The sequence below is a fragment of the Sarcophilus harrisii genome, chromosome 6 (genome assembly GCF_902635505.1).
Source record: "Sarcophilus harrisii chromosome 6, mSarHar1.11, whole genome shotgun sequence".
Taxonomy (NCBI): Eukaryota; Metazoa; Chordata; class Mammalia; order Dasyuromorphia; family Dasyuridae; genus Sarcophilus; species Sarcophilus harrisii.
The window spans coordinates 242,120,039-242,384,118 of NC_045431.1; the positions used below are offsets into that span (position 1 = coordinate 242,120,039).

General features: G+C 58.6%; 23 protein-coding genes and 1 long non-coding RNA gene across 35 annotated transcripts in view; 15 read left to right on the forward strand and 9 right to left on the reverse strand.

Moving 5' to 3' along the window:
* The first annotated feature begins 5,028 nt into the window (after positions 1–5,028).
* On the forward strand, positions 5,029–40,211 carry SYVN1 (synoviolin 1). Of its 4 annotated transcripts, XM_031943802.1 has the most exons (17): positions 5,029–5,143; positions 9,934–10,014; positions 35,127–35,275; positions 35,358–35,450; positions 35,767–35,919; positions 36,046–36,094; positions 36,499–36,602; positions 36,683–36,809; positions 36,896–36,995; positions 37,251–37,316; positions 37,407–37,523; positions 37,606–37,769; positions 37,869–37,994; positions 38,193–38,294; positions 38,425–38,611; positions 38,696–38,853; positions 38,932–40,211. In XM_031943802.1, the coding sequence occupies exons 3-17, from the start codon at positions 35,144–35,146 to the stop codon at positions 39,036–39,038; spliced, it is 1,785 nt and encodes a 594-aa protein (XP_031799662.1). In that variant the 5' UTR covers positions 5,029–5,143; positions 9,934–10,014; positions 35,127–35,143; the 3' UTR covers positions 39,039–40,211. The 4 variants fall into 4 exon arrangements, with proteins under 4 accessions (XP_031799662.1, XP_031799659.1, XP_031799660.1 ...); XM_031943799.1 differs by lacking the exons at positions 5,029–5,143; positions 9,934–10,014 and adding an exon at positions 17,739–18,089; XM_031943800.1 differs by lacking the exons at positions 5,029–5,143; positions 9,934–10,014 and adding an exon at positions 17,739–18,089 and having other exon boundaries at positions 38,938–39,027.
* MRPL49 (mitochondrial ribosomal protein L49) lies at positions 40,092–43,661 on the reverse strand. Its single transcript, XM_031943803.1, has 4 exons — positions 43,523–43,661; positions 41,689–41,839; positions 40,881–41,005; positions 40,092–40,762 (listed from the first exon to the last, which is right to left on the reverse strand). Exons 1-4 carry the CDS (start codon positions 43,610–43,612, stop codon positions 40,616–40,618), a joined length of 513 nt encoding a protein of 170 aa, XP_031799663.1. The 5' UTR covers positions 43,613–43,661; the 3' UTR covers positions 40,092–40,615.
* Positions 43,662–43,791: 130 nt separating this feature from the next.
* FAU (FAU ubiquitin like and ribosomal protein S30 fusion) lies at positions 43,792–47,299 on the forward strand. Its single transcript, XM_031943350.1, has 5 exons — positions 43,792–43,914; positions 44,080–44,162; positions 44,269–44,413; positions 46,548–46,603; positions 47,125–47,299. The coding sequence occupies exons 2-5, from the start codon at positions 44,088–44,090 to the stop codon at positions 47,248–47,250; spliced, it is 402 nt and encodes a 133-aa protein (XP_031799210.1). The 5' UTR covers positions 43,792–43,914; positions 44,080–44,087; the 3' UTR covers positions 47,251–47,299.
* A 1,445-nt stretch (positions 47,300–48,744) lies between these two features.
* Positions 48,745–50,179, forward strand: ZNHIT2 (zinc finger HIT-type containing 2). The gene has a single exon (XM_031943349.1). The coding sequence runs from the start codon at positions 48,895–48,897 to the stop codon at positions 50,062–50,064; it is 1,170 nt and encodes a 389-aa protein (XP_031799209.1). The 5' UTR covers positions 48,745–48,894; the 3' UTR covers positions 50,065–50,179.
* Positions 50,180–50,350: 171 nt separating this feature from the next.
* Positions 50,351–55,277, reverse strand: TM7SF2 (transmembrane 7 superfamily member 2). Its single transcript, XM_031943348.1, has 10 exons — positions 55,220–55,277; positions 54,707–54,903; positions 54,534–54,588; positions 54,006–54,200; positions 53,797–53,900; positions 52,797–52,919; positions 51,657–51,825; positions 51,321–51,401; positions 51,111–51,233; positions 50,351–50,826 (listed from the first exon to the last, which is right to left on the reverse strand). The coding sequence occupies exons 1-10, from the start codon at positions 55,275–55,277 to the stop codon at positions 50,666–50,668; spliced, it is 1,266 nt and encodes a 421-aa protein (XP_031799208.1). The 3' UTR covers positions 50,351–50,665.
* A 1,824-nt stretch (positions 55,278–57,101) lies between these two features.
* Positions 57,102–61,996, reverse strand: VPS51 (VPS51 subunit of GARP complex). The gene is made up of 10 exons (XM_031943351.1): positions 61,357–61,996; positions 60,950–61,079; positions 60,530–60,676; positions 60,197–60,416; positions 59,349–60,066; positions 58,946–59,161; positions 58,291–58,509; positions 57,907–58,028; positions 57,736–57,823; positions 57,102–57,478 (listed from the first exon to the last, which is right to left on the reverse strand). Exons 1-10 carry the CDS (start codon positions 61,564–61,566, stop codon positions 57,218–57,220), a joined length of 2,331 nt encoding a protein of 776 aa, XP_031799211.1. The 5' UTR covers positions 61,567–61,996; the 3' UTR covers positions 57,102–57,217.
* A 1,556-nt stretch (positions 61,997–63,552) lies between these two features.
* Positions 63,553–64,586, forward strand: TMEM262 (transmembrane protein 262). 2 transcript variants are annotated; one of them, XM_012552821.3, is made up of 3 exons: positions 63,553–64,076; positions 64,149–64,248; positions 64,428–64,586. In XM_012552821.3, the coding sequence occupies exons 1-3, from the start codon at positions 63,903–63,905 to the stop codon at positions 64,502–64,504; spliced, it is 351 nt and encodes a 116-aa protein (XP_012408275.1). In that variant the 5' UTR covers positions 63,553–63,902; the 3' UTR covers positions 64,505–64,586. The 2 variants fall into 2 exon arrangements, with proteins under 2 accessions (XP_012408275.1, XP_031799212.1); XM_031943352.1 differs by having other exon boundaries at positions 63,553–64,248.
* On the reverse strand, positions 64,554–68,217 carry ZFPL1 (zinc finger protein like 1). Of its 2 annotated transcripts, none has more exons than XM_012552823.3 (8): positions 68,096–68,217; positions 67,757–67,871; positions 67,109–67,220; positions 66,116–66,309; positions 65,966–66,035; positions 65,738–65,881; positions 65,275–65,398; positions 64,554–65,081 (listed from the first exon to the last, which is right to left on the reverse strand). In XM_012552823.3, the coding sequence occupies exons 2-8, from the start codon at positions 67,856–67,858 to the stop codon at positions 64,895–64,897; spliced, it is 933 nt and encodes a 310-aa protein (XP_012408277.1). In that variant the 5' UTR covers positions 67,859–67,871; positions 68,096–68,217; the 3' UTR covers positions 64,554–64,894. The 2 variants fall into 2 exon arrangements, with proteins under 2 accessions (XP_012408277.1, XP_003774166.1); XM_003774118.3 differs by having other exon boundaries at positions 67,757–67,876; positions 68,096–68,215.
* On the forward strand, positions 68,177–75,622 carry CDCA5 (cell division cycle associated 5). Its single transcript, XM_031943641.1, has 9 exons — positions 68,177–68,231; positions 68,267–68,473; positions 68,601–68,683; positions 68,803–68,919; positions 69,012–69,668; positions 69,743–69,805; positions 70,333–70,398; positions 71,658–72,095; positions 73,887–75,622. Exons 1-9 carry the CDS (start codon positions 68,177–68,179, stop codon positions 73,965–73,967), a joined length of 1,767 nt encoding a protein of 588 aa, XP_031799501.1. The 3' UTR covers positions 73,968–75,622.
* Positions 75,623–75,668: 46 nt separating this feature from the next.
* On the forward strand, positions 75,669–78,638 carry LOC111721498. The gene is made up of 5 exons (XM_031943354.1): positions 75,669–76,479; positions 76,587–76,630; positions 76,998–77,099; positions 77,766–77,832; positions 77,940–78,638. Exons 1-5 carry the CDS (start codon positions 76,132–76,134, stop codon positions 78,168–78,170), a joined length of 792 nt encoding a protein of 263 aa, XP_031799214.1. The 5' UTR covers positions 75,669–76,131; the 3' UTR covers positions 78,171–78,638.
* A 10,264-nt stretch (positions 78,639–88,902) lies between these two features.
* Positions 88,903–94,267, forward strand: NAALADL1 (N-acetylated alpha-linked acidic dipeptidase like 1). Its single transcript, XM_031943642.1, has 15 exons — positions 88,903–89,096; positions 89,512–89,788; positions 89,870–90,120; positions 90,225–90,310; positions 90,528–90,647; positions 90,857–90,942; positions 91,018–91,115; positions 91,208–91,247; positions 91,376–91,467; positions 91,607–91,697; positions 91,986–92,067; positions 92,147–92,320; positions 92,432–92,519; positions 93,834–93,926; positions 94,080–94,267. The coding sequence occupies exons 1-15, from the start codon at positions 88,903–88,905 to the stop codon at positions 94,258–94,260; spliced, it is 1,953 nt and encodes a 650-aa protein (XP_031799502.1). The 3' UTR covers positions 94,261–94,267.
* SAC3D1 (SAC3 domain containing 1) lies at positions 94,241–96,848 on the reverse strand. The gene is made up of 2 exons (XM_031942862.1): positions 95,807–96,848; positions 94,241–95,224 (listed from the first exon to the last, which is right to left on the reverse strand). Exons 1-2 carry the CDS (start codon positions 96,366–96,368, stop codon positions 94,710–94,712), a joined length of 1,077 nt encoding a protein of 358 aa, XP_031798722.1. The 5' UTR covers positions 96,369–96,848; the 3' UTR covers positions 94,241–94,709.
* Positions 96,849–96,993: 145 nt separating this feature from the next.
* On the reverse strand, positions 96,994–102,053 carry SNX15 (sorting nexin 15). Of its 2 annotated transcripts, none has more exons than XM_012552817.3 (8): positions 101,850–102,053; positions 101,025–101,060; positions 100,432–100,552; positions 99,879–99,994; positions 99,589–99,745; positions 99,204–99,347; positions 98,306–98,572; positions 96,994–97,750 (listed from the first exon to the last, which is right to left on the reverse strand). In XM_012552817.3, exons 1-8 carry the CDS (start codon positions 101,946–101,948, stop codon positions 97,653–97,655), a joined length of 1,038 nt encoding a protein of 345 aa, XP_012408271.1. In that variant the 5' UTR covers positions 101,949–102,053; the 3' UTR covers positions 96,994–97,652. The 2 variants fall into 2 exon arrangements, with proteins under 2 accessions (XP_012408271.1, XP_012408272.1); XM_012552818.3 differs by having other exon boundaries at positions 96,995–97,750; positions 100,432–100,529; positions 101,850–101,913.
* A 1,156-nt stretch (positions 102,054–103,209) lies between these two features.
* ARL2 (ADP ribosylation factor like GTPase 2) lies at positions 103,210–105,717 on the reverse strand. The gene is made up of 5 exons (XM_003774119.4): positions 105,597–105,717; positions 104,749–104,859; positions 104,500–104,662; positions 103,817–103,897; positions 103,210–103,731 (listed from the first exon to the last, which is right to left on the reverse strand). The coding sequence occupies exons 1-5, from the start codon at positions 105,659–105,661 to the stop codon at positions 103,597–103,599; spliced, it is 555 nt and encodes a 184-aa protein (XP_003774167.1). The 5' UTR covers positions 105,662–105,717; the 3' UTR covers positions 103,210–103,596.
* Positions 105,718–109,218: 3,501 nt separating this feature from the next.
* Positions 109,219–111,444, reverse strand: LOC116419977. Of its 2 annotated transcripts, XR_004230300.1 has the most exons (4): positions 110,812–111,444; positions 110,455–110,537; positions 109,664–109,810; positions 109,219–109,517 (listed from the first exon to the last, which is right to left on the reverse strand). It is a non-coding gene; the product is annotated as an uncharacterized LOC116419977 (long non-coding RNA). The 2 variants fall into 2 exon arrangements; XR_004230299.1 differs by having other exon boundaries at positions 109,664–110,537.
* On the forward strand, positions 110,251–113,376 carry BATF2 (basic leucine zipper ATF-like transcription factor 2). The gene is made up of 3 exons (XM_023506537.2): positions 110,251–110,332; positions 111,429–111,530; positions 112,888–113,376. The coding sequence occupies exons 1-3, from the start codon at positions 110,279–110,281 to the stop codon at positions 113,353–113,355; spliced, it is 624 nt and encodes a 207-aa protein (XP_023362305.2). The 5' UTR covers positions 110,251–110,278; the 3' UTR covers positions 113,356–113,376.
* Positions 113,377–115,351: 1,975 nt separating this feature from the next.
* MAJIN (membrane anchored junction protein) lies at positions 115,352–134,514 on the forward strand. Of its 5 annotated transcripts, none has more exons than XM_031942865.1 (11): positions 115,355–115,905; positions 123,015–123,130; positions 124,884–124,929; positions 125,721–125,796; positions 126,276–126,389; positions 127,165–127,199; positions 127,457–127,623; positions 129,361–129,412; positions 132,273–132,345; positions 133,595–133,715; positions 134,220–134,514. In XM_031942865.1, the coding sequence occupies exons 2-11, from the start codon at positions 123,030–123,032 to the stop codon at positions 134,263–134,265; spliced, it is 831 nt and encodes a 276-aa protein (XP_031798725.1). In that variant the 5' UTR covers positions 115,355–115,905; positions 123,015–123,029; the 3' UTR covers positions 134,266–134,514. The 5 variants fall into 5 exon arrangements, with proteins under 5 accessions (XP_031798727.1, XP_031798725.1, XP_031798723.1 ...); XM_031942863.1 differs by having other exon boundaries at positions 115,356–115,578; XM_023506542.2 differs by lacking the exon at positions 115,355–115,905 and adding an exon at positions 118,170–118,534.
* Positions 134,515–134,610: 96 nt separating this feature from the next.
* Positions 134,611–137,288, forward strand: GPHA2 (glycoprotein hormone subunit alpha 2). The gene is made up of 4 exons (XM_031942868.1): positions 134,611–136,281; positions 136,497–136,614; positions 136,782–136,966; positions 137,082–137,288. Exons 2-4 carry the CDS (start codon positions 136,518–136,520, stop codon positions 137,181–137,183), a joined length of 384 nt encoding a protein of 127 aa, XP_031798728.1. The 5' UTR covers positions 134,611–136,281; positions 136,497–136,517; the 3' UTR covers positions 137,184–137,288.
* A 159-nt stretch (positions 137,289–137,447) lies between these two features.
* PPP2R5B (protein phosphatase 2 regulatory subunit B'beta) lies at positions 137,448–146,269 on the reverse strand. The gene is made up of 14 exons (XM_031942861.1): positions 144,987–146,269; positions 144,281–144,794; positions 143,483–143,679; positions 143,169–143,270; positions 142,746–142,838; positions 142,427–142,557; positions 142,238–142,297; positions 141,647–141,755; positions 141,249–141,302; positions 141,117–141,167; positions 140,911–141,030; positions 140,229–140,356; positions 138,292–138,393; positions 137,448–138,151 (listed from the first exon to the last, which is right to left on the reverse strand). The coding sequence occupies exons 2-14, from the start codon at positions 144,477–144,479 to the stop codon at positions 138,013–138,015; spliced, it is 1,485 nt and encodes a 494-aa protein (XP_031798721.1). The 5' UTR covers positions 144,480–144,794; positions 144,987–146,269; the 3' UTR covers positions 137,448–138,012.
* A 445-nt stretch (positions 146,270–146,714) lies between these two features.
* LOC100914597 (solute carrier family 22 member 20) lies at positions 146,715–152,590 on the forward strand. Its single transcript, XM_031941980.1, has 10 exons — positions 146,715–147,316; positions 148,632–148,735; positions 148,938–149,092; positions 149,360–149,528; positions 149,606–149,729; positions 150,190–150,305; positions 151,117–151,334; positions 151,757–151,865; positions 152,128–152,331; positions 152,440–152,590. Exons 1-10 carry the CDS (start codon positions 146,975–146,977, stop codon positions 152,510–152,512), a joined length of 1,614 nt encoding a protein of 537 aa, XP_031797840.1. The 5' UTR covers positions 146,715–146,974; the 3' UTR covers positions 152,513–152,590.
* Positions 152,591–154,707: 2,117 nt separating this feature from the next.
* Positions 154,708–175,284, forward strand: ATG2A (autophagy related 2A). The gene is made up of 42 exons (XM_031943643.1): positions 154,708–154,737; positions 154,830–155,153; positions 156,933–157,095; positions 157,167–157,319; positions 157,425–157,527; positions 157,779–157,917; positions 158,028–158,126; positions 158,439–158,535; positions 158,627–158,751; positions 158,900–158,912; positions 159,327–159,570; positions 159,670–159,820; positions 159,921–160,013; positions 160,140–160,295; positions 161,296–161,539; positions 161,641–161,737; positions 161,849–162,011; positions 164,139–164,281; positions 164,360–164,505; positions 164,619–164,779; positions 165,161–165,311; positions 165,387–165,586; positions 165,686–165,766; positions 165,841–165,947; positions 166,035–166,127; positions 166,870–166,940; positions 167,254–167,330; positions 167,811–167,981; positions 168,261–168,387; positions 168,483–168,715; positions 168,805–169,013; positions 169,874–170,009; positions 170,395–170,592; positions 171,125–171,226; positions 171,400–171,484; positions 172,534–172,681; positions 172,796–172,868; positions 173,212–173,294; positions 173,532–173,653; positions 173,861–174,015; positions 174,348–174,500; positions 174,620–175,284. The coding sequence occupies exons 1-42, from the start codon at positions 154,708–154,710 to the stop codon at positions 174,854–174,856; spliced, it is 5,856 nt and encodes a 1,951-aa protein (XP_031799503.1). The 3' UTR covers positions 174,857–175,284.
* A 27,665-nt stretch (positions 175,285–202,949) lies between these two features.
* Positions 202,950–222,144, forward strand: EHD1 (EH domain containing 1). The gene is made up of 6 exons (XM_031943838.1): positions 202,950–203,096; positions 204,626–205,052; positions 208,960–209,057; positions 218,162–218,574; positions 219,851–220,015; positions 220,189–222,144. The coding sequence occupies exons 1-6, from the start codon at positions 203,078–203,080 to the stop codon at positions 220,711–220,713; spliced, it is 1,647 nt and encodes a 548-aa protein (XP_031799698.1). The 5' UTR covers positions 202,950–203,077; the 3' UTR covers positions 220,714–222,144.
* Positions 222,145–241,196: 19,052 nt separating this feature from the next.
* CDC42BPG (CDC42 binding protein kinase gamma) lies at positions 241,197–257,587 on the forward strand. Its single transcript, XM_031943644.1, has 31 exons — positions 241,197–241,363; positions 242,086–242,263; positions 242,344–242,544; positions 242,941–243,189; positions 244,345–244,415; positions 244,651–244,763; positions 245,433–245,512; positions 245,642–245,821; positions 246,349–246,441; positions 246,871–247,004; positions 247,093–247,271; positions 247,405–247,480; positions 247,554–247,668; positions 247,849–247,894; positions 248,845–248,879; positions 249,111–249,218; positions 249,643–249,696; positions 249,960–250,065; positions 250,212–250,345; positions 250,435–250,574; positions 251,467–251,548; positions 251,671–251,887; positions 252,127–252,189; positions 252,302–252,880; positions 253,078–253,175; positions 253,378–253,462; positions 253,905–254,025; positions 254,294–254,402; positions 255,083–255,209; positions 255,334–255,419; positions 256,120–257,587. Exons 1-31 carry the CDS (start codon positions 241,197–241,199, stop codon positions 256,174–256,176), a joined length of 4,083 nt encoding a protein of 1,360 aa, XP_031799504.1. The 3' UTR covers positions 256,177–257,587.
* A 2,710-nt stretch (positions 257,588–260,297) lies between these two features.
* Positions 260,298–264,080, forward strand: part of MEN1 (menin 1) — a 5,205-nt gene continuing 1,422 nt past the window's right edge. Inside the window, 4 exon segments of the mRNA XM_031943645.1 lie at positions 260,298–260,377; positions 261,884–262,334; positions 262,923–263,131; positions 263,248–263,640. Of these exon segments, the coding sequence (XP_031799505.1) occupies positions 261,890–262,334; positions 262,923–263,131; positions 263,248–263,640 (1,047 nt within the window). The 5' untranslated portion in view covers positions 260,298–260,377; positions 261,884–261,889.

The following is a 264,080-nucleotide window of genomic DNA, read 5'->3' on the forward strand; positions in this document are numbered from 1 at the left end:
ACTCAAATGCTGTATAAATGCTAGCCATTATTATGAGAGAAGAAGGGAAACTTTGAGAGTATTGAGTCCAAATAAGGAAATCGAGCTTCAAAATGATTGATCATCCCTCTCCATAGTTAGAGAGGGGCACAATGGATAAAGCACCTGTCCTAGAGTCAGGAGGACCTGAATTCAAATGTGGCCTCACACACCTGCTAGTTGTGTGACCTTGAGCAACTCACTTAACCCTAATTATCTCAAATTTTGAGACAGAGACAGAGAGAGACAGACAGAGAGAGCCAGAGCCAGAGCGAGCCCACAGAGCAAGCACCCAAGTATCCATTAAGCTCTAAGGACATAAGTACAAATGCTGCTTGACTTCAGGAGGCTTACACTCTAATAAGGGAAGACAACTCTAAAAAAGAACTTGAAAGCCGAGATGGCTGAGTGTTAGAATCCTCACAAAGTGTTAACTCAATGGAATTGATAGAAACAATGCTTATGTTTACACCTCTGAGAGTTCACACATTAGTTCACAAGTTTGGGAGATTCACAAGTTTACACCTCCCACAATCCCACTCTCTCAGAGGAGGACTCAACCTTTGGGTTCACACTTTTAAGAGATCATATATAAGGAGCTCCTGGAGTCAGTTGAATAGAGTAGAACCAGGATTCAGAGACAGCTGGAGGCTGAAGCTGGCAGACAAGCTGCAAGAGCTCTTGGAACCAAGGAGGGAAGATAGGACTCTAAGAAAATTAACGGGGCTATTTTGAAGGAGATAATAAAGGATTTAAACTTTTAACACCTGGCTGCATTTGAGGTAATTGTTACTTGGAACTGAAACTGCCTTCAGAAGCTCTCCAAGAAACCTGCACTCAGAGAACCCTCATATTTTAGAGAAAAGAAGAACACTACAGCTGAGGACTGGAAAAGCAAAGAGGGCAGTTTACCCCTGAGAAGAGAAGACCCCCTATGTTTATTTAGGATATATTAGAGGACAAAATCAGGAATAATGACTGGAAATTTTGAAGAAGGAAATGAAAGAAGCTTGAGGTCAGGGAAAAAAAAAAAACCCCACACGATTTAACAATTAGGGATTAATTAACCTCCAAATTGGAATGACCTACGTTGGGGGGGGGGGGTAGATTCTCTCAGACATGAGGTCTGCAAGCAAATGCTCTCTTGTCTGGCCTGGGGGCTTCCTTAGCCTCTCTAGCTTCCTTCAAAGCCCAGCTCAGGAGCCAATTCTCACCTGCTGACTAGACATTTCTACCTTTATTCTACCCATATATGCTTTAACTCTCCTAAATGGAACATGAGCTGGGAGTGGGCTAAGGAGACAAGATTGTCTAATTTCTCTTGGCCTGTCCAGCCTCATGTAAACCTCCCAAAAGCAATGATGAGAGAAGACTTTTATTGTGAAATCTATAGCTGCCATTTTCTCTGCCCATGGATCTCAGTAAACATCTTCAGTCCCATTGCTTCCTCACTGATGGGGTGAATAAGATCCCAGCAAAAGACCTCAGGTCCTTGGAAGCTAGAAGGACCATAGGGAGGAACATTAACAGAAGACTTTCATTGAATTTAAGTGGGTCTTTGTTGCAGTGGGCCCTAGTTGAGTTCCCACAGCTCTCTGGGAATGTCCCTTGAGACCAGCAGAGAGGGCCATTGATTATCTTGTCCTCAAGTGGGCCTTGGCTGCAGTGGGCCCATGCTGAATTCCTTGAATTGACTAAATTATCATGACCCCAGAGTTATTGTAGCCAATCAGAAAGCCAAGCTATAGATGTCAACCCCCTGAGGTTTTTTTCTTCTATAAAAAAACATAGTTACTCTACTTTGCTTACTCCTTTTTGAAACTTAACCCCTTTAAGCATCACTAAATTCTGCTCGCGTCCTCCCCTGTTAATCAGTAAACCCATTTGGAACTCAGCCTGCTGCCAACAGCATAATAAAATCTTTTCTTCTCGATTTGGAGATGGCCCAAATCTATAAATTCTTGAGATACCTCGAGAAACTGATCAAAAACACCAATATCTTTTTGGGATTCAACCCATACCCCATTGTTTGGTGGCTACTCTTAGAACCCCATTTTGGGAGTGGAATGCTTCTGCACCCCACTACATCCTATCACTACTATTAGCCAAGATAGCCAAAGGGCTAACCATCCTTCAGAGCTGGCCACATAGTTCCCATTTTTGTGGTTGTTGAGTCATTTCAATTATGTGCAGTTCTTCCTGATTCAATTTGGGGTTTTCTTGGCAAAGATAATAGAATGGTTTGCCATTCTTTTTTCCAACTCATCTTATAGATGAGGAACTGAAGCAAACAGGGTTAAGTGACTTGCCCAGATTCACACAGTAAGTATCTGAGGCCAGATTTAAATTTAGGAATATCAGTTTTACTGGTTCAAGTTTGGCATTCTATTCATTGAGGCACCTAATTAACTGCCCTTTTTTTGCAAGGTTTTATAAAATACTCTTGTCCTAACAGCTCTGTGAAGGAGGCAACAGGAAGGTTATTCTTCCAATCTTGTTTATTTTGTAAAATATTTTCTCTCGCTTTATTTTTTCTGTTACATATTAAAATGTTTTTAATATTTATTAAATTATAATTTTTAAATATTTCTTATTTTAATTTTTTATTAATTTTAATATTTATTAAAATTTTGAATTCCTAATTCTCTCCTTCCCTCTATTCCCCTTCCACCTCCTTGAGAAGGCAAGTAATTTGAGATAGATTATACATGTTAAGTCTTGCAAAGCATATTTCCATATTAGTCATGTTACAAAAGAAAACACAGCCCCCCCCCAAAAAAAAAAAAAGGCTTAAGAAGAATGCTTCTATCTGCATTCATACTCCATCAGTTCTTTCTCTGGAAGTGGATAGCATTTTTCATCATAAATCTCTCAGAATTCTCTTAGATCATTGTATTGAGTGAGAATAACTAAATCATTCTTGCTGATCATCATACAAATATTGCTGTTACTGTGTGAAATGTTCTCCTGATTTTGCACATTTCACATTGCATCATTTCTTAGAGCAAAATAACATTCCAACACAATGTGGAGGGAAGGGGAGCGGGTCCTGATAAGCTCCCTAAGTCAGGGTGATAGGTGCAGCTTCTAGGAGAATCTAACCATGCGTTTGTCAATGATCCCAAAGTCCTTTGGCCTTTGGAATACTATAGTCGAGTCCTACAAAGATTGCTGACTGTCAGATAACAATGCATTGGTCGGTGATAAAGGGTTTCGGGACATATGTTGAGGGGTATACCAGACTACTTCTCAACCCCACCTCTAAACCATAAAATTCAATACTGGGGGGCACACCAGATCCCTCCTCTATCTCTTGCGCCATAAAATTAGCATATGACATGAGAACGGGATCTCGGTCTTTTCCTATAAATGTCTTCTTGCTTCTGGTTCTTTGCTAAATCCTTTTGGAACTTAGCCCGCTTTAATTGGCGTTACAATTATAATAAACTTTGCCCCTTGACTTGAAGATGGGGTCAACCTGCACATTTTTCTGAAACAGCTGGCCACATCGGTCTGCAACCCTAACCTTTTGGGGTCTCCTTTTCAACAGGGGCACTGCCACACCTATGGGGGGGGGAGGCCCATCTGAGGGGGCAGCTACTGTTCCGATTTGGGCAAACCTTTTCCTTTGTATCCTGAGCTCTCAGGCTTCTAATTGCTTGAGAGATAACTCCTCTGAAAGGCTTTAGGGCCAGGGGCCCTCTTCCCAGAAGCTTTTGAATGATCCGATGTTGGGGGTGGGAGGAACTTCCCCCTTGGCAGCTGGCGGCATCCTCCTCACATCTCCCCCACATCCCTTAAAGCCCCTTTCCATAGTATTACAACGGCCTCCTTTATGGCTACCCCGAGACCGAGGAGGCGCAAACAAAGAGCTCGGAGCTAGGGATCCGGGGTATAACCAGAGTCCGTGCGGTAGCCCCGGTCTCCAGCAAGGGCCGACATGAAGATTCGGGAACCCAAGGAAACCCTCCAAGGGTGAGGGCGAAGCCGAAAGTAACAACTAAGGCCTTTCCCTCCGAGGTTACTTTGTTTCCCTGCAGACTCGTGAGATAGAAAGTAACCTCCCCGCCCACAGACTCCCTTAGGTCCTCAGTTCCTCTGCTCCGCCAGGGGAAAGGCCGAGACTAGGACGGAGAAACGCCCGGAGCAGCGGGGCACAGAGGGGAGCAGTGGTGGGATACCGGCACCCACACGTCCTGCCCCCGGCCCAAAGCGTCTTCCCGTAGAGGCCCGTACGGAGAGGACTCTAGGATGCTAACCGCCCCGCCCCCTGACGCAGCAGGCCCTAATTAAAAGCCTCTTAGTCAATTCGCGTTTCGTAATTCCGCGCCTGTCACTTTCCACATCTCCCGCCACTCCCGGGGAGACTCAGCTAGCTCGGCCTAAACTGAAGCCACGCCCTCCTCCCCGCCCTTCGGAGCCTGATTGGCTGTGGGGGTCCCGGCGGCTTAGAATCACCGACTTAATTGGTCGGCGTAGCTTCCATCTGATGACTCAGAAGAAACCACGAGGGTCTGTCTTTCGCACGGAATAGAGCAGTGGTGTTTCTGATCTAGAAAAACTTTATTCTTAACGCCAGGGACCAAGATGTCCTTCGGACTTAGCACGATCTTCACAGTGGCCCCCGGACGCATTTCTCCTGGATTTCGTTTCCTCGGCCCTCCAAAACCAATTTCTTTGACCTCTCACCCCCACCAATGGTACAGCCCAAATTGCAGGCCGAGGGCGGGGCCGTAGCCTCCGGGCTGAAGAGAGCGTTAGGACAATACTATGCTTGACCCGAGGAACGGGGGGAGACTACTGCGTTTTCTTCCTCAACAAACTTCTGATTTCCCAAGTTCTTCGTGCAAACACGCTCCCGCTAATGCTCTAATGAATTATCAGGTGCCCCGCGCTGAAGTGACCCGCTTGGAGATGAACAGGATCCGGGAGTGGGGCGCTTGGTACATCCCGAGCCTCCTGCTCTCCTCTCCGCCCCGTCCGGAAGTGGGGGGGGTCTACAATCCGCACTTCCGTCTGGGATGGGGCGGGGAGCCCGGTTACTAGGCTGCAGCGTCTGCTAGCTTTCCTGGCGGCCTGAGCCGAAGGTTGCCCGGGCCGGTACCTTCCGCGGGCCGTCACCGGGGTAAGTTGCTGTGGTCCGTCCCTGGGCGGCTACCCTGAAAGAGAGGGATGCCAGGCCACCGGGGGGCGGGGAGGGGCTGGCTTCGTGAGTCCCCTCCTCCTCTCTCCTTCCCTCTCTCTGCCTCTTCTTCCTCTACCCCTTTCTTCCTTTTCTCTCTCTTCATTCTCCTCCCACCTTTCTCCCCTTCTTCCTTTCGTCCTCTCCTTCTCCCTCCTTCCTCATCATCCTTCTTTTCCTCCTCTTCCTCATTCTTCCTCCTTTTTTCCTTTTCCTCCTCCACCTCTCTCCCTTTTCTCTTTCCTCCCCTTCCTTTCTCTCCTCTACCCCCATCTTTGTCTCTTCCTTTCATCCTTCAACTTCCTCTATTTTATTAAAACCATTACTTTGGTTTTGAAAATGTACATTTTTTTTTCTTTTTCTTCCTTCTTTTTTTTTTTTTTTTTTACTAAACAGTTTTCAGGTCCATTGCCATCATAACTGGTGTCTTTCCTTCCCCTTCCACTCTCCTTCCTTTCCTCCCTCATCCTTCCCTTTCTTCTCTCCGAGCCTCCCTCCCTTTCTTCTCCCCCTCCCAATTACCACCAAAGATGAATCACTAGGTATTCAGACTGGGAGACTAGGCTGGAGAGTTTGCACGGCTTGGCTGCCTCCGCACCCCCAAGATGGGAGAGGCGGGGACAGGTTCCCTGGACAGGGGTTCAGCTCCAGGGTACATCCCAGAGTCGGTGCCCAAGCCCCCATGGATCTTCTCTGTGCTTAGAAGGAGAAAAGGAGGAGGTGAGAGGAGACTTGTCCAAGGGTGCCTCCGAAAGACTTGGCTGAATGGGATTGGGCATCCGGGGTAGGGGTCGGCAGAGACCAAGTTAGATCGCAAGGCTAGGGGGATGCTTGGGCTGCCTTGGGGCAGAGGGGCGGGGCTTCCTCCAAGACCAGGCTTTTCCTGGCCCGCTCCCCGTAGTCCCTCTTCCAAATGTAAGCAGCCAGGGTTGTGCTGACTGAGGGATCCCCAAAGCTTGAGCACTTGAATCCAGGCTCCACTTGGACCATCTGATTGTGGTGTGAACTTGCAGGTTATTTCCAACCTGTACCTGATTTTCTGGCTGGAAAATGTAGAAGGTAAACAGGGAACATGGGCACATGGGCATCTTTAAAGCTGATTGTTTCTCTGTTTTTTTTGTTTGTTTTTGTTTTTTTGTATTCCCTAGTTCCTGGCACATCATAGGCTCTTAATAGATGCTTGTTGATTGTTGGGATTCAAAAAAAGCATTCATAGGAAGACCTAGAAATAAAGTGATTTTTTTTTTTTTTTTTATTGAATATTAGAAAATCTTCCCTTCTGGACTTGGGGTTAGAAGTGAAACAGAAATCTCATTAGTTTTTTTTTTTCTTCTACTAGAGGTTATTTTATGGGTTCCATTGAGTTCTTCCCCTCCCCCCACCCCCAGTATCCACCCACACTTTCTTCAGAAGGTCCTTCCTAAACTGCTGTTCATTCGCTCCCAAACTCTGGCTCTGAAGGGAGCACTTTTGAAAGAGGATCCTCTTGGGAGAAATTCCAAGCTGCTTTCTCCCCTCCCTCAGGTCACCTGAGCAAGTCCCTGAGAGCACTAACCCCCACAAAAAAGAGTGAGAAGAAGATACTGTGGACAAGGAGGCCAGAAAGGGGTCATGGTTCTGGTCCACTCTAACCTTTTAACCCACCTTAAGAACTTGGGGCAAATCTTTGCTCCCCCTGGTCTTCAGTTCCTTCCTCTCTACCCCATTGCTCTCCAAAAGGTGCAATGTTCCTGCCTTTGCAGATCATTCAGTTTTCCTCTGGTAAAGGAGAACACTACACACAGAGAGCCAGGCCCAGACACACACACACTCACTCACACTCACACTCTCTCTCTCTCTCTCTCTCTCACACACACACACACACTCTTTCTAGAAAGGGGAAGACTACACAGGCAGAATGGTGGCTCTTCGATTTGCTGAGTGTTGTTTCTTCTTAGGAATGGAGGCTTCTCTGAGGAGGGATTGCTTCTCAATTGTCTTAATAAATGTTGCTTAATTGATTCAATGCAGACAAAAATCAAAAACCCTTGACCTTGAGAACACTACATTCTTAGAGGTGTGAGGGGAGAGACAGGAAGAACATGACATGAATATGTTCGAAGGGATTTCCCGAGGAGGATCCCGGTGCTGAGGGAATAAGAACAGCTTCTATCTGAGGTGACAGTTGAGCTAAACAAGAGGCGGAGGTGAAGATGGATGGAGTGGGGGCGGAAGGGATCGGTTAAGACGAGACACAACTGGTGCTAAGGCGTGGAGAGAAGGTCCACTGCAGTTGGAATAATATCCTATATAAATGGCAGCATGGAGGCTGTTTGGAGGTCTCCTTATTTCTCTTTAGGATTTGCCATGGGGGTCTTCTGAGCTCTTAGTATACCTTGATTGACAGCACTTAAACATCTCCTATGTTAATGTGGGTTTGAAGACTTGGACTTGTACAGGGAACAGGTTGGGGTCACAGAAGATGCTTATAGAGATCCAGCTGGGTCTCCTTGTCCCTGTGGAGAGCATTGTCTGAGGATCTCGCTATGTGTCGAGCTCCCACCATACTCCCATGTGTCCATTGGTGCAGATCAATATACACACATTCCTGTTTCTCATTCCACATGATTCTTCTTCCCATGCTTTTCTCTAGGCCTTCCATCATCCCTGCCATTCATCTATTATCCTTTAGGGTTTTTTGTTTTGTTTTGTTTTTTCCATATTTTAATTATTCATATATTTTTAATATAACTGTCACTCCCCATTGACACACACCACAGGAACAATTGAACCTTTGTAACAAATAAGTACAGGCAAGGAAAACATCAACCCGGTGGTCATGTCTGAAAAGTCAGGCTTTTCTCCACACCTGTAATGGGCCACCTCTCACCCATGGGGCGGGAGGACACGGCTACTTCAACCCTCAGCGGCCATGGTTGCTCAATGCTTTGATTAAAATTGTGGAGTCTTATCAGTATTGGTTTCCTTTATTTAGGTTATTGTGGTCAATATATAAATGTTCTCCCTGTTCTGCCCACTTTGGTTCTCTGAATTCTTCCAGTTTATTCTTTACCATACAACCATGTCATTCCATTCTATGCCATGATTCATTCAATCATTTCTCTAAATAGTGGACTTTTTACTTCTTTTTTTTTTTTCTTTCTTTTTTTTTATTATAGCTTTTTTATTTACAAGATATATGCCTGGGTAATTTTTCAGCACTGACAATTGCCAAACCTTTTGTTCCAATTTTTCCCCTCCTTCCCCCCACCCCCTCCCCCAGATAGCAGGTTGACCGATACATGTTAAATATGTTAAAGTATAAGTTAAATACAATATAAGTATACATTGGACTTTTTACTTCTGCAGAAGTGCTGCTTTAGCTATTATTGTGCAAGAGGGACCTTTCCCTTTGTCTCTGGACTCCTTGGACTATATGTCCAGAAGTAATAGTATACAGCTGGGCTTAGAGTCAAGAAGTCTTGAGTTCAGGGGCAGCTAGGTGGTGCAGTGGATAGAGCATCAGCCCTGAAGTCAGGAAGACCAGAGTTCAAATCTGCTCTCAGACACTTAACACCTCCTATCTGTGTGACCCTGGGCAAGTCACTTAACCCCAATTACCTCAGCAAAAAAAAAAAAAAGTCTTGCGTTCAGATTCTGCTACACCCACTTATGAGATTTTTGACCTTGGGCAAATTATTATCTCGCCTCAATGTCCCTATCTCTAAAGTGAGGGAACTGAACTTGATGGCCTCTAAGGTCCCTTCTACCTCAAGATCTTTGATTCTAATAATCCTATAGTTATCTTGTCAAAGAACACACACCCCTTGGTGACTTAGAGTGTAACCCTAACTTGGATTACCTAAGAACTGGGTCAGTCAGTGCTCTACCAACAATGTACCAGCTTGCCTTTCTCCCCATCTCCCCTCCAACATCGTCTATTCCATCTTTTGTCATATTGATGGGCCACTGTCCCAGACAACTTCCTGATTTCCTATCGGCCATCTCCATGGTGATGGCTTCTATGCCGACACTGAGACGGCAGACTTGGTACCTTCCCTCCACTGGTGTTCTCTCTTTGCCTTGTAAGTCACTCGCACCTTGGCAACCCATGTGAGACAATGTAATCACAAAATCGGGGACATCTTCGATAGTGAGAAATGGCTGGTCTAAATGTCCCTGCCTCGTCAGCAGCTAGATATTCCCTACTGGATCTAGAAGCCAAAGCAGAGCCGGGGCCTTAAACCTCTGGACCCAGTTCTTTGCCTTCTAAGGAGAAACTAGCCCGTCTGTGTGGCGCGGTCCCTAGTAGACGTTACTCCCATCATGAATCTATAGATCTTCTAGGCAACCTCTGACTCCATAAAGGGCCCTGACAAGCCCCTGTCCTTAGGAATAGGAAAAGCCCGACAGAGGCAGTACAAGAAGTTATTTAGTGGAGGGAGAAGAAAACTGAAAGCAAAGGCCACAAAGAGGTAAATGACAGCTTCTGAAGGAGTTCGGCGTGAGTCCCAGCATGGAAGAGAACACAGGCCAGAAATCATTGGCATGGGTCACACGAAGGTCCCTTCCCGATGCGGAGGGGTGACTGAGCAAACATAACCCCAAGATCACAGCTTGGATGGGGACCTTTACCCTTCCAGGACTCTCACCCATCCTTGGGGGCGGAAATAGCTAAGAGGCCATCACCTCTCTGAGGTCAGCTGTCGGCGGATCTTTGCTACTTGGCTAACAGGCTGTCATCTCTTCTCCAGGGCCTGGACGAGGAGTCTTTCCCACCTTCATCCAGGGATTTGAGGTTGCCGTCAAGTCATCCGAGAGACCCTCTGGTGCAGGTAAATTCATGTTAACCATAATTATGCGAGATGGCTCACTTCTTTCGCATCAATGCAACCCTGTGGTCCCCCAGGCCCTCTCAGGAACTTACCTGAAGCATCCTATGGAAGGGGAAGCCTGCTGATAGAGGGGGACTTGAGCCATTCCCCCAAAACATGGAGCCCCCTACCCTGGGCTGGGGGGGTGGGGAGAAGTGGAGATTTTGAGACTTAGCATGGAGAGAAATAGGGTTGGAGAGGGTTTGCTGCTAATTTGTCTTTATGAGGGAAGCCTTCCTGAGATGAGGTACAAGAAGCAGCTGAACAGGACCAGAGAGCTCATCCTCACCCCTTCCCTGTGAAGGAGACAACGCTCTATCGTGGACGTGACTGCTGGGAGGTGGGACACACAGCTCTGGAAGTCAGGGCACACAAGGACAGGCTCTTATTTCCTCACATTTTTTGCCATTGGCATGAGGAGCCCTGGTGGGCAGAAGTAGCTCTTTCACACTTAGTCAGTAGGATCATGACCCATGTCTGCCCTGTCATGGCATCTTGAACTCTGTTTTCTTGTTGGCAATGGACGCCCACTCTGACCTTTGCTGTCCTTTTAAGGGCATAGGCCTGGAGGGTCAGTACAAGTAAGCAGAAGTTGCTAATAGACAGGAGTATGCCCCAAGAACAGCTAATGGAGGAAGACAGCAATTCCTCCATTGGGTTTCTAGGCTTGTTCCCACTGTTCAACCAAACCTGTAGAATCGGTTTAAATAAAGATCTTGGATGGCTCATCCCTCCAGGCTTTTTTGTCTGCCAGCCAGTGGCTGCGCTTGTCCCTCGGGACTCGGGGCCACCAAAAGTTAGGTGTGAATACCTGTCAAGTGTGGGACCACTGGCTTGGGCTGGCAGAAGTGGAAGGCCTCAGCCTTCTGGGACTCACAGGTGCTTATTGACCTTGTTAACAGTGCCACCCACAGCTGGTGCCCGCTGCCCACTGGGCAGAGGCACACACAGCTGCCAGGGTTCTCTGTGCTGGCAAGTAGCAGTGGCTTCTGGACACCCTCTGCTGTGTTCTACAAAACGCACATAGGCAGGAGCCGGGTATTTTCCCGGGGGTCTCTGCCACCATGGTCTAGGGGAGTCGGTCCCCCAGAAGTTTGGCCCCTTTGGCCTCTTTTCCCCACTTTCCTCAGCCATCGGTTGGATTAGAGCGTGAGGATGAGGCCAGGAAGGGCCGTGTTCCATGGGGGGACCTGGGAGAGCACAATGCCGAGCTCCTCAGCTCCAGGGGAAATGACTTCCCCTCGGAGGCCTGAGTTTTTGAGTGTTGCCTCAGGCAACTCCAGGGGTTTCCATTTGACCTTACCCACAGTGACTGACATAGGTCTAGGTACCAACTCCAAGGGGTCAGTGGCCCACCCCCCAAATTCTTGGGGACGCTGGGATGGCCCAGTGAACCTGGTATTGGCGTGATTGGCATAATGTCCAAAGCAGGGCCCTTGGCTGGGGTAGAAGGCCCCTCACTGCCCAGCTGCCAGGTACACCAGTACTCCCACTGTCCAGCCTTCACTCTGCTCATGGCCCCACGGCTTAGACCTCATGAAGGTCTTTATGGGGCCTGGTGTTCTCTGCTGGGGCCTCATGCCTCCTTCCACCGCCTAGATTGCACTGACACTGGCTGATCCCCCTCCTTCATCACTGGGTCTTCCCTCAACTGTATACGACTAGTCCTTCCTTTCCCCCCCCCCCCCCACACACACACAGCTGGGACTTCATCTAGAAAATGGAATCTTAATACCCCTGCCTGGAGCTGATCCTTGATTGGAAGGGCTGTAGGTGGGAGAGGAGGAGGGTGGTAAAATGTCATGGATCCAGTCCTCCGTGCCAGACCCAGGCCTCGGGAATCAGTTAGGAGCTAGCTTCAGAAGGAGCAGCGCTCATTGAGTCCAATTAGCTGCCTTAGCCACGTCCAGAGGACAAAGGACGATTCCCACCATTGTGTGGATGGGCTTTGCCCGGCCGAGGCGGCCACCGGTTGTGGAGGCTGGAGGAGTCCCTGTCGGTCCCGCAGGACCTCCCTTCAGTGGCCGTGGCTTGTGTCTCTTTGGGCCTTCCTTGTTTCCCGGTGGCAGATCCCCAGCTCCATGAGAGAGGCCAGGGGCTGCTGCTCCCATGGTATGTTCCCAGTTCCCCTCACTCTCCTATCATAGCTCCCTGTGCCAGGATTGCCAGCCGTGCCCCCATCAGCCCTGCTCCCAACTCCATGACCCATGAGTGAGCCTGCCTGTGAAGGCTGGGCCTCAGGCTACGTGGCCCACGTGACCGTCATGTTTCTTGGGCGGATCGCCCTCTTCTCTAGGACTGTCAGCATCGGTACCTTCATCCCACTGAGTGTGCTTCCATAGACCAACAGCCATGAGGGCTCCCGGGCAGGACAGCCACTGCCCTAGACAGGTCCCCAGTCCTGCTGATGAGAGCCGAGCCAGGCTCGGTGTGCCGGCTCCTGTGACCACTCAGGGATCTGGAGGATGGAACCCACATGACCCTGCCCCAGGCCTCTGTCCAATCCTCTTGCCTTCATTTTAGGGACAAAGTAGCCCAGTGCCTTTGCAGGGCACAGACCAAGAGAGATTCTGGTAACTTTAGAGGAAGAAGAACTAGCAGCTGGGGAGGGCTAGAAGTATCCTCCCACAGAAGGGAAAGAGAGCCGGGTCTTCCTAAGACAGTGAGGGCAAAGATCTGGAGGTGAGAGATAGAGCCTCTTGTGGGAGAAGTTAACAGGAGCTGGGATGTGCAACTCATGGAGGGCGAGGGGCAGGAAGATACCAGCCAGGCTGGACAAAACTGTCAGTGCCAGATGGGTGTTTGTGCTCACGTCAGACCTGAGCATAAGGAACTTTATTTGGGCTTCTGGTTAGAAAATGGTGAGAGTGCAGTGAGACAGGAGGCCAGAACCATCAGGTCCATGTGGCTACAGGCAGCAAGGGAGGCCAAAGTCAGGCCCTGAAGCCTCGAGTCACAAGAGCCGAGTTTGAATCCTGCCTTGGAGACTTAAAAGCTCTGAGCAAATCAATTCTATTTACTTCAGTTTCCTCAACTGCAAAACGGGGATAATAGTAGTACCTACCACCAGGGTGGTTGTAAGGATCTAATGTAATGATGCTTTTATTTTTATTCATTTCAAACTTGACTACAAAAAGAGAAAACGGAGGGAAGAAAAGAACATTGCCATATTCACAGTAGCACTTAAAAGATTCAATATAGCACCATTTTTGTTTCACAAAAACCTATTAATAAGTCTTCCACTGTTTTTAAGGGAGTCTACCTTTTCTGCACTTCTCTTTTGTTCTCTGCTCTGTCTTCCTTCCTAGGTCAAGTCTTTCTAGACCTAGACAATGGAAGGTCATTGTTTCTTATATCATAGTAGTATCCCATCACAATCATATCATGAGATTGGAATCTGGAAGGTTTTTTCCCAGTGTTCTGCTTTCCTTCTAATCTTGATGTTATTTTAATCCAAGAAATTATTTAAAATAATCAGAATTATTTTTTACTTCAACAGTTTCCTCTTCTCTCCTTATAAAACAGTTTAAGGTCTGGTATTGTCGTCTCTCGGTCCTTTACATTTCCCCCTTTAGTTTCTTTAAAATTCTTGATCTTTTGTTCTTCCAAGAGAATTTTGTTATTTCTCCAATTTATAGACGTGAGGTAAAATTAACATTATTTGTTATATTGACTTTACCTGACCATGACTAATGAATATCTTTCCTATTATTTAAACCTGACTTTGTTTATGTTCACAAAGCTCCTGTGTGTTTTGGTGAGATTTTTCCAGTAGAACATACCTGCTGACTGTTATCATTGTTATTGTAAGTCCAAGTGAGCGATGGCAAGCCTGGGAGTGCTATAGAAGGGCTGTGTATTCCTATTGTACAATCCATCTGTTGAGTTTGTTGACATGAGATAAAGGAAAGGCAGGCCTTGAAGCAAATCCAGGAGGGAAAGAGTGTGGGAGAAAAGCCCACACACTCCCATTCCTTTTATAGTATCAACTATGAGAAGTAGATTATGGAGATTACTGGGCCACTTAAAGTTCCCTTGGCCCTGGGAGCCCATCCCAGGGCTCCTGGGTCTGCTGCAGGTGATCTGGCCCCTAATTATGCAGGGGCACAGCTGGCCTTTGGGAGTGGGTCCAGATCTGGTCCCCAAGCAAAATCGTTCCTTTGACGAGGGGCTTGTCAGAGGAGGAAGCTGAGGCTCTGAGAGGAAGTGACTTAACCTGTGCTCCCCTATTCAGGAAGGCTCCAGGAGGGTGCTTGAGCCCAGGTCCTCTGACTCCAAACCTGTTCAGTTCCCAGAGCAGGGTCCCCGGCCTCAAGGAGCTGCTATCCTAATGGGGAATGAGAGAGGTACAATTAGCAGAGCCAGGACTAGGGTATGACAAATGGAACTTGGGCCAAGATGGAGGCAGTTTAGAGGATGTGATTGTCCTTCTGCCGGGTAGAAACCATTGAGCTTAGTGCCCAATTAGCAAGATAATGAAAAGAGGGAGCAACCAGATGGAGGGAGTAAAACAGGCCAGCTCAGCCCCAGTCCAGATTACTCAGGTCTGACATGGGCCCAGAGGAGGCCTGGAGAACCTGCCAGTACCTGCTGATAAGTGCATTGGGAAGATCCCTGGAAAGCCCTTCGGTCAATCCAAAGGAGTGGGAGCCCCTTTACAGACATGGTTTCCAGAAAGGTTTCTTGAGAAAAGGGGCTTTAAGGTTGGACATTAGTTGATGAGGAGGAACATGTTGTACAGAGGGACTAGTGAGCCATAAAGGCCTTCAGGTTGGCAGTGGCCAGTGTTGGGAGGAGGGCTGAGCTTACCCGAGCAGTCACATGGTGCAGGCCCTTGCAGAGGAGCTAGAACATGTCTGAGAGCACAGGAGGAGACCCCCAAAGGCTTTGTCAACAGCACCATGGCCCAGCTCTCTGCAGAGGGAAGATTACACTGGGCCTTGTTGGAAGGATGGATTTGAGGGGGACAGAGAGGACAGACTTTGTGAGGAAGGTACAAGCCTCACATGTACACCACGGGGAGAGGCTTGGGAGCAGGGCAGTGCTGCTTCTGGGAAAGGACTGGGGGGGTAAAGTGGCTGGCCAGATCGATTGTGGATGACCACGTGATGGGGCCGGAGCAGGAGACAATCCAGGGCGAGGCAGAGGATGGCCCCAGCCCATGTCCTGAGCCGTGCTAGTTGTGTCTAGCGGTGCTGGGCTGCATGCTGTGGGCCTGCTGTTAGCAGTGACCAGTGAAGAAACATGCTCCCATTGCAGCAGGAGGGGGTGTGTGTGTGTGTGTGTGTGTGTGTGTGTGTGTGTGTGATCACATTCTTCAGATAGACTGAATTGTCCAATGTCATTTTACTTAAAAATGGGAGAGGAGGAAGAAGGATCTTTGCTCAGTCACAGCTTTGTGTAAAAAGAACATCAATAAAACATTTTTCTAAAATGTAGACATGGATAAACTGAAAGTGTTGAGAAAAAGGCAACCAAGATGGGGAAGGGCCTTGAGATCATCAACATCATCATCATCATCATCATCATTGTGATCGTAGTTAGTGTATAAAGTACTTCAACATTTGTAAAACTCTTTACTGGTACCTGACTCAGTCCTTACAACCACCTTTTTTACGGATGAGAAAATGGCGGCAAGCAGAAGCTAAAGTCTTGCCTTGGGTCACCCTGCCAAGCTGCAAACTGACTTAATGAAGGTAATGATTTGTACGAACCTACTGGTTGCCAGGGATGTCACGGGCAAAGAAGGGACAGTGCAAAAACAAAAAAAACTCAGGTTTTAGACCGACGGGATATTTTTGATTGTTGGCAATCCAAAGATGGAATATTTTTTCATTGATCAAAAGATAACACATTGATGGAGGCCTTGAATCCTATCAATTTTAGCAATCTTCCTATAAATAAAATCAGGCCGAGAAAGGATGGCAGAGCTGATGGAAAGCTGTATGCTATACTCAGATGTATCATATTACATCATTCCATAGATGAGATTCCTGGTTTATCATTGGCTGGAAAGGTAGTATATAATCCCTCCATTCCTTTTTGAATAGAACATAAATAGGTTTATCTTCAAGGCCTTTTCATGTATCATCTACCCTTCTATCTATGGTCCATTCTGACCTGGTCCTCTTCCTCTGGCCAACCTCCTCAGTAGCCTCTGCTGCAAGCCTACCCCAGTGCCACTGCAAACACGCCTTCCTTTTCTCCCTTGATGCAGTGTGTCCTGAACTTCCTTCCTGCAGCATTATTGCCCGTCCTCAGCCGGACCGTGCACTCAGAGGAGAGAGGGAATGATATTGGGACAGTCAGTGTCCATGCAAAGACAAGCTCTATTTTGTGTCAGTCTCGTCCTTCACGTTAAGGGTTTTTCCTCTTTGGGTGCAACATAAATGAAATTGGGTCTCTAGGGTTCCCCAGGAGCCCCCATCATTCAGAATCTGATCAGCTGCTTGCTAGAACCATGGACTGAAGTGATATAGGCAGTCTAGATTTCCGGCCTTCATCCGAAGACCCCCGGTTGGCATTGCCACACCTGTGTGGGGAAGGTCCTGGCAGCTGCACCTGAGGAGGCAGCAGCTCTTCCCACTTGGGCAAACCTTTCCCTTGGTTCTGAGCATTCGGGCCTTTAACTCCTCCGTCTCACCTGGATCTTTTTCACACGCCCCTGGCATGTCCCAGAGATGCTTAGCAACTGGAATGTGCCAGCCCCTTGTTTCCTTGTTGGGGGGGTGCTGGGGAGATGGACAGAGGCAGAGACCGGGAAAGAGAAAGGCCCCTGGAAGACATGGCACAGCCGCCTGTAACCCAGGGAGGAAAGGCCCCTAACCCAAGGTCACCCAAGTTAGGGGCAACAGAGCAGAGCAAGACCAGCACCAGGCAACAAGCGTTAAGCATCCACTCTGCCAGGCGCTCGGCTGAGGCTGATGACAGAAAAACGCTAAGATCTAGACAGGATAAAGTGGAGTCAAAAAAGGAAGGTCTGCAGGCTAGGGCGGACTGGGAGGTGCTTCCTAGGCTTGCTTTTATCTGGGACTTGAAACCAGGGGAGGGGGGGCTGTAGTTGGAGCTGAGGAGGGAGGTGATTGCTTTCATATGAGACAACCGGAGAAAATGCCCAGGGTTGGGAGTGGAGTGTCTTCCTGGAACAGCCAGGAGGCCGGGATCGGATCACCCGAGTGCAAAGGAAGGCGCAAGAAGGGCCGGCCAGGGGCTCCCGACGCCAAGCAGCATTTTGTACTTGATCCTGGAGGCAACGCTGCCCCGGAGTTTGTTAAGCAGCGGAGGGACAGGGCCTTACGGGAAATTCACCTTAGCGGCCGGCGGGAGGATGGGTAGGAGAGCTGGGGAAGGCCCGTCCCGGCCTCTGGGCAAGTCACTCCTTGGGCCGCCAGGGCCTGCGGCAAGCGGGGGAGAGAAGGGGGCGTGTCAGAGCTGCCGCAAAGGCGAAATCGACCAGCCTTAGCCACTGCTAGGTTACGGAGGAGGGAGTCCCGGTGGCGGAGCCCTGCCCGCAGCCTTCTCCCCGGGCCCAGGCAGCCTCGGCCCGGCCCGAGTCCCGTCGCCGTAGCAACAGCTGCCGAGGCCCGCTTTCGCCATTGGCGAGGCTGTCTCTAGCTGCTGATTGGTCCGCACGGTTCTTGCGAGACCAATCCAACGGGAGCTCTCGGGACGCCTCGCCCCGCGGACCATGGGGGGCGAGGCTGACGGCGCAGAGTTTCCCAGCGAGAAGCGGCCGCTCGCTGCGGGGCTCGCCAGCCTCGGCCTCCCCTTCCTGGAGGCCCGTTCTGGGTGTGGGCGGGGCCCCCACGGCACGGGCGCGCTGCTCCGCCCCCGCTGCCGCGTGCCTGCGCACGTGTGGAGCCCGGTGGCCGAGGGGCCTGCGGGTGAAGGGGGGAGAGCCCCGGGTCCGGAAGTTGCGCGTCCCCCGCCCGCGCTTCCGGCGCCGAGGGAGTGCAGCCCAATGAGCTGGCGCAGGAGCCGCCGCTGGAGCCGCCGCCGACCAGGATCCGCGCGAGCCCGGGAGCCCCGGGCTGCGGGTGAGTGCGGGCGCTCGGCGGGAGGCCTCCCTCCTGCCCTCCTCCTCTCGGTCTCCATCCCCGCTTCCTTCCGCTTTTTCCTGCGTCCTCCTCCGTTGCATCTTCTCTTTTCCTCCTTTCTTCCCACTTCATTTTCCTCTCCCCACTTTTCCATTGTTTTCCTCTTCTTTCCTTTCTTCCTGCTTTTTTCTTTGCCTTTCTAGCCTTGTTTTCTCCTTTTTCCCTTCTCGTCCCTCTGTCCTTTTCTTTTTCCTTCCGTCCTTCCCTGTTTCTCTCTCCTTTAACTCTTACTCCTCTTTCCCCTTCCCTGCCCCCCCCCCCCCCCCCCTGGTCATCCCCGCCCCCCCCCAGCCTGCTGTGCACCCCCAGCTCCCAGTCTTGCCGGGCCCTCCCCAGCAGCAGCGTCACCAGCCAGAGGAGAGGTGTCAAACCCCAGAATCTTTCCGACTTCTCTAGAAGGGGCAGAACATGGGGACCCCCTGGTGATGTCGGAGGGAGCTGCCCGCCCCCCCGGGGAATGGTACCAGCTGCACTCTGGCTCTGGCTCCCCTTGTGCATAGCGGTGGCTGCTAGCCAAGAAGGGCTTCTCTAGAGCAGGAGCTTTGGGGGGACTCTGTCCGTGTAACCGGCCATATTTGGCTCGGAGAAGAAAACACTCGGGGGCTCTCCAGGGGAAAGGGGGCTTCACCTGGTTCTGCTCAGTCCCAGGCGGCAGAACCCGGCCGGAGGTATCCCAGAGCAGCGCGGCCGCCATGAATGGGCAGCTTCCCAGACCTTGGCATTTGGGATCTGGCTCTCCCTGCTCACCGTGTACGCCCTCTGTGTCCCCTCACCTGTGTGTGTACGCGCATCCCTCCCCCCCCCCCCCCCCCCCCCCCCCCAGCATGGGCAGCCAGCGCTGGGGCCTTTTGTCTTTGTTTTCCCGTTTTCTAGCACTTGACCCTGGAATCTCTAAAGCCTGAAGATTTGGGCTCAAATGGCACCCGAGGCACCCAATAACCAAGTGACCCTGATCCTCAGTTTCTTCATCTGTAAAGTGAGGGAGCTGGACAATTGGCAATAGAATTGTAAGGTCCTTAGGTGGGGACACAGATGGTTTTGCATCCCCAGCATTTAGCACAAAATAGGATGATAATCAAGAATGGCTACAAAAATATTCATAGAAAAACCTTCAAAAAGGAACTGGATGCTTGTACTGACAGTGACCGCCCCATAGAAGAGTGGAGCAAATGCAACTCCCTCCTTTATTGGAAGAGGTTTAGGAAACTGGAACTGAAACCTGGCATGCTCTGTTGTGCGGTGGCTGGTGCGCCGGCCTGAAACGTTTGTTGTGAGGGATGGTTTCCTGAGTTCAAGAGAGGGGAGGGACGTGTTCAGAAATGATGATGTAAAAACAAAAGATGTCAATAAAAATAATTTTACACACACTCCACCCCCCAGAATTAAGGGGTTGGGCTGGGTGATTTCTGAGGTCCCTTCCATCTCAATCTGTGGGGGCTTACAGTGGGTTTGAGGGAGGGTTGGTATCTCAGTGGGATGTGATGGACTGTTCGCTCTGCTCTCTTATACAGTTCTTGGTCTCTGCCTTGATTTGGATGGACCTTATTGAATGTTTCTGGTCTTGAGGTTGGCTCAGCTTGCTGGAAGAGTGGGCCGGGGAGAATTCTGAATTACTTAGGTTTGTGGCTAATCCTCAGCTCCTCATCACCCTCCCAAAATTCATTCACACTTTACTCAGGAGACCCCACCCCATGACAGGTGTACCTTTAGGATGCACCTGGTTCACTGCCCTCCCACAAGGCATTGCCTTAAGGGGAATTCTCACTTAGGAGAAACCCCCAGGTGCTTCCTCCTCTTTAGTTCAGGTCACCTCAGCTAGAGCTCTGGGAACACTGACCCTACAAGAAAGTGAGAAGAAGGTGCTTTGGACAGGAAGGCCAACATTTTCAGAATATTCAGTTTTCCTCTGGTGAAGGAGAACGCTACACGCAGAAAGAGCCAGACCCAGATTCATTTCAGTGACTAGCTTTAGACCTGAAGGCCAGATGAGGAAGCAGGACACCCGTACCCCCACTTTCTGGGAGAACTACAGAGGCAGAATGGTGGCTCTTGGATTTGCTGAACGGCTTTTATCACAAGGAAAGGGTCCGTGGACTTGGAGAAGGAAGCAATTCAATAGGCTTCCACCAAGGGCTTACCATTTACCTCACTCTGTGTCAGGGCCTTTTTTAGACTCCTTGGTGCCCTTTCAAGTGCAGTTGGAGCCTCACCTTATCCACAAAACCTTTCCTGATCTCCCAGCCACCAGCACCTCCCTTCCAACACTCCCCTCTGTTCCTTGTGTGTGTGTGTGTGTGTGTGTGTGTGTGTTCTACATATACTCAGATCAATGTTCCTCCTTTAGAATGGAGGCTTCTCTGAGGCAGGGACTAGTTTTCTATTATCTTAGAAAGTTAACAAATGCTGATTGATTAATTGATTGAATACAAAGACAAAATTGAACAATCTCTGAGGATTCCTCATTCCTTGAAGGTTGTTGGGGGGAGACAAAATGGACACCGGTATGTAAAACTAAAGTATAAATAATTTTTCAGGAGAGGGCCGTGGTAGTTGAGGCCATTTGGGAAGAGCTTGTGTTGCTGCCTGCAGCTAATACTTGAAGGAAGCTGGAGATTCTATAGGCAGAAGTAAATAGAGACAATTCCAGGCAGGCAAGCACAGACAGGACAAAGAACTGGAAATAGGAGATGGAGTACCTGTAAAAGAAACGGCCCGGAGGTCAGTTTGGAGACCCCTTTTCCCATTAGAACATTTATCATTATGAGTTTTCTGAGTTCTTTATGTTCCCAAATCTACATCACTCTTAAGAGTAGTTTGGCTGTTAAAAGAGATGTTTTGCTAGGGCAGGGAGAAGTTTGGAATCACTGAAATTTGTTAGAGATTCAACCCAGTCTCCTGAGCAACAATAGTAGGACCAGTGTTTAAGGGCTTTCTGTATTTAGAAGGCTCACTGTACACCCATAATTGCATGGGGTGCATGGTTGCAGGTCAGAGTCCATCTTTGCATTCTCAGATTACTGTGGTCACTGTGTGAATGTGCCCCTAACTTTGCTCAGCGTCAGTTGGAACAAGTTTTTATAAGCGTCTCAGAACTCCTCAAAGTCATCGTACCTCGGAGCCTTGGAAGATTTCCATTACACAAACACTGTTCTGCCATTCGCTCTCCAGTCATCGGTCCCCGCTTGCCTAACGGTAAATAGCTCTCACTATTTCACTTTGAGTCAGCAGGTATATGCCATTTCATAGTTTTAGAAAGCATCATTCCAGGTTGAGATCCAGAGCATTTGGACCAAGGCACCGTTCCACTGGCAGTGCCTTAGTTTCCCTGTCTTCCCCTATCCACTTAATAGTGACCATTTTGATCTCTGGATCATCTCTGTTTGCACCAGATCCCTCAGCCATCCGTGGAACAAGAACAATGGGACCAGTTGTCGTCCCCCTTCTCGAAACATTCATGTGACTGCTCCCTCTCCTTTGGTCATCCCCGCTTTCTGCTTCCTTGGATCATGTGGTGCACCATGATCCACAGCAGTGTGACCTCATGAACAGAATGGATAGGGAGGAGAACCGACTAAGAGAGGAATAACATGGATTTCATGTCAGGGAGCAGGTTGCCTTCACTTCTAGTCCTTGGTTATTTTCCAAAGGTTCCACAGGGTTGGGCAAAGAAAAGGGATGAAAGGAAGAGTCAATTAAACTTATGAAGTCCAATTTTTTAAAAATAACCTGCACAAAAGATGGGAGTCATGGTAGGTATTGGGGGAAAAGGCCTGGAACAATATGTACAAATAATTGTCTTAAGGTATTAAGAGGAGAGCCAGCAGAGGAGAACTAAGGGTAATTGAAGGATTATTTTCAGCTGCACTGGGGAACATAAGAGAATAGAAGAGATCAGATAATAGCTACTGAGGGTGGATGAGATGATTAAAATTGATCACAGAGGAAAAAGCAGAACTAGTGAAATGTTGTTTGTTTTCTTGGCCAACAGGAGGATATTCTGTATAATATGTGTTTTTCACTGGCTGGGTAAACTTCCCCTTTTGCATTCCTGATTTGACCTGGAAGACATTGATGAGAGATGATTTAAAGTCATGACAAATTATAACTGTAGACATCCAATTTCAGAAATGAAAGAAAACTTCCCAGATCTCTTAGAACCAGAGGACAGAGTAGACATAGAAAGAAATCATAGGCTGCTTCCTGTGAGGAAATTCTGCATGAAGTTTCTAGGGATTGAAATTGAAAATTTCTAAGGATATTGCAGCCAAAACCAGGTCAGAGATTCCAAATCAGAGAAGAAAATACCTCAAGCCGTCAAGAAAGGATCAGTTTAGATATCAAGGAGACAAGTAGAGCCACATAAGATTTGGTAACCATAGATTTTAAGGAGCAGAGAGCTTGGAAAATATTCCAGGAGGTGAAATCTAGACTTAAAACAACCAAGAATAATTTACCTAACAAAACAATATAATCTTAGTGAGGCCATGGGGAGGGAGGAGGAGCTGATCGTTAATGAAACAAATGATGAAATAAAGGATTTCTGAGCATTTCTGATTAGAAGACCTCACCAAGAAACTTCGAAATACAAGCAAAGTCCTCATGAGAAACAAATATGTAAATATAAGTGAGCCATCATAAGGAATTAAAGAGAGAAACACTTGCATTCTAGATGTGTATCTCCTCAACTCCGGACTTGAGAATCTAATTAGAAGGCCTAGAATGATTTTGCTGTGTCTTGGTCTTTAAGGAAAAAAAAATGAAAGGGAGAGGAATAGATAGTGTAGAGGAGGGTGGAATAGGAAGATGGGGAAATTATCTCCCATTGGGAATTTGTCTATAGAAATGAGTGAGTTGGGAGGAGTGGGGAATAGGCAACACTTGAACCTCACCCCAAATTGATTGGAGGAGAGAAAAATACACAGTTGGTTAGGAAGATATATTTCATTCAGTAGAAAAACAGGAAGGAATGAGGAGATAAGAGGGAAGGAGGTTAAGGGAAGAATTAGTTAAGTAAAAAAAAAACTAAGGTTAGATTTCAAAAAGGATGAGAAAAAAAACTTATTGGGTAAAAGAGAAAAGGGATGGTGATAGAAACAAATAAAATCTAGAGATTGCGAGGGCCAAACGTCTCTACGTATTTATGTAAAAAGTTGGAAAACAATTTTAGAAAATAATACAAAGTAGTAATGCAGTTAACAATCATAACTGAATATGCCAAATATAAATGGGATGAACCAAGCCACAAAATAGAAGGGGCAGCAAAGTGATTTAGAAAATCAAATCTAGTATTTGTTGTTTATAAGAACATCTAATCATAGAATTTATGGTGCCTCTGTGTACCAAGGACACTGATGAACGCTTTGCAACTTTCTTTTTCGATCCTCACGACATCACAGGGAGGTAGATGCTATTGTCCCCATTTTACTGCTGAAACTGAGGCAAGCCGGATTCGTGACTTTCCTAAGGTCGCACAGTGTAGTGAATGAGTGACCTTGAATTTGAGCTGCTTGCTAGCTCTAGGCCCACCAGACAAAATAACTGATCCAGGGGAGGAGGGCTGAGCTCGCCCAAGCAGTCACTGGTGCAGGCCCCTGCAGAGGAGCTAGAATTTGACTGAGAGCACAGGAGGAGATCCCCCAAGGCTTTGTAAGCAAACCTCTGCAGAGAGGAGATTACACCAGGCCTTGTTGGAAGGATGGATTTGAGGGGAACAGGAGAGGACAGACCTTACGAGGAAGCTACAAGTGGGGCTGCTGTTGGAGGTCTGACCAGGGAGGGGGAGATGCTGCCAGGATGAAATCCGCAGGGTGAAGTGACCCAGGAACAGGAAGAATCAAGGAACCTTGTGGGAAAAACAAGCCCAAGCCAGCTCAGGAATCAAGACCTGGCTCCAGACCAGCCCTGCCCCTGACTAGCCAGCACTTGGACGGATCTCCCGCTTTCTCTGGGCCCGAAGAGCTTCCTCTTTAAAATGAGGGTTCGACCTGATGGTTCCTAGCTGTGAAACATAGATGTTTCAGGTTTCAGGTGGCAGACCTGGTGCTTGGGAGGGTCTCAAAGACCAAAGTCAACTGAGATGCAGATTCATTAGTCAGGCCCAAGGACCTCAATGGAGAACGGGATGAGCCTGAGGCATTTGCAGGCCCACCCAGATGGAGACGTTCTGTAGGCAGCCAGCTCCTACCTTCCTTCCACCTCCCACTGAGGGGGATTCGCAGACCCAATTACTTCTCACCACATCCCTGGGTGGTGTGCCCCTCAGAGAGCTTGGACCCTGGGCAGCCTGGGCAGGGTAGGTAGTACTGGTGACCCCCAGGCCAGTTGTAGTTGCTCTCTGAACCATAGGCCTGGGCTACTGCCCCTGTTAGGAAGCTGGTTTCCCAAGTTGGGCGACCTTTGGCCCATGCAAATGCACACAACTTCTTTGGCCCGGTTTTCCTTTGTGTCTCTTGGCACTCTCCCCTGCCACATGCTACCCCCACCTCCCCAGCACTGGAGCAGATGAGAAGAGGATGGAAGCTGCTTGCAAAGGAGGTCATCCTGGAACTCACTGGGACTAGGAGCAGAGAAGCGGTTTGGCAGAAGTTGGTAGAGATGAGGGATGTTGAACAAACTTTAGACCCAGTTACTGAGCCAGAGTATAGCTAGTTTATAAAGAACAAGCGCGGGTGGAGGCAGATAAAGCTCCCGGGGAGTCACCCAGGAGGGTGACTGGAAAAGGGAGAGGAGATCTTCCGACAGCAAGGAGGAAGCGCTGGTGGAGCTGGAGACAGGCAGGAAACCGGAGCGGGCATCAGTGGGTGGAACAACTTGGTTGTGAAGGTTTTCATTTTTCAAGCTCCTTGGCCATCTGTGATTTTATTCAGGTATATATACACACCACAAGTAATTCTGAGAAAGGCTGCCAGAATTCCCATTACGGAAGCAGGGAGTGTTGCACTTCTGCCCCAGTCCGGGGCTTATCTGCATTCCTGTGTGGGCTGATGTGGCTACAAAGGAACCGTGAGCTGCCTCTCCACTAAGTTTTTAGGGACAATGAATTCCTAAAAGAAACAAGATTTGGGAGTGTCGGGTGATGGAGGCAGGGCTCTTAGGTAGGAGATGGAAGATTGTACCTTTGTGAGGGAGAGGATGGAAGAGAGAATAGAGAGCAAAGGGAAGGAAAGGGGCCCTTGTGCCATTAGAGCTTCAAAACTCCCTGGAGCCCCCTAAAGTGGAGAGAGCTGGGTGCTCTGAGGAGGAAGAAGCCGCTAGTCCATCCCTTGATGATGGAACTGAGCCATAGAAATGATCATTAGGAGAGCCCCCCGGAAGCAGCAGAGGGAGAAGAGTAGAGTGAGCGAGGATGTTCTCAAGCTCCTAATGCATGGTGGGAGCAAGGCTTTGGGAATAGAAGGCTCAGACCTGGGAAAATCTTGGTCTGAGAAGGCACTGCAGCAAAGGAGGGGAGCTAAAGCTGAAGGGGGGAACAGAAAAGGGAGAATTTAAGACAAAACGGGTAAATGGAACAACTGACCACAGCCCTCCCCTCACTGCTGACCACTTGGACATGTCCATCCCAGAACTCGTGATCTTCCTCCTTCAGCTCTATTGCTTAGAGTGACAAACCCCAGATTTACTACATAGGTGTCCCCAACTCCTCATTCCCCCCCCCCCATCTGAGTTGTAAAGGACTACCAGTTTCACCTCTGCAGCAACTTTTGAATCCGCCCTTCCCCTGATGCAGTCAGTTATCACCTCACACCTAGACTCTGCAACAGCCTACCTCCAGTCCCTCCAGTCAACCGTCAAAGGCATTTTCCTCAAGTATTGTCTACCCCTCTCTGAACTCCAAAGGCCCTGTTGCCTCCCAAATATACAGTCTGGAAGTTTGAGGAAGTCCTTTAGATAAGTCTCTCACTCACACACACACACACACACACACACACACACACACACCTTTCCAGGCTTCTTACACCTTATATTCCCTTTAATCCAGTGACATCAGTCTCCCGGCTATTAAATAAGACACTTTTGGCCCAATTGCAGTCATTCCTTTTTTCCCCCCTTTGGGCTAGAAGAGCCTTTCTTTCTTTCTTTTTTTTTAATTACAGCTTTTTATTTACAAGATATATGCCTGGGTAATTTTTCAGCATTGACCTTTGCAAAACCTTCTGTTCCAACTTTTCCCCTCCTTCCCCCACCCCCTCTCCCAGATGGCAGGTAGACTAATACATGTTAAATAAGTTAAATACAATATATGTGTACATATTCAGACAGTTATCTTGCTGCACAGGAAAAATCGGATTTAGAAAGAAGGTAAAATGTTGTGCTCCACACTCATTTCCCAGTGTTCTTTCGCCAGCGTAGCTGGTTCTCTTCATTATTGAACAATTGGAACTAATTTGGGTCATTTCATTGTTGAAGAGGATCACGTCCATCAGAACTGATCATCATATAGTATTGTTGTTGCCATGTATAATGATCTCCTGGTCCTGCTCATTTCACTCAGCATCAGTTCCTGTCAGTCTCTCCAGGCCTTTCTGAAATCCTCCTGCTGATCATTTCTTACAGAACAATAATATTCCATAATATTCATATGCCACAATTTATTCAGCCATTCTCCAACTGATGGGCGTCCCTTCAGTTTCCAGTTTCTAGCCACTACAAACAGGGCTGCCACAAACATTCTTGCACATACAGGTCCCTTTCTCTTCCTGAAGATCTCTTTGGGATCTAAGCCCAGTAGTAACACTGCTGGATCAAAGGATATACACAGTTTGATAACTTTTTGAGCATAGTTCCAAATTGCTCTCCAGAACGGCTGGATGTATTCACAATTCCACCAACAATGCATCGGTGTCCCAGTTTTCCAGCATTCCCTCTAGCATTCATCATTATCTTTCTCTGTCATCTTAGCCAATCTGACAGGTGTGTAGTGGTATCTCAGAGTTGTCTTAACTTGCATTTCTCTGATTAACAATGACTTGGAGCATCTTTTCACATGGCTAGAAATACTTTCCTTTTCTTCTTCTGAAAATTGTCTTCATATCCTTTGGCCATTTATCAATTGGAGAATGGCTTGATTTCTTGTAAATTAGAGTCAATTCTCTATATATTTTGGACATGAGGCCTTTATCAGAACCTTTGGCTGTCATTCTTTTAAGTCCTAGCTAAAGTTCCACCTTCTACAGGAAGCCTTTTCCTCCCTCTTAATTCTAGGTCCTTCCCTCTGTTAATTATTTCATTTATCCTGCATGTAAGAGTGTTTGTGCATATTTGCATTTTGTGTCATTTGTTCAAATGGAAACTTCTCAAGGTCCCAAACTCTCTTTTCCTTTATGGGAATCCCAGAACCTGGCACACAGGAGACACAATAAATATTTACTGGCTGACAACACAGAAGGTAAAGCTGCTCTTTTTTGTATTTCCACGTGTTTTTCTGCAACGGAGAGTCACACGTATATGGGAAATGACGAAACAATGGTGTCCTGCCAGGAGTTTGTATCTGGGATAGGTGAGAGAAGGGCATACCAGCTTGTAGTGACCCTGGCAGAATTTAAGCCCCTCCCCCCCATCCAGATAAACCCTGAGAGTCTGAGGGCTGAGCACATCAGTGACCGGTGAGAAAGCAAGGGCAGCCATTCCAGATGGGGTCATCCAAGAAGTACTGATGGCCTCAAAAGAAGTGATTCTTACCGAGTCATCACGTCTCCTTCAAGAACTGGGAGGTGTCCCCAGACTAACTTGGGCTCCTTTTTTTGACAGAAAGAACTGCTGTCAGTAAAGTTTATCCAGATGGGAGCACAGCCTTTGCCATAAAAGCACAGGATTCTTGTGGGAAAAAGGCCATGGATTAGGGGAAACCCCTCCAGCTGGGCTCAGAACTGCTCAGATGACTAGACTGAGAATGAGAGCTGTTGCTCTTTTCAATAAGTTATGTTTTGGTTTTCTCCCCAATTCTTCCTCCTAGAGAATTATCCCATTTAACAATTTTTTTTTTAAAAGAAGAGAAAAAATTTAGCAAAAAAACCCAAAACAAAACAAAACCCTGCTACTGTATGCAATATTCTGCCTTTGTGGAACCTCCCTTCCTTCTTTGGGACTTTTCCTAGGACTTCTTTTGGATCTGAGCTTGCTCTGAGAGTACTTGTTCTTGCTTCAAAGTCCACACCCCTGGACGTCTCCAGAGGAGCATGTCCTAGGACTGTTCCTGGCTCTGGGTTGTCTCACATTTTTATCAGTCATTTGGATATGGGACCAATGGCATATTCGGCTCATTTGCAGATGACAGAACTGGAAGGAGACGCTGACAGTGGAATCTGAAAAGGTACTGATAGGCTTGAGCGCCAGGGTCAGGCTAATAACGTGAAATTCAGTAGAAATGAACTATAAAGTCTTGCCCGTGGAACAAAAATATCTAGTTGCCAAATATATAATAAGGGAAGCCCGCAGGTGCAGACAGACAACAATTAAGAAAACCTTCCTGGGGTAGCTAGTTGGTGCAGTGGATACTGTACCAGCCTTGAAGTCAGGAGGACCCGAGTTCAAAATCTGGCCTCAGACACTTAATACTTCCTAGCTGTGTGATCCTGGGCAAGTCACTTCGCCCCAATTGCCTCAGGAAAAAAAAAAAAAAAAAAACATTCCTGGAAGTTTAATGAGTGAAGTAGTAGCCAAAAAAACTGAGGGCCTTCTTGGTCATTTGCAGAAGGGAATAGGGAAGGAGAGAATGCCATTGAATCCAACTCTCATCAGACTTTATCTGGATTGTTGAGTTCAGTCTGATCCAACATATGCTAGAGAATAAAGGTTTACCGTCAGGATGAAGAAGGACTGGGAGAGTCCGTCCTGCGAAGTGGGTACATTTTGCCTGGAAGGGATTCTCATCTGGGACATGAGGGCTATCTTCAAGGAGCTGAAAGTCTCCTTGAAAAGAAAAGTCAAGACTTCTTTAGTTTGGTCTTAGAGGGCAGGGCAGGAGCAACGGTGGGGAGGGCAGAGTAGCAGTTTCTGTCAGGACAAATTTGCCGACAACTATAAAGGCATGCCACAGTGGAGAGAGGTCTTCCTCACGGGGAGATATACCCTCTTCTCAGGGGTCCTCAAACATGGGCCGCACAACGATTTGTTAGGTTCATATAATGGGACTTCCTTTTGTGAATCGTTTAGTGCCTGACTACCGAGGCACTTTCCGGCCCTCAAATTACTCGGTCCTGTGAACACTCAGATACATGACATGAAGGTGTCTCCATGTAGAATGTAAGTTTCTTGAATTTTAGGAAGGTTTTGCTGTTGTCTTCTGGGATTTTAGTGCCTGGTACATAACTAGGCCTTTAATACGTGCATGTTTATTGACTGAATTGGAATCGCCAGATATAGGGGCAAGGAACTGGGAAGAGAGAAGAGTGAGAACCCAGGTAGGGTGATGGATCTTGTCTCCTCCAAAAGCTTTACCAATTGTAACCTTGGGGACTTTGGATGCTCTGCCTTCCTTTTGTATGATCTGGATTTCTCTTCCTTGGGCTTTCCAAATGTTTCTTGTTTTAAAATTTTAAAATATTTTCTCAATTACATATAAATGAAAAAATTTAACTTTTTTTTTAAAATTGAGTTCCGATTAAATTTGAGTTTAATTTTGAGTTGCATCAAAATGCAAGCTATTTGGCATAGATTATACATGTGTGGTCATGCAAAATATTCCCACATTAGCCATGAGGCAAAAAAAAAAATGCAGACAAAACCCCCCCAAAATAGCAAAGTTTTAAAAATTAAGCTTCAATCTGCATTTAGAAGATAGATAGCATTTTAAATCATAAGTTCTTTAAAATTATCTATTACTGATAATAGCTGTTATTTCCCGTCGATCAGCATATGTATGGTTATTGTATATAATGTTCTAGTTCTACTCACTTCACTTTGCATAAGTTCGTGTAAGTCTTCCTAGGTTTTTGTGACAGTGTGCTACTCATTTCTGATGCACAATACTCTCCCATCACCATCATATGCCCTCAGTTGTTCATTTTCCAGTTGATGGGCATCCCCTCAATTTCCAGTTCTTTGCTACCACAAAAAGAACTGCTGTATTTTTGTAGATGTAGCTTCTTTTGCTTTTTCTTTGATCTCTTTGGGATACAGATCTAGTAATAGTAATTTCCAGGTCAAAAGCTATGCCCAGTTTTATAACTCTTTGAATATAGTTCCAAATTGTATTCCATAATGGTTAGAGGGGCAGCTAGATGTAAAGTGAATAGAGCACTGGCCCTGGAGTCAAGAGGACCAGAATGGTTGGACCTACGATTCCACCAACAGTGAACTGATGTTCTAAATTTCCCACATTCACTCTGGCATTTGTTTTCTGTCATATTAGCAAATCTTACAGGCATCAGGTGGTACCCCAGAGTTGTTTTAACTTGCATTTCTCTAATGAATGATTTCAGAGCATTTTCTTCATATTTGGTTTTTTTTTTTTTTTTTTTTTTTTTTTTTTTTTTTTTTTTTTTTTTTGGCTGAGGCAATTGGGGTTAAGTGACTTGCCCAGGGTCATACAGCTAGGGCATATTAAGTGTCTGAGGCCAAATTTGAACTCAGGTCCTCCTGACTTCAGAGCTGGTACTCTATCCACTTTAATTTCTTTTAAATTCAGCTTTGATTTCTTCTAAAAATTGCTTGCTTATATCTTTTGACCATTTATTAAGGAATGCCTCATATTTTTATAGAATTGACTTGGTTCTCTATATAGTTGAGAAATGAGGCCTTTATCTGGGAAGCTTCCAGTAAACATTTTGTTCCCTGTTCCCTGCTTTCCTTCTAATCTTGGTTGCATTTTGTTTGTGCAAAAAAAAAAAAAAATGATGTTATCAAAATTATCTATTTTATTAGATACATAATGATTCTTTGGACATGAACCTCTCCAGGCAAAAAACTTGTCATTTTTGTATTGACTGTTAACAGTTATATATGCATTAGTTTTTTTTTTCTTTTTCTTTTCTCTTTTTTTTTTTTTATTAGATAACTTTTTATTGACAGAATCTGTGCCAAGGTAATTTTTTACAACATTATCCCTTGCACTCACTTCTGTTCCGATTTTTCCCCTCCCTCCCTCCTCCCTCTCCCCCAGATGGCAAGCAGTCCTCTACATGTTAAATAGATTACAGTAGATCTTGGATACAATGTATGTGTGCAGAACCAAACAGTTCTTTTGTTGCTCAGGGAGAATTGGATTTAGAAGGTATAAATAACCTGGGAAGAAGAACAAAAATGCAAACAGTTTACACTCATTTCCCCATGTTCTTTCTTTGGGTGTAGCTACTTCTGTCCATCCTTGATCAATTGAAACTAAGTTAGAGCTTGTCTTTGTTGAAGAAATCCACTTCCTTCAGAATACATCCTCATACAGTATCGTTGTTGAGGTATATAATGATTTCCTGGTTCTGCTCATTTTGCTCAGCATCAGTTCATGTAATTCTCTCCAGACCTCTCTGTCTTCATCCTGCTGGTCATTTCTTACAGAACAATAATATTCCATAACATTCATATACCACAATTTCCTCAGCCATTCTCCAACTGATGAGCATCCATTCAGTTTCCAGCTTCTGGCCACTACAAACAGGGCTGCCACAAACATTTTGGCACATACATACATACATCCCTTTCCCTTTTTTAGTATCTCTTTGGGGTATAAGCCCAGTAGAGACACTGCTGGATCAAAGGGTATGCAGAGTTTGATAACTTTTTGGGCATAGTTCCAAATAGCTCTCCAGAATGGTTGGATTCGTTCACAACTCCACCAACAATGCATCAGTGTCCCAGTTTTCCCGCATCCCCTCCAACATTCTGCATTATCTTTCCCTGTCATTCTGGCCAATCTGACAGGTGTATAGTGGTATCTCAGAGTTGCCTTAATTTGCATTTCTCTGATCAATAGTGATTTGGAACACTCTTTCATAGGAGTAATAATAGTTTCAATTTCATCATCTGAAAATTGTCTGTTCATATCCTTTGACCATCTATCAATTGGAGAATGGCTTGATTTCTTATAAATTAGAGTCAATTCTCTATATATTTTGGAAATGAGGCCTTTATCAGAACCTTTGACTGTAAAAATCTTTTCCCAGTTTATTGTTTCCCTTCTAATCTTGCCTGCATTAGTTTTGTTTGTACAACAACTTTTCAATTTGTTATAATCAAAATTGATCTCTAGTTCTTCTTTGGTCATAAATTCCTTCCTCTTCCACAGGTCTGAGAGGTAAACTATCCTATGCTCTTCCAATTTATTTATGATCTCATTCTCTATGCCTAGTCTTTTCTCTCTCTTTTTTAAAAAGTATAACTTTTTATTGACAGCACCCATGCCAGGGTAATTTTTTACATTATCCCTTGCACTCATTTCTGTTCTGATTTTTCCCTTCCCTCCCTCCACCCCCTCCCCTAGATGGCAAGCAGTCCTATATATGTTAAATATGTTATAGTATATCCTAGATACAATATATGTGTGCAGAACCGAACAGTTCTCTTGTTATAAGTGCACTAGTTTTGCAAAAGCCCCACTTTCAGGAATAGTCTTTTTCAGTGTTGTTGTATACAGGAAACAACTTCCAAGAAGGGCTCTTCTCTTGAGATGCAGGGCTTGTTTGTTTTGTTTTGTTTTTGGGGGGGAATCTGATAAATATATTTCTGTAGAGTTGGCTTCTTTTGTAACTAAATCTATTTTACTTTCTGATCAGTTGTTCTCCAGAAGTATAGGCTTACAGTAATAATGTCCAGCTTCGGAAACTGTGGTTCCTGAGGTCATCTGGGATCTTGTAATGGAATCTGAGGGTCGCAAAATGATTTGTTGTCCACAGATGTTTGGTTTGTACACCTGTTTTATAAACTCTTAACTCTGGAAGTGAAAAGGAAGCGTTGCCTGGGGGAGTGTCTGGAAAAGCTCCCTAAGTCAGGGCACTGCCACACCTGGGGGGGGGGGAGGGGCTCCACCTGAGGGGCAGCCGCAGTTCCCACTTGGGCAAACCTTTCTTTGTTCTCTGAACTATCCGGCTTCGAATTGCTTGGTGGTAACTCCTCCGAAGGGCAGGATCCGGGCTTCCCGGGCACGTGCCCCCTTGCCCGCCCCCCCCCCCCCCCCCCCCCCCCCCCCCCGCCCCCCCCCCCCCCCCCCCCCCCCCGTCACTGAGAGCTTTTAGCGCTCGGCATCGGTGCCAGCTCACACGGTACTAAGACGGGTCGCACCTGGAGGCAGCCTTCTCACATCTCCCTCCCCCCGGTGATGCCCCTTTCCGTAGAATCGCAACGGGCTCCGTCATAGCTACACCTGCACCGTAGGGGTGCAAACAAAGGCGCCTGGAGCTAAGGGAACCAAGGGCGTAACCAGAGTTCAGGGCCCGTGTCTCTAGCGAGGGCCTATCTGCGGGGGACTCCGGGCCGGAAGGACCCGGGGCGGGGGCGGAGCCGAAAGTAACCACTGAGGCCTTTCGGAGGTTACAAGGTTTCCCGCAGCGGCGCAGGGACGTGGGATATAGTCCCTCACTGGGACTCCCAGCGGCCGGACTCTCCTAAGTTAGGATAACGCGTAGTAGGTCCGCAGTTAAGAGGCTTTCGCGCTTCTTCATCTCCCCTCTCCGGGCAGAAGGGACTCGAGGCCAAGGCTGAGAAACAACCAGGAGCCGCAGGGCACGAAGGGCACGGATGCCCTCCTGGCCCAAGGTCACAAAGCGAGGCAGGGGAGGCGCACGCCCCCAGCTGGGCAGCCTGCGACCCCCATTCTTAACGGACCCGCCAATCCACGCGGCCCCGAAGGCTAAGGCGCTTCCCAATTCGGCGCCTCGGCCGCTCTCCCGCCCCTGCCGTTTCGGCCTCCGCGGCCACGCCCCCGCCCGAGTCCTCCGCGCGCTTTGACTGTCGGCTTGGCTTCCAGGGTCGTTCCTCTTAGCAACAGCCGTGCGCGGTCCGCTTTTCCGATTGGTCGGCAAACTTACGATTTTTTCATTGGTCCGCGTGCCTCTGAGCTGACCAATCAAAGGCGGCCACGGCGACCCATCTCACTCCACAGACCGAAAAGGGGGAGTTGGAGATACAGATATTTTCCCGGCGGAAAAGTACTACTCGTTTCCCAAAGGCACACGCTTCCCACAGCTTTTTTCTTGTTCTCTGAGGTATTTCGTGTCTCGTTTTCTCCTTGTTTCCTTCCTCCGGGGTCTCCCATCTTAACTTTCTTGGTCGTTCACCCCTTCGAATAGTTCAGCCCTGGCTGCGCTCCAAGAGAGGCGCCTCCCCCCTCCCTTCAGGCAGCGAAGGGTAAAGCCCTCCTCTTGGTCGTCCGGACATACCATGTGCGACCAGGAGGGGGGGTCCCCGACTCCTCCAAAGCCTGCGCCCACTCCCCGGGAGGGAGTCCTCTGCCTCCCGTCACCACTTTCCGCGGCATTCTAACTGCCCGTTCGTCTTGGATCGGAAAGGATTTCCAGAGGACTGCAGGAGGCTGGGGCGGTGCACTTGGTACGTCCCACCCCGCCGCCCTAGCGGCCGGAAGTGAGGTGTCTGCGGCTCGCACTTCCGGCCTGGAGGGGGTGGGGAGTGTTGTTAACTGGTGGAGCCGCCACCGCCCCCGTCACGGTCCCGTCAGCGCTTCCCCGCCGCTGCTCCCCTCATCTCCGCCGCCGTCGTCTCCAGACCAGCGGGCTCGGGGGCCCCGAGCTCCCGGTGAGTGAGCGCAGGCCGGGCGGGACTGGCGTCCGGGGCCGGGCTCCTCCCGCGGGCGGGGGCGGCGGGTTCGCCGAGGCGGGGCCGGGCCCGGGGTTCGCCACCCCCGGAGTCGGCGGCCCCGCTGAGCCCCCGCTGAGTCCCCGCTGAGCCCCCGCTGAGCCCCCGCTGAGCCCCCGCTGAGCCCCCGCTGAGTCCCCGCTGAGCCCCCGCTGAGTCCCCGCTGAGCCCCCGCTGAGCCCCCGCTGAGCCCCCGCTGAGCGGGGGGGTCGCTCACCCGCCGCCTTGGCCCCCCAGGTCTCCCGGCCGGGGCCATGTTCCGCACCGCCGTGATGATGGCCGCCAGCCTGGCGCTGACCGGGGCCGTGGTGGCCCACGCTTACTACCTCAAGCACCAGTTCTACCCCACGGTGGTGTACCTGACCAAGTCCAGCCCCAGCATGGCGGTGAGTGCGGATGTGGCCGGGGGCGGAGGGGGGGGTGCCCGCCCCCGCCCCCGTCCTGAGCGCCGCTCTCCCCGTCCCCCAGGTCCTGTACATCCAGGCCTTCGTGCTGGTCTTTCTGCTGGGCAAAGTCATGGGCAAGGTGTTCTTCGGGCAGCTGAGGGCTGCCGAGATGGAGGTGAGGGGGGAGCGGGGGCTGGCGGGGGGGGGGCTGGGGGCCCGGTGTGGGGGGCCGGGGGCCAGCTGTGCGGGGGCATCAGGCGTGGAGGACTGGGGGGGCCAGCTGTGCGGGGCTGGGGGGCCCGGGGGGGGGGCTGGGGGGCCAGCTGTGCGGGGGGCTGGGGGGCCCGGGGTGGGGGACCAGCTGTCTCTGAGTGTTGTGGGACGCTGAGGTCCCGGTGCCTGGGGCAGTCCTTGGGTTGGGGGCCAAGCGGGGAGGTGGCACGGGGGACCAGTCGTCCGGATCCCGGAGGGTCTCGTCCATCCCCACCCAGCACCTCCTGGAGCGCTCCTGGTACGCAGTGACCGAGACCTGTCTCGCCTTCACCGTCTTCCGGGATGACTTCAGCCCCCGGTTCGTGGCGCTCTTCACCCTTCTCCTCTTCCTCAAGTGTTTCCACTGGCTGGCCGAGGACCGCGTGGATTTTGTGAGTGAGGCAGAAAAGGGCAGCAGCAGAGCCAGGGGAGGGGGGAGGCGGGAAGGGAGAGGATGGGCATGGAGCCCCGAGAGAAGGAAATGGCTTCCCTCACGCCCCTTTGCTCTTCTTGTCCAGATGGAGCGGAGCCCCAACATCTCCTGGCTCTTTCACTGCCGAATTGTCTGTGAGTGGTCCCTGGCCCGAGGCATGGTGTGACCCTGTGCAGGCAGGGGAGGAGAGGGGTCTGCTGTGGCAGGGAGGGCTCCCGAGGCCATCCCCCCTTGTCCCCCATCCCCCAGCCTCCCGAGACAGGCAGCTGGACCCCAGAGCTAATTTGAGAAACTCATTTGCATTCTTTCTCCCTGCCCTGTTCCACTCCAGGGCACTTTAGCTACCTTACGTCCCAAAGAGACTTCCTCATGTGCCTGCTCACCCAGGAGACTGGGCTATTGCCGCTCCCCTCCAGGGTAGGCTGGGAGTTCCCAGAGGGCCCCTGGGGTTCCCACCTCCCCTAACGTTAACCCCAGGGCCAGAGCATCTCAGAGAAGGCAACTAGGCCCCCCTGACACTGCCCTCGATTCCCCACAGCCCTCATGCTCCTCCTGGGTGCCCTGGACTTCCTCTTTGTCAATCATGCCTATCACAGCATCCTGACGCGCGGGGCCTCCGTGCAGCTGGTCTTCGGCTTTGAGGTACCGTGGGGACTGCGGGCTAGGGGGGCAGAGCTGCCTGAGGACAGGCCCCCACACCCAGCATCCTCCTCCCCCCACAGTACGCCATCCTAATGACCATGGTCCTCACCATCTTCATCAAGTACGTGCTGCACTCCATCGATCTCCAGAACGAGAACCCCTGGGATAACAAGGCCGTCTACATGCTCTACACAGAGCTCTTCACAGGTGAGCTCCCCTTCTGTGGGGGCGGGAATACCTGGGAATGCCTGGGGCCTCCGGGCAGCACCTCCACAGCTCCTCCCTCCCTCCAGGCTTCATCAAGGTGCTGCTCTACATGGCCTTCATGACCATCATGATCAAGGTGCACACGTTCCCACTCTTTGCCATCCGGCCCATGTACCTGGCCATGAGGTAGGCATCTCCTGGCCCAGGCAGCCATGGGGGGGGGCTGGACTCAGGCCATTGTGAGCTTCCTCATTAGACAGGTCCTTGAGAAAGGCCTGGGGGAGGGGTGGCAGGGAGATCCCTTGGAAGGCTGGGGAGTCAGCTGGGGAGAAGCCGAGGGCTGGCCAGAAGGGTACGGGTGCAAGACATGGGGATTCCTCAGAGCTTGGTCCAGCTGAGAGGCCTGAGCCTGGGTCTCACTGGCCCATCTCGTCTTTGCAGGCAGTTTAAGAAAGCGGTGACAGACGCCATCATGTCTCGCCGGGCCATCCGCAACATGAACACGCTGTGAGTGCCCCCCCCCCCCCTGCGGGCCTCTCCCTCTCCCCCTCCTCAATGCCTCAAAGGCTCCGGCTCATCTGGGCGGTTCCTTCTCAGGTACCCGGATGCCACGGCCGAGGAGCTCCAAGCTATGGACAACGTCTGCATCATCTGCAGAGAAGAGATGGTCACGGGCGCCAAGAGGCTTCCCTGCAACCATATCTTCCATACCAGGTGAGGAGGGGGCTGAGCTGGCTTCCCGAGCCACGGGGAGACTGGACTGTGAGGGCTAAGGAGCCTCTCTCTGCTTTCCCAGCTGCCTGCGCTCCTGGTTCCAGCGGCAGCAGACCTGCCCCACCTGCCGGATGGACGTTCTGCGGGCCTCGCTTCCTGTCCAGTCCCCACCGGCGCAGGAGGCTCCTGAGCATGGCCCCCCACCTGCTCCCCACCAGGCCCCCATTCTCCCCCAGCCCCCCAACTGTAAGTAGCCCAAGCCTCCACAGACCCTCCCAGCTACTCCAGGGAGGCTCTCCATCTAGAGTTTCTGGGCCTCCATCCTATTCTTCATTCTCATTGCAGTTCCCCAAGGCCTCCTGCCTCCATTTCCTCCTGGGATGTTCCCCCTCTGGCCTCCCATGGGTCCCTTCCCCCCAATGCCACCCCCCAGCAATGCAGACGCCCCTCCTGCCACGCCTTCCACCTCAGGTGAGTCTGGCTGAGTGTCAGAACCCAGCTTTTACCATGGGTGTTAAAGGGACCTCTTTGGGGGAGAAGAGAGGGAAGGGAGCCGAGTTCCTTAATCCTGGGCCCAAAAGGGAAGGTGGCCTCCAGACCTCACCTCCAAATGGAGGGGATGGGCGAAGCTCTCCCTCTGTTGATCTGTGTTCTGTCTGTTCTTCCTAGGCAACGCTTCTCGGGCCTCCGGGTCTGTCCCTGAGCCTGCTCCGGCTCCCGGCTTTCCCTTCCCTCCTCCCTGGATGGGCATGCCCCTGCCTCCACCGTTTGGTAAGTCATTTCCCTCCTGAGCTACCCATAGAGGGGGTGACGCTGGGACTGCCCCAGAGATTAGGGGATGCTGGGGCTGGCTCGGGGCCCGGGTCTAGCAGCTTAGGCCCAGCCTCCTCTTGCTCTACAGGATTCCCTCCCATGCCAGTGCCCCCAGCAGGCTTTGCAGGCCTGACAGCTGAGGAGCTGCAGGCTCTGGAGGGCCACGAGCGGCAACACCTGGAAGCTCGCCTACAAAGCCTTCGAAATATCCACACCCTGTTGGACGCCGCCATGCTGCAGATCAACCAGTACCTCACTGTGCTGGCCTCCCTGGGGTAAGGCCCAAGGGATAGGGAGGGGAGGGTCAACTGGGGGCCAAGGCCCGCCCCCAGCTCACCTTTCTCTGCTTCCTTTCTCAGCCCTCCCCGACCTCCTGCTCCTGCCAGTCCCCCTGCAGCATCTACACCTGCTGCTGCAGCCTCCTCTTCCAGCAGCATCCCCAGTTCTGAGGCGACACCCCCCTCACCGGAAGCCTCTCCTCCTCCCCCCGACCCAGTACAGCTGCAGTCGGATCCATGTAAGGAATTTCCTGAGGGGGGTGGGGGGCACACAAGTAACTTGTCAGAACTTGACCTTTGCCTCTCTTCTCTCCCAGCTGCAGAGTCTATTGGGGCCGAGGACCTGGCGGAAGATGTGGAACCCGATGCAGTGGAGCTCCGCCGCCGCCGCCTGCAGAAACTGGGGTCCCCTGCTTCCCAATGACGCTGCCCAACCTCGTCCCACTCCCCAACCTTGTGTTTTGACTGTGGTGCCCTTGTGCTCGGGTGAGAAGTGGATCCCACCGCCAAGTGCCATCTCCCCTCTCACCAGGCTTTGGAAAAGAATGTGAGGTTCGGCATCCTCTCCCGACTGGCAGAAAGGCCTGACCCCAGCTCGTGCCACCTGGGAGCTCCCGAATCCAAGTCATGTGGCTTGGGCCGTTTGTGCTCCCGTTGGAGTGGTGGGCCGGAGGCCTGTGGGTCAGCCTCCTTCCTGATCTTGCCCACCCCCTGCAGCCTGTCCTAACTCCAGGCAGAACTGGGGCTCTGGAGGTCTCTGAGAAGCCAGTTTCCGGCCTATTTACTGTTCCCTTTGGGGGAAGCTGGGAGGAGGGCGGACGTTCTGAAGATGCGTTTCCTCAGAGCTGCGAAGTCCAGCTCCAGGCTGAGGGAGTGGCCCCTGCTCCCAACAGTATTAGCTCTCGCTCCCAGGGGCTCGAGGCGAGCTGGGCTTCTACGACCCCTACCTCCAGCAGTCCCTATGTAGTACCAGTAGCGCCCCATTGCCCTGTCGCACTCCCGTCCGTGCCCTACAGGTGACTCCGTACATAGCAGGAGTGCTTGGGACAGCCCGCTCCGGGTGGAGGGCCCCCAAGGGAGATCCCCGCTGAGCCGCTCCTTACGAGGAACACGATGGGATGTTGGCAGCATGTGGTGCTCTGGTGCCATGAGGCTGAGCCGTCCCCAGCCAGAAAGCTTGCTTTTCTTCTGCCCAGGCTGGGCCAGAACAAGGCCAGCCTCCGGACCAGACCTGTCCTGGCCGGGAAGCACCGGCAGTTTTCTGAAACTCATTGCTTTGGGGGGAATCTCTTTGTTGCTGTCTTTGGTTAAAACCCAACTCACGAGCTCACTTCCGCTAGCCGGGGAGGGGAGGGGAGGGAGCCTTGCTCGGGGTTTCTCCAAGTCGGCATTGCCAGGACTGGGCCCAGCCTCCCCCAGGCCTCCCCCTGCTCTCCTTTGTTACCCTGTGTTTTGTGTGTTACAAAAGTTGCTGGAGACAGTTTCAGATTATTTAATTTGTAAATATTGTACAAATTTTAATAGCCTCAATTGTATATACGGCCAAAATAAAAACTTGCATTAAAGTTGGTGCCAGGTTGTGACATGGTACCCCTTCTCCCTGGGCACTGGTGATGTTGTCTCTTCCTTTGTGCCCGGCTGGTCGTCTTAGGCTGCTGTTGATTCCTAGTCTAGAAGGGAACGGGGAAGGACCCCACCCACCCCCTTAGCTAGGGCCTCTGTCATTTTTTGGCACTGGCTACATGAGAAATATTTTTCCTTTCAGGGAAATTTCTCCGAAATACTTTGTAATTGGGGTTAAGTGACTTGCCCAGGGTCATACCTCTAAGGAAGTGTCTGAGGTCATATTTGACTTCTCAGCACTGGTGCTCTTATCCGCTGCGCCACCTAGCTTTCCCTAAAAGAATAATGTTGACAAACACCTGCCCAGAATCCCCTTGGAGACTACCAGCCAAGAATGGGGAGCAGTAGGGTTACTGTGGGCCTAACACAGAGGCTACTTCAGAAGCCCTTCTCCAGAAGCCAGGCCTTGAGCTGTTGGTCAAAATAACCCTTGATCCGCAGGGTCCCGGTCACCTCGTTGACCTGGGTCACAGGTGTCTTCCCCAGCAGAGGGGTCAGGAATTCTTCTACATCTTTCTGCAGGGCCTTGGGGGGGGGGGGGAAGGGGAGACAGAGAAACCAGTTGGACCCTGTGGTTGGCCCCTGCCAGCCACGGCTCCACATCCCATGTTTCCCAGCTTTGCCCCAAGACCCTCCGACTTACCCAAATGTCCCCCTCCACCTTTCGGATCAGAGTCATCTTTCGGTTGCCATGCGTGAGCTCTGTGTATACGGGGACGTTGTGCATCCGGGAGCGACGAATGAAGTAGGGGAGGTTCGGTGGGGGGTCTGAGGGGAGAAACACGACTGAGCCGAGGCTCCCCGGTCCCCATCCTCTTAGTGTCGGCCTGTGCCAAAGGCTGGGGCTGCTCTGGCTCCGAGAACAATCCCCAGAGTGGAGCAGAACGGCCCATGCCTTCACCCCTGGGCTCAGTCAAGCTTCTGCACTTGGCACCTTCCCCTTCTGGACTGGGACAAGGGCCTGCCCTCCCTCCCCCGTTAGTCTGAGTTGGGATGAAGTTCCTGGATCCAGAGCTGCTGCTCGGGGCATCGGAGCCGATCTCCAGTGAATTTCTGTGGGATCCCGATTTCCTTTGCAATCCTGGGTATTTTACTTTAAAAACATTTTTCTAAGTAGCTCAAAGGGGTTTGGACTCTCCAATGGCCTTGGCTTCTCTACCAAGGAGCGCTCCTGAGGCTCAGCGGCCGGGGGAGCCCTGGCCCGGAGGACTTCCGAGCACCAGGCACTGAGCACGCAAGCCTGCGGCCAACCCATTCTGAGAGCCCGCCAGAAATGGCCCGGGGTCTAAATCCTGGCTTGGGTGTCTTGGGTGGCCTCTGGACAGCACTGCAAGTGACCTCTCTTAGTCTTGGAAATCTAGGGGTCGTCCCGATGGTTCCCGAGGTCCCTCTCGCTGCCAAACCCCACGCTCTTCCCCTGAGTCCCACAGCCCAAGCCCCTGCTTGCTCACCTCGAGGGGGCTGCCAGCCACTCGGGGTGGGGTAGCTCTGGTGTCTGGGGGGCTCTGGGATGCCGGTGGGAGGGATGAGCCGCTCCACAAAGGCATATTCTTCTGAGGACTCCACCACTCCAGGGTAGGCAGATGGCTCCCGGCTCTGGCTCTGAGGCAGAGATGTCCCATCAGTCCTCCCTGAAGCCCCCACAGTCCCATGTTGCTGATCTCATCTTCTCTACCCATTTTCCCTTCCCCTCAGTTTTCTCATTTGTAAAAAGGGAGGAGGGTTAGACTAGCCAGCCCTCCAATAGGGCGGGATGGGAGGGGGCGGGGAGTGCATCTTTTAAGGCCTTCACTTCCCTCCAATGGCTGCCTGAGGCTGCCTCTGAGGGAGAATGAACTGTATCCTTCACCTGCCAAGCACTTAGGAAGTACCTGCTGTATACGGGCTAGAGGAGACCCCAAAACCAACCTGGGTCCCTAATGAGCAAAGAGTTCCCAAGAGGATCCTCTGGAACAGCTGGGCAGCACTGACAGTAGAAATGCAAGGAGCCCGGCAGAGAGGCATCCTGGGACTTTGCTCACAGCTGCCCAGGGCCAGTGGCTCCTGCTCCCTCCCCCAAACCCCACAGGCCCCAGAACAGCCTTGCGAGCTCGGGGGCCAGCAGAGCCTCGGGGGTACCGTGAAGCAGCAAGAGGCTTGTGGGATGCCGAGCCCGAGCATAAGTAACAAAGGGGCAGATCTGGAACCAGGAGCGGCTCCCCAAGGGAAAAGAAAACCGGCCTCCCCCATGAAGACGCTGCCAGGCTCAGTCTCCTTGGGGCATTTTTACGGGCAGATTTTTCTCTCTGGTCCAGACCCCTGTGGGACCTCCTGGCTGGTCTGCCAGCCTCAGGCACTGGCCTGGCGGAGGGGGGGGGGGGGGGGGCCAGTCACATTCATACCTCTCCCCTCCCTCTCATGTGATGTCCGCCCCAATCAAGTGCCAGCTGCTGGAGGGCAAAGAGCTGGGGGCTGGCACCCTCTGCCCGGAAGGCTGGTTGATTGACACCCCCCCCCCCCTTAGGGGCGGTTCATTTTGGTCTTCCCAGCCCAGAGCCGAGAACCCAGCAGGCACAAAATAAATGCTTACGGATTGGCTAAAGAAGCCAGGCTTCAGAGCAGCCGCTCACATCCTCCTCCCTGCCCCTGCCTCCAGGGTCCCAGCTTCCCTCAGACCCATCTCTCTAGAGCCTTCTCCAGCCCCGCCCCCCTTTAAAGCCCCTCTGAGAAAAAGACCTGACACCCCCATCCCCCACTTTAGCATTGTAGCATTTATCAAGTGATCCACACAGGTGCGCGCGCGCACACACAGAGAAATGCTGGCACAATGGTTAGAGCAGGCCCCGGGCTTCGAGACCTCCCTCTGACCCATCCCGGCCCTCCAGGCGGGGTTCCCGAGAAAAGGTCCGTCATGGTGAGGGTCGGAGGAAACAGGCCCGGTGGGGGTTAGTCACCCCCTTCCCCGCTTCCCCACATTCAGGCCCCGAACCCCTCCCCCCCCCCCCCCCCAGCCCAGGAAGGCAGCCTGGGCCCGGCAGGTAACGAGCACCTATTAGGCGCCTACTGCATGTCGGGCACACTGCGAAGAGGTTCGGACCCGGGTGCAGGGCGCTCACGCTGTGGGCCCCCGAGGTGATCTTGCCCTTCGTGGCACTCGGGTCCCCCCTGTAAGTTGGGGTGGGGGGGCTCGGGGCCTCAGTTTCCCCATTTACACCCGCAGGGGCCGGACAAGGGGCTGTAACGACGCTCAGAGATCAGACTCCCCCCCCCCCCTCCCGGCCCAGACAGAGGCGAGGCCGCCTTCACCTGCCAGCGGAGGCCGCAGGCCGGGCGTCCTGGCCGCCAGCAAGCGCGCAGCCCTGCGCGGAGAGCGGAAGCCGCCACCGTCGCCGCCATCCTGCAGCCGGTGGCTCTAGGGCAGGATTTCCGCCCGCCTAGTCCCGCCCCCCGCCCGTCCCGCGCAGTCGCGATGCGCGCGGAGCCCGGTCCCGCCCCCCCTTCCCTCGCGTCAGCGCCGGTTCGAACTGGCGACTTCCTCCCCTGGTGCTGCGCGCGCTCCGATTGGCTAAGGGGACGGGCGCGTCCTTCTGCGCCGTGACGCACTCGGCGCGGTAGGAAGAACGTGCGCGCCCTCGGCTTGTGCCTCTCTTTCTGGTCTCCATCTTCGCCGCGGCGGAAGCAGGACTAGCGTGCCCGAGGTAAGTGCGCGGCCCGAGGCCGGGCGGAGCGGGGAGGCCGCGGCACGAGGCGTCCCCGGGGCTTCAGACCCGGCCACAGGCCTCTGGCCTTCCCTGTTCAAGCCCCTGGGCCCTTTGGCGGCCGCTCCCGGCGCCGGCTCAGCCGCCCCTTGTGTGTCTCCGCAGTCGCCACCATGCAGTTGTTCGTCCGCGCGCAGGCTCTGCACACCCTCGAGGTGACCGGGCAGGAGACCGTCGCCCAGATTAAGGTGAGGACGAGCGGGGCGGAGGCGGGAGGGACGGGGGGCGGCGGGGGGGCCCTCGGAGACCCTCTGCCGCGGAGGCAGCCCCGAGCCGCGCGTCCTTGTCTTGCAGGCCCACGTGGCGTCCCTGGAGGGCATCGTTCCCGAGGATCAGGTCCTGCTGCTGGGCGGCTCCCCCCTGGAGGATGAAGCCGTCCTGGGACAGTGCGGGGTGGAGCCCCTGTCCACCCTGGAAGTGGCCGGCCGGATGCTGGGAGGTGAGTGACGCCGTGGGGCGGGGGCGGGGGCAGGGGCAGAGAAGGAAGAAGCCCGGCTCTCCGAAGCCCCTTCCTGCGTCCCCGGGGGTCCGGGCACTGCGTGTGTCGGTCCTGCCGCTCCCGAAAGTTGCTTCGGGCCATTTCTGTCCCGCGTAGACGGCTCTTATTTCTTTGGACCAGCCCTCACCATCGCGCTCATTGGCCCAAAGGGTTTGCCCAGGTCTGCACTCCAGGGGCCTAACCCGCACCGGATTGCTTTCCTGATTGGCTGGGCCAGTGACGGGTCTGTTCCTTGTCGTCTTTCAGTTTGCCTAGCTGATAGGGAACTGCTCTGCTTGGCATTTCTGATCCGCAGCGTCAGGCTACTCTTTTGTGTGAATTTCTAGGGATCTGCCCTCTCGTTTGTTGAGACCTTGTTGCATTGTGTGACAGCCCTTTGGGATTGCTTGTTTCTAAGTCAGGTGCTCGGTTCCCGCGGTGGTTTGGTGAATCCTTAACGAGGTCACTTCTAGGTTCTTAGCAAGTGGGTCCTTGCAGCTGAGTCAGAGTACTTTGTCTGCTTTGTTTTTGGTAGAGTCGTTATCAGCCTTGATCAAACCAGATAAACGATCCCTATGAACTCAGTTCAAGGATAGTTAGTTACACCTCAGGTCCTAAGTTCATGGATATTAGTGGCACAAGGGTGAAAGTATCAGTTCTTTTACAAGAAAAAGAAAGCTTGGGGACTGAGTGTGATGGCGTGGAGAGTTAAAAAGCAATTATCACATACAAATGAGGTAATAAAAGAAAATGATACAGAAGCTAGTAGCAGGAGGGCAGGTAGTACTGAAACTATTGCTAATGGGTTAACCAGGGAATAGTGTATTTATCTAGAAAGGCACAAAAGTCTTCTGTCACCACAGAAGAGGGTAACCAGGGAAGAGGGTAAGGGAGGAATTCTTGGAGGTGTGAGTAGATTAAGCAAGATGAAGGCGCAAGGTAGAGTCCAGCAGAGAAGGGAGGAACAGGAACAGGGCGAGTGGGATAAGTATGAAGGAGGAAAATTACAAGTAATTATAGTTTAGAATGAAATGGGATGGATTTGCACATAAAATATAGATAGAAAGCAGATTATAAGTTTGGATTCAATAATGTTGCTTTCCAGTAACAACAAAAAATGAGAGATACAAAGAAAATGAAAGCTAAGAGTAGAATTTATTGTGTAAAAAAAAGGGGGGGTAATAATCATGATATCAAAGTTAAAGCTAAAATGGATTTAATCAAAAGAGAAAAATGGGGAAACTATGAAGTTTTACAGTATAAAATATGTAAGAGTAGAGACCTGTCAAATGAGACAAAGGAACTAAATGAACATAAACATAAAAGCTTTTGTACAAATAAACCAGATCGAAGTAATTGAAGTAATTCACTGTTCCTGGTAAGTAAGGCTAATATATTTTTCTTTTTAATGACAGTTATACCTACCTAATCTTTTCATGTAATTAGCCATTAAATTGCCAAAAAGTTATCTGTTTATTTGGAAGAATAAAAGGTCAGAAATTTCAAAGTAAAATGGATAGTTTTGAGTATTTTAAATTAAAGTTTTCTTGTATACCTAAAATCTACACAGTTAAGAATAAAAGGAATTTGGAAAATTCATAGTCTCAGAATGTGATTGGATTGGAATATTGCCATGGTATAAGAAATGAGTTGGTTAATTTCAAAACATGAAAGGACAGGTATATAAAGATGCTGTCCATCTTCAGAGAAACAGATGACAAGTGATAGTACGGTCTATGTCTTATCAGCATTTATGAAAATTTATGGGGGGGGTGAGAATATCTGTTTAGATGTAGTCTGAGCTGAGGGGGAGGGACACAAAATAAGCACACAGCAGAAAAGAAAACTTACAGGGAAGCAGTGAAAAATTGGGTAACTGATAATTATGTGTGTTGAATTCTCTCAGGTCTCACTGTGTACATGGCCCTTTTTTTGCATTTGATTAAATTTTAAAACTTCTAAAAATAGGTGATTTTTTTCTTTTTTTGGAGCTTTGAACTAAAAGCTACTAAAAACTACTCATTGACACTTAAACTTAAAAGTAGTATTATGTGTAATTCTCACAGTTTGTATTTCGTCTCATTTCCCCTCTTAGGTAAAGTTCATGGCTCTCTGGCCCGAGCTGGAAAAGTGAGGGGTCAGACTCCTAAGGTGAGCTGGGATGGGAACATGCTTTTTGAACATGAGTCACCCTGCCTATTGATTTCAGGGGAATTGGGGGGAGGGAAAGTACTGTTAAGGAAACAACTTTTCTTTTCGTGTGAGTATTGGCTGATTTAATTTGCCCCACCCCAACCCAGAAATCCATCTTGTTTCCTTCACAGGTCCTGTTTTGTCTTAAAAGGGCTAGACTAGGCTTAGGCCAGGGACAAGATTTTAACTTTGTGGTGAAGGGATAAAGCCTTTATTGTTGACTTTGTACAAAGTCTAGTGAATACAAATCACAAAACACTTGCTCTTCAGTTCTCATGTTAAGGGCACAAAGTGAATATAAATGGGCAAATACATCTCTGAAATCTCATGAAAAATAACCCGAATCTTCTATTGTTCTTATCTCCCATGTTTTATATTTTCTGGTTCAGCCAGTGCCCCTGCGACAGTGGCAGGGTTAGGCTTAGTGCTCACAACTTAGAAGGATAACAAAGTATTTATCTAGATGATCTTGTTCCTAGGTGGCCAAGCAGGAGAAGAAGAAGAAGAAGACTGGGCGTGCTAAGAGGAGGATGCAGTACAACCGACGCTTTGTCAACGTAGTGCCCACTTTTGGCAAGAAGAAGGGTCCCAATGCCAACTCCTAACCCAGTGGTAGTTTCCGTCTGTCCCCAATAAAGCCGCTACGACTATACTGAGACTCTTAATTGTGTTTTCCTTGGAAATGGATATTTTCAGGCCTTGAAGAAAAGTGAACAGAGAGCAGAAAAAGAAGGGAACCCCAAGCAGCTGGGCTGGGGGGAGGGTGGCTCTGCCCTGGTCAGGAATTGGCTGAGAAAGTTGCCCTAAGCTTCCCTTGCTGATACTTGTATTTCTATACCCAACCTCTGCCCATTTTTGACTCACTAGTTGAAACTATGAACAAGACAGAAATCAATCCTATTTACAAAGGAATAGACATGTGCATATTAGAACTCGTGCCCCCCCCCTCCCCGCTTCCTGCAGGGCTCTCCCTCTCCCCCTCCCCAAGGCCTCAAAGACTTGGGCTCATTTTATATTTTCTTCAACGGTGGAAAAAGGTGTTGTCTCAAAGCAATAGGGAAATGGTAACTATCAGTGTGAAGTTGTGTTGGGAGTGAGTGCTTTCCTCGGACCTCGGCATATCCACCCCCTTGGTATTGGGAAAGGACTGATTTGAAAGGAAAGTTTCACAAATGATGCTGGGTCTATTTGATCTGGTTTGGGGGGAAGGAAGCAATCTTGAGTTCCAGTTGTGACTTGGGGGACCAGGCCAGGAATCTATTCAATAGAATTAGTTGTATTGCTGTGGCAGCAGAGATCAGATTCCACTGTGGCAGTCATGGCCAATCCCCCAGGCTTAGGAAAGATATCAGATCGAAATGATCCCAAGTATTGCCAGGTGCGCTTTGGGGGCAGAGTCACGGAGGCGACTCTGTTCGCTTCATTTCTCCACTGAAACCAAGTTCCCTCTGAAAGCCGAGCCCCAAGTGAAGGACAGGCCAGTCACTAGATGGTGTGAGATGGAATGAATGTCTGGTCTGGTCCTTGTTGGTTCTTATATACTCATAGGTGTGTGTACCAAGGACACGTACTGAACTAGAGAACTATTAGGCACCACGCTAAACCCTAACCTTATCAGTTCCTCCGAGTTAACACCTCGTTTCTAGTGCGCTTCTCCGGAGTTCTGACTCTACAACTCTGCTTTGCGATTTCCTTCCATTTAGAAGATGAGGAAACTGAGGCAGGGTTATGTGATGTGCAGCTAGGTCACAGCTTGACTCGCACCCCGGGCTCCTCCAGGGCACGCGCAGCTGCCCGCTTAATGAATGCACTAATCCTAAGAAGTGGGGGGCGGGGGGAGGGGAGGAAGGGCGAGCTCCATTAACGCTAGAGGCTCGCACGCCCCACGGGCCCCGCCTGAGAGTCCTCGGAGCTCGTACTATGGATCCCTGTCGGGCGTGTTTTTCACTACCCGAAGCAGGAAGCTGCCCTGAGCGGCCGTGGCCACGGAAAGTCTAGCCCTCCCTTCCAAGTCAGAATCCCGCCCACTCCGGAGGACTTCAAGTACGTGGGAAGGGATTCGGCCTAAGGCTGTGCGGGAAACACCCAGGGGCCCGCCCCCAGGTTTTGAGAGCCAATCAGAACGCGACCGGAAGCGCAGGGGCGGAAGCTTCCGCGATCACAGAGCTAAGCGCCGCACTAGCGGAAGTACCGCGAAGCGGAGCGGAAAACGGCGGGAGGCACTTCCGGGCCCGGCGAAGGCCGTAGCCATGGAGCCCACGGGGCCGTGCGGCCAGTGCCCCCCTGGCGAGGAGCGGCCGGCGCGCTACACCTGCCCCCGCTGCAACGTGCCCTACTGCTCGCTGCCCTGCTACCGGGCGCACGGGGCCTGCGCCGAGGCCTTCTACCGGGACCAGGTGCTGGGCGAGCTCCGAGGCCGCACCGCCTCGCCCAGCCGCCTGGCGGGCGCCCTGCGCCGGCTGCGGCAGCAGCGCGAGACCGAGGCGCCGGAGGAGGGCCAGGGCCAGGGCCAGGGCCTGGGGGGCCTGTGGGAGCGGCTGCAGCCCGCCGAGAAGGCGGCCTTCGAGCGGCTCCTGAGCCGAGGCGAGGCCGGGCGGCTACTGCCACCGTGGCGGCCGTGGTGGTGGCGCGCAGGTGCTCGGGTATCGCTGCTGGAAGAGCTGCACGTGCACGAGGAGGACGCCGAAAGGCCCGCGCCCGAGCCCATCCCCACCCCCACCCCCACCCCCCAGGGTGAGGTCGAACCTGTGGCCGCGCCACCGCCCCTGCCCGACGTCATCCCCGCCTTGGCGCGGCTCTGCGGCGGCCGCGCGCCCTCGCCGCTGCTTCGCTTCCAGCTCCCCAACGTGCTCTTCGCCTACGCGCACGCGCAGTGCCTCTACCACGGCGGCCTCGAGGACGACCCAGAGCTGTTGCTGGACGTGTGCTCCACCGTGCTGGGCGTGGCCGGCGCCCTCGGCGCCCGCCAGGCCTTCCGCTCCACGCGCGAGGCGCTCCATGCGGCTGCGCACGCGCTGAGGGCCGGCGCGCACCCACCAGGCCCCCTGGGAGCGCGCGGTGCTATGCGCGAGGTCGCGCGCCTCCTGCTGGGCGAGAGTGCGCAACCGGGCGTGCAGAAGAACTTCTCTCTAGCAGCGCTGGCGCAACTGGCGCGCGCTTTCGGGCGCGCGCGCAACCTGGTGCCCGCGGGCGAGCTCCGAGAGCGCCTCTTCAGAGCGCGCAAGAAGTGCCAGTACCTGCTGTCCTGGACCAACGAGCACGAGGAAGCGCTCACACCGCTGGCGCTGGATTGTGCGCAAGAGTACCGCGCGGAGGAGGAGGAGGCCGGCCACGTGGAGGCCCTGAGCGCCGAGCTGGAGCGCCTGTGGGGGGGCTCGCGCCCCCCGACCCCCAGGACCCTGATCCAAGAGCTGGCCTGAAGGCAGTTGGCCCTGTCTCGACCCCTGAATAAAGGCGTCTTGAGACGGACCCGGGCCTCGTGGGCTCTGTGTGTGTGTGCCCCCTTTCCCCAGAATAAAGGCACCTGGAAACGGACCCGGGCCTCGTGGGCTCTCTGTGTGGGCTTACGCCTTTACGTGGGTGTGCATGCGTGTGCTTCCGTGTGCTTGTGTGCCCGCCTCCCCCAATAAAGCACCTGGAGACCGACCTCCTGGTGTGCGCGTAGGCCCCGCCCTCACCCCCGGCCGCCGGCAATGACTACAAGACTTCAGGTCCCGCCCTGGAGCAGATCTCTATTCTGAGAGTTCACACGCCCCTCCCCCCAGCCTGCCTTCGGTCCCCTGGGAGGAACCTCAGCCTTCGGGCCTTTGGGAATCTGCCCCAGGGGGCGCGTCCTCTGCTCCTGGGCTTAGCGCCCCCGGGGAGGGAGGGGGCCAGCTGCCGATGGGCATTTCTTCCAGATGGCTGATACCCACCATTTTTCAAACTGGCCCCACAGTCTAGGAAGGGGAACTCAGAGGAGGGGCAGCAGGGGGCAGGGCTTCCCTCCCCCTCCCCTCTCCTTCATGTGGGCGGGCAGACTCAGTACACATAGGGTACGATGCGGTAGGGCACTCTGGCACAGTATTCCCTCCAGGCCAGGCCGTACTTCTGCAGACACTGGCGCTCATCCCGGTCCTCCCGGTGCACCAGCAAGATGGTGAAGTAGACAACATAGAAGTAGGGAAGCAGGTGTGTCACCCCTGCCAAAGGAGAACGGCGGGCTTCAGTTTGGACAAGGAGCAAATCTCTCGTGGGAGGTCATCGTTGAAAGCCCCTTGCCTTGGCAAACCCTGCCCAGGTCCCTGTCCCAGGGTGGATTGCTTCCATCCCCACTCCTTCGTTGGTTCAGCCCCCATCATCCTCCACTCCAGCCTTTCTCAATCCCCATCTAGAATCAAGAGCTTGAGGCCTCTGCCCTGCCAGTGTGCCAGTCTCGCCCTGACTCCCAACAGCCAGACCTTTCTTTTTATTACGGCCAACTCACCACAGGGCAAAGACCAGGCCAGAGCCATGATGAGGTCCCCAAGGTAGTTAGGATGACGGACCATACCCCACCACCCTGATACCAGCAGGCGCCGTCCAGTAGCCGTGGGGATGGTCTCAAGGCCTGGAATAGATGGAGGGCACCAAAAGTCAAAAAGGCAGAAGCCCAAATTCTGCCAGCATATTCCTCCTGCCCCTCAACCCAACTCACCAGCCACACTGGGGTCTGAAGGGTCCCTCCGGAAGGTATTTTTTTGTGTGTTGGCCCCACGAAAAATAAAATAGCCGATTGCTTTGGGAAAAAAAAGAACAGATCTGAGATGAGTAACTCCTGGCCCATCACTCTCCACTGTGCCATCCTGTTGCCTGTTTCATACTCTCTCCCTTCCCCATCCCCAACTACACTATGGAATGCCAGAGTGGGAAAGAGCCTTAGACATTTCCACCCCCTTTGTCATACAATGACAAGTTGATCATGGCCCATGGTTAGAATTAGGACCGAAACCCAGATCTCCCAATTCCTCCAGCCCCTTCCCCGTTAACTAACCAAAGAGCAGACAAATGGCCCCAGCCACAGGCAGTTCCAATGACTGGGGATGATTCAGGAGGTACTGGGCTTGAAGACTGTAGACGAAGGGGACCCAGGCCAGGTCCCCAAAAGCCAGCATGAAGCCAAAGCCATCATGGATGATGTCCATGGTGGTAAGAACTGCCTCCTGTTAGGAAAAGTTAACAGTCTGAGAGAACAAACTTCTTTCCCTCCCTCAAGCCCATCTACCCTGCACGTCCTGGTTTTTTTTTTTTTTTTTTTCCCACAGAAAAAATAAAAGCTTATTTACAATTTAAGCATGTCTGTAGTTTATAGTCTTATCCTTTACCCTTATCCAGGGATTTATAGATCATCTAGTCCAATTAAGATATTCAGATTTCGACCTAGTGCCAACACAGCACTTAGTCCTACAGGATAAATATATCTTGGATTGTTGTTTTTGTTCATCCTTCATTCTCTTTTTTTTTTTTTTTTTAATAGCTTTTTATTTACAAGATATATGCCTGGCTAATTTTTCAGCACTGACAGTAATAAAACCTTTTGTTCCAACTTTTCCCCTCCTTCGGATGAGGACAATACAGCCTCGCCCTGAAGGACATTCCCCAGGAAAGACTCCTTTCCCACACCTTATCTCAAGTATGCTCCTTTTGCATGCAAATCTTAAATAGCTTTCAATTGTTTTTTTGGTATAAAAGTAAGCCCTGAAAAAATGTCTCTTTGCAATTCTTTATCATTGCCCTCTAAGTGAACATCTTGGTGTCTCCTTAATAAAGGGCCTTTGCTTATCACAGCCTTTTGTGTAGCGAATTTCTCCCTGCGAACCTGCCTTAACTTGCGTTCTGGAGATTTAGGAGACCAACCCATATTCCTGCCCCGATCTATGGATCAATACACGTTAAATATGTTGAAATATAAGTTGAGTACAATATATGTGTACATGTCCATAATTATTTTGCTGGTGGATGTCCTGTTCTACCCATGCACCCTAACTCCTTCCCCCAAGAGTTGGTCCCCACCCACTCTCAGGGTTGTGAGATTCGCATGGGATGATATCTGTTAGTGATTACAGCCTTTCTGCCCTGGATTCCCTGCCCTCAGGGCCCCCGATGCAGCCAGACTTTTCTCCCTCGTCCTCACCTCATTCCAGAGAGCGTCCACCACATAGAGAAGTTGGAAGGCATTGACCAGCCCCATGGACAAGGAAGGCCAACCCCCCCGGCGTTCTGCCTCCCGCAAAAGCATAGCCAAGTTGATCAGAGCCTAGGCAGAGAAGATGAAGGCTAGCCTGTGCTCCCGTGCACCGGGAGAACCTGCTTGGAGCAACCTCGGCTCATTCCCAGGGCATTGGGAAAAAATCTGGCAGCCAAGACCGAGTCAGAAAGACCCGAGTTCAAATCCAGCCTCACACACTTACAAACATGGTCTGCCTCGGTTTCCTTAACTGTAGAATGGGGATAATTATACTCCCTACCTTCCAGGGTTGTTGTGAGGATCAAATGAGAGAATATTTGTATAGAGCTTAGCACAGTGCCTGGCACAGAAGAGGCCTTGGAAATCCTAGCTAGTATTATTATTTCTCATGATTATTATTTTGTAAGGAGTGAGGCCTCTGGTCCCAAGCTGAGCAACAGCTCAGCTTTCTCAGATTTCTTGTCTTCTTTTTACTGGACGGTTTCTTCCTTCCTCCCCTCCTCCCCCTCCACCTCTTCTCCCTCCAGTCATAAGTACAGAACAAATTGGGAAATCCAGAGTAAAGGGCACATGGCAGAGACTCTTCGGGCAATTTTTCTATGGCGGCTGTGGCTAATGCAAATGCGACACTCAGTCCTGTCCAACTGTGTGATCCAATCCCAGTGTTCTTGGCAGAGATCCCGAGCTGGTGGGCCACTTCCCACTCCAGCTCATTTTAATAGATGAGGAAATGGAAATGAGCAGGATGAAGTGACTTGCCCAGAGTCACACAGGCGGAGCACTTTGTCTGCTGCAGCGCCAGCTAGCCAGCCGCCCCAGTGAATATCCCTCAACCCTGTAAAATGCCCAAGTTTACTTCCGAATTTTAAAGGCTTTGGTCTCGGTGTCTGCCTGAGCCTTCCTCGCAGGGAATCTGCTCAGCCCCTGGCCCAGAGTCAGCCCTTACCCAACCAATCATCCCTGGACGAAGCTCACAAAAATACTTGAGGTCAAAGAATCCGAATCGCGGGTTCAGTTCTCGGCCGAGGAAGAAATCATAGATGACGTTACCTGGATCAGGAAGACGGTAGAGCCCAGAAGGTGAGGTGTTTACTGACACCTGTTGCAGAGCCCACAGAGGGTCTAGTCTGTGACCGGAAGTCACCAGGGGCTTACCTGAATTTCCCCCGGGGGCAAGAGCGGAAGGGGGCACTGTGAAAGATTTGAGGTAAAGAAGGAGGCTGAGGATGAACGCTATAGCAGTGGCTGCAGAAGCCAGGGGTAGGAGCAGCTCTGAGAGGCTCCCGAGGGGCAGCCCCCCTGCCAGCCCCAGCCCTACCAGCAGCGCGGTCAGTCCCAGGCACCGGAACCCTGCAAAAGAAAGCCTGGGCGCTCAGTCTCGGGATAGGGGCCTATCTCGTTCAGCAAGCCCCCCCTCCGGGCCCTGCGCTTGGAAGAGCCTCCCCAAAGCCACAGGGGCAGCCTCTACATACATCTCTATTGGGGGCCTAGGCAGTCTCAGACCCCTATGGGGGGCATCGCCCTGGCACCGGCCCGGGGATTCCCGAGGCTCCGTGGGCAGGAGGAGGCCGCCTTACCGAGGGCCCCTGGGAACCCACCCCCACCCCCTTCCCCAGCGTGGCCCCAGTCCCAGGCAAGGGCACGGGGTGTGTGGCGAAGCTTAGGTAGGAGGCAGACTGGCACCGTTAATCGGATACTGCAGGTGGCTCTTGTCCCTCAGCATCATGCCCTGAGACACCTGCAGAGGACAGAGCGGCTCTGAGGACCGGCCCCTTCCCCATCTGCCCGCCCCTCCCCCTCCGGGCCCGCCCCTCCCCCTCCGGACCCGCCCCTCCCCCTCCGGACCCGCCCCTCACCTTGCCCATGGGCAGCAGGTAGAGCGCGGCCTGCAGGCCCAGCCAGAGCAGCAGCAACAGCAGGGCCCCGGGGCTCCAGAAGGCCGCGGCCGGGGGCAGCTCGGGGGGCAGGCTGACCAGGCTGCAGGCGCCCGAGTGGCAGGTGAGGAGCAGGTGGAAGAGGGTGGCGGGGAGGAGGAGCAGCATGGCCGCGGTCCCTGCAGGAGGAAGCAGCAGCTCGGTGCGGGCCCCGGCTGCGGGGGGCACCGACCCCCCCTCCCCCCACCGACCCTCCCCCGCCCGCCCGCGCAGGATTCCCCCAGGGATCCCCAAGCCCCGCTCCCACTACGGTACCTGCCCCGGAGCTCCGCCCGCCCCTGTTAGCCGCGCCCTCCTTGCTCCCAAGGGGACACCCCGAACGCCGCCTGCCCCCTTCCCCGGGGATCCGCTCCGTCCCCAGCCCCCGGTGCCCCACCCCCACTGCGGCCCAAACACCTGCGGAACCCCCGCCCCGCCCCCCGGCCCGCTGCTCACCCAGGGGCCCCCCGAATTCGAGGTCGCCGGGGCCAGTGGGAGGCTGCGGGGGAGCCATGGCTCCGGGTCCGGGCGGAGAGACAGACAAAGGGCCCGAGGCTGCGGAGGCCCCGGGCGCGGCGGGGACTGGCCGAGGGCGCTTGACGGGCAGCCCCGCTGAGCTCTGGCCGGCAGGAGCGCGGTCCGGGGCACTGGGCTGCTCCGCACCTCCCTCGCTCCCCGCCCCAGCCTCTGCTCATCTGCCGGCCCACCCTCCTCCCACCTCCCCGCCTCCAATCCCCCGGGCCCCGGTCACGCGGCAGCCAATCCTCGCCCGCCGGGGGCAGGGCCGGGGCCGGGATTGGTGGGCACGGGCACCGCCCCGCACCTGCTCCCGCCGGTCCCGGCCACACCCACCTGCGAGAACCCTCGGGCTGGCCCCGCCCCGCCCCGCCCCCCTGCCCGCCGGCAGCCGGCCGAGGCCCCGCCCCCGGGCCGGGAAGGCAGCGGGGCCCTTGTCACCGGTCCTCACTCAGCTTTGCTCCCCCCCCCCCCCCCCCCCCCCCCCCCCCCCCCCCCCCCCCCCCCCCCCCCCCCCCCCCCCGGCCTTTCCCGGGTCCCCGATTTCCTCCCCTCGCACTAGCGCGTGTCGGGATTTGTTTTCTCCCTTAGCTTCTGCGTTGCTTGAGGGTTGGGCCCGTCTGTTTGGGTCCCCGATGCTGAGCGGAGCACCGGCACACAGTAGGCACTTAATGGTTCCTGATTAAAACGGGCTCGGGATGGACTTCCAGTTGCTGATGGCATTTTTCATGCTTTGCAAAGCGTTTCCCTCACCCGGTTCTAAGTAATGCTGACCATTGTGATTACTGAGCCCAAGCCCAGTAAGTGGGGCTTCCCTGGCACTAACAGCGGGTCCCTGGGACAGTCACATCCCCTGCCGCTGTTAACAGCTCTCAAGGGCAGGTAGCATTTGGTTCTTGCCCCGCCTTGCCCTCGGCGAGAGCCCGGCAGTCGCCCGCAGGCATTCTTCAGGAGCCCAGAGTCCACAGCCCACAGCGGGCCCCGAATGGACTCGCTGGGAAGTGCTCGGCTCCCTTTATTTGGCGGAAGACTGGGGCATGTCATTGGCACTGCTCAGCACACAGTAGGAGCTTAAGAAGCACTCCCTGACTAAGGCTGCCCCTTGTGGCCTCCAAACAAGCACCCTTATGGCCGAGGCTTCAGACCCCGCCCTACACTGGGGACAAGCCGGCCAGCGCCACCCCCACCCCCACCCCGGGTGTGCCAAGGATTGGCTCCCTCCCCTCAAGTCACCGCTGCCCCCCTCTCCCAACTACGGGACTCCTCCCTAACTAGACTCTTCTCCCTTTAGACTAAGCTCCTAGAGGGGAGGGACGACTTTATTGGGGTCTTATTTCCAGGCTTCTGGTCGGTAATTACAGGCACTGAGGGCAGCCCCCAGGCACAGGCACGGTACACACACTTACACATATAACTGCCACTCACACACACCCAAACGGGCATTAACGGACAGGAGACAGCCCGTCACCGATGTCTTTCCTAACTTGCTTTCTCACGGGCCGCACCACTGACTTGAGGGAGCAAAGGTCAGAAGGAAAGGAGGACGACAGTCAGGAGAGACGCGGGTCGGGAAGGCGGCCCCGCTCTACCCGGTCAGAGCAATGGGCAGAGAGAGGAAGAGCCATCCCGGCTGAATCGCTGAGCAATTGTCTCAAAGAGGAAGCCAGGCAGCCCGGAAAGCCCTGGCTGGAAGGATGGGGTCCTGCAGGGGCCGAGGAGACCCCAGGGCAGCCTCACGGAGCCACCAGGCTTATGCCCTGGAGGGGGGCACGTGCCCCCTGCTTCTCCCCTGCTGCCTCAAAGAAGGAAGTCCGGGACAGGCTGGAGAATAATACACTTTTTAATTGACCGGGGAAGGCAGGAAGGAGGGCACTCTCTCAGAGAGGGGCCTGGGGCTGCCTGGCCCAGGGAGAACACGGGGCTTGGCCGGGGGCCGCATCAGCCCCGCTCGCAGATCACCTCCACCACGCTGGGCTCCATGGGCACAGGGTCGAGGCAGCGCAGGGCGGCCGAGGCCACCACCTCGTCCAGCAGCAGGTGGACAAGCTCCTCGTCAGCCACAAAGCGCCACAGGTAAAGCTGGAGGAAGTGGCAGTCCACCTGAACCTGCTGGAGGCCGTAGCGGCCGAAGGTCCGCAGCCGCACACACTCGAGCAGCGTCTTCAGGCTGATCTTGATGATGCCTGTGAGAACAGACACCTGGGGGAGGGAGAGGGACAGCATGGACGAGGTCAGGGGGCACCTGCAGGGGCAGGGGGCGCATGGGGCCCAGGTGGACGCTGGGAGGAGGACAAAAGCAGCACCGGGGGGGGGGGGGGGAGAGGGGCTACTGAGTGGAAGCTCTCTGGCTGCTGCTAGGGGTCACTGGTGCTGGGAAGCTGCAGAAACAGGGCCCAGACAGGGATAGGGGCAGCAGAGGAAGGGGGGAGGGGGAGGGGGAGGAGGTCTTCTCCGACCTTGTTGAATTCCACAGGGCTGAAGACATCAATGCGCTCCGAGAAGAGCTTCTGAATGTTGCTCAGAAGATTGGTGTCCATGGGGGCGCTGGTGGGGAGGGCACATGAGTCAGCCCCAGGCCCAGCCCCCCAGCCCCTGACCAGCCCGGCCCCCACCTCGCCAGCCCTCACCTCGGGGTGTAGCTGGGGGCATAGCGGCCCTGCTGCCGGGAGCTGCTGTACACGGAGAACGTCCTCTTGCTGGAGTCGCTGCTCTGGGCTTTGCGGACGCCCTCCTCGTAGAGAAGCCCCACCTGTCAGGACAGGCAGGCTGGCGGGGGCCCAGGGGCCTTCCCCGAGGGGCTCCCCCACCCCCAGGCAGCCCCGGCTCCTCCTCAGATGAGGCAGGAGCAGCCACTGGAGCCCTGGGACTGACTCGCTCCCCCCCCCCCCCCCCCCCCCCCCCCCCCCCCCCCCCCCCCCCCCCGCCCCCAGCCACCTCGGGCCCCCCACCAAGAACATCAACGTCTCTCTTCTCAGGGGCCTGATTCCTCCCTGTCCCCTCCCCCCCAGCACCTGCACATCAATGGCGGTCGTGTCCTCCACCACGCGCTTCATGACGGCCCGCACGTTGCGGGGCTCCAGGGTAGTGAGCCAGTCCCGGGTCTCCACGCTCTTGCGGAGCATCTGGGACACCACCAGCCCCTGGACCTTCACATAATGGGTCAGCAGCCGGCGCGCAGTCTCTCTCGCCTCAGCGCACAGGGTGCTCACCGGAGTCACAGGGGAATGGTCCTGGGGGGACGCAGAGCAGAGAGAAGAGGCCCTTCAGAAGCCCCCGGGATGGGGGGGAATGGGGGGAAGAGCACCAATGGCATGACAGGAGTGTGAAGCTCAGAGCCAAGACCCAAGTTCAAGTTCGATTCTGATTCAGCTTCTGCCTCCCGTAATCCATGTGGCCAAAGGAGTTACACGTGTTGTCTGGCCGTGGTCTCCTGACCTACACGAGGGGGCTGGGCCAGGGCCCCTCCAGGCTCTCCCTCCTATGATGCCAACCACAGGCCCAGTCCATGACTGACCCAAGCTCTGAGCCCACCCATCCGCAGGCTCTGCCCCTGCCCCCTAAGCACCTCTTCCTCGGCCTCAGTTTCCTCAAGTGTCAGGGCGCCAATGGCCTGGACCCCCGTGGGCAGGTAGCCCATCACAGCTGGAGAGGCTCCTGGGAGCTCACCTGCCCAAGAAACTGCTCGTCAGTGAGGGTGAGGATGTAGGAGATGGTGGAGGTCTCGTAGTCCAGGCAGAGGCGGGAGAGCAGCAGGAGCAGGGCCGGTGGTGTGGCCCCGCCCTTCTCCCCGGGGCTGTCGCAGAAGCCGCTGGCCGTCTGGCACATAGAGCGGATGAAGCCCACGATGAGACCCTCCCGGACGCCCTGGCTGCAGAACTCGCCCTGGAGGGGGAGGGGAGAGAGGCTCAGGGGGTCCTGGGGGGGCAGCCCAGGCAGGAGGCCCAGGGACACTGTCTGAACCCTCCTTTCTCCACAAGCCGCCTCCCGCAGAGAGCCAGAGACCACAGACACCGGGCAGCCTCTCAGCCCAGCTCCCCTGGCCCGCCCCCCTCGGCCCCCGGCCCCTCACCCTGAAGTAGGCCTTATTGGAGAAGGACACGTCCTTGGCAGTGAAGAGGTGCACGGCAGCCAGCGAGGCCTTGATGTGGCCCAGGATGGCCCCAGACACCGAGGCCAGGAGCTCCCCCAGGCCCGGGCCCTCCTTGCCCGCCAGCCGGGGGGCAGCCAGAGCCTGGCGCACGTCCGTCAGGCAGCCCGAGAAGGCGGCACACAGGCCCTGCAGGTGTTGGCCCAGCCGCTCCCGCGCCGCCCGCTCCACGATCTCGGTGGCTCCCTCCGTCAGCCCTGCCGCGGGCAGCATGGTGCCTGGGGCCCGCAGGCGCCGATGGAAACGATCCAGGGCCCGGACCAGGAGCGAATTGTCCCCACTCCCCTGCTCTTGTGCCAGCCGCCTCTCCACCAGAGCGAAGTAGCGGCCGCCCAGCTCCCGGGCAAAGGCCACCAGCTTCTCCACGCCCGCCGGGCCCTGGGCCGAGAAGAGCTCCTGGTAGGACGCCACCACTTGGCAAAGGCCGCTCACGAAGCCGCTGCCGCCCCGGTCAGTGAACTCCAGCACGTCGGGGGCAGGCGGCGAGGGGCCCAGCTCGGCCTCCAGGCCGCCCAGCTTGCCTTCCAGGCGCCCCCGGGCGTGGGCCAGGAACTCGTCACACAGCTCCTCGGCCGGCTCGCCCAGGGCCAGCAGCAGCTCCACGCACTCGGCCAGCTCCGGGGCCCCTGCCCCGCCGTCCCTGTGGGGGAGACAGAAGCGAGCCCTGGCTGCGCAAGGCCCCACGCGGGCACGGCCTGGTCGGGGAAGGGGAGCGGGCGGCCGGGTGGGGGGAGCCGAGGGGTGACCGCGGCGGGCACGACGTCGGGTACCTGAACTTTTGGCGCAACTGCTGGGCCAGGCGGGCGGTGATGAGCTGGCAGTCGTCCTGGATGGCCCGGAAGGAGGGCAGGTGCTGGTACTGCTGCAGCACGGCCCGGGCCCGACCCTGGTAGCGCACAGCCTGCCCGTAGGCCCCCAGCTCCACGCACTTGGTGAGGCGCGAGGGCAGCTCGAAAAGGAACTGAAGCTTCCTCAGCAAAGCGTGGACACCTGCAGGGGGGTGGTGAGGGAGGCCGCCTCTCCCACCGGACCCCCACTGCCGGCCCCTCCCCTCAGGCCCAGCCCCCTCCCCTCAGCCCCCCGCTGCCCAGCCCAGGGCAAACCTGCCAGTTTGGTGATGCGCTCGTGGCGGTCCTGGAGCGTGGCGCTGATGCGGGCGCTGAAGTCGGTGATGACGGCCATGGTGGCGGCCAGGCGATCCATCTCGTCCTCCATCTTCCGGAAATCGTTCTTCATCTTGCGGATGGTGTCTGCGGGGGCCCGGCCATCCCTCAGTCTGCAGCGCCCCCTCCGGCCCGCCCGGGCACCCCCGGGCCAATGATTGTGGGCCCTGGACGCGGCCCCCCCCTCCCCCCGGGGGAGCAGGGCCCCGGGCTCAGGACCCCTCAGGGTGTGACCGGAGGCCGTCTGTGTCCTTCAGTACAAGGGGTCCCCGCGGCCAGAGCCCTGAGAGGTTAAGGACTGGGGGGAGGGGGGTCACCGCCCAGGCCTGGAAGCTGGGAGGGGGCGGGGCCAGGCCTCACCTGTGGCACAGATGAACTTATTGTAGTTCTCATAGACCAGGGTCTGCATGTCGCTGTCCAGCGCGCGGATCTGCCGCACCATGTCCGTCTCGCTGTCCATCAGCTGGGCCAGGGGGCACTCCTTCCGCAGCTGTGGGGGCAGAGGCGGCACGCGCCGTCAGCCTTCCTCCGGCCCGGGGAGCTGGGGGGCTCATGGGGGACACAAAGGCCCTGGAGGTGCAGGTCACGCTTGGGGGCCTTCGGGGGCTACGGAAGCGCTAGCGGGGCTGTCAGGGTGGGGGGTGGGGGTGGGGGGCACTGGAAGGTTGGCAGGGGGCGGGGCTGTCAGGGATGCTGTCAGGAGCGTGGGGATACGGGATGCAGGGGGCGCTCGGGGCGGGGCTGTCCCGGGCTGTGGGCGGCCCCACCTTGTCCAGGAACACCTCCGGGTCGAAGTGCGCGCCGTTGAGGTCCGTGGGGTCCCGCGGGTCGGGGGGCACCCCTGAGGCCGCGCTCTCGGCTTCGGGGAGTCCATAATACAGCTTCAGCATCCCGTGCGCCTTGCGTCGCCGCTCTGGGGCCTCGGGCTCCTCCGGGGACGCCCCCAGCCCCGGGCCCGGGCCCGCCGCGGCCTCCATTCCACCCCGGCCTGTCAAGTGGCTCCGCGGAGCGTAGCCGGTCACTTCCGGCTGTGGGGAGGTGGTGCGGCAGCAAACAGGTTCCCCCTGCGGGGAGCGGTCCGTCCGGAAAAGCCTCCTCCTCGGAAACGCGAGACCGTGAGAATGGTTCCGAGCCCCGCCCTCCCAAGGGCAGCAGTGGCGCAGGCGCAAAGCAAGGCGAGCCCCGGCTGTGGATCTTTGGAGCCCTGTGCGAGGCCGCCCAGAGTTCAAATCCAGCCCCACTCACTAGCGGCGTGAACCTGGCGCCAGTCGCTCCATCTGCTTGCCCCGGTTTGCCGGAGTGTAAAACGGGGATACCAGCGTGGGCGCCCCCTCCCCCAAGGCGTGCTCGGCCCGGGCCGAGGCGGGGCACAGCCCGATGGGATCCGGTTCTGCCACTCTGGGGCCAGGTTACCCGGAATGTCCTGACGTCAGGGAACACGGGGTCGTGGCGTGATCATCCCCCCACCCACGAGGCTGAGCAGGGCGAGGAGGAACCCGTGTCCCCGCCCTCCAGACAGCCCCCCCTCCCCCAGCCCTGACCCAGTAAGAGGAATTCAGTGGAACTTGTCCGCAGTTGGAAGCCCCTTGAGGGCAGGGAGCTCCCCCAGGGCCTGGCACAGAGTGGGTGCTTGCCCCCCAGCTGCCTTCAGGGAGCTCTCTCAGAATCACCCGTATGCACTCACACCCCCCACCTCTGGCAGGGAGAGAAGTGCATCCCGGACTATGGAGCCTGGTAGCCCCTGGCTCAGAGAGGGCAGATCAACCTGGATTTGTGCCAGGGTGGCCTTGAATGCCACACTGAAAAGGCATTTAGCCCTTCTCCAGCGTTTCAGCCCGGAGCAGGAAGTTAACCGGGTATGGCCGCCCCCCACTTTAGAGTGTTAGCCCAAGGATGAGGGCTGGGTATTTCAGGTATAAGGTGAGGATGGATCCTCAGATGTCCCAGCATGAACCGGCCACAGGGAGGCAGGGGCAGACACACCAATGGCTCCAGGTGGAGCAGGCAGGAAGGCCATCAGCCTCAGGGCCTCTTTCCCAATCCGAGCCGCTCCTCAAAGGCAGGGCCCGTCCACAGCTTCGATAAACTTATTTTGTTCCTGAGAAACCACCCTGGACCCCATGAAGTTGTTGTGTCCCAGGCCGGCCAAAGGCATAAAGTACTTCTCCCGCGATGACCTTTGCCACCAGCCTGGCTCCGTCTCACCTGGACCCTGGCCTCTCCCGCTCACTCCAGGAACAAGCTTTGTGGGCTCCTGGCGGGCGCTCCATCGGTGGAGACCCAAAGGACTATTAATAGTCCACAAAGGACCTGGGGGAATCATGAGGGAGGAGTTAATATGCTGTCTGTCAAGATGCTAAAATGACCTTTGACCTGGAAAAAGCTTGGGGAAAGGCATCCTCAGGTCAAAATAATTGTCTCCAAGGAGTCAAAGGAGCATCACGCAGGAGGCACCTGGGCTGGCAGCCATCCCTAGCACCACATGTGATTCTGGCTCCCTTGGACAGCTGGCCACTGGGTCTTTCCTAACTGGGTAATCCTGCCATTCAACTAAGAACCAAAAGTAGTTTTCACGGCCAGCGGCACCTGCTCCTTGGAAGAAGCGACCACAAGTGGAGAAGGGGGAAGAGTGCCTAAATGTGGCCAATGTGAGGGCTGCATATGGGAGAAGATGGGAAGTGAGGCAGAATGGACACACAAAGCTGGACGGCTCATGCAACGACCACTGTTTGTAGGGCCGTGCTGAGTGATGGGCCAGCTGGAGAAATGTCAGAGAAGGGGGCCCAGGGTCAGTGGGGTGTCTCTCTGCCCCTGCATGCCCCCCCCAATTGCCTTCACGGGCTCCTTCCCCAAAGACTGGCCCCACTTCATGGGTCTCCTCTTTCTTCGAAAGCCCCTCCTCATTCCCACTGCCCGCCCGTTGGGGAAGCTCTCCTCCCCCCTTCTCCAGCCCGTGACTGGTTCATGTGAACACAGTCCCCGTTCTCTGACTAGAATTCCTGGGAAGACAAGAACTGAGTCCTGCACCTCCAGCTCAGGGCCTACAGAACGGACCCTTAATATGTCTGTTGAGTCAAAGGGGGAAACCGAGACCCTCTTCTGGATTCTCCTAGGAACCGGACAGGATCGTTCCCCCTTAGGTGACTGACTTCCCAACAACAGGGCCAAGGCGGTGGGCAAGGGAGCTGCCCTCTCCCCACAACTGCCTCTTGGTTCTAGAGCCCTCCGGCCATTCTGGTGCCCACTGTGCCTCCTCCTCCCGCGTTCTAGAACTGCCTGCCCCCAGTGAGGTGTGCGGTCCGGTTCTGCTGCCATGCGCTGGCGTGACAGGATCTCGGTGCTCTTCTTCCCCCCGGGGGTGGTCCTGACGCTGGCGGCGTTGCTGCTCTTGATCCTGCACGTGAGCATCTTTGCCAATGACGTGCACCACTTCTGCATCACCCGCAACTTCAATTACATGAGCTTCCGCAGCACCATCATCCTCCTGGTGAGCGAGGGGGATGCAGGGGGCCGGGGCCAGGGCCGGTGGGACCCTTCCTACAGCTTGTGGGGGCGCCAGTTCTCACAGGTGATGAGCATCTGGTGGGCCTCCCTGGGGTCACTCTTCGCAGAGCTGATCAAAGACAGGATTCTGAAATGTTTTGCTCTGACCGTGCTGAGTAAGAACAGGGAACCTGAGAGTGGGGAGGCGGGAAGGGAGGCCGAGGGCAGGGGGAGGAGGGAGGGGGCGGCAACAGTGGACCCCACAACGAAGTCAGTCACCTAAGGGGGGGGGGGGGGGGGGGGGGGGGGGGGGGGGGGCGGAACTGGGGCCACTTCCAGCCCTCTCTTGCCCCAGTGCTCAACACGGCCATGTTCATCAACCGCCTGACCTTGGAGTTCCTCACCATCAACTACCGGGAGGAGAAGCACTGAGAGGCTGGTGAGGGGCCAGCGCCTGCGCCAGGGAAGGAAAGGCCTTGGCTCGATTTTAATAAAGTCTGTCATTTATTTTCAACACCACAGCTCTTCCTGAGGGAGAGGGAGTTTGGAGGGGAAAAGGTGGCTGGGAGCTGGTGCTCCGGGCCCACTCCCAAGGAAAAGCAGGTCAGGGGACAGGACTCAGCCCCAAGTGAGCCCCGGGACCTCAGTGGCAGAGGCCAAACAGCCCCTCATCCCCTCATGTTAGTGGGGCTTTAGTGTCTCAGGAGACAGGAGAGAGAAGGAGCGGGCTGGGGAGCCAGCAGGCCCTGCCCCACGGTGGCCACAACTCTCCTCCCCGCTCTGGGGGATTCCTAACAGAGGTGAGGAAGGGAGGAACGGGGCTCAGGCCGGGCCCACGCGGATGTGAGGGTTCATGAGAGGATCTAAGTTAGGGTCACTATCAGCCGCAGCCCGGCCCAGGCGGGACATCAGGACCAAGAGGGCCAGAAAACCCAGGGCTCCCAGCAGAAGCAGCAGCCCTGCCCTCTGCAGCATGGACAAGGGCCGTTTTCGGGACCCCGCTCGACTCCTAAAGGAGAAAAGCTGAGTCAGGGGCTGCCTTCCTCCATGTGGTCAAGGCACCCCCCCGACCTCCTCCTCCCCCTCAAAAGCACCAGGAAGTCTGCGCCCATTCTCCAAATGCTCATGTCCCTCTGGGTCAGCCCCTCCTGTGGTCCCATGGGTGTCCTCCCTGAGCCTGCAAACTGCCCACCCCGCGGTACCTGAGGAGTTGGGCCAGCCAGCCCAGGGCAGGCCTCCGGCGGTACTTGTCGTCATCACAGTCCCCGTGGGGGCCTGGGCCCCGAGCCCCCTCCCGTGTATCATATATTTTGCGAGGGGCAGAGGCTGTTGAGAGGGACCAGAGAAGAAAGCATAAGAGAGGGTGAGGGCACCCCTTTGGCCATTGCCCCCATCCTTCATCACAAGGAGGCACCAAGCCAGCGAGTAGGAGTCGGGATCTGACAACTACCCTTAGCCCTATTCAGGTCAAGGGGCAGGAGGCGGGGGTCTTTCCTCTCCTTCCGCTTCCCTCAGCTCCATCCCAACCACTGCCAAGGCAGGAGAGAGAGATGTTGGGGATGCACGTTCTTTCTCTCCAGCCCACGTCTTGTGATGAGCTGGTCGTTTCTAATGGAGGCCCTCCAGTCCCGCTGCCCTCGCCTGGATCCTGTCCCCAGGCCTTACCTGTCAGGGGCTCAGGGCCACCCATGTGGATTATGGAGTGCTGCTCCGGCCGGCCAGGGGAAGGAGGCGGCCTCGAGGACGTGCTGTAGAAGGTTGGCGTGACCGATGATGCGGTTTGTTCTTCCAGCCCTGAGGGGCTACTTGCTGAAGGCGGGAGAAAACCATGAGGAAGGGAATAAAGAACACTGGGGGTCTGGGAGTGGGAATGGAAAAGGCAGCGTCACTCACTATTGAAGGTGGACCAGTCGGAGAAGCTAGAAGTCTCCAGGGCCTCAGGGACTGGGGTCACTTCATCAATCTAGAGAAAGAAGACCAGACCCTTCAGAGCTGGCCAGCCAAGGCCCACGGCCCTCCCTCACCTTGCCCCAAGCCTCTCACCAGGGGAAGGCCCAGCCCAGCTCGGGCCCAGTTGACCGTTGCTAGCTTCTCCCGCAAAGCAGTTGCCACAGGGCCCGCGAGGTTGGCAGGGGGGAAAATGGGGCCACTGCAGCTGGGGCACTGGTAGCCAGCAGGGGCTGTGTTTCGAGGCAGCTGGGCAGCTCGTTCATTAAGGCATGACCAGTGGAACAGATCTTCCAAACAGAGGGGGAGGAAGGGAAACGACAAATGTCCAGCCAACCACCCTCCGAGTCCCTCCCACGGCTCCCCGAACACTACCCTTTCCAGCTTCCCTACGCCTGAATGAGATGAGAGCCGCCCGTTTCCAGGCCATGCCCACTGCCTCCCCGCCGATGGGAAATTTTGCACCCCCTAGCCCGGAACCCTCTACACTAGGCCCACAGAGAAAGCTTCCCTAACTACCTCGAATCCTCCTGAGGAATTACCTCAGAAAGCACATCACCCGACAAACATCTCAATACCTACAAAACTTTTGAACTCCTTCAAACCCCAATTAAACGTTTTTCTCTTAAACCTCTATGGCTACCGCCCCTCCTGGAGGTTTCACGTAGTCTACACTGAGAAGAGGCAACATGGCCCAATGGGCAGGGGCTTTGGAATCAGACTCCAGGTTCGAATTCAGCTCGGTCGCTCACAAGCTACACGGCAGGGAGCGAGTCACCGAATCTCAAGTGGGAAGAGGATGCTCGCGGCACCAACTCTACAGAGCTGGGAGATTCAATAGGAATTCGTGGAAAAAGCACCCTCGGAACTTGCAGCTGGAGCAGGGACTGATGGAGCCTGTGGCTGGGGGCGTTCCCTCTCCCAGTCCAGGCTGCCTTGGAGCCAGAAGGACTGAGGGACCCAGGCAGGGGGGCTTCCCCCCCCCCCTGCTGCCTTCATGAGACCCCCTGCCCAGCGGGAGCCGCTGGTTCTCCCTCCCCAGCAGGCCCTCCTGTCCCCCGGGCACGAGCTGGTCGGTGCCGGCCTCACCATAGCAAACAAGGCGAGTGGTCTCCCGAGTGGAGAGGAGGGTGTTGCACAGCCGGCAGTTGGGGTTGTAGTCGCTGTCCTGGAGCCACTGCAGGTAGGACTGTACGATGCACTGGGGGAGGGAGGGAGGAAGTCAGGGCGGGGCGGGGCAGCCCCCTCGGCAGGGTCCTCCAGGAGTCCCTTCCCCCCCATTCTCCCCAAGGCCCCGCCCCCACAGGAGCTTACCCCCAGCTCCCCCTGGGGTCCTGCCCCCTGTGGCCCCGCCCCCATTCTCCCCAAGGCCCCGCCCCCGCAGCCCTTACCCCCAGTTCCGCCTGGGGTCCTGCCCCCCCGTGGCCCCGCCCCCATTCTCCCCAAGGCCCCGCCCCCACGGGAGCTTACCCCCAGCTCCCCTAAGGTCCTGCCCCCGTGGCCCCGCCCCCATTCTCCCCAAGGCCCCGCCCCCACGGGAGCTTACCCCCAGCTCCCCTAAGGTCCTGCCCCCGTGGCTCCGCCCCCATTCTCCCCAAGGCCCCGCCCCCGCAGCCCTTACCCCCAGTTCCGCCTGGGGTCCTGCCCCCTGTGGCCCCGCCCCCATTCTCCCCAAGGCCCCGCCCCCACGGGAGCTTACCCCCAGCTCCCCCTGAGGTCCCCGCCCCCGGCGCTCACCTTGGCGTGGTTGGCCACCAGGCAGTGCTCGCATACGTTGACCCGGTGCTCGAAGCAGAACAGATTGGTCACCTTCCTCTTGGGGCACTTGCAGAGCCCCATGGTCTCCCGGGGGCTGCCCTGACCAGGGGGAAGGGAGGGTCACCTGGGAGCGGTGCCCCCGCCCCCTGAACAGGTACGAGCCCCGCCCCGACGAGGCCCCGCCCCCGGCGCCCCGCCCCCTCGAAGACCCCGCTCCTTCCCCCCCCCTCCGCGACACAGACAGACCCCAGGCCCGGGGCGTCCCCGAGCACACGAGCTCAGAGTCGGGCCGGGCCGGGAGGCCACGGCCGCGCTCACCGGGAGCCGTCGCTTCACCCCCTCCTGCGGCTCTTGTTACTCTTTTTGCTGCCACGTCTCTTCCGGGTGCGGCGCACGCTGATGACGCCACCACGGCCGCGCGCCTCCGCTTCCTCCACGTTCTCTCCTCCCCCAGGTGCCTGGGCTCTGCGCGTGCGCACTGATGGAGAGCGGTCCCACACCCGGAGACCCCGCCTCCTTCACCACAAACCCTTCCTCTGCGTCACTTCCGGATTGGCGGGTTTTTCGAACGTTCCGCGCTCTTCTCGGCCGGCAGCGGTTTCCCGTCGCGCGAGCGGGTTGAGATGTCGGCGAGACGGAGCCGGAGCCGCTCCGAGGCCGCGGGAGAGCGAGGGGGGGGTGGGGCGAGGCGCTCTGGTGAGCGGGAGGGCCCGGGGGGGGGGGGGGGGGGAGCGCGGTCCGAGGGGCTGGGGGCGGGGCTGCGGGGGCGGGTTCCCGCCTGCCCCTGGGCCTCCTGTTAATCACCCCCCCTTTCCCTCTTCAGACCCCGCGTCCCCGCCCCTTCAGGCTCCTGCCCTGAGGAGGTCCCAGCGGAAATCGGGATCGGAGCCGAACGCCCCTCCCCAGGTGAGCCCTTTTCCAGCCTATGCATCCAGGCCTGGGGACCCCGGCCCCCCATTATCCCCTTCCCCATCTCTATCTTGCCCCAAAGATGACCTCTGATCTTGCCTGCTTTCTTGTTCCAGCCTTCCACGCCTGCCCCCTGGAAAGCCTTCTCTCTGAGGAAGATAGGGCCCCGCCCACCCGCGGAGAAGCGGGCTCCGGAGACCCCCGCGAAGAGGAGTGAGCCCCGGACCCCTGAGGTGAGCCAGAGCCTGTACCCTCCAGCCCCTCCCCCATAATCCCCTTTGCCATTCTGCTGCTGGATACCGTTCCTCATCCTTGTCTGGACTAGGCCCCCAGCTCTGGAGTTCAGAAGTCCATCCCAGCCAAGAGGAGTGCTCCCCAGACTCCTGCGGAGAGGAGTGCTCCCCAGATCCCAGCCAAGAGGAGTGCTCCCCGGACCCCTGCGGAGAGAAGTGCTCCCCAGACCCCTGTGGAGAGGAGCGCTCCCCAGATCCCAGCCAAGAGGAGTGCTCCCCGGACCCCTGCGGAGAGGAGTGCTCCCCAGATCCCAGCCAAGAGGAGTGCTCCCCAGACTCCTGTGGGGAGAAATGCACCCCAGATCCCAGCCAAGAGGAGTGCTCCCCAGACTCCTGCGGAGAGGAATGCTCCCCAGACCCCTGCGGAGAGGAGTGCTCCCCAGACCCCTGTGGAGAGGAGCGCTCCCCAGATCCCAGCCAAGAGGAGTGCTCCCCGGACCCCTGCGGAGAGGAGTGCTCCCCAGATCCCAGCCAAGAGGAGTGCTTCCCAGACTCCTGCGGAAAAAAGTGCTCCCCAGACCCCTGTGGAAAGAATTGCACCCCGGACCCCCAGGCAGAGAAGTACACCCCAAACCCAGGCAGAAAAGAGCATTCCTGGGACTTCCATCGAGAAGGGTGCACCCAGCTCCCGGCCTAAGAGAAGTGGCCCCCAGATTCTCGCAGAGAGGAGTGTGCCCCAGACCCCCAAGGTGAGCCCTCTTCCCTGTGGCCCTGTCTTGTTCCCTCAGCCTCAGAACCAACCTCTATTAATCTTCTCCCTCAGGCTGCCTCCCCTGTAGCCAGAAGGGCCATCTCAGTGAAGAAGCTGGCGGCCAGGACCCAGGAGGTGAGCCCCTCCCCCCCCTTCCCAAGCCCTGGTGGTCTGTCCCACTGTTCTCCGTTTCTTTTCCCCTCACCCACGGCAATAGGCAGCTGAGCAGCACAATAAAGCCCTGAGTTCAAGTATAGCCCCATGTGTGCTTCGTGCAGTCCTAGGAAAGCCACTTGTTCTTTGTTCGCTTCGTGTTCCTCCACCTGTAAGATGGGGATGCCAGCGGCACCTTCTCTTACTGCTGTGATGATGTACATCCGCTTAATGTTTGAAGCGAATCCTGAAGCGGCCGTGTCTTTAAACTGAGGAGACTTTCCCAAGTTAAGTGGCAGGTGCTGGAGGACGCCCAGAGGCTTAGGCAGAGACACGCTCCTCCTCTCCGGGGCTTCCGTTTGGCCCGGGCTCTCCTTCATAGGCTTTTCCTGCAGCCCAAGGGTGGTCTCCATGAGGGAGATTGTGCCGCAGTCCCCATCTCTCCCCTCCCCTCCTCACACAGCCATGGCCAGCTCCCAGCCCCACCCCACCCCCTTGTCATTTCTCAGTCACAGAGTCCTGCTTCCCGGGGTGGCCGGTCTGCGACCAAGAGGAAGGGATCCCTGTCTGCAGAGGTGAGGCCTGGCTCCGGGGAAAGCTCCAGGTTTGCGTCTCAGAGAAGGTCCAGGGCAAGTGCTGCCCATTACACGACTTGTGCCCAAGCGCTTCCCGTTACATGACTTGTGACCGAGCCTCTCCGTTTCATCTGCCCCCTAACCTCCCTCACTTGCTCTCTCGCCCCCATCTCCCCAGAATTCTTTGGGGTGCCTCCATTCACAAATGCCCCCAGTCTGGGTAGAACAGCTTCCACGTGACATCACTGGCACGTGGTGTGAACCTTTGTTCTGTTTTTGTCACCACTTTGTGCCTTGTGCCCCCAGCCGGACAGGGCAGGAGCCGGGAACACGGCAAGTGCTTTCTGTCAAACGGGTGTCGTGTGTGGACAGAAAGGGGAGTTAGGGACGGGGCCATCTGAGAGACAAGCGGCAGCTTAAACAGGCTTGTTGGGCTCCCCCTGAGCTTCCGGCCAAATGGCAACAAGGGACCTCCCAGTGCTGGGCAGGTGGTTCATGCTTGAAGTTGGGCACTGAGAACAGGAGGTAGGGTGGCACCTATCTAGCTGGGCTAGGGTATGAATCCCCCTGAGAGAAACAATGGGAAATGGGGGGGGGGGCGCAGCAAAAGGCTTGAGTGCCATGGGTAAGTGTTTGTATGTTATTGAGTAAACCAGTAGAGTCAGGGAAACACCATGGACTTGGAGCTCAGCCAGGCTGACGTCTCTGCCCCCGTCCTCCCTCCCCTCGTGGAGTTGGAGGCTGAGGCCCCCCAGGTACTCAGCAGGGGATTGCAGGGGCCCCCAGGCCCTGCTCACAGAGCTCCAGCCGCATTCTCTCACTCTTTGGCATCCCAAGCCCTTCTTATCCTCCCGCTGACTGTCCTCCATAATCTAACCCTGGCGCCAGGCTCCGGCCTCAGCTTGGCTCACTTCTGCCTCTTGGTTTTCTCCTGTCTACATGGGGCCTCTCCGGACTCCCACAATGAGACTCTCCCTTTGGGAAGTTTCCATCCGTATGGACGGCCCAGTCTCATAGAGCCGGGGACTTTTAGACACTGGGCATTTGGTGGTGGTCCTGGAAACCCGGGGGGGGGGGGGGGGGGGGGGGGGGGGGGGGGGGGGGGGGAGGAAAGGAGCGTCAGGCCCGCCCACCCATAGGTGACAGGCCGGAGAACCAGGTGCTGGCTTTGCCCCTGGAATCAAGGGAGGGGGAGGAAGGGCCCGTGTCTGTAGAGCCCTCCCCCATGCCTTTCCCTTTCCTCTGCCTTCCTCCTACAGGTTACACTTTCAGAGAAGGAGAACTCGCCCCCTCTGCAGGAAAACGTCTCCCTTCATAAAGACAGCTCTTCTCTCACCGCAGGCCCAGCTCCAGAAGTGACCCCCACAGTGTTAGGCCCTCTGACCCCTAATGTCACCAGGCCACAACTAATGGATGCCAGAGACCTGGAGATGTCCAGGAAAGTTCGTCGTTCTTACAGCCGCCTCGATGAGCTAGGCTTGGGCTCTACCTCGACGCCCAACTACCAGCGCCGTTCCTTCTTTGGCTTTGAAAGGCTGCTCTCAGGAGAGGAGCTGGAGAATGTCTCCCCGGTGGTGAAGGAGCCGAAGCAACCAACAGTGGCCTCCAGCACAGAGGCCTGGGGGCCAGACTCCATCCTCCCCGGCATCCCCATGACCAAGGAGAAGCGCCGGAAGAGGAAGGTGCCCGAGATCCTGGTGAGCACTTCCCCCAGCTTGTCGGCTGACCCCCCAAGCCGGGAGGCAGGTGCTGCCTCTCCCCATCCCAGGCAGCTCCAGTTCCCATGAGTCTCCTTCCCCTGAGCTTCCCTGTGGAGCCAGGGCCAGTCTTGGTCTATATGACGGTGCTGGGAGGGGGCTCCGGTCCTGTCACTGTCCCACCCTCCTGGAGACAGAATCCACTTAGCAGGGATCCTTAAAATGAGGTCCAAAGCGGGGATCCCCGTCCCTGAGAGGGGATCTGACCAGGCAGAGGATGGTGGGAATCTCTCTTCCCTCCTGCTGAACGTCTGCCTGCCACTTAAACTCTCCTTAGCATCCTGACTGCCGCATCTCCCCTTTAACTGACCCTGAGCTCATAGCTCACCCACTCCCCATCTCTGCTTTTGGGGGGCTCGGCTCAGTGATCCCCAGTAGGGGGTTTTGCATTTCTTTGGACAAGATATATCTTCCGCAGCCCCTTTGAGCCTTTTTGGATCCGACTTAGGACATCCATCGTGTTAGCTATGGCTCGGGCCAGCCCGTCCCCCATCTGCTACTCCTGCCCTTGTCCAGATTGCCGATAAACACATGGGGGGGGTGGTGCCAGCGAGGGCTCTTGGGCCCTCGCCATCCGGGGATGATTCTGCTGTCACCCCTCCGCGTGGAATGCCTCGCCCTCCTCGGTATTCTGTACTCGGGCATTTACCTGGTCTCACGGCTCGAAGGCAAGGCTGGTGGGGCCCCTGCTTGAGGAAGCCAAGCTGGCCCCTTGTGGTCACACCCACAAACCTTCCCTTTAATCATGCGCCAGGAAGCAAAGTGAAGCCCTTCTGGATGTGACCAGGCCTGGCTGCGCCTCTTGTGGCCGTGGTCCTGCCTCTGCCAAAAGGAAGGCGTTTCACGCCAGCCTCGGCCGCCACGTTCTCCTGGGCCTCGGCCCCCTGGGGCAGTTGTGGGCCTCTCCCCACTTCCTCCCGTGTCTTGGGTTTGTCCTCCATAAACCGGCCGGGGTCTGGCTTCCCCATTTTGACGGTCGTTCTGTGTAGAGTCCAACCTTCCGTCCCTCTTGTCATCAGGCCACAGGCCCTTCAGCTCGTCTGATGCCGCCGCTCTCCAGTCCCTGCTCTGGGTCCTTGTCCCGCCTATCTTTGTGCAGCCTCAGCTCCTGGCTGGGCTGCTCCCCGCCTCTGCTCATGAATTCTCCTTTACTTTGGGGACTCTCTTGGGCGGGTTGTAGTCTTCTCCCCAGAGGGATGGCACAGCTCCTGGGTGTGGCATCAGGGTGCCCAGCTTCCAGCCTTAGCCTGTCCTTGTCTACAAGGGCCCAGGGTCCTTGTGAAAGGCTCCTGGCTCATCTCCAGTCCCAAGGAAAGCTTGGGGGAACCGTTCCTTCCCCCTTCTGCTGGTCAGTCAGACCATGGGAGCCCGGGACGCTCCTCTCTCACCCTTGGGCCTTTCCCTCTTCTCTGTCCCCCCAACACTCCCCATCCCCCCCACCCAGACCTTACCCCCCTGCCTCATGGTTTTCTTGTGCCAGGCTGTACTCACCTGCTACTAGATCTCTTGTCCCTTCCCAACATCCCCTCTGCTCCCACCCCATGACTTCTGGGCAGGGAGGGGCCCTGAGGGCCTCGTTCTTCCAGATCGGAGTCCTCTGAGAATTACTGATGCTTCCTTTCTTGTCATTCACTCCCTCTGAAGTGTCTGAGAGAGCTGCTCGGCTGGGGGGGGGGGGGTGTCTGTTGGCCATCTTCCCCCCTGCTCACCTACCCCCTCTCATCCCTGCAGAAGTCCGAGCTGGATGAGTGGGCTGCCGCCATGAACGCCCAGTTTGAGGCTGCCGAGAAGTTTGATCTCCTGGTGGAGTGAGGTGGACGAAGAAGATCTCTGGACTGTATCGCTCCTTCCGTGTACATAGTGTTCCTTTGTTCACCCTTTTCTATCACTCTAGACTGCCCTTGTCTGCCCTTCTCCTGCGGGACATTGGCACCTGCCCTCTGGGCCCCCGGGTCCCTGTGCCCTGTGGGCACTGGAAGGCTGCCGGGGTGGAGGCATCGCCGAGGACCGGTAGCGGCCGTGCAGACAGCGGTTGGGCCCATCCCGGTGTCTTTGGACTTCTCGAGGTGCCTCATTTCCTCTTTCCCAGGTTTTAGCCAGGAAGAATTAAGGTGGTGGTCGGAAAGTGTGGAGGTGGCAGGAGGCCGGGCTGTCTGGGAAGGGAGCTGGGGGGTGGAGCAGGGTCCCTGCTGCAGAGCTGCTTCCTCCAGCTCTGTCTTCTCACTCTGCCTCCCTGTCCTCGGCCTTCCCTTAGTCCCCACCAGTTTTCCTGTGGCGGGGAAGGCCCTGTTGTTCCTGGGAGGCAGGGGCGGGTCACCCAGCCAGGGCCTGTCTGGGCATTTATTTTAAGGGCTTCCTCCCCCAGGGTGCCCAGGCCGCTGAGGTCAGCAGCCACAAGGGGGATGGCGTTGTGCTCCCCTCCAGGACCGGCCCCTGCTGGTTCCTTCTGAAGAGACAGTTAGTGAACCAAAGGGACAGATGCACTGGGTCAGAGTGAATCACCCCTCACCCCTCTTAGATGATCTTTCTGGAGGAGGGTCTGCAGAGAGGAAGTCCCCGCTGTCCCAGCAGCACAAGGGGGGTGAGGTGATTGCTCCCGCTGACCACCAGGTGGCACTGCTTGCCCTTCCTGATGTGTGGGCTCAGCCTTGGCCGGGGGGTCAAACAGATGGACCCAAATGAAGAGTATTGATGATTTGCTTTATCCTGTGAAATGTTCCCCAGTTCTTTTTTAATCTGGCTTATACGTTGGTGAATCAGTGTGGTCTCTGACCAAAACCCAACTTCAGATCAAGAGGAGGATGCGCCAAGGCTGGGCTGCAGAGATGTCTGCCAGGGCCAGGGGAGCCCGGAGGCACCAGAGCTGGTCCCCAGGCCCAGCTCGTGCCGTCTCCTGCCTCCAATCATGTGAGGCTCAGCACAGACAGGTCTGCCCTGCAGACACGCCCCTGTTGGGCAGGAATAAGGCCAGCCCCGAAGTACGTCCTGGCCCACGGCAATGTGTCCCCGTGCACCATCAATCCAGAAGGGATGCAGTTGGGGAGGGGAGCTGGAGCCGGGTCACGTCACTGCTGGTACACACAGCGCCCTTGTGCAGAGATGGCTGCCCTGTGTGCCCAGGCCAGAGGCGAGAAGCAATCGTTAGAAACCTCAGTAAGGACTCGCCCTCTTCCCCAGTGGGGCCCAGCGTTGTATTCATTAGGAGAAGGTGGAGGTTTTGTTTTAAAAGCTGAATAAACCGCTTACTTCCATCTCTGCTTTATGTCTGGTTTCATGGAGGTCGGTCCTGGGCCTGTGGGCCCACCTAAGGTCAATGCAGTACGAGGGGCAATTGAGGAAATAACTCTTCCAATGATACTTGCCTCCAAGCAGCTTACACTGTTGGGGGGATGAGGGGGTCAGCATGAAACAGAGCTTCCAAGGAAAATGGAGGGTTAAGAGGTCAGGAGACTGTCCTGGACAGGAAGGACATGGGCCTGAAGGCAAGAGGCAGGATTGGTGGGCACGAGGAACAGCACCACGGCCGGCCTGGCCATCCCGAGGGCTCCACCAAGGCCGAGGACTAGTTCTGGAAGGCGTTATGTGACCGATGAGCCCTCTGTGATCCTGCGCATGGGAGATTATTGAGTGGGGGAGCGGCGCCGTCAGACCCAGTGCAAAGAACCATTCCAGACCATTAGGAGCCTGTCTGCCAGGGCCATCTGGGAGGTTCTGATCCAATCCAAAAGGCAGCCGGTGCAAGCGTCCCCTCCAAGGTCAGAGGCTAGAGGGGAGGTCAGCACTCAATAAATGTCAGTGAAGGTATTGACATAACCAAGCCTATTCCACACTTGGCAAGTGTTCAGGAGAATATCGATGAGCTCCAGCTCACGGCTGTTCTCCCAGACTCCGGGCAGGGGAGGGAACACGGAGAGGGGGAGGCCAGAAGGAGGTCAGAGCCCCAGAGGACGGCTTTGTTGTATACACGGCAGACACCATGAGCCAGAGGTTGGGGTCCTGGGCCAGGGGTGCTCCGGGAGTGGCTGAGGGCAAACTGAAGGTCCTAGAAAAGTTCTTCCAGCCTCCGGGGGCCTGGGCACAGGAATCCTCACAGAGCTCGCCGTCTTCCCTGGGCTCCTCGGGCAGCCCCCCCAAACTGGGCAGGGGACCGCTGATTGGCGGCCGGGGCCTGGGGGAAAGGCTCCGGTTTTCCGCTTTCCTTGATGAGGTAACGCAGAGGGTGCTGAGTCCTGCTCAGCTCCGGGCTCTGGGCTGGAAGGGAGCTCTGGACCAACTGGCATACTCTCCTCCCCAGGAAAGACAGAGGGCAAAGCCCCCGAGCCAGGTAAGAGGAGGGGAGGGGAGGGACCCTGGGAGAGGCTGCTCCTGCTATCCCTGCCCTGGGCCACCCCGGCCCTGTTTGTTTTTTAGCCGACTTCCCTGGAGGAGCAGCTGTCTGAGACGCGGACGCCCCCGGATCTGCCTGAGCCAGCAGGGTGAGTGGAGGTGTGGGAGTCGGGGGGCAGCTCATCACCCCTGCGGGCTCTCTCCCAGTCTCCCACTCCCGCCCCCCATGGTCTCGCTCCCTCCAGGAGCCTCATTCCACATTTACTCAGCGTCTCCCCGGGCACAGCCCGGTCCCGAATGGCCCCAGCCCTAGAGCTCGGCCGGCCAGATGGAGACACAATCCAGGATGATTGAGACGTGCTAAACGCAGCGGGGAGAGCAAATCCACGTGCGCCAGCATGTGGCGGTGGGAGAGCAAGGACGGGGGGCATCGGGGGCTCTGTGGAGCAGGGGACGTCTTATTTCATTAGAGCTGCGGGCCCACGGGCTTCCCTCAAGCCCGCCTCCTCTTCCCAGGGGCTCCCTGGGCATGGGGTCCACAGAAGAGGATGGGGATCCCAAGCTCTACCTGTGGCAGGTGTGGGAGGAGCTGATGACCCTGAAGGAGCAGTTCCTGAGGTGAGGCCGGATGGAGGAGTTGGGCCCCTTTCAGCTGTGGGGGGGCAGGGAGGAGGGGGGCAAGCCCAGGTTAAGGACCCTGCAGGCAGCGCTGTCAGTCGGGAAAAGCCGGGGCCGAAGCCGAAGCGCCGAGTCCAGACGGGGGCTCTGATGTGAGGGAGGGGGAGCGAGTCTCCTGGCCTTGGGTCTGGCTCGGAATCCTGCGGCCCGTATGAACTTCAGTCTGTCTGTGCAGGGATAAAATGGACTCGCCCGACCCAGCAGGGCCGGGAGAAAAGGTTTTGGGGTGACCCCGGCCGGGGGAGGCCGACCTCTGGGCGGGCACGGAGCGGCCCACAAACCCGTCAGCCGCCCGCCGGGGCTTCAGGGTTTCAGGGAAGCGAGGGGAGGGATGGAGCAAGGCCGGAGATCGGCCAGTGGCCACGGCCCCGGAGAAGACGGAGGGGCTGGAAGGGGGATGAGATGGCAGATATGGAGGGAGGTGCTGGGGCCCGGGGCCCTCCCCCGGGACGTTACGCTGTGGATCCTTCCTTGGCCACAGCCAGTATCCCAGAGGTTCGGACAGCGGGGGAGAGGGGGGGAGAAGCCCTTCAGAGAAGCCCCCCGCCGTCCGCAGGGAGGGAGGGAGGGAGGGACTCTGAAGGGCTTGTCCCCCCCCCACCCCAGGCTGCAGGAGGACTTGGCCAGCACCCACAAGGCCCACCAAGAGCTGGAGGAGAAACTCCAAAGCCTGGTGAGGCCCTGGGGAATCGGGAGGGGGCTGGGGCCGTCCTGGGGAGGGCGGAGGTGGCGGACAGCCAGCCCCGGCTCCCCCCCAAGCTCACGCTCATCCCCCTCCAGGTCTCCAGGTTGGCCTCCAGGCCCCCAGGACCTCCTGTGTTCTTTCTTCTGAACGAGGCTCCCAGCTGCTCCCCGGTCTCCCCCATGCCCTGGGTGAGCCCAGAGCTGTGGGAGGGGGAGGATGGGGGGGGTTCTGGGCGCCCCCGAGAGGGAGGGGCTGGTCCCCTGCGAGAAGGCTCCACGCCAGGGCTCTGTGTCTCACCCTCCTTAGTGTCCCCAATAAAACCTTAGCCGTCCCCACACCCGCCGTGAGCCTGTGTCTGGGCGGGAGGGGGAACAACCCCCTGGATTCTGGCCCCAGCCCCTCCCATCCTGCAGAAGTGATTCTAGGGCAGGGACACTCACTGAGAGATAAGGCTGAGATTGAAGAGATAGGAGCCTGGGAGAGGCTCCCCCCCCCCAGGAGATAAGGCTCCGTCCTATCCCAGAAGCCAAAGCTGTGAATCATGGAAAAAGAGGGCCCCGGCCCAGCCCTGAGACTCAGGGTTCCCCTCGGCAGGGGGAAGAGTGTAAGCTGGGAGGGCCTGGGGGAAAAGCACTTCCCACATGGTGCTACTGGGAGCACTGGGAGCTCTGGGGGCCTCGGTTTCCCCATCTATAGAACAGTTGCTCCTCCCTCTGAGGTCTTTTCCAGCTCCTGCTCTATGGCCCTTCACTGCTTTGGTTCAGGGCAGCCATTTCACTCTGGCCGGGCCTTGGGGTCAGGTCACGGGGCTGTCCAGAGGAGGACCCTCAGCTCGTAAGAACTGACCCTGAAGGAGCCGGCCTGGTGGGGGGTGGGGGAGGGGGAGGAGGGAGAGGGAGGAGGAAGGGGAGGAAGGTGCTGGGGGGAGGGGAGACAGGCCTTCACCTTCCATTGGTACTGGCTTCCTCCGGCTTCAGCAAGGCCCCTGGGGGGAAGGGGCAGCCATCCAGGTGGCAGAGGCCACACTCAGGCCCCCTCCCCGGCCTTTTGCACAACCAACCCCACTTTCCCCCTTGTCCTGGGGTTAGGGGGAGGGGGAAGGGCTAGGGGAGTGGAGGTCTGCCAGTCTACAACCCCTGAGATGGGAGCCATGCCCCGCAGTCACCTTAAGGCACCCCAAAGTTAGACGAGGGGAGAGTTTGAGGGGCCAGGGGCAGACAAGGTGGGAGACGCTGGTCCGAGGCAATGAGACTCATTGGCTGTATCCCCACCCACCCTTAGCAAGGTGGCAGACCACCTCTGAGGCTCCAAACCTCAGTTTCTCCCTTTGTGGAGAAAGTGGGGGACAAGCCAAGTTCACAGGGGACTGGAGTGTAGTTTTCCTCCGTCCTTCATCCATGAGGCTGGGATTTCAGGGTGGTGTTCGTCAAGAAGCACCAGTTGTTTTCAGGGCACTGCCTGGAGCCTTGAGACCAAAGATGGAATCCCTCCTCTGGAGAAACTCAGGGGGCGAGTACAAGTAAGTATCGGGCATCCAGAGGCTCGTCGAACCTCAATTTTTTACAGCAGGGTTACCCAAAAGGCTCCTCCAGGTTCAAGGTATCCTGTGAGTCTGGATCCACCAAAAACCAGTGCTCACGAGCCCCCGCTGATCATTCACACTGACATCGGTCAACCAGAGGACACAATTCTAAGCAAAGGATGGTAGATTTAGAGCTGGAAGGGGCCGAGGGGGTGACCTGGGCCAAGTCCTGTCTTCGACATTACGAAACCGAGCCCCATCAAGACCTTTTCACACTTTGATCTCCCTTGGGAGTTCACTAATAAAGAGGGAGTGATCAAGGGAAAGGAGCCACCCAGAGTGCTCAAGGACAGTCCCAGGAGGAAGACACTGGGGAAAGATCAAGAAGATCTCATGGAGAAGCTGGCATCTGAGCCTTGAAGGAGGAGAAGGATTTGTCCGGGGAAGGGAAACGCGTGGGGAGCTGGGAAAAGGGCAGATAAGTCAGCTTGGCTAGAACGGACGGAGATTGTTTGAGGAGGAGGAACGGGAAGTATCTGGAAAGTGGGCAGGCTCGGATTGGGAAGGCTTTAAAGAAAGCTGAAGTTTATTCCATCCTAGAGACAATAGGAAGCCCCCGAAGGTGACACAGTGGAGTCAGGAGGATCTGACTTCAAATAAATCCACTTTCAGAAAGTGTCTGCCTGTTTCCTCCTGTAAAACGGGTCTAGGGCAGTTAGGTGATGGAGTGGCTGGAACAGCAGACCTGGAGTCAGAAGACTCATCTCCCCAGCTTCCCATCCGGGTGACTGCACAAGTTACTTTATCCTGTTTTCCTCAGTTTCCTCATCTGTAAACAAGCTGGAGAAGGAGATGGCAAACCCCCTCAGTAGCTCTGCCACAAAAAACCCTAAGTAAGTTCCCGAAGGGTGGAACCCAGCCGAACAACAATAATAACAAAATGGGGATAATACCACCTATCTTGAAGGGTTGCTGGAGAATGACCTGGAGAAGGAAAAACAGGAGAAAGAAAAAACAAATAAGAAAAACAGATGAAAATCCAATGCTTTCATCCATGTTTTTGTAGAGTAGACTCTAGAAACATTTTGGGTCTTTTTAATAATTTAAAAACTGTTCAATACAATTAGTTCGGGGCAGCCAGGGGGCGCAGTGGGTAGAGCACCAGCCTTGAAGTCGGAAGACCTGAGTTCAAATATGATCTCAGACACTTAACACATCCTAGCTGTGTGACCCTGGGCAAGTCATTTAACCCCAATTGCCTCAGCAAAAAAATAAAAAATATATAAATATATATTTATAAAATAAATATATAATGCAAAATATATTTTATATAAATAAAATAAAAGTATAAATACAATTAAGATTTAGTATTCTACCTATTGGCAAATTTAATGACATCAGAAGTTGGCAAACGTTGGGTGAAAGGATTGTAAAGTTTCATTTAAATGGGAACAGAGGGAAGAAATAAACCCCTTCAGTATCTGCCACGAAAACCCCACGTAGCTTCACAAGAGATATTTAGTACACATGTGTAATAACAACAAAGTGGGGTAATGATGCTACCAGGGACCGGGAAGTGTTGTTGTGAGGAATAAATCAAGATAATTGGAAAGGGTTTAGCCCCATGCTTGCACTTACTCATTCCTACTCCCTCCCTTCTTCCTAGGAAAGTTGTTGAGCAGGGCAATGACTTAATTAGACAGGAATGTTTTGTTTTTTAATTAATTATTTTTATTAGCATTTTATTTTCCCCAATACATACAAAGACAATTTTCAACATTCACCTTTGCAAAATGACCCAAAAAAATTTTCCTTCTCTCCCTCCCCTAGATGCAAATAATCCAATATATAGTAAATGTGCAATTCTTCAATACCTATTTCCACAGTTATGCTGCACAAGAAAAATCAGTTGATCTGATTTTTCTTGCACAACATGATGGAGATGGAAATGTTTACTGGGGGAAGGAGAAAAAAAATCAGAATACAAAGTTTTGCAAAAGTAAATGTTGAAAACTATGAATGTTTTGAAAATAAAAAGCTGTGTGACCCTGGGCAAGTCACTTAACCCCAATTGTGGGGGGGGGGGATGTTTTGTTTTAAAAAGTCAGATCAAAAGCAAGGAAAACATGAGAAAGGAAAACAAACAAACAAACAACTGCCATAAAGAAATTTTATACTTCAATACACATTTTGCAGAGGGAGTGCAACTGAATAAAACCCTAAAAGACATTTTGGGTCTTTTTAATAAATTAAAAACACCGTTAAATACAATTAAGATTTACTATTCTGCTTACTGGCAAATTTAATGGCATCGGAAGTTAGCAAAAGCTGGTTGGAAGGGTTCTAAATATAGTTTAATTTAAATGGGAACAGAGGGAAGAAAATAGCCTTTTAGTTCAGAGGGCATGCTTACAAGTGTTTAGTAAACTATTGCCTTTGTAAAAAAATTAAAAATAAATAAAAAGGGAGGGGGTAGAAAAGAAAGAAAAAAGTGGGGAAAAACCATGAAATTGAGCATGCCTCCATAGTTCTGTCTCTGAATGCAGATGGCTCTTTCCATCACACATCTACTAGAACCTAGACGGGATCTTTAACAAGGTAATTTTGGCAGTTGTGCGCCAAGTCTCCAAAGAGAGTGTGGGGACTGCAGCAGGGTCCTCATGATGTGATAAACACGAGGGTGTCAAGATTAGGAGGGAAGGGCTGCTGGGAAGGAGAATTAAGCCAACCCGAGAGACCTGTTGAACTGCGCTTGGTGATGGAGAGGGATCAACCGAGATCGATTCCGGAGCTGAGACTCTGGCTGCTCCAAAGGACAAAGGGGTCTCTGTCCAGCAGGGCTCCCCATATGAGGAAGGCTGGTTCCTGTAGTCACAGTGATGAGGACAAAACCAAAAGCCTGTCCCAAACAAACTTCAGTGGATTTACATTCTCTAGAAGAAACTCCAGAGAAAGACTCTTTTCATACACAAACCTATATGGTCCCACATCCTCTGAAAGCAGGAAGAAAGATAAAGTACGCATCTCTTCGGATGCAAAACTTAAATGGCTTTGCCTATTCCTTTCTATTGTTCTGTTCCTGTATAAAACAAAACAAGTTTCTAGAAAATGTCTCTTCGCAAATCATTTGAGATTGCCCACCATCTATAGTGGGGGCGGGGGGGGGGGGTAGTTCAAATTTCCTGGGATAATTTGCATTGCTGGGGGTTCTGGGAGCTCTGAGGACTAGTCTGTAGTGGGACACCATGCAGATGAAATCCTGTTTGTTTTGATTTTTTTTTTTTTTTTTTTGACAAATTGTCCTCTTACGAGAGGGCTTTTCATTGTGGTCCCTTTCTAGAGACATCTAAGAAAGGTTATGCTATAGAATTGCGAAGTTTTTCGGGCTTTGTGGCAAGAATGGGTCAGTTTTTCTCTTCCATCCCTGGAGATTTTCCATTGGGCTGTCTCTTGAGAAACAGGAACAAATTTGGCTTAAAAGATTTACAATGGAAAAGGCTCATCCATTTTTGTAATACTGTCCGGCCTCACTCTAAGTTAGACAACCATGAGGCGTGGCCAGTTAATGGCTCTATCAATTTCACTACTATCAGAGAATTGGACTTTTTTGCAGGAAACAAGAGAAATGGACCGAAATTCCCTATATTCAGGTCTTTGTGGGTCTCTCCCAGGATCCTAGATTATGATTAATTTGCAGGATGTTGCTGGCTAAGTTTACTGTGGAGGAACTGGAGAAAGAAGCTGATCCTCTGAATGCCTCTATCCTTTCTACTCCTTTGGAGGTGCAGGGAGCATCTGCCCCCCCCTCACGGCCCTCGGCTGGTCGCTCCTAATTTGCCTCCAAAGCCGCCCCCTTATCAGACAGAGGTTCCTGGATCTCACGCTCTCCGACCTTTCCCTCCTTCCCCTCCCCCAGAGCCGGACTCGGGCTGGGGCTCCTCTGCTGCTCAGTCCTTCTCGAGAAGTGGCACTCCCTCCTCCTCCAGCTGGTCTGGTCCCAAGCCTCCACCCTCCTCCCCCTCCCCCGAGCCTGATGGCATCCCAGCTGTGGCCTGATCGCATCCCAGCTGTGGCTCGGGACTCTGGTTCGGGGACCTCTTCTAAACTTTGCCCCCTAAGGGAAGTGGCCAGCCCGGGGTGGGACGGACACTTAGAGTACAGGTGCCCTTTTCCATGTTGGATCTTTCCCAGATTAAGAAGAAACTGGGCAGATATTCTGAGGATCCCACTGTGGGGTTTAGAGCGGTTACTCTCCAGTTCGATCTGTCCTGGGGAGACGTTAACATCCTTCTCTCTACTTGTTGTACCACAGAGGAGAAAAAGAGCATCTGGGACCTGGCCCAGAAGTGTGGAGACGAGTTGGCCGTCACCTCCCCCGGTAGATATCAAGCAGGGGCTGCAGCAGTGCCTGTTGCAGACCCCAGGTGGGACTATCAGCAGGGGAGCGAGGATAGAGAAAAAAGGGATCATTTCCTAACCTGCCTCATTGAGGGTACATGAAAAAGGGGATTAAAAGCAGGAATTGATGATGTTTAGAGAAGTCACCCAAGCAGCTGATGAGAATCCCGCTTATTTCAGGGTTTCGTAGAACAAATAGAAACATACCAACTCTAGATCCCACTTCAGAGGGGACTGCTGTCCTCGGCATGCATTTTATCAGCCAGTCTTCCTCAGATATCAGACGGAAGCTGCAGAAATTGGAACTAGAGCCCCAGACTCCCATGAATCGATTAGTGGAAATCCCCTTTCCAAGGGTCCCCAAAGCTTGTGCTTTAGGTGCAATCAGCCTGGCCACTGGGCGAAAAACTGCCCTCAGAAGAGCCGGCCTCCAGGCCCTTACCCAGATACAAACGGGAAGGACACCGGAAGAGCGACTGCCCGGAGAAGGGGAGAACCACGGCCTCCAGCCTCGCCAGGCCAGGACTGACGGGGCCCTGGGCTTGGCTATGGCCTTCCTACCTCCATCATCAAAGCCGAGCCCAAGGTGACCTTGGACGGAGAGAGGGGCCAGTCCTTCTTTGACACTCGGCTCTTTTCTCTCCGTTCTGCTCGAGCATTCGGGTCCTACTCGTCCCTCTCCCCATAAGGGGATGGGAATTGAAGGGAATCTTAGAAATTATTTGGAAACCCTCCCCCTGCCTTGCCGCTGGGGGACCTATGGTTTCCACATTCATTCTTACTTATCCCCTCCTGTCCCAGCCCATTGATGGGTAGGGACTTGATGACAGAAATTCAGAGCCCACTGGTGAGGCCTCCTTGACAATCTCTCAGCACCCTCCATATTTCCACATCTCTGGGAAAATCTGGGGGAAATAGACTCTTCCATGTGAATTGGGCATCCCTGGGAGAGTCTCACAGGCCACCCAGCCCTTATCAGATTAAGGGATCCCGTGTATTTCCTCATAGGTGCTACTACCCAATTAAGTGGAAGATAGGATAGGCTACAGCCTTGATCGATGTTCCTTTAAATTCAGATTCCTGATTCCTCACACTTTGTAATACTCCGATTCTTTCTGTCAGAAAGCCCAACGGAGATTACCGGCTAGTGCAGGATCTTAGGGCGATTAATGAAGCGGTTGTCCCAATCGTCCCATAGTGGCCAACCCGTATACCATTCTCGCACAAATTCTAGGGAATACACAATGGTTTTCCACCCTGGACCTTAAAGATGCCTTTCACCCCTCACATGAGGACTCCGAGAATACTTTTGCTCGAATAGTTTGGTGTAGCCATCAACTTGACTGAAGTTGCTCCCAGGCTTTGGACAGCCTTGCATTTATTCACCAAGCCCTAGTTAGCTAAAGATCTGCAGGACCTTAATCTGTCCATAAGTATTCAGGCCAATATGTGATGATATATTACCTTGCAGCCCGACCAGAGAGGAGTCTCTGATAGCGGTAAGTCAAGGAAGACCCAAAACTTCTAGTCTCGGAGGGTACAGGGTCCTCAACAAAGGGCCCACGTCAGTCCCCGCCACTCAGTCAAATATTTGGTCACAATCTCACCTCCACTTCTCGGTCGCTAACTGAGGAGAGGAAAGAGGTTATTTTAAGCCTCCCAGATCTTGGCTCAAAAAAGCAACTGAGAACCTTTCTGGGCATGGCTGGTTTCTGCAGCATCTGGATTCCTAATTTTGGGGATTATCGCCAGACCAGACCCTTCTATGATTCTATTCAAGGTCCTGATAACCTTCCTCTTGAATGGGGACTGGAGCAGGTCAAAGGTTTTAAAACCCTGAAAGCCAAAACTGACCTCTGCTCCTGCTCTTGCCCTGCCTAACTCACAGAAACTTTTCGCTCTGTATGTAGATGAGAGGTGTGGACAGGCGTTGGGAGTCCTTACTCAGCTTCTAGGGCCCGACCCCAGACCCATGGCTAATTTTTCAAAGAAGCTGGACTCAGTTTCCCTAGGATGGCCTTCCTGTCTCAGAGCAGCGGCTGCCACAACCCTGTTAATTGAGGAAGCCTCCAAACTGACCCTGGGTCAGCCATTAGAGGTTTTAACCCCACACAGAGTCCAAAGCATTTTAGAAGCCAAAGGGCATCAGTGGCTCTCGAGTGGGAGGCTTACTAAGGACCAGGCTCTGCTGCTGGATACCCCGGACCTGTCCCTCCAAGTCTGTCGCACTTTAAATCCTGCCACTCTTCTCTCTGACGTCTCTCAATCGGAAGAGATTGCCCATAATTGCGAGGAAGCTACACATTCTGTCTACTGCAGCAGATCCGATTTAAAGGACACCTTCCTGGTCAGGCTAGGGAATTCTGCGGGGTGTGGGGGTGTCCAGGATTGCTGGGGGGTGCCATCACCAGCCCCAGGGGGCCCACAGATGCAGCGTTCTTTGCAAAGGTCTCATTTCCACGTGCCACCATCTCCTCCCTGGACGGCACCCCTTTCGCAGGCTAACCCCCAAGGGAACCACTCTGACCCCACTGTCCCCTGCACACCCACCAAGTCCTCCTCCGGGTGGGATTCCTGGATATGATCCCTATACTAACCCCTCTTCTGATTATTATCCTTCTGCTCATATTTGGTCCCTGCGTTTTCAGATTGCTGGAGAGATTCGTTTCTCTAGGCTTACAAGCTGCAAACTTCCAACTTCTCCTGCGACCCGGGGGACCCTGAGATAACTGATGTACGAACTCCGCATCCACTGGACACTGTGGCTGCCGCTTTCAGATCTCGCCTCTCTCCCCCAAGCACCATTCCCCCTTCTTCCTTAGGGTGAGCTCTTCCAATTACTTCCAGTAGGAAGCAGCTGGCAGAAGACCGAGACCACGACCCTTTCCAAAGAATTCCAGGCTTATTGTTTGAGGGGGGAGATGATGAGGACAAAACTGCACAGCCTGGCCCGGAACAACTTTAAGTGGATTTACATTCTCTGGAAGAAACTCCAGAGCAAGACTCTTTTTATACACAAACCTATGTGGTCCCACATCCTCTGGAAGCAGGAAGAAAGATAAAGTACGCACCTCTTCGGATGCAAAACTTAAAATGGCTTTGCCTATTCCCTTTTATTGTTTTGTTCTATAAAATAAGTCCCTAGAAAATGTCTCTTCGCAAATCCTTTGAGCTTGCCCCCCAAGAGAACATCTTAGTGTCTTTCTAATAAAAAGCCTTTTTTTTTTTTTTTTAATTTATTTATTTATTTTTTTTTAATTTAATAGCCTTTTATTTACAGGATATATACATGGGTAACTTTACAGCATTAACAATTGCCAAGCCTCTTGTTCCAATTTTTCACCTTTACCCCCACCCTCCCCTAAATGGCAGGATGACTAGTAGATGTTAAATATATTAAAATATAAATTAGATACACAATAAGTATACATGACTAAAACATTATTTTGCTGTACAAAAAGAATCAGACTCTGAATTATTGTACAATTAGCTAGGAAGGAAATCAAAATGCAGGTGTGCATAAAATATAGGGATTGGGAATTCAATGTAATGGTTTTTAGTCATCTCCTCAGAGTTCTTTTTCTGGGCATAGTTGAAGTTTGAATTATTACTGCTCCATTAGAAATGATTTGTTGATTCTGTTGCTGAGGATGGCCTGATCCAGCCTGAACTGGTCATCATCTAGTATTGTTGTTGAAGTATATAATGATCTCCTTGGTCCTGCTCATTTCACCAGCATCAGTCGTAAGTCTCTCCAGGCCTTCTGAAATCATCCTGTTGGTCATTTCATAGTAATAATTTTAAGTACTTTCATATACCACAATTTATTCAGCTATTCTCCAACTGATGGACATCCATTCAGTTTCCAGTTTCTAGCCACCAAGGTAAAAGCAATGGCCACAAACATCTTCGCAATACAGGTCCCTTCTTTATAACTTTGGGATATAAGCCCAGTAGTAACACTGCTGGATCAAAGGGTATGCACAGTTTGATACAACTTTGAGCATAGTTCCAAATACTTCTCCAAAATGGTTATTGATTCGTTCACAACCCACCAACAATGAATCAATGTCCCAGTTTTCCACATCCTCCAACAATTCTATCAGCTTTTTTTTCCCGTCATCTTTAGCCAATCTGACAGGTGTGTAGTGGTATCTTAGAGTTGTCTTAATCGTACTTCCGATTACTAATGACTTGAGCATCTTTTCATAAAGGACTAGAAATAGTTTCACCCCTCATCCGAGAATTGTCCGTCTGCTATCCCTGACCATTTCCTTTCAACTGGAGAATGCTATTTCACTTTTATAAATTAGAAAGCACTCTATATATTTTAAATGAGGCCTTTATCAGAACCTTTGACTGTAAAATATTTTCCTGGGTTTATTGCTTCCTTCTAATCTTGTCTGTACTAGTTTTGTTTTGTGCCAAAACTTTCTTTCAGTTTGGTATAATCGAAATTTTCAGCTCTGCATCAGTAATGATCTCTAGTTCTGCTTTTGGTCATAAAGACCTTCCCTCCACAGGTCTGAGAGGTAAACTATCCTATGTTCCTCTACCTATTAATAATTTCCATTCTTATGCCCAGGTCAAGAACCCATTTTGACCTTTATCTTGGTGTACGCAAGTGCTATATGATCATCATCAGTTTCTGCCATATTAGTTTCAATTTTCCCAGCAATTTTATCAAACAGTAAGTTCTTATCCCAAAAGCTGGGATCTGGGTTTGTTGTAAAGACTAAGCTGCTATATTTGTTGACTGTTTTATCCCTTGAACCTAATCTATTCCACTGATCAATTCATCTTCTTCTTAGCTAATACCAATGGTTTTTGGTAACTGCTGCTCTTATAATATAATTTTAGATCTGGTACAGCTGAAGCCACCATCATCTGATTTTAAAGTTCTTCTTATCATGTGTTAATGAACTCTGTCAGCTGACCCCCTCACCTGGTGTTTTGGGGAAGTAGGAGGCTGATCCATATTCCTGCCGGGATCCAGACCTCCTCAATAGCACCCCTATTTCTCTCCACCCTCAGGCAGGTGCAAAGTGCAGGTCTTCCAGGATAATAGTTAACCAGGGCCATGGACACCCCAGCTATAAGAAGTCTCCGGCTCGGAGCGGGGGAGACTTCCTTACACCATGCAGTGGTGGAAGGTGACCCTGCTGGGGGTGGGGCTCGCTGCCCTGTTCGGTCTGGGGATCATCGTGGGGCACTTTGCCATCCCCAAGAAGGACGAGCCCACCTCCAGCCCCTTGCAGGACCTGGATCAGGAACTGCTGGGGACCGTCATGAGTCAGCTGGACGCCAACAGGATCCAGGAGAACCTTCGGTGAGAAAGGGGAGCTCGTGGAGCATCCGCGGCCCGTCAAGGCCCCGGGTCCCCCCGGCTGCCTCCCACCCTGATTGAGAGCCCTCCTACCAGAATGTCCTAGATCCTACCTGGAACACCTCAGTGACCTCCCTGGGCCCCCCCCCACCCACTGACCAGCCTCCCACCCACAGTGGGAGCTGCCCCAAAGTCCTGGCCATGGCCACCACCCAGGGACGAGAAACTGACCTCCCAAGTAGAGCCCCCAGCCTGGCTGACTCACGACAGGGCAAGGAAGTGCTGTCCCTCCCCTTGGAAATGGGAGCACCCAACACGGTGCACGTAGGTGAGCAGGCTTGGACGGCCTAAGCCAGGCGGCCGAGGAACGGCTTTGAGCTCCCCAGAGGCTGGTCTTGGCCTGGGGTCCTGATGTAAATAGGTTCAAATTTGACCCGGCCCCTTTCCCCACAGTGAATCCCGGGGGAACCATTCTCTTCTCTGCCCGGCGGAGCGAGGAGAACCTTACTGGGGAGCAGGGAGACCCAGAGGTGGTACAGCCCTACGCCGCTTACAAACCAAGAATCTCAGGCCCCTGCTCCAGCTGTCCCCTGATGTCCAGTCCCATCTGGACTCCCAAAGAGTCCCAACAGCTGAGCCCTCCCACCAACCCCAGCCGCGTTCAAGGGGAGCTCCGGACCACATGGGCCCAGCCTGAAGTGAAACCGGCCTGCTGACCTTCATGCCTGCCTCCCAGCCCCGAATTTATTCATGCACCCTGTTACACCATGCCTGCTCAGCCAGACCGTGTTCCCACCCGCCTGCAGCAGTTCCTCCGCCTCCTGTGCACCTCCTCCAGGCACCATGTCTTGGCCGGGCTGGCCCTCCCTCAGTTTCCTGTAACACGGGGGGCTCCGGGTCTGACCTCCAGCCTTTGTCTCCTCAGTAACCTCCGCGGGCCTGTGGCGCCCGCCGCCTGGCAGGGCGCCCTGGGATGCCAGTACAGGCTGGGGCCGGGTTTCCTGGACAGCGGCCGTTTCCCCCCGGACAGGTGAAGACGCCCCTCGGCTCCCCCCTCCTAGAACCTCCCCCTTGGGCACTCCCCGGGCGCAGCCTCTGTCCCAGGCCTCTCCTTCACCCTCTCCCTCCCCCCAGTCAGGTGAACGTCACCGTCCACAACCGGGTAGAACTGAGGAATTCCTCCAACGTCCTGGGCGTCATCCGCGGGGCCGTGGAGCCTGGTGAGGAGCCCCTGCCCCCCCCCCGCTGCCCTTTGTGCCCCCCAACCCGCTCCCCCCTCAGCCCTTCGTGCCCCCCCACCTCTGACCCACTTCCCTCCTCCACCCTTTGTGCCCCCCATCTCTCTGCCCCCCCGTCTGCTCCCCCGACCCCCCCCCCTCCTCCGCCCCCCCCCCAGCTCTTTGTGCCCCCCTGACCCGCTCCCCTCCTCCGCCCCAGACCGCTACGTCCTGTACGGGAACCACCGGGACAGCTGGGTGCACGGGGCTGTTGACCCCAGCAGCGGCACGGCTGTGCTCTTGGAGATCTCCAGGGTGCTGGGGACCTTGGTGAAGAAGGGTAAGCCGCCCCCACCTCCCAAATGCCCCCCCCAGCCCCCAGACTGCCCCGGTGCCTCAGGGGGTTCAGCCTGACAGTCCGGGCTCCTCCCACCCCTCCCCCTCCTCCTGGAGGCTCCCAGGGCCTGGGCCAGGAGAGGGGGCTGGAGCAGGGGCCTCCGGCCCGAGTCTGTACCCCCAGAGCCCCGGCCTCCAACTCTGCTCCCACAGGAAAGTGGCGCCCCCGCCGGTCAGTCGTGTTTGCAAGCTGGGGGGCCGAGGAGTTCGGCCTCATTGGCTCCACTGAATTCACAGAAGTGAGTGACCCCACAAGCTGGGTGGGGGGGGGTTGCTGAGGAGCGACCCGCTGACCTCTGGCCCTTGATCCCCAGGAGTTCTTCACCAAGTTGCAGGAGCGGGCCGTGGCTTACATCAACGTGGACATTGCCGTGTTTATACATGTCGGGGCTACGGGCCGGGGTCTCCCGGGGTGGGGCAGGACCCGTGGGACCTGCCACCGAGGGAGACTGGGATTTAGTGCCCTTGCTCCTTTCTCGAAATAATGCTACTCATGGGCAATAGGGATCCCGCCCAGAGTGTCATCTTCTCTGCAGCAAAACAGGTGCCGGGAGGGGGGGGAAGCAGCGGAGCGGGGGGGCATCCTCCAGGGCTCTGGGGGGAGCCGAGGCAAGAAGCCTGGTCATCGGGGAGCGGCTCCCTGGCCTACTCCCCACCCCCACCCACCCCCAGGTCCCAGCACCAGAGAACAGCGCCCTGACCGTGTACGACCGCTGGCTCCGACATAGCAACCGAAGCAGCCCCGCTCATGGAGTCATTCCCAGGTGAGGAGGGGCCTGGGGTCTGGGGAGACCCCAAGTGTCGCCAGCACTCCAGGCGCCGGGCCTGTGTCGGGGCTGCCGCTTGTACCCTCCGGGGGGAGAGTCCCAGAGTAAGGAAGCCGGACCCTGCCTTTCTCCGCAGCCTGGGCTCTCTGGGCTCTGGGAGCGACTACGCCGCCTTCCTGCACTTCCTGGGAATCACCTCGATGGACATCGCCTACACCTACGACCGGGTGAGCGAGCGGGTCCCGGCACAGACACGGGGAGGGGCCCGGCCTCTGCCACTAGCCTCGGCTAAGCCGGGAGTGCCAGCCCGGGTCCTCAGACCCTCCCCACTCCGGGGAGAGCCTCTAGCTCCGGCCTCTGGGCCAGGAGTAGGGCCTGGGGGGTCCCAGCCATCCCTCCGGTCCAGACTCTGAGGCTCTGTGCAGAGCCCCCGAGCTTGGGGTCCCCTTCTCCCCAGCCCCCGACAGGGCCCTTCTCGCCCCAAGATCCTGTGACTGAGCAAACTCCGCCCCCAGAGCAAAACTTCGGCCCGGATCTACCCCACCTACCACACGGCCTTTGACACTTTCCAGTATGTGGAGAGGTTCCTGGACCCTGGTGAGTGGGAGCTCCGGGGGCGCGGGGCAGGGAGCACGGGGAGCAGGCCCGAGTCTGCCGGGCGCCTCTCTGTCCACAGGCTTCATCAGCCACCAGGCCGTGGCCCGCACGGCCGCCAACGCCCTGCTCCGGCTCAGTGACAGCCTCCTGCTGCCCCTCAACGTCAGCGACTACAGCGAGACCCTCCGCAGCTTCCTCCAGGCTGCCCAGGACACCCTGGGGCCCCTCCTCACTCAGCCCGGCATCAGTCTGGGTACTGCTCGGGGCCTTCTGTTCTAGCACCGGGCCCCTGGGCACTGCCCTCCCTGGCACTGCCCCCGGGCACCGCCTTCCTCAGGCTGAGCTGTTGTTCTACTCCCCCCAGGGCCTCTGGTTTCAGCGGTCGGGAGGTTTGAACAGGCAGCAGCTGCCCTGCACCAGCGCATCGAGACCCTCAAGAATAACCCGTCAGAGTGAGTTACGGTCCCAGCAAGGGCAGGGGGAGCTCAGGCCGAGATCCCGCAGGGGCAGAGAGGGATGGCCCGAGGCATGAGGCGCAGCCAGCGCCAGCACTCCCTGGGCTTCCCGGGGCCTCTGGATCCTGCCTGATCTCTTCTGCTCCATTAAAGCCCTCCCAGTCTGGAGCTGCCGACCTTGCTGGGCTCCGTCACTTCCTTCTGACCTTCTCATTCGGCCTGTGCCCACCTCTGCCCTCACCGCTTACTATGTCCCATTTTACACATGAGGAAACTGAGGCAAACAGGGTCAAGTGACGTGCCCAGGGTCACAGGCCTGAGGTGAAGAACAGAGCACAGCCAGACATATATGCAGAGTGTGACTGGGAGCCGAGCTCAAGGGGAGGCCTCTTGCAGAAGGTGGTCGCTGAGCCCAAGATGGAGGAAGGTCATTCTCAAAATGTAGTGAGGAGATGCCGAGTCTTGCAAGATGGCAGGAGTGGGGGAGGGGGGTGGGAAAGGGCTGGAGTCCATCGTTAATCCTGGAGGTGAAAGGCAGCCATGGCCCAGAGCTCCCTGGGGCGGGGAAGGGGTATCTGATGAAGTCAGTTCTGCATTTTAGGGAAGTTCCTTTAGTAGCTGAAGGGAGGCTGGCCTCGGGGGGGGGGGGGGGGGGGGGGGGCGGGGGGAGGCAGGCAGCCCTCCCCCCAGCCCCAGCAGCCGCTGCATTATCCAAACAGGAGGTGACTGGAGGGGGGCGCGGAACAGGGGAGACCGGCAAGGCCTTGGCCCAGTTACAGACCAGATAACGGCCCAGTCTGGAACACTGGCTGGCCAGCCACCTTGGAGGTCCCGCCAGATGGACTTGCACACTGCCCTTGTCATCACTGCCCCTGGGAGGCGCCCCCCAAAGTTCAGATAAGGGGCAGCCATCCCTGTTCCCCCCACTCGTGAGCCTTTCCTAGCCCAGCCCAAATTACTCTCCCAGCTGCCCAGAGGAACAGAAGCGCCCAGAGGGCGGGGACCAGCTACTTTCCCATATGACCTAGTGCGTGGTTGTGCCCATTCTAAGGGCCTAATAAAAGTTTGCTAACTTGAATGGGGGACAGCTAGGTGGATCATGCCAACAAGACGAGTAGAGATTTTGGCTGTGACCCCAAAAATAAGTCACTTTATCACGTTTGCCTCAATTTCCTCATCTGTAAAATGAACTGGAGAAAAAAAGGACAAACCACTTTCTGCCCAGAAAATGCCAACTGGGGCCACAGAAAGCCAAAAGGGACTGAACAACTTGAATAGAGGCTGCTCTGAACGTCCCTGCTTCTGTTCCAGCCCCCTGAAGGTCCGGATGGTGAACGACCAGCTCATGCTCTTGGAACGAGCTTTCCTGAACCCTCGAGCCTTCCCTGAAAAATACTATTACAGGTGATGGAGCCTTGCCCTCTTGGTCCTGTGCCCCCCCCCCCCCCACTAGAGATCTCAGAAGCACCAGGCTGCCCAAGCCCACTGGTTGAATCTGCAGGGGAAGCCCACCTTCTCCGGCCCCAGGCCCCATGCCCCTGTCCTCTCTCCCTGCAGCCACGTGCTCTGGGCCCCCCGAACATCCTCCGTGCCCACGTTCCCGGGCTTGGCCAATGCCTGTGAGGAGGCCTCCAAGACCCCACATGACCCCGAGGCTTGGGCCAAGGTGAGGAAGCAGCTCAGCATCGCTGTGATGGCTGTGGAGGGGGCCGCCGCCACCCTGGAGCCCGTGGCCTGACTTCGGACCCAGCCCCCCCCGGGATTCCCTCCCCCCACGTCTGTGGACAGCTCCTGTGTCTGTGCTCTTTCTCTTGGCACCTGAGTGTACAAGAGAGTCTGGGAAACAAGCCCTCTGTCCTCCTGGTCTTTACTCCCTAACGAGAGGGGGAGGGGGGACTCGGAAGGGGGGGCACTGCCTCTGCTGACACAGCCCCGGGTGAGGTCACAGCTGCTCCTGGGCCCTCTCCAACCCCCCCATACACCTGGCACTCAGACCGGGGAGTCCTGGCTTGGGTCTGGGAGAACCTGAGTACTTTGCCCGGTCCTCCAGACACCAGGGGGGCGCCCAGCCTCCCTGTCTCCCCACAAATCATCTGCAGAGTCGGCCGTTAAGAAAGGCGCCTTTACTGGCAGAGCGGGCAAAGGAGTCTCCGAGTCTTTGGCGTGAGGGGGTGCGGGCGGGGGGCTTCACGTGGGCGTCCTGGGGAGGACTCCCTCCGCCTCGTCCGGGCCCTCCCCCATCACCACCTGTTCCAGGGTGCAGCCCCCCAGCTTGCTCCCCACCAGCAGCGCGCAGGGCAGGGCCGGCAGGGGCTCGCTCTCGGTGTACTGGCCCCGCACGAACACGGCCCGCTCCTGCCCCTCCTCCCCCTCCACCGCCAGCCCGTGGGCCCGGCACAGGGCTCTCGCATCCTCCACGCTGTCCATGGCCAGCAGGCCGGCCAGGCGGCGCAGCGGGAAGGCCTGGCCTCGAGCGGTGCCCAGGGCTCGGGCCAGCGCGGCCAGGGCGCGGCGGCGGGCGGGCCCCACATGGCGCTGGGCGGCGCAGCTGGGCAGGTAGGGCAGGGCCCCGAGCAGCCGGAATAGGCGCACGGCGTTGGCTTCGCGGAAGGCGGCGTCCACGGCCAGGGCCCGGCGCAGGGCCGGGCAGGAGCGCAGGGCGGCGGGCAGCAGCAGGACCTGGTGCAGGGCCTCCACGGAGCCTGGCGGGAGGCAAGGGAGGAGGAAGGCTGGAGCGGGCAGGACCGCGGACAGCGCCGCGTCCCGCCCCCTCCGGCCAACCCCCCCCAGGCCCAAAGCCCCGCCCCTACCTCCAGTCCCGCCCCCTCCGGCCAACCCTCCCCAAGGCCCGAAGCCCCGCCCCCTCCGACAACCCCCCAAAGGCCCTAAGCCCCGCCCCCTCCGACCACCCCCCCCAAGGCCCGAAAGCCCCGCCCCTACCTCCAGTCCCGCCCCCTCCGGCCAACCCTCCCCAAGGCCCGAAGCCCCGCCCCCTCCGACAACCCCCCAAAGGCCCTAAGCCCCGCCCCCTCCGACCACCCCCCCCCCGGCCCGAAAGCCCCGCCCCTACCTCCAGTCCCGCCCCCTCCGGCCAACCCTCCCCAAGGCCCGAAGCCCCGCCCCCTCCTGCCACCACCCCCCAAGGCCCGAAAGCCCCGCCCCTACCTCCAGTCCCGCCCCCGCTCTCATCCAGGTTGTGCAGCAGGAAGAGGCTCTGGGTAACCCTATCCCTCCCCAAGGCCCGAAGCCCCGCCCCCTGCCTCCGGTCCCGCCCCCGCTCTCACCCAGGTTGTACAGCAGGAAGAGGCTCTGGAAGAGGCCCTGGCGCGGGAGGGCTTCGGGGCTGGCAGCGTCCGCGTAGCAGCGGCGGAGGGAGCCGAAGGCCTCTTGCATCTGCGCGTGCAGCAGCTGCGGGTCCAGTCCCGCGCCGGGGCTCCGGCCGGGCTCGCCTCCAGGCGGGCCGGCCACGCAGAGCTGACAGGCGAGCGCGGCCTCGAGCACGGCGGCGGCGTCCTTCGGGGGCGCGCCTGGCTGCAGCACCAAGTCGAGGCGCACGGCGCGCAGCCGATCCCACACGAAGGCGGCCACGTCGGGCGGGGGCACGTCGGCGCGGCCGGCCACCTCAGCCGCCAGGTAGCGCACGGTGGCCAGCAGCACGCGCGGCGGCCGCAGTTGGCTCGGGGGCGGGCGAGGCTTGCCCGCCGCCGGCCGCGCGTACTCCTTGACGGCGCGCGCTGGGGCCGCCTCCAGCCGATGGAGGCGCCGCTGCCGTTCGCGCGCCGCGCGCTCCGCCTCGGGACATAGGTCCGGGCACGTGCCCAGGGGGAGCGCGCCGCCGAGAGGCATGCCTAGTCTCGGAGCGCGCGCGCCGGGAAAGGGAGAGGAGGAGGCCCGGGCCCACCTCCGATGACTCCTCCTGGGCCGGTCCTAGCCCCGCCCCTTTCTCCCCACTTCAGCCCTCTTCGGACTTCCCGCTCTAGAGCGCGGGCTCCGCGTCCTTCCCACGTGACGTTGACGTCGGCCTTGTCCCGCCCCCCCTGCTTAGCCCTTCCCAGCCATGGTGCTCGGCGACCCCTTCGGGATCCCAACGTCTAACACTAACACTCCCCCTCCCCCCCAGGTTCCCGGGCTCCCGCCGGGACGATCCCCTTACGTCTTATTCACCTCGTCCGCTGCGACCCCCGTCAGTGGGCTCTCTGCCCAGGCTCTACCTCTCCAGGACTAGAGACCGCCTTTATATTGCCGCCCAATCACAGTCTCCCCAGTCTTGTTTAACCCCACCCCTCTTCCAATCACAAGCCATCACACCTTCCCAGCCCCGCCCCTATCCACCTCCCTCCCGGCTGGATAACAAGACTCAATAACCCGGCTTACTTGGCCCCACCCTCCTCCGGGCAGCTTCCGGCTTCCGCCCTCCAGGACTCTCCGGGTAATAGCAAATCACGCCAAAATGTAGTCCAGACAAAGTTCCGTAATGCGCCACATGACGCCCGTTGATGACGCACTAAACCGATAAAATGGCAATTGACCTCCAGCTCCCTTCCCATTATGCCCCGGGCCCAGACCCTCGTTTTCCCAGAATGCCTCACATCGCAGTCCAGGCTGCTGGAAGCGGCTTCCATTCGTTCTAATGCATCCAGCAAGCATTTATTAAGTGTTCGTGCTGTGGGGCACGGGGATCCGGAGTCAGGGGTCCCTGCCCTCCGGGGTTACCCTGTCCCAGAAGAACCACATGTACACAATCATCCAGTCGTTCACTTCTGGGTGAGACAACGAGGAGGGAAGGCATTCCTGTCATGGGGAAGGGCCCGGGCAAAGGCCTGGAGGGGGGAGATGGAAGGTATCGCCCAAGGAAAAGCGGGCAGGGCAGCAAGCCGGGCAGTGTGGCATCTGAAGGGCACTTGGGGAGTGTCGACTTGGCAGTTGTGTGGACCCCAGCTTGGGGGATGCTGGTCAGACCCCTAGACGGTCGTCCCCTGCCACGGCTGCAGGAGAGAAGGCGAAAACCCCTGTGAGACCCCCCAGCACCATCCTCAGGAGACCCCCGGGGAGACGGTGCAAGTCTGCTGCTTCCCTGTGACGGGCCGGGAAACTGAGGCCAGGCTCACTCCGGTGGGCAGGAAACGAAGCTCACGGCTGCAGGTGGAGGTGTAGGATCTCTTCTGCCCGCCGCAGATACTCCGCCACTTTCCTCTTCACCCCTTCTTGGCGGGCGCAGTTGGGGTCACCTGTTGGGAGGAGTCCAGAGCCTCAGGCTCCTGATCCAGCCAGCCTCGGGGGCCCCTCTGAGCCCATCTCCCCCCTCCAATATCTGGGCATGCCTACATTAGACACCAGAATCAGGCCCAGCCCCTCACTTTACAGAGAGAGAAACTGAGGCCCAGAGAAGGGGCTTGTCCACCGTCACTCAGGAAGACAGGAGCAGAGTCACGATTTGAACTTGTGTCTCCTGACTCCAAAGCCAGGTCCCTTCCTTCACACCATGTGCACCTGCTCTTGAGGGCTCCCTCATATCAGGGCCCACTTCACATGGAGCTGCCGGACGGGGCTGGGAGTAAGGAAGACCCCGGGCAACTTGCTTCTCTCTGCCTCAGCTTTCCCATCTACAAAAAGGGGATACTGACTGTATACAGTCGTTGCTCCATGAATGCTCATGATAAAGAGTCTAGGCTGCCCCGATTGTGCCGGCTCCCCCCCTCCCCAGGCCCAGGCCTGCTGCCCAGCCTCTTTTCTCCTCCCTGGTGTCCCAGCCACCCCTCGGGGCCAAAGGGCACCCAGCTCACCCGGCACCCCCTGGAGGAGCACGTCCACGCCGTCCCGGTAGCCTTGTAGGGCCGAGGCATAGGCCCCCGCCTGCTCGTCCTTCAGGGCCTGGGTGATGAGCTCTGTAGCTCGGTCCAGGTAGGCCGGGCGTGGGCCCTCCTCTTCGTCCTCCTCATCCTCGTCCTCCCCTCCGGGCTCCCAGGGCGTCTGGCCCCGGATCTGTGGCTCTGCCCCCAAGGCTGCCAGGTCAGCTACGTGGGTGGGGCTGGGGCCTGGGCCGGCACCTTCTGTGGCCAGAGAAAGGGACTCAGGCCACCTCCCCCACCTCCCTGCCCATCTCATCCCCCTGCAGGACTGCCCAAGGCCCCCAATGATTGCTCCAGTCAACAAAGGTAGAAGGGGAGCCTGAGCCCAGATGGCAACAGGAAGGCCCGAGTTCAAATCCTGTCTCAGGGATTCAACTTTTTCCATAAGTGGAGATGGAGAGCTTCTTCCTCCTGCCCTGGGTCACTGCCGGCCCTGAGCGCGGGCCCCTCCAGGCTCTCCTGGGACCCTTGTGGCCGCACAGGCTCCCGGGCCAGCGCTCTGTCCTTGAGATCTCCCTGCCCACTTCAGGCTCAGGTTAAAATCAGTTTCCACCCCTGGGTCCTAGCTGGGTTCAGGAGAGGGAAAATCATGGAGAACCACAAGTTCTCGCCCAGGAAGCTCAGGGCCGCCCCATCACCCTGCCTGGCCACGGTCGCCGCTGGCCGTTCTCCGGGCTGGGACGGCCTCCCGGTCCCTCCAGCTCTGCCAGCATCTGAACAGGAATTCCCCTCTGACACTCCCCATGGGGTCACCGGCTTTTACTAGGATTCCCTGCAGCCATGGGAGGCTCATTACCTCCCAGGGCCCCTGCCCCTCTCCCCAGCACGCTACCTTCTTTGGAGAACGGGTCAAAGAGAGCCAGCTCGGCCTCGGTGAGCGCTCCCCGGGCCGCGCGGCCCGGCTCGTCTTCGGGAACCCCACAGTCAAAGAGAAGATCGAGGGCTTCCTGAGCGGGGCTGGAGGGAGGCTGGTCCCCTGCGGAGAGAAGCCACGAGGGTCTGCCCCTTCCTGCCGAGGGGGGGCACCCCAGGAGCTCAGGGAGCCTGGCCAGGCCCCATGGTCGGGGAGCGGAAAGACCTCGGAGACCGTCGGTCCAGCCCACAAACACAGAGCCCGAGGTCCCCCTCGTCAGGCTGACGGGCCCAGGGTCACCCGCTGGCTGAAGCCGCGCCCTCGCCCCCGCGCTGTCCCTCAGGAGGTGGGGAAGGCCCGGTACCTGACTTCTCGGGCTCGTCCTCAAGCTCCTCCCGGCCCAGCCGCTCGGCTGGCAGGGGCTGGGGGAGCCGCGCCTCCTCCGAGGGCAGCGTGGGCACCAGGGGCGGTGGCAGGATGTGCAGCTCCTGGGGCTCGGAGGGCCGGGTCACGTCCCCACCCTAGGAGAGGAGAGAGTCGGGAGGCCCGTCGGCCCGGGAGCTGCAGCCGGGAGGGCCCGGGGTCGCACGTGGTGGGGCCGGAGGCCCGGGCGATGCCCCTGCCGGGGTCGGGGCACGCAGGGAGGACACGTACTCGGAAGAATTCCTTGAGCTGGGGGCTGTTGTTGAGGGCGGGGATGTTGACGGTGAAACGCAGCATGTCCTCCGCAGCCTTGCGCCGCTCCTCGATCACCGCAGCCTCGAAGCGGCCTGTGGCCAAGGACTGTGCGTCAGGCCTCCCCTCCCCCACTCAGGGCAAGGAACACCCCGAGTCGTCCAACGAGATGCGCCGAAAATCGGGGGCTCCAGGCCGGATGGATGCCCCCGAGGCCGGGGTCAGGCCCCACGCCCACCTCAAGCCAACCAGGCCACTAAGGGTGCTCCGTTCCCTCATCAAATCTGGATTTTCTCACTTAGAGAGTAGAATGTCATCCTCCCGCCCCCCATGATTCATGGGGCCTGATCTCTAGTAGTCATGGGGGAGGGGGCCGCCTGCCTGCTTGCTCCCCCCCCAAGACAGAGGTGGAGGGGAGAAGGGGGAGCTTCTGTGGGGCAGGAGCCAGAGAACCTCGGGCCTGGCTGCAGAGAACCCCCCCCAGGGCCCGGCGTCCAGGGGAGCCTTGGAAAGGCCAGCCTTGGCCACTCACCAAAGACCTGGGCGCGGGGGAAGGCCGGGAACTCCTCCAGCCTCCGGAAGAGGTTGCGGTGCGTGTAGGCCAGGTCCCCGTGCAGCCGCCGGAAGTCACTGTAGCGTTTCCACACCACCACCTGGGCCACGGGGGCAGCGACTGGGAACCGGGCCCACCCGGGGCGCCCGGACCTGACCGGAGGGGGGCCTCCCGCCCTCCAGGCCGGGCCCAGGCTGCCCTTCCCCCAGCCCAAACCCTTGGTTCTGCCCCCAGTGACCCACCTGAGGGGGGCGCCCTCCCCTCCCCCAGCCCAAACCCACAGTTCTGCCCCCAGTGACCCCCCTGAGGGGGGCGCCCTCCCCTCCCCCAGCCCAAATCCACAGTTCTGCCCCCAGTGACCCCCCTGAGGGGGGCGCCCTCCCCTCCCCCAGCCCAAACCCACAGTTCTGCCCCCAGTGACCCCCCTGAGGGGGGCGCCCTCCCCTCCCCCAGCCCAAACCCACAGTTCTGCCCCCAGTGACCCACCTGAGGGGGGCGCCCTCCCCTCCCCCAGCCCAAACCCACAGTTCTGCCCCCAGTGACCCCCCTGAGGGGGGCGCCCCCAGACTCACCTCTTTGACATCCTCCTGGTTTGTCTTGGAGATAAACTGGGGGCGGAAAACCAAGGCGGGTGAGGGCCCCTCCCCCTGCCCCCACCCCAGGGAGAGCCCGGCTCTCTGCCCCCGGCCCCGCCACCTCCCAGGCCAGGCTGAGGTCCCTCCGGTGACTGCGGAGAAGGGAACTTGGGGGACATGGGGGTCCAGTCTGTCCTGGCTTTGGGAAGACCCGAATTCAAACCCAGCCTTCCATCTGGCCAAGTGTGTAACCAGCTGCCTCAGTGTCCTCCACTGTAAAATGGGGGTTTTAACCCCTCCCTCCTTCGGGGGCAGAGCTGGGGGAGGCGGGTCCAGCCCTTCCCAGCCCTGCACCTGGGAGAGGATCTAGTCCCTGCCCCTGCTCACGCCTGTGAGATAGAGGGCAGAGGCAAAACTGGCCCTACTATGTGCCTGGGACACCAAGCGGGGCTCACAGCCTGGGGGAGGCGGCAAAGGGGAGAGAGCTTTCTCTGTCTGACCCCGGTTTTCTCAGACACCCTGAGAGGGAGTCGCCCATTTCACAGAGGAGGAAACTGAGGCTTTGGCAGGCCCTGGGGGCCGCTGCACAGTTCGCAAAAGGAGGCAACAGCTTCTAATTTCTTAATGACGTAAAAGAGGAGCAACCCTAAGTAAACAACTCAGGAGTCGGGGCCCCGCCCCCGCCCCTTCGCGTCCTCCCTGCCTCGTAAATTAATAAGGTCCCAAGTTCGGGCTCCACCCCCTCACGGTAGAGGACGGAACCGCCTGGATCCGCCCACTTAAAGGGCCCGCTCCCCTTAAAGGGGCCTCCCCCTCCCTCACCTGCGCGGTCACTTTGTACTCCGTGTAGCCCTTGGGGTGCGTCCTCGTGTCCGACACTGTGTACAGCCGCCGGAAGTCGTCCTTCGCCCTGAGGGACATCTCCGAGCAGCGGGAGCCCCGCGGACCGCGGCACCTCGGCCTGGCCGCGGGCCGCCTCCTCCACGCTGTCCCCTCCCCTCCCGTCCAGCCTCCACGGGCACGGCCTCATCTGCGCGTGCGCAAGCCTCTCCTCGGCTTCTCTCCCCCCTCCCGCTCCGGGAGGTGGCGCGCGCGGGGACGGTCCTAAAACTCTGTGCCTTGCAAGGGCGGAGGCTGAGCCATTGGGCGAGAAAGGGCGCCCCCTGGAGTCTAGGGAAGAACACCTTCGGGGAGAAATTGCGGACTCCGGGCAACGGGCATTTATTAAGCACCTGCTGGGTGCCAGGCCCTGAGCCAAGCCCTTCCTTTCCCATCTGGGGAAACTGAGGCCCGGGGCCAGGTTTCTCTCGGGCCTGGGCACCCAGTAGGTCCTCTGCGCAAGCCCGGCTTCCAGCCTGCCCGTGCTCGGCCCCGGGAAGTCGCAGGGGCAAAAACGTCCGTTGGCCAAGCGCTCGCTCTTGGTGCCGGAGCTTGGGGACCCAGGGACCACCTGGCAGAGCCAGCCCTGCCCCCACGCCCGCAGGGGACCCTTGGGGGCCTCCTTCCCTTCCTCGGAAGGCTGCCCTCCCGGCTGCTGCAGGGGATTGGCGCTTTGGGGCTGAACTGATCATTGGGACCCGCCTCGGACAATCTCCTCAGACTTGGGGGGGGGGGGTCTCCTGTGTGCTCCCGACGCGGCTCCATCTCCGCATCTTTCTGCAGTTTCTGCTCCTCCCAGGCCCGCTTCTCCCACCCCACCACTTGCCGGCTCTTCCTCCCCCTTCTGGGATGTTCCCCGTTCTAAGCTCCGTCCCGCCTGGACGTCTGTGTTCTAAAATCCCCTCCCCCATCCTCTTCAAGTTCTCTGCCGTCTCCAGTATTTCATGTTCTGTGGTCGAAGTGACAAACACTTTTCCAGGAACACGAGCGGCCGCTGCTTCAGGGCTGGAGAAGGTCCAGGTGCTGAGCCTCTCCCTGTTGGCCCCATGGGCCGGCTCCAGACCTCCGCTCCGGCCTCTGCCCCGGTCCTCAATACTCTTCCTCCCTTCCCAGGGTTCTCGAGCTGCCTTTCCTGCCCCTCCCCCCCCCCAGCTGCTGCCAGGGGAAGCTGGGTCCCAAAGGGGAAAACGTCACGGGCTCCCCCCGCCCGAGCTTTCTGGGGGCTCCCCACACTGCCACCCTTCTCTTTGGGCAAAATCGAGAGGCGGCTGCAGTGGAGCTTGGGGGAAGAACAGGCAGGAGCTGGGACACAGAGGACTTTTATTCTCACAGCTGAGCAGGGAAGAGGCCCTTGAGTGGCACCCCAAGGCTGCTCCACCAAGCGCTTCAGGAGGGACGGGGTTAGGGAACAGGGGCTGCTCCTCCCCAGGGAGGGAAGGCACTCCCCCAGAGCAGCAGCGTCTCTCCTGTTAAATAGCGCGAGCAGCATCTGGTTATGACACGGGGAAGGAAGCATTAGTTGGGGTCCCGCTGGCTTCTGCCCCCTCCGGTCATGGCTCCCTGGGGGGCCTGGGCCAGAGAGGATCAGGACAAAGGATGGTCTGGGGGAGCCACGGACTCGCGAGGGCGGGGCCGTCCTTAGGGAGGGTCTCGGGGTCAGTCCGGGAGCAGACAAGCGGGCGGGAAGGAGTCACTCTGAAGTGAAGATGCGACTGGAGATGTCGTCCAGGAGCCAGTCGACCCCCAGGAGCAGGTTTTCTCCTGTCACCGCGCTGCAGCCCTGGATGCACCAGTGGTGACTGCGGATGGTGTCTAATTCCAGGATCTGGGGGAGGGACAGTGACCCTCAGTGAGCGGACCCACAAGCCTTTGGGCCCGCGCCGCCCCCTCCCCCCGAGCCCTCAGCTTACCTCTCGAATGGCGTTAGAGGACAGAGCCCCAGGGAGATCCTGCTTGTTGGCAAAGATCAGGAGAGTGGCTCCCGCCAGGCGCTGAGAGGGAAAGAAAGGTGGCAGGAGGGCCAGGAAGGGACCCAGGAGCTTCATGGCCTCTATTCCTTAGAGCAGAGGGAGGGAGGTGGGCGGAGAGGGGCATGAAGGGAGCTGTGCCCTGGGCGTGTGCATGGAAGCCTGGGGTAGGACGACCAGGAGGCTCCATGAAAGCAGCTGCCTGGTCTTCGAGAAGAGCTGGTGGCTGGGCCCTGGCTCCTCGTGGCCGCCGTGTGTGTGTGTGTGTGTGTGTGTGTGTGTGTGTGCACAGGTGGCGGCTCGGCCCTGGCTCCTCACCAGCTGCCCCGTTCCCCCCCCCCGCCTCCACCTTCTGTAGCCTCCTGTCATGGGCTCCCCGATCCGCTCTCCTCCACGTCTGCCCATTTTCCCTCAACCTGGGAGTAGAAACTCCGTTTCGGGGCCTACCTGTGACCTATCACATCCCCAGTGGATGGAAGCTTTCTGAGGACTTACCCACACCTTTACCCACACTAGTCCTATGCTAGTGCCAGGGATCTTGGAGAAGCTTATTTTTCCCTGTGGCTCAGCGTCCCTTTCTGGCAGAGTGAGAAGTCAAGCTTCCCCTCCCCCCAGGCCCTGCCCACCTCCTCCACCAGGAGGCTCTCCAGCTCCCTCCGGCAGTCCTGCATGCGCTGCTGGTCAGCGCTGTCCACCACCCAGATGAGGCCGTCGGTGCTCTCAAAGTAGTTCCGCCAATAAGAGCGCAGGGACTTCTGGCCCCCCACGTCCCAGATATTTAGCTTGAACCTGGGAAAGAAGGGGGAGAGGCCGCTGGGTGGGTGAGGCCCAGGCCCACCGGCCCCCCAGCCCTGGGGGCGCGGGGCCTCCCTCACCCTCGGTGCTCCAGCGTCTTGATGTTGAAGCCCAGTGTGGGCGAGATGGTGTCGATGTCCTCCCCGTTGAACTTCTTCAGGATGGTGGTCTTGCCCGCGTTGTCCAGCCCGCTGGGGGTGGCCGCGGTTAAGGAGAGCACAAGCTATCCAACCTCAGGGGAGGGGCCTTGTAACCCTGGGGTGGTGGTGGGGGGATGCCTGAGGTCACCAACCTCCAATGAAATGATTCCGCAAACAGGTGGAGTACCTACAGAATACCTGAAGGATGAAAGGCCCTGCCCTCAGGGAGCTTCTGTTCTACTGGATGGTAACTGCATGAGAGAGGGAAGGCAACACACACACATGAAGCGCCTACTGTGTACCAGGAACACAAAGAAAGGCAAGCAGCAGCCCTTACCAACGAGGAGCTCATAGCCCAAGGGATGAGACCCCAGTCAGACAACTGGGGACACGCCATCGCTCTGACCCGTCCAGGTCCTTGCTCAACAGACTCCTGGACATTCCAGGCCTCCCGTCCCCCCCCACTCCCCGTAGCTGGTCCATTCCACTTTCCTCACACGCGCCCCCCGCCCCCTCCGCTTGGGTACATTGGTTTAAGCCAGTAGGTCGGAGCTCCCCCGTCTTGGTCCTACATGGTATGGACCAATCTTCATCCACAACACCCCTCCAAAGGCTATTGGTCGACCCCGGGTTTACGTAACCCACGCAGGACAGTTGTACGGCCCGGCCTGGCCCAGAGCGGCGCATCCTTCTTTACCCTCCCCCCCAAGCGCGGAACGCTTGGTAGCGCCCGCCCCCCCCTTCTCCCTCGCCCCTTGCCACCCGTGGCTCTGTGAGCCGGAGGATACAGCATGAGGAGCCGCAGCTCCCGCTCTTTCTGCTTCATCTTCTTCAGGATGGTCAGAAGCCCCATGGTCCTCGCCTCCCCTCCCCGCCGCGGCGCCTCCCTAGTCCGGGACCCCGCTCCCCCCTTTCATTGGCCAGCGCGACCTCCGGCCTCAACGCGATTGGCCCGGCTCTCGTTTGGGCCCGCCCCTTCTCGCCGGAGCCGGCGGCTGGAAAAGGCACCGCCCTGCTGGAGCAGGACAGTGGCGGAGCTACGGCAGGCGGCTGAGCCCAAACTATCCCGCCTCCGCCGCTTAACCCCTAATGTACCGGTCCCCGCGGAACCCGGCCTCGGGACTGGAGGGCGCCCCGCAGTGGTGTGACCCGCAGATTCCCATTGCACATACATTTCTCTAGTGACGGGGCTTGGAAAGGAGCCTGACAGGTAAGGGGATCTCGGGCTCCGACCAGCACTTTCCTAGTCTGAATCGGGCGTCACCGGGGTCCAGCTCTGAGAGGAGGGGGTGGGGGGGTGCCTAGTGTTGGAAGTCCGGCGGGCGTGTTTCCCTCCCGCCTCAAAAGCCGCGCTCTCTGTAGAAGGAAACCTAAAGACTCCATTTCCCATGAAGCTCAGGGGGATCCTTTGGACTACATTTCCCAGGAGGCCGAGTGGCGGTCACGGGGTGGCGGCTGCGGGCATGTCAACAAACTCATCGAGCGCCTGCTGTGTGCCGAGTACTGGGCTAAGCTCTGCGCGTAAATAAAGGGAAAAGACGGTTCCTACTCTTAAGGAGCTTACAACCCCCTACGGAAGATGACATGCAAACATGTGTACAACTGCATGCGAAAACAATTTTTAGCATTCTAAAGCAATTTTATGTTATAGGTGTGCAATCGTGCGGAACGTTTCTAGCCAAATATTAAAAAAAGAAAAAAGAAATCCAGACTAACCCCCCCCCCCAAAAAAAAAAATAGCGTATTTCAATCGGCGTCGACGTCCCGTCAGTTCTTCTGGATCTAAGGTAGCATGTTTCATCACGAATCCCTCGGACTTGGCTTAGCTCATGGTATTGCTGAGAAGAGCGAAGTCATTCACGGCCGAAGCTCACACACTATTGCTGTTACCACGTACAGCGTTTCCCGGATTCTGCTTCCTTCACTTTGCATTGGTTCCTGGGAATTCGGGTTTTTCTGAAAGCGCAACAGTATTCTCTTCCCATCATGCGCCACAGCTTTTTCCAGCCTTCCCTCAATCGATGGGCAGCTTCTCAGTTTCCAATTCTTTCCCACAACAAAAAGCTGCCATGACTATTTTTGAAGACCTCTGTCTGTGTCACTCACACATACCTAGTAGTGGAAATGCTTTGTAGCCCTTTGGCCATTGTTTCAAATTACTCGGCGGTGCTTTGGGATCCCTACTTTTCCATTAGTCGTTTTCCTTTTCCATCACGATAGCCAGTGTGACGTGGTGCCTTAGAATTGTTTCCCTTTACATTTCTCTACTCAGTGGTGACTTAAAGGGGCAAAATCTTGTGGCTAAAATTTGAGATCGATGTATTTGACAGCTGAGAGGAGGGAGTGAAGTAGGGCTAGTGCGATAATCTGGGTTTGGGGATGGTGGCAGAGGAGAAAAGGAGGCACATGTGAGGAATATCGGAGGGGACAGACCCAGGCCTTGACCCAGACCGGAGGTGTGACCTGAAGGAGGATCCAGCAAAGGGGATGGAAGAGTTAGAGGGAAGAGAACCAGGGGAGCACGCGTCCCAAACCCGAGTGTCAAGAAGGGGGGAGTAGCTGTGTCCAAGGCTGCCCAGGCCCCAGAGGATAAGGATTGAGGGAAGTCCATTAGGTTTTATGAGCTCCCTGCTCCCTTTGGAGAGAGCCACTCAACTCCACCTTTTACCCAAAGCCTTTCACAGCCCCTTTTAATCTGATTATCTTTGGTAATCATTTCTTCTTCATCCTGTCTGTAGCTTTATGTGTTTGTATACACACCCGTATATATCACAAATATTTGTTTCCATCTTGTCTTCCTGATACATTGTAAGCTCTGTCAGGGGATTGTCTTTTTTTTTTTATTTAATTTCTAAAATAATATTTTATCTTTCCAAATACATGCAAAGATAATTTCCATCATTCACTTACAAAACCTTGGGTCCCCATTTTTTCTCCTCTCCCTAACCTATGGGTTAAACACGTACAATTCTTCTAAACATAATTCCATCTTTATGTTGTGAAAGAAAAATCAGATCAAAAGAGAGAAAAAACAAGAAAGGAAATTTAAAAGGGGGCGGGGGCAGCTAGAAGGTGCAGTGGATGGAGTACCAGCCCTGAAGTCAAGAAGACCCGAGTTCAAATTTGGCCTCAGACACTTAGCACGTCCTAGCTGTGTGACCCTGGGCAAGTCACTTAACCTCAATTGCCTCAGCAAAAAAAAAAAAAAAAAGTGGGGATATCTGTCTTTGGGAGACAGACCCAGTATGCAATTTGGTGGCCCTTTGGCTATAGTTCCAGACTGCTTTCCAGAATGGTTAGATCACTGCACAACTCCGCCACCAATGCATCAGGGTCCCAGTTTCCCTAACATTTGTCCTCTTTTCCTGCCGTCTTTGCCCCTCTGAGAGGGGTCAGATGGTGCCCTTTTGTATTTCTGAAGCCATGTCCAAGTAGATCTGCCCACGGGAACTTCATTGGGGGAACAAAAGACCAACTTGACTAAGACAAGTTCAGGGTCTGGGGCTTCCCCCAAGGTGCCTGGGAGCTACAGTCGGTGGCCCCCCTGGGAGTCCCCGCGGCATTTCCTACCCAAGGGTTTCCGGGCAGCATTTACATCCTATCCAGGCTCCTCTGGCCCTCCTCCAGGACGCCAGGGATATAGGGATGATGCACTCAGCACAGTTACCCACAGGATCATGGGAAGGCTCGTTCTCCCAGGCCCCAGAGGACAGAGCCCTGCCTAAAGTCGGGCTATTGGAGGTCAGCTTTTAAAAGCTCCCCAACAAGGAGAGGCTGCCCAGGGGGCCTGGGCCCAGAGCTTGACACACTTCAGAAGTCCCATGCTCCTGTTAGAGGTGGTGGACTGCGGGTGTGGAAAAGGCCTTGCAGCCTCTGTGCCTGTTTTCCCTTGATATAGGGGAGCAGGGAGGGAGGTGGGGCTCCGGGCACAGCCTGGGATGTAGAGATAAAAGGCACCAAAACACACACAGGAAAACCATTGGTTTGTGGAATCGGGGACGTCCAAGTAGGGAGTTCGGGTCCCGCCTGACATTATGTTTGATGCAATTGACAGATCAGGAAATCAAGGCCCAGGAAGGTCACACCAGGAGAGGCAGCTTGTTCAGGTTGGCCTCTCAATGTCAGCTCCACAAGAGCAAGGCCAAGGAGGGCTGGGCAGGGGCAGGTCCCCAGGCTGTTATAATCCCATTTTACAGATGAGGTCACTTAGTATCTGAGGCTGCATCTGAACTGGGTCTTCTAAACCCCCACCCTCAGGGCTATTACAGGTGACCCTGAGCTCATAGCTCCCTGTGATCCCAGTGGAATCAACTGAGCCTCACGTCTGGCCACACCCCTGAGCCAGGGCTGCTTTCTGGCAGTTACATCATGCTCGGGGAGTCTCAGAGGGAGGCTGTTCCATCAGCCTCCGGGGAGGCCGGTGTCGTCTTCCCGGAGTCAGATTTCTTTTCGGTTCCTGGGGAGACCCAGAATTCAACTATGTTTATTTCTATGAAGGGGAGCCTCAACCTGCCCTCCCCCACAAGGAGCGTTCTCATCTGGGCTTTGGGGTGTCCGGGACTCTAGAGAACATCCTCTCCAATGCCCATATTTCTGTTGCCAGGAAAGCCACAGTCTTGGAGCCACAGAGTGTCAGCACTTGAACCTGGCTCTTGGAGCCCAGCCTTGTCCCATCTCCCAATATTGCTCTGTTCTGTCCCCTAAGAGCCCTGGGGAGAGCAAGCAGGGGAGGAAGGGAGTTAATGTTGGGATGATTATTCCAGCAGTAGAGTCAGAAACAGCCAGGGCTCACTAGGCCTCCCAACTCGGGGCCTCCCCTCGAATCCCTAACTTTCCAGAGGGGGATCAGGCTCACCCCGTAATGGTCACACAGCCAGGAAGCCTTGGGAAGTGGGCTTTAAAGCAGCTCCTGTCCTCCAGGTCCAGCTTTTCCCCCTGTTCCATCCAACTCACTTAGCCCAGGAAGGGACTGTGGTATCCAGCCCTTGTACAGGTGGGGACACTGAGGCAGGGACGTCAAGTTCACTTGGCTCGTGGTGGTGAGAGTTCACGGATTTGTCTGACCCCCGAGCTGCTTCTGGCCTTGCTGACTTAGCTGGCCCGGCCGGGAGCCCCAAGTCTCCCCTCTCTGGGGCCTCCGGGGGCATTCCCCCTCCTGGCCCTGCCCATCTCTCCCCTGGGCTCCCAGGTCCCCGCCCCCCAGCCGGCCCCCCCTGGCAGGCTGTTGCCCTCCCGGAAAGCTTGGTCACACTGGGAAAGTCCGGCCACGTGGGCCGGGATTCGGAGCAGCCCCGGGATTTCAGAGAAACCGAAACTGGGCTCGGGGGCGGAGTGGTCAGCAGAGATTTCCACGTTCGCTTCCTGAGCCGCCGGGGGCCTCAGAGGCTGCAACGGGGACCTGGGAGGCTGCTGCAGAGGGAACCCTGGGAAGCGCCCTGTCATTCCCCTGAATTCCCTTGGGAATCGGACCATGCACCTGTGCGGCGGGGCCGCCCCCTGCAAGGAAGGGAACCTGCTGGCCGCTGTGAGTAGCAGGGCAAGGGCGGGGGAATCTGGGAAAGGAGGGAATCGGCAAGATCAGGCTCGGGTCTCTATGCCTGGAGAGGTGGCTTCCGTTTGGGGGGGGGAACCTGACCCCAGACTCACCTGTACAGCTCTCTCCAGCTTAAGGGCAGAGACATGGTGGAGTCCGAGTCAGCCGGCCCTGCTCTGTGCCTCAGTTTCCCTTCCTGTACAATGAGGGGGCGCTCTCCTAAGACACTGACTGGAGAGCCGAATACCTACCTAGTCAGCTCCCATCCCGTTACTGAACTTCGCTCCTTTAAACCCCGTGTTCTTGGCCTGGTTCCTCCAGCGGAGGCGAGGCTTCCTCCTTTCCTCTCCCAGAGGGCCAGTGTTCCCTGGGCTCTCGCCTGTCCAGGTGATACCTGGACCCCAGCCCCCAGCCTGGCTTTGTCTCACTCCCCGTCTTTTCTCCTGTCCCGTGCTGAGTTTAAATCTCACCCCCAACATTTGCTGATGTCGAGACCCTGAGCAAGGCTCCTCCCAGACTCAGTTTCCTCACGTGTAAAACGGGGGTAATAGTTCGGGGTGAGGCTCAAACAAAGGAACGTGTGAGTTTCTGCAAAATTCAGTATTAGGAAAGTTTTCTCCCAATTAGAGTCCCCAGATAGGGCAGATGCAGAGGGGGGAGGGGAGGCAGTGTCCACCTGTGGCCCCCAGCCTGACAGCCAGAGGGGAACTTGGGACTCATTTACTCCAGGCTGGGAACTGAGGCCCGAGGTCAGTCTGGGCTTAAGTGTGTACAGAGCTCGGGGGGGAGGGGGGCTGTGCCAACCTCAGGCTCCAACAAGGTCTGAACACATGGGAGAGGAGGCCCCAGAAGGAAGGGGGGCCCCGCACATAGGGGGAAGCAGCTGGTGACCAGCAGCCCATCATCCAGCGTTGGTAACTGGGGCATGGCAGGCCCCCGGGGAGAGAGCCAACCTGCGCACGGTGTTCCAGTCAGGGTGGGCTTCCTGGAGGAAGCGGGCTCCTGAGGGGCATCCCGGGGCATGGGACGCGGCTCATCCCTGGCAGAAACCCAGCCCCGTGCTACAGCGAGGCCTTCTCACCCCCAGGATCCCAGGGAGGTGGACAGACAGAAGCGGCGAGAGAGGAACCGGGCGGCGGCTCAGCGTAGCCGGCACAAGCACACCGAGAAGGCCGATGGGCTGCACCAGGTCTGGCAATCCTTGCACCCAGGACTTTGTCCTGGGCCTTCTCACCCCCTCTTTCCTCCCCAGAATCCCAGCATCCTCAAGTTGGGGGGGACCTCAGGGGACACCAGGCCCAGCTCCTCCACCACACTCCTAGCCTTGGCTTGGATACCTCAGGCTATGGGGAACTCCCTACTTTACAAAGTCTCAGTGTCCGAAGCTCCAAGCACACAAGTCTGCATTGGTTCCCAGGAGGCCTCAGTCTGGGATCCAGAATCTGGGTCCTTTTCTGAGGCCGTTTCTCCCTGGATCCGTTGTGCAGCATGTGGGGCAGGTCCCACAAGGCTGAGGACCCAGTTAGGGGAGGCCCTGGGGCTCTTGAGAAGCCGCCCAGCCCATGCTCAACTTGGCCTTAGGCTTTCCCCCTTGTGTGGCACAGGTGCTCTGAGCTGCAGGTTAGGACGGGGTCTGAAGGTGGGTACCGGGCCAGTGGGGCCTGGAGATCAGGGCAAAGGAGGAACTGGTGGTATTTAGCTGGGAGCATCAGTCAACCAGCATTTATTAAGCACCTACTGTATGCCGGCTAAGCACTGTGCTAAGGGTCGGAGCTCCCAACCCAATGGGGACTCAGAAGGGACCAGCCTAGTGCCATCTGAGGAGGGATTCATTCCCCTGGCCACAGAGAACACAACCAGGAGCACGGGGAGGGAGTAAGGGGGGCCTCTCCGGGATCCCACCAAGCAAAGCAGGGACCGAGGGAGGGAGGGCACGAAGCCGGGAGGACGGGGAGCTGCGAGAGAGACAATGGCAGCATTTAGGGAGCACCCCAAGATCTGTAAGGACTGAACTAGAATCTCCCCATTTCGTTCATTTGTGGAGGCCTTTTGTTGACAGCCACTTGGTGTGGGGGGGGTAGAGGCCCCCCAGATCGTAACAGAAAAGCAATAAATATGGGCGCTTCAGCTCCGGGGAAGGGAGGTGGCCCCGTGCTCCCCCCTGCCCCATGATCCCTCCTGCCCCGTGTTCTCTCCTCCCCAGACAACCCCTCCTTTGGGGCTTTAGCATCTCCATTTTGGACCCGCTCCCTTCCCTTTTCCTGTTGTCCCCTAAAAGCCCACTGCGTTCACGGCCCAAGTTTTGCGCCTCCCCCGTGAACGGGTTGGAAGTTCTGGTTCTGGTTCTTTGGTTTCTGCTGCCGGAGCGGCTGAAGGGAGGGATCGTGGGCCGGAGCGGGTGACCGGCTTCCCCCTACTGACCAATTCCCTGGTTCACCCGGCCCATGGCCCTCAGCGCCCGCCCTTCTCCAGAACCGCCAGCACGCAGCAGCCTCGGGGCTTCCTCAGGCTGAGGGAGCCGCTCCCTTGTGTCTTTCCGGCTCCAGGAACACGAGTGGCTGGAGAAGGCGAACCAAGTCCTGCGGAAGGAGATCTGGTCCCTGCAGGCCGAGGTGAAAGGGTGGCTCCGGACGCTGGAGGAGCATCAGCGCATCTGCCTCCTGACCGCGGCTCCCGGCTTCCCCCAGACCCAGCCCGAGCGGGGGCCCCGGGAGGGCCAGCGCCCCCCCTGTACGGCACAGACCTTCCCCCCGCCTCCGCGGGCCCCTGCCTCCCCCTCTGCCGGGCCCCCTGCAGCCGCTGCAACGCAGGCCCCGCCTCCTCCTGGCTTCTTCCTGGCCAGCCCCCTCTCTTCCCCACTCCCGCCTCTGGCAGAGCCTTTCCCTAGAGCAGCCCTGACCCAAACCCGGGGGCCTCCCAGCCTCCCGGCCTCTTCCTCTGGCCTCGGCCCTCTTCCCCCCGCCCCCCCTGGAGGCCTGCTCCTCCGCTGCCCAGAGACCCCAGAGAGGGCATGAGAAGAGCGCGTGCAGGGCCCCCACCCCCACCGAGGGCTCTCCCGCTGCCCCCTGCCCAACTCCGTCCCTATGTGTCCCACTGAGGCTCCGACCCCCCGCCCTGGCCCTGGCCTCGGAGGCTGCATCCCGCCGGCCCCAGCTTCCTTCCCTCATCCCGACTCCTCCATCGCGGACCCGGAGAACAAGCTGCCGAGCCTGGGGAGGGCTCCCTCTCTGGGGGGCCCACCCCGGGACACGAGGCCCGCGATCCTGCCCGGCCGGCCCCTCCTTGCCCGACGGCAGAATTCCCGCGGGCGCTGGTGCCCCTGTTTCAGGGCCCCCCCCCAGAAGGCCGAGGACAGAATCCGCTGGCGGGCTCCACGTCCCACACTCGTGGCCGCCGGGCCAGCCCCCAGACCGGGGGTCAGCCAGAGAGTCCTCGCTTCTGGCCCGGCTGCGCCCCCTTTCTGCGCCTCGGTTTCTCCGGCCAGCGGCCGGCTGTGGTCCGGCCTTCGCAGCAACCCTGGCCGTGGTTCTCCGAGTCTTCTCACTGCCCCGATGCCGGACGGGGGGAAAGGAAGCCGGGCCGCGGGCCCTCCGCCCTCCTCCTGGTTCTGGGCCAGTCCAGGCGCTCACTGCGCGGCTGGTGCCTGGGACAGAAAGCGCCCCCGCCTTTGGGGGCTCCCCCGGAAACGGGGCCACCAGCTCCGGGCCCGCCGGGCCGAGGGCAGGCACTGAGCGGGAAAGCCCAGAGGGGCCCCGGGAGGTCGGGGCGGGAGAGGATGCCCAGGGCTGAGGGACGGAGGCTCCTGCTCCCGGAGGCCGGTGCCAGGAGCCGGGCAGGGCTGAGGGGTAAGAAGATGGGAGGCTCCACCGATTCTGGAGGCACAAGTCCGGGGGGCCCTGGGCAGGGGGGCGGGGACGTGGAGGAGGAGGAGGGGTCAGCTCTGCTCCCGGGGAGAGGCTCCCACAGAGCTGCCCCTCCCCCCCCACGCCAGCGCCCGGAGCCTCCGCCAGACTGGGCCAGACCTCCGATCCCCCCGCCCGGTCTGGGCCTCCCCACGCAGTACGGGCAGGTGTCGGCCCCTGCTGGGAGCCTGGGGCGTCACAGAAAATAAACGGAAGCTTCCTCGGTGGGTCCGGCCTCTTCTTCCGGCGGCGCGGCCTGGAACCGTCCCCGGGGGGCACTGCGGGGGGTGGGGGCTGCCTCCCGGGGGGCCCTGCTGTGGGAGCCCCGCCTTGGGGGCGGCCGGGCGAGGTCCCGGGGAGGGGGCGCCCCCAGGATGCTCGGGGCCGGGAGGAGGCCGGCCTCCCTCCAGCCTCCTATTGCCGCGGCCTCCGTTCCCTTCCCCTTCCCCCCTCCCCCCCCCCCCCCCCCCCCCGAGAAATAAAGCGGGTAAAGGTGTAGGCCGCCGTGATTCCCTCATTCCCTCACCTTATCCCGTATCTCTTATCTGTGAAGATGCCGTGGGTACCAGGGGGAGTCCTGGGCCGGGGGCCTCCCACGCACCCGCTGTGTGACCCTGGACAAGTCACTCACCTTATGTCTGAGAGGCTGGGGGGGGGAGGGGGGAGGGGGGAGGGAGGCGTTAATCCGGTCAGGGGCAGCTGGGGCAGCTCTGGCCGGACTCCAAGCCAAGAGTTGTGCTGTGGGGCCGCTTGGGGGAGGGAATGAGCTGGAAAAGCGGATTTCAGGAAGGCCAGTCTCAAGGCTCCATTTTCACAGAAAATCCTGTGATTGGCCGAAAGGGAGGCGCCCTCACTTTCCCGACGTTCTGATTGGCCGAGTCTCCCTCACTTTCCCGACGTTCTGATTGGCCGAGTCTCCCTCACTTCCGTAAGGGAGTCTCCCTCACTTTCCCGACGTTCTCATTGGCTGTAAAGGAGGCGCCCTCACTTTCCCGACGTTCCGATTGGCCCTAAGGGAGGCGCCCTCACTTTCCCGACGTTCTGATTGGCCGAGTCTCCCTCACTTCCGTAAGGGAGTCTCTCTCACTTTCCCGACGTTCTCATTGGCTGTAAAGGAGGCGCCCTCACTTTCCCGACGTTCCGATTGGCCCTAAGGGAGGCCCCTCACTTTCCTGGCGTTCTGATTGGCCGTAAGAGAGGGCCCTCACTTTGCAGACTGTAGCCGAGGCCGCGGGCTGTCGGGGCGGAGGCCCGGTGGCTTCCCAGTCATAACCGCAGGGACGGCTTCGGGCTTTCCGCGCCACCCTCGGCCCTGGGGCGTCCTCCTCACCAAAGGTGACTCCCTGCAGTGGCTTCCCCTCTGGGGCGCGCCCGGGGCTTCCAGGGGGCGGCTTCAGAGTCCGCACCGTCAGCTGCAGCTTGCGGAGGGCAGGGCCCGCCCCCGGGGAGACGGCGAGCGCTGCATGAAGTGCCCGCTGCGGGCCGCGGAGCTTAATCAGCGCTCGCCGTCTGGCCCGGAGCCCCCCCCTTCCCCTCCCCCCCAGGGCCTTACAAGTACCGCGGTTAAGTGGAGCCGGAGTCACGTTGCTTCTCCGCCTCAGTTTCCTCCCCGCGAGATGCGCACAATGGCCCGGGCCTTTGGCCGCTGTTCCGCCCCTGGCGGTAGGTAGCGCCGTAACTGAGGGGCTGGAGCCCCAGGCCGGGGGGCGGGGCCGCGCAGTCAGGAGCCACTCGGCCCCTCCCCCAGCCCCGGGGAGCCCCGGCAGAGCCCGTGAGCCCTCGGTCTGGGAAGCCTCCGGGGAGGCCCAGGAGAAGCAGGAAGTGAGGCTGCGGGTCAGGGGCCTCTCCAAGGGCCAAGCCCCGGGCTCCGCTGCCTTTCCTGGCCTCCCCGGGGTGGGGAGCTGGGCAAGCCTTGGGCCCGCGCTCCCTCCATGCCCCGGGGCTCCCGGCTGGTGCATGGGACAAGCTCCCCCACCCCCGCCCCGCAGGTGGGGCCAGGCCATCACTGGGGCTCCTCGGGAGCCAGGCCCCGGCGGGGGAGGGGGGCGGGCACACTCCAAGCCCTGTGAGGCCAGAAGGATCGGTGCGTGTTGTCAGCCCATTCTGCAGAGTAGAAAATCGAGGCCTACAAAACCAGCCCCTTTCAGGGGGATGCGATCTAGGTTGTGGGGTTTGGCCCCCAAAGTTGGGGGTCGGTCCCGGGAAGGATTCACGATGGGCATTCCCTCTGGCAGAAGGTGATTTATTTAGGGGAGAGTCGCGACAAAATGAAGGGAGCCCCCCATGAGGTGGGGGCATCCTGAAAGGGACCTGAAAGAGCTGGTTAGCTGTAAGGGGGAGAACTGGGGCGAGGGGGGAGGAAGGGGGGGGCACCCAGAGGAAGGCAGCTGCTGTAAATTGGCTCTTGGGGAAATTTAGCCTCAGGCTCTTGGGAGAACTTGGATTCTGACTTTATTACCTGGACGGGTGGGACCAGGGCCTAAGCTCATCCCCCAAAGGGATTAATGTAGATCAGTTTCTCCGCCAGCCACACCTAGCATGGAAAACCTCATCAAGGGCCGTGGCCCGAGGCCTGGGCCTGGAGCCTGGGAGACTTGAATCCGGCCTCAGACGCCAGGTAGCTGTGATACTTTAGGCATGACCTCACCCCTGCCTCAGTTTCCCCAATTGAAAACCAAAAAATGAGCTCTAAAACAAAGAGCCCACTGTTCCTAGGATGAAATTTAAATGTCCTAAGCTGCTCTTAATTCAGCCTTAATTCAGGATTCAGGCAGCTCTTGCATTGCAAGCGAGCTCAGGTGAGATGGAGGGTGAGTGGTTAGCTCTGGAATCTGCCCCACCCCCCAGGGCAGAGAGATTGCAGCCCCTCTCCAAGGTCAATGGTGGCCCCATTTGGGGTTTTCTTGGAAAAAATCCTGAAGCTGTTTGCCATTTCCTTCTGTGGTTCATTTTACAGATCGGGAAACTGAGGCAAACAGGGGCAGCTAGGATCATAGAGCTAGTGTTGGAGACTGGATTTTAATTCAGGCCTGGCACCGTATTTACCGAGTCACCGAGCTGCCCACACACCTACCGATAGCTTCCTCCTCTTCCTCCTCCCTTTTCTCCCTCCATTGCTCCCCATCTCCCTGTCTCTAGTTAGACATATCTGAGTACTTGGCCATCCACATATGTAGATTTGCAGTGGGTTTTTTAGAGATTCACACGTGTACAATTGATTGATTGATGGGCAGACCTCATCCCCAGGAGCCCCCGAACCTCAGTTACTCTCCCTGTTTGAAGCGTTCTGTGCCCTAGTTTTCCAGATACAAAAATCAGGACACCTGGTTTGACAAAAGCACTTCCTCTGTTCATCTTTCTGCCCATTAGGGCTTGCAAGATTTCATCAGAAACTTTCCTGAAGGTACATTCAGTTTGTATCATCTCCACTTTCCAGAAGAGGAGACCAAAGTTCTAAGTAGTTTGCCCATGATCACCCAGCCCATGCTGAGACAGGATCCTTCTGGATGTCCGAGTCTGGGTCTTCCTAGTGTTAAGTGCCTGTTCTGTGCCGGGCACTGGGCTACCGCCCCTGCCCTCAGAGCGTGGGAGTCTCCCCAGAGTTGCTGCAGCTGGACAGGAAGGCGAGAGGGACACAATAGCTTGGGGCTGGGTGGGAAAGGACTCTGGGAGCTAGATGAGGAGTCGGGATTTGATCCCAGAACCAATGAGGAGCTGAGCCTGCCCTCAGTGGAGAAGTGGACAGTCCACTTTTCTGTCCACGGTGTCATGATGATGATTCTTGGGCCATACATGCTATGTTCACTTCTTTTTCTGTTTTTTTCCCCCTCTCCCATGGATTTTTCCTTTTGCTCTGGTTTTTCTCTCCCAACATGATTCATAAAGCAATGTGTTTTAAAAATAAATAAATTGACCAAAAAAAAAAAAAAAAAATCTTTGGCCATGGAAACCCACAAAAGGAGGAAAGAATGAAGAAATAAAATGGCGTCTCCTCTAGCAAGACCCATAGAGTGTTGGGAGAAGAGGCGAAGGGTGTCAAGAAATACAGTTTTTAGGCTGGCAACATTAACTGAGCTGCTGATACTCTAGCCTGGTCTAGAGACCAGTGAATGGAGTTTCATCAGAGGTGATTTCTCACCATAAATAAATAAAATGAGAAGAAAAAAGGAAGTTAAAAGAGAGGTGGACGGTTTACGGGCTCTCCTCGGAGAAGCAGAGAAAGGCTCGAAAGCAACGAGAGACATCATTTCATGGGCTTTTGAACAAGAGGAAAGTCCATCTATTGCTGCTGGTCAGTGTCATCTTGTCTAGAACTTATACTTTTTTTTCTTTTTAAAATTTTCTTTTCAAACTTAATCTCTTTTCTTTAAAAACATTTAAATGAAATTTTTTCAGACCTTATGCTCTTAAAAGAGATTTAAAGACTCTCCCAGCATCCCACAGCCGGTCCCGTAAAGGACATTGGTCGTTGGCAGACCTTTGCCTGCCTCCGCGCATCAGTAATGGCCTCGAGGCCCCGGGTATAGGAAGGGGCAAACAGGAAGCCCAGAGGATCCATTTAGCCCAGATAAAGCTCAGAGCCAGGATGATGGATCAGGTGGCTACAGAGTTAAATCTGAGCTCGAGGACAAGAACAAATTTAATGATGCCATCTATCTTTCTTTTATGGAGCTAATGGCCATCTGTACAAAGGATGGGCCCTGGGACTCTGGGAATATGTTACAGGGTCCGGCCAAGGCCAGGAAAACAGCCTTTACTGTCTTTATGGGAGAAAGTCCTCAGTCAATCATAAAGTGATATTGGCCTTCCTCCACCAATTACAGCTATCCAAGACCCCAGAGTGAAGGCCTGGGAGCAGAGGTAGCACATAGCACCTTTTCTCCTCACCAAATACAGCCAGAGAATGCTGGAGAAGAGGAAAACTGAAAACTGGGTAGTTAGTCAAGAAGCATTTATTAAGCGCTTACTGTGTGCAGGCACACTAAGGCAACTTTTTGCTCCTCAAATCCCTTTTCCACAACAGTACAAACCGGGCCATGGACCACTAGAGTAATTGAATATACTGTTCATAACGTCCTTTTAGATTTAGTCTTTAAGCACTTAAATAACTTTCACCCAAACAACGCTCCAAATTAAAAAGAACATTCTGTAATTATAAAATATAAAATTGTATTCCAGTTGCACTTAGGAAAGCTCTAAAAATCGAATTATAAACCTCCTCATAAAATAATTAGAAATACTTTTATGTGGGACATTTTGTAAGAATTAAAAGAAGGAATCCAGCAAGTCCTTTCATGCTGACTATTATCTGTAAGATTTCATATTAAATTTCCTTTTTTTGCACATTTCGTTGGATATAAAAACATTTTAAATTAAATAAGTTACAATTCGGATGGCGTTTAATGTAATATAATAATCGTGTCTAAACAATTTAAATGTTAGGCTTTTCAAATTTGGGAAAGGGTTTGAAATATTTGACTCCCTCGTACCCAATAGTCTGAAATCTGGTTCTGCTTTGAGTTTCTTTTTGTGTTCTGTTTTTTTCCCCCATAATAATAATTTTTCATTTTCAGAATATATGAGAAGATAATTTTCAACATTAAACCTTGTGTTCCAAATGTTTTCCTCCCTCCCTTCCCTTCTTCCCCCTCTCCTAGATAGCAAATAATCCAATATTTGTTTTTTTCTTTCTTCTTTCTCCAGTATGTGTTAAATGAGTAATTCTTCCACACTGATCATGCTGCACAAGAAAGATCATCTTAAAAAGGGGGAAATGAGAAAATAAAGCAAACAAGACATCAAAACTCTAACTTACAAAAATATGATTTAAAAAATGGACGGAGAAGTTTACTTTCTTGCTAAAATAGGAAATTCATTTTTATCTTCAGCCGTATAATCACTTGCCCAACTCGATAGGATATTAAATACTTTTTCCACTGGCTAATGACAAGCAGCAGTAAATGTACTTAAAGTACAGTTCATCTATTGCTTTGTTTTTTTAAAAAATCAATTTAGTCGTCTCCTATTCTCCATGACCCCATCTGGGGTTTTTTTTGGCAGAGATATTGGAGTGGTTTGCTGTTTTACAGATGAGGAAACTGAGGCAAGTAGGGTTAAGCGTCAAACCGGTAGGAAGTGAACTCAGGGCGCCCTGATGTTGGGCCTAGTGCTCTGACCACTGCACCACCTAGCTGCCCGTTTTTGAATAATGTTTATACATAAAATAATTTTCATAAGGGAAGAGGCTCTTCAGACATGATTCCCTTCCACCAGGGAACAATGGTTGGGCTCTCCCATAAACTCTAGTGAATGATCGCCTCATTCCCTTTAAACGTGACGCTGGGATTGTGGGGGAGTGCCAGTGAGTCATGGGAAGGGATGTGCCCCTTACAGAAACTGAGTCATTGAATGCATGAAGTAAACGCTCCTTCCTAGGTCCCTGTCACAGGGATCTGGATACAAAAGGGAGCAAGTCCCCTGGCCTCCGGAAGCCTACACCCTAAGGGGGTTCTGGTGGCCGGGGGGGGGGGGGGGGGGCGCTGTTCCCCCATGAAGGACCAGCCTGGTGACCAGAGGGGGTCCCGCTGTCTCACTAAGGTTTCTATCACTAGCCAGAAAGGGTCCAGCAGGGCTGGGATTCCCCCGGGGGCCTCCTGGGCCCTGCACAGCTGGAACAGGGCCACAGGGGCCGGCCAGGAGGACCTCTTTCTTTTGCAGGAGAGGGAAACTGAGGAACAGAGATGGTCTCTCACCTGAATTTGCTGCAACAAGTGTCTTGTTAACCTTGAAGTGCTATGTCAATGGGAACAATTATTATTAACTATTGCATTATGATGTATCCATAATTTATATTTTGATTTCTTCTAAAATTTAATTGATGTTGATTTAATATTTATGTAATATTTGATTTAACATATTTATTTCATAAACAATATATTTAATTCAGTATTTATAATTAACCACAATGGTGATGATTGTAAAAATGACAACAACGATAAAGCCAGGGCGCATAAGGAACAGCCATACCCAGGTCAGGAATTAGGAAGTCCTGGGTTTATCTTGGCCATGTGACCTGCCTGGGCCTAGGCTTTCTCAGCCCTAAAATGGGTATAAATTGTGCCCCACCCCGGTTAAGGGGAGGATGAAATGTCATGTAAGGGACTGCTTGGCAAACCTACAAATGTGCATCTGAGGATGCCCAGCTTGAGCCTCAGTTTCCCCCTGTGTAAAGCTGGGGGCTGGGGGCCGGCTGCCCCTGGGCTCAGATAGAAGGGGGACTTCCTGGGGAGGGGCAGTACCAGGCCCCTGCTTGCCCCCTTCTGGCCTCTGGGTGTCTCTGTTTGGTGTCAGTGGCTCCAAGGCCTGAACTAGGCCCAGCCCCCACTCCTGCTCCTGAAGCTGAGCCCTTAGGTAGGTAGGACAGGGAGGGGGTGGGACCACTTGGGGTGACACCCCCCCCAAGCCCCAGCTCACCACCATCTTTGTGGGGGAGGGGAAGCAAAGGTAGACTAGGGCCGGGATGGAGGAGGGGAATTCTGGGCCTATTGTACAGGCAGGGGACTGAGGGCCTCCCCCAAAACCCTCCAGAGTGGAGTCCAGTTCCTTCCCCATTCCTGCCCATTTCACAGATGAAGGCGCTCCCAGGGTCCCAGGACCCAGTGGGCACCCCCAGACCCCTAGCAGCAGTCAGGGCCTGGCAGAGCAGCGGCTTCCAGCTCTGGATGCAAGATCCTTTTCCTTGCTTCTCCTCCTCCTCTTCCTCTCCCTCCCTACCTCTTGGTCACCATCATCACCAGGACCATTTCCCAAGCTCCGAGCTCGGCCACGTCTAGGTTCTCTGACCCTTCATGAAACAAAGGCGCCATGTTTTTCTCTGACAGAATAGAGCCTTTCTCATTAGGGCCCAAGCTCGGGTTCCACCCCTAGGGAGCCCCCTCCCCTTCCGGGCCCTCGCAGCCACCTGTGCCAGCTCTCCTGGCAGGGATGCCCGGGCACTCATGGGGCCTCCCTGCTTGGCTTGGGCTGCCCCTGGGCTCTGGGGTCCTGGAGGCCACGTGGAGTCTGTGCAGAGCCCTCATCTCCATCTCAGATGGAGCCATCAGCGTGTGCTCTGGGCTGACTGAGACTGGCAGCCAGCAATTACCAGCAATTAGGCCCTTTCAGGCCTCCCAGGCCAGAGCCTCCACCCCTGCATCCTCCCATCCCAGGGGCGTCAGCATCTCAGAAGATGCAGACGGGGCCATGCCGTGCCCTCAGACAGCCCTGCCCACTCGGGACCACGCCATACCGGGGCTGGGCCGAGTGCCTGGTGCCAGGGGCCCAGCGGGTGGCAGAGATCATTACCCTGGCATTTCTGCCCCCGCCAAGCGACCTCTTCAGAACTCCCCAGATAGAGATAGAGGTGCAGCCGGCCCGGGCCCCATTTATTGCTGCGGAAGCTGCTGCTTGCCCGGGTCCCCCAGAGTGTGGTGTCTGAAGTGGGTCTGACTGGGGGGGCTTCTCTGCCCACCCTTCCCCACAGGCCCCACTGTATGGGCAAGACTGGAGACCCAGAGAGGTCCAGCTGCCAGTTTCCTGCCCAGTGAGAATGCCCGGCTCCACCCTTGGGCCCACAACCAGCTGGGTGACCTGGCTGAGAAGGCCCCCAGGGCCTCAGCTTGCCTTTCTGGAGGATGGGTTTTCTCCTGGGCACCCCTGGTTCCCCTGCCACCAAGAGTCCCAGGCCCAGCTTTGCCCTTCTCTCATGCTGAATGTTCCTTTGGTTCCCTTAGCTGCACCCTGAAGCAATGAGTCTGAAAGCCTTCACGTACCCACTGCCTGAAACCAGGTTCCTCCACGCGGGCAGCAGCGTGTACAAGTTCAAGATCAGATACGGCAGCAGTGTCAGGTAACTGGGGGGAGAGGGCCCGGGCCCAGGCCGCCCACTCTGGTCCATCCCTCTCTGCCTCGGCCCGGCGAGGGCAGCCGTGTGGGGATCCCTGGGGAGATCTCTTTTTCTTTGTTTTTTTAAGCAACTGGGGTCTGGCAAGTCTCCGAGGTCAAATTTGAACTTCTGGGTTGGTGCTCTGTCCACTGAGCCATCTAGCCGCCCCTAGGGAGGTTTCTTGGGGACAAACTTGGAGTCACAGAATCCTGCGATTTGAGTTGTCAACCTCTCATCCCAAAAGCAGTCCCTGTTAGAAGAAGCGGCTTCGAATCTTGCCTTTGCAGCAATGGCTCGGATGGTTCTGAGCAGAGGAGCGGGGAGGGGGATGGGGCCCTGCTCTTGACCGATTCACCCAGCGACTGTTCTTACCAGGATGGAGCCTGAGTCACTGAGGCACTGAACATTTATTAAGTGCCTACTGTGTGCCAGGCATTGTGCCAGGGAAACGAAAAGAGGCAAAGAGCAAAAGAAAAAGAAGGCAAAGACCCTGCCTTCAAAAAGTCTCATAGATATAGTCAGGTATGTGAGTGTCATCTCTCTGAATGGGGGAGCCACGTTCCTGCTGTGTCTTCCCAACTCTGACACACAGTAGGTCACGAGTCTAATGCCAGAGGAAGGGTTCTGACCCAGGCTGTTCTGTGCCAGGAGCTTTGAGGAATTTACTTAGGCCAGCACAATGCCAAGCCTAAGGATCCAGAGGAGAAAAGAGGAAACCCTGAGAAGACATGGCCCCCCTCAGTTATTGAAGTGTCCATTACAAATGAGGCACAAGCGATGATCAATTATAAAATACTCCATTCTTCCCAGTGGGTCAGTGATCCAGAGTGATCCCAAGGGACTTGGTTCTTCCCAGGGGGTCAGTGATCCAAAGCAATCCCAGTACCCTTTGGACAGAAAATGCCATCTGCATCCAGAAAAAGAATTAAAGAGACTGGATGTAAATCAACATACTCTAAGTTCACTTTTTTTTTTAAATCTCTCTCATGGTTTTTTCCTTTTGCTCTGATTTTTCTCTCCCAATGTGATTCCAAAGCAATGTGTGTGAAAAACAAAACAAAAAAAAAAAAAAAAAAGAAGAAGAATAATAAGAAGAAGAATATTGGATTTAGGGATTTAGAATTAAAAAAAAAAAAAACAAAAAAAAACTAGGTAAACAAGCAAACGAGACACAGGTTCCTTGCACTTTACCAGAGAGAAGTCAAGGACCAAGCTGAGCAAAAACCCAGTGAATGCCGAACCCTTGCTCACTGTGTCGGTTCAGATGAAACTTCCAATGTTTCTCCGAACCCTGCAGAGCTGTTATGAATATTTTCACAAATACAGGATGTTCCAAGAACATGAGAGAAAATCTCAGTCTTAATTACTTAATACTCAGCTTTAAATATTCACTTGATTTATAACTTCAAAGGCTTTAAATTGTACTGACACTTTTGGAACACCTCACATGGGAACTCGTGTTTTTCCTCCCATGACTCCAGTTTCCCCCTCCCAGAACTGTTCCCGTGAACAGGGCCACCAATGGTGTAGGAGTGCCCCTTTCTCCCTGTGACCCATCCAATGTTGATGATTCCCTTTTGCCATCTTTTAGCTTGTTGCTCTATCATCTTTCTGATTTCTGCCGCACCTTCCCCAGCTACAACCAGGCTCTGCTTGGAGAGAATGTCTCTCTCTCTGGTGTCTTCCATCATGACTCACTTGTTTTTTTGCTTTCCAGAGGGGAAGAAATAGAGGATAAGAAGATTGTCAGCCAGGAGCTGGAGGTAGGGACCGCAAGGAGCAGATGTCTCTCAGGAAAGGGGCTCCTTTCTGCCAGAGGCCCCAAGGGGGGGTTGCTCCTGGGGCTCGGGGAGTCTTGACAGCTCCTGGTTGGCCAGGCCTGCCTGTGTAGCTTGCTCCATGCAGAAGGGCAGCGGATGTGCGCACATTTCCTGTTTTTCCTGGGTTTTTTTAATGCATTTAAAGCCTCTGACCTTTCTCGCTCCCGCTGGTTGAAATGTCAGCATCTTCGATGCTGATGCCGCAAGACCTTTTGTTTCTGCCCGATGTCGGGCGACTGGCAGGCAGGGCCTTCTGCTCCGGAAGGATGGAGCCTCCCGGGGTTCTGGCCCGCTGCCCTGGCTCTGCCCCTGCCTGGGACCTGACAGTCCAGGAAGCCCAACTGTAAATACCCAGGCCGGGCGGCCACATCTTGCCCTTAATTAGAAACACTTGCTGCTGCTGGGCCCCCAGTTCTCAGAGCCCCATGCCTTCTGTCACTTCCCCAGAGCGTCCAGCCTCCCCCAGGAGGGTCAGGGTCTCCCCATCAGCCTTGGCACCCAGTAGATACCTTGTGGATGTCACATATGGCACAGCCACCTGCCCTAAAAGGGTCCGAGGCCCCGGGGGCCTCCCTCCCCCAGTCTGTCCAGGACAGGCCTCTGTGCCTCCGTGCCATATCCCTCCCAACCTAAAGCAAGAGAAGAAACGGCCCAGAAGAAGGTGATGGGGGCACAGGCGGGCTGAGCCACATGACCATTACAATGTTAAAGCAAGCTTTTCCCCCCACTTTTAGGACTCCATTCGGGCCGTCTTGGGGAACCTGGACAATCTGCAGCCATTTACCACTGACCATTTCGTCATATTTCCTTGTATCTTTTCTTTCAGCAGTGTTGGGTAATAGGTCAGCTTGAGTCTACAGAGAACATGGTGGGGAAGGAAGCCAATGGCATCTTGGGGGTATCTTAGGGGGCAGAGTGTCCAGGACTGGGGGAGAAAGAAGTAGATGGGGAAGGTCAAGGGGAGGGAGGAGCAGAGCAGGGGGGCCCAAACTGGTCAGAACTGACCCAGAGCATCATGGGGTATTCTGGGCACCATAGTTTGCCAATGGGGCATTTGGGGATTCTCGCTGAGGGGGTCTGGCTTGGTCCCCTGAAATCCCTCCCAACCCCCCAGATTCTATGTGTGGAAGAGTGGGAATGGTCTTCCATCTGCCTTGTCTAGGCTTAAGGGGGACTGCCCAAGTCCAGTCCATGTGAGAGGGCAGGGAGTGGGGAGCCAGAATCCCACCCCCCTAAGAGCCTGTGGTCCTCTCTCAAACGTCCTGGCACTCCTTAGCCCCAGCTGGCAGATAAGAGCAAATGGGAACGCGTGTCCCACCTGAGATTCAAGCACGGGGCGGCCCTCCTTGAGCCCTACCCTTTTGTCTGCACCCTCTACGTGGAGATGAAGTGGGCACCGGCTGGTGAGTAGGGGGAGAGGGGAGGGCAGACCGAGGGGCAGCTCCTCTCCCCAGGCTCCCCTGCCCATCTCTCCGGTCCGCCTGTGGGGCAGTTAGCCTCTCTCTGGGCCTCAGTTTCCCCATTTGGAAAATGGGGAGAATAATACTTGTCCTTCTTGAATGGGGTAATGGAGGTGTAAGTTCTCTGTAACTCCCTAGGTCTGAAGCTTTGGCCTTGTTGCCAGTCATCTCCAGTTTGGCATGAAGGGGTTAATCAGGACTTTTTCAGGAATTCCGTTCAGTTGCATTTGGTGAGCATTTATTAACCTCCTACTGCATTCCAAGTAAGATCTTAGAAAGAGCTAGGGATTGAAAGAAGAAAAAAATGAAAGAATCAGCCCTTGTTCTCAAGAAGCTTACCTTGTCCTGGGGGCTCCCACCCCACAAACAGTGCACCCCTCCACTTACACAAAACACATACATGTATACACCAACACATATGTGTCCGCCTATACACACATGTACACGCACTCACACATGTATATATACATGTATATACAAACATGCCCCTCACATGGCGAATGCACACACACACTCGCCACAGGGCGTCCTGGAAGCTTTCTGGAGATGAGTAGGCTGCTGGAGGCAGAAATGGAGGCTGCCCGGGCGGGCCTGCAGGAAGGGAGGGAGAAAGGACTCCCCTCACTGTTTTGCTGCGGGCAGACCTGCTTAGAGGAGGGGGTCCCCAGATGCTAGGGACCATGTCCCCTGAAGCTCTGTGCTTCTTGTCCTCCCCCAGGGCCCTCCAGAGGAGACAGCAAGCTTCCAGACATGGTGAGTTTTCCTCCGAGTAAAATGAAAAAATGGCTTCCTGAGCCAAGGCTTTGAGTTTGGGGAGAGAGGCTGTGTGACCTTGGATGAGCCCTTGATGCTCTTTGGGCCTCAGGTTTTTGGATTAAATGACCCCTCTGGGGTCGCTTCTAAACTTAGGACCCCATTAACCTGTTTCTATCAATATGTCTCTCCTGGGAGAGGTTGGTATCAAGGGCTCCTTTCCAGCTCTTACAGATAAACGCCCCTCCCCCCCTTAGCACCCTTCTTCAGTGCCTCACCGCCCACCTGCCCTGGGGCCTCAACAATCCCAAGGGTCTGGTTCCCATCTGAAGGGGGATGATGAGGAAGCAGAAGTACGAGCCACGGCTGTAAAGAGGAGAAGACTAGAAGGTTGCTTGTTCTCCACAGAAAAGGAACAGGACAGGTCAGTGATGGGGAAAATCTGAAGGCAGGTCAACTCTGGAGCCAGCCTGGGAGATGGGACTAACCTGGGTGCCAGGGCTAGCCTGGGCACGAGGGCTAGCCTGGGAGATGAGGTTAGCCTGGGCATGAGGGCTAGCCTGAGAGATGGGACTAGCCTGCTCTGTTCCCAGCTATGTCACTGATGGTTGGGGTATCTTTAGCCAAGTCATTTCCCCTCTGTAGGCCTCACTGGTTCCCACACTTCCATACATGAAGTGTGGCCAGTGAAGGCCGTCCGTTTTGAGCACACACACGTCCGGGACTTTTCTATTCACAAAAATGAAGGTTCCGAGATTATCCCCATGCAATATTCATGCCGCGTTCAGGGGGCACCGATGCTGTGCCCACCTTGTGCTGAGCTCAGTACCTGGGAAGCTATAGCTCCATTTCCGAGGTCCCTCCATGAAACCTTCCCTGATTGAGATTTGGAGACCATTGAGATCACCTGGGACTGCCCATGTTTACCTTATATTCTCTCTCTCTCTCTCTTTTTTTCTTTTCCTTCCTCCCTTCCTTCCTCCCTCCCTCCCTTCCTCCCTCCCTCCCTCCCTCCCTCCCTCCCTCCCTCCTTTCCTCCTTTCCTCCCTCCCTCCCTTCCTTCCTTCCTTCTTTCCTTCCATGCTTAGGTGCTTGCCTCTGTCCTGTCTAACATTTTAATCAGTAGCTACAGGGACACTTAACCAGATAAATTTGGAGGTAGCTCATAGCAGCAAAAGGCCACTGACATTGGAAACCAGAGTCAGGATCTTGACCATCTGTGACCTTGGGCACCTAAATGGCACCAGAATGCCCACAGTGCCAGGCCTGGAGTCGAGAAGACTGAGTTCAAATGCAGCCTATGACAATTACTAGCTATGTGACCACGGGCAAGTCACTTAATCCCTGCCTCAGTTTTCCTCATTGTAAAATGAGGACATAACAGCCCCTAGCTCCCAGGGTGATGATGAGGGCCAAATGAGATAGTATTTGTAAAGCACTGGCACCTAACAGGCACTTAAGAAATACCCATTTCCTTCCTTCCTTCCTTCTCTGTCCCTGAGAGAGGCTTAGAGTTGCCCAAGCCCATGTATCCAGTGGATATTGGAGGCAGGTCCGGCTTTCTGTGCTCTGCCATGCCTAAAATACCAATAATTAGAGAGTTGAGGAAAGGCCTTAGGGAGCAGGAAGCAATTGAGCCCAAGGGACAGTGGTGAAGGAGGGTGCGCCTGGCATGCAGAACTGCCTGGACAAAGACTGGGAGGCAGGAGATGCCAATAGTTTGCACTCCTTTTGGACTAGAATTGGGAGTACATAAAAGGAGTAATGTGCAGTGGGACTGGAAGGCCCCCGATTTGGAAAGTCTTAAACACCAGGCTAATGAGATTCTATTTGATCCTAGGGCAGTAGGGAGCCAGTGAAGGTTTTTGAGGAGGGGAGCTCTCCACTACAGGAATATCACCTTGGCAGCTGGGTGGAGTCTGGGCTAGGAAGAGAAGGGAAATCAATCTCTAGTGTGTCTGCTTGTCTCCGGGACCTAGAAGGGCCCTGGGCATTGAGGTAGGACCTTTGCACTGATTATTGGCAGTGCCCAGGGAGCTTGGCTGCTCTGTCTGCTCCGTGTAAAAATAGCCTTCCTGCTGAAATATTCATGGAGCTCGGGGTGAGCGGGCAGGGGGGCTCTCCTGGGCCTCAGGGACCCCGCTGATCGCTTCTTTTTCAGGCCTGGGACGGAAACTTCCAGGAAGAAGGAGCCCCCGGCGCCTCCCAGCAGGGTGAGCTCCACAGCAGGGCCTCCCATGGGCCCCGGTCCTCTCCTCTGTTCCCGGGCCTGAGTGAGCACTGCTCTGCTCTGCATTATAGATGGTGCCGGGTAGGGGGGGGGAGGGGAGGAGGGGAACCCGGTCTGCTGCCCCCCGCACCAGGCGCCATCTCACCCTGTTCCCTTCTCCTTCCCAACCCTGAGACATTTCTGGAGACTCCTGAGGTAGACATCCCAGAGGGCCAGGGAGTCAGGGAGGGAAAGGTGGGGATGACCATGCTGGCTGGCCTAGGGTGGAAGGCGAAGGGGCTGGGGGCAGAGGATGTGGGTTCAGATTCTGACTTGGCCCCTCACCACCCGCGTCCCTTCAATTCAGCTAAACGCCACAAGCATTTATTAAAGACCTACTATATGCTAGGTCCCAGGAGTACAAAGACAAAAAGGAAATGCGGTCCCGACTTCAGTTTCCCTCTCTGTAAGGACTAGGGGTTCCCTGATCTCTGAGATTCCTTGCCTCAGGGAGGGGGCTTGCCCCCCTACAAGCCTGTGAGATCAGTCACCTGGTGACTGAGGAGGGTCACAGAAGTCCAACTTCTCCCCTGGGGCCCCCTCCGTGAGGGAACACCCGCTTGCTCTCTCCCCGAGAGCCTCTTCCAGCCCTTCCCAGAGTCCTCTTGGACAATCAGATGTCCCCAGTCAAGGCAGACAGGAGCAGGGATCAGTCCTGGGGGCCGGGTGTCCCTGCCCTCTGAGAGCGGGCAGTTTAGCTGGGAAGAAGCCCCCCACGCCCCCCACTCTCGGGTCTCTGAGTACCCCTGGGAAGTCGAGCAGTGCAGTCTTCCTGCCTGAGGAAGATAAAGCCGTCGGCCCCAGCCCTGGTAGGGAGGAGAAAGGCGAACTTCCCTGGAACAAAGGTGCCTTGTACCACGGCCTGGGAATGGCAGCCTAGGAGCGTTTGCCCCCCTTGGTGTGCCTCTCCCCTTCTCTCATGCCCCCTTCCAGCCCGGTGCCCAAGGCCTCTTACTCGTCCCATCCACCCCTTCAGCCCAGCCCATGGCGGGGGGGCCGGAGCCCATCCCCAGGGAGAATCAGCCCAAAGCAGGGTGCTCACAGGGACTCTCTGTGCTGGTCCCCTGGGCTGGAAAAATTGAATTGGCATCCAAGCTTCACTGCTTCTTCCTGGGGTGCGGCAAGACCCTGGCTGGGAAGGCCAGAGCTTTCTGCACGTCTCCATCACCAGCAGCTGGAAGGAACTGGCAGACAGCCCGGAGTTGTTGCTCCAGCTAACGCGGGTCAGGGCTTCCTCCCCGGGCCTCGGTCTGTCCTTCTGTCCACAGGAGGAGGCCGCTCACATCTTTCTGGCTGGGTCCCGAGGGCCTCACGTGGGCCGTGTCCGGGTCAGACTCTGGGGCCCTTGTTCAGAGCATCCCGGAGTTAGAAGGGCCCCTGCAGCAGCCATCCCGACCCAAACAGGAAAACACCCTCCAAAGCCGGCTTGGAGATCTTCACTGGGAAGTACGACAGAGATGTGGGGCTTTTAGGGGACCACAAGCTCAATGTGGGGGTGACAGCTACCCCCACCTGTCCCCAGAATGCCAGGAGCAGAATATAGTGTCCCCGGTGGGCAGAGGGAGACTCCCCTTGTAGGCTCTGCAGGTGGGATCACCCTTGGAGTAGGGGTCCAGCTCTGAGCACCTCGTTCTAGGAAGGACGCGGACAATCTGGAGAACCAGGGGGGGAGGCTGGCCAGGATAGGGGGATGATGTCCTAGGGGATTAGGGTAAAGGAACAGAAGCACAAGGAAGAGAAGATTTGGGGAGTCCAGGGTCTCCAGAAAGAAGCAAACTCTTGTTTCTTCATCCCCAGAGCTCACAGGGCCTGGAGCACAGTAGGAGTTTAATAAATGCTTGTTGATGGGCTCATTAACTGACATGATAAGGGTCTTTAAATATTTAGAGGGCTGTGTTCTAGAGAAGACCATTAGCTTTCTCCTGCTTGGCCTGGGAGGAGCAGTGGAGGCTATTTCCACCCCAGCAGAGGGGAGGATCTGGGTGCCCACGGTGAATGGGCAGAGCTCATTCCAGTGCCTGGAACGTAGTTGGCGCTTGTGGATCGATGGGGTGGGTGGTAGGGTGCCCCTGTTACACCCCCTCGCGTCTCCTCCCCCTAATTCTTCACTGAGCAGCACCCCGCCCCAGGCATTCCCCTTCCCGGGCAGGCTGGGGCCTGACGGCCTCACCCTCTCCCCAAACCTGGGTCCCGTTGGGCAATGACAGTCCCCTGACCCCTGGCCGACCTCATTCTCCTGCCGGCACCCCCAGAACTACCAGATGCTGAGTCTGTTTCTGGGCTAGATCCTGCAGCTGGAGATGAAACCCAAAGAAAATATACAGAGCAAGCTTCTTACGCTGGGGGAAGCTCTGTGGCTGTAAGGAGATGCCATTTCTCCAAACAGTCGTCCTCTCACCGGCCCCGGGTCTGGCACGGGACGAGCGCTGGGCCGGCGTTTGTGGAATTCGATCTCCCAAGCAGAGAGGAGGGGGCTGCCCTGGGCTCTCAGGACGGGGCTCACCCGGCCCCAGGCAGCTCAGCTCAGCTCGGCCTGGTAACCCTAGCCTTGTTTGTTCTCGGCACTTAAACCTCAAGGGATCAGGTTTGGGGTGGGTCGGTCATGAGTAGCTCAAATGGAAAGCGACCCAAAAGTTAACTTTTTCTATAGACAGCAAAATTAGGGCCAAATTAGTCATGGGAAGCCAGCCCCAGAGCTGGCCAGAGGTCAGCTCCCCGGTCCGTCAGAGCCCAACGGCTTCATTTTCCTCCACCCGCCTCCCAGGAGGAAGGTGAAAGCTGGCCCTCATTTCTCTTTTGACCAGAACTGGACCGGAGAATCTGCCTCAGAAAAGGGGGAGGCTGAGGACTCTGACATTTCTTTCCTCAAGGACCATGGTAAGCCCCAAGAAATCCCTTTCTCTCAATAACACCTGGGTCAAGGAGCAGAACACACGGTTCTCAAAAGAAGAAATGTAAGCCATCAACAACCGAATGAAAGATTGTTCAGGGTGAGTGGGATGTGTGCTCAGACTGTCCCCCAAATTAGTGAGAATTTGGTTCCTTTCAACAAAGGGTGATAGAGTCCTAAGTAGATCTGGAAAGAACTTCAGAGATTATCTCCTATGGGCAACTTTGGAAACTGAGGCCAACCCAACCTGAGCAATGGCATCCTGATACGAAGTGCCAGGGATGCCGTTTGACTCTGGCTGTAGCTTTGTGTTCTTAAATGGAAACAAGTTCATATTGGAGGGGCTATGGTGAGAGTCATCCTAAAAGACCAATGAGAGGATGACTACATGAATTAGGGCACAAATGTTATGGAGGATTATTGCCTCCCTCCCCCCCCAAGAGAGGAGGAATGGAGGTGTTCAGAGAATCATGGGAAAATGTGTTTGGACTGATATGTGGCAAAGAGAATAAAGGCAAGGTCTCTAGAACAGTCCCAGGAACGTCAATGAAAACAACACCCAGAACAACATCGCCCGGCTCAGATGAGTAGTAATGACTAATCTTGTCCCAGAAAAAAATGGAAACACTTCTCAGTTTGATAGAAGCAGGGGATTATGGGTATAGATTGCTATGTTTTGACAGACACGGTTATTGGGTTTTGCCCAAATTCTGCTGTGAGGGAGGATTGATTAGGAAGTGGTACGATGGGAGATGATTCTGATGGTTAAAAAATGCCCCCAAATCTAGTTATTAATGGTATATGGGGGGGGGGACCCTCATGAGTACCAGCCTATGACCCTAAGGGAGTCAAGCCCATCTTTCTACAATGAATTGACGCTGCTGCTTCCTGCAGGATGGACTATTCTATTTCCCTCTGTTAGAATGATTTCTTTTTTTTTTTTTGCTCCCATTGCGGGGGCGGGGGTCACTTTCACAGCCCCTCCGAGGACCTTCCATCACAGATTGAGACGCAGCTTGGAGTTGAGGTTTTGGGGAGATGCCCTTGTCCAGGAGTATGGCTTTGATCCAACAAAATGGCTCCGGGCGTGTCTTTGGGCAGCTTGGTGTTTTGAGCCTACAATCCTGGCTTGGAAAGGACACCTGGGTGCCCTGGGCCCCACGGGACCCCTGCTTTCTCGTGGCCCGGCACGGTATCCCCTGGAACTAACAGCCTCTCTTTGCACGTCTGCTCCAGGTGCCCCGGCAGGATCTGGGTCTAGTCTGAGACATCAACAGAAATCCCCACCAAAGCCAAGCAGCCCGCCTTCAGAAGGGCCCCCCAAGCAAAAACATGCCGGATTTCTGGGCTTTCTAAGGTGAGAAAGGGTTTCTCTCTTGTTTTTGACTTGAGACCAATCAAATAATCCCATCCTACTAAAACAAGAATCATAAGGAAAGGGTATCCCCGCCCCCCCCAACTCAAGAGCCTTCTATACTATGTAAAAAAGGTAATAGAAATGAGAAGTCTGGGGGCAGCTAGGTGGTGCAATGGATAGAGCACCGGCCCTGAAGTCAGGAGGAACTGAGTTCAAATTTGACCTGAGACACTTAACACTTCCTGGCTGTGTGACCCTTCCCAAGTCACTTAACCCCAATTACCTCAGCCAAAAAAAAAAAAAGAAGAAGAAAAGGAAAAAGCCGTACGATATTGGCAATTCCCCTTTTCCTCTTTAGGTCCTGTTTCCTCAGTTGTAGCATGGAGGGAACTGGCTTCCAAGGGCCTTTTCAGCTCTAAGTCTGTCATCCCTTGTGCAAGTGGCTCAGGGCTGCCCCTTCCTAGTCGCAAGTCCTAAGTCCTGGTATTTCTCTTTTCCCTCCAGCTCCCTCTTCCCCTTCAGGCTGTTCGGCAGGAGAGCCAGCCAGTGAGCTTGTTGGAGAAAAGGGCCGCCTATCCCCGAGCCAGCCCGGCTGCCTCAGCCCTGTCTCCTTTGGCTTGGCTGGCCGGAGGGCCCAGGACTCTCCAGGAGGGCCCAGGTCTCTCTGGGAGGGCCCAGGTCTCTCTGGGATGGCCCAGGGCTTGCCAGGGACGGCCGGGCTCTGGCTCCCCACTTGACCTTGGCAGCCCGTGTTTGTTCAGAGTCAGCGGCTGATGAATAAATGAAGCGCTGTTCCTTTCTGGTGGTCCTCGAGGAGCTTGTTACTGGCCCGAGCAGCGGTTTGGGACTCTCGCCTCCAGCACTTAGGGTCCTGGCGACAAATTATTTATGAAGAATTATCGATTGGGCTCGGTGGAGGGAGGAAGGGAGGGAGGGAGGGGGAGGGCTCCCTTCCTCGCATATGCAGCAGTATCAGGCCTCCCCCCCCCCGCCCAAGCCTGGCTCCTGTCCACTGGTGTAATTCAGGGCAGCCCCAAGTCCCGCTCTGCCCTGAGCCGTCCCTTTAATTTCTGCACTTTCCTCCGAGTGGGTGAGGAAGGCCGGGACGGGGGTATCCTTCCCCCGGCGCCCACAGCACCCGTCTGCGACAGAGAACCTTAGGCCGGGGCCCTCAGAACTGAAGCGACTCATCCCCGGTCACAGGCCGTCGGGCCCCAGAGGCACACTGAGGCCTGCTCTCTGAGACTCTGGCCCCTGCCTTCCTGCCTCCTGGGAGCCCAGGCCTTCCTTTGAGGAGCCTCCTGGCGGCAGCTCGGTTCAGGGGTGTCTCTTGCAGGACCATCCCCACAACCTGCCTCAGAACCTCCCTGACACTGCCTTCCCCCTGCCCAGCCCCTTCGATGCCTGCGTCCACTTAGGCAGAAGTCCTCGCTTCTGCAGGCCTCAGTTTCCCCCTCTGTAGGCAGAGGGCCTGAGTGTGAGTTCTGATTCCATCACAGGAACCCTCAGGGATGGGGTTTCCCCTCAGTTTCTCACCCTGTAAAATGGGGAGATGAACGCTTGCCCCTTGGGGCCCAGAAGGCCTATTTGACCTTGGGTTTCTGTTCTAGCTTGAATGACTTGGCTGTGCTGCTCGGTGGGTGGTGCTCAGAGGGCCCCTGGCCAAGAGAAAGTCCTGAGCGCCCTAGAGCCAAGGCTGAACTGCAGGCATTTTCTGGGCCAGGCCTGGTCCTCCCTCTGGTGCTTCCCCCCAAGCAAACTTCAGGGTCCTGCACTCGCCCTGCTCCCTTTGCTTGTGCTCCCCCCATCCGTGCTCCCTCCGCCCATGCTCCCCCTGTTCTGGTACCTCAGAAAGGGATGAGCAGGGACGTCTCTGGGATGGGGGAGAGACTGGCTCAGGGCTGGCAGGAACGGCCTCCTTGGATCGTGTACATCCCTGGTGAGGGCCCAGCCCTGGCGGAGGCTCCCGGGGGGGGGGTAAGGGGGTGAGAACACCCAATTCAGACACAGGAGCCCTCAAGGGGCACAGCCTCTTCCCTGTCCCTCTTTCCCCCTCTGTAGACAAGGGTCTGGCCTCGATGGCCTCTGAGGCCCTTTGGGCTCTAGATCTGGGGTCCCCCTGCCTTCCCCTCTGACTCAGAACTCTTAGCCCAGCTCGCTGCCTTCTCCCCCCCAGCTCCCCATGGGGGGGTTGGGGGGTGTCCTGCACTTGGTCAACGTTCCCTCCTTTCCTGGGCCCGCGGAACTCCCCCCAGTGCCCTGTACCTCTGCTTGCCACTTAGCATATCGAGGAGGGGGCTGGGAACCCCACTGCCCCACAGACCGGACCCAGGGCTCCCTCCCGGCTGGGGGGGCCCAGGGGAAGGGAGACAGGGGCCCCTCCCCCGTGGGAGTTCCCCCAAGGCTTTCAGGGGGAAAGGGGTGGGGGCGGTGAAAGCCGATCCGGCCAGAGGGTGTGGCCCCAAAGCCAGGGAGGGATAAAAGCTGGAGAGCGGAGCCCGGGCAGAGACCCACGGGAGGAAGGACCCAGGCCTTGCCCCCAGCCGGCATCGGTGACCCCAAAGTGGTGAGACCTGGGGGGACAGAGCTGGGCTGGGGACCGAGGGCGGGCAAGGGGGAGCTGGGGACCAGGGACAAGGGGGGCTAGGGACCGAGGGCACCCAGTGTGGATGAGGAGACTGGGGACTGGGGGCACTGAGTGCAGGCAAGGGGGGCTGGGGAATGGCCAGCCTGTGGCTCCAGTCAGAGATCCCCAACATACACACTCACCCCCCCGCCCAGGCTGCTTCAGACCCCCACAACATGGCTCTCCCCAAGACCTTGCTCCTGCCCCTGCTGCTCCTGGTGGCCGTGGGGGCCCGGGGCCAGGAGGCCAGGGTCCCGGGCTGCTACCTGCACCGTGAGTACCGGGAGGGTGACCTGTGCTGGGGGAGAAGCCCCTGGGGCAGGAGGCTCGGGAGGCTGGGCCGGGGGGAGGCCGCCTCGGGACCAGGGGGGCCTCGCGCTGGAAGAGAGGGGCCCGCCCCGGAGCAGGGGCGTCCTCCACAGTCCCCTCCGGCCTTCCAGCCATCAACGTGACCGTGCGGAGCGAGCGCCAGGGCCCCTGCCGGGGCTCCCACGTGGCTCAGGCCTGCGTGGGCTACTGCGAGTCCAGCGCCTTCCCCTCCCGCCACTCGGTGCGGGCAGCCAGCGGCTTCCAGCACAACATCACCTCCGTGTCCCGGTGCTGCACCATCAGCCGCCTGCAGAAGGTCGGGGCCGGGCTGGGGGGCGGGCCTGGGGGGGCGGGGGCAGCCGCAGAGAGGCCAGGAGGGGGCAGGGGCACCTGCAGAGGGGCCAGGAGGAACCTGGCTCTCCCCTGCCCAGGTGAAGGTGGAGCTGCAGTGCCCCGGGGGCCGACAGGAGCAACTGGAGATCTTCACGGCCCGGGCCTGCCAGTGCGACATGTGCCGCCTGTCCCGCTACTGAGGGGTCCGGGGGCGGAGGCCAGAGGGCTCTGGCCCAGGATGCCTGGGTCCGAGGAGGCCCCCCAGCTCTGGCACCTCCTGAAGCCCCGCCAGCTGTGACCCCCCCCCCCCCCCCCCCCCCCCCCCCCCCCCCCCCCCCCCCCCCCCCCCCCCCCCAGCTCTGCCACTGCATTCTCAGCCTGCTGCCCTCCTGCCATCGGTTGGCCTCGGCCTCAAGCTTTACGCCCTGACACAGGGGACCCCCCCAAAAAAAAAATAAACTGAGCAGCCTTGGAGTTTTCTCTTTATTCAGTCCACCCCCAAGAGTGGGAAGAGGGAGCAGATCATGATTCATGTAGGAACCCTCCTTCCCCAGGACCTTGGGAGCCCCTCTCCCCCGACCCCTCCCCTATCTACTCCCTGCCCAATAAATAAAAAGGGGAAGAAGTTCTGCAGGGGGGAGGGGGTGCCCCGAGACTGAGGCCGGGGGAGGGCAATAAATATGGCCTGGAGCCCGTGGGGTGGGCGGGGAGAGAGGGAAGGCCTCGCGCTGGCACGAGGTGCTCCCAGGGTCCTGGCAGGGGTTCCGGGGGCTCGGGGGAGGGGGGAGAACGGGGCTCCTGAAGCCGTCAGAGCCCGGCCCGGGGGGCGCCCACCCTGTGCCGATGGCTCCCGGGCCCCTCGGCCCGTCGAGTCCGTCTGGCGCCCCTCCCCTCCGGCCCCAGGTCCACGCTCAGGTGGGGGGGGTCGTGCCTAGCGGTAGCCCCCGGAGGGCGGGCTGGGGGTGGGGAGCAGTGGGGCTGGGGTGAATGGTTCAACTGCCTGTGTGTATGTGGGGGGCGGGGGGGCCTCTAGCTCTGCTCCCCTCCCGGGGCCGGCCTGGCCCCCGGCCGATGCAGCGGAGGCTCGTCCGCCCCCTGCAGCCTCCGCAGCCGCAGCTCCTCCAGGCCCTTCCACAGCTCCTGCCGCTCCCGGGCTTTCTGCTGCTCCCTGCAGTGGGCGAGGGGAGGCGAGGAGGAGTTAGCCCCATGCCCATGTCCCACCCCATGCCCACCGAGGCCCCTCCCCCCATGCCCACACCCCACCCCGTGCCCACCCCATGCCCGCTGCAGCGTTGCCCCCCCACTCACTGCTGTTTCTCCAGTTTGTAGGAAGCCGTGAGCTCATCGAACAGCTTCCCGTTCATCTCCATGAAGGTTTTAAGCACGTTGTAGATCAGAGACACGATGGTCCTGGGGGTGGGAGAAGGGCAGGAGATGAGACCTGGGAGGCGGGGGGGTGGGGGTGGGGGGGTGGCGCCGGGGCTATGGGAGCGGCTGTGGGCCTGGGTGGGAACCACGGAGCAGCTGCCCCCCCTCCCCAGCACCCAGGACCCCGGGCAAGTCCTTGCCCAAAGGTCGCCCTGCGTGAGGGAAGCATCCCAGGGACTAAAGGCCCCCTTCAGTGCGAGGGAAGCCCTCCCACACCTAAAGGCCTCCCTGGGTGACATAGAGCCCCTCCCGCGCCCACCACTAATTGCCCTTGTGCTCTCCCCGTTTTGCATCTCAGGCCACGCTGGCCAAAGCTGCTCCCTCCTGCCCGTGACTCGCCAGTCCTCCTGCCCCGAGTCCTCCCGCCCCAGTGCTCCCCCAAGCCTTCTCCGGGAGAAAATCCCGACTCCCGGCCCCTGGAGCCGAGCCCTCAGATGGGCTCTGACTTGGGCGGGAAACAGGAGGGCGGTGCCCCCTCCCATCCTCACCCCCACCCCCCCCCACCCCCGCCTCCCTCAGCAGCAAAGCTCCATTTCTCTAGGAATGGACCCAGATTTAGAACCAGAACCCAGAGCAGAGACGGCCACCACGGGCAAGGGCTTTGTGTGACCTCAGACCTCGTGTCTCATTTCACAGAGGAGGAAAATGAGCCCCCGAGAGGTTCAGGGACCTACACAAAGTCACCCGGGTGTTAAGTGTCGGAGCCAGTTCTAGCCCAGGGTTCAAGGAATTATTTTCATGAGGCATGGGAGACATTGCTAAATATCGGCCCATCTGAAAAAGACCCAGTGGTCTCAGTGGAGTGTAAATAAGTGGGAGGGGGCATCAGGGACAGCTGACAGGATCCTGGGTTGCACCAAGAGAGGAAAGCTTGGAGGATGAGGGGCCGTAGGACTGCTGGGCCCTGCCCTGGGGGTCCCCACTGAAGCCCTGGGCTCTAGGAAGGGCAATGAAGAGCTGCAGAGGGTCCAGTGGGAGGCAGCCAGGAGGGAGGGCCTCCCGTGGCTCACAAAGGCTGGCTAAAGAAACGGGCCACGGGCAGCCTCCTGGGGGGCCGGAGCATCTGAGGGAATCCCAGGCAAGGGACCGGCTCGGTGGGTTTAGGCCCGAGAGCTGGCCCGGGGCAGTGAGAAGGGGGAGAGGGAGCCCCCTTTGGCTGACGTCAGGGACGGCTTCCCGACGATCCGGCTGACCCCCATCCCTGGAGGTCTGTGAGCGGGGCCCGCGCTTCCCCCTCAGATGGGCCCGAGGCCGGGAAAGGCTTCAGAAAACAAAATGAAATCGGGGGCTGGGGCTTAGAACAGGGGCTGTCAGAGCCTTAGAACATGGAATGTCAGAGCTGGGAGGGCCTTAGGACACAGGCCATCCCTGCCCCCCTCTTCACTCAGCTGTCACATTGCGGTTCCTAAGGGGCAGCTCTGATCACGTCCCCCACACCACCGCCTTTCCCCTTCACCAACCCCCGGGCTCCCCGTGACCCCCAGACTCAAAGGTAAAATCCTGGCTCTGGCCTGCACCGCCCCTCAGGCCCGGCCTCCCCTGTAGTTCCTGAGCCCCGGGGCTCCAGCCCCTGCCGCTTCCACATTTCCATCGGGGCGCCCCCTGCACCGACCCCCTCCCCCCGAGGTCTCCCCTGATTCCCTGCAGGCTCCCTTGCCGAGGCTTCTCTCACTCCTCCCGGTAGCTGTTTGCGAGGGGGGCGGGGGGTTCCTGTTGCCTTTCTTGGTGCCGGGCACACGGCGGGCACTCAGCCAGGGCTGGCCCAGGATGTTGGGCCTGGGGGGGGGGGGGGCCCAGACTGTCCCACGGGCACTCACGGGTTCCAATGCTCCTTGGAGACGCGGTAGAGGGTCCCGTACACAGCAGGCAGCACGGTGTGGCAATTGTCCTCAATGAGGCTCAGGATGTATTCATTGTTCCAGAAATACAGAGCCCGCTCTGCAACCTGGGGAAGGGGCACCCGTGAGCGGGGGCTGGGCCGAAGCCCTCCCCGGGCCCCTCCCGGCTCTCCCTGGCCTCGGGGCCGCCACAGCTGGCCCTCCGCGGGGCCGTCCCAGGGGTCTAGATCGGGTCCGAACACGGGGAGACTGAGGCTCGCAGAGGGCAGCGCCACAGCCGGCCCCGACCGCACCCGGCCCAACTCTCTGGTTTAGAGACAGGCCCAGAGAGGGCCGGGGCTGCCGGTGACTCACAGGTGACGGGGTTAGAAACTTCTGGGGCCGACTCCCCCTTTATGGGAAACTGAGGCACAGAAATGTCACTGACGCTGTGCAATGTCACCCACATGATGAAGGGCAAGGGAGGGAGCTATTCCTGGACTAAGAACACGGAACTCTCATCCCCCTGGTCCAAGGGCCTCAGTTTCCCCATCTGTAAACAAAGAAGCTAGACCCAGTAACCCCTGGATCCTTCCTGTGACTCTCCCCATGTGAAAGTGGGGGCTCCGAGGTGCTGTCCGGGGCTGAACCTGAGGCACCGCCCTGTCCCCCCATCCCATACCTGGAAGTGGGGGCTGGAGACACAGCGAGCAATCTGTTTGAAGAGGGGTTCTTGAATCTTGACAAACTGGGAGGGCTCGATGACATCCAGAATCTCCTCCATCTCCCCCAGGAACATCACCTGCAGACGGGCGGCCATCAGCCCCCCCCTCGCTGAAGATGCCCCCCCCCTCTGCCTCCCCCGTCCCGCAGCAGCTTCCCTGGTACCTCCTTTTGGGTGCAGGTTTTGGGCCAGTATTTGAGCAATCCTCGGATCACCTGCGGGGCAGAGGGGGGTCAGAGAGGGACCAAAGGCCGCCCGCCCCCCCCCAGGGGGGATGTGACACCCTGGTCACTCACGTGCTCGGTCAGGGTCGCATCCTTTTCCAGGAACTGCACCACGCAGTACGCCAGCTGCGAGACGGACCGGTAAGGAGGAGGGAGGTAAATCGGCAGCCCCCCTGCCCCCATGGCCCAGATAAGGAAACTGAGACCCAGACTGGCCCCACGCCCTGGCCGGGAAATGGTATTAACCCCTCAGTCAGCCCCTTTCCGCTGCCCTCGGATGCCCCCCCAAACTTTCCAACCCGCCTCCTGTTAGCCTTGGGTACAGCCCTTGCCCTCTGAAGGCCACGGGGAGAGAAGGGCTTGGCTGCGGGGGCCTTGGGACCCCTTTCAGGCCCGGAGCCCTTGGTTCTATCCAGGGGGTGGGGCCTTGGGCCGGGACCTGGGGGGGAGGGGAGGGAGAGAGGGCTCACCTGGGCATGGAAGTTGGAGAGAGATTTGACTGAGTGCAGGGGGATCAGCACGCGGACCAAGAACTGTTTGTGCTCAGTCTTCAGGGGCAAAGCAAACCCATTGATGATACTGTGGAGGAGGGAGGACACAGGAGGGCAAAAGGATGAGGGGGGGAAGGGAAGGGAACAGGAGGGAGAGGGAGGGAGAGAGAGAGAGGAGGAAAGAGGAAGGAGGGAAGAGGAAAAAAGGAAAAGAGAAGAAGGGGAATGAGGGAGCAGAAGAGGGGAGAAGGGAGGAGAGGAAGAAAGGAAAGTGGAAAAAAGGGAAGAAGGGATGAAGAAGGGAAGGAACAAAAAAGGGGTGAAGAGGGAAGAAAGCAGGAGGAAAGGAGAGAGACAAAGAGGAGGAGACGGGAAGGAGGAAGGATAGAAAGAGAAAAACGAAGAAAGGAGGAGGGAATGGAGGAGGGATAGAGAGAAGGAAATGGGGCCAGAGGAATGGGAGGGAGGGGGAGGAGGAAGGAGGATCCCGGTGGTTCAGGCTCCTAGAGGCTGGACAGCTCCCTGGGAGAAGCTGCCTGCGTCTGACTGGGGGCTGTGGCTCCCACTTACCTCCCGAGGATCTCCAGCAGCTCGGCCACGCCATTGAAGTGCTCCAGCTCATAGATGAACCTGGGACGGGGGGAGAGAGGTAAGGGGGAAGGTAAGGGCCCACCCCGGCCAGTCCTGTGCCCTGACCCCCCTGCACCTCCCTCCCCCCCCATCCTGGGGCCGGGCCGGTGCAGGGGCTTCCTCACTCACCGCAGGAAGATGTGGTTGCATTGCTTTCGGATGTAAGCGCGAAGGCCCAAGAACTTGCCGTAGACGCGGTGCAGGATGGTTTTGAGGTACTCGCGCTCCCGGGGGTCCTCGCTGTCGAACAGCTCCAGGAGCTGTGGGGCCCAAGGTCAGGGCCAGGGCTGGCGGAGGGGAGGCCCCAGGCAGCCTCAAGGCCCGCTCCTTCCCTCCCTCCCTTGGCCGGGGGTCCCTCCGTCCGGACCCTCAGGGGCTGCCCCCCGCCCCCCCCCCCCCCCAGCCGGGGCCTCAGAGAGCCAGGCCCCTGGGCTCCAGCCTCACCCACCATCAACACGAACTTCTGATCCACATATCTCTTGGCCACTGAGGGCTGGAAGTCCGGACTCTCCAAGAAACGCAAGAAAAACTCGTAGACCAGCTGGCGAGGCGGGGAGAAAGGGGCCGTGAGCCCAGGGCCCCGGATACCCAGGCCCCAGTACCCAGGGACTGCCAGCTGGCCAGGGGGGGAGAAGGGGGCCATGAGCCCTGGGCCCCTGACCTGCTGCCAGGCTGCAGTACCCAGGCCCCAGTACCCAGGGACTACCAGCTGGCCAGGGGGGGAGAAGGGGGCCATGAGCCCAGGACCCTGGGCCTGCTGCCAGGCTGCAGTGTCTGGACCTCCAAGCCCACAGCCCCGGGTACCCAGGGACTACCAGCTGGCAAGGGGGGGAGAAGGGAGCCATGAGCCCCAGGCCCCGGGCCTGGGTACCTGCAGGTGTGGCCAGGAAGGTTCCAGGTTGGGTTCATCCTCCTCAGGGTCAAACTCGGGATTCTCACTGGGCGGCAGCGTCCGGAAGATATTCACTGAGATCTAAGAAGGAGGGTGGGGGGCGCTCAGGCCGGGCCCCCTCCCAAAGCTGGGTAGCTGGGGGCGGCAGGAACCCGGGACCCAGAATGTGGGACCCCGGGCCGGTCCTTGCACTTATATGGGGCGCCGGAGGCACCTGGGCCGGACTCGACGGCCTCCAACATCTGGCGGGAAACGTGGGTCCCGCGCCCCGAGCGCCGCCGCGGCCTGCTCACCATGCGGATGATATCGGGGTACACGGGCTCGATGAGGACGCCCCGGGTGCCTCCCACACACTCCACCAGCTCGTTGAGGGCCGCCCGCTTCACCTCCTTCCCCTTCAGGTCGGCCACGCAATCCAGGAAGTCGAAGAGGACCCCACACTGGGCCAGCTTCCGGCTCAGCAAGTCGTGGAGCTCCGAGGCCGGCACATCTGGGGGGGAAGCGCCGGGCTGAGCCCCGGGCCGGCCTCCAGCAGCGCGGCCAGGGGCGTCCTGGGCCCCGCTCCCTCCTGCCCAGGCCAGGCTCCCACTGCTCCCGGCCCTCCCAGGCCCTGCCCAGACACCCCCGTCCCTTCTCCTGCCTCTTGTTCCCCTTCTCTGGGAGGTAACAACGAGTTTTCAGAAGTGAAAAACTGGCCCGGGATCCCCGGGCTTCCCGGGGCAGCGGCTGCTTCCCTCTCTCCCTCGCCCACTGGGGCCGGCAGCACGTAAACAGTCTGGCGTCTCCGGGGAGGGCGAGCCCGAGAGCCGGGAGCGGAGCCCAGGGGACCCCGGCTGAGCACACACGTCTCGGGAGCTCCCGGAGGCTCGCCGTGCCCCCGGCACCGGCAGAACCGGCCGCAGCCGGCCCGGCCCCCCGGATGTCCCCGGACTGAGGGACGCCCCGCCGGGCGACCCCGGGGCAGGCGCGGCCCCATCTGTGACAGGCAGAGCCCAACGTGCGTCAGCAAAGAGCCGGGCCCGCCCCAGCTGGCAGCGCCCGGGGGCAGCCCCGAAGGGGGCGCAGTCCCTCCCAGCCCCGGGGCCACTCACCCTTGAGCAGCGGCAGGGGGGTGAGCTCCTGCTGGTTGCTCTGGTACCGGAACTGGGAAGAACTGTGGGAGCGCCGGGGCCGGGCCCGCCGCAGGGACCTCCGGGAGAAGCCGTCTACCTTGTCCGGCGGGGGGACTGGGGACAGCCCGGGGGAGGAAGGGCTGGTCGGGGTGCTCGCCGGGGGCAGCTTGGTGTCCATGGTGACTAAGGGCAGCAGCGTCAGGGGGCGCGGGGGGGAGGGGAAGGTGCCCCCCCACTACCAGGTGCCTCCTCTGCCAAAGTCCTGGCTAACAGGGAGCCCCGGGCCGACCCATCCTGGCCAGGGCACGGGCCTGCTAACGGGGCTCAGAGACAAGAACTACGCCCCCGCCTCCCCCCAGGGCCCTACCAAGTAACCAGTCCGTCCCTGGGGGGCAGCCGGAAGAGGGGGTCCTCAGGTGGCAGGCCCTTGGGGGAGGGGCAGGAGGAGCTGGTTACAGAGTTCTTACGGAGGGGAAGTCGAGGTAGAATGGTCCTAGAGCAGAAATGGAGGCGGCGGAGAGACAGGGAGGGAGGGGGGCCGGAGGGGGGAAGGGGGCCGGAGGGGGGAGGGGGCCGAAGGGGGGAGGGAGAGAAAGACCGGGGAGAGAAACGGTTAATCTTCACGCGAGGTCCGAGCGCGGCTGAAGAGGGACGGAGCCAAGCCGGGGCCGGGCCGCTCACTCACCTCCCAGGGGCCCACGGGTTGGGGGCCCCCCAGGCCGGGCGCGATCCTCGGCTGGAGCCCCCCCTCAGGGGTTGGGGTGCAGGGCGAGGGGCCGGCCCCGCTCCGGCCCGGGATGGAGAGCGGAGGCAGCCCCCCCGGGGGTCCGTCCCAGCTGGGGAAGCCCGGGGGTCCCCTGCGGGCGCTGGGGCATCCCCCACCGCACGCGCCCCCCCCTCCCGGGGCCGGGGCCGGGGCCAGGGCTCGGGGTGCGCGCGGGGAGCTCCGAGCGCCGGGGTCCCGGGGAGCCGCCGCAGGGAGGGGGAGGAAGGGGCGCCCGCCGGAGCCGCCGCTGGTCCCCCTTCCCCTGCGACCCCTGCGGCTGCGGGGGGCGCGCTCCCGGCTCTGGGGGGCGCTGGCGGGCGGCGGGGAGGGGGCCGGGAGCTCCGTGCGCTCCGCCTGCCTGCACCGGCCGCCCCAGCTGCTCAGAATGACATCAAGTCACCTCCCCCCGCCCGCCCTGCGCCTCCCCGCGGGGGAGGGGGCGGGGGCTGCGTCAGCGCGGCCCGGGCGGCCCGGGAAATGTAGTTCTGCCCGGCTTAAAGGCGCCGGCCGCCCGGCCGCGGAGCCGCTCCCCGGCCCGGCCCCTGGGTCCGGCTCGGCCGCGGACAGGCCGGGGCTCGGGGCGGGAGGAGGGCGGCTCCGGGGCGCGGGGCAAGTCCCCCCCACCGCCGCCGGCGAGGCTGGGACTCAGTTTGCCCCTTTGTAAGAGCCGGGAGCCTGCGCGCTCCGTCCGAACCTGGTTCCGTGACCCGGCCTCCGGGACCCGCGCGGCTCATTGGCCCCGCCCCCTCTCCGCCGACCCCCCCTTGTGCGCCCGAGGCCTGCGCTCTGGGAAGCCGCCTGCCTCCGGGAGTGCCGGGCGGGGAGCCCCCGAGAGCCCCCGGGCGGCCAGTCCGACCCCAGAGCGAAGGGGCCTTGCTCGGGCCGCGCCCCTCCCCCCGGGACTGTTTCCTCCTCCTGTGCTTCTCCGGGCCCCCCTATCCCACGGGATCCCGGGGCCCTTGGGTCCCGATGCGCCCCCCCCGGCCACGTTCTGGGTCTCCCACGGGGCGGGAGGGAGGCCTCCCCCGGGCGGCATCAGCCCCTTTCCGCGGGCGCGCGGCGCTCTGCCCGAGCCGCGTTTGGCGGCTGACTTAGGGGCGCTCGGGCCACGGGCCCCCACCGAGACCCCGCAGCCTCCCACGGCGCCGCCCGGGGCTGCCCACAATCGTGCCCGCGGCGGCAGCAGCCAGAGGGTTAAGCGGAGGCGGCCGGGCCGGGGGCCCCTGGGAGGTGTAGTTCTCGGAGGCTGCCGGGAAATGAAGTCAGCCCGACTCCTGCAGTCCCCCTCCCTTCTGCCCGGGCTTCGGTGACATCATAGTCTCCGGATTAAAGGGCCAGGGTGGAATCGAGGGGGGCGGGGGAGAGGGATGGCTAACCCCGCCCCGCCAGAGTCAGCCCCTCCCTGGATGAAAGGAACTGATGGGGACCTCAGCCTGGGGGCCCTCAGAGGGGGAGAAGGAGGGGCACTTACTGCAAAAATAAACAAAAACTAGTTGAAGTGATGGGGAGGGGAGGGTGAGGCTGCTAGCCCTGGGTCTCCTCCTGAAGTCCTTCCCAGCATCCCACCCCCAGCCCCTCCTCATCTAACTGCCCCCACCCTCCTTTTCTTTCCCCTCTCCCACCCCCCACCAAGCATCCTCCCGTTCCCAAGCCCTCCCCCCTCCCCCCAGACTTCTTCACCCCTTATATTCAGATTCCCCATCTTTGGCTTCTGACCCCTCACCCCATGCCCCACATCCAGTGCTTCCCCAAATACCGATACCTAGTGACCTTTGCCCTATGACCTTTCAGCATCCTAAGCTGGCTAATGGTAACCCAGAGTCTCTCTCGGTTGAATAAACTGGACCTTGCTCTCCCTGAGTTAGTGTGGTCAGTTCTAAGGAGGTCGGCTTGAGGGCTGGGACAGCATGGGCAGTAACGGGGCCCCGGGAGCGGAAGGGGGGACCGGGAGGAAGGCAAAGGGGCTGGGGAGCCTGCTGGAGCAGGTGGGGGGGTGGGGTCGCTTCCAGATGGTCCACCTGGCCATCCTGTTTGTGCCTTTTGCCTTCGTGGGCACCCAAGGTTTCCTCCAGAACTTCACGGCCTCCACCCCTGACCATCACTGCAGGAGCCCCAGCAAGCCGTGGGACGCCGGGGGGCAGCTGGGGACGTGCCTTCGCCCCCGAGGCAACGCGACCAATGAGACGGAGGCTTGTCTGGAAGGCTGGGTCTACAACCTCACCACGGTTCAGGCCACCATTGTCACTGAGGTACCCAGATCACCCTGAGCCTCCCAACCAGGGGAGGGGCTGCTATCATCCCCCCTTCCCCAATGAGAAAACTGGGGCTCAAAGGGGAAAGTGACTGGCCTAGGATCACACAGCCAGGCAGTATCTGAGGCAGGCTGTTACTCGGGTCTCCCTGTGGGGGGCTTTAAAGGTCACAGGAAGGTTCTCCTGGAGCTCCGGCCCTTGAAGGGGACACAGGGCTGGGGTGGCAGCCTTCCGGGAGGAGGGGGGGGGGGACAGACGGACAAGATTTCAGTGTGAAAAACGATGGGGAAAGATGAGAGCATCCCAGGCAAAGCGCCTACTATGTGCCACGGAGCTGGTCACGAGAGAGCGTGGGTGAGGACTATGAGAGAGAGCCCTAAAGTGGGGGCCGGGGAGCAGACGAGACCAACAAACCCATCATTTTACAGAAAACTGAGGCTCAGGGAGGTGAAATGATTGCCCAAGGTCACAAGGTAGAAATTGATGGAGCATTTATTACATTTCTACTGTATACCAGCCATTGAGCTGTACATACTGAGCCTGCAAAAAAGACAAAAATGGAACACTGTGGGTCACAGCCGGCCATGAACTCTGATGGAGAGTGAGTGTGTATGAGAGAGTGTGTGTGTCAGTGTCTGTGTGTGATTGTGTGTGTGTGTGAAGGTAAGGGGGGGGGGGTGGGCACCAGCAGCCGGGGGTTCTGTGCAAGCTGTTTCTTGTGCTGTATTTCCTGAAGAAAACAAGTTACTCTGATGGCAAAGGGAGAGGGCAGGGCAAAGGCTTGGGGGGCAAACGATGCAAAAGCCCAGAGCCGGGGTGTGTTTGCACGGAGTAAGTGCTTAATAAATGCACTGTCCTAAACACTTATTAAGCACCTGTGGTGCTGTGGGCACGGTTTGGCGGCAGTCACGACCCTCCTGAAGCTTCCAGTCTGGGGCCAAGGAAGGGGTGGGTGATGGGAGAGCATTTTCTGTGAAGTACCTTGGGGGGAGGGCAAACTGCCTGGTGAGAACTGAAGGGAGACTGGGGAGGTCGGCACCCAGGCTTGGATGGCACCTGGATGCGGAGGGGAAGGGGACGGCCGCCTGGTCCTCTTCTTCCTCCCTCCCCCTCTCTCCATGCCTGCTGCTTTGCCAGGCATGTAACTAGTGCCTTACTCTCCTCCCCAAACCCTTGCACAGCCATGACTCCGCAATGGCCCTGGGAGGTGCAGAGGGGGAAACTGAGGCAAGCTTCCGCGAGCTCAGCGCCCCCCGCTGCCACGTGGCCACAGGCCTGAGCTCCACCTGCTCTGCTCCCTCTCCCCCCACAGTGGGACCTGGTCTGCAGCCTGAAAAGCCTCCCCAGGGTGGCCCAGTCGGTTTACATGGCAGGGGTGTTCCTGGGGGCCGTCGTGTTCGGGGGGCTGGCGGACAGGTGAGCGTCGGGGCACTCTGGAGCCGGGGCGGGAGGGGTCCCCGAGGGGAGCCGGCGGCGAGGCGGTCGAGGCCCTTTCCAGCCTGGCCCCGAAGATAACTGGCCCGGGAGGGGCCCTTTCCGGGGTCGTCTCCCCGACTTGGGGGCTGGCTGGGGCCGGGCCGGCCCAGGCCGCTCTTGACCCCGGCCCCCGCCCCCCCAGGCTGGGCCGCCGGACCATATTCCTCTGGTGCCTCCTTCAGGTGGCTTCCCTGAGCACGGGGGCAGCCCTGGCTCCCTCCTTCTCCGTCTACTGCGTGTGCCGCTGCTTCTGCGGCTCCGGCATGTCCGGGCTGGTGCTCAACGGCCTGGGCCTGGGTGAGTGCAAGGGGAGGGCAGGGGACTCGCCTGGCCCGGGCCCGGGGAGGCTGGCACGGGCAGCGGGGTGGGCTCTCCCTGAAGGGCAGGTGCCCTCCCACCCTCCCTGGGGCCCGACTGCCCCCACTCTGCCCCGGGGTCCTCCCGGCTCTGCCGTCCCCTGCACCTGCCCCCCCAGCCGCCACCTCGGGCTTCCTGGCAGCCTGTGCCCACCACCGGCCCGAGAGCGCCCCGGGCCTGCGGGCATGAGACGGCCTCTCTCCCCAGTTCTGGAGTGGACGCCACCCTCGCGCCGTGCAGCCGTGTCCGGCCTCCTCTCCTTTGTGCTCAGTCTGGGGCAGCTCAATCTGGCCCTTCTGGCCTTTGGCCTCCGGCACTGGCGGCACCTGCAGCTGGCGGCCGGGGCCCCCTTCGCCCTCTGCTTCCTCTGTGGCTGGTGAGCACCGGGGGCCTCTCCGCGGGCGGGGGGTGGGGGAGGCCTTGGGGGCTGCCGCCCACCCTCCCGCTCCGCAGGTGGCTCCCAGAGTCCGTCCGGTGGCTGGCGGTGAGGGGCCGCCTCGCAGAGGCCCTGCGCTCCCTGAAGCTGGTGTCTTGGATCAACAGGGTCCCGGCCGCGGGGAGTCAACTCTCCCTGGAGGTGAGGGGCAGAGGGGGAAGGGCCGGGGCCAGCTCTTCCTGGAGGTGAGGGGGGGAAGGGCCGGGGGAGGGGCCAGCCTCCTGGAGGTAAAGGTCTGGGGGAGGGGTGGGGGGCCAGCCTCCCAGAGGTGGGGAGGGGCCAGGGCCAGCTCTCCCTGGAGGTGAGGGGGAGGGGCCAGGGGGCCAGCTCTCCCTGGAGGTAAAGGTCTGGGGGGGAGGGGTTGGGGGGGGCCAGCTCTCCCTGGAGGTGGGGAGGGCCAGGGCCAGCCTCCTGGAGGTGAGGGAGGGGAGGGGCCAGGGGGCCAGCTCTCCCTGGAGGTAAAGGTCTGGGGGGGAGGGGTTGGGGGGGCCAGCTCTCCCTGGAGGTGAGGGGTGGGGGGGAGGGGCTGGCTGTGGGGGGCTGCCCGCGGTCCTCTTTGGGCACCCCCACCCACCCCAGGAGGCTTTTCTCCTGCCCACAGATGCTGGGATCCCACTACTCTCAGGAAGAGGCTGCGGGAGCGCCAGGGGCCGCCACCCTGGACCTGTTCCGGACCCGGGAGATGCTGGCCCTGCTGGCTTGTATCATGGGCATTTGGTGAGCGAGGTGGGGGAGCGGGAACGGGGGTGGGGGGATCATCCCTCTGGGCCACAGCTTCATCTGCCGAGGACGAAGGGGGGGCTGGGTCTCCTGGCAGGTCCCCGGAACCCCAACAGCCAGGCCTCTGGAGCAAGGGGAAGGGGCGAGCCCCGCTTTGGGGTGGGTGGTGGAGGCCCGGAGCTGGGGGAGAAAAGCCTGTCCTGCGCGGGGCCCGGGGACCCAGCTTTTCTGGCCCCACGTTTGGGCGGCCGAGCCTTTGGGAGGGGGGTCTCTGGCTTCCGCTGATTGAGCGCCTACTGTGCGCTATTTTAGGGAACTTGCTTCTTAAAGGGGCCTCAGGGCTGATCTTTTTGTAAGATGCTGCTCTTTGTGGGTCACAGGCGGGGGAAGTGGAAAGAACCTTGGGGCTGCGAAGGGCAGAGCTGGGGGAGACCTTAGAGCATAAAACAGACGTGGCCGCGGAACAGAGACCGTAGCGCGCCGGCCGTGGAAGGGCTTTAGAACAGGGAACTCCCGGGGACAAGGGACCGTGGAACCTAAAACACGGAACATCTCAGGTGGGAGGGACCTTGGAACACAGGACACAGAACATCAGACACGGAGGGATCAAAGAACATCCAAGCTAGGAGGGGCCTTAGCATGTGGCGCATCAGACATGGAAGGGACTTTAGAACAGAGAATTCAGAGGCAGAAGGGACCTTGGAGCATAGAACACGGAACACCAGGGGAGGGGACCTGGCAGGGCGGGCGGGAGCCACGGGAGGGAGTGGGAAGGGGCCTTTGGGCTCACCCCCGCCTTCCGTCCCAGGTTCTCGGCCAGCCTGGCCTTCTTTTCTCTGGCCCTGGACATCCAGCGTTTCCCGGGCGAAGATCCGTACCTGGTTCAGGTCGTCCTGGGGGTCGTAGATCTCCCCTTTCGCCTCCTGGTGCCCAAGCTGGCCGACTACCTGGGACGCAGGCTCACCCTGGCCTCCTGCATGTTGCTCGGAGGGGGGCTCCTCCTGGGGGCCATCCCGGTGCCAGAGGGTGGGTCGGGCCAGACCGCCTGCAAGATGGGGGGCAATGAAGGGCCGACCTTGACCCTCAAGTCAGCCTTCCCCTCTGAGGGGAGCGGGAGCTGAGACACGGACTCGGGGCAGCTTCGGTGGGAAGAGCTTTGGGGAGGATTCCCGGGCCCCGGAGGAGGAAGGCGGTGGCCGCTAGTCCCATTTAGAACGGCCGGGAGCTTCCTCGGGCCCCCCGAGGCCCTCAGCCTCTCCCGGGAGGCCCCTCAGTGCTCCGACACGGAGCTTCCCCAGGCTCACACGGTCCAGGTTCTCGCCCTCCCGGCTCTGACCTTGCTTGGCCCGAGCCAGCTCGCCTCCCCTCCCTGCCCCCCCCCCGGCTCCCCCTCCCCCACCCCACCCCCTGCCCCAGCTGACGGCGGCCTCTTCCCCTTGTGCCCGCAGAGCTGGGTCGCCTCCACATGGGGCTGGCAGTGCTGTCCAAGGGGCTCATGTCAGCCTCCCTCAGCTGCATCGTCCTCGTGGCCTCCGAAGTCTTCCCGACCTCCCTCCGGTGAGTCCCCCCTGCCCCGGGCTCGAAGGGTCTGCCTCCCAGCGGCCCGGGGCCCTCCGAAGGCCAGAACGGGGAGCACTCGGCTGAGCAAACATTTCCCGAGCACTGACTGGATGAGCTCTGCGGGGGGCTGGCTTTGGGGCTCCGACCGCTGGGACCCCGACGAGGCCCTTTCTCCCCGGAGGGTCTTTGTGCTCTCAGTCCCGGGACTTCCAGGCCCGGGGGGGGGGGGGGGCTGACCCCGCCCTTCCCCACGCTGCAGGATGACCGGCATGGGCGTCACCAACATGGTGGGCCACCTGGGGGGGGTGACGGCCCCCCTGGTCCTGCTGGCCGGCCCCACGCTCCCCCTCCTGCCGCCCGTGCTCTTCGGGGCCACCGTCCTGGCCGCCAGCTGCCTGATCGTCTTCCTGCCCGAGACGAGGGGAGCGCCCCTGCCCGACACCTTGGAGCAAGCGCAGAGCCAGTAGGTGACCCCCGGCCCCTCCTTCTCTTGGGCCCTTCCCGGCCTCCGTGGGGCTGACTCTGGCCCGGGTATAGTCACCCAAAGAGGCAACTTCCCTCCCATCCCCAGGGTCCGGAGATGCTGGAGCAGATTGCTGAGGAAGCCACGGCGAGGGGCCCAGCCCCTCCAGACCAAGCTCTAGTTGCTGGGAAGAGATGGTCCCCGCGCGGCGCAAGGGAGGGCGGAGGCTCCGGGGCGGCAGGAGGGGAGACCCGAGTTCCGGTGCTGCCAGTCCCATCCCCCTCTCACTCAGACCGGCTCGTCCGGGCCCTTCCCCGCTCCCCGGCTGGGCTCCCAGCGGGAGTTTTCCCAGCTGGGACCAGCCTGAGTAAGAGCAGGGCCCCAGGCCTCCATCACCATTTCCTGCTTCCTCCACTCCCTCACTCTGTCCTAGTTCCAAGGGCCGTGACCCAGAACAGGTTTCCACACGCACGGCCCACGTTGGGCCCCGTGACCCTCTGGGCCCGGCCCGACTCCCACGGCCGCGGAGGCACCTGCAGGAGGCTCCATCCCTGGGGCCCTTCAGGCCTTCGCGGGGACACGCTCCCGACCCTGGGATCCCCATACACACTGCCAGGGGCAGGGAGGGGGATGGGAGGGAGGGAAGGCCCCCCGCGGCCTCCTCCCCAGAGGGGTCTCCAGGGTCCCGCTGTTGTCTCACCCAATAAACACCTAGTGAATGGAGCTCCTGCCTGGCCTGGTTGCGGACCCTGGCTGCCTGACTGGGTGTCCCACTCTGGGCCTCCCTTTCCCCGGCTGGGATCCGGGCCTCCCTTTCCCTGGGCCTCCGTTTTCCCATCTGGGATCCGGGCCTCCCTTTCCCTGGGCCTCCGTTTTCCCATCTGGGATCCGGGCCTCCCTTTCCCTGGGCCTCCGTTTTCCCATCTGGGATCTGGGCCTCTGTTGGAATCTTTACAAAGTGTTAAGACATTGGAGTTGATAGAGACAATAGTTACCTGGTTTGGCCGGGCTCAGTGTGATTGATTTGCTCTTACAAAAAGAGATATTTTGGGCCAGAACTTGAAACAAGGTACTGAGTGGATCTGATGGAAACGATGCTTGCGTTTACAACTTTAGAGAGATCATAAGTACCTAAGTACTCAATGGAGTTCACACCTTTGGGAGAGTTCAGGGTTTAGAAAGAAACACCGAGTTCACACCTCTGGGAGCCGGGGGCCCCCCTTTCCCCACCTGCCTGCATCAGGGGCTCCTCCCCCGCCCCTCCCCCCCCCGTTTCCCTGGGCCTCAGTTTCCCTGTCTGGGAGCCGGGCCCCCTCCCCCCCCTCCCCCCCCTCCCCCCCATTTCCCTGGGCCTCAGTTTCCCCATCTGGGAGCCTGGCCCCCTCCTCCCCTCCCCCCCTCTCTCCCCTCCCCCCGTTTCCCTGGGCCTCAGTTTCCCGGCTGGGGCCTGGCCCCCCCTCCCCTCCCCTCCCTCCCCTCCCCTCTCTCCCCCCCCATTTCCCTGGGCCTCAGTTTCCCCGGCTGGGAGCCGGGCCCCCTTTCCCCGCCTGGCTGCATCAGGGGCTCCCCCTGCGGGCCGGGGCAGGGAGGTCCTTCTCAGCACCACCAGGTGTGACACTGAGGGATCCCCGGAAAGCCAGTCATGTGTAAATGGCGGCTCCTTCTGGCCCAGCAGAGGCAAAGCTCCCTGGGCAGCCGCTTCCAGGCCTGGCTCCTGCCTGGGGATCATGGTCCCCACCCAGACCCCGCCCCGGCCCCGGCTCTGGGCTCCCCCGGGGCCTTTCTGACCCTGGCCCTGCCCCGGGCTGAGCGCGCCCGTCTCCTCCTCTCCTGGGGCCTCAGTTTCCTCCGTCCTCAAGGCTGGAGCTGACCCGAGGAGGCGGCGCCGGGGCTCGCTCCCCCTCCTCCCACCGGGAGGCTCCTGGGGACCCTGGGGGGGGGGGAGGGGGCGCTGCCGGGAGGGGCCCCTTCCCCAGGGCGGCCCCTTATCTCAGGGCTAGCCCTGCCCTGCCCTCCCCTCCCTCCGGCCTCCAGGCATTTTGCCCGGCGTTCAATGCTCCGCCTCCCCCACGGCCCCCTCCCCCCCCTGCCCTGGTCCTCGGCTCTAGGCTGGTCCCCAACCTCAGGGTCCTGGGGGGGGGAGGGGGAAGGGGGGGCGGGGCCGGGCTCAAGTCCCAGGTCTGCCTCTATTACTGAGTGCCCGTGACAAAGACCTTCCTCTCCTCGCCCCGAGCCTCGCTTTCCCCATCTGTAAAAAAGTGAGGGTAGGACCCGCGGTTGGGGCTAGGATGCCTTTTAGCTCCAGAGGGAAGAGTTGGTTGGACCCTGTCCCTTTAATTCATGAGACCGAAGCCGGGAGGTGGGGCGGAAGCGCGCATGCGCATCGCGCCTCGAGACTTATTTCTCGTACTCAGTCATCACGCGACCTTGTTTGCCCCAATTCGGAAAGTTCAAGACATCGAAGACCGAGGGCAACGCGCAGGCGCATCTCGTCATAGGACCAGTTCCGGAAACGGGGTTTTCCGGCGCCCCCCCCGACCAATCAGCGGCTGCCTCCGGGCCGACCAATGGCAGCGAGGCGGGGTGGCCGGCCGGGTTGGGGCGGGGAGCCGGGGCTAGGAGGGGCGGGGCGGCGAGCGCGGGGAGGTCCGGCCTATGCGCGGCTGTGGCCGTGGTCGAGCTGCATGAAGAAGCGGGCCTGCCGCTACCTGCTGCAGCACTACCTGGGCCACTTCCTGCAGGAGCGGCTGAGCCTGGAGCAGCTCAGCCTGGACCTGTACCAGGGCAGCGGCGGGCTGCGGGACATCCACCTGGACGTCTGGGTGAGCGGCCGGGGCCGGGGGGCGGGGGCGCCGCGGGGGGCCGGGCCCCGGCCGGGCTCCCATTGCACGGATGGGGCAAAACGAGGCCCACAGGGGCCCCCCAGCCGTCCGGGGGAGGGGCAGAAAAGGCCCCAGCAAACGGCGGGGAGGGGTCGGGACCGGAGGAAGGGGAACCCGGCGGGGAGGGGCCGGAATCGGGCCCCCTCCCCATTGAACGGAAGAAGGGTCTTTGGCCGGGGGCCAATGGGGCAGCCCCAGCCCGGAGGAGGAAGTCGCCCCCCGCCCCATTAGAGGGTGAAGGGGAAGGGTCTTGGGGCTGGAGAAGGCAGAGCCAACCTTTCCTCTCCGTTGGAACTGGGGGCTTGGGTCCGGGGAGGAGGAGGGGCAGGGAGCTGGGAAGGGGCCTTCAGAGCCCATCCCCCCCCTTGGGGGGCCTGGGCAACCCCTTTCCCCGGGGCTCGGAGGAGGGACCGCCCCCGGCCTGGCCCCGATGTCAACAACAGCTCCACAGCAGCTCCCTGGGCTCTTGTTGATCAACATGCTTGGGACTGTTTGGCAACAGTTGTCACTTCCGGCAGGGGCCGGTCCGGCTTCTGGGGGAAGAGCCCCCTGGGGGAGCGGGATCGGAGGCAGGGGCAGCAGGGGGACCAGGACCCCTCACGGTCCCCCTCAGCTGGGGGGGCAGGGACGGGCTTAGGCGCCGGACCGTGATTCATAGCTCAGCTGACCCCCGGGGGAACTACAAATTACAGGCTTGGGACACGAAGCTCTTCCCCGCCCCGACCGAGGCGGCCAAAGCCCGGGGCCCCGGCCCGAGGAAGCTTTGATTTCGGGGCTAACCCGGGTCCGAGGGGCTCCCTGGCGGGGCACGGGGCTGTAGCTTGGGCTGAGGGGGCAGGGGAGGTGGAAGGGGCACCCTGAAGGATCATGGGAGGCTGGCTTTTCCTCCGGAAAAAGAGGTCAGAGAAACGGGCTGAAGGAGGAGGACCCTCAGATTTATGGGGGCTCCCTGGGAGATGAGCGGCTGCTTCCGAGGGGAGCCTTCTGCATCTGACCTGTGACCTCAGCAGCTGGGCTGGTCTCGTGCCCGCCCCTCCCCTGTGATTGGGCGGTCGGGACCTTAGGTCAGTGGGGCACAGCTCCTCCCCTCCCCCAGAGCCCAAGAAAACAAGGCCTGGGGCCCCCCCGGGACCCTCACTCTGGGCCCCCCTGGACCTTCCTGGGTTTCAGGCGAAATTGCCTCCTTGGTGGGCTGGGGTTGACACCCAGGGCCCTTTGGGAGACCCCGCCCCGGACCCCCCACAGGGGGGGAGGGTCAGAAATTGGCCAGAGTTGTCTGGGGGGTCCTTCCCTCCCTGCGTCCCTGGGCCCCGAGGTGGTCAGAGCGAGGGGAGAGAGGGGAGGCTCCTGGTGGGAGGCAGCCCCGGGGCTTTAGGGCTGGCTCTGCCCTCCGCCCTCCCTTGTGCCTCAGTTTCCTCCTTTGTGAAGTGGGAGTGATAGCCCCCAGGGTGGGAGGTCCTGCTGAGGCCCTCTCAGGCCTTTGTCCCCGCAGGACGCCCCGGGGCCGTGACCCACTTGGGCTTGGCCGCTTCCTTCTCCAGCTCGATTTGCAGATGAGTAAACTGAGGCAAAGTGAAGTGCCTTCCCCCGGGGCCACAGCCAGGAGGTGTCCTCATCCCCCCTTCACAGAAGAGACTGGGGGTGGGGCCCCCAGAGGGAGGGGTCCCCGCCCAGGCCATGTCCCCCGGCCCTCACCGGCCCCGACACCCTTTTTCCTAGTCTGTGAACGAGCTGCTGGAGTCGGTGGAGTCGCCCCTGGAGCTGGTCGATGGCTTCGTGGGCTCCATCGAGGTGGCGGTGCCCTGGGCCGCCCTGCTCACCGACCACTGCACCATGCAGGTGTCCGGCCTGCAGCTCACTCTGCGGCCGCGGAGCGGGCAAGGTGAGGCCGGGGCGGCGGGCCGGGGGCCGGGGGGGCTGGGGGGTCTCGGTCCTGACGCCCGCTTCCCGCAGTGCCTGGGACGGCAGAATCCCAGAGCTGGACGTCCTGCATGACCACCAGCCTGCAGCTAGCTCAGGAGTGCCTTCGCGAGGGCCCCCCCGAGCCCTCTGAGCCCCCCCAGCCCCTGGAGGGCCTGGAGATGTTCGCCCAGACCATCGAGACAGGTGAGTGGCCCTGCCTGCCCCCCCTCCCCTCCTGCCCTGTCCCAGCTCCTGTGAGGGGGCCCTGGGGCCTGCCTGGGCCTGACCCCAGCCTCTCCCGCCCCCCAGTGCTTCGGAGGATCAAGGTGACCTTCCTGGACACCATTGTGCGGGTGGAACACGCGCCAGGCGGCGGCGACGGCGGCATGGCGGTGGAGATCCACATTCAGAGGTGGGCAGGGCCCGGGGAGGGACCGAGAACTGACCTGCCCCCAGCTCCTTTCCCAGCTCACTCCTTGTCCTTGGCTTCCCCCCTCCCTTTGCTGCCCGTCCCTGCCCCTGCTCTGCCCGGCTCGGGCGCCCTCCCTTTCCTTTCCCCTGGGAGCGGGAGCCCCGGGCCTGGGTCTCGTCTGCTTCTCCGTCGGAGCCCCCAGCGCAGGGCGCTCGTCCCCTCCTGACCCGGGGCCGCCCTCGTTCCCCCAGACTGGAATACTGTGATGAGGCCGTGCGGGACCCGAGCCAGGCCCCCCCCGTGGACGTGCACCAGCCCCCCGCCTTCCTGCACAAGCTGCTGCAGCTCTCGGGTGTCAAGCTTCACTATGAAGAGTGTCCCCCTTCTCAGGTGGGAGCGAGCTCTGGAGGGGGGGTGGGCCCCGGGTGGAGAGGGGAGGGAACAGAAGCGCAGAGGCCGGAGGAGGTCCCTGACCTCTGACCTCTGCCCTCTCCCTCTAGGAAGAGTCCCCCGGCCCCCCCTTGCAGATTGGCAGCTGCTCCGGGTATATGGAGCTGACCGTAAAACTGAAGCAGAACGAGGCCTTTCCTGGGCCCAGGGTAGGGAGCTGGGGCTGCCTGGGGGTGGGGAGCGGAGCAGGACAGCTGAGGGTGTCCTGGTGCCGGGGCAGAGCTGGGCCTCATGATGCTTCCCAGGAGCCCAGGGCGGGGTGGAGGGGCTGGAAGCTTTTGGGAGAGGAGGGGGCGCTGGGAAGTGGGTCGGGGCATTTCTTCCCTGAGACCACCGAGTTGGGACAGGTTCTGCCTCTGTGGGACAAAGCTTAGAGAGGGCCTCACTCCGGGGGGCCCCTCCCTCCTTCTCCGTGAGGCCCAGCGTTCGCCACTGACCAGGCTCTCGCCCGCCCTCGGCAGATGGAGGTGTCGGGGCAGCTAGGCTGCCTGCACCTGCTCCTGGCCCCCCAGCATCTCCTGCAGCTGCAGGATCTTCTCAGTGCCCTGAGCCTAGCAGGTGAGCCCCCAGCCTGAGCCGGTAATGGGGGGGAGGTGGCCGGGGAGTCCGGCGGGCAGGAGCCTAAGGCGTCTCCTCTGCGCTCCCCCAGACACGGAGGGGCTGTCGGAGAAGGCGAACAAGAACCGGCCCCTCAGGCCTGAGGACTTGCGACTTATCGAGCAGGACCTGAGCCAGCAGCTCCAGGGGGGGCCGACGCCTCCCGGACCCCTGGGGGCAAAGGGACGGGCGGGATTGACGGGGACCCGACCCCGAGCCCCCCCTCCCCGGGATTTTTCCTCCCTTCTTTGAAAGGGTGGGACCGTTTCCCCCCTTTTGGGACCTGGGTGCCCCCACACCCATCCGGCCCTCCACCCTCCTCCAGGCCCGCCTGCCTGGTGAGGGAGGGCACTGGGCCTGTCCCCTTCTCCCCTAACGGAAGGGGGCGGGGGGCCTTCGCTCAGTGGGCTGGGGGCAGTCCCCAAGCACCAGTTCTAGGGCAGGAGTTACCCGGGGGCATGGGGGGAGGTACAGAAGGGCCTCCTCGGCGTGACCGGCCGCTCCGTCTGGGCGGGTGGCTCTTGTCCTCCTGGGCTTTGAATGAGGGAGCGTTTGTGAGCGAGCTCTTATCGAATGCGTTAAAGGGGGAGCACTGGGGTGGGGGAAGGCACACCAGGGTTCCCCCAGAGCCCAAATACACAGCGGTGAGTGAGGGGGAGGGCGGAGCATCCCGGCCCTGCTGGGAAGTATGAGGGGGACCAGGTCTTCACGCCCCTGCTTCCCTCCTCCCCTCTCCCACCTTCTTCCTACAGGCAAGGCAGCGGCCCCCATCCCCCCAGAGAGCCTCCGCCCAGAGTCGCTGCTGAAAGTGACCCTGGGCGGAATGACGCTGACAGCCCTGCAGCAGCCCCCCGGGGCTCCCCCCGGCTGCCCCCCCGACCTCGCTGCCCGCTTCTTTGCCGAGTTTGACGCTGCCAAAGAGGGACCCTTTGGGTCCCGGGACTTTCACCACCTCCGGCCCCGCTTCCAGAAGGCCTGTCCCCGAAGCCACGTGAGGTACTGGAGGCTGTGGCGGTCCCGCCTGAGGTGGGGGTCCCGCCTGGGGTGGGTCATGGGCTGAGCCAAAGGCCAAGAGCTGAGCCTCAGATCTTGCAGGCTAACGGGCTCCGCGGTGCAGCTGAGCTGGGAACAGCGCGGAGGGGCCGGCAGCAGGGGCCGGGCTTTTAGCACTGACCTGCTCTTTGGGCAGCTGGAGGTGCTGGAGTGTCTGTGGCCCGAAGGGGCGACTGAGCCCGAATACACAGAGGTGAGTGAGGGGGAGGGCGAAGGATGCCAGCCCTGCTGGGAAGTATGAGGGGGGCTTCCAGGCTCTCACTCCCCCCCTCCCCCGCCTCCTGTCCCACCAGCTCCTGAGCTTCCCCAACGGCTCCGGCTTCGGGGCCTCGGCCCGCCCTTGTGCACACCTGCGGTACATCCAGACCCAGCGCCGGATCCCCAAGGTAAGGGTCCCCGGCCATAGGTTTCCTCATTAGTGGAATGAGGTTTTGGCTTCTGACTTGCTTCTGGGGCCGCCCCTGCACTGCTTCCCTCTAATCCCGTGTCCTTCCGCCTTTGCCCACCGACAGAGCCACCCCCGGCGGGCGGCCTCGTATCTCTGTACCTCTGACTTGTCCTTGGAACTGGCCGAATTCCAGTCTGACGTGGAGCTGGGGGCTCTGGACCGGCTCGGGGCGCTTTTCCATCTCGCCACCACCCCGATGGCCCAGGAGCAGGGCCTGCTGGTGAGCTGACCTGTGGGAGGAGGCTCTGGGAGGAGGGTCGGGGGAAAAAGGGAACAAGAGGGAGGAGGGTCGGGAAAAGGAAGCTCAAAGTCAGTCAGCAAACTGACCAGCTGCCCTTGCGGAAGACGCCTCTGGAAGCTGAGCAAGGAAATGGAGCAAGATGGGCTCTAAGGCAGAGGAGAGGTGGGAGGGCGCCCCAGGCCTGGGACCAGCGAAAAAGTGCTTTCCTGAGCAAAGAAAAGGGGATTTACCAAAGAGTGGAAGAGGTCTCAGTCTCCAGGGTTTTGTTGGCTTGCGTGCTGGGCCAGATTTCGGGAATATAGGGAGCATGCCGGGAAGGGGGCAGAGCCCGACTTTCTCGGCTTCTGAGGCCATTGGGGGTCCTAGCCAAAAAAGGCTTGGACTTTAGGGTTCCCTGGGAAAGGCAGGCAGGCTTTGGGGGCCTCCAGAGTCCAGCCTCCCGGTTTTTCGGGCAGGGTAACGGGCCAGAGTTGTTCAGGGATTGCCTGGGGTTCCCTGGGCAGGCCCAGCTCCTGCTCCTGCCAGCCATGGTCTCTGTTTGGCAACGGGTGGGAGCTGAGTAGCCAAACCTCTGGACCAAGGTTCAGTAGTGAGAACGTCTGCCTTTGGCACACGAGGGTCTGGGTTAAAATTCTGCTTTGGTTAACTTGGTCCCGCATGGCCCAGGCACTTTGCACATGCCGCTCCTGAAAAGGAGGGAGGAGTTTGAGCTTGAGCCTCTGAGGCCTCGGGATCCAGATCCTGTGCCCATCCCCCTCTCCATTGCCCATCCCCTGCTGCCCCCTCTCATTCTCTCGGCAGAGAACCCTGTGAAAGCAGAGGGTGGGGACAGGGCCTCAGTTTCCTCATTGATAAAATGGAAGGACAGTCCAGTTTCTGATCTCGGGTCCGTGTCAGGCAAGAAGCTCCCGCCCCGCTCCCCAACGCAGGGAGGAGGCGGGAGATGGCACGAGCCCTTTTGAGCCCCGTCTTTCTCCAGAGAGAGCCTCCTTGTACCGTGGAGCGCCAGACGGTCCTGCGGGTCACGGCCCCTCACGCCACCCTTCGGCTGCGATTCCCCATCCCCGACCTGCGTCCCCAGCACAACCCTTGGGCCGGCCGGGCCGTGCGGGAGGAACTTCTCCGCCTCGAGCTGACGGACCTGGAGTTTCAGTCCGAGCTGAGCCATGGCCCCAACCCCCAGGCCCCCACCCTCTTGGAGCTGACCTGCAGCGACCTGCATGGTAGGGGAGCCTTGCAACCCACCCCAGTTCCCTCCCAGAGCTTTGACCCAGACTCGGCACAGCTGTGACCAGCCCTCCTTCCTTCCCCTGCCCCAATGTAGGAACTTACGAGGACAGGGAGAAGCCTGCTGTCCCCTGCCTTCGAGTTTCCAAGACCCTGGATCCCCAGGGCCCCGGACGCAAGTACATCCTACCCAAGTAAGTGGGGGGGGGCGCCCCCAGCAGAGCAGACCCTGGGGGTGACGGGGAGGCATTGGGTCTGGGAAATCTGTGCTCCCATCCCCCAGTAACAGCCCTGCTCCCTGGCAGGGCAGTGGTGACCCTGAACCCCCAGTGCAGCAGCTCCCAGTGGGATGTGGTCCTGGAGAAGGGGGAAGAAGTGGAGCTGTCATCAGCCGAGAGCCCCTGTGAGCTGCGGCAGCCTGAGCCTTCGCCCTTTTCCTCCAAGAGGACCATGTATGAGACTGAGGAGGTGAGAACCCGCTCTCACCCCCACTCTTGCTTTTCCCAGAAAGTGAGGCATCTCCCCCCCCTTCACTTAACCCTGACAGTGGGAGGGTTACTGACTAGCCCAGGGTGGTCCCAGGGGCCTGTTTGATTGAATTGTCCTAGAACGAGATCAGAGAGATTGTCAGTGGTGCAGAGGAACAGCCAAACTGGGCAGTCCTGTCAAATTATGTCAGCCAGCATTTATTAAGTACCTACTATGTACTGGATCAGGTGCTGGGGATACAGAGAAGAAAACAGTCCCTTCCCTTATCTCAGGCCATAAGAGTTTGAGGGGATTTGGGAGGGGCTTCTCCTAGAAAGTGGAGCTTTAGATGAAAGGGAAATCTGGATTGAGGTAGGTGTTCCAGGTCTGGAAATGCCCTGGGCAGGGAAATGGCCCATAAGCCTCTATTTCTCTGAATGCTGGAAAAGTAGGAAAGGCGTTTTGTACTTAATACTGGAAGGGAGGGCTGGGGCTTAAGAAAATCCCTTTTGTGGCTGAATGGATAAGAGTGGCAGAGACTTGGAGCAGGCTGACCCCCAGCTGCAGCTGTAGCCTTCCCGGGTGAATGGGTGGGGGTTTGTCTGCCCCAGTTTTGGGCTGGGTCAGGGGCGAGAGTCCATGATTTAGCAGAGATGTTAGAGGTGAAATCTACAAAAGATGTTGCAGAGGTGAAATCCACAGGCTTTAGGGTCATCTTGGATTTGAGGGATGAGAGAGGAGTCCAGGGTGAACCCTAGGTTGGGAGTTCACTAGGATGACCTTGCTCTCCACAGTAATTGGGAAGGTTGAGGGGGAGGGGTTAGAGGGAAGGATAATGAGGTCACTTTCGGACAGACTGAGTTTAGGATGTCTCCTGATATCCAGAGTCATCAGAAAAACTCGGAGATTGAGCATCAGCAGAGAGGCTGAGACGGGACAGGGAGATAGGAAAGTAACTGGTGTAGACATGGCTTGAATCGATGGGAGCTGATGAGGTCTCCAGGTAAAGCAGCATGGAGAAGAGGAGTGAGTCCAGAACAATCCCTGAGGGACCCCTTTGGTCAGAGGCATGATCTGGAGTAGGAGACAGAGGAGTGGTCAAAAAGGAAGGAGGAGAGCCAGGAAAGGGGGCGGGGGGATGTCAAGAGAAGAGAATAGTCACAAGAGAGTGACTAACAACATCCAAGGCTGCTGAGAGAACAAGGGGAATGAGGATAGAGAAAAGGCTGTTGGATTTAAGAGTGAGAACTGCACTGGAGGGTTGGGAGGTGAGAGAGGGAATAAGCATCTCTGTGCCACCTACTGTGTGCCAGGCCCTGTGCTAAACAGTCCTGCAAGGTAGGTGAGGTTATTGCCTCCGTGAGGCAGACGGCCTCCGGTCAGGCAGGCAGCGAGATTTGAACTTGAGTCTCTCTGGGCTTTATGCGTCTTGGCGCCCTCTTGTTTGTAGTCCGGTTTGCCTGGGATGTAGGTGTATCAAAAGGTCGAGTCAGAAGCTTCACGCAGCTTGGCATGCAAGGCCTTGAGTGCCGGGGCCTAGAGCTGGGCACCTAAGTGGTGGGCAACCATAGAGGGGTTTCTGACCAGAATATCGACTCCCCGGTGGGTCGTGGAGAAGAGAGTTTGCACAGAGACGTGTGGAAGACGGGGATTGGAGGAGGGATGAATGGAGCAGGGGCTTGTTGGGGCCATTGTTGCAAAGGACCCGACTGAGGTCGGCTTCGGGGAGTGTGAGGAAGGGGGCTCGGGGAGGCCCCCATCCGTGGCCTCGGACAAGACTGGTGGGGACGGGCAGGTTCATGGAAAATTGGCCATCCAGCTTCTACTCGAAGACCTGTAGTGCCAGGGAGCTCACTCTTAGCCGTCCGTTCCACTTTGGTACAGTTGGGTTGTTAGGAAGCAGCTCCTGACATCAAGCCTCGGGTTGGAGCCTCTTGAGCTCAGCTGCTTTCAGGCAGATCATTTAATCCCTGTCCCATGGGTGCCTCGCCTTTAACCTTATCCTGCAAAGACTACGATGTGGACTGAGCTAGCGGAGCCCTGGTGAGCTCCTGGCAGAAGCTCCCTGTCCAGACGAGCTTACAGATCCCCACTGATCTTTGGGGAATCCTCCCCAATGGCCCCCAGATGGTGATTCCCGGAGATCCTGAGGAGATGGGAGAATTCCAGAGCCGAACGCTGGCCCTGTCCCGCTGCAGCCTGGAGCTGATCCTGCCCAGTGCCCACATTTTCCTGCCCAGCAAGGAGGTCTATGAGAGCATCTACAACAGGTAACAAGCCCCCCGGGACCCAGCGGAGGAGGGTGGGGAGCCCCTGCTCCTCTCATGCCGCCCCTTCCCTCCCCCCAGGATCAATAACGACCTGCTCATGTGGGAGCCTGGAGATCTGCTCCCCGACCTAGGCCCTGCTGCTTCCACGGCCACCCCTGCCTTCCCCGGGCCCTCCGCCTTCTGGCAGGAAGACTTCAAGATGTGCAAATCCGCCTTTAAACTGGGTACGCAGGCCGTTCAGGCCGAGGATGCTGGGAAGGAGGGCCTGGCCGGGGATAATGCTCGGGAACCTGGTGACCCCACCCCTTGTGACCCTTCCCCCTCTTTCTCTACCCAGACTCAGACTCTGAAGATGAAGACACGCACTTCTTCTCGGTGGATGAGTCGGGGGTCCCACAGCCTCCTGCACCAGAGCCGCGGAGTCCCCGTACCCAGAGCACTTTCTCCACGCTGGTGACGGTGCTGAAGGGGCGGATCACTGTTCTGTGTGAGACCAAGGTGAGTTGGGAGGGAGGGCGCATCTGTCCCAAAAGACGGGGATTTGGGATGACCACCCGTCAGGCAGACCCAGGGCTCCAGGAAGCCCTACTCCTACTCCCTGTTCTCAGTTCAGGGGATGAGACTTGAAAGGGAGGTTGGGGCAGGATGTTGTAGGGCCTTGAATGCCAAGCAAAGGAGTTGAAACTTGACTGAAGAAGCAGCGGAAACTTTCCAGCCGGAAAGGACGAGGGATCATCTCTGCCCATTTTACAGATAAATTTCAGACCTGAGAAAAGTTGCATGAGAGCGATAGGGTTGGGGCCCTAGAGCCCCTTTGGGGGGGGGGCCCAGGATGGAGGAGGGATGGGGGCTCACTCAGACTCCCCCCCCCCCCCCCAGGGCGAGAGTGGGAAGAAGCTGGACGACTGCCACGGAGAGCTGGTCCTCGATGTGACCCAGGGCACCATCTTCAGCGTCTCCCAGTATCTGGGCCAGCCGGGGCTGGGCTACCTCTGCCTGGAGGCCGAGAAGGCGGCCCTCTACCACCAAGGTATGGGGGACACCCTGGGGCTGGGGGAGGGGACGGGGAGCAGGGCCTCTCCCTAAGGCTCTGCCCTCCCCACAGCCGTAGTGGACGATTATTTGCTGCCTACCCGCCTCGAGGTGCCCAGCTTCACCCCGCCCGCCCACCTGGCCCCGACCATCTACCCCTCAGAAGAAGGGGTGACGGATCGGGGGTCTGCGGGCCGCAAGGGCCAGGGCCAGGGCCCTCGTATGCTCTCCACGGCTGTACGCATTCATCTGGATCCCCAGAAGAACGTCAAGGTACTGTGCCACCCTGACCTGCGGCTCTTGGCGGACGTGTGCCTGGGAGGCCGCCTCCAGTACCCGTCACGCTCTGACCATGTATTTCCCCTCCCCCAGGAGTTCCTGGTTACTCTGCGGCTACATGGAGCCACCCTTCGCCACCGCATGGCCCTGCCCAACCAAAGCTGGCACTGCCAGGTGAGTGGGGGGTAGGTGAGGGGGCTGCTCTAAGGCCCTGCTGCCCCCCCTCACCCCCTTTCTCTGCTCTGTAGCTCCTGGATTTCTTGGATGTTTTGGACGACCCCATCCTCGGCTTCCTGCCGCCCACGGTCATCACCGTCCTGCACACGCACCTGTTCTCCTGCGCCGTTGACTACAGGTACCCTGGGTTCGGGCCGCCGTTGCCCAAGGTCTGCGCTGCTGTGATGCTGCGATTGTAACTCATGTCTGCTCCCCCTCCCCCCAGGCCTCTCCACCTTCCTGTGCGCGTCCTCATCACCGCAGAGACGTTCACCCTCTCCAGCAACATCATCATGGATACCTCCACCTTCCTGCTCAGGTGGCTGGCCCTGCACCATGCTCCCCCTCCCCACCCCTCGCCCCCCGGGGCTGCTGGTGCCCATTGAGCCCAGGGTCTGGTCTTAGAGCGGCCCAGAGGAGCCGTCCCAGAGCTCCCAGGGGCTGAGCTCCACCAGAGCCGCGCCTTGTCTGGTGGAGAGGGGGCGCTGAGGCTGCTGCGTGTGGGGTCGGGTTTTCTCCCATTGCGAGTCCCCTATTTGATGTCCCTGGGACTTCCCCCAAGCGCAAGGAGAGTAGCTGCTGTGGCAGCGGCCGGGAAGTTTGGCTGGAGACGAGAGCTTCCCAGGCCGGGCCAGAACAGGGGCTTCTGGGAGATTAGCACCTCGGGCCAGGCCAGCGAGTATCCCTTCAGCACTGCCTGGTGCCAGGCCAGGAAGCTCGTTCTCCCAGAAGCCCCTGCTCCATCCCCTGCCCCCAAAGCTGTCCTGCTCTCTGCCTCCCTCTATCAAGGCGGCCAACCACAGGCCCTCTTTAAGGGAGAATCTAGGAGGTGGTGAGCCTGGGGTTGGGGGGGGGGTGTGAGCCAGCGGATAGAGAGAAGGAAGGAGGTACTGCGGGCAGGAGGCCCAGCCAGGGCAAAGACCTGGAGTCGGGAGAGGTCGGCAGAAAGGCCAGGGTCGGGCTGGGCAGGGCCAAAGACCCTAGAGGTGACGGGGCTGCAGAGGCCGAGTTGCACCCGTCCCCCCGTCCCCTTGTTCATTCCGCCCCATCTCCCCTGCCAGGTTTATCCTCGACGATTCCGCCATCTACCTGTCCGACAGGTGTGGGAGTGAGACCCTCGACCTGCGCAAAGGTGAGAGGCCCACGAAGTGGGGGAGGGAGCTTGAGGACAGCCCCCCCCCCCCCCCTTCCCCAATTCCCATCTCCAGCCCAGCCCCTTAGTGAGCCAGTAACGAACCTTTCCTCAGACCTTTGTATCACGGACCTGTATCAGGGGCTTGAGCCAAGCCGGGAGTACACCCTCCCTCCAGCAGGGATCACGCTCAGGCAGCGCTCTGCACACCATGGGTGTTTAATGTTTGTTGAATGGACCATGGAACCTCTCAGAGGTCGGAGGGGGCTGTCCTGCCCAGGCCAGCTGAGCCCCTCCCTCGGTTTCCCTGCAGATTATGTCTGTGTTCTGGACGTGGATCTGCTGGAGCTTGTGATCAAGACCTGGAAGGGCAGCACGGAGGGCAAACTGGTGAGCAGCAGCGTGTGGTGGGGTGCAGACGTCCCCTCCACCTGCCCCCCCAACCCCCTCTGGGAGATACGGGGGCCCTGAGCCGGGAGCAAGGTGAAGGAACCTCGGGGTGGGAGGTGGCCCTGGGGCAGCCCTCTGCACCTGCCCAGTTGGGGGCCCCATCCCTCACAAGGGTGAGAGGTCACAAGGGAGAGGAAAGGTCAGGGGCCAAGGTCGGGAAATAATGAGACCCAGCCTTTATGGGGCCGCCCCTCCCCCTGGAGGACCCCAGGCTTTGAGAAGGGGAGATGAGCTCCCAGCAGCCCCCAAGGCCCTTTCTGTCTGATGAGAACTCATCCCAGATGAGAAAATGGGCCCAGAGAAAGGGCCCCCCGGGGTCTTACAGCAAGCCCGCGGTGGCCGGGGACGCTCCTGCCTGCACCCCAAGCTTGGGTGACCGTGCCGGGCCAGGCCACCTCCTGAGTGCCCCCCTCCCCACAGAGCCAGCCCCTCTTCGAACTGCGCTGCTCCAACAACGTGGTACATCTGCACAGCTGTGCCGACTCCTGCGCGCTGCTGGCCAACTTGCTGCAGTACGTGGTGGGCTCCGGGGATCTGCACCCCCCAGCCCGGCCCCCCAGCCCCACTGAGATCGCCGGCCAGAAGGTTCAGGTGAGGAGGGAGGTGGGGGGGGAATGTGGTGGTGGTGCCTGCTCTGGTGATGAGGGCAGGGAGGGCCCAAGGGGGCCCCCCTGCCCAGGTTGGCTGGGATGTCCTTGCCGTAGGAGGTGGGGAGTGGGCCTTGGGGTCTATTGGCCTTGGGGATCACGTGGGCCAGCTTCCCTCTGCTTACAGCTCAGAATGCCTCTTGGGATCCGCCCCCGCCGGGCTTGCTCGTGGGGAGCTTTGCTACCCTCCTTGCTTCCCGTTCACCCCTTGGCTCCCCCCCAGCTCTCAGAGAGCCCGGCTTCCCTGCCCTCCTGCCCCCCGGCTGAGACTGCCCTCATCAATCAGCGGGACCTGACCGATGCCCTCATTGATACGGAGCGGAGCCTGCGGGATCCGGCCCTGCCTCCAGGTACGGGCTGGGGCAGGCGGCCGGCGGCACGGGGCGGACTGTGTCCCCCGGCGATGCTACTCAGCCGTCCGTCCCCCACTTTTCCGTCCCTGCAGGTGGTGGGTCCCTGCGGCAGGCCTCTCCTGTGTCCGTTTACCTGTTCCCGGGTGAGCGGGGTGGGGCCCAGGCCCCTCTGCCCCCCGATAGTGCCTCTGAAAGCGGCCTCGGAGTCAAAGAAGAGGAGGCGGAAGAGGAGGAGGAGGAGGAGGAAGAGGAGGAGGATGGAGATGGGGATGCCCTGGACAGCGATGAGTTCTGCATCCTGGATGCCCCTGGTCTTGGCATCCCTGTGGGTGACCGGGAGGGAGCAGGGGAGGAGAGCGGGGGGGCTCGGGCATCCTGACCTCTCAGCCTGCTTTCCCCCCCGCCTCTCTCCAGCCCCGAGACGGCGAGCCGGTAGTGACGAAGCTGCAGCCTGGCTCCATCACGGTCCGGGATGGTCACTTCTCTCGCCCCCTGGGCAGCACAGACCTGCTGCGAGCGCCTGCCCACTTCCCCATGCCCATCAACCGTCTGGTGCTGCGAGAGGTCTCGCTGATCTGGCACCTTTACGGGGGCCACGATTTTGGTCCTCACCACAGCCACAGGTAGGGGTTGGTGGCATGGTCGTAGGGCACATCCTCCAAGCCCTATGAGGCGGCCACAGGGTTGGGCTCGGGGAGGGTCAGTCATGGGGGGGTGTCTGGGCCCACCACGTAGCTACTAAGAACCTGGGACAGCTCCCAGGGCCCACAGCATCGGGAATGGGCAGAGGGAGCCTTTCCTGGAGCCCTGGAGTAACCCTGGCCACCCACTCAGCTTTCCAGCCTTCCCAGCCATGACCTTTGGGGCTGCTGGTCCCTCTGGCTGCCACCCGGAGTGTAGACTCCCTCCCCCTTGCCTCTGCCTGACCTCGGGGCAGCTTGTCTCTGCCTTGCTTCCTCCGGGTTTTTTTGCTGTCCCTTTCCCTCCCTCCTTTTCTGTCTCTACCTGTTTCCGTCTTTATCTGTCCACCTCCTCTCCTCTTCCTCCCTCTGTCCTGTCCTTGGCTCTTCCTCCCCTCAAGCCCCCTCCCCCACCTCCCGATTTTGCAGTCCTGCTCTGCTCCTGCCGCCTTCTGAGACCCTGAAGACTCCTGGGTCACCCTTCAGAGGATGAGCCCAGACAAGTCGCTCGGGCTCAGTGTTTGTGGCGGCAGGGTCACGGGGTCACAGGAGGTCACCTGAACAAGAGGCAAACATGTCTGTGGTTTTTCCCTGACCTGTCATGGTGACGATGACATTTGCCTCCTGGTCGGCGCCTCTTCAGCGCTTCCACTTGCAGTATTGGGGGGGGGGGGGGGGGGGCAGCTCATCACCTGGGATGGGTCTGCAATCCCCAGCTTCACCAAGGCAGCGCTAAGTCTTCTCTCTGACCCTGCACTTAACACTTAATAAATGCTGATTGCTGCACCCTTCCTTCCTGGCAGGACAAAAGCTGGCTTCTCGGGTCCCCGGGGCTCCCCATCACGGTGCTCTGGGCTCAATAGGCCCCAGAACTCCTGGCGCACCCAGGGCGGCAGCGGCCGGCAGCACCACATCCTCATGGAGATCCAGCTCAGCAAGGTGAGGGCGGAGGAGGCGCGGGGGGCCGGAGCCGAGAGGCTCTTTACAGAGAGGGAAACTGAGAGCCCAGCACCACAGATCTGGAGTTGGGAAAGACTTTAGGGCCAACTATGTAGTTCCCCTCATTTTTCAGAGGAGGATGGGGAGTCCCGGGGAGGCAGTTGTGGCCCAGGGTCAGCCAGATTCCCTGCAAAGCTGCCTGTGTGCTGCCTGGGGCAGGAGAATGGCAGCTCCTCAAGGTCAGGGGCTGTTTTTTTACCACTTTGTGCCACCTGGGAGCATACATAGCACAGTATTTGGCACAGCCGTAAATGCTTACAAATCATCAAGTGATTGTGTGTCTGTCTCTGACTCTGTGTGTGTGCGCCACTCCCTGTCCCCCAAGGTGAGCTTCCAGCACGAGACTTACCCAACGGAGAGAGCAGCAGCCCCTGGCGCCGAGTTGGGGGAGCAGCCCCTGGCCCGCCAGGTGTTCATCGTCCAGGAGCTGGAGATTCGGGACCGCCTGGCCTCCTCCCAGATCAACAAGTTCCTTTACCTGTACACAAGCGAGAAGATGCCCCGGCGGGCTCATTCTAACATGGTATGGGACGGGAGCCCCCACGGTCTGCATGAGGGGTGGGGAGGGTGGGCAGTGGGAGCCGCCCCTGTGTCAGAGCCACACAGACGCTCGGGCCACACGGGCTTCTCCCAATGTTGAAGAGTCCGAAGACCATTGCTTGGGGCTGGAAGGGGCATGGGGGCCATTGAGTCGGGAGTCGCACAGCTAAGTTCCCGTCTGACTCTTGGCTTTCTACTTGTGACTAATGCCAGGCAAGTATTCGTCTCTAAAAACGAGGGAGACGTGCACCGAGGGCTTCGTGTGCCGAGGGCTTCGGCGGGGAAATTGTCAACCTCCAGAGGGAGCCCTTTGATTGGACCACGAGTCCTTTCTGTTCAAGGGGCAAAGCGGTGGGCAAGGCCGCTGGCTTTCAGGAGCCCAAGTTGGGCTGGAAAGGGGAAGTGCCAGCTGGAGCTGTGGGCATCCCGGGCAGGAGTCCTCATGGGATTCCAGGGTCTAGAGGGATCTGGGGCAGTGACTTCTTTTCCTCTTTCCCTCCCCTCCCCCCTCCCAGCTCACTATAAAAGCCCTCCATGTGGCCCCCGAGGCCGGCCTGGGAGGTCCAGAATGTTGTCTCCGAGTTTCCCTCATGCCCCTGCGGCTCAATATTGACCAGGTGAGATTGGCTTTTTCCAAAGGGAGGGAGGGAGTGTAAGTGTGTGTAAATTGTGCAAGTTCATGATTGTGTATGTGTGTGTACGCGCACGTGTGTGTGTGTGTGCGCGCGCACGTGTGTGTTGGTCCTTAGCCATTCTCTAATCTCTGGGGTTGCCCCCTCATGCTTTGCAGGACGCCCTGTTCTTCCTGAAAGATTTCTTCACCAGTCTGGCTGCTGGCATTAACCCTGTCATTCCCATGGACACAGCAACTGAAGGTGAGAGGCTGGGCCAAAGGGCAGAGGGGGAATGAGGCTTCTCTGCCCCGAGCTTAGTTCTCTCGGCAACAGGAACAGGAGCCGCTCATTTTTCCAGCTTATCTAGTGGGCGGTCTCAGAAATGAGGCCTCCTCTTTGCAAGGGAGGATTTCATTCAGGAACCTGTGGGGTGCCGGGCACTGTCCTGGGCACTGGGTGCACAAAAGCAACAGTGAGTCCATGCCCTCCTTGGGCATCCTCCTCGACATCGGGGAGTTATGGGGCAGGGTTAGATGGCTTCATGTTGAAGTTGCACAGGCGTCCTACCCGTGAGGACAAGCACTGTGCTAGTTGCACATGCGTTCTACCCATCAGTTCAAGCACTAGTGGTACATATGTCCCACCCGTGAGGACGAGCACTGTGGTCGTTGTGTAGAAATGGTCTGGAGGGTCCCGAGGCTGGTGCAGTTAGGAAACCCCCAGAACAGTCCAAGTGGCGATAGTTTGCTGCCCAGTGCCCAGGAACTGCAGGCAGGGAAAAGTGGCACAACTAAGGCTGTTCCTGCTCATTCCCTTCTCTTACAGCCTGCAGCTCTTGGCATTTTTCTTCACATAGCCTTGTGATGGGATAGGCAGGGAACGTTAGAATTAGTTTCCTTTGACAGGAGAGGAAACAAAGGCTGAGACTTCTCAGAATGGGGAAGCTCCTTCTCCAGAGGCAGACGACCTATGCCTTTGTCTGAGAGGTTTGCCTGTGGCATAGTGGGGCTAAGTAACTTGAGTCTGGGCCGGCCTGTGCTGCCCCCCCAAGGCCTCTCCTGGTTGGTGCTCGCTTAGAGGGGGGCAGGAATGTGGCTTCCTGACCATTGTTTAAGCCATGATGCCCATATTTGAAGTCGGGGAAAGGAGAACCCGATTCCCAAAGAGCAAAGTGGGAGGTGGCAAGAAGTGAGGCCAGAGCTGCCTCCCGGGGACCCTCCCACTGCCCTTCACTCTTGCCCAGGCTTCTTGGCAGCCAGTGGGCCTCCCATTCACACCTGGGTCCGTCCTGTTCCTCTGCTCCTTTCCAGCTCGCCAGGATCCTACCGTCCGGACCAGTGTCCCTCAAGACAAGCTGCCAGAGGGGGCAGAGATGAGCAGCTCTCTGGAGACCACAGTCAGTGAGCAGAGCTCCACGTCCACGTCCGCAACCTCCGCTGAGCAGCCCATTTATTTCAGGTGGTGATCGGGCCTGGGATAGTTGGGAGGGGAAATGGGGGGAGGGAGGCCGGCCTGCGGGGTCCAGCCTCTCTGAGGGCTGACGCACATTCCGCCCTTATTGTACCTCCGTAGGGAGTTCCGATTTACCTCCGAGGTCCCAATTTGGTTGGATTATCACGGCAAGCACGTCACCATGGACCAAGTGGTGAGTGCTGGAACCTGGGCCCGCTGCCAGTGAACGTATAGGTGCATGTAGGGTGACCCAATGACATCAGCAGTCATGATTGATGAGCTGTGTGGCCTGGCCCCGGTTCTCCACAATGAGGGGTGGATGCTGCATGGTTCCCCTGTGAGCAAGCCCCATCTATCTGCCGAGTGATGAGTTGCATCGTCTCCACAGGCCAGGGGGGGGCCGGGGTGTGGCAGGTATAGAAGGCGGTGGTCCTGAGTCCTGGTGTCTGATGCCTAGGTGTCCCTCTGGGTCTGGGGATCTCCCGAGTCCCCCCAGTCCCAGGCTCTGCAACGACCTGCCCACCTCTCCCTCCCAGGGCACCTTCGCTGGGATCCTCATCGGCCTGGCCCAACTCAATTGTTCAGAGCTCAAGCTAAAACGTCTCTGCTGTCGGCATGGGTGAGCCTTCCCAGCAGCCCCCCCCCCCCCTTTGAGACCCCCAATCTCTGTGATGTTGTCTCCCCACCCCCACCCCCCTCAGGAAGCCCCTGCCTGAGGCTGAAAACTGGGCATCAGTCTCCCCTACCCTGACCAGACCAAACCATACTACGGCCTGAGGCTTCCATGTGAGGACGGCCCTTGTTACTCGGAAGGAAGCCACTCAACTTTGCCCTTTTCCCCGTGTTCTATGGACAGGCTCTTGGGGGTTGACAAGGTGCTGGGCTATGCCCTCAATGAATGGCTACAGGATATCCGGAAGAACCAGCTGCCAGGGCTTCTGGGAGGCGTGGGCCCCATGCACTCAGTGGTCCAGCTCTGTGAGTGCCGCTTATCCCTGGACGGGCCATGTTGGAGGGGCTTTTAAATGACCCTTTTTGTGGGAGAGCCAAAAAACCTTCATTGCAAGGCTGCCCCCTGAGGGGGTGAAAGGGGGCGGGCCAAACTCGGCCTCCTGGGAAGGACGCGTCGGGTAGAAAAAGCCGGGGGTGAGAGAGGGCATCCTGACCCTGCTCCTCTTGCTCTAGTTCATGGCCTTCGAGACTTGCTGTGGCTTCCCATTGAGCAGTACCGGAGGGACGGACGCCTCATGCGGGGGCTGCAGCGGGGGGCTGCCTCCTTTGGGTCTTCCACAGCTTCAGCTGCCCTGGAGCTCAGTAACCGGCTCGTGCAGGCAATCCAGGTGACCACATTGGGCGGAGGGACCTGGCCCAGGGAGCTCTGCCTCACGGAGCGGCTCGTTCTGGGCTGCCGCTGACGTCAGCGGGTGGGACTCGATGGCCCTGGGAGTTCCAGATTGGCCAAGGGGTGTTCGCCCCTGCGGGCTCCCTTGCCTTGGTGGCGCCCTCCAGGGCCAAGCGGAGCGGCTGTCAGAGCTGGTGTAAAGGAGGGCTGGGCTGTGTGGGGGTGGCAGGCGCCATGGGTGCCCGGCGGAGGGAGGGGCTGGACGGGGCAGGATGAGGGGGCAGGGGCGGCCCTCTCTGCTTGGCCTCTACCTTGCCTTTCTCCTCGCAGGCCACGGCCGAGACGGTTTATGACATCCTGTCCCCGGCCGCCCCGGTCTCCCGCTCGCTTCAGGACAAACGCTCGGCCCGGAAGCTCCGCAAGGGGCAGCAGCCGGCCGACCTTCGGGAAGGCGTGGCCAAGGCCTACGACACCGTGCGAGAGGTACCCCCGTCTAGCCCCCTCCCTCTCCTGGGCAGGCCTCCTCCTGGTGTCCCCCCCCACCCCCACCCCGTTTTGTGGTTCATTGTTGCTTTATCCCGTGCCCTCCTCTTGCCTCCCAGGGCATCCTGGACACGGCCCAGACCATCTGTGATGTCGCTTCCCGGGGTCACGAACAGAAGGGGCTGACGGGGGCCGTCGGGGGCGTGATCCGCCAGCTGCCCCCCACGGTGGTGAAGCCGCTCATCTTGGCCACCGAAGCCACGTCCAACTTGCTGGGAGGGATGCGCAACCAGATCCTGCCCGACGCCCACAAGGACCACGCGCTCAAGTGGCGGTCAGAGGAGCCCCAGGACTGAGGGGGACGATGGGGTCCGGCTGCGGGGACGATTGCGTCCTGCGCCCGCGGGCCTCGGCTCTCTGACCGGGGGACGTTCTCGGCCACGGGGCTACCAGGGTGGCGCAGGAAGACGCCCCGCCTCGAAACTGACTCCGAGTCCCCCGCCCACCCCGTCCCCGTCCTTGGGGCCTGGGCTGAGGAGTCCTTCTGCCCGAGGAGGAGGAAGGGGCTGGGGGACGTCCTGGGCCCGAGCCCCTGCTGCTGCTGCCTGGCCCCAGGACGCACAGACTCTCCCCCTGGGGTCCCTCCTCCAGCCAAGTTCCGTGTTACGATGGGGGGAGGGCCGGGCCTGGGACACATGTGGTTCCGTGTATCACTTTCCAAGCCCTCGGGAGTGGGGGCCGCGGCTTCTGCATGATGAGGAATAAATTGTGCCCATAGCCGCCATCCGCCTTGCTCTTTGTTCCCTCCGGCGACGCCCCCTGCTGGCCACACCTGACTTAGGCGGCCATGGCCCCGATCCAGGGAGCTGCCCTGCCCTTCTGCCCTCGGGCCGCCAGAGGGCGCCGGGGGACTTCCCCAGCCTAGTGTCCAGGGCTTGGAAGGGGGGGCACCAATCCCAAGGAGGCTGGGCTGGGGAGCACCGTGGGAGCACCCGGGGTCCCAGGGCCCTGGAGTCCCGGCTCTCCCAGGAACCAGCTGCGAGCTCGGGGGACCCCACTGGAGGGAGCTCACTCAGGGGCGGGGCAGGGTCCGAGGGCCCCAGAGACCTCCACAAGGAGCTTTGCAGAATCCCAGGTTGCAGATTGGCCCCGGGAAGGCCTTGTTCCCCGCGGGGGCCGTCCCCAGGTGGAGGAGGGGCTGGGCTGCCCGGGAGGGTGCGACCCTCAGCTCCCCACCTCCAGGGAAAGGTCACGGGTCAGGATTGGGACTGGAGGGGACCTTCAAGGCCGATCCCTCCTCCTCCCCCCCCTCCCCCCTTTCCATGAGGAAACTGAGCCCCCGGGGACTTGCCCAGGCTCACACACAGACCTGGAAGTGGCTTTAGCAGGAGCCTTGTTTAAGGCAAAAACAAGGGGCTCCTGGGTCGGCTGGATTTGAAGCCCGTTGCGGGTCCAGCCGTGCTCCCTCCCCCTGGACTAGGAAGGACATTTGCTACAAGTCTAGACGGGCCCACTCGGGCCCCAGCCGAGCAAATGGCCCCCGTTTGGGGGTAACAGGCTGGGGAGCTGGGGCTCCGGCCAGTGCGTCCCGGGGGTCCCCTGCCCCCATCTTGCGCCTTCTCTCCATCACCGCCCTCGACGCGTTCCACTCCCAGGGCGGGGCTGCCCTCTCCCCTCCTTGGGGATGTGGCAGGAAGGCTGAAGGTCTCCGGGTAGCGGGGTGAAGGCAAGGAAGAGGGTGGGGGCTCGGAGCAAGGACGTTGCCCTGAGCCTCGGGTGGGGTGGGGCAGAGAGGGCAAGGTGAAGCTCGGGGCGCCCCATCCAGCCTCCCGGACTTTGCCACTGCCACTTCCCCCAAGGTTCAGCCCAGGAGCCCCCCACTCCACCGGGCGGGGGTAGAAAGCAGCCCCCAGCCTTCTGCTCCCTCCCCCCAGTTTGCTGATGTGTCCAGCCCCTTCTCTCAGGGCCCCAGCTGGTAGCCCCGGAGCCTCCCCTAGTACTTGGCCAGGCTGGCCCAGCAATGGGGCTCTGGCTTGGCTGGGGCTGGGAGCCGCACTGGGCCGGGGGAAGGGGGGGAGTGCCCCACTTTAAGGCAGCTCACTCCCTGACGGGACGCCCGGGGGGGCTGCCGGCTTCTGGGCTGAAGTTCTGCTCCATCCGGGGCCTTCCCAGGGCCCAGTGCATTCTCCATAACAGCTGGAAGGGTTAGGTGCTTGGGCGAGACCGGAGCGGGAGGAAATCCGGCAGCAAAGCGGCTTCTGGGGGCTGCTGGGACAGGGAGGGAGGTGGTCGGGAGCACCCGCTCACACTGAGGGAACATTATGGGGACGATCCAGAGTCCTTGTCAAGCGGCCCTTTCTCCCCTTCGCCCTGTGAGGCCGCCTTGGGCCAAGGTGTCCTGGGCCACAAATACCCAGAAAGAAAATCGAGCCCCACACCAGGGAAGTGCAAACAGTTGGAGCTGAACACCCCAAGTTCAACCCGGTTCTTGTGGAGTGCTCCCCCCAGCCCTCCAAGGGAGGCTCTGCGCCCACTCCGGCCACCCTGGGCTATGACTAGTCCTTCCTATAAGGCGTAAGCGAGCAGGCTCCCTTCCCAGGACCGCTTCAGTGCTGCTGAGGGCCCCAAGGACCCCCAGAGCCCAGAAGGGACCACCCTGCCACCCTCCCCCATCTCCACGGAACAAAGCGGGACATCCCTGGCCAAGACATGAGGCTGCTGTGACAGCCCCGGGGCACGTGGGGGATCTTGCGGGAACTTCGGGACATCCCTGAGGGGTCCCATTCAGAGGGGAAGGGATCCCACTTGCCAGCACTTGGGGGCCAGGCCCAGGGATGCAGGCGGAAGTGAAGCCAGGCCCGTGGCGAGCTCATGGTCCCTGAGGGGAGACTGTGGCCACCTGGGGCTGAGAGCCAGGGGTGAAGTGGTGGGGGCCCGAGAAATCACGGCTCTGGGGAGGGCCGGCCTCTAGGTCACAGCGACGTGGCAAGCCCAGCACCTGGCACAGGGTGCCAACTCGGGCACTTGGCTGATGGCTCCACGTTGCCCCCTTGGAGGTGCACACTGCCCAGGAGCCTGGCCCTCGTGCCCCTAGAGCCAAGGGTAGAGGCTGAGGGGGCCGGGGGCTCGGATTTGGCAAAGGAGTCGCTGTCCTTGAGGGATTGCCCCCGTTTTCCAGGCCCCAAGGGAGGGAGGGGTGGGTAAAGGCCACCAGGACCAACCTTTGTCCCAGCCAAAGACTCCTTGACAGAACAGGATGCTGAGTAGAAGATAAGATTAGCTGCTTTCCCACAATGCTCCAGGTTTAGTCTTTGCAGGTGGGGAAACTAAGGCCCAGAGAGATTTACTTTGGGGGTCTCAGAAGATACAGACTCGAACTTGAGACTCCTGGCCTCCGAGCCAGTGAGTGTGCTGACCATTGTACCGCCCTGCCTCAGCCCTGAGAGGGATGGCTGCCCGCCCTGTGGCACCTTTCCCTTCCCCCCCCCAAACACTCCCTTGTTCCGGAAGGGTGCCAGCACCAGGGGGACCCCAGTCTGGGAGGCGAGCCTGGGCCAGGCCAGGATGCTTGGGTTCCTGGAGCCCCCACCCCACCCCACCCCCTCGGGCACAGTACAAGTTCGAAGGTCGCCCTTCGAACCACACTTGTGATCCCATATTGACAGGCAAGCTAATCATTAACCCCCCAGGGGCACTGGGCTTGGCCAGGGATTCAAAAGGCAGCCGGCCTCTCTTTGGGCTCACTTCCTCCTTGGGCTCCCTGCGAGCCCCACGAGGAGCACAGCCCGGGGCAGGCCGCGAGCGCAGACCCCACGGAGGGACCCGCAAGGTAAGCCGCTCCGCGCCCGCCTCGTCCCTTCCCTTCTGGGCCGGGGTCCTCCCCAGCTTCCTGCCCTTCCTGACGCTCGGCAGCCAGGCAGCCTGGGGGGCCGGGCCGGCTCCGGGGGCAGAGCTCTGCCGAGTCCCCCGGTGACCTTGGACAAAATGCTGCCCCTCCAAAGGCCTCCATTTGCCTCTCTGAGGGAGGGGGGTCCCTAAGGAGTCTCCTTCCAGCTCGGCCAGCTGCGGGTCTGGGTCCTTCTGCCTCAGTGACCACACCTGCCGGGAAGCCTGCCGGGAGTCTTCCACTGTGTGTGTGTGCGGGGGGGGGTCTGAGAAGGGGGTGCAAGCCGACACCGAAACAGCCCAGAATGGAACAGGGCTCGAGCAGCCGTTCCTGGGCCGGAGGCCGGAGGCTGTGACCAAGTTCTGAGATGGGCACCCCTCTGACCAGAATAAAGAGCCTGCTTGCAGCGAGGGGGGTTCACAGGGCCCCCAGCGATGTTCCCCAGAGAAAGTCCCCTTTTCCCCTCACCCCCTTCCCTGTTTTCCTACTGCTTTCTTAGTCCAAAACCTTTGTTTTTATAGAGAAAATGACTCGTCCAAGATCATACACCAAGGTAAGTGAGCTGGGCCCAGAAGTCCTGGGACAGGGGGAATCCACATCCACTGGGCGTTCCTGGCCTGGGAGCCCAGAATCCTGGGTCAGCTTTGCCATCGCTTCCGTTTTCTGGGCCACCTCCAACTCCCAAGGGGTGGAGGAGCTTTAATGAGCCTGCCCTTCCCCGGTTACTGAGATTGGGAGGCAGCCTTCTGCGCCCACACCCTGCCCAGAGCCCAGGGACGGTCAGGCGGCAAATGTTCCTGTGTGGCCCAAGGTCCGAGTTTGCTCTTAGGCTAGAGTAGCCACCCTCCCCTCCCCCCTGAGGATGAGCCCAGCATCGTCAGCCTAGCCAGGAGAAGCTGGTCCGGCTTTTCCGGTAAAGGAAACCAAAGGCCCGGCGAGGTGAGAGGACCGGCCCCAGCTCCCACACATACTAAGGGGTAGAGTCAGAATTTGAACCCGAATCCTTGGAGCTCCCTGGGCCTGCCCTGTATGTCCTGGAAAAAGAGGGAGAGGCCCCTCTGGGAGGGCTCCTGGCTGACTCGGCCCCCGGGGCTATGGGCCAGCTCCATGGGTGCAGCAAGCCCCCCTCGCCCTCTGGAGGCCCAAATGGGCTCTTGGTTGGGAAGGCCTCAACACAATTAAGGGATCGTTAGCGTCTGATGCCATCTGGGCAGGGCCCCAGCCGGCGGGTGCCTCTGGGAAGAAAAGGCGAGTCCCCTTTCCTCCATCACTGTCTGAGGTCTCGCGGGCCCATCACCTGGCTCAGCTTCCTCCTCTGAGAGGGGCCCATGCTGTGCTCCTTATCATGCCAGGAGGAACTTGGGGTTCAGCGGCTCCTTTTACAGAGGGGGAAACCGAGGCCGTGGAGGGGGGTGCCCGCGGTCACAGGGACCAGGGCCCGAGCTGGGATCCAGAATCTGGCACTCCGGAGCCAGCCCCCGGCCCGCTGGGCCAGGAGAACTCGTTCCCTGGCGACGGCCCCTCTGCTTGTTTACTGCCACCCCTCCCTTTGTGCCCCCGTCACCCCCAAATCTGTCAGGAGACGGCCTCTGTGACCCCAGGCCCGAGGAGGCGAGCAGAGCCTGCAATCCTTGTGGGGGGGAGAGTTTGGGGGGGGGGGTTCCGTTGGGAAGGCCCAGGGCGCTGGGGCCCAGGCAACGGTTGGGAACAGGAAACCGAAAGGACAAAGAAGGCCGAGGGAGGGAGGGGGCCCGGGCTGTAAATCCGAGCCGCTCCCCAGTTTATTGAGGCTGGCAGGGGCTGGGGCACGGACTTCGCCCAGGGTAAGGAGCGTTGGCAGGGCGAGGGCACGCCGAGTGGGCGCCAGGTGATAAGGAGCCAATAAAGAGACTATGACCCCGAGGCCTGCAGGAGGCCGGGCACGGGCGCCACGAGGGCCGAGGAAGACGGCAGGAGGGGAGCCGCCGTGGCGCCCACCCCCTGTAACAGCAACTCCATGTGGGACGGCTTCCTTCTTCCAGTGGGGGCGCTGTTACCTTGGGTGGGCAGCCCAGATCCCGCAGAAAGAAGAGGCTTCGGGCCCACCCCAGAGGCGGCCGCGGCGAAGGGCGGGCTGCGCCCCTCCCCCCTCAGAGTGCGCAGGGCTCTGACCTATGAATTGACAGCCAGTCCTCAGTCTCCCTTCTGGCTGCCAATTCCATAGGTCACAGGTATGTTCGCCTCAATACCCGCGTGGATGAGCTGCCGGGGCCCAGTGTGGGGGAGGGAGGAGGACGGCCCGGGAAGTCCCGCCAAGCCAGCCCCAGGACCCCCCATCCCGGCTACCAGGGCGGGCGCCCATCAGGTATTGGGGAAGTCAGGGAAGAGGAGCTCTGGCCCCAAGCTCAGGGGAGACTGACAGGCAGGGAGACGGGACCGGGGATGCCCCGGCCTCCTCAGGCCTCCAGGGCCAAATGGGAGCATCTCTGCTGGGCATGTGCACAGTGCTTGACACACTGTAAGTGTTTAATAAATGCTGCTTCTTCTCTTCTCCCTCCCTCCCTTTCTTCCTTTCTTCCTTCCTTCCTTCTTTCCTCCCTTCCCTCTTTCCCTCCTTCCTCCCCTTCTCTCTAACCCCTCCTCCCTCCAGCCTCTTCAAAATCCTCAGTTTCCCCCCAAGGCTCAGCTCCAATTTCTAGGCCTCCATTCCCCCTTCTTCCTTGCAGGGTTCTGTACCAGCTCGTACCCACGGCCCTTTCCAGGGGCGGGGTTAGGGAGGCTGGGGCCCTTACGCCGCCCCCTCCAGGGCTTGGCACAAACTAGATGCTTATTGAATTGAGGGGAATGGCAGGGCTAGTTGGGAGGCACCTGGGGGGAGGCTCGAGGTGCCACATAAGGTGGGCACACCATGGGCACACCACGGCTCCACAAGCTAACGCTGATGTGGTGCCTGTTCCGGGCCGGGCCCCGGGCTAAGGACTTTGCAGTTATGGTTTTATTCGATCCTCACAACCACCCTGGGAGGGAGGTTCCCCACTTTTACAGAGGGGGAAACTGAGGCAAACAAGTTCAGTGCCTCGCTAGTGAGTGTCGTGGCTAAACTCTGATTTCCTGACTCCAAGCCTGATGCTCTGTATGTTGTGGTGCCAACTAGCTGCCTCCAATAAGCAACATTTGCAGTGAGATTTTTCAATGTGCACGTATAGAGTTTTAACCACAGGAAATCCCGCTCCTTAGTGTACAGGTATTTATTTGGGGGAAAGGCCTGGGCCAGACACATGTCCCCAGTCCTCCCTCAGGACCCCCAGGGGTTAGACACGTCAGCTGTACACTTAGTGTGGCCAGTGCACCCGCCCCGGCACTGAGTGGGGATGGGGAGGTGGGGCTGTCAAATCCCCAGCCGGGCCGGGACACATCAAGGCGGACGTACAGGGAGTGACTTGTGCCCCTTCCTGGTGGAGATCCCTGGAAGGGTGTGGGCCACAGGAGGAGGGAGTCCATCCAGGAGGGCTTTCGGGAGGTCCAGTCCCAATGAGCTGAACTCCCTGACCACCGGTGACCCCTCACATGATCGAGAGCTGGAAGGGACCTTAGAGTCAGAGGATGGCCATGTGACTGATTTGACATCTGTTAAATGGGCGCATTGGATTGGGGGCCTCCAAAGTTCTTCCAGCTCTAGAGTGGTGGAGGGTGGGCTGGCCTGGGGGCCGCCTGTGCTCCCCTGGGCACTTCCCACACCAGCCATAGGCTGCCATGAGGGTGCAGGGGGTAAAGAACAGGATCCAGTTTGTTCCTTCCTGATCTTAGGTGAGCTTTTGGGGCTGGGACTGAGTCTGAGGCCTTGTAGAGGCCAGACCCTGGCCCACCCAAAGCCCTTCCTGCTGCCCCCGGGGTTCCCAGGAGCATCATCCCCCCCTCATTCCACGCGCCCCAAGTTTTACCTACAGAATTCACAATCTGTTCTTTACCAAGGCCCTGGGATCATCCTACCTCCCCCCTTCTAGCCTAATCTGATTGGTCCAGGAAACTATCTCCCTAAAGTAATCGGGGATCTCCCAGCTGCTCAATCATTCTCCTTGACCTCTCTGGTCTTGGAGACTCGGTCACCCCCTTCTCCTGAGTCTTCTAGGTTTTCAGAACACCTCTCCTTCTCTTTCTCTCCCCTCCCACCCTGGCTCTCCTTCCCTTCTGCCCACCCCTTCTCGGGCTCCTTTGCCCCTTCCTCCCCCAGATCAGCCTCTAACCATGGCGGTTCCTTGTCACTTTCACTTCTACATCATCTCTGGTCACTTTCACCTCTGCATCACCTCTGGTCATTTTCACTCTGCATCACCTCTGGTCACTTTTACTTTTGCATCACTTCTGGTCACTTTCATTTCTGCATCACCTCTGGTCAGTAACTATCACCTCTAGTCACTTTCACTTCTGCATCACCTCTGGTCATTTTCGCTCTGCATCACCTCTGGTCACTTTCACTTTTGCATCACTTCTGGTCACTTTCACCTCTGCATCACCTCTGGTCAGTCACTTTGACCTCTGCATCATTTCTGGTCACTTTCACCTCTGCATCACCTCTGGTCATTTTCACTCTGCATCACCTCTGGTCACTTTCACTTCTGCATCACCTCTGGTCAGTCACTTTCACCTTTTGTCTCTTTCACCTCAACCTCTCCCCACTCACCCCAGTGCAGACCTTACCCCCCTCACACCTAAATATCTGCACTCTCTGCTGAGCCCAAGTCTCTCCATTTCAATCCATCATCTATTCAACCACCAAAGGGATTTTCCTAAAGCCCAGGTCTGCTCCTTCAATAAACTTCAATGGCTCCCTAGGGCCCCAGGATCAAATACAAGATGCTGTTTGGCCTTCAACGCCCTTCACCTCCTGCCCCCTCCTACTTTTCCAGTCTTCTTCCTCTTCGCTCCTGACACATCCTCTCTGAGGGGGAGAACCCACTTCCTGGCTAGTCCATGAATAAGCCCCAGTGTCTCTGGGCATTTTTTCTGGTTGTTCCCAGGCCTGAAATGCTCTCCCTCCTCTGCTCCAATTCCTGATCTCCGTGGCTTCCTTTAAGTCGCAATTAAAATCTCATCTCTTCTCCAGGAGCCTTTTGGTCCCATCTGAACATTACGTCCTATCTATGCTGTATATTGCTTGTTTGTACGTACCCGTTTGCCTGCGGTCGCCTCCATTAGTCTGTAAGCTCTTTGAGGGCAGGGACTGGCTTTTGTCTCTTTTTCTCTCCCCAGTGCCTAGCACGGTGCCCGTCCTGTAATAGGTGCTTAATAAATGCTTATTGATTGATCAATTGAATAAATGCCTGTTGACTTCAACTGAATCATGTGTTCATGTTTTTTCCCACGAGCCTTTGCGTTCTTCTCTCCCTTCTAGGCCAGTGAAATAATTTAGCTATTTTTAAATCCTGAAGTACTATTGACATCTGGATGATGGGGCAGGCGAGGGGGTGAGAGGGGAGGGTATGGGGGGGGGGGTGTGATCTGAACTTTGTCCAGCAGTCGGCACAGTGTCGATCCGATAAATATCCGTGGTCTAGAGGAGGGAACTGAGGCAGAAGGCGGTCTCCTGGGACCCTGGAATTAGTGGGGATCGCTCCCGGAGGTCATTTGGCCCAATCTGGCCTCAGAGCGAGGTACAGAGCGAGACCCCTGGGTCCTGGACCCTGACCCCAGCACAAGGAGCCTTCCCAGCAGCCCGCCCCGGCTTCCTTGCTGTTACCCCTGACCTCGAGCTCCCCTAACCCACATAGAACGAGTCCTTCAGAGGACACGCACAAGTCCATGTGCACAGGGAGCCCAGGAGTGACTCGTTCAAGGCCGCGCAGCTGGTTAAGGTCTGGGCAGATCCAATCTTGGTTTTCCTGACTCCAGGTCGGCCTCTGGGCCCCTGACTGCAGTAAAACAGAGAGAGCCGGCGAGCGGGGGAGGGAGAGCCCACGATGCTGGCTCATTTCAACATCGGACCTCAGTTTCCTGATCTGGAAAACGGGGTTGGGTCAGTGTAAAACGGGGGCTCCTGATGTGTTGGTTTTGAATGTACCTAAAGGGATCTTTTTGGGACGAGGGTGGGGACAAATCCCCCTGACTTGGGACTCTGGGAATGGCCCCCCCCCCCCTCCCTTTCCCCTCCTGGGGGAGAGCGCCCGCGGCTCTTAGAAAGCAGCTTTTCTCCGCCCCCCCTCCCCGCCCCGGGGTGTCTCTTTTGGTTGATCTTGGCCAATCAGCGGACAAAGAGCCGGCCCCGCCCAGGGCGCCCGGGGCGTGCGGGACCCTGAGGTCATTATCTCTGCGGGAGACAGCGCCCCGTCACATAAATAAGCGGCTTCCGGCTTGGTACAACAGGGGTCCACCAGCCCCACCCCCAGTCTCTGCCCCAGCAGCCCCCGCAAGAGCGGAAGCTCAGGCTTTCTCTGGCTCTCTCTTTTCTTCTTCTTCCTCTTGTTCTTCCTCTTCTTCCTCCTCCTCTTCCTCTTCTTCCTCTTCTTCCCCTCCCCCTCCCCCTCCTCCTCCTCCTCAGTCCCTCTCCTCCCTGCTTCTTCCTGCTCCTTCCAGGCTCCCGGCAGCTCCCGGGCTCGGAGACAGCCTCCGGCCGTTAGACCCCCCTTCTTCCCTTCAGGGCTTCAGCCTCCTCCAGGAAGGCGCCGGGGATGCCGGGTGACGCGCCCCCGCAGTCGCTCTCGCAGCATCCTCGGTCCCGGGGCCGGAGCTTCCCGAGGGCGGGGCAGCCCCTCCCACTCCGCCTCTGCGGCCCCTGTGAAGACTGCACGCGGAGCGAGACCCTCAGCCCCTAGAAGGGCCTGAGACGGGCAGCGTTGACAGCATCGGGCCACGTGACCGGGGCGGGGACCGCCGACCGCCGAGCCCGCGCCGGGCCCCACGCACAGACGCCGGCCGCTAGGGGGAGCCTTGGTCCCGCGCCCCCACAAACTACTCCAAAAGCTTCTACGAGAGCTCGCTGGGGAAGCGCCGGACTGAGTGCAATTCCCGGCCTGGCCTGCAGAGGGGGCTCACGGCCCGAAAATCAGCCCCTGAGCTTGCCCCACCCCCCCCCCCCCCCCAGCCGGCTCCTTGGGTCTGCGTCTGGAGAGGAGCGGGAGCCGGTCCCGCAGGCCCCGCCCCCAGCATCAGGGCGCCTTGGGCCCTCTAACCCCCCACAACTTCCCACCGCGGGAGCTGGGAGGCCCAGCCCCGCTCTATTGAGACTTTTAGGAATAAGGGCAAGCGGGCGAGTCCTCCCTGGCCCTCCCTGCTCCTCATCTGTTAGGGGGGGGTTTGGAACTGGCCTCTGAGGTCCCTGGAGGTGTGGGGTCCGCTGGCCAAATAAAGGGGGTCTGGGAGAGACCCTTCCCTGACGACTTTTCTTTGGACATCACAGTCTTTCCCAGGTACCCTCCCCAGCCCCCCCAGCCCAGCCCAGCCCAGCACAGCACAGCACAGCCCAGCACAGCCTAGTCCTGCCCAGCCCAGCCTGTTGGCTTCTTCCTGAAAAATGTTTCCTGAAAACCAACGTTTGTAGCAACTGTAGCCCAGAGAGCCCCGAGAGCCCAGAGCGCCCAGAATGCCCAGAGAGACCATGGAGCCCAGAACACCCAGAGAGCCCAGAGCGCCCAGAAAGTCCAGAGTGCCCAGAGAGACCATGGAGCCCAGAGCCACCACAGAGCCCAGAGAACCCACAGAGCCCAGAGCACCCAGAGAACCCACAAAGCCCACAGAGCCCAGAGCACCTAGAGTGCCCAGAGAGCCCAGAGAACCCACAGAGCCCAGAGAGCCCAGAAAGTCCAGAGAGTCCAGAGAGCCCAGAGAGCCCAGAGAGTCCAGAGAGCACAAAATACCCAGAGAGCCCAGAGCACCTAGAGTGCCCAGAGAGCCCAGAGAGCCCAGAGAGTCCAGAGAGCCCAGAGAGTCCAGAGAGCAAAGAGAGTCCAGAGAGCCCAGAGAGTCCAGAGAGCAAAGAGAGTCCAGAGAGCCCAGAGAGCTCAGAGAGCCCAGAGAACCCACAGAGCCCAGAGAGCCCAGAGAGCCCAGAGAGTCCAGAGAGCCCAGAGAGCCCAGAGAGTCCAGAGAGCCCAGAGAGCCCAGAGAGTCCAGAGAGTCCAGAGAGCAAAGAGAGTCCAGAGAGCCCAGAGAGCCCAGAGAGTCCAGAGAGCAAAGAGAGTCCAGAGAGCCCAGAGAACCCACAGAGCCCAGAGAGCCCAGAGAGCCCAGAGAACCCACAGAGCCCAGAGAGCCCAGAGAGCCCAGAGAGCCCAGAGAGTCCAGAGAGCCCAGAGAGCCCAGAGAGCCCAGAGAGCAAAGAGAGTCCAGAGAGTCCAGAGAGCACAGAATACCCAGAGAGCCCAGAGCACCTAGAGTGCCCAGAGAGCCCAGAGAGCCCAGAGAGTCCAGAGAGCCCAGAGAGTCCAGAGAGTCCAGAGAGCAAAGAGAGTCCAGAGAGCCCAGAGAGCTCAGAGAGCCCAGAGAGCCCAGAATACCCAGAGAGCCCAGAGCACCTACAGTGCCCAGAGAGCCTAGAGTGCCCAGAGAGTCCACAGAGCCAAGAGAGCCCAGAGAACCCACAGATCCCAGAACGCCCAGAGAGCCCAGAGCACCTAGAGTGCCCAGAGAGTCCATAGAGCCCAGAGTGCCCAGAGAGCCCAGAGAACCCACAGAGCCCAGAGAGCCCAGAACACCCAGAGAGCCCAGGAAGCCCAGAGAACCCACAGAGCCCAGAACACCCAGAGAGCCTAGAGTGCCCAGAGTGCCCACAGAACCCAGAGAACCCACAGAGCCAAGAGCGTCCAGAGAGTCCACAGAACCCAGAGCGCCATGGAGCCCAGAGCTCCTAGAGATCCCAGAGTGCCCACAGAGCCCAGAGAGCCCAGAGAGTTCCAAGAGCCCACAGAGTCCAGAGAGCCCAGAGCGCCCAGAGAGCCCAGAGTGCCCATGGAGCCCAGAGCGCCCACAGAGCCCAGAGAACCCACAAAGCCCAGAGATTCCACAGAGCCCAAGGAGCCCAGAGAACCCACAGAGCCCAGAGAGCCCAGAGCACCCAAAGAACCCACAGAGCCTAGAGAGTCCAGAGAGCCCAGAGAACCCAAAGAACCCACAGAGCACACAGAGCCTACAGAGCCCAGAGCACCCAGAGCTCCCAGAGCATCCAGAGAGCCCAGAGCTCCCAGAAAGCCCAGAGAGCCCAGAGAGCCCAGAGAGTCCAGAGCTCCCAGAAAGCCCAGAGAGCCCAGAGAGCCCAGAGCTCCCAGAAAGCCCAGAGAGCCCAGAGAGCCCAGAGAGTCCAGAGAGTCCAGAGAGCACAGAGAGTCCAGAGAGCCCAGAGAGCCCAGAGCGCCCAGAGAGTCCAGAGAGCGAAGAGAGCCCAGAGAGTCCAGAAAGCCCAGAGAGTGCAGAAAGTCCAATGAGTCCAGAGAGCCCAGAGAGCCCAGAGAGTCCAGAGAGCGAAGAGAGCCCAGAGAGTCCAGAAAGCCCAGAGAGTGCAGAAAGTCCAATGAGTCCAGAGAGCCCAGAGAGCCCAGAGCTCCCAGAGAGCACAGAGAGCCCAGAGAGCCCAGAGAGTCCAGAGAGCCCAGAGAGTCCAGAGAGCCCAGAGTATTCAGAAAATCCAGAGAGTCCAGAGAGCCCATATAGCCCATATAGTCCATAAGAGTCCAGAGAGTCCAGAGTGTCCAGAGAGTCCAGAGAGCCCAGAACACCCACAGAGCTTACAGCGCCCAGAACACCAAGAGTGTCCACAGAGCCCAGAACACCCACAGAGCCCAAAGAGCCCAAAACTCCCAGAGCGCTCAGAGAGCCCACAGCACCCAGAACGCCAAGAGAGCCCAGAGAGCCCAGAGCGCCCAGAGAGCCCAGAGAGCCCAGAGAGCCCAGAGAGCCCAGAGAGTCCAGAGAGCCCAGAGAGTCCAGAGAGCCCAGAGAGCCCAGAACGCCAAGAGAGCCCACAGCGCCCAGAACGCCAAGAGAGCCCAGAGAGCCCAGAGCACCCAGAGAGCCCAGAACGCCAAGAGAGCCCAGAGAGTCCAGAACGCCAAGAGAGCCCACAGCGCCCAGAACACCAAGAGAGCCCAGAGAGCCCAGAGAATCCAGAGAGCCCAGAACGCCCACAGAGCCCAGAGCACCCAGAGAGCACGCTAGGCGCAGCCCCCACGAGTCCCCACCTCTCCAGAGAAAGAAAGAATGGAGATTTGCCCGTCTCCTGTCCCAGGCCAGGAGGGGTCGGGCATTGGTCATGTGCTGCTGTGATTGTAGCCTGTTTAACAGTATGAAGCCAAAGGAGCTGGCAAGCAGAAGAACGGCTTTTTCCTCCATTTCCACGTCCATCCGATATCTTACTTCCTTTGAATTTATTTCTTTTTGTGCAACTGTAATCAGCATATATTTGTTACAAAGGCTTTTTTTCCCTCCAAATAGGGGGTAGGGAGAAGAAAAGGGCCCTTTGTTGATTGAAAATATTATAGGGCGGTCCGGCTTTTCTGGCTTTACAATACTTCAAAGAGGACTTCCCATATTTCTGTGGAATCAAGTCTAAGAGATCCGGGGTGGGAAGTTTGTTGTTTCGGGTTTTTACTGTATCTCGATAGTCTGTTAAAGCAATGATACCATAATCTGTTCCACTGTTTTCCAATCCCTGATTGTGGAAATGAGTTCTGAAAGAGTTTCTCCCTCCCCCCATCAGGCAGTGTAACTAGGGTGGAGCCCCCGTGCCTTCGGCCCAGGGCCCCAGACTTCATGGGTGTCGAAGCCTCACAGAAGCCCGGGGACTTGCTAGGTGCCCAGGCCACAGGAGTAGTGGGTCACAGAGGATGCTACTGTGGCGGCCGGGGCTGCTGATCCTCCTTCACTTCCTCTGGGTCTTAGTTCCTGCTGCGTCTGCTCGTACTTCCACCGGCAGAGCCTCATCCTTCAGTGACATGAGGCTCAGGGTCTCTCCAGTCTGACCTCCGGGCTCAGCCCAGAGCCAGCTGCATCCTGTCTGCAGAGAAGCTGGGGCCAGTCCCAAGTTCCACCGGTTCCTCTTGGCTGCCCCTGAGGGGGTTTCTGGGAACAGTGCAAAGGGGAAGGCTTCTGGGGTCCTCCCAGCAGAGGCTGAGCTTGCATCTGTCCCGCCCGGGGCCTGTCCCACACCCTCTGAGTGACCTCAGCCTCACAGGGCCGCCGAGCCCCCCGCTTCGGCCTGCGGCCCCCCCCTTTTGGCAGAGCTGGCCCGCGCTGGCGGAATGGAAGGGCCGGAGCTGCGTACACATCCCGGCCATGGGAAAAAATGAGGCTGCTCTCAGCCCGAGATGCTCCGCAGGCTCCTGGCCCAGCTCCTCACCCATATTTGGAGAAAATCCCACAGGGCCAGGGCGCTTTGGTTTGGGCTAGAGGCATTTTTGGACATGCTGCTGGACCAAGCGCGCTGCAGGAGTGCGGAGGCCCCGCCAGGGTGGGGGGCAGGGCGGGCCACTCAGAGCTTCTTCCTAGCACTTCTTTGGGCTAAGCAAATCACTTTCCACTTCGAGTTTCATTTTCTCTCTGTAAAATGGGGGAGTTTATCAGGTGGTCTCAAAGGCCCCTCCAGCTCTGACAGTCCAGGTTCTTTTTTTTTTTTTCATTAGAGCTTTTTATTTTCAAAATCTATACATAGATGGTGCTTAACGTTCACCTTGGCAAAACCCCGGTTTCCAAATTTTCTCCCTCCCTTCCCCCTCCCTTAGACAGCAAGTCCTCCACTATATGTTAACCATGTGCAGCTCTTCCAGACACATTTATACAATTCTCTAGTACAAGAAAAATCAGACCAAAAAGGGAAAAATGAGAAAGAAAATAAAATGCGAGCAGATAGCAACAAAAGAGTGAAAATGCCCTGTTGGGCCCCACACTCAGCGCCCTCAGTCCTGTAGCTGCAGAGGGCTCTCCCCTCGCAAGACCCTTGGAACTGGCCTGGATCGTCTCATTGCTGAAGAGAGCCACGGCCATCAGAAGCGAACACTGCACAATCTTCTTGTTACCGTGTCTCATGTTCTTTTGGTTCTGCTCATGTTACGTAGCATCAGTTCCTGTCAGTCTCTCCAAGCCTCTGTGAACCAGTCCATTTTCTAAGACCCTTCTCAGTTCTGCCATTCCCTGTTCTAAGTCCCCTCCCAGCTCTGACATTTCTTTTTAAAGTCCTGCCTCTCTGAGGTTCTATGTCTGAAGTTAGAAGCACCAGCCTCGGATCTAACTTCTAAGGTTCCTCCCATCCCGTCTCTTCGGCCTGGAACCCAAACCCTCCGGTACCAGCCTTTGCTCTGGGTTAATGAGGCTCCCGTCGTTGGGTCTCATTAACGCCTCAAGCCCAAAGCACCAAGAGCCAGCCGCCAAGCTCTCTGACAGATGCTTGAGACCAGAAAGAGGAAGGCTTTTTTTGTAAACAACATAAAACCATCATCTTCCTTCCCTAGCTTGTCCAAAGGGCCTGAAGCTGGTTTGAAAGTGAAAATGGTTAGGAGGAAAGCCAGAGCGGGGTCAGCGGGTCAAAAGGCATTTTTCCCACAGTGCGGAAACCCCCAGACTGGGAACAAGGCCCTGTGTTTTCCATCTTGGGCGGGTTATAAGGTGCCGAAGCTGCCTGCAGGAACAAGGGCCTTTAAGGTTCAAAAGTACTTTGCCCTGGACCTTGCGCCCCACCCTGGGCCTCAGTTTCCTGTTTTGTAAACAGAGTCCAAGAGTCAGAGCCAGAGGGCGGGATAGTGGGCCAGCTTTGGGGTCTGGGAGCCTCTGCCACTTACTCTCCTGTGGAGGAGGACAAGGGGACCTCCCTCAGCCTCCGTTTTCTCTCTGTCAGATGGACGCGATGGCCTCTGGGGTCCCTTCCCTCCAAGTCCGGTATCTCTGCCTCCGAGTCTCCAACCTCCTGCAAGTCAACCGCTCACTGGCGTTATTCTCCCTGTGTGACAACGGAAGGCATTTTTCCACCAGCCCCGGACCCTCTCCCCAGGCCCGTCACTAGTGGGGGGAGTGATTTCTGTCCCCGGACCCTCTCCCCAGGCCCGTCACTAGTGGGGGGAGTGATTTCTGTCCCCGCCCCCCCCCCCCCAGCTGCACCAGGGGGAATGGGATTATTTCTTAAAGCTCTCTGAGATCTGAGGCCAGAGCCAAGGACTTTGACAAACACTTGCTGAAGGGTTTTTATAAATAACACAGAAACATTTTGTTTTGGAATCCGCTGGGGCCGGGCTTTCCCACCACGCACTCGGACCTTGGGGAGTCGGGACGCACGAGGCGGGGGCTCTGTGGTCCAGTCAATGGCGTTGCCTCTGGCAGAACCGGACTTGGCTCTGGAGCCAGACAAGAGAGCCATTCAGGGCTTCCCAGACTGCAGGCACCCTGCCCCTTTGCTCTGCAGAGGAGACGGCATCTCCGGGGCGTAGCCACAGAGAACCCCAGGAGCGTTCTAAGGCTCTCTCCCCCGTTTGGTGGGGAACTCGTGGATCTTCTTGGGGCCTCAGTTTCTCCTCAGCTGAGAAAAGAGAAAATGTAATCCTAGAACCTAGCAGCCCAGTGAGGACTGGCCCCAGAATAGTAAGGAAACTTTGTGTTAGAGCTGGGAGAGATCTTAGAACAGGGGATGTCAGAGTGGGGAGGGGGCTGAGAATGTGGGAGGTCAGAGCTGAGAGAGGCTTAGAACAGAGTGGGGTGGGGGGGTGTGTGTCACAGCTGGGAGAAGCTTAGAACAGGGGCTGTCACAGCTGGGAGGAGCTTAAAACAGGGGCTGTCACAGCTGGGAGGGGCTTAGAACAGGGGCTGTCACAGCTGGGAGGAGCCTCATCTTATTTTGTTCCTTTGTTCAATAGAGGAAGAACTTGAGGTTTTATGGGCTTTGGTGGTTTTTGAAGCTCTCCATGGCAAGCCCATTTTCGTGCCCTCTAGTTCCTGCCTTTTGGTCCTAGGCTCTTGAGTGTTGGAAGCCACTGTCTCTAGCCTGACCCAGATCCCTACTCTGCTCTCGGACATCTCCCTCCTTGTCCTCGGCAGGCATAAGAACCTTTCCCTTATTTTCTTCCTCCTCTCCCTCCTCCCCTTCTTCCCTAACCCTCCTCCTCCTCCCAGTAGGACTTCTCCATAATGCTTTAGAACCCAAGCTTTGACAATGCTTCAGGGTCTCCCCAAAGTGTCCAGGGTCTATTAGGAGAGGTACCTAGTGCAGAGCAGGGCTCCCCACAATGGAAACACAGTGACGGGGGCACAGGGACAAGCACTAGAAACAGATGTGAGGGACAATCACCAAGGCTGGGAGCGGCTCCTCCTCACGACCAGTGGCTCCTCATGTAGGCACCTGATAGAAGGGCGGGGGAAGGCAGCTGAGAACCCGGAACAGATCAGCGTTGGACTCTGCCATGCTGCGTCTGCCATCGCCCTTTGGAAGGAGGGTGGGGAGAAATCCATTGAATGGAGGGAAGGGTGCACAAAGGGTAAGGGACTCAAAGGAGAAGAGCAGGTCCTTTACACAGATCTCAGAAGTCCTCCTGCCTCTTGGCTGCTAATCATCCTAGCCACTGAGGACCATTCCTGGGGATGACTCTTTTGCCCTTTAGGGAAATGGTGGTTTCCCTCGTTCTTCCAGTTACCATTTTCTGTCATTCCCATCCTCAACTCTTCCCTCTCTCCAGCCCCCAGAATCCACCAGTTGGGAATTCTACCATCCCCACATCCCTTCCCCTCATGTGCATTCACAAGATCCAGACAAACGCTAACTGGGAAGTGCTGGTCCAACAAGCCTGATGTTCCCCAGGCACCCGCGTGACACCAGAACTCTTATAAACAAAAACAGAGACAGAGCAGTCCAGACATGAAGGAAAGAGAGGAAATGGTGAATTTGGCGAGTATTCCAGTTTGGCCAGGATGAGTAGCAATGGAGTCAGCAAGCCTGGTTGGAGCCTTCAAAGCCAAGTTGAATGCTTTGTATTTCATCCAAATGGACCCATTATTTCCTTTTCTTTTCTTTCTTTCTTTCTTTTTCTTTTTTTTTTTTTTTTGGTGGATCTTTGAAAGTTCTGTTTAATTTCTTTTTTATAAAGCTTTTTATTTTCAAAACACATGCATGGATTATTTGACATCACTGACCTTTGCTTGTGTTTCAGATTTTCTCCTCCTTCCCCTGCCCCCAGATGGCAAGTAATTCAATATATGTTAATCATGTTAAAATAGATGGTAAATCCAACATGTCTAAACATATTTATACAATCCTCTTGCTGCACAAGAGAGATTGGATCAAAAAAAGAAAGTAAATGAATAAAAAACAAAATGCAAGCGAACAACAACAAAAAGAGTGAGAATATTATGTTGTGATCCACACTCAGTTCTCACAGTCCCCTCTCTGGGTGTAGATGCTCTTTTTATCACAAGATCATTGGAATTGCGAGCCCATTATTTTCAGAGCATTTTGGGAAAATGCTTTGGAAAGAACTTCACAAAGGAAGGTAGATCATACATATGGAGGTCACCATCATCATCATCTGAATAAAGAAAGTAGTCACACATATTTAACATGTATAAGACTGCTTGCCATTGGGAGAGGGGGTGGAGTGAGGGAGGGGAAAAGTTGGAACAGAAGTGAGTGCAAGGGATAATGCTGTTAAAAAAAAAAAAAAAAATTACCCAGGCATGGTTCTGTCAATAAAAAGTTATAATTATGAAAAAACAAGCAAACAAACAAAAAACAATAAATTTAAGCCTATAGAAATGGAAAAAACAAAAAGAAAGTAGTCACAGAGGATAGAGTATGGTAGAGAGACACTATTCCATAGGTGGTTTTCTTTGGAGCCAGAATCCAAGCTCAGACAAGGTAGGACTATGGGAAGGGGGTGTCTTGGAAGCAGATGATCTGAAATAGATCTGGGGGTTTCAGTGGATGGCAGACTCTAACAGGAGTCCATCACGCGATACAACAGACATGGCATTGAGAGGGGCCTAGTCTCTACTGCAAGGGAGTCGAGTACTGCTCTATTGAACGTGGACAGCCCCAGGTGGAGATTTTGTTCTGTTCTTGGCGCCACATTTCAGGAGGGCCCCGATGAGTGTCCAGAGAAGAGCTATCAGAATGGGGAAGAGCCTGCAGGTCATGCCATGTGAAACTTAATGGAAGGAACTTGCTTTTGCCTGGAGAAAAAAAGATTTAGAGAAGATACAATCGCTGTATTCATATATTTGAAAGACTGTCACATAGAAGGATTCGCTAATATTTTATAAAGCCCTTTAAAACATTATATAAATGCGAGCCATTATTATTATTATTATCTGCAATAATACACGCCAACTGGGCCACTAACAATTGGGATTATTAGGAAGGAGCTCTTGGAGGTGGACCTTGAATGGCATGAGGGACAGGGAACACAAAGGCCCGTAAGCAAGAGATGGGGCGTCTTGCATCGGGATTGGCAAATAGGCCAATTCAGCTGGAATTCAGAATGCACAAGGCTGAGCGATATGTAATCAGTCTGGAAAACTGGACTGGAGCCAGCTTGTGGAGGGTTTGACCATGAAATGGGGGAGTTGACCAGTGCCTGGTACAGAGTAGTTATAAAATGACTGATCACGTTCATATCTTAGCCTAGAGATGTTGGGAAATCATTGGAGTTCCTTGAGTTGGGGAGTGGCCTGCTCAACCCTAGCTTAAAGAATCTTCATTTAACAGCTGGGGAGAGGGGATTGAAACCAAGAACTTTAAAGAAATGTCAGCTATTATTATTCCCAGCCCACCTCGGCAGCTCCTAAACTGGACCAAGTTCAGATTTAAGAAAGGGTCATTTTTTTCTATTTCTTTTGTTGTTTTATTCTTAGAAAATCTCCTAGAAGATTCATGGAATAGCTCATGGCTCAATTTCCCCAAATGTATGTAAAAGGGGTCCCCAGGTCCCCTAGGAGCTTTCAACATAGTTTCTCCTTTCTACAGAGTCCTACAGAGTTCCCTCCCATCTCGCCTCCTAACCCCCAACAATATGCCCGTTACTATCCTGTGGTCCCGGCTACCTGAGGAAGGCAAGCACAGCTCAGTGCCTCTCAACAAGCAATTGCACCTCCATGATCCCATGGACTCTTGGATGTCAAGATGGCGATCTCCTGCCTCCTCAGGACAAAATATTAGTCAATTGGCTTCAGTCGTCATGCCAACAACCTCTTCTTTCTCCAAGAAACATGATATTGAAAAAATTTTCTCTCTCTCTAAGGCTTGTGCTCAATGTCTCAAATGTAGGGGCATGCTCAGACTTGGAGTTAGCCACAAAGCAAGAGCAGAATGACCCATCTGGGCTGGATCTATTTCTGCCAGATGCTTCTCTAGGAGAGCTCTCAGAGCCCCGGCCATGCCGTCTCTCAAACTGGGAAAGCCCACTTTTTGCATCCCTCTTCTCGGACCACAGACGAGCACCAACGGCTCTCTCGTGTGCTTCTGCACAGGGTCCATCCTGCTCTGGTTGCTGCCATTTCTCCGAATCCAGGCCAAGATGAGTTTTTCTGAATCCAGGCTGCCGCCATTTCTTAGACCAGGAAAGGCCACATGCAAATCCATCTCCGGTCCTCCTGATCTGTTTGGCTCTGTAGGGAAACTGAGGCAGATGACCTTGCACAGCTCTCTCTCATTTAAATCCAATTCATTTGCATGTTATAGCACCTTCCTGAAGTCTGGTCCTCTTGGAAAAAGGACAAATAATAGCAATTCCTGAGTACTTATCTTCTGGTGAACCCCCCAATCAAATGGAAGGCTATCTAAGGTCAGGACTGTCCTCTGTAGCTTTGAGTTTCCAGGACCGCTTAACACAATGGTTTTTACCATTGTTCAGTTATTGAATCAAACAGTGATGAGACTGGCCTGGTTGGATTATAGGAATCCCATTGGAAAGTAATGAAAAAAGGTTGGGGTAGATTTTGGGAAGTTAATAAATAGGCCAGAAGAAAAAGTTTATGCCATTTCAGTCCATTTACAATTGTTCTCCAACCCCAAATTTAAATTTCTGAAGGCCAGAGTTTGTTTTTATTGTCTGTATTCCCACCTCTGAGCCTCTCTGAGTATCTGTCACTACAGGAAATATTTAATAAATGCTTGTTGAATAAACTGGAGTGAGGAAAGTCTTGAGAAATAGAAGTCCAATTACACTGTTGTTGTTCGATTGCTAGTGTCATGTCTGACTCTTCTTCATGCCCCAATTTGGGAGCTCCAGAGCCAGATAGAGATCAGGATGACTCGAGATAGAATTGCAAGCCTTCAGGACCCATGCTCTATCCACTGAACCATCTTGCTGCCCTATCATGGACTCTTAATGGCCACATCCTATGGCCCTTTTTTCAGTCCCAGATCCTCTTGACACTCTTGATTATCACCTCCTCTTGGGTATTCTCTCTCCTTTGACTTCAGACATTCTTCTAGTTCACATTTTTTTTTTAAATAGAATTTTTACATCTTTTGTGTATTTTTTTTGTCCATTATGTTTTTCCTCTTGTCAGGGAGTCATTCTTTATAACGAAGACTTTAAAAAAGAGAAATAAGAGAAGAAAAATTGAACACAACTGATCAAGACATCACCCAAAGCTTGATGTTGTTTGCTATGGTTCACACCCCGCCTGGGCTTTGATTTCTGCAAAGGAACAAGGGGAAGATCCTCCCTCTTTGGGGCCAAGTTTGGTCATGGTAATTCTGCAACTTTCAGTTTCAGTTATTTGGTTGTAATCCCTTGTTTAATCTTGGATTCCTGGTTCTGCTTGATGCTCTGAATCAGTTCATAGAAATCTTTCCAAGCTTATCTGATGTCCGGCATTTCTTATGGTACAATCTTAGTCTGTTTGGGCGGACATTTATTTACTCTGTTTCCAATCCTTTGCTTTCACAAAAAGCATTACTGTCAATATCGTGGTGCCCATGGAGCTTTATTTTTGGTCACTGACTCTCCCTGGCGTCCCTATGTCAAAAGTAATGGCCATTTTAGTGACGTCCCCCGTCCCAGCCGGCATAATTCTAAACTAAATTCCGGAACGTTGTTCCCTGGTTCTTCCCCTACCTCCTTACCCATTCCTCCTCTGTCTCCTTCTGTGTTTCCAAGCTCTGGAAAATCGGGAAGTTTCCAAAGCTCTGTTCTCTCTTTTTTCTTTCCTTTCTTTTTTTTTTTTTTTTTCTCAAGGGATTGATACTTAAAATTTATTTTTTTCAATGTTTTAATAACTTTTTACTGACAGATCTTTTTTCTTTTTTCCCACCATTTGAACCACAAGCTCTCCACAGATGATTCCCAAATCTCTGCTTCTGCTCCAGACTTGAGAGGCTGAAATTCCATGACTAGTTGGTTTTTAGGGAAGCAGATGAAAGATGATCGCAAGGTTTCAAAGATGAGGAGGAGCCTCGTGGTTTCCTTCTTAGAAATGGGAAGAGGGAGACAAAGACATGCTTAAGTTTTAGAATTGCTGATTAGAAACATGGCCTGGGAGGGCTGGGCCGATCTAGCCTGCGGGGGTCACCCTGGGGAGGTGACAGCTGGAGCTTCAGGAATGGGAAATTTTTTGTGGGGAAAAAGATATAAAAAGATTAGGAAATGGAAGTAGAATCAGGGAATGTGATGATTCAAAGGTGTTATGGAGGAATGGCAAACTCTTCAAAGAGGGAGGCAGTGGCGGAGGAATTGTAATCTAGACTTAAACCTCCCTTTCCTTATCCCTGGAGGCAGGGTGAGTACAATGAGTCTTTCCCTGAGAATATTGGTATATGGCCCCATTGGGAAGGAGCCAGCATTCCACTGGGATGAGAAGAGAGAAGGAAGAAGGGAAGGGAAGTCTGTGGATAAAGAAGAATTATCCCAAGAATTTCTTAAGGGCCCTTGAATGAGGTCAGGAGAAGGAAAGGGAGCGAGAGTTAGAGTCGTCCTTAGTTGGGTTGGAATGAAAGCAAATCGGGGCCTTCTTGACCTCTCTGCGACCTTTGATCCATGGTGTCCTCCTGGACATTGTGTCTTTAGAACTTCTTGAGATGTTTCTTTCCCGATTCTCCTTGTCGGTCTCCTTGGCTGTTCCCTAGCCGTGGGGGTTCCCCACAGCCTGTCCTGGGCCCCCTTTTCTCTGTTGTCACGGGCTCTCATGGGTTTTCAACCATTTCTGTGAAGATGACCCCCATATTTCTATGTCCAGTCCTAGCCTCTCTGCTGGGTCACGTGCCTCCAGTCACCTTTGGGACATCTCAAATTCAACATGTCCAAAGAATACTCATTAACTGCCCCCTGTACCTCCCCCCCATCCTTCCCCATTCTGAACTTCCCAATTATCGGACCTGCCATCTTCCCCAACACCCAACCGGGGCCATCTTCATCGCTCCCCCCCCCCCAGCCCCCACATCCAGTCTCTTGGCAAATCCTGTCATTTCTTCCCTCTTGTCACCGGTCACAGCCGAGCTCAGGCCCTGATCACTTCTCACCCAGGCTACAGCAAGGCCTTTTTAACTCTCTCTCTCCACTCTCTCCCATCCATCTGAGCTCAGCTGCTGAGCGGGAGCCCCTGCTCTATCCGGTGGCCCCAGAGAGGAGCCGGGCCAGGCAGGAGGAGGGGAGGCTGGAGAGGAAAGGGAGAAACTGCTGAGATCGATACCAACTGCTCTGATTGGGAAGATAGGGAGGGACTTTGAACCCTTCTGACACCTCCTTCCCTCTCTGCCTTCCTGGCTCTTCCTCTCACATGACCCATCATCTCCCCTCACCCCGCCTTTGCACTGGCCGAACCAGATGCCCGGAATGCCCTCCCTCCCTGGCTTTGCCTTTGAACCAAGCCCCAGGCTCTGCAGCTGCTAATAACATCTTCCCCTCTCAGAGGACCTTTCATTAATTCTTCCTATCCCTTGCAGATACCCAGTCATCTACATGCTGTCTCTCCCAGTGCCCGCGGCATGGGCTGCTTGGGCCATTTCTTTGTATGCTCAGGGTGCCAGGCCCACTCAGGAGGGGTTGCCCACTGAGATCATGGTCCAGGAGCCCAGGTACCATACAGCTGCTGCTGACGGGAGCTCTGGGAAAGGCAATGTGGGAAAATCCCAGCAGTCTGAGAGTCCAGGAGTGAATGGGGGGCCAGCCAGGAGCTGCCCGCACCTCCAGGTAGCTCTTCCACTGCTGGGTTTTCTCTGTCTTCCAGGCTGAGCAGGAATGGCAGGGCAGGGCACGCCAGCTGCCATTGCTATCTTGCCAAGCGACAGTCCCAGAACTGTCAGAGTTCAGAGATGCCCGGCTGAGATGTGCCAGCCTTCTCCCCCCGGGCTGCCAAGCCCCATCCCTGCCCTGAATGTTGCCAGCCTTTTCCCCCCGGGCTGCCGAGCTCCATCTCTGCCCTGGGTGGCCGGGGAGACAGCTGGCGAGAAGCCCCACAAACCTGTTCTCCCTAATCTACTATCTTTGTTGCCGCCAATAAGGGAGTGTGAGAAACAGCTGGAGATGTCTGACCTAAATTCCCTGGAAGAATGGGAGGCTGTAATTTGAGAAAGGGCTGGCCCGGAGGATTTGTGGCCTGATTCTTAACTCTTGTCGTATTTCTTGTATTCCCTCTCAAGTAAATGTCCTTTTTTGTGTTACTATTTGCACGTATTCGCTCTGGCCCTGTTGCCCAGAACCAGGCCTGCCAGAAAATCCTTACATGACTCTGGGGTCCCCTAACGGGGCTCCTTCTTTCCTGCCCCAGATCGAACACTCCCGGATCGGATTCTTCCATTTGTCAGGGCCCAGTGACCGGCACCCTAATTCAATTGAGCCACTTGGAATGGGGCACTTTTAGCTGGTGGATCGTGCCAGGCCTGGGCTCAGACACTCACAAGCCGGGGGACCCTGGGCAAATCACTTCTTGCCTCAGTTTCCCCATGTGTAAAATGAGCTGGAGAAGGAAATGGCAAACACTCCAGTGTCTTTGCCAAGAAAACCCCCAATGGGCTCACTAAGGGTGGGACACAATTGAAAACAATTTATTTCAAAGATACAAGAACAAACGTTCAGACGTTTCTCCCCTTGTCTTTGGGCCACGGTCTCCCCTACACCTTCTGGGTCTGGAGGAGAAAGCACAAAACTTAACTCTATTCCTCTATAGTTTTGCTCTCCCCAAGCTCGTGTCCAGTCATGGCGGGTGAGTCAAGCTAAGGTGGGGAGCCAAAGGCCACTCCTTGGGGGTTGGGCTGCTCTGGCTGCAAATCCCAGCCCAAGGCCCTACTCTGGGATTCCTGTGGCCTGTCCCATTCCCCTGTGGTCCGAGATCCCATACGCTGCCCCTGGGACGGTACCAAATGGTCAACAGGGCCCAGGTCTGAGGCTCATTTCATAGGGGCCGGGGGACTAGGGAAGTGACCCTTGTAACTCGGTCTGTCACCTAATCGCTAACATTTATGTGGCTCTGTACTAAGTGCTTTACAATGATCTCCTTTGATCCTCACAAGAACCCTAGAAGCTTGATGCTGTTATTATCCTCATTACAGATGGGGAAACTGAGGCAGGGTTAAGAGACTTGGCCAAGTTCACCCAGCTACCGTCTGAGGCCAGTCTTCTGGCTTCAAGCCCGGCACCGTTCTGGACATAAAGTGGGAGGCAGATTGCGAAGGGCCCCATCCCTCGGCTCTGGCCCTTCCCCAGCCTCCAATGCTTGCTCTCCTCCCTCTGCCTCCTGGAGTCCCTCTTTGTGCCCCAACCGAAATCCGGATTCCTATAGGGACCCTTTCCTGTCGCCTCTCAATCCTGGAGCTTTCCTCCTGTTTCCGATTTTCTGATTTATTCCATCTGTAGCTCATTTGTACAGACTTGGTGGCTGGTTATCTCCCTGTCAGCTGAAGCTTTCTGAGGGCTGGGACTGCCTTTTGCTTTTCTTTCCATCCTCAACCCTTAGCAAAGTATCTGGCGCATAGTAGGTCTTTACTTACTGCCTACCTCTGTCACCTTGACTTTGGTACCTCATTTAGTCATTTATTTAAAGAACGCCAAGGGAGTTACTGAGGTTTTCTGAGTAGGGGAGTAACCTGTCAGCTTTTTTTTTTGGTGGTGGTGGTGAACATTAGAAAGACTATTTTAGAAGGTGGGCATTAGGTGGGCATCATTTTGGGTCATGAGCATTGGGAAGATCTTTTGGGTGGTGGGTGTTAGGGAGCCGCTCTGGCTGGTGGGCACTGGGGAGCCGCCTCTGGCTGGTGGGCACTGGGGAGCCGCCTCTGGCTGGTGGGCACTGGGGAGCCGCCTCTGGCTGGTGGGCACTGGGGAGCCGCTCTGGCTGGTGGGCACTGGGGAGCCGCTCTGGCTGGTGGGCACTGGGGAGCCGCTCTGGCTGGTGGGCACTGGGGAGCCGCCTCTGGCTGGTGGGCACTGGGGAGCCGCCTCTGGCTGGTGGGCACTGGGGAGCCGCTCTGGCTGGTGGGCACTGGGAGCCGCCTGGCTGGTGGGCACTGGGGAGCCGCCTGGCTGGTGGGCACTGGGGAGCCGCCTGGCTGGTGGGCACTGGGAGCCGCCTGGCTGGTGGGCACTGGGAGCCGCCTCTGGCTGGTGGGCACTGGGAGCCGCTCTGGCTGGTGGGCACTGGGAGCCGCTCTGGCTGGTGGGCACTGGGGAGCCGCCTGGCTGGTGGGCACTGGGGAGCCGCTCTGGCTGGTGGGCACTGGGGAGCCGCCTCTGGCTGGTGGGCACTGGGGAGCCGCTCTGGCTGGTGGGCACTGGGGAGCCGCTCTGGCTGGTGGGCACTGGGGAGCCGCCTGGCTGGTGGGCACTGGGGAGCCGCCTGGCTGGTGGGCACTGGGGAGCCGCCTGGCTGGTGGGCACTGGGGAGCCGCCTGGCTGGTGGGCACTGGGAGCCGCCTGGCTGGTGGGCACTGGGGAGCCGCCTGGCTGGTGGGCATTGGGGAGCCGCTCTGGCTGGTGGGCACTGGGGAGCCGCCTCTGGCTGGTGGGCACTGGGGAGCCGCCTCGGGCTGGTGGGCACTGGGGAGCCGCCTGGCTGGTGGGCACTGGGGAGCCGCTCTGGCTGGTGGGCACTGGGGAGCCGCCTGGCTGGTGGGCACTGGGGAGCCGCCTGGCTGGTGGGCACTGGGGAGCCGCCTGGCTGGTGGGGGTGGGGAGCCGCTCTGGCTGGTGGGCACTGGGGAGCCGCCTCTGGCTGGTGGGCACTGGGGAGCCGCTCTGGCTGGTGGGCACTGGGGAGCCGCCTCTGGCTGGTGGGCACTGGGGAGCCGCTCTGGCTGGTGGGCACTGGGGAGCCGCTCTGGCTGGTGGGCATTGGGGAGCCGCTCTGGCTGGTGGGCACTGGGGAGCCGCCTCTGGCTGGTGGGCACTGGGGAGCCGCCTCTGGCTGGTGGGCACTGGGGAGCCGCTCTGGCTGGTGGGCACTGGGAAGATGATTTTGTAACACCAGCCTGGGACCCGAATCCCCGACCTCACCGCTTCTCTAATTCAACCACATTGCCCTGGGATGGTTCCCCAGCCCAGAATTAGGGCATTCCCTCCCGTTTTCTGCTCTTCCCAGGCAGGGAGCAGCCCTGGGGTGGCTCCGCGCTCTCCCCTCTGGGCCACCTTCCCCGCCTTCTGTTTGCCCAGAGGAAGCCATCACCTAGCATCCCCTCTGTTGACCTAACAATCCCCGACCCCAGGGCTCTGACATCATCCTCAGGGCTGCTGCCTGGGCCCAACCCCCGCTGCTGCCCACCCCAGAGGCAGCTGATGAGGGGCTATGCGATTCTGGGGATGGTGGTGGGACAACCAGGACAATGGAAGAACCAGGAACGGGTAAGGCGGGACTGAGCGGGGGCAGGGCAGAGGGCGGAAGTGGTCCCGCTTACCTCAACCTTGTGGATTGCCCAGGAAATTTGATTCTTTCCCCAGAGCTCTTCCCCTTCTACCAAACGCTGTCGAGCCGGGGAATTTCCAAATCTAGTTCCTCAAAACTCAACAGGCCCCTTTCACACAAGGCACCATCTCCATTCATCAGCAAAACTTATTAAGCACCTTCTGTGGGCCCAGTCAGTTGTTGGCCTGCGTGCTCCTGCCCTCTGGTTGCCTAGAGGATTCCAAAAAGTCGCCCCTCCCTCTACCTTTTTAATCCCTTCTCCCTTATCGTAGTTCAACTCAACACACATTAGGCACCTGCTGTATACATCGCCTCCACCCCCTTGATTTTAGGCCCTTTACTGGTCCCCACCTGCCTCGGGTGGGGCAAGGGTCCGACCTAAGATGGGGGGGGGAGGTTCGGAAGGAACCGCGGGCGTCCTGGACATTGTGCATTTGGGGAATGATGGAGCCCAAGGGCCCGAGCCCTTCCTCCCTCCTCGGCCCTCCTGGGAGCGCGCCCTTTGCTCCCGGGTCCTCGGAGGGGGCGGGGGCGCCCCACCCCCTTTTCCTAGACTGAGGAAGTACCCGCGGCTGGGACTGGTCCAGGAGCCCACAGCTAGTTGGTGTCCGGAGGAGGATCCGCGCTCGGCTCTTCCCGGGCCCCTCAGCCCCGGGCGCCCTTAGGGCCGGGCCCGGAGAAGTCCCTCTCTGGGCTGCCCTCCTGGGGGAGGGGCCCGCGGGGGGCGGGGCAGGCTCCGGGGCCTCAGCGTGGCGGGGGCAGCCTCAGTTTCCCCGGCTGGCGGGGCAGGGGCGGCTCTCAGACATCAGGGCCCGGGGGCACGTGATCCCCAGGAGCGGGGCACCGGAGCCGGGGGGCGGGGCCAGGAGGTGGCGAGGGACACAATTGGCCCCGCCCCCGCGCCGCTTTCCGGCCCCGGGGGTGGGGTGGGGGGGGAGGTCTGTTCCCTCTCCTGCGCACGCGCGCCCCGCAACTTGTCCCCCTGGCCGGGTGGTGGGGGGTGGAGGAAAAGCTCGATGCAGTTGCCTCGGTAGCCTCGGCGGCTACGGCCGAGAGCGTGCGGCATCGCGAGGCTTGGCCCGGGCCAATGGGACGCGGGGGAGGACGTGGCGCTGCGGCCCCGGGGCGCTGGCCCCGCCCATCTCGGCCGGGCGGGCGCGCGCCTGAGCGCGCGGGCGGCTCCGGCTCCGCCTCCGTTCCAGGCCGCCTATAAAAGGCGGGGCCGGGCGGGCGCGCTCTCATTCGGCGGGAGGGCCGGGCCGGGAGGGGAGGGGAGGTGGTGTGCGTGTGCGCCTGCGCCTGCGCGCCGTGGAGGGGGCGCGGTAGGGGCCGGGGCCGGAGCCGGGGCAGGGGCCGGGGCCGGAGCAGGGGCCGGGGCCGGGCCGGAGCAGGGGCCGGAGCAGGGGCCGGGGCCGGGGCCGGAGCAGGGGCCGCTGCCGCCCGCCTCACGGGCCGCTTCCCCGCGCAGCGTCGGCCGCCGGTCTGGTCACCATGTTCAGCTGGGTGAACAAGGATGCGCGGCGCAAGAAGGAGCCCGAGCTCTTCCAGACGGTGGCCGAGGGTCTGCGGCAGCTGTACGCGCAGAAGCTGCTGCCCCTGGAGGAGCACTACCGCTTCCACGACTTCCACTCGCCCGCGCTCGAGGACGCCGACTTCGACAACAAGCCCATGGTGCTGCTGGTGGGCCAGTACAGCACGGGCAAGACCACCTTCATCCGGCACCTCATCGAGCAGGACTTCCCCGGCATGCGCATCGGGCCCGAGCCCACCACCGACTCTTTCATAGCCGTGATGCACGGCACGGCCGAGGGCGTGGTGCCGGGCAACGCGCTTGTGGTGGACCCGCGCCGGCCCTTCCGCAAGCTCAACGCCTTCGGGAACGCCTTCCTTAACCGGTGAGTGGGGCCGGGGGTGGGGCCGGGGGAGGGGCGCGCCCGGCCGGGTCCTCCGCAGCCCCCCCCCTCCGCTTAGCCACCTTCCAGCCGCCTTCCCTTTGTGCCCCCTTCAGGGCAGAGCCGTGAGGGGCCCGGGACTGCCCCTCCCCGCACCCAGTGTGTCCCCGGCCGAGGTTCTCCCCAGCCCCCTCGGAACTACTTTGGATGGGCCCCCCTTTCCCTTCAGCTCTTAGGACATTCCTTCCCTTCTCCCCGGTCCGAGAACCTCGCCCCCACCCAGGCTTACTCACCAAGGCCCCCCTCCTGCCCCAGACGCCCCCTCCCCCCCTCGCGAGGCCCCCAGCGACCCGCCCCTGGGCAGCCCCGCCCCTGCCTTCGCCCTCCGCCCTGCCCCTGTTCTGCAAGTTCTCCTCTGCCCCCAGCTTCCTTCCCCAGGTCTCGGCCCCTAGAGGGGGAGACCCCACTCAGTGGTCCCCGTGGGCAGCGAACTCTCACTCGGGCGAACATGCCCAGCAGATCCCCCTTTGGGACGGGCTAGCTGAGGATCCTTCCTGATTGAGAGAGTCGTGACCCCAGTGAGTGTCCGGAGATGGGCGTTGAGATGGCAGCGCCCCGGGGAGCGCGCCCCTCTCCCCTCCTCCCTGCCCCCCTTCTCATGGTGTCCCCTCCTCCCCCAGTCAGGCTTGCTCAGGGTTAGAATGGGGACTCCTGCTTTTTTACATCCTCCTACTTTTCCCTCAAGCCTTTAGCCTCCCCTCCCCCTTCCATTTCCGAGCTATTTCCTGTCACTTTGCTCCCCTGTTTCTGGCAGTCGGGGACGTCCCCCCAATTCCCCGGAAGAGGGATCGCCCCAGTTTTACAGATGAGGAAACTGAGGCAGGCAGATGGGGCTACCCAGTGTCGGGGACCAGATGGACCGGGCTCTTTGAGGATCTAAGTGTCTGCAGGCTTTCTGCCCCATGGGCCTCCTCACAAACCCTTTTAAGAGCCCTCCCTTTCCCTCCAGGCTTTCCTGGGTGGGAGAAGCCCCAGGACTCTTCCTGCAGTTCTCAGGCCCAGGCCTCCCTGCCCCCTCCCCTCCTGCTTGGGCCCTCCCCTGTCCCTGAAGGTGTTGAGTTTCCTCCACTTGCCCCCATTTTTCCACTCGGGTCAATTCCTCCAGAGCTGGCCGGATGCCCTTAGTCCTCCTGGTGCCCTGCCGGCCCCGGCCCCCTCTCCCCCTAGAAGCGCCACCGGGTTCCAGTTGGCGGCTCTCCCCGTTCTCTTTTTGGGGGGCAGGAGGATGTGCCCCTTTGGGCCTGGCTCACCCCCGGACACCCTTTCTGACCTTTAAAATAGACCTGCCCACTCTGACTCAGGCTGGGGGAGAAGCCTCGGCCCGGCTGGCTTGGGGAGAGCTCCAGAAAGGATGGTTCTCACTCCCTTCCGGGGCACGGGCACAGGGCACAGCGCGTGGTTTTTCTCTGCCTTGGCCCGTCTTGTACCCTCCTGACTGGGAGAGGTGGCGCTGGGAGGCTCCTTGCTGGAAGCGCCCCCTCGCTCCCAGTCTCCCTGCCTTTGTTCTGAGGCCTCCATTGTCCTGGGAGTGCCTGAGGTTGTGCCTCCCTGCTCCTCCCCAGAGCAAGCCCCGAAGAGCCCCTCTGGGGGTGACTTGGGATTGGTTGGGCTCGCCCGAACCTCAGTTTCCGGATGACTCACTTTGAGGGCTCCCACAGACGGATCCATCCGCCTCTTGAGCAGACGGAGTGTGTGCAATTGAGGACTAAACTTTGTTTTCTCTTTTTCTTCTCTCCCTGCTCCGCCGCTGGCGGTTCTTCCCCCTTGCCAGCCCCGAGCCTTGTGCGGATTTCATTCATTCTTTCTCCCCTCGACCTCCTTTGATGGCACATTTTAAACGTGTCAGTAAGAAGCAGGCGGCGGCACCTCAGAGCCGGCTGCCTCGGCCGCCCGCTGACCTGACATCTCCATCGGGTGATTCCAGGAGCGGCCCAGGAGGGGAAGGCGCTGCCCCCCTTTCGCTCCGTCAGCCTCGTGCCCCGCTAGAGCGGCGGGCCGGCCGGAGCAGAGCCGAGCGCTTGTGCCGGGAAACCTTCCAGCTTCTCTCTGGGAGCATTCTGCAAACCCCGGCCGCTGGCCCCCTCCCGGTCGGGGGAGTTTACTCCAGACCGAGTCAGGGGAAAGCTGAGAAAGGAAGATGACTTTTGACCCCCAGTCCCTGCCCAGTGTGATCACATTCCTTTACCAGAAACCAGCCAGCTGCAAGGGGAGCGCGGCCGTCTTGGAGGTCACGGCAGCCTCGGGAGGGAGGCTCTGGGGGCCCGGTGGGCTGTGACCTCCTGTGCCAGTGCCCCCCACAGGGCCTTGGGGCCTCGTGGAGGAAGAGGGTTGTCAGAGTGCTCCCAGGGAGCCTTTTGTTGCAGTTCTGGGGCCAGCCTTGGGTCTAAAAGGCAGATGTAAAACCCGGTTGGGGCTGCCTGGGCCTCCTCCCTCCCCCCCTCTCATTCATTCCTCCGAGTGCTCTCTGGGGCTTGGGGGGGGAGGCCGGGCTCCCACCTTGGTCACAGCCTCAGTTCCTGCTCTGTAGGGGGGGTCTGGTCTCCCCTCCTCAGTGTGGAAGCGGGTAGGCCCGAGGACCAGCAAAGGGCCGGGGAGCCGAGGTCGGGAGCCGGGTGCCAGGAGGGCGGGAGCCAGCCGCGGTTTTCCCAGAACGTTTCCTTTAAGGCTGCTTGGGGTCACTTGGCCTGGTCAGGGCCTCACCGGATTCCTGGCAGTGGGGGTCCTGTGCCCGCCTTCTCCGGGGGCCTGTAATGGGGGAGGGGGGGCAGTACCAGCAGGGGCCCATCCCGGAGGAGCTCCTCAGCTCAAAGCCCTCCAGGGTGAGATGACTTCCAGCCTCCTTCCAGGAACGCGGATTGTGTAACCGGCCAAGGCCCTGGGGCGGGGCATTCATTTCTAAGGCTCCCAAATTAGCTTTGGAAGCAGTTCTCAGCTCCCCGAGGTCTGGGCTTCTCCCCCAGGGCTTCGCTCGGAGGTGCAAGGCCTTGTCTGTGGGGTGCGAGCCACGTGGCTGCTTAGAGTCGGGGTCACGGTGGGTGTTGTGGCCGGGGAGAATGCAGAGGGGATCCTCTAGCCCAGATAAGGAAATGGGGTCCCAGCAGGTCAAAGGTCTCTGCTGATGGGACCGGGGCATCACATGGCGGGCCTGGCACTTGGCCCAGGGTACCAGATTGCCAGGGCAGGGTGGTTTCACCTGCCTAGAGAGCAGCCCACATTCGGTGGGATCAGTTCAATCAGTTGACGTCATTGTTAGTGACTGACTTGGACAGAAGCTGTGTCTTCCTTTCTAGAAGCTCCTTCTCTACAGACCAGGGAAGCCGATGGCTGGCCCGGTCTCTGGGCCCATGGCTGAATCTCTTCTTTTCCCTTTAAGCCCGGCCACCTTTGCCTCTGTTGAAATCAGTCCCCTTTGCCTCAGCAGCCCTGGCAGGGCCAGGCCAGGCCCCGGGAGAGCGGAAGGTTTGGGGGAGAGTCCGTGGCACAGGGGAAAGTTCACTTGGCAAGTTCCGTGGGGCTCCAAGGTCCACAGCGGCCCCTCTGACTCGGGCGGCGACTTATCAGCTGTGTCCTTTTCTCTCCCAAGTCAGCAGCTCGAAGGCCGGGTCCCAGGGCTGGGCAGGGGTGAATGTGCTGGCTCAGGCCGCGTGCTTAGCAAAGAGCTGGCTCAGCGGCCGGCGGCCTCCCCGGCAGCTCTGGGCACGGCCGGCTTCACTTCCCCGAATCTCCAGCACAGCAGCTGGCCGGCTTCTGGGAACCCCCCTTCTTCCTTGTCGGGGTGTCTAAAGACAGAGGGTGGGGGCCCCGGGCAGGTGGTGGGACCTGGGTGACCCTCTGTCCGTGTCCCGTGCAGGTTCATGTGTGCCCAGCTGCCCAACCCCGTCCTGGAGAGCATCAGCATCATCGACACGCCGGGGATCCTCTCTGGAGAAAAACAGCGCATCAGCAGAGGTGAGGAACGAGCTGGGGGGCGGGGTCTGTGGCCCCTTCCACCACCCTCCCCGGAGGGCTCGCCCTCGGACCCAGTCTTTCTGGCTGACTGACCGTCCGAGCCCGCCTGTCACCCCGACCTCTGGGCCGCCCTGTGCCAAGTAGAAGCTCCAGCCAAGGCCGAGGCCCGGGCGGCCTCCAGGTGGGCAGCTGCCCCGATTCTGTGGCTGGGCCTTAGCAGGGAGAGGGGGGCTCGGCTAGTGACGAACCCCACACTCCCTGGCAGGGATGGGGTTTCACAGGAGGCCTTTGTCAAAGTAGGGGAGCCCCAAGGAGCCTCTTCTCTGGCCGCAGGCTGCGCTGGAACAGAGAATGTAGAATCGGGGTCTAGGGTGGGCCAGAATCCCTCTCCAGCCCTTTCTGGAGGCCACATCCTCCAAGCTGGAGACGGGCTGGCCTGGGGCAGGTTTAAGGAACAGGAGAGATGGAGGCAGCCGGAGCTTAGTGGCCACTGCCATCTCGGGAAGCTGCCAGCCGCTGCTGCCTCCAGGGCTCTCCCAGGCCGGGAAGGCAGAGTTCGGGCTTGTCCTGCCGGAGAGCAGGGGGACGAGTGGGCCCAGAAGCCAGGTCCTGGTTCTGAGTCGGGGGGCATGTCCCACGCCATCTGTACAGGGGCCGCTGGGCACTCAGGGTGTTCCTGGGGCCTCGCAAGCGGGCCAGAGGTGGGCATCCCGTTTCCTTGGGCTTGCTCCAGGCTGGGTACTTTGTCCTGGGAGAAGGAAGGTGCCTCTGGCCCTTTTCACCCTCCTGGGTGCCGCGAGAGCTGCCGAGGCAGACTCGAGCGTGTCTGGCTCCTGAGGTGAGGGGGCCCGAGCCCCTCTGTCCCTGCAGGCACCCGCACGTTACCCTAGAAACCGCTGTTCTCCCAGTGAGAGCGCCTGCATGGCCGCGAGCAGAGGGGCCCAAGTCCCACAGGGCTGGCTCAGTGTCCGCTGCTTGGCGGGAGACGCGGCACAAGTGGGCAGACAGGAGTCCAGCCCTCCCCCACCTGCGGCAGATGGCCCCGCACTCGTTCCATGAGGGTTTGCGGCGCTCCCCTCCCCCGCACCTCGCCTGGCACGTTGCCGCCTTCCTCGGGCGCAGCCCCCATGGCGGTCCCTGCAGGGTTTGTTTTCCTCGTCCTTGGGACTGGGTTTAAGCATGAAGCAAGTCCCTCCTCTGCAACTTTCTTTTTTTAATGTTTTCTTCATTTGCTGCTTTGTTATTGACCTAACCCGTTAAGAAGGGAGGGCAGGGTCAGCCAAACAGGCGAGCGCTGAGGGCCATCTGTATGTGCGGGACTCCCGGCTCTAAAGAAGGGAGGGAAGCGGGGGGCAGCACAGTCACGGCGCTCGGGGCTTTTCTCTCTCCATGTTAGTGGGGGTTGTGCATTTACTTGGGGCTCATCGATGGTAGGCCCGGAGCAGAGCTGGGACAGGGCCCACGGACTCGGCTGCTAGTTGTGAGGGAAGGACCTGCAGAGATTGGGCGCTTCCTGGATGGCTTTCCATTAGGAAAAAGAATGAATCTAATTATGGTGAAAAAGGAAAATTAGGGGCGGCGAGGTGGCACAGCAGGTAGAGCCCCAGTCAGGAGGACCCGAGTTCAAATCCAGCCTCAGACACTTAGCACTTCCTGGCTGTGTGACCCTGGGCAAGTCACTTAACCCCAACTGCCTCAGGGAAAAAAAGGAAAACTACCGCAAGCCATGAGTATGGACAGATGGCAGGGGAAGCTGTGGGCAGAGATGCTGAAAAAGTCCTGGGTGCCTGAGTGCGGGGAGGCCGTTCTCTGGCAGAAAGTGCGTCCAATGCTGGCTGCCCTAGAAACCCTCCCAGTAAGTGCAGGAATAAAGCGCGGCGGCCGCCTGTCCTCGCTGTTAACTCTCAGCGCTCCAGAACTGCCCGCAGCGGGACCAGGGTGGGGAGAGGGCGCAGGAGACAGAAGGGCCTTGCCCGCTGCCCGCACGCCAGGCTTGCCGACGGGGAAGCCCTCAGACGGGGCTGACTGGCTGCTGCTCGGGGACCTCCTGCACTCAGAACTTGGTCACACCCCACTCACCAAACAGGAAGAGAACACGATGAACTTCCCAGACCTGTGCCCGGGCCTCCCGCTCCTCCCTTCGCAGGTGCTTCCCTCCCGGAGATCCGTCCGACGAGCACGTGGCCCGGGCCTGGCTGTGGCTGGCGTTTCTACCTCGTTCCCTGGGAACAACATCTCCAGTCTGGCCCGGGGGCCCTGGCTGCATTGCGAGGTGGGGAGGGTGGACCCGGCTCCGCTAATCAGGTCGCTTTCCCCACCCCCATCTGCCAGCTGAGGGTGGCCAGTGATGTGGGCAGGAAGTGCTGCTGCACCAGATAAAGTAGAGACTGCCCCCGTCCCTAAGCAGCCAGGATGCCGTGCAAACAAAGCCTCGCGGAGCATCGCGGCTTGGGGAGCCCTGGCGCCTCATTGGGTGCCATGCCTACGATGGTGATCCCGTGCACCCCACTGCCCGCCCTCGCAGTCCGGGGGCTTCTCTGAGCCGAGCATCCCCTGGGTGAGGACCCGGCTTCTCCGGGGTGTAGGTCCCGTCACAGAAAAGGGGAGGGGAGGACAGTGGGCTTAGTGCTCGGGGCCTGACCCTCCCCTTCTCTTGTCTGGACGAAAGGAGCCTTGGGTCCTTCCAGGGCTGACAACAATGACCTTGGTGGGTTCAGTCCCACTTTGTTTGAATGTGTCCAAAGGATGGAGAGGGTGGCCAGGGCAGAGAAGCCGGCTTGGGCCTGTTGTGGGGGTGGCTCCAGTCAGGAAGGACCCCGAGGGACTGCTTGGGGGGGGGGGGGGGCAGCCCGGAGCCAGCTGGTTCTCAGGTCACCTGACTTGGACAAGATAACATTGGATCGCTGTGTCCTTGGGTGGGCGGGCTGGGGAAGCACCTCTTCGCCAGCGTGGGAGATCTCTGCTGTAGGGAGCCGGCCGTCCCCACCTTGAGATAGAGGTGCTGTTGCTGCTGCTTCCAGGTACCCGCTCACAGGGGCTTTGCCCAAAAGCATCCCTCCATCTTGCCCTTCGCAGCCCCGGACATCTGGGGGCCCTGGGAGCAGCCGCCATATCGGGGGCATTGGGGACAAGCACGGCCGCCTCAGTGACGGCCCTCCCCCTGGCTGGCGCCCCTCTCGCTTGGTTCTCCTCCTTCCCTGCCCGAGCTCCAGTCCTCTGCTAGAGCAGCTGCTCTTCTTCCTCTCCCTCCTCCTCGGTGGCCACTCTCCTGGATGCTCCACTGGCCCCGATGGCAGGTTGGGAGCAGCCTGGCAGTGGGGAACAGGCTGCTCAGGCTGCAACACTCAGGAGGCCGGACGCAGCTTCGGTCCTAGAGAAAGGCCTCATGGGGCCATTTGGACAAGGACTGGCCTCGCCTTTGGGAACGTCCCATGGACATGAGCTGGACACGTATGTTCTCGGAGGCACGTGTCAGGAGAAGTACCCGGGCCCGCTCGCCTTGAATGGCAGGAAACCTCCTATTGTTCCCTGTCCTGGACACACTGGGAATGGGTAAAGCAGCTCTTCCCCGTCCTGCTGGGGGGGGGGGGGGGGGGGGGGGGGGGGGGGGAGCCCTGGGCCAGGCATGGGCCAGGTGCTGCTTTTACCTGCTCTCAGCCCCGCCCCCCCAATCAGCTCTGCCATGGAAGGATCCAGTGTCCCCCGGGTCTGACCGTCTGTAACTCGCAGTTTTGTCCTGATGAGCGTCTGTTCGGGGAACAGTTTTCGATCTGACCAAGTAAACCACAACTTCCCGTTTGGCCGATGGATTCCCGTCCCGTGTGGGGGTGGCCGGCCCATGCTCCCTGTCCTGAGTGTCCCTGTCCTCCAGACTGGACGTGGGAGGCTGCGCTCTGCACTGGCCGGGTGCTCCTGCTGGGCACAGCTTGCCCCAGGGGTTTGGGGCTCCCCACCTGAATGGGGCGGGCGTGAAGGGCTGGAGCAGTTCTGAGGCGCTGTCCCGTGCCCCCCGGCTCCCCGCTCCTGGCCGATCTTCCCAGATCATTTCCCACAGTCCTCCTGGGGCCCCAAGTCCTGCCACATCCCGCTGCTGCTCTGAGACCCACCCGATGCCCAGGACCTCCCTCCCAACGGCCTCCTGTGGGCCCGTTCTCTTCCTGCTGTTCTTTACACGTGTTGGGGCAGCGGACAGAGCACCCGCCCTGAAGTCAGGGGGACCCGAGTAACAGACTCACACGTGTCTCACCTCTCAGACATGAATTGCCTTCGGCACTCGGACCCCCACGGACCGGGGCCTGGTATGCTGAAGCCACTTAGAACATGTTGGTGACCCGAGACAGGAAGGAGCTGCCTTTCCCTCTGCCAGCTTTCGCTGTGGGGTGGGCTGGCCAAATAATGGCGTCACGGTTCGGGGGTCACAGTAGGACCTATCCTTTCCTCTACCTGGTGTAGAAAGATGGCGTTCCATGTCCCGGTCCCGCCCCACTGCAGTGGGCTTGGGGATCTCCTAACTTGGTCTGGAATGTAGGCCGGCAGCTGCTTGAGCACGAGCCCCTCCAGCCTTTTGCTTTGAATAACTGCTCCTGGCACGTGGCTGTTGAGAGCAGCCCTTGGACAGCAGGGAGAAGGCGAGTCTGTGGAGTCGAGTGAGGGGCCCGCAGGTCTGCGGCACTGACCCCGAGAGTGAGCCAGCCCAGGGCCGTGTTCCCCAGAGAACTTTCCTGGGTCCCTCGCCCTTTGGGGCCACAAGAGGATGAGACCCTACCTTCAGCCCAGTAACTTCTAGAGAGAGTACAGTAGCTACAAGGGAAAGAGAGAGAAGTACAAGGGAGAGACAGAGGGCAAGCCAGCGGCCGCACAGGCTTCAGCCCCCTGCCTTGTAGGAGAGGGAGGTGGAGAGAGGTCCTTCAGGCCCAGAGGCAAAGAACGGTCAGATTTACAGCTAGAAAGGACTGGCCCCAGGCCCCAGAGAGAGGGGGCGGCAGGTCAGTCCGTTCTCGGCTTCCCTGGGAACGCCCTTCCCCTTGGACCCCCCCTTGCTGAGCCCCCATCCCCAGAGACATGGCGAAAGAGGTGGGTGTGGGCTCGCCACAGAGCCTTATTCTTTATAGACACTTGCTGTGTTAACTGTTTACATTGGAAGCCTTGTGATGAGGCGCCAACATTCTGCACCGGCTGCTTGGTTTGCGTCCAGCCTGCTCGGCCCTTGGCAGGACTGAGTCATGGGGAGGCAGGGGTCCTCTCTGGCCTTCACGTTAAACCCGGGCCCTGCATGCGCTACGTTGCAGTGCTGCCGGGGCGCGCCTTCGTGTAACCCCAGAACTGGGGTGACCACAGCCAGGCTGACTCCCTACACCTTTGCCCCCTTTCTTGCCTTTCCCTCTGGCCAATTTTTTTCCCTGAGGCAATTGGGGTTAAGTGATGTGCCCAGGGTCGCACAACTAGGAAGTGTTAAGTGTCTGAGAGCAGATTTAAACTCGGGTCCTCCTGACTTCAGGGCTGGAGCTCTATCCACTACACCTCCCAGCTGTTCCTCTGGCCATGATTCTGCTGCTCTGATGTCCATGAATAGAGCCCTGTGGGATGGAGTGTTGAGTTGTCCATTAATAATGACCCGTCGATGGCAGTGCCGGCTGACACAAAGCGCGGTGTGCCCAGTGGCGATACCTGCATAAAAAGCGCAGGATGGTGGTCCCAGTCCTGGTCCACGGGAGGGGCTTGTGGAAATACCCAGGGGGTCAATGATGGTGTTAGGACTGCAGCTGCTTTCTGAAGGAGGGGGTCTTACTGAGAACTTTGTGCCCCTGCAGCTCATCTGGGGGCGAGCTGGGCCAGAACTCTGAACTGCTGAGAAAACTTGTCAGCCAAGTGACCGGCCGGGTTTTCAAAGGGAGCCTCAGGAGCCAATTACGATGCCAAGCAGAACAAATAGGCCCCATCCCCAGAAAGTGCTTGAAATGTCACCGACTGTTTCTGTGGTAACTGGTGGTTAATCTTTCTCGTTGGCGAGGATCCGTGTGTCAGATGGAGTGAAAATTGGCCGCCTCCAGATGCCCGTGGGCCTGCTGAGGACTTAGGCGTTCCAAAGCCGGACCAGCTGGGCAGTGACTTACTGCCCGTTCTTGGTCTTGTTGGCTTCTTGCTAAGTGGCCATCACCTCCGAGGATTAGTGGGAGGGGAGCTACGCAGGAGGGTTAATGGTGTACTGTGCCCTGAGCTGAGGTTGGGAGTCTCTCCAAGCCGTCTCTCTGCTCATCCCTGAAAGAGAATGCCAAAGCGTGTTGCTGAGGGCATTGGTAGGCAGGGGGCGGGGGGGCAGTCCTTGAAGTTGACCAGGCATCATGAGGCTTCTTTTAAAATTTTTTTTCTTGTTATACATATATATTCATTTTTTAAATGCACATTGCTTTATGAAGCATGCTGGGAGAGAAAAATAAGAACAAAAGGGAAAAACCATGAGAGAGGAAAAGAACAGAAAAAAGAAGGGAACGTAGTGTATGTTGGTTTACATTCAGTCTCCATAATTCTTTTTGTGAGTGCAGACAGCTTTTTCTGTCCAGAGTCTATTGGGATTGCCTTGGATCCCTGAACCACTGAGAAGAACCGAGCCTTCATGGTTGATCATGGCCCATTCTTGCTGTTATTGGGTACGAGGTATTCCTGGTTCTGCTTGTTTCTCTGGGCATAAGTTTGTGTCAATCTCTCCAGGCCTTTCTAAAATCAGCTTGTTTGTCATTTCTTTTTTATTTTATAGCTTTTTTTTTTTTTTTACAAGTTATATGCCTGGGTCATTTTACAGCATTGACATTTGCCAAACCTTTTGTTCCAACTTTTCCCCTCCTTCCCCCCACCCCCTCCCCTAGATGGCAGGTTGACCAATACATGTTAAATATGTTAAAGTATAAGTTAAATACAATATAAGTACACATGTCCAAACAGTTATTTTGCTGTACCAAAAGAATTGGACTTTGAAATAGTGTACAATTAGCCTGTGAAGGAAATCAGAAATGCAGGCGGTTGTTTGTCATTTCTTATAGAACAATTATTCTATTACTTTCATATCCTGTGACTTATTCAGCCATTCCCCAACAGATGGGCAGTTTCTAATTCTTTGCCACCACAAAAAGGGCTGCCACAAACATTTTTGCACATGGGTCCCTTTCCCTCCTTTATGTTCTCTTTAGGATACAAACCCAGATGAGACACTGTTGGATCAAAGAGTCTGCACAGTTTGATAGCCCTTTGGGCATAGTTCCAAACTGTTCTCCAGAATGGTTGGATTATTTTACAACTCCACCAACAATGTACGAGTGCCCAAGTTTCCCCACATCCCTTCCAACCTTCATCATTATCTTTTCCTGTGAGCTTAGCCAATCTGAGAGGTGTGAGGGGATACCATGGAGGTGTTTTAATTTCATTTCTCTAATCTGTAGTGATTAAGAGGATTTTTTTATATAACTACAGAATGGCTTTAATTTCATCATCTGAAAATTGTTCATTTGCGCTTTTGTCAATTGGAGAATGACTTCAATTCTTATACATGTGGCACGGTTCTTTATATTTTAGAAGTGAGGCCTTTATCAGAAAGCCTGGCTATCAAATCCTTTTTCCCAGCTTTGTGCCTCCCTTATAATATAATTTTGTTTCTTTTGGTTTTGTTTGTGCAGAAACATTTTTATGTAATCAGAGTTGTCCACTTTGCCCTTTGTAATGTTCTAGTTCTTCGGTCATAAATTCCTCCCTTCTCCAAAGATCTGAGAGGTCAATCTTCCCTGTTCTCCTACTTAGTTTACGGTATCCTCCTTTATTCCAAATCATGTATCCATTTTGCCCTTATTTTGGTGTGGGTTTGAGATGGAGGTCGATGCCGAGTTTCCAGTTTTCCCAGCAGTTTTTGTGAGAGTGACTTCTCGTCCCAGAAGCCGGAGCGTAGTGCTTTTCTCTCAGGAGGGTGTGGAGAGTTGGGGGTGGTCAGCCTCCAAGCGTTCTCCACCCCCAGGAACAGCACTCACTTAGCATGCGCTTTGTCCGCCCGATGGTTGGCTCCATCTTGCTGTTTCTTCAAAGAACTTAGATTCTAATGTGGGGTCTAGTTTTTCCTGTCCCAGTGTAGGCTGCTGGGAAATCCTTGGGTGGACAACTGATCACCTGCACTTGGGTGGGATGGTGGTTCTTGGGCAGGACTCCAACCTTTAAGGGGTGGGCAGGATCCTGGCCGGGGGTCTCAGAGGCAGAGTCCCTTCCAGCTCAAATCTGACCCCAATCCTCCCATTTTGCAGAAAGGGAAACTGAGACCCAGCCGATAGGATCAGGAGTAGGATTCTTTGTATATAAGAATTTGTTGATGTTTCTTTTGTCCATTGCCATAATTTCTCAGTATTCCTTTCCCATCCCCTCACAGAGAACCATCCTATGTAATAGCACTTTTTAAAAAAATTTTTTCGCTGAGGCAACTGGGGTTAAGTGACTTGCCCAGGGTCAGCCAGGGAAGTGTTATTTGAACTCGGGTCCTGCTGACTTCAAGGCTGGTACTTTTTAAACACAGAAAAGGAAGGGTTGGGTGTGAGCAGAACTGATTCATTTATTGGAAAAGTCTGTAAATCTGTGGTTACATTGGGGGGGGGGGAGGCGCTTTTGGAAGCACTTTTGTTTTTTGCTTCTTTTGACCTTGCATTCGTCGTGTCGGCCTTTTTCTGTCTCTGCTTCATTCTAAACTGGCGGACGTCTCCTCCACATCCGTCTCATTGGTTGTTTCTTCTGGCACCGCGATGCGTTTAGCCATTCCCAGTTGAGGGCACCTACTTTGTCCCTAAATCTTTGCTGTCAGAAGAGCACTGGGCTGCTAGAAATATCTTGACATATATAATCGGTGGAATCCTGGGTCAAAGGGTGTGGACATTTTTGCCTCTTTTGCATAATTCCAAATTGTTTCCAAAACGGTCATCCGATCCGTCAGCTCCACCAACAATGTATCGGCGAGCCTGTGGTCCCCCGGTCCCTGGCATGCATTTGGTTGCTAGGTCTGCCCCGGGCCCACCCGGGTGGCGGCCCCGTAGCCGTCCGAGGGCCAGAACTCACCGCGCTTGTCTCGTTTCCTTGGCCAGGTTACGACTTTGCGGCCGTCCTCGAGTGGTTTGCCGAACGTGTGGACCGCATCATCCTGCTCTTTGACGCCCACAAGCTGGACATATCAGACGAGTTCTCGGAGGTGATCAAGGCCCTGAAGAACCATGAAGATAAGATCCGGGTGGTTCTGAACAAGGCGGACCAGATCGAGACGCAGCAGCTGATGCGGGTCTACGGGGCCCTCATGTGGTCACTGGGCAAGATCATCAACACCCCCGAGGTGGTGCGCGTGTACATCGGGTCCTTCTGGTCCCACCCCCTCCTCATCCCAGACAACCGGAAGCTCTTTGAGGCTGAGGAGCAGGACCTCTTCAAGGACATTCAGTCCCTGCCCCGGAACGCCGCCCTCAGGAAGCTCAACGACCTGATCAAGCGGGCCCGGCTGGCCAAGGTAGGGGGAGTGGGGTGTGCTCACTGGGGGAGGGGGAGAAAGGGGGTACCTAGGCCTGGGTCCTCTTGTCAGCAGCAGAAAAGCAAACGTTGGCTGCCAGCAGTGATGGCTCCAGTGCGAGTCCAGTGAATTGTGGGCACAGATCAATCGGGATTAGGCAGAATTTTCTGAAAGAGCCTGTCCTCAAATCAAGGAAGCTAGATCAGCCTCCTCTCTGACAAGAAGATAAGCGGGGAGGGCCAGAAGCCAGGGGTGGAGGCTCCAGAGGCCCCGATACCCCAAGGGACGGGCCTGGGTGGTCAGGACCCACCATCCTGCTTCTTGGGGCCTAGCAGGACCCAGCTTTTCTTTCATCTTCCCTTGGCTTTCCTGCCTTCTCGGGCTCCCAGGCATAGGGGGGGACTTTTCAGGCCCCTCTGGGCACATTGGGATTCGGGATTTTGGATACCGTGGCTCCTCGGCCAGGCCGGGGCCTGGGGGACAGTGGGCTCGGTGGCGGTCCCAGGCTCCTTCTCTGGAAGCCAGCCGCTTTCTGGGCGGGCTCCAGACACTCGTTCTGTACCGGTCAGTGGGATGGCCCAGGATCCCCCCCCTCCCCCTCCTGCAGCTCAGAGCTTTCTGCCCGGCGCTGCCTTCGGGCCTGGCCAGGGCCCTGACCCCAGGCCATCCTGACCCCTCGCAGCTGAAATCTGGGCTCCTGCCTCAGCCAAAGTCCCTGCCCTTTCGAGGACTCCTTGTCCCTTCTGTACACTGTGTGGGGAGAGTGTGGGCACTGGGCAGCAAAGCATGACCTGGAGTTTAGCCCCAGCCTCCTGAGCTTGGTGGGGTGGATTGCGCCCCCGTCCCCTCTCCTCCTCCATGTGACATCCGTCCTAGGGGCCTCCAGCGGACGGAGCGTGGCCGAGCTTGGCCTGGGCCCTGGTGCTTGGCAGGCTGATCCCGAGGGGGGGGGCGGGGGGGGCTGGAGGAAAGGAGGCACCTGAGTGAGGGACTTAGTGGCAGAAGGCTTAAGTGCAGGGATTGAGGTTTGGGTGAACCTTGACCCCCGCCAGCAGCCTCTGGGCTGGGGTCCTTGGTCCCCTCCAGAGCATGGACTCGGCACCTGATGGGGAGGACTGCTCTTCCCTGGGCCGGGGGCCCCACCCTCGGAGACTTTGACCCGCTGTCTCTTGTGGCTGGGGCCCGGCAGAAGTGGCAGCCTGGGCCTGGGCACTGGAGCCAGATGCCCCCCCCCCCCCCCCCCCAGCCAGGCCCACTGACTCTTCCTGTGCCGTAGGTCCACGCCTACATCATCAGCTCCCTTAAGAAGGAGATGCCCAACATGTTTGGCAAAGAGAGCAAGAAGAAGGAGCTGGTCAACAATCTGGGGGACATCTACCAGAAGATCGAGCGCGAGCACCAGATCTCCCCGGGGGATTTCCCAAACCTTCGCAAGATGCAGGTACGTCTGCCCCGGGGGGAGCGCGGGGAGGGCCCCCTCCCATGGGTCCTGCGCTTAGGGGTCAGAGGACCCTCGGGGGCAAGGCTGGAGCCTTGGGGTCCGGCAGAGCGCCTCAGTGACCCCGCCGGGCCAGGGTTCGGAGGCTGAGGGGCTCGTTCTCGCCCTTCCTTTAGGAGTTGCTGCAGACTCAGGACTTCAGTAAGTTCCAGGCCCTGAAGCCCAAGCTCTTGGACACAGTAGACGACATGCTGTCCAAAGACATCGCCCGCTTGATGGTGATGGTGCGCCAGGAGGAGTCGCTCATGCCCTCGCAGGCCGTGAAAGGGGGCGCCTTCGACGGCACCATGAACGGGCCCTTCGGCCACGGCTACGGAGAAGGGGCCGGGGAGGGCATCGACGACGTGGAGTGGGTGGTGGGCAAAGACAAGCCCACCTACGACGAGATCTTCTACACCCTGTCTCCCGTCAACGGCAAGATCACGGGCGCCAACGCCAAGAAGGAGATGGTCAAATCCAAGCTCCCCAACACGGTCCTGGGCAAGATCTGGAAGCTGGCCGACGTGGACAAGGACGGGCTGCTGGATGACGAGGAGTTCGCCTTGGCCAACCATTTGATCAAGGTCAAGTTGGAGGGGCACGAGCTTCCCGCAGACCTGCCCCCGCATCTGATCCCGCCCTCCAAACGGAGGCATGAGTGACCGCGGCCCCCGCCCTCCCCGGCAGGGGGGGCCGCCCCCCTCTCGCCCCTCGGCGTCCCCAGCAGCGGCAGAAGTTGGGGGGGAGGGGAAGGGCTCCCATTCTCAGCGCTCCCTTGCCGTGTCTGTTCCATAAAGACCTAACTAACAGATGGGTTTCCGCAGCTCTCGAAAAGGAAAACCACCGTTCCAACCGCTTCCCCCGAGCCTGGTGGGAGACAGGGCCAGCACTTGTCAATGTTGGAATTTTGTGCACAAGAACTATGGATATTTTTAATATATGAAGTTAGAGGCAGTATTCTTTCTTGCTCCCTCCCTCCCCATGTGTGCCCCCGTCCCACCCCGGGAAGAGACCCTGCCCCTTCCCTCCCCCGGCCATCCAAACCAGGGCACAGAGACCGAAGCCCAGGCCCCGTGGTGCAGCTCCCCGTTCTGGCTGCGGGGCCTCTGGCCGTGACCACTGGTCAGACGCCAGCGCGGGGGGGGGAGGGGCGTCACGGGCCGCTGGCCACCTTCCCTCTCCATTCTTGAATTCACGCGGTACTCGTGCCTTCGCCCACCCTCGCCCACAGCACTGGCTCCCCCCCTCGAGGCCCTGTGCATCCTCCTCCCCCCCCCCCCCCCCCCCCCCCCCCCCCCCCCCCCCCCCCCGACACCTTCCCTGGCACACCAGCTTAGATGCTCCAGGAGCTCCCCTGGGAAGGCCCAGCAGCCCCTGGGGCTTTCATCTGTGGAAGAAAACCAACTAGTTGTTTTTTACACTTGACTTTGGCTTCCTGGAAGTTTCTGGCCAGTCTGGAAGCAGCCGGGGTCTAGGCCCCCCTTCCACAAGCACCAGCCTGAGGACAACTGTGGAGGCCCCTGGTCTGGGAGCCATTGACGGCCCTGTTCAACCTCAGACCCTCTGGGTCAAGGTGGTGCCTTCCCTGGGCTTGCGGGGTCCCACATGTCTGTGAGAAGGCTCGGAGGTGTGGCCTGCAGTGGCCCGAGGATGCCCGGCCCCCTTTAAACCGGGCCTGGCTTCAGAGCATTGAGCCGGGTCCTGGGCCTGCTCTCCCCGCTTGTGGGCAGCCTCCGGAAGCCGGTGCCCCAGACGGGAAGGCTCCCCTCCTCCCGCACTTGGGGCCTTGGGAGCCGGGACCTGCCGAGTCCCCGTGGCCCCAAGCCCCCAGGACGCTGCTCGTGGAGGACAAAGCGGCCCCTGGCCGGGCTGGACCTCGGAGCCTCTTGTCCTCTGGGTCCGGGGCCTCCAGGATGTGGCGGTGGCGTTCCCTGCAGCCACTCCAGCCACCTCCTTCTAGGGCTTAAATGTGGGGGGAGACTGGGGGGGGGGGGACTCATCTCTTAGGGAAAGGGTCTTATTTATACTCACATGTGGAAAACCTGGAAAAAAAGGAAGATGTTTTTTTCTTGCATTAAAAAATGGAAACTGGCGCCTAAGCTGTTGGCTGGTGATTATTCACACATCTCTGGGGATGCTGCCGGTCTCGGGGCCGCCCACCCAGCTTTTTCCTGCTGAAGGGCCAGGGGCTGGGGACCAGCCTCTTGTTGGGACGTTGGAGATGGACCAGCTGAGAAAGGGGGAGGGGGTGGAATGAGTCTCTGGGCTCCCCCAAAGCCTCACCTGGAAGGGGATGAGTCCTTGTCTGAAGGGGCGGAGGCCTGGCTCCTCAAGGCCTTGCTGGGATCCCTGGAGCAAGGGGTGGGGCTGCAAGGGGAGACATTTATTGGGTCCTTCAGACAAGCTGGCTCCCAGCTGGGCCCCAGAGGCCCTTCACCCACGACTCAGATCTTTATCAGGAACTTGGCCCAAATACATGAGATTTTGTATCTTCTCCCACTTGTGGCATCCTGATGATAGCTCCCTAATTACCGGTGTTCAGGAGGGCCGAGGCTCCTGGCCCAGTCCTGAAGTGCTGCCTCGGGGCCCGGCTCCCCAGAACTTGGGGCCACGACCGGGGACTCGGGGCCAAAGCGGGAGCCCCGTATGGCAGATGGGGAATGCCGTGTCCAGTCAGAGGACAAGGATTTGAACCCAGATTATCGACCGGCCTCTGCCAAACTCGGCCCCTTGGTGGGAATAGTTGTGAATACAGGGAGAAGCACCTTGAGTGGAGAGTGGACTTTGCAGGCCCCGACCGCGGGAGGTGCCTTCGGCTCCATGTCCAGCTGAGCCCGGACGGGTTCGAGTCCCTGAGAGCAAGCTGACCTGTGGGGATAGCCAAGGGCCCTCGCGGTCCCCAGGTCACTGACGGGCAGCTCGGAGGAGAAATGGGGGCGGCTCCATCCCTGGCAGGTTGTTCTTTTGTTTGTTTTTGATACTTGTCGTTTTATGGGTTGTGTTGGGAGAGAAAAACCAGAGCAAAAGGAGAAAACCATGGGAGAGACCGAGCAGGGCTGGCCTGCGTCAGGCTCCTTGGTCCTTTGGGGCAGACGGCAGTTTCTGCCCGACCTCCAGGTTCTTCAGCAAGAGCCGGGGTCGGGGGCGAAGGGCTGGCCCAGGTCCGGCAGAGCTTTTGGTCCTGGGACCACCTGGCAGCTCTGGGTCTGAACGAGCCCTGACAGAGCAGGGCCCGCAGGCTCTCTCCCCAGCTTGCAGGAAATCCCTCGGAGGGAACGGCCCTTGTGGGCAAAGCCCCGGCTCGGCCCCCCCAAAGCCGAGCGCGCCTCGGCCGGCGCTTCTCGGCTCTGCGGGCAAAACCACGGTGCCAGTGGGCCTGCTTGTAAACGGCTTATTCCCAGTTCCCAGCAAAGCAGGTCCCTGTTCTCCCACCTGCGCACGGGCCGGCCTGGGGATGGCATTCAACAAGCGGGTGGGCTTCCGGCAGACGAGGGCGAGAAGGACCTTTCCGAGGCGACCCTGGCCCCTGGAAGGGAGCTGGGCAGGAGGGAGAGGAGGGAGAGTCCCTCTGTGGGGGGGGGGCAGGAGGGAGACCCCTCTGTGGGGGGGAAGGCCAGCTCAGGCGACCATCGGCAGGTTGGAGAGGGCCCAGGCGGAGCCGGAGCTGCTTGGGCAGAATGAGGTGGAGCAGGGGCCTCTGGGAATGTCCACCTGTGTTGGGGGGGGGGGGGAATTTACATTTAAATTAGGAACTCAAAAACTGAAAGTATCGGTGTGGAGACAGAGACACAGAGGGAGGGAGAGTCCGAAGGCCCCTGCTGGGGGGGGGGGGGGGGGGGGGAAGCCGGTGAGCTTGGGGCACGTGGGAGGGAGGGGGGTTTGGCTGATGCAGTTTCCTAGCCCAGGGTGCAAAGAGAGCATGGAGGCTGCCGTGGGGGGGCCTCTGCTGAGCCGGTGAGAATGTTGGGGAGCAGACGGGAGGGCGGCGGCGCTCGGGACTAGGCCAGGGCCAGCCCTGCTGGTCCCGTCCCCTCCGGAGACGAGTCTATAAATAAATGTTCTCCAAGTGGGGCCAGCCCTCCCTGCGCCCCCTGACCCCTCTCTGGAGCCCGGCCGCACTTGGTCGAGGGTGGAGCTGGAGACTGGTTGGCGCCTGAGGGGCTCGGGCCTGGGCCCCCAGCTGGGGAGGGGAGGCTTCCTCTGGCTCGGCCGGTGGATGATTAGAATACCATACGGGGCGCCTCTCCCCCAGTTGCTCAGCCGGGCCAGCTGGGGGTGGGTGGGAAGCCATCTGGCTCATTAACTGCAGGCAGCGGGAGCCCGGGACAACGAGAGCCCCTCGGCTGGGGGGGCCCCTTGTGGGCCGGGGGCTCCGAGGCCCACGTGAGATCACTCCAAAACTCCCCAGAATTCTGGGGCTTGGCTGGGGCCCCCACGAAAACTGACCCATCCCCCCAGAGGAGGGAGGCAGAGGGGAGCTGAGGAGGGCTGAGCCCGGGTCCCTAGTCCCTCCTGGAGCACATGGGACCACGCGATGACGGAGGCCCTTTAGGTTCTAAATCCTGTGCTGGGGGGGGGGGGGTCAAGGGCCAGGGGATTCACTACAAAGGCGCGGCTGCTCCCCGGGCAGCCCTTCTTGCAAGAAAAAAATAACTCCTGCATTCAAAAAAATAAGCAAATAAAAGTAAAAAGAGCAGGCTGCGCTCTCCATCTTAGCGGCCTGAGCCTCTGACTCAAGGCCACGATCCCCCTATTTCTCTTTGAGCTGCCCTTCACTGGGCTGGGCCCCGATTAAATGGCTCCCAAATTTGGCTCGGGTCCCCCTGGCTCCGGCCCCCCGGGCCCCTCCAGCCCCCTGGCAGCACGGTGAGGGCGGAGGCCGCCGGTGACCTTGCGGTGAAGGGCGCAGAGAGCCCCGTGGGTGGGGCCCAGCTTCCTGGATGGAGAGTCAGGATTCTCTGCCCTGGTCAGAGCCCATTTGGAAGAGTGTGTTCGGTTCTGGGGCCCTGAGCCAAAGCATTAACGATTTCTTCTGGAGGCAATGGGGAGCCACAGGTGCTGGGAAGTGAGGGGGCCACGGCTCTGCTTCTGTCTGATCCGGCAGAAGTGAAGAGCTCCGACAGTGTGAAAGGGAGTGACCGGAATATCTGGAAGGGTGGCCGGGATCGCGGAGGGCCCGAAACACCAAGCTGAGGAGTTTGTGTTTTATTTTTGGGGTGATGGGGAGCCCTGGGAGACTTGTGGAGGAGGGAGTGATGAGATCTGCCTCTGTGACTGCCTGCCAGTCCGGTGCCCTGTTTGGCCGTAACTACAGGAAAGAAATTTCCCACCAAAGCTGGTGGGAAAAACATCACGTTATTTATTTCCGAGGAAAAGCTTATAAGATGAGGATCATGGAGCAGATAAATCCCTTGGGCTCAGAGTACATGACCTCAGCTCCGGGGGAGGCTCATTTTATAGATGAGTAAACTGAGGCCGAGAGAGACTGAATTGCTCCTGCCCGTGCAGAGAGTAAGAGACAGGGGGTCCTCCGTGCGGGGCTGTCTCCAGGGCATCGTCTGGGGGTGACTAGGACCTGGCGCTTACATCCTTCCCCGTCTGCTGCTGGTCCCCATGGGAGCCAATCATGGTGACTCAGAGAGTTTGGCGATGGCCGAGAGTTGGGAGAACTGGTGACTAAGGAGGCGGAAGCCGGAACCCAGCGTCCCTGCCCCAGGTGGGACCTGCCCAGCCCGAGCTGCTCCTGCCCCTCAGTGAGGGGGCCTTTGTCTTCCGATGGCAGGGGATGAGTATTCCAAGGCCACTGGGGGAGGCCTGAGAGCCCTCCAGCGGGGCTGGAGTCCGAAGCCACAGAACTGGGCCCAGACGCTGGAGGAGATGAGGAGGGGTGAGCATCCAGGAGGAGAGCGGGTCCTGAGGGGAAAGGTCAGGTGTCCCCCCCACCTGCAGGGCAAGAGCGGCTCGGGGGCAGGTAGCCTGAGGGACGGATAGGAGGGGATCCCCCAGACCCAAGAGCTTGGTGGCCCCTGGCCACCAAAGTCCTGGGCCACAACACGTTATATCAAGATCTGATGTAATTTATCCATGGAAATGATCTCAAAGGAGCCCGAGTACCACGGGAGCCTGCAGCTGAAACTTCCCGCCATGAGGACGAGCTCTGCCAGGGCAGGGCCTGTCCCACTTTTCCATTGGGATCCCCAAAGCTTGGCACGGGACCTTGCTTGTAGTAAATGCTGAATAAGTACTTCATTCATTCATTCAGAGACCCAGACAGCTGCCTAGTCAATGAAGACAAACCCAGTTTTGAGGGAGATGCTCTTTCCAGGAACCAGCCCCAGTATGAACACTCCACCCCGCAGTGACCCTCACGAGCCCTCCTCAGAAGAACACGATTCCCAGGATCAGGAAGCCTTGGCCCCACGTGTTAGGGACCTTTGTCTTTTAAGCCCCAGCCTGTTATGCCCTGAATAAAATAATTATTATGGCCACCCCCCTTCCTTGCTATTAGGATGGGAGAACCGAGTCAGGAAAAACCCTGGAGCTCCCATCACCTTTACATAGTGTCATAGAATCCAGGTGCATTATGGGACCCTTGCTAGGATAGTTCTCCCTCCGATCGAGGCGTCTCCTGCCCTCGACCTTCTTCTCTTGACCCATATCCTGGCAAGACTAAGTTATGATCCCTTCCTGGAATTATGGCTTGTCTGCCCACCCAGTGTCCTGGCCCCCCTTCTCTGCCTTTGTTTCTCCTGTGAGATTATATATGCAGGTCATGTATTCTGTTTGCAAACCCTAGTTAGCTAAAACCTTCGATCAGTTCCCTGCCTCAGTTCCTTGAATGATTTGTTCAAGGCTGGCCAGTCAAAACTCTCTGCGTTAAAAGATTAAAACCCAATCTCTGTCTTGCCTCAGTTTCTCTGATATTACAAACCTACAAACTCAAATACAATTCATGCACATGTCAAGATAACAGCTTTTCTTTTCTGGGAGTGGGAGTGGGTTGTTAACAGCAGAGACTCTAAAGTCTGGAAGCTTTTTCGGTGGCTCCTCACTGGGCCCCCAGCCAGAAAATGACTCCATGGGGTTACACCGAAAATGGTACGGCTATCCTTGTGTGACCAAGAGAAAGAAGAAAAACCCAGAGGCTCATGAATGTTCAAAGAAAGCAAAGAAAAGGATTGGCCAAAATCGACCCTAGACGGCGTCGTGTCGAGAAATCTCAGACGGAAAAGATCAAGATGCATGAAGAACAAAATATCTAAGGAAAGGACGATGAAAAAGCTCCCGGGGAGCCCGCCTGAGGATCTGCTATATGGCGAGGGCAGGACAACCCAAACCAAGGCCCTTCCCCACCCGACTCAGCAGAAACAAGAAGAGAAAGCAAATGGGGAGTGCTCTTGCCAAAAGTCCCATTCTTTGCGCATCTATCATTGGGGGGGAGAAGAATCCCTCCTCCCCATCATGTACAACTTTATTACATCAAAGGGACCGTCCCTGAGGTGAGTGTGAGTGAGCTGGACCTTGGTTCACAGGGAGGCAAAGTTATCTGGGGAGAATATGCACAGGTGGCCGACAGTCTGGCCCGTGACGCAGGCCGGAATGGTGTCTCCCGCTCGATTGCTCGGCTGAGTGAATAAAGTTCTTTGACGATTATTGGAAATTCTACACTACAACGAGAAAACTGACGCTGTTGAATAGTTACAAAACAGTCAAAGACCCAGCTCTCCACCTGAGTTGTTTTGATTTGAGGTTAACTTGGAAAAGAGATGAGACGCCATTTTCTATTCTTTTTTGAGGCTTTTTCCCATTTTGGAATGGTCAATAAAAAAACTTGGAGTTACTCAGAGGGCTGAAAACATTGGATTCATCTCCCTGGAGATCAAACAAGCGAACAAACAAAGAAGTCGTTATCTGGGTTGTCACCTCCTAGAAAATGAAGGATGAACAACAACTTTATAGGACGGTTCCCGGCTCCTTTGGGGTGGATTGCTCATGCTTTGCTCACATACCTACCCAACCCTCCATAAAGTCAGGGAGTCACATCCTAGGTTCAAATCCTGCCTCAGGCACCTGCTAATTCGGTAATTACTAATTGTGTGACTGGGCTGATCGCTTAATGTCTCTGGGCTGGGGCTTCCCCTTCTCTACAGGGTGAGCAATGGGAGCCCGAAGGCTCTTTCTTGCTCTAGACCTTGATTACCAGGAAAATAATGTTGTTGTGCCAGGATCTCCCATTTCTTTCTTTCTTTTTTTAATAGCTTTTTATTGACAGAACATATGCATGGGTAATTTTTCTTTCTTTTTTTTTTTTTTCTTTTCTATTTTTTTTATTTTATTTTATTTAATAGCCTTTAATTTACAGGATATATACATGGGTAACTTTACAGCATTAACAATTGCCAAACCTCCTGTTCCAGTTTTTCACCTCTTACCCCCCCCCCCCCCCCCTCCCCTAAATGGCAGGATGACCAGTAGATGTTAAATATATTAAAATATAACTTAGATACACAATAAGTATACATGACCAAAACGTTATTTTGCTGTACAAAAAGAATCAGACTCTGAATTATTGTACAATTAGCTTGTGAAGGAAATCAAAGATGCGGGTGTGCATAAATATAGGGATTGGGAATTCAATGTAATGGTTTTTAGTCATCTCCCAGAGTTATTTTTCTGGGTATAGCTAGTTCAGTTCATTACTGCTCCATTAGAAATGATTTGGTTGATCTCGTTGCTGAGGATGGCCTGATCCATCAGAACTGGTCATCATCTAGTATTGTTGTTGAAGTATATAATGATCTCCTGGTCCTGCTCATTTCACTCAGCATCAGTTCGTGTAAGTCTCTCCAGGCCTTTCTGAAATCATCCTGTTGGTCATTTCTTACAGAACAGTAATATTCCATAATTTTCATATACCACAATTTATTCAGCCATTCTCCAACTGATGGACATCCATTCAGTTTCCAGTTTCTAGCCACTACAAAAAGGGCTGCCACAAACATTCGTGCACATACAGGTCCCTTTCCCTTCTTTATAATCTCTTTGGGATATAATCCCACATGGGTAATTTTTCAACACCCTTGCAAAGCCTTCTGTTCCAACTTTTCCCCTCCTTCCCTCCATCCCCTCCCCTAGATGGCAGGCAGTCCCATACATGTTAAATATGTTAAAAGTATATGTTAAACACAATATATGTGTGCATATTTATACAGTTATCTTGCTGCACAAGAAAAATCGGATCTAGAAAGAAGGTAAAAATAACCTGAGAAGAAAAACAAAAATTCAAGCAAATAACAACAGAGACTGGAAATGCTCTGTTGTGGTCCACACTCATTTCCCAGAGTTCTCTCTCTGGGTGCAGCTGGTTCTATTCATCGCAGATCAATTGGGACTGAATTGGATCCTCTCATTGTTGAAGAGAGCCATGTCATCAGAACTGATCATCATGTAGTATTGTTGTTGAAGTGTATAATGTTCTCCTGGTCCTGTTCATTTCCCTCAGCACCAGTTCCTGTCAGTCTCTCCAGGCCTTTCTGAAATAATATTCCATAATATTCATATACCACAATTTATTAAGCCACTGTCCAATTGATGGGCGTCCACTCAGTTTCCAGTTTCTGGCCACTACAAACAGGGCTGCCACAAACATTCGTGCACATACAGGTCCCTTTCCCTTCTTTAGTATCTCTTTGGGATATAAGCCCAGTGGTAACACTGCTGGATCAAAGGGTATGCACAATTTGATAACTTTTTGAGCAGAATTCCAGATTGCTCTCCAGAATGGTTGGAGGATCTCCCATATCTGTCGATTTATCCTGTGACAATAACTGGCCTCTTTTACAGGAAAGGAAACAGTAGATCAGGGAGAGAAAGATGGTTGACAAGCATTTATCAAGTACCTACTATGTGCCAGGCTCAGGGTAAAAGATGAAAGGAAGGAAAAAAGCATTTATTAAGAAAAGCTTACATCCCAGCCCAGAATTCAGGAGGACCTGAGTTCAAATCTGGCCTCAGACACTTAACACTTCTTGGCTGTGTGACCCTGAGCAAGTCACTTAACCCCAATTGCCTAGCCAAAAAAAAAAGCTTGTATCAACAACGCATCAGTGTCCCAGTTTTCCCACATCCACTCCAACGTTTATCATTATCTTTTCCTGTCATTTTAGCCAATCTGAGGGGTGTGAGGTGGTAGCTCAGAGTTGTCTTAATTTGCATTTCTCTATTCAAGAGTGATTTAGAGCATTTTTTCATATGACTATAGATGGCTTTAATTTTACCACCTGAAAACTGGCCGTTCATATTCTTTGACCATTTATCCATTGGGGAATGAATGACTTGTATTCTCATAAATTTGACACCGTTCTCTAAGTATTCTGGAAATGAAGCCTTTATCGGAAACACTGGCTTTTCCCAGCTTTGTACTTCCCTTTTAATCTTGTTTCTGCTGGTTTGGTTTGTGCAAGAACTTTTTAACTTGATGTAATCAGAGATGTCATTTTGCCTTTTGTAATGTTCTCCGGTTCTTCTTTGGTCATAAATTCTTCCCTTCTCCAAAGATCCCATAGGCAAATTATCACTTGCTCCCCTAATTTGCTTATGGTGTCACTCTTTAAGCTAAATCACGTACCCATTTAGACTGTACTTTGCTATTGGGTGTGAGACGTGGGTCTGTGCCAAGTTTCTGACATCATTTTCCAGGTTTCCCAGCAATTTTTGTCAAAATGTGAGGTTTTTTTTTTAATTTCTTTTATAGCTTTTTATTTACAAGTTATATGTATGGGTAATTTTACAGCATTCACAATTGCCAAACCTCTTGTTCCATTTTTTCCCCTTCTTCCCCAGATGGCAGGATGACCAATACATGTTAAATATGTTAAAGTATGAATTAAATACAAGTATACGTGACCAAACCGTTATTTTGCTGTACAAAAAGAATCAGACTCTGAAATAATGTACAATTTGCCTGTGAAGGAAATAAAAAATGCAGGTGGGCATAATATAGGGATTGGGAATTCTATGTAATGGTTTTTAGTCATCTCCCAGAGTTCTTTCTCTGGGCGTAGCTGGTTCAGTTCATTCCTGCTCCATTGGAACTGATTTGGTTCATCTCATTGCTGAATATGGCCACGTCCATCAGAATTGATCAGCATATAGTATTGTTGACATATATAATGACCAAAAAGTGAGTTCTTATTGCAGAAGTTGGAGTTGAGGGTTTATCAAATACTATAGGCCTTGCTTAATGTGTCACGTGTATCTAATCTGTTCCACTGATCCACCACTCTATTTCTCAGCCAGTACCACATGGTTCTGATGACTGCTTCTTTGTAATGTAGTTCTAGGTCTGGTACTCCTAGGCCACAATCCTTTATATATATATATATATAATTTTTTTTTCATTAATTCCCTTGATATTCTTCCCCTCTCCCGCCCAGGCAATTGGGATTAAGTGACTTGCCCAGGGTCCCACAGCCAGGAAGTGTTAAGTGTCTGAGGTCAGATTTGAACTCAGGTCCTCCTGACTTGAGGCTTCTACATCACCTAGCTGCCCCTTTCCCTTGATAGTCTTGACCTTTTGTTCTTCCAGATGAATTTTGTTATTATTTTTTCTAGCTCTATAAAATAATCTTTGGCAGTTTGATTGGTATGGCACTGAACAAGTAGACCAATTTAGGCAAATTGCCATTTTTATTATTAGCTCAGCCTATCCATGAGCAATTGATATTCTATTTTTTTTTTTTTTTTGGCTGAGGCAGTTGGGGTTAAGTGACTTGTCCAGGGTCACACAGCTAGGAAGTGTTAAGTCTCTGAGACCAGATTTGAACTCAGGTCCTCCTGACTTCAGGGCTGGTGCGCTATCCATTGCACCACCCAGCTGTCTCAGCAATTGATATTTTCCCAGTTTTTTAGGTCTGACTTTATCTGTGTAAAAAATAGGAAGGAAACAAGTATTTATTAAGAACTGCTTGCATTTGTGTAAGGCTTTAAGATTGCAGGGCATTTTATGTGTTACTCATTTGATCTTTACTTGGGTTTCCTGCTTGGTGAAATGAAGCTAAATGAGACGAGTGCCCTGAGCTGAGCCAGGGCGGGCAGAGTGCCCGAGAGCGGACAGGTGCATCCCCTGCCAGGCCTTCTGGGAGCTCCCCAGGTGATGGGGTTCGGGAGCTTCAGGAGGAGCTGGAGGGGACCGGCCTGCTTCAGCAGGAGGAGCTGGCAGTCCCTGGCAGGTCCCCAGGCCCGCCCCGCATCCAGGACCCTCTCAGCTGAGTCTGGCCCTTGGCGGGTGGACCTCTACACTCTTGCATGGCCGGGTGTTTATTCTCCCGGGGCTCTCCCAGCTCAGGTTAGCACTAGTCTCTGCTGTTTGCCGTGTGTTTATTTGGTGGAAAGGAAGTCAAGCTCGAGGCCCTGCCCCAGTAGTGGCGACCTGACCGGGAGTGAGCTTGGCCCCAGGTACACCCCCCGAGATGTCAGGGACCCCCTTTCTCAAGGAGAGCAGAGTGGCCCCAACTCCTAGGAGGGAAGGTTGGGGGGGCCAGGTCTGTCTCTTCTGCCTCCCTTTGAACCCCTTCACAAGTGGCTTCTTTATATTTGGGGTTTTCCCTAGAAACAAATGGCCGATGACATTTCCGGGAGACTGGGTGAGAGAAGGCCCAAATCCTCTTCCTCTGATCTAACCACCTGGTCCGGGCCAGCCTCTCCCCCCCACGCTCCTCCCCAGAGTCCTCCCTATCTGCGGCGGGCCAAAGCTCTGTGCGGGGACCAGAGCCCCCCGAGTCCGGGCCTGTGGTTGTGGCTTCCTGAGCCTTCCCGCCCGCTTCCTGGACATTTTGACTCATGGTTGAGCCACAGGCTCCGTCCCCCCCTTTCCCATCTCTCATCCCCACCGTCCCCACTCGGGCCCCTCGCTGTGTTCCTTCCTGTTTAAACCTTGTTTAAAGATAGAGCAAACGTGCGGCGTTTCCCTTGCGACACCTCGGGGGCCATCAGAGGCAGGTCTGGGCCCGCTCAGTCCGGGTGAGGTCGCCTTCCCCGGGAGCAGGGAGCGGTGGTCGGAGGAGCCTCTGGGCCAGCGGGCTCCGCTGGTTCTTTCCCAGGGGGGCCGAGGAGTCCGTGTGAGTCTCAGCTCCCAACCAGCAGGAGGCCCCGAGGTTCTCCCCAGGGGGGTCACGTCCCCAGTGTCCTCGAGGTACTGACCCTGGGCTAGCTGCAGCCCCAAACCTCGGTCCTCCCCTTCTCCGGCCTCTGAGCCCCGAGAAGCCTGTGGGAAAGCCTCCAGTCAGAGAGCCCCTCCCCAGCTGGCGGGGAGGGGGCCGCAGCGCTCCCGGGTCTCCCAGGAGCCGCGGCCTCGTTCCCATGTGGGGATGCCGTGAGCTGCGTCCACTTTCCCCTTCCCACACATTCTGCATCTCGCTCGCTTCCCATCTCTGCCCGACTCTGCCCTCGCTCCTTGCCCCGCCCTCGGCATCCCTGGCAGAGGCACGAGACTCAATGCTGAGGAACTCCCGGATCGGCCCCGTAGACACCCCCTGGCTAAGCCCATGTGGTCTCCTCCGCTGGGACTCGAGCCCTTCCCTGCACAGCCGGCTCCCTGTTACTGTTCTGGAGGCATCGGGGCATCGCCCAGGGTCACACAGCCGGTAAACGTCTGAGCCGGGATGGGAACTTGGGGCTTCCCGCGTCCGGAGCTGGTGTTCTGCCCGCTGGGCCATCCGGCTGCCTCTGCCCTCGTGTGCTTGAGCCCGGCGCCTGGCCCGGAGGGAGGCCTGTGTGTTGGCCAACAGTGGCTGATTGTGAATCCTGCTGGGAGGGGGGACGCCGGGTCAGGGGAAGGCAGGGTTAGGTCCCGGCAAGGAGGGGGCTTAGAACAGGGGGTGTTGGAGCTGGGAAGGGGGGGGCTTAGAACAGGAGGTGTCGGAGCTGGGAAGGGGGGGCTTAGAACAGGGGATGTCGGAGCTGGGAAGGGGGGGCTTAGAACAGGAGGTGTCGGAGCTGGGAAGGGGGGGCTTAGAACAGGGGATGTTGGAGCTGGGAAGGGGGGGCTTAGAACAGGGGGTGTCAGAACTGGAGTCTCAGAACCCAAATAACCAAAACACAACAAAAACCAGAGTCTGCTTTAGTGCAGAGAAGGTAAGACTTGGAGTGGGGGGTTGGGGGGATGAGCATTTACGTAGCCCCTACTGTGTGCCAGGGCTGTTCCGCTCTCACTCTGTCTCTCTGGAGCGAGGGGCGTTTCTCTGGGCTTCCCAGGCCTAGAAGGGCCCCCAAGAGCACTGACCGATGGGCTGGGCCTTGTGTCCCCACTGAGGGGTGGTGGTGACTGAGAGAGAGCAGGAGGACGTGCTGCCCCCTGGTGGAGGCTTCTCCCGGGCACCCCAAGCCCAGCCTGCGCCAAGCCGTCCCCCCTATCTCGGTCTCTGGTGCCCCCATGTGGCTGCTGGAGGAAGGAGCTCTCCGGAGCCCCCTCCTCCTGGGACCTTCCCATCATGAGGTTGGGGACAGGGAAGGGACCAAGGTGAGACCACGTGATCTCCTGTGGCCAGGGAGCTGGCTTAGGAGGGGAAAGCCTGGATTCGAATATGGATCATTTGGGACCCGCTCCTCCCTGGGACTCAGCTCCTCACCGGAAAACTTAGCACCCTGGTGCCGGCTAAGGTCCCTCCCAGCTGTCAGTCATTGACTCTATGACCTATTACTTGGCAGATGGAGAAGCTGAGGTCCGGACTCCCGACTCTTCCATCCTCAAATTAATAAATCAGCTGGCCAGCCAAAAAAAAAAAAAAAAAAGCATTTATTAAGCCCCTACTGTATGACAGGCATTTGTTAACATTTTATAATCGTTGCATCCCCGAAACAGCTCGGGGAAGGAGGCGGAGCAGCATTTGCCTTTTTTGTTCCGCTCTGGACTGGCTGAGTTTCAGACGCCGATGGGGCCCCGGCTGGAGATGTCTCAGGGACAAGAGCGGGAGGGAAGTAGGAGGGTTAGGGCTGAAGAAGCCGGGGCATAGAGAGGTCAGGGTGGCCATGGGAACCGCCGAGATCACTGAGGGGGGGAGAAGAGGAGGGGCCCCGGCCATTCCTTTAGGAGACACCTGGCTTACAGGTGCCACAGGGATGATGCTCCTGCAAAGGACTCTGGGAAGGCGGGCTCAGAAGACAGGAGAGAAATAGAGACAGAAAGATTGAGCGGCAGAGACAAAGAAGGACACACAGAGAGGTAGAAAGAGAAAAGGGGAGAGGGAGAGAGAGACAGAGACACACAGAGAGACAGACAGAAAGAGAAGGGGAGGGAGAGACAGAGACACACAGAGAGACAGAGACAGAAAGAGAAGGGGAGGGAGAGACAGAGACGCACAGAGAGGCAGAGATAGAAAGAGAAGGGGAGGGAGAGACAGAGACGCACAGAGAGACAGAGACAGAAAGAGAAGGGGAGGGAGAGACAGAGACACACAGAGAGACAGACAGAAAGAGAAGGGGAGGGAGAGACAGAGACGCACAGAGAGGCAGAGACAGAAAGAGAAGGGGAGGGAGAGACAGAGACGCACAGAGAGGCAGAGACAGAAAGAGAAGGGGAGGGAGAGACAGAGACGCACAGAGAGACAGAGACAGAAAGAGGTTAGAGGGAGAGGAGAGACACAGGGACAGCAGCAGAAAGAACGACAGAGACAGAGGCAAAGATCAAGAGGAGACAGAGAAAACCTAGCGAGAAGAATGTCCGAGGAATGGGGCTCTGCGGGCAGCGGCAGAGAAGCCGCTGGGAGGGAAGTGAGGGACGCTGGGAAGCCGGCGGGGCCCAGTCTGGCTCCGGGTGCGGGCCGAGGCTGGGGACCCTGGGACTGGGGTTCAGCGTGCCCCGGGCTTTGCGTTTTGTTCCCTCACTCAGCCCCTTTGAGCCCAAGCGCTCCCGCCTCCATTTTTCCGGGTGTGGAAACTGAGGCTGGGGGGGTCGGGGGAGGCAGGCAGGGTCTTGCCCGGAGTCCTGAGCACAGGAAAGGGGGAGGGGGCCTCGGGGCCACCGATGCCGCCGGGGAAGGACAGAAAGAATGCCGAGGGAGGAGAGCGGCTGCTGAGCCAAGATGGCGCCGGGAGTGGCCGCCCCCGCTCTGCTCCCCGACCCGCGGGGGGGGGAGCCGAGTGCCCGCCCGGCTGCCCAGCGCTCTCCGGGCCTTATCTCCCCGGAGGAATGTAAGGCGGGGAGGGCGGGCACCCGGGGCTGAGGCTGAAGGGACTCTCCGCTCCGGGAGGCCGGGGGCAGGTCCCGCCCCGCGGGCAGGAGGGGTCTCCGACCAGCTGCCAATGCGGGAAGGGAGCTGGGGCAGGCGGGCCCAGGCCCGGAATTCGCCCCAGGGGAGCTAAGTCCGCCAGGAATGGGAGCCTGCCCTCGCAAGTCAGGGCCTGGGGCAAGTCCCAGGCGCCCCCGCGCCAGTTCCGCAGCTGCTCCGACCGCCGAGCTCAGGTCCCTGCAGCTGGAGGGAGAGGCCGGGCACGTGCCTGGCCCGGGGAAAACACCCGCAGCGTGACCTTGGCCAAGTCCCGTCGCCGCCACTTGCCTCAGTTTCCTCACCTGGAAAATGGGGATGACAAGAGCACCTCCCTCCAGGGCTATTGTGAGGAGCAGAAGAGGCAAGAATTGTAGCCTGTGCCTAGCGCAGTGCCGGGCGCACAGTAGGTGCTAGAGCCAGCTCGCTCCCTCCCAGGATCACAGGTCGGGCTCCGCCCCAGGCCTGGAAGGCTTTTCCCCCCTCCTACTCCCCGCTGTCTTCAAAGCCCCCCCTCCTCCAGAAGCCCCCACAAGGGGCAGCGCCCCTGCAGCATCCGGTGCGGGCACACAGTAGGGCCGCAGAATACCTGCCGGCGGCTCCCGCCCTCCGCGGGCCAGGAGCCCGCACAGCGACGGTGGGGCGGGAACTTGGAGGGAGGGGGAGGGGCTTATGAGAGGAGGAGACCAGGAAATGGAGAGGCTGAAAGCCGGGGACCGAGCTTCCCGGACACCTTCAGGGATCCCAAAGAGCCTTATGGGGAGGTGGCCCCAGGGCTGAGCTTGGAAAGAAGCTGGGGATTCTGGGAGGGGGGAGGGAGGGCGCGAGGGCCTGTGGGCAAAGCCCGGCGGTGGGAGATGGGAGCCGAGCTGCGCTCGTCGCTGCCTTTCACAAGCTCAGGGATCCGGCCCCCGGCAGCCCCCGGCAGCCCCCCTCCCCGCCTCCCCCGAAAGAAGAACTTGCCTTTGCCTGATGCTTCCACTTCCTGCCCCTGCTCGGCTCTCAAACCCTGGCAAGACTCGCGTCAACCCTCCTCCCAAAGTTCCGTCCAATCCAATCAGCATTTATTAAGCACCTACTGGCTTCCAAGTACGTCAGATGCGACCACATCCATTCCCTGCAAGCTACTCCGACGAGCACTTATTAAGCCCCTACTGTGTGCCAGGAGCCGCGCCGGGCGCAGAGGCTTCGCAGACCAGACCAAAAGCAGAGGATTCCGGCCGGAGCGGGCGGGGGATCCTAGTGGGGAGGGGGGCGGGGAGCTCCCCACAGATAAGGAGCGGCCCCGGAGCACAAAGGGATGGCGGGCGGGGGGGGGGGGGGGGTGACGGGGGGGGAGGGGGGGGGGCGGGTTGGGGGGCGCGGGGGGGCGGGGGGGGCCGGGGCCGGGCTTGGGGGGGGGGGGCATAAAGGAAAAAGCGGGGCCGGGAGGGGAGCCCCTGGGCCTGGGAATGAGGGTGCGGAGTAATCTGGGAGCCCCTCCCCCCTCCGAGATCTCGGCCCGGGGGTCCCCTCCTCCCCCCGCCCCCCCTCCGGGCCCCCCGCCGTTGGCCCCGCACCTTCCGTCGGGGCCGGGGCCCTGCCCGGTGGGCCCCGCCCCCGCCCGCCGGGAAGGACGGTGGGCGCCGGGAGGGAGGGGGGGGCGCGGGGGGGGAGGGGCCGGGACGCCGGGGCCCAGCCCCGGCCCCCAGGGACCGGGGCTGCGGGGGGGGGCCCCCTCCGAGCCGGGGCCCAGGGGGCCCGCGCCGGCGATGGGGGCCGAGCGGCCCTGGCGGTTCGCCGGGGGCCGGGGCGCTGGGCCCGGGCCCCTGGATTTGCTGGCCCCCCTGGGGCTGCACCCCCAAAAGCCTCCAGCGCCCCTGCCCGGGAGAGGAACCCCCTTCCCCAGCTGGGTAGTGGGCTGGGGCCGGGGAGGGAGGCCCCCAGCCCTCAGCGGGCCCCGCCGGGAGCGCCGGGCCCCCTGAGGGGCACCCGACCCCTGACCCGGGGGCAAGCGCCCACCCCGGATTTGGGGAGGCCGACCCCCGATGGGGCCCCCCCCGGGCCGGGGGGAGCCCCTGGGGGGCCGGGGAGGGGGCGGACCAGGGAGCCCCCTCCCCCCAGTCCGGGGGCCCGCCCCGGAGGCCCCGGGGATCCCTGGGGGGCCGCCTGGGTCCGAACCCCCGGGCCCAGGGGCCCGGGGGGCCCATCGCCCGGGCCGGGCCGGGGGGCCCGGCCCTCGGCCGGGCTGGGGGGCGCGGGGGCTGGGGTCTCCCCGGGCCCGCCGGGTCCCCGGCTGCCCCCTCCGGGGCCCTGGGGCGGGGCGCCCTTCCCCTCCCCCGCTGGGGCCCGCCAGGGGGGACGGAAGGGGCCCGAAAGCCCTTCCCCGTTTGCCCCCCAAGCGGAAATGGGGTGGCCCCCGGGGCCCCCTTCCTTTGCTTTTGGAGGGGGTTCCGGGTGGGCCCCAGGTTTCCCCGCTCCCTGGCCCCTTTCTCCCGAGCCCCCCCCCCTGCCCCTGCTTTCCTGCCCGGGCCAAGCCGGAGCCGCCACCGGGCCCGCTCCCACCCTCCCCTTTGCTCGCCCTCCCCGGGCCCCTTGCCCTCCTGCCCTTTCCCGGGCCGCCCTCCTCGTCCTTCCCGCCGGCCCCCCCCACCCGCCTCCTTTCCGCTCTGTTTCCCCGCTCCCCCTTTTCCGCCTGGCCCGCCCATCCGCCGCCCCGAGGGACCCTTGCCCCCCGGGCCCCGGGGAGGGGGACCACCTCCCTCCGCCCGCCGCCCCCCGGAGCCCGGGGCCGGGGTTCCCTCCCACCCGGGCCCAGGGTGGGGCGGAGGGGACCCCCCGGGCAGCCCCCGGGCCCGGCCCCTGCCCGACCCTGAGGGCAGCCCCCCCCGACCCCGCCTCTTCCCTTCCCCTGCGGGGGATTTCTGGAAGGAGGCCCCCACCCCCCCGCGGCCCGCTTTTAAACCGTGGGCACCGGTGGGCCCCCCACCCCGCCCGGGGGAGCGGCCCCGGAAAACTGGGAGGCGCCCCGGGCTGGGCCGGGCAGGCTTGCCCCGCGGGTTTCTCCGGCCCCGAAGGTTACCGTCGGGGTTGCCCCAGGGAGCTCGCCCACCAGCTCTCAGTTTTTGGGGGTGGGCTAAGCCCGGGGGCTGGGACTTTAAAACTGCAGATTGAGTTGTGTTTGGGGCTTCTGGGAAGGGTGGCTTTTGGTGGGGGCCCCGGCCGCCCCCCTTGGTGTGGTGCTTCCTGAGGAGGGATGGGGGGGAAAGGCAGCTGGGGGGGGCGGGGGCCCAGGGGGTTCCTGGAGGGGGGAGGGTGTGGGCCCGGGGTGGGGGGTGGTTGAGGGCCGGGGGGGCCTGGGGGCGGGGGTTTTATTTTTTCGGTGTCTTTTCCTTTTTTTTCCTTCCCCGGGGCGGCTTGGGGCGGGCAGGGCCCCGGATTTTTTGCCGGGGCTGGTCCCTCCCTCCCCAACCCCGCTTGCCCTTTTCCCGCCCCTTTGGGGGTGAACTATTTTTCTCCTTTGGGGCTTTGGGCCGGTTGTTTCCATTTTCCTTTGCCTTGTAGGGTTGGGGTGGTTGGGGTTTCTGTAAGTCCTTTTGGTTTGTTTTTTCCCCGTAGTTTGCCTTTTTTGCCCCTTTTGTTTTTCCTCAGGGAGGGGTGAAGCCCTGGGTGGCGGGCAAGGGAGTTTTTTTCCCTCCTCACCCCCTGCTTTTTGAGGGTGAAATCCGGGTTAAGGGCCCAGACCTGGCCCTTGGGAGCCTGGGGGCCGGGAGCCCGGGTGGCTGGAGGTGGCCCCGGTTCCCCGCCTGCCAGGGTTTTGCCCCTTTGGGGTTTGGGGAACAAGGTCCGGTGCCCTTGGGGGCCAGCACCCCGGAGACGCCCTGGGATGGGGCCCCCTGTGGCTTTCTGGGAATGATTCGGGGGGGGTGCTGGCGTTGTTTCTGTGGCGTAGGTGGTGACCTTGGGGGACCGTGAATTTTGCCCTGGGGGAGCCTGTTTCCGGGGCCACCCTGGCCGGGCTCTTGTGGTTTGAGGCGGGGGAAGGGGGGCCAAACGCCCTGGGGAGCCCGGGTTTTGTGCTTCGGTCTGGCTGGAGGGAATGGGGCTTTTAGGGGTTTTTGAAAGGCAAACCAGACACCTGGCCCCGGGTGGGCTTATTTTCAGCAGGGGTGGAGTACCCCTTTCCTTGGGAGAAGGGTTTGGCTCAGGAGCGGGGTTTTTCTTTCCAAAAAGTTTTGAATTTAATTTTTTAAATGGCATTTTCCAAAACGGGGGGGCCCATTTGTGCCATTACTTTTTTTTAAAAGCCTTGGCTTTTTGAGGGGTGTGCCTGCAAGGCGTTGGCTTGGTTCGGAAAATGGTGTGGGTTTGATTTTTCCCCTTTTTTTCCCTTTTTTTTTTCCCTCCCTTCCATTTTCCTCCTCCCTTCCTTTTCCCTTTTCCCCTTTTTATTTCTCTCTTTTTTTCTCTTTCCCTTTCTCTTTCCTTCCCCCTTTTTTTTCCTTCCTTTCCTCCCTATTTCCCTTTTTTCCCCTTTCCTCCCTTTTTTTCCCATCTTTTTTTTTTTTTTTTTTTATTTTTTTTTTTTTTGGTTTTTTTTTTTTTTTTTTTTTTCCCCTTGTTTTTTTCTTTTTTTGGGGAAGGGTCCCAAGTGCCGCTGCCTTTCTTGTCCGCCTTCCCTTTCAAAAGGGGGAAACGAGGCCGAGATGACAGCAGAAGGTCAGTGAGGGTCGGGGTTGGGTGCTTTCCCGGCCGGGGGACTTTGGATCCGGCCTTTTCCCCCCTCTGCCCTCCTGGCCCTCTCCCGGCAGCCACCCCCTTCGTGACAAAGGTGAAAGAACTGAGGTCCAGGAGGGAGCTTTGAATCCCTCAAAGTGATTCCGGGGTGGGGGGGGAGGGCGGGAATGGCGGGGAAGGGCCCTTTGGGGTTTCCCTGGGTCCCCGAGGCCGGGGGAAAGAAGAAAGGACCAGACGCCGAAGATGCGAAAATGGGAGATGTAAGGGGCGAGGTGTGGTTTTCGGGGAAACGGGGAGATGGAGTTGGCCCTGTTTGGTTACAGCCGGGGAAATGGTAGGAGGGGAGCCCGGGGTGGAGCCGGGATTGGCCAGGGGTGGCGGGTGACCCCGTTTTTCCCCGGACCGGGGTGAGGGATTTTTGGTGGGGGGCGGGGGGTGACCATTTCCCGCGCCCGGATGAAGACCCCGGTGGGGGGGGGCCGGCCTGGGGTGGAGGGGGGCGGGTGGGGGGAGGGGCCGTCCCGGGGTAGGGCAGAACCCGGATTTGCGGTTTGGTGGACCCCAGGTGTGGGAGGGGGGGGAAGGTCCCCGGAAATTTTGACAATTGGACCCGGTTTGGGTGAGGGGCCCGGTAAAGGCCGGGGGGGAGTGTGGTGAGGGAGGGTGGCAAAAGCCGGAGCTTAAAAAGTGATTTTGCCCGTTTGGGATGGATTATGCTGGTGGGGATTTGCGAGTGTTTGCCGTGAGGACCGGGCGAAGAGCGGGGAGTTTTACCGGAGAATGGTGTGGATACCCGCAAAGTGGGCTAGGGGTGCCCCGTGTTTTAGGGGAAGAGAGTTTGCCCGTATTTTAACCCTGTGTTTCCCCCTTTGTCCCGTTTTCTGTTTAAAGAGGGGGTTTTTTTGGTTGATGGTTTTGGGAAAAAGTCCGGGGGCCCGACCCTGTCCATGTTTCCCGCCCTCCCTGCCCCCCGGGAGGTCCACCAGGGGTTGAAAACCCCCTTTCCTGTGGGTGTGCCCCTTCCTGCCCGCTGGCACCTGTTCCCCCGGGGCTGAGCCTCAGCATTGTGCCCGGCTTGGGAGGGGGGCTCTCCGAGGGAGCGCCGCGGCCTCTGACCGCTTCCCGGTTCTCCTGGCGCAGGGACGTCAAGCCGGACAACGTGCTTCTGGACTCGAACGGGCACATCCGCCTGGCTGACTTCGGCTCCTGCCTGCGGCTCAACGCCAATGGGATGGTGAGGGGAGGCCCCGCGGGGGGGGCGTGGCCTTGGGCACCGGCTGGCCCCCCCCTCACGCGCCCCTGTCCCAACCCCAGGTGGACTCCTCGGTTGCCGTGGGCACCCCCGACTACATCTCCCCCGAGATCCTCCAGGCCATGGAGGAAGGGAAGGGCCACTACGGGCCGCAGTGCGACTGGTGGTCCCTGGGGGTGTGCATGTACGAGCTGCTCTTCGGGGAGACCCCCTTCTATGCCGAGTCCCTGGTGGAGACCTATGGCAAGATCATGAACTACGAGGTCAGTGGGATGGGGTGGGAGGGGCCCCAGGGTCCCGTGAAGCAGGCGGGGAAGGGGGTGGGGAAGGGGTTGGGCCCTACGGGCACCAGGCCGTCCCTCCCTCTCCCTCGCTGAGTCCCAGTCTCTTCTTCTGTGAGAGCAGGGGCTCAGACTTAAAGCCCCCCTAGGGAATGCCTTGTTCTCAGGGAAGGGGACACGGACATACACCCAAGTTCTAGACTCGGGTTTGGGACTAGAGGAGTCAACAGGGTTCTGGATCAGAAGAATAAATGCTTGGGAATTATACGGGTTCTAGACGGGGGGCGAGATTCTAAGCCAGGGAAATGCATGAGGTTCTAGGTTGGGGTCCTGCTTCCGTGACTGCTCTGGAGAATCCGCGCTGTCTCCCCCCTCCAGGACCACCTGCAGTTCCCCCCAGACGTCCCTGAGGTATCGGAGAGCGCCCGGGACCTGATCCGCAAACTCCTGTGTCACCAGGAGGAGCGGCTGGGCCGGGGGGGGCTGGATGACTTCCGGGGTCACCCCTTCTTTGAGGGTGTGGACTGGGAGCGGCTCCCGACCAGCACGGCACCCTACATCCCCGAGCTCCGGGGGCCCGTGGACACCTCCAATTTTGACGTGGATGATGATACACTTAACCATCCGGTGAGGGGGCGCTGAGGGGCGATATTGGGGGGCTGAGGGGCAATAGGGGGCACTGAGCAACAATATTGGGGGCTGAGGGGCGATATTGGGGGACTGAGGGGCAATAGGGGGCACTGAGCAACAATATTGGGGGCTGAGAGGCGATATTGGGGGGCTGAGGGGCGATAGGGGGTGCTGAGGGCCAATATTGGGGGGGGCTGAGGGGTGATGTCTGATGCGGGGGGGAGGATTACCTCCTGAGTTACCCTCCGGGAACTGGGGGGTGGCAGGGAGGGGAGAATTCACTTCCCAGAAGGCTCCTGGGTCCATAACTTAATGCAGGATCTTGCATCCAATCACCTTCCAGAAGGGGTGATGTACTTCAGACTCCAGGGATCCAGCTTGGAAGGGACGCCCCCCTGGGTTTCGGCCCCCCTGGGTTTCGGCCCCCCTGGGTATCAGCCCCTCTGGGTCTCACTGGCGGACCTGAGATGTGGAGCTGGACTACAACTCCCAGCAGCCTCTGAGGAAGGGCAGCTGGTTCCTGGGGGGGGCTTGGCTCACAAAGCCTCATGGGAGTTGTAGTCTCCAGCTCCAAAGGCTGGCAGGGACTGGGGGGGCTGTGCATTAGAGTATTCCACACCCATGTTTCCCAAAGCTTTCCCATCAGGCCTGTGAGCACTTATGAGGCACCTACTGGGTACGGCACTGGGCTTCCCTGGCAGTGGGCACCCAGGCAATGGGCACGGCGCCAGACTGCCAGTCCCTCCCATACGTGGTCTTCTCTGGGTCTCGGTTTCCCCCTGTGAAGTCCCCTGGGTGGCAGCGATCTCCAGGACCTCCTCCAGGTCCCGGCCCCCAAGAGGGAGAAGCCCTGGGAGGCAGCCGAGGGGGGTGGCTGAGGGGCAGCGGGTCTCAAAGGAAGAAGCGGATTTCCAAGGGCCGGGGCGGAGGGGAGTGACGGCAGTCGGGGCTTGGGGCCCAGTGTGGGCAAAGACTTGGCGAGAAGCAGGGCAGGAAGGCCCGAGAGTCGTGTTGGCTGCAGCCGCTTTGTGGGGAGGCTCGTGGGCACCTCTGAATGGGGGAGGCATTTGGGAGCCACGGGAGGCTGGGCAGGAGGCCGCGGGGCTGAGGAGGGCCTTGTTTCCCGCCCCCTGACCGCCCCTCCCCCCACAGGGGACCCTGCCACCGGCTTCCCACGGGGCCTTCTCGGGCCACCACCTGCCCTTTGTGGGTTTCACCTTCACGTAAGTGCCCCCCCGTTTCCCCCCGGCTTCTGTCTCCCTCTGGGTGTTTGGGGCCCCATGGGCAGCGATGGGGGGATGGGCAGGACTCTGGGGGGTGGGGGTGGCCAGGGCTGGGCGGAGGCAGGGCCCTGCTGCAGACCAGGGGCTCGCCCTGACTTCTCCCAGCGGATTGTGGCCTCTCAGGCTCCCTGGGGAGCCGCCCCTCACTGCCCCCCCCCCCCCCCCCCCCCCCCAGCTCCAGCCCTGGGCCCGGCTCGGACAGGGGCCCTGACCCGCCGGCCTCCAGCCTTGAGCGGAGAATGCGGAATCTGGAGCAGGAGAAAGCCGAGCTGAGCCGGAAGCTGCAAGGTACGGGGGGGCACGGCCCCCAGGGCGGCTGTGGGCCCTCGGGACAGAGGCTCTGCGGGGGAGCCGGGGCAGCTGCGGAAGGAGGGGGCAGGTACCGGGGGCGCCGCCTGCCTCCCCACGCCTCTGGGCCTCGGTTTCCCTTTCGGTGCTGACTGCCGACGTGGCTCTGGCCGCTCCGGTTCTTTCCTAGCGCTCGGGCTCCGGTTATTATCCCATTTTACAGGTCTGGGAGAAGGGCTCTGGAGTAGCAGGAAGGGGAAGGGGAGGAAATAGGCATTTATTAAGCACCTCCTGTGTGCTAATGTTCTCTCACTTGGTTCTCACAACAGTCCTGGGAGGTGAGAGCTCTTATTATCCCCACCTTAGAGATGAGGAAACTGAGGCAAGCGGACATTAAGTGCCCTGCCTGGGGTCTAGTCTGAAGCTAGATTAGAACTCGGCTCTCCCTCTCCCAGGCCCAGCTCTCTAACCCTAAATGCCTCGCTTGTCCACTCTGGGCCTGAACGCCCCCCTCCCCATCCTTCGAGTGGGCTTGGCCCGGTCTCTCCAGTCTCCTCTGGCACCAGCTGACTTTTAGGGGGCCCCGGGCCCCGGCAGAGCCGCTGCCGAAGAGCCTGGAGCTTCCAAGGACGGAGGCCGGGGCATTCATTTCTGACTCTCCCCCCACAGAAGCCCAGGCTGAGGGTGACCGCAGTGGGAGGCCGGCCCCTGGGAGCAGCTGGCAGCAGGAGAGAGACCAGCTCTGCCAGGTTTGAACCTGCGACACTGCCTGGGGCCACCGTGGGGGCAGGGGCACTGTGGGGAGGGGGGGCACCATGGGGGAGGGGGGCTCGCGGGTCTCAGCGAGCCTCACGCCTTCCTTGTCCTGTTGCTCCTAGGAGCTGTCGGAGGCCCGGGCCCAGCTACAGGCCCAGGCCCAGGAGCTGCTCGTCTCTGATGGGAGGCAGAAGGAGCTGCAGCAGAGGCTTCAGGAGGCTGAGGAGGCCACGGGGGCCGCCCAGAGCCGGGCCCAGGCCCTGAGCCACAAGCTGGATGCTGCCCAGGAAGCCCAGGCTGAGGTGGCCGAGCCCAACCCGGGGGGAGAGCGGGGGCGGCCAAGAGGGCCCGGGACCCTTCCCCCAGCCTCGGGGCTCCTTTGGACAGGAGCATACACTCCGTGGTTATTGCTGGCTGGGGTCGGGGGGAGCCGGCGGGGGGGCCAGCCCTGCATCCGAGGGCTCCCTCCAGCCTGGCGGTCCCAAGGCCGGGGGCCCTGAGCTCTGAGGCGCTGCGCCCGGCAGCCCCCTGGCCTCTGAATGCGGGGCAGCATGAGCGGGCATCTATGCCCAGAGTGCCCAACGCTGATGGATGTTCAGGTCCTAAGACCGATGAACCGCCCTGGGGTTACCTGGAGAGGTGGGGGCTGCAGGGAACGTGCAAAAGGGGCTATTTGTGGTGTGCTCAGCAAAGTCCCCGCACACAGTAGGGGCCTAATAAATGCTTCTCTCCCCCCACCGAACACCCCCAGCATTAGTGCTTCCTTTGCTTGGCCCGAGATCACCTTCAACAACAGTTTCTGACCCTGTGACCCTTCCCCCCAATTCAGCTAGAGGCCAAGGTGGCCGCCCTCAGCAGCGAGGTCACGCGGCTCCGGAAGCAGAGGGAGAGGAGCAGGGAGAAGGAGCGGTCCCGAGTCAAGGTACCCGTGGGCACACCATGGGCATCGGGCACATCCTGGGCACAAAGGGGGCCCTAGGCACGTCCTGGATACATAATGGGCACCAGGGCACATCCTGACCTATGCTTGCCCAGTCCTTGGACCTGCTCCACTTCAGGACCATCTGGGAAGCCCCTCCCTGGGGCTCCACGTGCCAGCCCCTTTCAGCTCTTGGCTGGTGCCTGAAAAGCCACCATTAGAGTTTCATTCCTGTAGCTTAACAGTTTCCCCAAATGCAAACGCGCCCCCTCCTGCTCCTGCCCTGGGTGTGGAGCTGATGGGGGGGGGGGGCACACGGCCCGGGGCTACCGAGACAGGCCCCATGAGCCCGCTGGGTCTGGTAACTGGGGTGATGGTCTTTGTCAGGGGGAGGGGCTTGGCTCTGGGGCTCATTGCCTTCTCCCATCCTAGGCCACCCTCCCGCCCCCCGAGACCAACGGCTCCGGCCCCCTGAGCCCTGCGCCCCAGGGGACAGGCCAGCAGGAGGCCCTGAAGAAGGAGCTGGAAGCTCTGAGATCTCAGCTGGACCAGGCCCGGAGCCAGGGGTGAGGAGGACGGGAGGGGCAGGGGCCGGGCAGGGGCTCGGCCGCCAGGGACAGCTCAGGAACCATCACCCGGGGTCTTCTCCCCCAGCCCCAGCAGCCCGAAAGGGAAGGAAGAACTTCTCCGGCTCCAGGAAGAAAACAGACGTCTGAGCCAGAAGCAGGAGTGGAGCCCCGGCCCCTGGGAGGGTCCCGGCTTCCCTGCCGCCTTGGAAAGGGGGCTCCGGGGGGGCCTTGGGCTCATCATTTCAGAGCCCAGCCCCCGCACCAGCAGGGAAACCGGCGGAAGGGAAAGCCAGGGCCACATGGGGCATCTGGGAGGGCAGCCCCGTGGAAGGGGCGACCGGGAGGGGGGTTTCGGGGCCCTGGGAGGACCAGACCCCTTCCTTCCGAGGCCTCCAAGAGCTACCAAGCAGAGCGAAGGTGGAGGGGGAGAGCGGAGCGGAGCAACTGGGAGGCCGACCCCCCATCCTCACCTGGTAGGGGGAGAAGCCGGGGGGGGGAGGGGCGGGAGATGGAGGGGCCCGGGCTGAGCCCCCCTGCCTCCCACAGGGTGAATGACGAGAAGGTCTCTCGAGGTTACCTGCAGGCTCTGGCCACCAAGATGGCGGAGGAGCTGGAAGCCTTACGCAACGCGGGAACCCAGACCCTCCCAGCCCGGCCCCTGGTGAGTGCCTGGTGCGTCTCGGGGGCGAGGAAAGCCCAAGCCGGGAGGGCCCTTTAGAGGACCGGGACCCAGCATCTTCGGGACACCCGGGGGCGGGCTTACATGCCGTGGGAGAGTTACCCCCTGGGGGGGTCCCCTGTGGGGGGGCCGGGAGGGAGGCCTCCCCCATGGGAACTTTCAGACCACCAGTGGAAGGCCCGGCGGCTCCAGAAAATGGAGGCCCCGGGTGGGCGCGGCGCTGGAGGCCAAACGCCGCGAGCCTGCAGGAGAGGGGCCAGGGCGGGAAGAGCGCCAAGGGGAGAGGTGGGGTTTGGGAGGGGAGGGGGCGGCCCGTGGGAGGAGGAGGCGGAGGAGCAGCCAGAGGCTCTGGGACATGCCAGGGGAAGGAGGAGGAGGGGCGGAGGGAGGCCGGGAGGGAAAGAGACGCCCGACCTGAGAAGGGGTGGGGCCCGGAGCCAGGTCGGGCAAGGACAGAACCCAGGAACCCAAGAGCCTGGTGGAATCCAGCCGGCACCCGGAGAGGGCCGCACCCAGAGGCCCAGTTCAGGGGCTGGGCCTTTTAAACCGGTCCAGGGAAGAAGGCCCGCCAAAGAGAGACTCATGGTTCGGGGTGGGTGGGACTGCCCCAGGACCCAGATATGGGTGTTCTTGCACCTCGCCCTGGGTCAGAACACTGAACTGGGAGGCTCTTTGGGAATCTAGGCTGCCAGGTAGAACAGAGAACCCAAACCTGAGCTGGGGAAGAACAAAAAACTGAGGGACTGAGACCCTGGGGCCCCAGGCCCTCTGGCTGGGTTACTGGGCCCCGAGCCCCACCCATTCCGTCCCTTCGTTTAGCCCCGGCCCAGGAGGGCTGAGTTGGGGGCCCTGAGGAAGGGGGGGGGAGGAGGATGGGGGGGGACAAGGAGCCCCTTCCCTCCAGGTGGTTGAGAAGCAAAAGGGCTGAGCAGGAGTGGTCCCGGGGAGGGAGGAAGGGGGGGGGGAAGAGGGCGGTGGGGGTTTTGGGGTGGGCAAGGGGGATCCCGCCGCCGTTTACCACCCGAGGGAGTGGTAGAACGGGCGGGGTTGAGGGAGGGTTGGGTGGGGATGGGGAAAGAGACGGAGGGTGGGTGGGGTAGTTTGGCAAGATGGACAAGGGCCCCGGTTTTGGCGTTTATTTTCCCTTCTGACCCAAAGCCCAGTTCCTGACCATTCCGCCTCAGAGCTCAGAGGTGAGAGCAGGGTGGGGGCCGGGGTCAAATGGAGGAGGGGCAGGAAGGGGAGGGGGAGGAGGAAAGAGGAGGGAGAAGAGGAGCAGGGGAAGGAGGAAGAAAGAAAAGGAGGAGGAAGGGGAGGAGGGGGAAAAGGAAGAGGGGAGGAGGGGGAAGAGGAGGAAGAGGCGGACAGGGGAATGGCCTCTCTGTCGTTGCTTCCTCCTCCGGACCCCCCGATTGTCCCGACAGAAGGATGCTTCAAAGGACGTCGTCAGCTGCACAGACCCCCCTGACCCCCGGCGTCCCGGGGCTGAGGCAGAGCTCCGGCCAGAGGGCCGCCGCAGCCTGCGGATGGGGGTGAGGCCCCGGCATCGAGGGGCCCAGGCCCTTCCCTCCCCGCCCCCAGCCCCAGCATGCAGCTCCCTCTCCGGTCCTCATTCATTTAGTCACTCACCCAGCAATTATTAGGCACCTACAGTGTGCCAGGCACTATTCAGGGCGGCTGCCGAGGCCGCTGTGAGGCTGCCCTCCCCCCCAGGGAGCTCACGCCGCACCAAGGAAGTAACGTAACGGTGGCCTGGGGAGCATAAGCCCGACGCCGAGGATGCTGGGTGATTTTGGGGGAGAGGGGCTCAGCCCTGTGGTGGCCAGGAAAGGCCCGGGAAGGGCCGTGCCGGCCCTGCTTCCGTCCCCAGCTCCAGGCGGCGCTGCCCCGGGCCCCGGGCCCCGGGTCCAAGCCTGCGCGACCCCTTGACGTGTGTCTCCTTCTCTCTGCGTACAGGCCGTGTTTCCTCGAACCCAGACCCCGGCGCCGGCTGACAGCGCTCCGGCCAAGGTCAGAGCCGAGGCAGCACCTGGGCAGGGAAGCAGCCGAGGCGGAGCCGGCAGATTAGGAAGTCCCTTAGTAGATCCTGTGGCCTGGCCTGGCCAGGCTGCCCGTGGGAGACCCCGGAGGGGCCTTAGAGCAGGGAGCGTCCGAGCCGGGACAGGGCAGAGAGCGTCCTAGCTGGGAAGGACCCCAGAGTGATTACTGAGTAATTTTTTGAGCATGTTCTGGGGTGCAGATTTTGGGGGTGACTGGCTCTGTGCCCTTGGCAGCCTGGCTCCCATGCCCTGCGCCCGTGGAGCTTCCCGTCCCCCACCAAGTGCCTGCGGTGCACCTCGCTAATGCTCGGGCTCAGCCGCCAGGGAGTGGCGTGTGAAGGTGAGGGCCCCTGCCCCCCCGGCCCCCCCCCTCCCCCCGGCCCCCCGCCCTCCCCTTGCCCCTGCCCTCCCCCGGCCCCCTCCCGGCCTGCGCCCCTTTCTCCCATGCCCGGCGTCTCTCGCCATCCCTCTCTCCTGTACCCCCAGCCTGTGGTTACTTCTGCCATTCTTCCTGTGCCCCCATGGCCCCTCCCTGCCCTGTGCCCCCCGAGCTGCTCCGGACGGTCCTGGGGGTGAACGCTGAGACTGGCATCGGCACAGCCTACGAGGGCTTCCTGTCGGTGAGTGGGGCCTGGGGCGTGACCTCGGGAGGGTCAGGCTGGCTCAGGGCGGAGCCCCCTCACCCTTGTCCGGTTCCTCCCCTGCACAGGTGCCACGCCCCTCAGGGGTGCGCCGAGGCTGGCAGAGGGTGTTTGCCGTGCTCAGCGACCTGCGCCTCCTCCTGTACGATGCCCCCGACCCGAAGCTCTCCCCTGCGAGCGGTGCCCTCATCCAGACCCTGGACCTGAGGTGGGCAGGGCTGGGGGGCCGTTGGGGGGCCCTGGGGCGCGGCGGTTCCGGTGAGGGACAGGGGTCTGCAGGAGGGAAGGACAGACAGAGGCGGACAGCGAAGAGCGGCCCCTTGGAGGGAGGCTCCGGGGCCAGGAAGGCCTCCAGGGGAGCCCCACGGCGCCATTCAGCAGCGTCCTCCGCCCTGGGCCCGGAGCGTCCGATGCCCGGGCTCCCGGCCCTGAGCCAGAGAGCAGAAGGGCCTTTCAGGAGGCCCCGGCCAGCCCACGACGCCTGTGCCGAGGGTCACCCTGCTGTGCGGGGGCCCCGAGCTCGGCCCCTGATGGCCGTTCCTGCCCCCCCTGAGTCTCCTTCACATGCCTGGGCCGGCTCAGACGGCCATTGTCCCCGAGCCCGGAGCCGGACCTCCCCAAGTACTGGAGTCCGTTCTCTGGGAGCGGCGGGCGTCTCCTCGGTGGAATAGAAGCCGATGAGAACTTGTCCAGGAGCTGAAGGCCCCGGGGGGGGGTCACCTCGGCCGCTGTGACCCCATTCGGGGTTTTCTCGGCAGAGCCCCTGGAGCGGTTTTGCCGATTCCTTCCCTGGCCCATCTCACAGATGAGGAAATTGAGGCTACAGGAGAAGGGCCTTGGCTAGGGAGTGTGCGAGGCAGGATTTGAACTCGGGGAGCGCCGTGGCGCCCCCTCGCTGTCCCAGGCGGGACGGATCTCAGCGCTTGGGCCCCTCGGGGGTCTCCCCTGCCCCCCTGGGCCCGAGTGGCCTCTTCTCAGGGACACCGAGATCTAGGGGCATTCGATGCCTCTGAGAGCCTGGGTTCCTGGTAGACCCCAGGCAGGGTGCTCCAGGAGGGAGTTGGGGAGTGGGGTGCCATCCTCCTCTCTGTGCTCCTCAGGGACCCCCAGTTCTCAGCCACCCCAGTCCTGGCGTCCGATGTCATCCACGCACAGGTTCGGGACCTGCCCTGCATCTTCAGGGTGAGTGGCTGCAAGGGGGGGCGGGGCCCTGGCTCGGGGGGGAGCAGGAGGGCAGACCCTGGCCTGAGGGTCCCGCCCCCGGGACCCCCCCCACACCAGCCCCCAGCCCGGCTTCCCCTCAGGTGATGGCGTCCCAGCTGACCGTGCCCCCGACGCAGTGCTCCGTGCTGCTGCTGGCCGACAGCGAGGGCGAGCGGGCGCGCTGGCTGCAGGTGCTGGGGGAGCTGCGCCGCCTGCTGATGGACATGCGGCCGCGGCCCCTGCCCGTCTACACCCTGAAGGAGGCCTACGACAACGGGCTGCCCATGCTGCCCCACACCCTCTGCGCGGCCGTCATCGGTGAGCCTCCTCCCTGGGGCGCCTGAGAAGGGGCCGTCCCGGGCACTGCCAGGGGGAAGGGCAAGGGGAGGGGAGGGGCAGGGAAGGGGTCAGGCTGGGCACTGCCAGGGGGAGGGAAGGGGGAGGGGAGGGGCAGGGAAGGGGTCAGGCATTGCCAGGGGGGAGGGGAAGGGGGGCAGTGAACCCGCCTGGCTATGGCAGCTCCTTCACTCCGGACCCCTGGTTCCCCCTTCCTCTAGACCAGGAGCGGCTGGCCCTGGGCACTGAAGAAGGACTCTACGTCATCCACCTGCACACCAATGGTGAGGCCGGGGAGGGAGCCTGGGCAGATGGGCCTGTGGGGGGAGGGCCGGAGCACTGGGGGTGCCATGGCCGGGGCACGGTCTGTGACGACGACCCGGCTCCCTTCCCCAGACATCTTCCAGGTGGGCGAGTGCAAGCGGGTGCAGCGCCTGGCGGTGAGCCGGCCCCCCGGGCTCCTGGCCGTCCTGTGCGGCCGCGGGCCCAGCGTGCGCCTGTTCGCCCTGGACGAGCTGGAGAGCGGCGAGGCGGCCGGGGCCAAGATCGCCGAGTCGAGGGGCTGCCAGGGCCTGGCGTCGGGCCGCGTCCTGCAGGCCAGCACCCCCGTGCTCTGCGTGGCCGTGAAGCGGCAGGTCCTGTGCTACCAGCTGGGGCCCGGGCCCGGGCCCTGGCACCGGCGCATCCGGGAGCTGCAGGTGCCCGGGCCGGTGCAGAGCCTGGCGCTGGTGGGTGACCGGCTGTGCGTGGGGGCGGCCGGGGCCTTCACCCTCTACCCGCTGCTCAACGAGGCGGCGCCCCTGGTGCTGGGCGCCGGGCTGCCCCCCGAGGGCCCCTGCGAGGCGCTGGGCGCCGTCGAGCTCAGCCTCAGCGAGCTCCTGCTCCTGCTCTCCACGGCCGGCGTCTACGTGGACCGCACGGGCAAGAGGTCCAGGAGCCAGGAGCTGCTCTGGCCCGCGGCCCCCACGGGCTGGGGTGAGTCGGGGCGCCGCGGCCAGGGGGCAATCCCAGGACAGGGGGGGCTGCCCGGGCGGAGGGAGGGGCTGCTTTCGAATCCCCGTCGTCCCTCCCTTAATGCTGCAGCCCTCCCTGCCCTTTGGGGGGTCTCCCTGGGGGAGGGGAGCTGCTGTTCTCAGTGTAATCGGGACGACCCCCCCCCCCCCGACCACCAGGCTATGCAGTCCCCTACCTGACAGTGTTCAGCGAGAACGCCATTGACGTGTTTGACGTTCGGAGGGCAGAGTGGGTCCAGTCGGTGCCGCTCAAGAAGGTGTGGCTGCGGGGGGGGCTGGGGGGAGGCCAGCAGGGGGGCCAGGCCAGCTGGTTGGGGGAGGGGTGGCCAAGGGCCTGTACCCAGGGGTTCCGGGCCGTCTCTGGCAGGGCGATGAGGGGAGAGACGCAGAGGCTGGCGGCCGAGGCCCTGGTCTGGGCGTCCCTGGTCTCGGGTCCCTAACTCTCCGCCCCGTGATCAGGTCCGACCCCTGAACCCCGAGGGCTCCCTTTGTCTCTACGGCTCCGAGAAAGTCCGACTGACCTACCTCAGGAACCGGCTGGCGGGTGAGTGTGGGCGCGTGGCCAGCTCGGGGTGCCCCCCCCCAGGAGCCCCAGGGCCCTTCCCTGTCCCCGGAAGCAGCAGGGTATGAGGGCCCCTGTGACGTTCAGGGGCAGGGCCTGGGTCCGAGCCCCGGCTCCGCCTCCTCCGAGCCCAGTGACCCCAGCAAGGCCAGAGGCTGCACTCTGAGAGCAATAAGTGGCCGGGGTGTGCCGGGGGGGGGGGAGAAAGGGGGGGAGCAGTGCCTGAACCGGGACAAAAGAGGTCCGGGAGCACTCAGCGAGATGCCCCTGAAGGGCAAACGCCCTCCCTCTGGCCGGGTGGGGGTGGGGGAGGGTCCCGGGGACCCCCATGAAGCTGGACCGCCCGACAGAGGTCGGGGGGAGTCTGGCCACCGAGACTCCGGGTTCCCTGGGGGACGCTGACGAGAGAGGGCCACTGTTGCAGAGAAGGACGAGTTTGACATCCCCGACCTGACGGACAATAGCCGCCGCCAGCTGTTCCGGTCCAAGAGCAAACGGCGCTTCTTCTTCCGAGTCTCTGAGGAGCAGCGCCAGCAGCAGCGCAGGTAGGGCCGGCCCCCGGCGGCAGCCCCCCGGCCTCTGGCCCTGGCCCCCAATAGTGGCTCCCCAGCCCCCAGCAGCAGCCCCCTGGCCTCCGGGCCTGGCCCCCGGCAGCGGTTCCTCAGCCCCCAGCAGTGACCCCCTGGCCTCCGGCCTGGCCCAGCTGCCTCCTCCCCCTGCCCCACGCCCCTGCCGTTCCCGGGTCCCTTCCCTTTTTCGGGGGGGGGAGGGGGGTGCTGGCTGCTCACTCCCTGCACTCCGCCCCCCTCCCAGGGAGTTGCTGAAGGACCCTGTCACCCGCTCCAAGTTCATCTCTCCACCGACGAACTTCAGCCACCTGGCCCACGTGGGCCCTGGGGACGGGAGGCCAGAGCTGCCCCCGGTGAGTTATCTGGGGAGCCAGGGTCAGAGAGTGTACCCGGGTGAGCAGGGTGGGGGTAAGGCCGGGTCAGAAGCCCCGTGGGCCCATCCCTGGTAAATCCTCGTTGAGGGGGGGACAGAGAGTAAGGAGGGGAGCTTGGGGGCGGAGCCACTTTAACAGAGGCCTCAGAACCTGCCCCGGCCCTGTGGAGACTCCAGGGTAACAGAAAGAGCCCAAAACGGGGAGTCGGGCCCTGGGCTCTGAACCTCCACTTTCCTGTCTGATACAAAGTGTTGCTCCAGGTAACTCTGGGCTCTCCTGTGGGGCTAAGGTTCTGTTCTGGGACCCTGGCAGACGGGGCACCGTGGCCAGTGAACTTAGGGTCAGAAGGTGACCCGGCCCTCAGCCGTCACTGCCCGCAGGGACCGGGCTCTCTGGGCCAGCGACTCACCCGGAGTCGGCCGCTCTCGTTTGGGCCGAGGGACAGGAACCTCCGCGGGGCAGGGGCTGTCAGGTTCTTGAGTGCGCGTCCCCAGTGCCCACCCCAGGCTGGCAGACTGCCTTGTGTTCCAGTCCCTGGCACCTACGGGCACCTGACGGGGCTTTTACGGACAGAGGGCAGTGCCCGTGGCAGACCCTGGGTCCCTCAGCTCATACCCAGGGCGCCTCTTTCCTCTTCACACTGGGTCCCTTTGCTCCAGGCTCCGAAGGAAAAGGGCCGCGGAGGAGGCCGGAGCCACGGCCCGACGAGGCCCCACAGCTTTTCCGAGGCTCCGCGACGCCCAGCCTCCACGGGCGGCGAGGTCTTTGTGCCAGAGACAGACTCCGGTAAGGGGCCTCCGGGTCCTCCCCTGCCACCCTGGGCCTGGTGCCTGGCACGCGCCCACTCCCCTGCCAGCGCCCCGGCTGGACACGGCCGAGAGGCCGCCTGACCGAGTCCCTCTCTCCACAGTGAGGAGGAAGCCCAGGACCTCCCTCTCCAGCGAGTCGGTGTCCTGCAGCCAGGGCCCCCTGAGCCCGGCCGTCTCCTTGAGCCAGGTGAGCAGCCGGCAGGAGGCTGGGGCCCAGGCCCGGAAAGCCCCAGCCAGCCCCTGCTCCCCTCGCCTCACTCCCCAGCCGGGGCGGGGGGAGCCCCTGTCCACGGGCGGCTGTTAGCGCAGTGGGGGCTCGGAGCAGAGCTTGTAGAGCCGTGAGGGCGGCGGGACGGAGAACATGAGAGCCCAGAGCGGGCTCCCAGGGGAGCAGATCAAGCTCCTCGTACGTGGAACATGGGGGTCAGAGGGGAACTGGTGGTCTCCCCTTGTTTGAAAGGGAGAACTGCAGCCTGGAAGGGGCAGCAGCTGGCCCAGGCCCAAGGGCCAAGGGCAGGGGTGGGCTCCCCAGTGGTCTACGCTGCCCTGGATGTCCCAGAACAGTCTGTTTCGGTTCTTTAAGGAGGTTCATAAAGAGTCTCCCTTCATACTCTGAGTTCTGTTCAGAAAATCTGGCCACTGCCCGGGGAGCCCCTCCCCACGTCCTGGCGAATCCTCCCCCAGGGGGAGCCCGGGTGCTTACAGGGATGTGCGAGGGGGGGATCCTGTCTTCTGGCCACGTGGGAGCCTGGAGTGCCGGAGGCATACAAAGGGTTGGGGCCCTTTTCTTGGCCACGGGGCCCCCAGGGAGGCCAGCGGGGTACCCAGAAGGGGGTGGGGTCCTGCCTGTCGTTCCACCCCCCTGACCCCCTGCCTCCCCCTCTCAGATCTCGGACCGTCCCCGGAGCCTCCCCCCGGCCCCTGAATCCGACAGCTCCTGCTGAGCCATCCCGGCTGGGAACACCAGCCCCTCCTCTGTGCCAACCCCAAGAAGGGGGATGGGAGGAGGAAAAGAGACAACGCAAAGAAGCACATGGAGTGGCAGGGGTCGGAGCGCCCGCTGTGGATCAGGGTGCTGGGCAGGGGGGCAGGATGGAGCAGCTCCCTGGGGACCCAGGCTCAGGCAGCCCCCCCCCAGCTCCCTGCCCAGGCCCAGCCTGAGACTCGAGGATCCCTCATCTGCCCACCCCTGCCCACAGTGGCCCCTGAGCCTCCCACCCCACCTGCTGTGCCCAGGGGTCCAGAGCTCTCTTGGGCTGTATGCCAGGGGCTGGCTCGGCCCCCCGTGGGAGGATTCTGCTTGTGCCAAAGCCCCAGCCCCAGGCACCGGTGGGTGAAGAGAAGGGAAAGGTCGCATGTGGGGGAGGCGAGAGGAGGAGCCGGGATGGCTCTGGGGGTGCAGAGGTCACGGGCAGCCGGGGTGCATCCTCTGCTGATACGGACGGGACAGTCCGAGCCTGGCAGACACGGAGCATCGTGGAGGAAACATCCCAAGGTGGGGGGTCTGCGGGGGGGCCCAGGAGAGAGAGAGGAGGGAGAGAAAGCAATGGAGGAGACACCAAGGGAAGAGGGAAGCTGGAGCGGGAAGGAGGAGCACATCTGGACTGGGATCCCAGGCTAACAGCTACCAGTCAGGCAATCTACACTTAGGAAGCACCTCCTGTGTGCCCCACAGTGTGCCTGGCGCTGTGACCACACTGTGTGTCTGTGTGCCCGGTGCTGTGTGCCAGCGCAAGCCCCCTCCTGCCGGGCCTTCGGGGTCTCTAAGGTGCTTCGAGTTCTAAATCACAGATCCCAGGATCCAGGAGGGAGAAAGGGCCAGGAGGAAAAAAGCATGTATGGAAGTGAAGGGACAGAAGGAGGGAGAAGCCGGTGGAGTGAGAAAAGGAGGGTTAGAGGAAGAACTGGGGGATCAAGGAGAGGAGGTGCTGCGGTGGGGGGGGCAGGAGAGAAAGCAGGCAGGACCAAGAAGGGGGGCTCCCCTGGAGCACGGCCACAGGGAGAGGAAGCCCGGGCCAAAGGGCAGCTCATCCCATCAGCCTGGAGGCAGGGAGAAGAGGGTTCTGGGATTATTTATGAGGGGCTAACTTGTGTGAGCTGGGGGTGAGGGATGCTGGGGGTTCCGTTCTCATTTGGACTTTGTTACCCTGTTTTTGCAGAGGGAATGACTGTTCAAAGTTCCAGATGACTCTATTAGGGAGATATGGGGGGTTCATTATTGTGGTTATTATTATTTTTAATCCTCTCAGTTGGGGGGGATCAGCCAAGTATTTATCTGACGGACACTTTGTGGAAGGATCAACACCGACATTTGATGTGACAAAAGAAATCTAATAAAGATGTCTTTATAAGCTGCTCTTGGCTCCTCCCCTGCTGTACCCCGAGGATGGGGGGGAGAAGGGGTGTGTTTGGGGGTCACAGAGCAGCTGCTCTTCCCACCAGCGTCCCCCGTCAGGCTTTAAGTGAACATAGGGACAGGTGGGGTGGAGGGGAGGGTTCTGGCCGACGCCAGGGCCGGGGCCCCGTGCCGGGTGCCCAGGCTCCCCTCCTTCCTGTGCCTTCCCTCCTCTGGCAGACTGGGTGACGGAGATGGTCCTCGGGCTCCCCGGGGGATGGGAGTGCTCCCTCTCTGCCCTTTAACCCTCATTTTCCAGCTCTGACTTGGGGAGTGGCCAGAGACGCAGAGGAAGAGACTGGCCGGGCAGGGGTCGGGGAGCTCTCCCCATGGCCCTGGGCAGGGTCGGCAGTCATGATCCTTGGGGGCCTGGAAAGGTGGTACATTTTACTTGATCGCACTGATAGGGAGCCCTTGATCTAGAGGCAGAGTAAGTGTGTTATTTGGGGACACGCAGTTCCCACTGAGACCCCAAAGGTGGGTTTGATGGCTGCATAGACCCCTGCGACCCCAGCAGGAGCACTTCCAAGGGGAGCCGAGGAACGGACACAAAGTGAGTCCACGACTAGTCAGATTGTTGCAAGTCTCCTGCACGGGGCGGGCCAACACGGGGGGGGGGCTGCGTCCCCCAAGGACATCCCTGGCTTCTCTCCCCACCCTTCTCCAAGGGGCTTTGCCAGGAAGGGAACCGGGACGTTGGGACTAGAGCCCGTGGCGCTTTCCTCAGAGACAGGGAAAGGTCAGGCTGGAGTTCCATCTACCTGCCCCCTTCTGTATTGCTGGAGTCACAAAGACTTGTTCAGTGCGACCTTGGACACTGATGGTGTGACTCGGTTTACCTTAGAAGGAAAAAGCCAAGAAAACCTCACACACCCTGGTGTGCTCCGATCCACGGGAGTCGCAGAGAGTCGGGCACGACTGAACGAGTACGTGCTCTGGGTCCAAGCGAACCTTTTCTTAATTTGCTGAGGCAGGAGGGGAAGGGACTTGCCCAGGGTCCCACAGCCAGGAAGTGTGTCTGAGGCCAGATTTGAACTCGGGCCCTCCCGACTGCAGGGCCGGGGCTCTTCAAGAGAACTTCTGACTGGGGGAAGCGGGACCCAGGCTGGCAGCCAAGTCTTTGACCCCTTTCCCACCAAACCATTTATCGGATCAATAACATTATTAGTCGGAGAAAGTGTTTGCAGGAGAAGAACAGGAGGGGCTCTCCCAGGTGCCCTGGGGGGAGGGGCAGTCTGCGCTCCAGCCAGTGGGGAGGGGCCGGATGGAGGCCGCCGCTTCCCAGCCCGGAGAGGGCTAGTCCAGATCAGCTGGAGCCAGAGACCTTGGGAGTCGCCCCTTTCCGCGCCCATTTTCCAAGGAATTGTCCGGAGAGCTATGAGGCAAGAGGCTGCAGGTCTGAGCAGCCTGCGGGAGCAGGGGCAGCTTCTGGCGCCCCCTGGCGGCTCCGGCCGGGCAGAGACCAGCCCCGTCACGCCTGGAGAAGAAATGGGGGGGGGGGGGCAGGGAAAGGGGTCCGCCTGAGTAACGCAAACCGTCAGTATTGGGCAAATGAGACCCTCGTGCGCTCGAAGACCTGACGGTGTGTCCGGAGCGTACGATGTAACACGTGCAAGTCAGGCGGGAGCAAAGGCGCGGAGGGGAGTCTGGGAAGGTGGCCCAGGCCGGCTGCTAGAGGCCGTGGCCTCAGGCAGGACCGGGCCGTTATTCGGGGCCCCTGAGCATCCCTGAGCATCCCGAGCATCCCCGAGCATCCCTAAGTGCAGGGCGCGGAGCCGCTGTGACCCGGCGCCCTTGGGCGGGGATCGCAGACCCACCGACTACACCAGCCGAGCCCCCAGCGGCCCCTCGGCCGGCAGAAGGCCTGAGCCGCCGGAAGCGCATCGAGCCCAGGCCCGGCATCCACGGTTCCAGAGCGCCCCGCTCCCCGGCCGCCTGCGCCCTGACCGCTCCTTCTCCGCCTCCTTTGCCGAAGCCGGCGCCCAATTCCCGGCTCTGGCCGGGCCCGTCTCCTCCTTCCCCCGGGGGGTCTTGTCCGCGCCCCATAACGCGCCTGCGTCTCCTTCCAATGCTGTGTCGCTGCCTGACCCTGACCCGGCCGGAGGACAGCCCCACCTCCCAGTCCTTCAGGTCCCCCTCCCCCCTTCCCCTTCCCCCCAGCTCTGGCCCTTTCCTCCTCCGCCACCGCCTGCCCGAAGAGACCTGTGTCCCCTCCCCCACGGCCCCCTGCAGGGGGGGGAGGGGAGGGGGCTGCCTGCCTAAGTCTCCCCCGTGCCGCATCTGAAACGGTTTCCTAAAGCTCAGCGCTGGCCTCGCCGTCCCCTCCTCCACAAACCACGGGGCTCCCGGCTCCCCGACACCACATGCTCTCCACGGCCTTCAAAGCTTCCGCTTGGGGATCTAGAAGGCTTGGCTGCAGCATTCTCGCGCTTTTACACGCCGTGGGCCGCCGGAACTACAATTCCCAGAATGCCGTGTGACGGGGAGACGAGCTTTTCCGGCTCCCGCCTTCCGCCCTGAAGATTCCGAAGTGCGTTCAACCGCTTTTCCCAAGAGCCCTTCGGCTCCGCCCCGATCCCCGGGGAGGCCTTCCGGGGTGGGGTTCCCGCGCGTGAGCGACAGCGGTCGGCGGGAACTCCATCTCCCTGCATGCTCCGCGCGGGGCTGGGCGGGGTGGACTCCATCTCCCGGTGTGCTCCGGGCCCCGCGGGCTCCTGGGCCAGCTCCTTGTGTGGGATGTACGAGCGGAGGTGGGCGCGGGGCCGGGGGCTTGGGGCCCGGGGGAGGGGTCGCCGCTGACCCCTGCGGCTGTGGTCGGGCCCCAGGACGGGGGAGGGGGCAGCAGACCCTGGGGAGGGAGAGGAGGAGAAAGAAGCGGAGGGGGAGGAGCTGCAGGTGCGAGAGAGGGGGCTTAAGGTGACAGAAGAGGGCAAAGTCGCGGAGGAGGGGGCCGGGGGCAAATGGAGGGAGGGGTCTTGGAGGGGAGGGGCGAGGTGATCGCACTGGGATCGGGATCCTCGGAGGAGGGAGGAGCTGGGGTCCTGGGGGAGGGGAGGGAGCGCGGGGAGGGGCGGGGTCTTCGGGAAGGAAGGGAGTTGCAGGAAGGGTGGGGGAGAGGCCGAGGGAGGGGGTTGTGGAGGAGGAGACTGGGCGGCTGGAGGGAGCAGGATGGGGAGGAGAAGGGGGCGGGGCTTGGGGGAGTGGGGAACAAGCGATGGGGAGGGAGGGGCCGAGACCTCTGGGTGGCAGCTCCCGGGGAGAGGGGCCCCCATGAGCACGTCAGAATGGGGAGGGGTTAGTGGGGAGCCCCTTGGGGAGGGGTACTCGGGGAAGCGGAGGGCAAAGGGTCCCTGGAGCCCGCTGATGCCCATCCGTGCAGAACCAGAAGGTCCCTTCTCCACCCATTTTACTTATGGGGAAACCGAGGCACAGCAGAGCGGGGGAGTTTGGCCCAAGGGAGCCGGACCCGTGCTTCTAAGCCCAAGCCTCGAGTTCTTTCTTGTCGGGTTCAGTGGGCACTGAAAGGCCCGAGAAGGACACTTTTTATCCTCTGAGAGTTTCTTCTCCTACCCCAGGGCTGGAGGGGGCGCTCCAGCAGGAGGGAGAGAAAATGGGGAAAGGAGGGTGGGCTTAGAGGGTCCTTCCGGATCCTTCACTTGTGCTTTCCAAGACGCTGAAGCCAGAATTCAAATCCAGACCCCAAGGGAGGGGATGCGGGAAGCAGGACAGGGGTGGGAGAGAAGGGTTCTGGCCTTGGGATGAAAGGACCAGCCTCAAATCCCAGCTCTCCTCCCTACCCCGACCTTAGCCCTTTTCTCCGTGAGCCTCAGTCTCCCTATCTATATTATGGGAGTTTGGGCCAGAAGCAGCCCTGGATCCTATAAAGGTGTGGGCAGGGTGCGGGCAGAGGCCACTCCCATCTCATCATGGGAAGGGGTCGGGATTTGGGGTAAGGAGAAGGAAAATTGTGGTGGACTCCCCAACGGGGGGAGGGAAGGAAGATGCGGGTCCCCGGGGGGGGAGATGAGAGAGGGGTTCCTCAGGGCCAGGTAAAGAAATGGGGGGATGTGGATGGGGGGTATAAAGGGCCCTGAGAGCAGATGAGAGATTGAAAGAGCTCTCCCAAGAGCACCGAGGGCCAAGGAGGAGAGTGAGATGACTCCTGAGGGGGGGAGGCAGGAAGGGAGGCCGCGGGCCTCGGGACGGTCCCGCCCGGGCACAGTGGCGGGGTCCGAGGGCTTCCTTTCTCTGCCCAGGTCGCCATGGGGCTGAAGGCTGCCCAGAAGAACCTGTTCCCTCTGCGCTCCATCGATGACGTGGTGAGGCTCTTTACTGCCGAGCTGAACCGGGAGGAGCCGGACCTGGTGCTGCTGTCCCTGGTGCTGGGCTTTGTGGAGCATTTCCTGGCCGTCAACCGGGTGATTCCCACCAACGTGCCCGAGCTCTCCTTCCAGTCCAGGCCGGCCCCCGACCCCCCCGGCGGCCTCACCTACTTCCCCGTGGTCGACCTCTCCATCATCGCAGCCCTCTATGCCCGCTTCACTGCCCAGATCCGCGGCGCCGTGGACCTGTCTCTCTACCCCCGGGAGGGCGGCGTTTCTAGCCGAGAGCTGGTGAAGAAGGTCTCCGACGTCATATGGAACAGCCTGAGCCGTTCCTACTTCAAGGACCGAGCCCACATCCAGTCCCTTTTCAGCTTCATCACAGGTTTGGGCTCGTGGGGAAAGGGACCCTTTCTGCCCCATCCCCGCGGAGCCCCCCCACCTCGAGGGAGGCGGTGGCGCGGGCAGGTCTGGGGGCACTTCACAGGTCTTCGAACCCTCTGGCGACGAGGGACGATTCTCGGGGAGAAGCGGGAAGCCGGGGCTCACCTGGGCAGCTTCCTTCAGAGCCCGGGCCCCAGGTCCCGGGGGAGCCTTGGCCTCGGGGAGGATCCCAGAGGCCGGGCCAGAAAGGCCCCGAGAGGCTGCCTGGGTCACGTGATGATGGGCCGGCTGCCAGCCCCGGGCCTCGGAACCCAGAGCCAGCTGGGAAAGGTCACTGGACGGCTGCCCTGGCTCCCCCCCAGGAATCTTGTGAGAGTCGCTGTGAGAGCACTTGGCAGAGCTCAGGCCAGATGTCGGTGCCTTTTTGTTTACACCAATACCAGCACGCACACGTGCCAAGGCCGAGGCGGAGACCACGGGGCTTCCGGAGGAGGGGGAGACGGGGGGAGGGGGCAACGCCGCGGGGAGGGGGCCTGCTTGGGGTTCCCTCCGCCTGGCTCCCAGAGCGTTGGCCCCTCTGCGCTTACAGGCACCAAGCTGGACAGCTCTGGGGTGGCCTTTGCCGTGGTGGGGGCCTGCCAGGCCCTGGGCCTCCGCGACGTCCACCTGGCCCTGTCCGAGGACCACGCCTGGGTGGTGTTTGGCCCCAACGGGGAGCAGACGGCTGAAGTCACATGGCACGGGAAAGGCAACGAGGACCGCCGGGGACAGACGGTGAATGCCGGCGTGGCCGAGCGGGTGAGGCCCTCCTGCCCGTGCCCGGGGGCCCGCCCTGTGCCCGGGAGAGGGGAATGAGTGGGGAACGAGGCGTTGTCGGGAGGGAGAGCTAACCCGGCCCCCCGTCTGCCCCCAAGAGCTGGCTGTACCTCAAGGGCTCCTACATGCGCTGCGACCGCAAGATGGAGGTGGCCTTCATGGTGTGCGCCATCAACCCCACCATCGACATGCACACGGACTCTCTGGAGCTGCTGCAGCTGCAGCAGGTGAGGCCTGGGACCCTCCCCCAGCTGGCCCCTGACTCGGGCTCCTGGCCCTGTGGGGCCCTGATTCCTGGCCCTGTGGGACCCCAGGTCTGGCTCCCAGCCCCGTGGGGTCCCAGGTCTGGCTCCCAGCCCCGTGGGGCCCCCAGATCAGGCTTTTGGCCTTATGGGGTCCCAAGTCTGGCTCCCGGCCCCGTGGGGCCCCCAGATCAGGCTTTTGGCCTCATGGGGTCCCAAGTCTGGCTCCCGGCCCTGTGGGGCCCCCAGGTCAGGCTTTTGGCCTCATGGGACCCCAGGTCTGGCTCCCAGCCCCGTGGGGTCCCAGGTTGGTTTGCCCCGTGGGGCCCAGGTTTGCTCCCCCGTGGGGCCCAGGTTGGTGCCCTGGGGGGTTGGGTCCCGGATGGGGTGGTTGCTTGGATGGGGTTGGGGATTTTGGGAACATTTTTGGTTTTACCCAGAGTTCCTGTGGCTGCTTAGGGGACATTGGAAAGGTGGGGGGGAAGATGGGGGAAGGGTGGGGGTGCCCAGGCCCACGGGGGATGTTTTGTTTTTTCAGGTAAAGGTTGGGGAATAAGGACCTGGAAAGATGAGCCCGCCGTGCCGGATCTCCCATTCCCTGGTTTGGGGGAGCGGGGAGGGGGGGGGGGGGAGGGGAGGGCCATTGTAAGGAGGAGGAGGGAAAGGAGGAGGAGGGGGTGTTTGGGGTA

Excerpts from the sequence above, each read along its gene's own strand:
- SYVN1 (XM_031943799.1), top strand. The coding sequence starts at position 17,741 with ATGGGGGGCGAGGCTGACGGCGCAGAGTTTCCCAGCGAGAAGCGGCCG. Across the intron at positions 18,090-35,126 it reads CCGGGAGCCCCGGGCTGCGG|GTCTCCCGGCCGGGGCCATG; the intron begins GTGAGTGCGGGC and ends TTGGCCCCCCAG. Across the intron at positions 38,854-38,931 it reads ACAGCTGCAGTCGGATCCAT|CTGCAGAGTCTATTGGGGCC; the intron begins GTAAGGAATTTC and ends CTTCTCTCCCAG.
- MRPL49 (XM_031943803.1), bottom strand. The coding sequence starts at position 43,612 with ATGGCGGCGACGGTGGCGGCTTCCGCTCTCCGCGCAGGGCTGCGCGCT. Across the intron at positions 41,840-43,522 it reads CCTGCGGCCTCCGCTGGCAG|AGCCAGAGCCGGGAGCCATC; the intron begins GTGAAGGCGGCC and ends TCTCTGCCTCAG. Across the intron at positions 40,763-40,880 it reads AGGTGGAGGGGGACATTTGG|GCCCTGCAGAAAGATGTAGA; the intron begins GTAAGTCGGAGG and ends CCCCCCCCCAAG.
- FAU (XM_031943350.1), top strand. The coding sequence starts at position 44,088 with ATGCAGTTGTTCGTCCGCGCGCAGGCTCTGCACACCCTCGAGGTGACC. Across the intron at positions 44,163-44,268 it reads AGACCGTCGCCCAGATTAAG|GCCCACGTGGCGTCCCTGGA; the intron begins GTGAGGACGAGC and ends CTTGTCTTGCAG. Across the intron at positions 44,414-46,547 it reads GGCCGGCCGGATGCTGGGAG|GTAAAGTTCATGGCTCTCTG; the intron begins GTGAGTGACGCC and ends TTCCCCTCTTAG.
- ZNHIT2 (XM_031943349.1), top strand. The coding sequence starts at position 48,895 with ATGGAGCCCACGGGGCCGTGCGGCCAGTGCCCCCCTGGCGAGGAGCGG.
- TM7SF2 (XM_031943348.1), bottom strand. The coding sequence starts at position 55,277 with ATGGCTCCCCCGCAGCCTCCCACTGGCCCCGGCGACCTCGAATTCGGG. Across the intron at positions 54,904-55,219 it reads CGAATTCGGGGGGCCCCTGG|GGACCGCGGCCATGCTGCTC; the intron begins GTGAGCAGCGGG and ends TTCCTCCTGCAG. Across the intron at positions 53,901-54,005 it reads TGCCCCCGGGGGAAATTCAG|GTAACGTCATCTATGATTTC; the intron begins GTAAGCCCCTGG and ends TTCCTGATCCAG.
- VPS51 (XM_031943351.1), bottom strand. The coding sequence starts at position 61,566 with ATGGAGGCCGCGGCGGGCCCGGGCCCGGGGCTGGGGGCGTCCCCGGAG. Across the intron at positions 60,677-60,949 it reads TAAGTTCATCTGTGCCACAG|ACACCATCCGCAAGATGAAG; the intron begins GTGAGGCCTGGC and ends GGGCCCCCGCAG. Across the intron at positions 60,067-60,196 it reads CAGTTGCGCCAAAAGTTCAG|GGACGGCGGGGCAGGGGCCC; the intron begins GTACCCGACGTC and ends TCTCCCCCACAG.
- TMEM262 (XM_031943352.1), top strand. The coding sequence starts at position 63,903 with ATGCGCTGGCGTGACAGGATCTCGGTGCTCTTCTTCCCCCCGGGGGTG. Across the intron at positions 64,249-64,427 it reads TTTTGCTCTGACCGTGCTGA|TGCTCAACACGGCCATGTTC; the intron begins GTAAGAACAGGG and ends CTCTTGCCCCAG.
- ZFPL1 (XM_012552823.3), bottom strand. The coding sequence starts at position 67,858 with ATGGGGCTCTGCAAGTGCCCCAAGAGGAAGGTGACCAATCTGTTCTGC. Across the intron at positions 65,882-65,965 it reads CGACTGGTCCACCTTCAATA|CAAGTAGCCCCTCAGGGCTG; the intron begins GTGAGTGACGCT and ends TCCCGCCTTCAG. Across the intron at positions 65,399-65,737 it reads TGGCCCTGAGCCCCTGACAG|CCTCTGCCCCTCGCAAAATA; the intron begins GTAAGGCCTGGG and ends CCCTCTCAACAG.
- CDCA5 (XM_031943641.1), top strand. The coding sequence starts at position 68,177 with ATGACGCCACCACGGCCGCGCGCCTCCGCTTCCTCCACGTTCTCTCCT. Across the intron at positions 68,474-68,600 it reads GGGTGGGGCGAGGCGCTCTG|ACCCCGCGTCCCCGCCCCTT; the intron begins GTGAGCGGGAGG and ends TTCCCTCTTCAG. Across the intron at positions 69,669-69,742 it reads GTGTGCCCCAGACCCCCAAG|GCTGCCTCCCCTGTAGCCAG; the intron begins GTGAGCCCTCTT and ends CTTCTCCCTCAG.
- LOC111721498 (XM_031943354.1), top strand. The coding sequence starts at position 76,132 with ATGAGCCAGAGGTTGGGGTCCTGGGCCAGGGGTGCTCCGGGAGTGGCT. Across the intron at positions 77,100-77,765 it reads CTGAAGGAGCAGTTCCTGAG|GCTGCAGGAGGACTTGGCCA; the intron begins GTGAGGCCGGAT and ends CCCCCACCCCAG. Across the intron at positions 77,833-77,939 it reads AGGAGAAACTCCAAAGCCTG|GTCTCCAGGTTGGCCTCCAG; the intron begins GTGAGGCCCTGG and ends ATCCCCCTCCAG.
- NAALADL1 (XM_031943642.1), top strand. The coding sequence starts at position 88,903 with ATGCAGTGGTGGAAGGTGACCCTGCTGGGGGTGGGGCTCGCTGCCCTG. Across the intron at positions 90,943-91,017 it reads GCTCCACTGAATTCACAGAA|GAGTTCTTCACCAAGTTGCA; the intron begins GTGAGTGACCCC and ends CTTGATCCCCAG. Across the intron at positions 92,068-92,146 it reads GGAGAGGTTCCTGGACCCTG|GCTTCATCAGCCACCAGGCC; the intron begins GTGAGTGGGAGC and ends CTCTGTCCACAG.
- SAC3D1 (XM_031942862.1), bottom strand. The coding sequence starts at position 96,368 with ATGCCTCTCGGCGGCGCGCTCCCCCTGGGCACGTGCCCGGACCTATGT. Across the intron at positions 95,225-95,806 it reads CTTCCTGCTGTACAACCTGG|GCTCCGTGGAGGCCCTGCAC; the intron begins GTGAGAGCGGGG and ends GCCTCCCGCCAG.
- SNX15 (XM_012552817.3), bottom strand. The coding sequence starts at position 101,948 with ATGTCCCTCAGGGCGAAGGACGACTTCCGGCGGCTGTACACAGTGTCG. Across the intron at positions 101,061-101,849 it reads AGTACAAAGTGACCGCGCAG|TTTATCTCCAAGACAAACCA; the intron begins GTGAGGGAGGGG and ends TTCCGCCCCCAG. Across the intron at positions 100,553-101,024 it reads ACCAGGAGGATGTCAAAGAG|GTGGTGGTGTGGAAACGCTA; the intron begins GTGAGTCTGGGG and ends CCCGTGGCCCAG.
- ARL2 (XM_003774119.4), bottom strand. The coding sequence starts at position 105,661 with ATGGGGCTTCTGACCATCCTGAAGAAGATGAAGCAGAAAGAGCGGGAG. Across the intron at positions 104,663-104,748 it reads AAGACGCTGGAGCACCGAGG|GTTCAAGCTAAATATCTGGG; the intron begins GTGAGGGAGGCC and ends CTTCTTTCCCAG. Across the intron at positions 103,732-103,816 it reads CCTCTAACGCCATTCGAGAG|ATCCTGGAATTAGACACCAT; the intron begins GTAAGCTGAGGG and ends TCCCTCCCCCAG.
- BATF2 (XM_023506537.2), top strand. The coding sequence starts at position 110,279 with ATGCACCTGTGCGGCGGGGCCGCCCCCTGCAAGGAAGGGAACCTGCTG. Across the intron at positions 110,333-111,428 it reads AAGGGAACCTGCTGGCCGCT|GATCCCAGGGAGGTGGACAG; the intron begins GTGAGTAGCAGG and ends TCTCACCCCCAG. Across the intron at positions 111,531-112,887 it reads AGGCCGATGGGCTGCACCAG|GAACACGAGTGGCTGGAGAA; the intron begins GTCTGGCAATCC and ends TTCCGGCTCCAG.
- MAJIN (XM_031942865.1), top strand. The coding sequence starts at position 123,030 with ATGAGTCTGAAAGCCTTCACGTACCCACTGCCTGAAACCAGGTTCCTC. Across the intron at positions 124,930-125,720 it reads TTGTCAGCCAGGAGCTGGAG|GACTCCATTCGGGCCGTCTT; the intron begins GTAGGGACCGCA and ends CCCCACTTTTAG. Across the intron at positions 126,390-127,164 it reads GATGAAGTGGGCACCGGCTG|GGCCCTCCAGAGGAGACAGC; the intron begins GTGAGTAGGGGG and ends GTCCTCCCCCAG.
- GPHA2 (XM_031942868.1), top strand. The coding sequence starts at position 136,518 with ATGGCTCTCCCCAAGACCTTGCTCCTGCCCCTGCTGCTCCTGGTGGCC. Across the intron at positions 136,615-136,781 it reads CCCGGGCTGCTACCTGCACC|CCATCAACGTGACCGTGCGG; the intron begins GTGAGTACCGGG and ends CCGGCCTTCCAG. Across the intron at positions 136,967-137,081 it reads CCATCAGCCGCCTGCAGAAG|GTGAAGGTGGAGCTGCAGTG; the intron begins GTCGGGGCCGGG and ends TCCCCTGCCCAG.
- PPP2R5B (XM_031942861.1), bottom strand. The coding sequence starts at position 144,479 with ATGGACACCAAGCTGCCCCCGGCGAGCACCCCGACCAGCCCTTCCTCC. Across the intron at positions 141,756-142,237 it reads CTGCTGGAGATCCTCGGGAG|TATCATCAATGGGTTTGCTT; the intron begins GTAAGTGGGAGC and ends CCTCCTCCACAG. Across the intron at positions 138,394-140,228 it reads TCCAAGGAGCATTGGAACCC|GACCATCGTGTCTCTGATCT; the intron begins GTGAGTGCCCGT and ends TCCCACCCCCAG.
- LOC100914597 (XM_031941980.1), top strand. The coding sequence starts at position 146,975 with ATGGGCAGTAACGGGGCCCCGGGAGCGGAAGGGGGGACCGGGAGGAAG. Across the intron at positions 149,730-150,189 it reads GGAGTCAACTCTCCCTGGAG|ATGCTGGGATCCCACTACTC; the intron begins GTGAGGGGCAGA and ends TCCTGCCCACAG. Across the intron at positions 150,306-151,116 it reads GCTTGTATCATGGGCATTTG|GTTCTCGGCCAGCCTGGCCT; the intron begins GTGAGCGAGGTG and ends CTTCCGTCCCAG.
- ATG2A (XM_031943643.1), top strand. The coding sequence starts at position 154,708 with ATGCGCATCGCGCCTCGAGACTTATTTCTC. Across the intron at positions 160,014-160,139 it reads CCCAGCGCCGGATCCCCAAG|AGCCACCCCCGGCGGGCGGC; the intron begins GTAAGGGTCCCC and ends GCCCACCGACAG. Across the intron at positions 172,682-172,795 it reads GAGCAGCCCATTTATTTCAG|GGAGTTCCGATTTACCTCCG; the intron begins GTGGTGATCGGG and ends GTACCTCCGTAG.
- EHD1 (XM_031943838.1), top strand. Across the intron at positions 209,058-218,161 it reads AAAACAGCGCATCAGCAGAG|GTTACGACTTTGCGGCCGTC; the intron begins GTGAGGAACGAG and ends TTCCTTGGCCAG. Across the intron at positions 220,016-220,188 it reads CAAACCTTCGCAAGATGCAG|GAGTTGCTGCAGACTCAGGA; the intron begins GTACGTCTGCCC and ends CCCTTCCTTTAG.
- CDC42BPG (XM_031943644.1), top strand. The coding sequence starts at position 241,197 with ATGGCGGGGAAGGGCCCTTTGGGGTTTCCCTGGGTCCCCGAGGCCGGG. Across the intron at positions 244,764-245,432 it reads GCTGAGCCGGAAGCTGCAAG|AAGCCCAGGCTGAGGGTGAC; the intron begins GTACGGGGGGGC and ends CTCCCCCCACAG. Across the intron at positions 247,005-247,092 it reads GACCAGGCCCGGAGCCAGGG|CCCCAGCAGCCCGAAAGGGA; the intron begins GTGAGGAGGACG and ends CTTCTCCCCCAG.